At 53.8% G+C, this 243,793-nt stretch overlaps 5 protein-coding genes across 5 annotated transcripts in view; 3 read left to right on the plus strand and 2 right to left on the minus strand.

Annotated features, from left to right (window-relative positions):
* GPR37L1 (G protein-coupled receptor 37 like 1) overlaps positions 1-2,391 on the plus strand; it is a 5,998-nt gene extending 3,607 nt beyond the window's left edge. The window contains exon 2 of the mRNA XM_051638901.1: positions 1,095-2,391. Coding sequence (XP_051494861.1) covers positions 1,095-1,907 — 813 coding nt within the window. The 3' untranslated portion in view covers positions 1,908-2,391. The remainder of the gene's footprint in view (positions 1-1,094) is intronic.
* A 1,436-nt stretch (positions 2,392-3,827) lies between these two features.
* Positions 3,828-23,341, minus strand: ARL8A (ADP ribosylation factor like GTPase 8A). Its single transcript, XM_051638960.1, has 7 exons — positions 23,042-23,341; positions 10,886-10,966; positions 10,021-10,094; positions 7,733-7,826; positions 6,520-6,587; positions 5,612-5,682; positions 3,828-5,501 (listed from the first exon to the last, which is right to left on the minus strand). Exons 1-7 carry the CDS (start codon positions 23,162-23,164, stop codon positions 5,452-5,454), a joined length of 561 nt encoding a protein of 186 aa, XP_051494920.1. The 5' UTR covers positions 23,165-23,341; the 3' UTR covers positions 3,828-5,451.
* A 4,765-nt stretch (positions 23,342-28,106) lies between these two features.
* Positions 28,107-43,763, minus strand: PTPN7 (protein tyrosine phosphatase non-receptor type 7). The gene is made up of 10 exons (XM_051638900.1): positions 43,619-43,763; positions 37,241-37,469; positions 36,611-36,794; positions 36,104-36,188; positions 35,361-35,437; positions 32,404-32,541; positions 31,502-31,612; positions 30,774-30,931; positions 29,866-29,979; positions 28,107-28,482 (listed from the first exon to the last, which is right to left on the minus strand). The coding sequence occupies exons 2-10, from the start codon at positions 37,369-37,371 to the stop codon at positions 28,389-28,391; spliced, it is 1,092 nt and encodes a 363-aa protein (XP_051494860.1). The 5' UTR covers positions 37,372-37,469; positions 43,619-43,763; the 3' UTR covers positions 28,107-28,388.
* Positions 43,764-57,803: 14,040 nt separating this feature from the next.
* LOC127393666 (receptor-type tyrosine-protein phosphatase V-like) lies at positions 57,804-95,799 on the plus strand. The gene is made up of 39 exons (XM_051638973.1): positions 57,804-58,003; positions 59,134-59,197; positions 61,229-61,495; positions 62,632-62,901; positions 63,409-63,675; positions 65,117-65,389; positions 66,370-66,630; positions 67,164-67,436; positions 67,882-68,151; positions 68,717-68,986; positions 69,331-69,600; positions 69,898-70,170; positions 71,039-71,308; positions 71,693-71,965; positions 73,647-73,919; positions 74,395-74,667; positions 76,541-76,810; positions 77,272-77,550; positions 77,658-77,792; positions 78,334-78,544; positions 81,000-81,067; positions 81,528-81,654; positions 82,121-82,168; positions 82,591-82,684; positions 83,600-83,690; positions 84,190-84,266; positions 85,023-85,157; positions 85,842-85,964; positions 86,450-86,610; positions 86,975-87,110; positions 87,665-87,744; positions 88,422-88,509; positions 88,930-89,020; positions 90,338-90,414; positions 90,745-90,879; positions 91,384-91,506; positions 91,958-92,115; positions 92,719-92,854; positions 95,302-95,799. The coding sequence occupies exons 1-39, from the start codon at positions 57,938-57,940 to the stop codon at positions 95,359-95,361; spliced, it is 6,816 nt and encodes a 2,271-aa protein (XP_051494933.1). The 5' UTR covers positions 57,804-57,937; the 3' UTR covers positions 95,362-95,799.
* Positions 95,800-103,941: 8,142 nt separating this feature from the next.
* LGR6 (leucine rich repeat containing G protein-coupled receptor 6) lies at positions 103,942-243,348 on the plus strand. Its single transcript, XM_051639319.1, has 18 exons — positions 103,942-104,138; positions 151,846-151,917; positions 162,113-162,184; positions 173,037-173,108; positions 194,288-194,503; positions 205,311-205,382; positions 220,618-220,686; positions 221,701-221,772; positions 222,951-223,022; positions 223,963-224,031; positions 225,712-225,783; positions 229,076-229,141; positions 231,277-231,348; positions 231,941-232,012; positions 233,030-233,155; positions 235,808-235,968; positions 240,313-240,393; positions 242,111-243,348. Exons 1-18 carry the CDS (start codon positions 103,942-103,944, stop codon positions 243,346-243,348), a joined length of 2,871 nt encoding a protein of 956 aa, XP_051495279.1.
* The last annotated feature ends 445 nt before the right edge of the window (positions 243,349-243,793 follow it).

The raw sequence follows: 243,793 nt of genomic DNA on the forward strand, positions 1-243,793 counted from the left end.
TCCAAACCATCTGTTATTCTGTGACCAGGAGAGACAAAAGAGACTGTGGGAGGGTGTACGGGGAGAGGACAGGCAGCAGCACTGGCAGGGCTGCATATGCCAGCCAGGGACCTGGTTTTGGGGCTGGACAACAGTGCTGGGTGCTGGTTGTGGGTCACGACAAAGGTGCTGGGTCCTTGGCATGTCTCTGGGCACGGGGCAGGGGAGCTGGGCCACAAGCAGCTTTGCTGGGTGGTGGGGCTGGGTGCAGGATGGTGACACTGGGCTAGTGCCTGGTGCTGTGCATGGGGAGATGCTGCTGCACATAACTGGATAATGATGGTGATGTTGGGTGCTTGCTGTCAGTGCTGGTCATGAGCTCCTCTGCTCTGCACCACTGAAGAGGCCGACCCAGGACCACTGGAAAAGCAGGGGCAGGGGCGCAGTGCCAGAGCTGTTCAGAACTGCTGCATCATGCAGAGCCCTGGGAGGTTTCCCAAGTGCTGGGAAGGTCCTTCGGTACAGGGTGACGTTTGATGGCTTCATGAGGCCAGGAACAGCCACGGGGCTGGGGGGCACCAGCATAGGACTCGGCCATTTCCCTGGCCAAGGGCTGTGGGACTTGGCTCCCAGCAAAGCTGCAGCTCTGGGACCATAGGGCTGGGACCTTGAATGCTGATTGAGACCCTTGCCAGCCCTCCCAGAGCCACCATGAGTCCCCTGCCTCCTTTGGCCCCTTCCCTTTGGCAAACACAGTGTTTTTCCTGCCATTCTCAATGCAGCGGAAATTGCCCCAAGCTGATCTGTGACAACGGCTCCTTCAACTCTTCTGGCCTGTCCAGGGAGCAGGCAGCAGTTCTGCAGAGGTAGGCAGGGACAAGCCAGCCTGGGGCAGCTGGGGGACCCTGGGAAGGTGCTAGTGGGTGCTACAGGAAAGAGAGCTGGGTAGGGACATTTTTATCCACTGCCGTTTAAGGAGTGACAGAAAAGTGTCGTGTACCTTGAGATGCAGCCGCAGGAGGAAGGGTCTTGGGTTTTGCCACCAGCCTGGTAAAGCCAAGCCCCCTGTGATGTCCCTGCAGCAAAGCCCACTTGTTCTCCTTCCTGTTTCCCAGGTATCATCACTGGGAGTCACCACCTTCAGCCTCTGCGCTCTGGGCATCGACAGGTTCCATGCAGCCACCAGCCCCCAGGCCAGTGCTCGGCCCATCGAGCAGTGCCAGTCCATCATCGCCAAGCTGGCGGTCATCTGGGTGGGCTCCATGACACTGTCAGTGCCAGAGGTCCTGCTCTGGCAGCTGGCACAGGACACATCACCTGTGTCTGGCATGGTGACAGAGTATTGCACCATGAAGCCCTTGTCCAACCTGCCTGAGTCTGTCTACTCACTGGTGCTCACCTACCAAAATGCTCGGATGTGGTGGTACTTCGGTTGCTACTTCTGCTTGCCCATCCTCTTCACCGTGAGCTGCCAGCTGGTGACCCGCAGGATCAGCAGCACCGAGAAGAAGACCGAGTGCCGAGGGACCAAGCACAGCCAGTGTGAGAGTCACTTGAACTGCACCATCATTGGGCTGACCATCATCTACGGGCTCTGCACCACTCCCGAGAATGTATGCAACATCGTGGTGGCCTACATGTCCCCTGACATATCCAAGCAGACCTTGGACCTGCTCAACCTCATCAACCAGTTCTTCCTATTCTTCAAGTGCTCGGTGACTCCTGTCCTGCTCTTGTGCCTCTGCAGACCCCTGGGCCAAGCCTTCATGGACTGCTGCTGCTGCTGCTGCGAGGGCTGTGGCCCCGACACTGCCTCCAGCGAGGGCAGCGCCGACAGCAAGCTCAAAACAGAGATGTCCTCCTCCATCTTCTTCGACAAGCCCCGGGAGTCCCCCCCACCCCTCCTGGCCCTTGGCACACCTTGCTAAGTGCCACCAGGGAGCTGTAGAGATTGATCCATCCCTCCTCCCAAGACCAAATGTGTTTTGCCTTTAGTGCTCGTGTCTGGACGTGGAGCAAGCAGAAGAGACAGCTCAGGGGGTTGCGCCATGGGCTTCAAACCCCAGGTTGGTCAAGTGGGGCTTGGAAGCCCAGTCCTCATGCTTACTATAGCCGCCTCCTTGCCTCTGCCCAAAGGCCAGCAAGGCCATCAGCACCCTCCTGTCCTGGCCGCCTGGCTAGGCTCAAGGGGTTGCTGCTCTGGAGATGGAGTTGTGCCAGAAAGGTCCCATCTGAACCTTTGGAGGGTTTCCATGGTGGCTTGCAGAGGACATAGCAAACACAAACTGCTCTCGTCCTGTCCCGTATCCTCCTGCCAACAACCCCCCACAGTAGGAGAAGGTCCCAGTGACTGTCCCATCAGATCCCAGCAGTGCCCTGTATGAGCTCAATAAACGTATAACCTAAAGCATGTGGCACCAGCTGTTCAGCACCCCTGAGCCCAGGGAGCCAGTGCCTGGGCTGGGGTGGCTCTTCCTGGGGGCTCTGGGGGCAGACATGGGCAGCTGGGGGGTCAGGAGGGCAGGACAGCAGCCATGCCAGGTCAGGTAGCACCTAAGGATGATGGGGAAAGCCCCTCTGCCCCCTCCCTCTGAGGTGATGCTGGGCCAGCTGGTGCCAGGCCAGCCCATGGGACATCCCCTCCAAAGCACTGGGCTTGGGGTGGTTGGTAGGACTCAGGTCTCAGAGCTGGGCTGAGGTGTCCACAGCCTGCAGGCAGCTGGTTCCTTCTCTGCACCGTGCAGAACCAAGGTGCTGCTGTCACGGTGCTGCCAGGCTGGGGTGGGGAGGTGGGACCACCACCCCCAGCAGTCCTTGGGGAGCCGCTGGGGTAAGCACACCTCATCCAAACAGCACCATGCAGATCTCCTGGCCTTCATCCACCTGCTCACTGCAGGGACAAAACTGTTCCCAGGATGATGGTTTCAGGGCATCAAGGTTTCCAAGCCCCACGTTCCCCACCCCGTGCCCAAGGCTCCTGCTCCCTCGGGATGGTGGGATGGGGCCGAGCTGGAGCTGTGAGAGCTCCTTGTCCTGGTGCTGGCGGCCGCCCCGGGCCGCGGAATGCCCGGGCGAGGGAGCCGGTTGCCCCGGTGAACGCGAGGGGCTCACTGCGGGCTTTGTGCGCGGCGACACCCACTGCGCTTTGCTTCTGCAGCCCCGTTTCCAGGGAAACAAAAGCCCCAGTTTTCTTCCCAGAGCACAAAACCGGGATTTTCCTTTTCTCTCCCCACCACCCCGCCCCCAGCCCTGCGCCAGAGCTAGACACCACAGCTCAGGAGCAGCCATGGAGGAGAAAGGACTCATCCAGGGACAGGGATGGAACGGGGGGAAGAAGCAGAGTCCTGGTGCCCCCCCCGCCCTCACCCCCTGCACCCCCCGGGGCCAGCGGGGTCCCTGGTGGGGGTTCAGGAGTGGGAGGACAGGAGCGGGGGCAGCTCTCATGTGCTCGGGCAGTGCTGCTCTGTCCTGAGCCCAGGCCAAGGGCAAACAAAGCCAGGCTTGTTGCTGGATGCCTGGGGAGGAAGAGAGCGGGGGGGGGGGGGGGGCCCAGGCAGCACCATCACCCTGAGCTATTGGCAACACATGGGCCCACAGCAAGGAGAGCACCCCAGGGGCTGGGTCACCAGGGACAGAGACCAGGGGTATCCCCCCCATAATGGACACAGCCCCCAGGGACATGAGGGCCCCTGCAGTTGGCTCCAGCACCTCTTGGGTGAGTACAGCCTTGGGGGTGCCAGGTGCTGCCCAGGGGACAGGGACCCCCCTCTGAGCTCCGAGGTGTGGGGACAGTTCCCAGGAAGGATGGGTGACAGCAAAGAAGCCAGGTGACTACAACCACACCCCCCAACGCAAAATTGTTAATTTATTATTATTAGGAGGAAAAAAAATTGTCCAGTTACAAGAATCATTTCCCAACAGAGGTCAAATCTGAGCCAAAATATGTCTTAAAAAAAAAGGGGGGTGGGGGGGTGGGGGGAGGGTGACAACACTTTACAATTAATTAAAAAAAAAAAAAACAACAAACAAAAAATACAAAAAAAAAACAACAAAGAAAAAGGAAACCTCTGTGCAATTCTGCAAACATGAGAACAGAAGAGAAATCCCTGTCTCACTGCCCAGAGCCGAGATGGGGAAAGGGCAGTGACAGGGGCCCCACAGCCCCTGTCCTGGGCCACCCCACCCTCTGCTCCAGCCCTCACCAGGGGACAGGCAGCTGCTGCCCTGCTGTGCCACTGACCTGACCCCCCTTGATGCCTGCATGACCCCGCCAGCCCAGCTAAGCCCCCTAAACTGGCCCCAAACAATCTGGTCAGGTCCCCAGGCTGCACTTGCAGAGACCCAGCAACTCATCACACAGCACAGATGGGCAAAGCCTTCCTCACCCCCCCACACTTCCTCTCAGCTCTCCCCACCTGCTGCTGAGGACCCAACCATGTCCCCAACAGCCAGGGCAGCAGAGCTGGGGTGAGTGTGTGGAGCAGGGCAGGTCCTGGAGCACCCTGAGGGAACCGTGGGGATGCACAGGGGCTCTCAGGCCCCACAAGTCCCTGGGTGTCCCCACATGTCCCCCTACTCCTTGGTGTCCCTGTGCCATGTCCTTGGCCAGGGCAGAGCCAGCAACCCCCAGCCAGGCGCAGGTGACACCTTTTGGCACATGGGGCCAAGCCACCTTTGGGGCAGATGGGGCAGGGAGGGGGACCAGCTGTACCCCTCATAGAGACACTAGCCTCTCTGGGCCCCCCTGTGCTGGCAGCAGCCCCTGGCATGGCCCCCCCAGCATAGTAGGGCAGAAGCAGGGCAGGAGGGGGAGCAGGGGGTTGGGTGGCCCAGGGCAGGAGTCGAGGAGGTGGCACAACAGCCAGAGACAGGTGGTGACCAATCCCTGTCTTCCCAGAGGGGAGAAGCCCTGGGAAGCAGCCTCCCCCCAGACCCTGCCCATGGGGCTGAAGGCTGAGGAAAGCAAGACAGGCATGACAGTCCTAGCCCAGGGCTCAGGCAGGACACCCAGGAGGGGACAAGGGAGCCCCAGGGGACCTGTCCAGCCTGGCACAGCCCCATGCCCGGGGAGCTGCTGCCTTCTACTACCCTCATCTTCCTCCCAGCACTTATCCCTGGCCAGCCTCAGGGCACTCACCGCTTTCCCACTGCTCCCAGGGCCCAGTTCAGTAACAGTGCTATCGCTTAAATTAAAAAATTAAAATATATATACATATATATATATACTGTATACACAGACAACAACAGAACAGTGCCAAAAATGGGAGGAAGAGACAGAGAGAGAGAGAGGAGGAGGGTGGAGTTGGACATTTTCTTTACAATAAAAACAAGGGCTCCACCTCAAGGCGAGTGGAGTCTAGGGTCCCCTAAAAATACCCAACTAGAGAGAGAGCTGGAGGGACAGAGCAGGAGAGGAGGGACACGGGCTTGTACAATGGCATCTTCCTGATCCGAGCCGTGGTCTGAGGGATCTCAGCTTCTCCTAGACTTCGAGTGCTGGATAAGCCACTGTAGGGTGATGTCTGTGAAAGCAAGGGGACACTTGCAGGCTCTGGCTCTCACCCCCTCCTGTAAACGGGCTGCCCTCCCCCTGCTGCACCCCGAGCCCCGCTCTGGAGCTGCCAGTACTCACCAATGTTGTCCTTTTCTTTGCAAGAGATGGAGTAGCAACAAATCTCTCGGTCCTGGATGGCAGAGAGGTTCCTGTGGGAGAGGATTGAACTCTGGCTGCAGACACCCCAGTGCTGAGCAGCAGGAGACCCTTCTGGGGGTCCCTTCAAACCAGACTCTGAGATGAGGGACACTTTGCTCAGGCAACATCCCCCCCAGGCTCCCAAGGACTGTGTGGGCTGGGCAAGGACAACCATGCACCATGTCCATAACTGATGGACACATGTGGTCCATGGGGGCTACAAGGCAGGAGGGACTTGACCCCAGCAAGGGCCTGACCACAAAATCACTGCTCCCCTCCCTACACTTGGCTGCACAGGCCTGTGGGGAGGGGGCAGCTGCACCGGGCCAGCAGCACAGGAGCTGCACAGGGGCAGGTCCCTGAGGGGTGGCTGGGGGGGGGAGATGCTGCTGGTCAGCACAGTGTCCCCATGCCCTATCTGTAGGGAGGGGGCGTGGAGATGGGCAGGAGGCAGCCCCATCACCAGCCCCAGTTCCAGCTCCTGCTCCAGCTCCAACTATAGCCCCAGTTCCAGCTCCTGCTCCAGCCCCAGCTCCAACTCTAGCCCGTTCCAGCCCCTGCTCCAGCTCCGGCTCTGGCCCCTGTTCCAGCCCCAGCTCCAGTCCCAACCCTGGCCTCAGGCTTCAGCCCCAGCTCGCCCCAGCGCTCTGCGGGCCCAGACGCCCCCCTGTGGCCCGCAGGTCCTGGCGCTGGTAGCCGCGGTCCCAGCTCCTCCCGCACCGGCCGCTGCCTCGGCCGCCCCAGCCCCCGGTACCGCAGCGGGGTGACCCCAACACACAAGGCACGAACAGGGGGGTCACACTGTGTCCGAGTCCCACCGCGGCCACCTAGTCCACAGGCACACTTACATCTTCTCAATGAGCTCCTTCTCATCCAAGGCACCAGGCAGGTCTCGTTTGTTCCCCAGCACTAGGACCTGCAGGGAGAGGGGACACCTGAAGCTCTTGGCTGCCAGAACAGGCAGGAACCTCCTGCCACCCAGACGCGGATCCTACTTCAGATGCAAGACAGCCCTGGCCACTCCACCAGGGTGTGCCCAGAGAGAGAAAACCCATTTATCAGGCAATCAAAGGCACAGCACTTCAATTAACAGCCCTAATTAGTACACAGCATCTCCTGCGTACTCTCTAGACCCAGTGACAAGCTGGCCCCACAGCACATCCTCCACAAAGGGCACCAGCATCTGTTGTGCCATTTAGAACATTCTCCTAGGAGCCTCTGGCTGCCTTTGAGCAAAACATCAGGTGAAATGGCTAAAACCCAGTGTCAGGAAGGAGATGTGGGGCCGTAGCACAGCAAGGCAGCCAAAAAAACAGCACCTGTTTTCATCATCCACTGATTTATCCTTATTTCAAGGCTTTTCACATCCACAAAGACATTCTCACAAGGGAAATAACCACCTGGCAGGATGTGTACATCCCCCTGGGGGACCCCATGGGACTGTCACCTGACAGGGACAGCACCAAGGCTGCAGCACCCACCCAGGGCCTCTGCAGCAGCACTGGAAGGCAGACTCCCCCAGGGTGAATGTGGAGACTTGTTCTCAAAAATAGAGCACCCAGAAGGACCGCAAATGCAGGCCATGATGTTGGGAGGTTCATTTAGTTGTCAGTGAAGGTTTGGGATCCTCAATTAGCTCCTTTCAAAGGATGTGGATTTGGATGCTCCAGAAGCATCCTGCCCAGTGTGCAGTGTGCCTCAAGCTGCTGCTGCTCCCAGCCACCTCCTGCCAATGTCATAGCCCCATAGCTGCTCTCCTAGGGACAAGACCTTACTGTCCCACCGTAAATAAGGTGCAAATTGATGCAAGAAGACAGATCTCGCACATTGGGACGTTTTTTTGGTGTCTTCCAAAGCTCCCTTCCCTGCTGGTTGGCCTGGTCCTGGCCTGGAAAGCCCCACATTCCCAGTTCCTTCAGGGCGCAGTGGGGAAGGGGACGCCCCCCAAAAAGGGATCCACCCCCTAAATCTACTCTGCACAGTGCAGGCCTCTTGCTGCCAGCCCTGGCAGTCACCAGGCTGAGGACCATGAGCAGCCGGGAGAACCAGGTAAGAGCTCACCGGGATGCCCTGGAGCTGTGGCTTGTCAAGCAGGTTGTGCAGTTCATTCTTGGAGGCCTCTATCTTCTCCTGGTCAGCAGCATCCACCATGTACCTGCAAGGGAAGGGATACCTGTGAAGACCGACACCGAGGTCCTCATGCCCCAGTTTGCTGGGGTTTGTGCCACCACCAGGTCTTGCCTGAATGACAGCCACTGGTTCACAGGCCGGAGTGTGGCGGTGATGGACAATGAGATCCCTCTTCCCAGAAAAGGCTGTGGGGCTGACAGCCTCCCATGACTCCCACGGGAGACATGCCACTCCACAGGGAGTGGAGAACCTCCCTGTCTTCATCCCCCAGGAGCCCATCCTGCTGACACCAGGGACACTGTGGATAAGGGAGTCCAGGCACCATCCCCAAGTGCCCAAGCAAAGCTGGTCTGCACGTGCCAGATCCTTATGGAGACTCCCAGGACAGAGGAAAAGAAGTGGAGAGGAGGAGCTGATGGAGATGTCAATGCAAGATCCTGGCAGGGGGAAGGACCTGGTTGTCTTCTCTACAGGAGCAATCCTGGGCGTGGGGCACAGACCAGAGGGCAGGAGAAGCCAGCAGGAGAAGCCAGATTTAGGGAAGGGTTTAGCTCTTACAGGCAGCAACCCATTCCTGCAGAGGACATCAGTGAAGCCAGGACTGAGGAGAGGAACCCATCAAAGCAGCCTTTAATGATCAGGAAGCTGGGAAGAGTGAGAAACACCATCACGCTTCATCAGGCCTTGTGGGGTTTATTAAAAATAGGAAAAAAGCCTTTAGCTACTGAAGCACTGAAGACAGGAAAACCTGTGTGCTGGTTTGGTGAGATTTTTGGTAGTGGGAATGGGGGAAGGGCCCCAGGGGGGGCTCCGGTAAGAAGCTGAGAGGCTCCTCCTGCTCCAAAACCAGCCAAGGAGCCATTAGAGGGACAATAGATGAACCTCTGCCATTAACATACAAAAGAACTGAGATAATTGCTGAGCCGAGTGAGCACTTAGGGGGGGAAGAGCTGCGCTGGTGGTTGGTGAGGAAGAAGGTGATGGTGCCCAAGCAGAAGTTTCCCTGAAACCCATGGCGAGATGGCAGCTGTCCCCCTGCACTCATGGAGAAACATGGTGCCAGGAGGGGTGAACTTGGCCAGTGGACTTGGATTTTGTGGCCAGTGGATTTGCTGCCAGGGGAGTCTGATTACGCAGCTGTGGAAGCCCCCGGGCAGGGGAGGTGCCTGTTCTTGAAGCCCCCGTGACTCTGGGCAGCGCTAGAGCAGCTCCGGGGCTGGTGGGAAGGGCTGGTGGAAGAGAGGTTGGTGGAGGACTCTCATGGGAGGGACCCCGTGGGGAAGCAGGGCAGAACTGTGAGGAATCCTTCTTCCTGAGGAGGAAGGAGCAGCAGGAGCCACCAGCCTGTGAACTGACTCTAAACCCTATCCCCCTGTGCCACTGGGGGGAAGGAGGGAGAGAAACCCGGAACAAAGTGATTTGAGCCAGGGAAGAAGGGAGGAGAAAGCCCTGCTCTTTGTGTTGTCTGTGTCCTGTGTGTGTTTGATTAGCATGAAATTAAATTATTATTTTTTTCTCCAAGTTGAGTCTGTTTTGCCTGGGACCTTAATCAGTGAAGAATCCTCCTTGTCCCTTGTCTCGACCCATGAGCTGCCAGTTGGGTTTGTCCTCCTCATCCCAGAGTGTGTGTGGGAGGTTGAAGCTGAGTGAGTGGCCACAGAGCTGGTTCTTTGTCCCGAGGGGGGAGAGACACAGACACCCCACAGGCACTGCCAGGATGGGACGGGAGAGCTGAAGGCCAGAGAAAAGGGGCAGGAAGCAGCGGGAGGCAGGGCAGGCAGACTAGAGCATGGCATGGACAGCCAGGGGTCCTTTTATTTCCTCTCAACCAGATGGGCCACTCTGGTCGATGAGGAGTCAGGGATGAGGAGTCCTGCCCTTGCTGATTGTCACCATGTCGGGACATGACCTCAACACTTTATTTTGCTGGAGCTTTGCTGGAAATCATAGAATCATAGGATGTTAAGAGGTTGGAAGGGACCCCTAGAGATCATCTAGTCCAAGCCCCCTGCCAAAGCAGGACCAGCTGGGGCAGGCCACAGAGAAGCGCATCCAGGAGTCTCCAGAGAAGGAGGCTCCAGATTCCTTATTTTTTCACTAATTTTTCTGCCTCCTTCCATAATTTCGTAATTTCTCCAGTGGCCCAACTGGTTGAGAGGAAACCTGGGGGGCAATGGGGCCGTGTCCCCCCTGGGGGGCTCAGATCCCAGGGTACTCACACGATGGCACTCACTCCACGGCAGTACCGCTCCCACATGCTGCGGAACCGCGGTTGGCCACCGATGTCCCAGAGCTGTGACAGGGAGAAGGCAGCATCACCCCACTGTCCTGTCACGCCCCTGGCCTGCCCATCATCCCACCGTCCTGCCCATGACCCTTCCCCACCTGGCCGGAGCTTCCAGCATCTACCAAATCTACCCCCATCCCCGTTCTCTTCATCCCAAACCTAAAGAGGAGGCTCCCGACTCAATAAAGAACGGAGACATCCCAGAGAAGGGCAGCTGGAGGGTGGTGGACACCTCCTGCAACCTGCCTCTGCTGGCATGGGGGACCCCTGGGCCCAAGCTGGGGGTTCCTCCCCATGCCCACCACCCCTCCCAGGTTTTCCCTGACACATTTGACAATTCCACACCCTCAGCACACTCCCAGAAACATTTCTGCCACAGGCAGAGATCCCCAGTCACCTTTCAAGCCCATCCCACCATTATTTCCCAGTCCAACCCAGGGCCCTTGAAAGATCCAGGAGGGACAGAAACCTCCCCACCCTTTGCTCTGGAGACAGAGACCCCCCACGGCAAGCCATGACTGTTCTTCCCAGCACTACCTCCCTCAGCAAGGTGACCACATCTACGAGTGTGATGGTAGGAAAACCTCCAGCTTTGCACTGACTGCAGAGGGCTGGATCACTCTATATCCCTTCCCACCAGCTCCTCTGGTGGGTACCTGCAGAACCCCAAAGGGCAGGTCTCCCCAACTGCACCCACGGCTGCTGGCATCTCTCAGCCTCCAGGAGAAGTCCCACCAGTCTCCCTTCACTGCATCTTTCATCCCAAGAGCCCATGGGTGATAACATCTGCACTTTACCTTTATGGTAACGTTCCCCTTGGTGATCTTCCTCATGTTAAAGCCCACCGTCGGGATCATGTCTTCATTGAACTGTCCTGACTGCAAGATCAAAGTGAAACAGTGTCAGGAGGCAGGGAAACCCCACCAGCCTCCCCAGGGAGGGCAGCAGGGCTGGCAGCCTGCCTGGAAACAACTCCAAACCCCAATCCAGCCCTGTGGCAGGGACAGCACAGCCTCCTCCTGGAGCAAAAGTAGAGCCAAGGAGATGAAATGCCTGCAGGAGGGGAATGCTGCTGCTGCGTGGGGTGCAGGGTGCCCTGGGTTCCCCCATGAAGCCCCTTGCCATCTCAGTGGGTGGCAGAGGTTTGCCCAACCCAGACCTTTCACAGTGTGATTCCCAAACTCTTCCTCGGAGGAGGAGAGACCTTTGGCAGCTGCAGTGGCCCCAAGTCAGCCCTGCTGGGCCCAAACCTCTCCCCCAAACGCACTGGCAGCCCCACACGGCCCCAGGTGCCAGCAGGAGCCACCTCCTGCACCAGCTCTTTCCCAGCTGTGGGTCCTGGGGGCTCTGGCATGTTTCCTGCTTCAGATCATTTATGGCCCAGCCCAAACCCAATGAACTTCTGCTTTCCTGCTGGTCTGCCACCTCCCTGTGCAGGCCCTCTGGGTCCTGCACTCCGCCCATGAATGACAGCTGGGTGCCCTCTCCCTCCCCAGGAGCTGCCCCTGCCTGTTCTCCAGCAGCACAGCTCCCAGTCACCTTGGGCAGGATGAAATCCCTGCAGATCTGCAGCATCCCAGTGCCAAGGCAGAGCTGGGTTAGCAGTGCAGAAGCAGTGAACAGGAACAGGCCCTCTGCCACCCCCAGGACACACGCACCCAGCACCGCACTGCGCGGACAGACAGTGGAGCTGGTCTGGTAAAGCCCACCCACCCTTCCAGTCTCCTGTTTAAATCACAGTGCTGTGAGATGGTCCTGGGCTGAGCAGCCACAGCCCTTCACCCTCTGCCTCCTGCACCTCCTGCCCAGCCAGCAGCATCAGGGGCCTCAAAACAGGTTTGTCTTTGCTTGGAAAAGCATCCCTGTGGAGGGTATGGTTGCTGGACACCGGGGAAGCTGATGGAGAAGAGGGCTGGATAACCAGGGAAACAGCGCTGGGGCTTTTGGCCATCAGTGCCAGAAGCCTGCAGGAACCACCAACTGCAGCTGAACTCAGCCCAGCACCTCTTTACTGGCTTAAAATCTCAGTTTCTCCAGGACTTTATTTTAGTTTTATTTTAGTTGACACAAACCTCAAAAAGGGAAGGCAATTTTTACCATTTTCTTACACACAGAATTTTGTGCCTGCTTGAGCCAACATTTCCTTCAGACCCACCATGTCAGCAAGGCCCTGGCTTCTCCTGACCTCTACCAACGGTTCTGCAACACGTGCTGCTTCCCTTTTTCATTTCCCTTCTGCACTCATCAGCAAAAAACGGCAGCCAAGGGGTGTCCAAGCCATGGTGCACCCAAAAACCACAGACAGACTGGCAGGGAAGGGGGTGGAGGGAGAGGAGGGGAGGAAGGCAGAAATTCCTCTACCACCAGCCAACATGGGGATGTCTCCTTCAGACTGAGTTTCAACACAATGTGCTTTATGGACCAGGTTTTATGGAATAATCAGGTTTTGATTGGAAGATGTGGAGAGCAATAAGAGTTCTCAGAAACTGCAGGCACCTCCACTGGGGATTCTGGACACAACATGTCAACTGTTGGCTGTATGAAACCCACCCAAGAGATGGTTCACTGGTTCGTCTCCCAGGAAGGGAGGGGCTGCAGGAGTCACCTCTGCTTCCTCCTCAACATGACACAAGTAAGCATGTCTCCATGAGCAAAGTTCAGCCTTGCTCCCTGCCCCAGATCCTTCCCCCACCAGGTCACCCAATGCCAGGCTGCCTACAGCCAAGGGCCTGACACAGAACCATTCGTGCTGTTCCAAGAAAGGCTGGGCTGGGCAAGCAACATGATGTGGTCCAGGATGGCTTCCACATGGTCTGTGGTGCCCTGGCACCCACAGCAGCATCTTCAATGTGCTGAAACACACTCAGCTCCTTGCACCAGCTGCTCTCTGAAAGTGGCTCTGAAAACACATGGAAGAGAAGAAGGTTATCAGGATGAGCCAGCATGGATTCACCAAGGGGAAATCATATCTGACTGACAGCCTTCTATGATGGTGTGACTGGATGGGTAGACAGAGGGAGCCAGTGGATGTATCTACCTTGACCTTAACAAGGCTTTTGACACTATCTCCCATAACATCCTTGTGAGCAAGCTCAGGAAGTGTGGGGTAGAACAGTGGACAGTGAGATGGACTGAGAGCTGGCTAAACTATAGAGCCCAGAGGGTTGTGATCAATCGTGCAGAGTCCAGCTGGAGACCTGTGACTAGCAGAGTACCCCAGGGATCAGTGCTGGGCCAGTCCTGGTCAACATCTTCATCAACGACCTGGATGAGGGGACAGAGTGTGTCCTCAGCAGGTTTGCTGATGATCCCAAACTGGGAGGACTGGCTGATTCACCAGAAGGCTGCGCTGCCACTCAGTGAGATCTAGACAGACTGGAGAGCTGGGCAAAGAGGAACCCAATGAAGTTCAGAAGAATAAGTGTGGAGTCTTGCATCTGGGGAGGAATAACAACATGCACCAGTACAGGTTAGGAGTTGACGTGCTGGAAAGCAGCTCTGTGGGGAAGGACCTTGGAGTCCTGGTGGACAAAAAGTTATCCATGGGACACCAATGTGCCCTCATGGCCAAGAAGGCCAGTGGTATCCTGGCATGCACTAAGAAGAGTGTGTCCAGCAGGTCGAGACCACATCTGGAGAACTGTGTCCAGCTCTGGGCTCCCCAGCTCAAGAGAGATTTATGTGAGAGAGTCCAACAGAGGCTACAAGGCCGATGAAGGGACTGGAAGAGCTGTCTGATGAGGAAAGGCTGAGAGACCTGGGGCTTTTTAGACTGGAGAAGAGAAGACTGAGAGGGGATCTTACTGATGTCTATAAATATCTGAGGGGTGGGTGTCAAGAATGGGCCAGTCTCTTTTCAGTGATGCCCTGTGATAGGACAAGGGGCAATGGATGCAAACTAGAGCACAGGAAGTTCCACCTCAGCATGAGGAAGAACTTCTTTACTGTGAGGGTGGCGGAGCCCTGGGACAGGCTGCCCAGAGAGGTTGTGGAGTCTCCTTCTCTGGAGACTTTCAAGACCTGTCTGGATGCCTTTCTGAGTGATCTGCTCTACTTTTTGGTCCTGCTCTGGCAGGGAGGTTGGACTGGATAATTCAGAGGTCCCTTCCAACCCCTGACATTCTGTGATTCTGTGACTCCTCTCCAGCTGTCCCAGATGCTGACACCTCTGGAAACATCTTCAGCTACCTGCAGGGTCCAGTCACCTGCCAGGGACAGTGAAGACCAGATCAGCTACAGGCACGTGAAAGCTTCTCTGGACACAACTTTCCCCCAGATTTTGGTTACACAATGGACACAGCACCCAAGCTGACCGCAGATGTCACATCTAGCTGCACTGATGGCTTGGGAATGAGATTCCTCTGGGAGGCACAAAAATGCTTGCTGGCAGGATGGATTCTGTAGCTACAACAGGTGGATCAGATTTTTGTGGGCTCTAGAGGTGGGATTCTGCCAGGGTCCCCTCAGCACCCTGGGTAAACCACCCTGGCTGGAAGGCAAATGACCTTCCTGCCCAGCTCCACCACTCCTCAGTTGGGTGCTGGGAGCCATGGCCAGGATCAAGCTCTTGCAGGGCAAGTGATGCCAACTCACTTTCAGCCCCATCCTCTGCCATGTGGATGTGGAGACCACCTCATCCGCCCCTTCAGCCATTATCCCCTGCTCAGACAGCACCTGGGACCTTGCTTGCTGGCATACACAAAGAAACAACCTCAGCCTCCACTCTGTGTCCACCAGCTACACATGCAGAGCCGAGCTGACCAGGTGGCAGCCACCCTATCCTTCCACAGGATGACACCACTTTAATGTGACTTGCTCTGGATAAATTGCTGCTGGCTGTTTTGCAGGTCCCAGGGCTCACAAACAAGGCCTCCCCCAGAGACTGGAGATGGCAGTGCTGAAAGACTGGCCCCATGTAATCTGAAGTTGTCTCCACCAGAGGCAAGATGCCCAAAGCACCCTTGGTTGGATGGCCTGGACCATGCCCAAAATCACCCAGCCTTCTACTCCTGCAGCCAAGGCTCTGCCAAACCCTGTCCAAGCTCCAACCCAGAAAGGAACTCAGGGGTTTCATGTCTTACCCATCACACCCTGCCCAGCCTCCCTGACCGGCCTTGGACACGGTGCTGGGCAGGGCCTAGCAGCTGGGAGCTTCACCTGCAAAGCCACTGCCCATCCAGGAGCTCCACAGCAGCTCCCAAAGCCCCTGCAGAAGGCACCAGAGGGGACAGGGCTGCACAGCCCTGCCAGGGAACCCTGGGGAAGGGGCTGCTACCCTGGGCCTGACAGAGATCCCCCCAAGCTGGCAGCAAGGTGGAAGAGCATCAGGGGGCCCAAAATGAGACAATACTGACTTGCCCAAAGTCCTCAGCAAGCTCTGGTTTCAAAACCCCTGTGCAGAGGGGCCGACCTGAAGGACCAGCACTGGTCAGACCACTCAGCTTGGAAATACACCACCACGAGCCTTCATCATGGTGGGACACCTCCTGGCCACGCTCCTGGTGACACTATCACAGCCAAACCAGGCCCTGCTGCCCTCCCTGGTCCCACGGGCCCCATGTCCATATCTCAAGAGCAAAAAGGGGCTCTGGGACAAGCCTGCAGGCAGCAGCCAGGCCATCCAGCTGACCCTGGAGCTCAGGTGATGATGCCATGACTGGCGCTTCCAGGAAGCCCCCAGAAGCCAGACAATGCTCTCCAGGACAGTTCAACACACTCCCTGCAATGCAGCTAATGGCTTTTTTCTTTTGACATGGTATCTCTGACGTTCAGCTTATGAAGGGACAGAGGTGAAGGGACAGAGGTGTGGCCACACAAAGTGCTGGTGGCTCTAGAGTGGCAGCTTACTGCTGGCCCAGGCTTTGGGGTGTGGGACATGCATGGCCATCACCCACATCCATGATGGCAGCACATGGTCTGCTACAGAAACTCTGGAAAGCAAAACCCTCTGGATCCAAGCAAGACACCAAGAAGGACCTTACTGTGAGCTCAGGGAGTACTGTGCGACTGGATGGGAGCAGAGCTGCTCTGCACCACATCCCAAGGCAAGCTGGAGTGTGGGGGCAGAAGCAATGCTTTGAGGGCTCCAGATCCTCTGGGACAAGGCAAAGAGGACAGCTCTGCCCTTCACATAACCCTCTCAAAGGAACCAAGGCAACCTCTCTGCCTTCAGGACCCAGGTGAGTTGGCCACCTAGTAGATGTACCCTTGGTTCTGGCTCCCCAGCCCAGTGGGTCACCCCAGCAATGGCACCTTGGAGACACAGTGTTTAATCCATCCTCAACCAGGGTCTCCATGTCCCTGCTCTGTCACTGCCACCATCCACCTGCCTCCTCCCCACAGCCCAACCCAGCTCAGGCAAAACCAGTGCTAGAGCAGCTTGACCCAGCTCTTGTTTCCAAGTTCTTCAGTCTCCCTTGATCTTCTACCAAACTACAAGGCTCACGTTGTCCCCTCTTCAATCAGTGCTCTGGTTTCTTGGAGACCTCCAGCCATTGCCCTGCTCTCAGCTGGATCTTCTCCCTTCCCATCCCACCCTCCCCCAACCACAGTGTCCCAAACCAGGCATAATGCCCTGGTCAAGGCTGGAGCAGACAGCAGCAGGGCTGGGGGAGCTTGGATCTTGCAGGACACTTGTGGCCCCCAAGGACATAGCACTATCCACAGCTGTGCTGCAGCCTGACCAGGACACAGGTGGCACCTCATTAAGACAAATATTTGTGCTTTCCTTCCTGAGCTGGATGTGTGGCAGGGGAGAAGCACCTTGGCAGTGCACAAAGCTTCTTCTGGGACATTTATGGGAACAAAAATGGGAACACGGAGGGATGAGGGATGGTCAGTACATTTGTCCAGCCATGCCCTGTGCTCAACCAGCTCAGTCTGTCCTGTCTTTTTAACATACTGCATTTCTAACTATTTCCCTGGGTCTGGGCCTCCACCTTCTGTGTGCCTGTGTGTGTCTGGGATCTGAGCACCAGCAACTGGTCTCCAGACTAGCAGTCAGAGGCCACTTGCTCCTGGAGCAGTCACTGCTGAGCAAGTGGAATGGCCACAGGAGCTTCAGGGTGGACATTCCCAGGGGCAAGACCATGGGAGAAGGCAGGAGGAACCAGGAGGTCCAGGACAACTGCCAGAGCAACTGTGGAGTCTTACAGTCACCTGAGAGATGGGTCCTGGCTAGGGAACACCATCGTGGGCAGAGCTGGTCACACCAGGAACAATGAACTTCAGTAACACCCCTACCTTCTCCAAGGCTGTAAAGATGAGACCAAAGTAAATATTTAAGCAGTGCCCATAGAAACCAACTCTTGCACCTGCTGAAGCTGCTGCTGCTGCTGAAAAGAAGAGTTAACTAGGAGAGAAAATCTGCATAATGACAATAATTAAAAAGCAGGTGTAATGAAGCCTGGAGCCAGACCAAGGCTGCTGCATTCTCCGCTTTCAGAGGAAATGAGGACTGTGTTTGGTTTTTCCACTGAAAAACACCCAAAACAACAGAACAAGCAAAATGGAGAACCAAGCAGTGGGTGAAGGCTGTGGAAACAGTGAGAAAGCTGGGGATAAGGACAAAGCTCTCATGAGGCCCAAGCTGATGGACTTTTGCTACCAGGCCAGAGAAAATACAGGAGGTTGCTCTACCAAGAACAGGTTTCAAGTTCTGAGCCTGTACCTGGCCTGATCAAGCCTGTTCCCACCAGGCCCTTGGAAAGCAGCTCCTCCCTCAGACCTCTGCAAAGTACATGAGGACACAGGGTCCCATGACATCTCAAGAAGCACCTGGCTCTGCCACAGGGGTAAAGGATGATCACTGAAGGATTAAGGAAGTGGTGACACATCCATATGGGACCTCCCAAGGTGAGGGGCACCAGAGCAGAGACCAGCAGTCGGTGTAAGGACCAGGCAGAGAAATAAAGTCCCTGCTGAGCTCACCACAGCCTGGCAGTCCTTGGTTCTTCCAAGCTGGGTCAATCTCCAAGGCTGCCCAGCTTTGAAACACCAGTGATCTCCAACCCAGGCTGCTCGAGGCTCATGCTACCCTTAAACTTCACAATCTTACTAATGTTTACATTCTTCTGGGGCTGCCTTTAAACTTTTTATTTAAAAAAAAAATAATTACTACACTCCTTAATAAGCAGGTCTTTGCTACATCCTGACCTTGGCTTATGCTGAGGTGACATTCAAGGGCTATTCAAGGCCTCACAGTGGCCTTCCAGTACCTGAAGGGACCTACAGGAAAACGGGGAGAGGCTTTTCACTTGAGAGGGCAGTGATAGAACCAGGGGGAACAGTTATAAGCTGAGGGAGGGTAGATTTAGGTTAAGACATTAAGAAAAAATTCTTCACTATGACAGTTGTGAGACACTGGAACAGGTTGCCCGGGGAAGCTGGGGACAGCCCCTCCTGGAAGTGTTCAAAGATGGGCTAGACAGGACTTTGAGCAGCCTCGTCTAGTGGGAGGTGTCCCTGCCAATGCGGAGGGTTTGGAACTAGATGATCTTTAAGGTCTCTTCCAACACAAAGCATTCCACAATTCTATGACTACACTTGGGATTTTCAGGATGTGCCAGTGCTCTTGCCCAGTGGATGGTGCTCATGCTGTGGGACACACATGGCCGGGCAGAAGCTTCCATGCCCAGGTCCACCCCAGCATCTGTACCCAGGAGAGCCCAGCCAGGGGCATGGCAGCCCCAAACCCATCCCCTGTGACGAGCATAGTGTCAGCAGGCATCAGCCCAGGATCAGTCCCAATCTCTCTTCTCAGCACAGGCATGGACACTGCAGTGCAGGAAGCATGGGGTGCACCCCACCAGGGACAAGTGGCCTCTGACCCTGGTTTGGAGACCAGCTGCTCATGCTCAGACCCCCCCCCACACACACAGAGAAGATGGAGGTCCAAGGAAATGGTTAGAAATGCAGTTTGGTGAGACAGGGCAGATTGTGCTGGTGGAGTACTGGGCCATGGCCAACGTGACACCAGCAACCTGTGACACACAACGGACCGTTTTCTTTCCCTCATCTCTCTGTTTTCCATGCTTGTTCCCACAGACATGCCAGAAGTCTTGTGCAGTGCCAAGGTGCTTCTCCCATGTGGTACCTTGGGTTCCCAGCTGTGCCTCTGAACCTGGACAACCGTGGTCAGGTCCTTCAGACCTGCTTACGTTTCTGCTCTTGGCAACATCACTCACACTCAGGCATCACTTGTCTATGAGTGTCTATACTGAGACCAGTCCTATTCAGTGTCTTCATCAGTGACAGAGAAAAATGGGACTGAGGGCATCCTCAGCAATTCTGCAGACAACAACCAGCTAGGTGGTGTGGCTGATACACCTGAGGGATAGAAGGACATTCAGAGGGACCTGGACAACCTTGATATGTAGGTCTATGTGAACTTCGTGTGGTTCTACAAGGCCAAGTGCAAGGTCCTGCACCTGGGTTGGGGCAATCCCAAGCACAAATACAGTCTGGGTGGAGAATGGATGGAGAACAGCCCTGAGGAGAAGGACTAGAGGTTGTCACTTGATGAGAAGCTCAACACGAGCCAGCGACATGTGCTGGAGCCCAGAAACCAACTGTGTCCTGAGCTGCATCTCAAACAGTGTGACCAGCAGGTCAGGGAGGGGATTGGTCCCCTTTGCTCCATTCTGGTGAGACCCACCTGCAGGGCTGGGTCCTGTTCTGGGGTCCTCAACACAGGAAGGACATGGAGCTCCTGGAGGGAGTCCAGGACCTTAGAGCACCTTCCAGTGCCTGAAGGGGCTCCAGGAAAGCTAGGGAGTAACTTTGGACAAGGACAGGGAGGGATGGGATGAGGGGAAATGGATTAAAACTAGGAGAGGGAGATTTAGGTTGGATAGTAGAAGGAAATTCTTTTCTGAGAGGGTGGTGAGACCCTGGCCCAGGTTGCCCAGGGAAGCTGTGGCTGACCCATCCCTGGAAGCGTTCAAGGGCAGGCTGGATGGGGCTTGGAGCAATCTGGTCTAGTGGGAGGTGTCCCTGCCAGGAGATTGGACTAGATGGCCTTTAAAGGCCCTTCCAACCCAAACCATTTTGTGATTCTGTGAATCAAAAGCAGCAAAACACTCTTTTTCTAAACACATCCTGCACTGACAGGATGTGCACCCACCGAGGGCTTCTTGATGCCCTCAATTCTCACTCTTATCACCCTTAGACTGGGGGAAAGGCAGCTAAAAGCTCAGTAGCTTCAATCTAAACCAAGCCCAGATGTGTTTCACAGCCTTTCATCCTTCCTTGCACACAGGACTTCAAGCTTCAGCTCCCAAGAGCCAGGGAAAGAAAAGATGAGCCCTGCAGACTAAGGGTTCACCAGGCAGGTGACCCAGGAGTCACTGCCCCAATTATGGCTGGCTTCAGAAAAGCCTTCACCCAGCACAGCCACAGCTATGGCTGCTGTAGGAAACTACCCCATTTTCCAGGCAATCTGATTCCATTTTTCAGACAGTGACAGCTAAAACTCATGGAAGACAAGGACAACACCAGGACCTCCAGAGCAGTTCCAGCCCCAAAACCAACATCACTCTGCAGGCTGGGGAGCATCAACTGCACCCATGGACATTTCTTGGGAGATCTCTCGAACAACACCCCAATTCAAGTTTTTCCTCTCCCCAAAGCCCAAATCCTTGCTATTTCCCATCCTGACACTCCCATTTCATCCCTTTAAAGCCAGACAGCTCTAACACTTCTCATGCCATTCCTGTAGGGTTGGGATTTTCTGCATGTCACTTTGTTATTTAGCTGCCCCTGAGGCCACAAAATCTGAACTTTGCCAATAACTTCTTAGAATCATGGACGGTTTGGTTTGGAAGGGACCTTAAAGATCACTTAGATCCAACCTCCTGCATGGGCAGGGACACCTCCCACCAGCCCAGGCTGCTCCAAGCCCCATCCAACCTGCCCTTCAACACTTCCAGGGATGGGGCAGCCACAGCTTCTCTGGGCAACCAGGGCTACTGTCTTACCACCCTCAAAAAATTTCTTCCTAACATCTAAGCTAAATCTCCCCTCTTCCAGCTTTAATCTATTCCCCCACATCCCATCCCTTCATGCCCTCATCCAAAGTTGCTCCCCAGCTTTCCTGGAGCCCCTTCAGGCACTGGAAGGTGTTCTAAGGAAGGTGCTCCAGCCCTTGGATCATCTCCGTGGCCCTAACTTCACAGACAGACGCAAAACTGCAGCAGAGTCTGAGCTCCTTGCTCAGCACCCCGAGCCTGGCTGCCCTGCAAGGGTGTTAAGCACCCCACCAGAGATGCACCAGCTTCAGCCCACATGTGGAAAGCCACTGCAACTCCTGGATATCCCTTTTCCTGACACCTAAGCAGGAAGAGTCTTGTTGCATGGGTCCTGCAGGGGAGATCTTTGACACAGCAGAATTGCCAGGTATGAAGCAGGACCCTCCACCCCACCAAAGCCACATCTGCTGCAGATGTGGCTGGGAGAGCAGGAGGCAGATGGGGCAAGGGGAGCTGGGCTGGCAAAAGAGTGGCTGTCAGAGCATGAGGACCATCCCCAGGGAATTCCAGCCCTGTGCAATGCAAAATGGCCCAGCAGGCTTAGGATAAAGCTTCCTCACCCTTTAAACTTCTCTGGTTATTTAAAAGGTGCTAAATTGTTTTTCCATTTTTCAGGCTGCCTGTGCTGCTGTGAACAGGCTGGCAGCATCCAGCAGGTCCAGAGCACGACTGGCCCACATGGGCCACCATCAGATCCCACCCTGACCTGGGACTGCAAAACAGGACCATTGAACAAACAGCAGGATGAAGTCACCCCAAAAAAGGACTGGTGCTCATGGTCACCATCCCAGAGCCACAGAGCTCCCTGTCCCCTGAGGCATGGGAGAAGCAGCAGGAGAGGTGAATGCCAGAAAACAGCTGGAGAGCAGAAGCACCATTACTTCTGGGGTGAAAAGCATTTTAGGGTGCCCTCTCTCTGCCCCGGGCACTTCAGGAAGGACGTTTTCATCCCTGCAGCATCGAGGGAAACCCTCCCAGGGACTGACAGCCCAGCAGCTTCCAGCACCCTGAGAGGGCAGAAGTACCTCCCTTTGCTCTGAAGCTGAGGCACGGAGTGAAGCAAAGCTCAGGGACGAGTGGGGCACGAGGGAACCTGGAAAGCCAGAGGATCTGCATCCACCTCCCTCCATGACAGCCCCGGGAGCAAGGGCACAAACCTGCCCCTCTGGGATCCTCCTGCCTCGCAGCGACGTGTCTGGAGAGGGGCAGAACAGCCCAAGAGGGAGACTCGGCCAAGCCTCTCACACATGGCACCACAGGCTGGGCTTCAGCGTCCAGGGACCCCAGCTCCTGCTCCGCCACCGGGTCCAGGGAGCCCGGGAAGGGGACGGCGCAGGCGGGGAGAGGCCGGGGAAGGGTCTTCCGTGGGGAAGGGTTCCCGGGGAGGGCGTCGCTGCCCCGTTCGGGTGCTGAGCTCGTGCCGCGGGGGCAGCACCCACCGAACACCGCCCCCGGTCGGTGCTGACCGGGGGGGCGGGAGGCGCAAGGCAAACCCCCCTGCAGCGGGCACCGAGCAGCAAATCCCGCTGCGCCGGGGCAGGCCCCGCGGCGGCGGGCCCGGCCGTGACACAGCGCCGCGCGGGGACCGAGGCAGGAGCGTCCCCGGCCCCCGGTGCCGAAGGCTCCGCCGCCCGCCGGGGGGACCCGAAACCGGCAGCTCCGCAGCCCCGGCCGAGCAGGGCGGGCGGCCCCCGGGGCCCCGCCCGGGCCTGCTCCCGCTGCAGGCCCGCAGCACCGCTCGGCACCGCGGATGCGGGGAGCGAGCCCCGCACCCCACGGCCTGGACCCTGGGCAGGGTCCAGCAGGGGCGGAGCAGCCGGGCCGTGCCGGGCGGGTTCAGCGCGGGGTGCGGGGCTCGGGAGCGACGCGGCGGGGCGCGAGGGGCACGTGCAGCCCGGGGCGGGCCCGCCGAGCCCCCTGGCTCACCGCGATCACGTTGACGAACGTGGTCTTGCCGGAGTACTGCAGCCCCACCAGGGTCAGCTCCATCTCCTCCTTCCAGAACAGCGCCCGGAACCAGTCCAGCAGCTTGTTGAAGAGCGCCAGCATCGTGCCGAGCCGCGCCGAGCGGGGCCGAGCGGGCCCGAGCAGACCGGGATCGAGCGGGGCGGGGCGAGGCGGGGCCGATGGAGGCCGGGCCGAGCGGGGCCGAGCGGGGCCGAGCGGGGCCGAGTCGGGCCGAGCCGCGCGGGGCCGATGCAGCCGCCGCCGCCCGGTATTGTCCGCGCGCCCTCCTGCCGCACCGCCCCGCGCCCGCACGCGCCGGGTGGGGCCCGCGCGCCGCCCGACGCAGCCGCCACTGGCGCCCCCGGGCGGAGGGGAGGAGACACCGCACCAGGGCACGGGACCTGCGGCGCGGCCCGGACAGCCCCCCCACCCCGCACCCCCCCATCCCGCACCCCGCACCCCCCCATCCCGCACCCCCGCACCCTGCACCCCCCTACCCCGCACCCCCCCATCCCGCACCCCCCTATCCCGCACCCTGCACCCCCCCACCCTGCACCCTGCACCCCCGCACTCTGCACCCCCGCACCCTGCACCCCTGCACCCCGCACCCTGCATCCCCGCACCCTGCACCCCCACACCCTGCACCACGGACCCTGCACCCCACAGCCCCTCACCCTGCACCCCGCAACTCGCACCCTGCACCCTCGCACCCCTTGGCCCTGCACCCTGCACCGCTGCACCCTTTACCCCACACCCCGCACCCTGCACCCCCCCATCCCGCACCCCCCCACCCTGCACCCCGCACACCCCCATCCCGCACCCCCGTACCCCTGCACCCCCGCACCCCGCACCCTGCATCCCCGCACCCTGCACCCCCACACCCTGCACCACACACCCCCGCACCCTGCACCCCCACACCCTGCACCACGGACCCTGCACCCCACAGCCCCTCACCCTGCACCCCGCACCCTGCACCCTGCATCCCCACACCCTGCATCCCCGCACCCTGCACCTCACACCCCGCACCACTGCACCCCACAACCCTGCACCCTGCAACCTGCACCTCACACCCTGCACCCCCGCACCCCTCCATCCAGCATAGCCAGCACCCCTACACCCTGCACCCCAAGCACCGCGGCACTGCTGCCTCCAGCCCCCTTGACCCCCGCAGAGCCCGCACCCTCAGCACTCCCCACACCCCTGGCACACAGGTGCACTGCACCCACTGCACCCAGTACCCTGCCTGCTGGTACCCTGCACCCCTGCACCCACCCTGCACCCACAGTACTCCAAGACTTCTGAAACCCCAGCACTGCTGCTCCCTGGACCCCTGCACCCCTGCACCTCTGTGCCCTGCAGCCCTCCCACCTAGCCCACCCCACATCTCTGGCCCACCTGTGCCCCCTGCACCCCGGTGCTCCTGGAGCACCCTGCATCCAGCCCACCCCTGTACCCAGCACCCTGGCACCCCCCAGCACCCCCTGAACCCTCCTCCACCCAGCACCCCATACACCTTCAGCCCCCTTTTTCACCCAGGGACCGCTGCACCAACGTCCTGCAGAGGCAAACACCTGCACCCCAGAATGGAGCCCTTCAGCAGCACCTGCCACTCCAACCACTCCCTGGTAGACCCCCAGCCCTGCACCCTTACATGTTTCCTCCCCTGGACCCCAACTCCCTGGTGTCCCCCAGGTCTCCCCATCTGGAGCAGGGCTGGATCAGCCCCCAGGGCTGCCCCCCCGCTCCACTGCAGCCCTGGTCACTGTTACCACCAGCCTGAGGGGCCAAGGCAGCTTGAGTGGCAGAGCAGAAGTCACCCCTTGCCACCTCTCTCCAAGCTGGTGAACATGGCCATGCACAAGTGCCAGATGCTCCTGAAGGACACTGTGGCAGTGTGACACCAGTGGTGGCAGGGCAGAGGTCCCAGCAGGGGGGACCTGAGACTTAGACACTAAGGGGTGAGATGAGGGAGATCTGGAAGCCCAGCACTATGGTGCCAGGGGATGTCATGGGCACAAAGGGGACTTTGTCCACCTGCTGTCTCCTTTTCACACATGGACCAGTTGCTGGTTTGATGGGTTTGGAGGCAGGGCTTTGACCTGCCACTTTGCCCTTGGGCCTCAGTTTCCCCATAGGCTGCATGTGCTTTTGTATGCTGACCCTTTGGTTTCTTCAGACAAGGCCCCTCCAGAGCCAGAGCCCAGAGCAATGTCACAAGAGCTGATGACCAATCTCCCACGTGCAGAATAAGGACACAATCCAAAGGCACAGCTTTCTCCAGGGGTGTTTCTACACCACCTGCCCTTAGAGCTCAGGCTGGGCCCTGAAGCCACAAAAAAGGCCCTTTTCATGTACTGTTGCCCCCTGCCCCTCCCCTTTCCCTTGTCTCCAGCCAGGGAAAGGTCTCACTCCAGCCCTGGCAGGTTTGGGGATGTCTGGCTGTTTCCTGCCAGTTGAACCAAGAGGTCCCAAGCCCTGCTCCCTGCAGAGGGGCTGTGACAGCCTGTGGGGGGATGCAGGGGCTGGATTGGGTCCCCGTGGCTGCCCCTCTGCAGCATCGCTCCCCAGTGGGTCACCCCAGGGTCTCTGTGCTAGGAGTGTTGGACTGGGCAGAGTGTCTTGGGCAAGAACCAGCACTGCTCTGGGACCTCTCCAGGGAAGAGCATACTTGAAATTCTCACAGGGTTTTGATGTGGTTGCTCAACCACATTCCTTAAAGCAGCTGAACTGACATGGCTGTGCTCTGTGTTAACGTGGGGTAAGGGTTTATTCTTCATGTTTCCCATCTCATGGTTTAACCACCGGGTTTGTGGAGACCAACATGAACAGATGTCACTCCTGTGCCCCACAGTGTCCCTCATGCTCCCAGTCACCAGGTCAATCTGTCCCTCTGGTGCTGGCTGAGGTGCTGATGGGTGGACCCTGTCCTCTGTGGGATCCCACCTGCTGCTGGTGCTCTCCCAAGGCCTCCGTGAGCTCCTGGGACCTCAGTGCTGCCCTTCAAATGTCAAAGCATGCCTTGAAATTGCTCCTTTCTGGGTGATGGGCTAGCCATGGAGTACTTGGCATCCACAAGGATGCTGCTGGAGATTCATCTGGGGTACATTGCTTAGCTGAGTGGAGAGCTGCTATTGGACACCCAAAATACAGGATTTGGAGAGGTGAGTGAGGAACAGGAGCAATCTTGGCTCTGCTGAAACCCCTGGCCAAGCTCAGGGCTGACTCAGAATCACAGACTGGTTTGGGGTAGAAGGGACCTTAAAGACCATTTAGGTCCAACCCCCTGCACGGGCAGGGACACCTCCCACCAGCCCAGGTTGCTCCAAGCCCCATCCAACCTGCCCTTCAACACTGCCAGGGATGGGGCAGCCACAGCTTCCCTGGGCAACCTGGGCCAGGGTCTCACCATCCTCACAGCAAAGAATTTCTTCCCAAAATCTCACCTCAATCTCCCCTCTTCCAGTTTTAATCCATTCCCCCTCATCCCATCCCTCCCTGCCCTTGTCCCAAGCCCCTCCCCAGCTTTCCTGGAGCCCCTTCAGGCACTGGAAGATGCTCTAATGTCTCCCCAGAGCCTTCTCTTCTCCAGGATCAACAGCCAAGAGCACAGGGAGACATGAGATCTTGGAGTGATTCCTTTCCTTTGCCTGCAGGGCACCCCCTGGTCTTTAGGGAGAGGGTGAGGCAGTTTCCCAGGACACAGGTATGAGGCTGACACAGCCAGAGATGACCCACCACCCTGTGTCACCCCTGACCCCACGGGGATGGGGTTTTGCAAGAAGCCAGGCAATAGGCCAGCATGGCCCCAGGTGCAGTTGGGAAATAGAGGGAAGAAGGAGAGATCCTCAGATAGAACAGGGGTTGAAGCCTGGTAAGTGTCTTGAACAGATATAGCTGGTAGAAATTGAGATTGAAGGACAGGAAAACTGCTTCGCTGATCCTAATCTGCATCAGGAAGCTGAACTGCAGAGCTTCCAGCTCCTGCTGGGAAATCTGAGGGGCACTAAGTGTCACTTCCAGCCTTTCCTTGAACACATCCAGGGACGGTGCCTCCACCACTTCCCTGGGAAGTCCATTCCAATGTCTGATCACCCTCTCCATGAGAAAGTGCTTCCTAATATCCAACCTAAACCTGCCCTGGAGCAGCTTCAGGCCAGGCCCTCTTGTCCTGTCACTCATTTCCTGGGAAAAGAGCCCAAACCCCACCTGAGCACAATCTCCCTTCAGGGAGCTGTAGAGAGTGAGAAGGTCCCCTCTGAGTCTGCTCTTCTCCTCACTCAGCCCTTCTCTGAGGATGCTCTGGGAGCCCAGGCAAGCTCTGACTCTCACAGCAGGAGGATGGATCCTTTTCTTCTCTGGATCTCACCCACCAAGCAGCAGATGGGGGCACAGGCAGGTACAGGAGGGCAGCCCCCACTTCCTCACCAGTCTTCACTGCCCCCCAGGGTACACAGTGCCCACCACCTGAGGGGCAACTTTGAGTACCTTTAAAACATTTTACAGAATATTCCCATAGCTTTGTACTAAAACTTTTCTCCCTTTTTTTCCTTTCTGCCCCCCCACCCCACCAAATTTATCAGTGAAAAAACCCCAAATATTCTTTTTTTATTATTTCAGAAAAAAAACCGACAAAGAATACAACACACACCCTCCCCCTTGTGGAACAAAAGGCAGTTGGGAACATGTTGCTTGCAAAACTGTGGATGCACTGAGGATTCTCTCCTACTTGGAGGGAGTTGAGGAGATGTTGGCTGAAGGTGGAGAGGAAAGCAAACCCCGTAACAAATGCAACTGATCGTGCACCTTTGTTCTAAATCATCCAGGTCTGTCTTGAGCACCAAGAGCATGGTGCCTGTTCTGGGCAAGCCCAGCCCTGCAAGCAGCAGCCTCTGCCCACAGACAACACGAAACCAGGTGACAGGCTGTGTTTATTTGCAGGGCACTGGTACCAGCTTCTCATTCAAGAGGGTGAACGTTCCTGTGCAGCTAAAAGGCAAACCCGGGGCTCAACCCCCCAGTTCCTCTGCACAGCTGCATCCTCTGGCTGGGGATGAAATGCTGCACAAAGCCAAAGCTTCTTTCCAGGAGGAAGATCTGCCTCAAGCCAGCAGCACCAGCCCCTCAAGCACTCACTGTGTGCCTCATGTGGACCCTGCTCAGCCCTGGGGGCCAAGGCCACAGTCCCCATTGCTGGGCTGTGCCTACCCAGGGGGGCTCACGCTGCTGCTCCATGGCCCTGCGGCTGCAGGGGGGTTTGCTGGAGGTGTGCTGGTGGGGGGCAGGAGAGGTGAAAGCAGGGAGCCCCCAGCTCAGGGGGAGCCCTGCACTAGTGGCCTCCTGCCTGTGGCAGCTGGGAAGCATAGAGAGCCAGAGTGTGATGAAGGAACTGGTACTGCTCACTGGTCTGGATCATCCCACCTCTGCAAGGGAAAGGCAGGTCCTGCTGACACCACATGAAGCCCAGACCCCATCCCCGGATCCCTGCTCCCAAGACACACATATTCCTGCTTCACCTTCAGGTACATCTGAAACAGGCACCAGAGCTGCCCAAAGAGTATTTGCAATCAGAAACATTGATGGGCTGTTCAAAATGCAGATTCCCAGCTGATTTGGCTCTAATTCTTGCAGGTAATTTTCCTTGAAAAGTGTCAAGACTGAGTGATTCTGAATTTAGTGGCTGAGCCAGAAGGAACAGACCCATTGCCAGGTTCAGAGCTGCTCTCCTCTCCCTCACAGAATCACAGAACCACAGACTGTTTTGTGTTGGAAGTGACCTTAACGATCACCCAGTTCCAACCCCCTGCATGGGCAGGGACACCTCCCACCAGCCCAGGTTGCTCCAAGCCCCATCCAACCTGCCCTTCAACACTGCCAGGGATGGGGCAGCCACAGCTTCCCTGGGTAACCTGGGCCAGGGTCTCACCACCCTCATAATGAAGAGTTTCTTCCTAATATCCAACCTAAATCTCCCTCTTCCAGTTTTAATCCATTCCCCCTCATCCCAAGTCCCTCCCCAGCTCTCCTGGAGCCCCTTCAGGCACTGGAAGGTGCTCTCAGGTCTCCCCAGAGCCTTCTCTTCTCCAGGCTGAACACCCCAACTCTCCCAGCCTGTCTCCAGAGCAGAGCTGCTCCAGCCCTGGATAATCTCTGTGGCTCCTCTGGACTCCCTCCAGGAGCTTCATGTCCTTCTTGTGTTGAGGAACCCAGAACTGGGGTCTCACCAGAGCAGAAGAGAGGGGGACACTCCTGTCCTTGGCCCTGCTGGTCACACAGTTGGTTTCTGGGCTGACAGCACACATTGTCAGCTCATGTTGAGTTTCTCATCTACTAATGCATCCCATGTCCTTCTCTTCAGGGCCGTTCTCCATCCATTCTCCACCCAAACTGCATTTGTGCTTGGGATTGCCCCAACCCAGGTGCAGGACCTTGCACTTGGCCTTGTAGAACCACATGAGGTTGGCATGGGCCCACCCCTCCAGCCAGTCAAGGTCCCTCTGGATGGCCTCCCTTCCATCCAGCATTTTGACCACACCAGACAGCTTGGTGTTGTCAGCAAACTTGCTTAGGTTGCAATCGATCCCTCAGTCCATGTCACCTCAGGTCCCAAAGCTACAATAGCCCTGAGAGCAGACCCACTGGGCAACTGTTTGCTGCCACCAGATCCGCATCTTTCAGCAACTCTTGTGGTTTCCACCAAAAATTGTCCCCATGCACTGCCCCGATGCCCAACTCCACTCCCTCCTCTCAGGCCTGGAAGCCAGCAGGACCCTCTCTCCGTGGAGCAGCCTGCTCCAAGCACCCACCTGTCCATGCGGAGGCGGCACACAATTCCCAGGATATCCACCTCCCCCTTGTCCCTCAGCTGCTGGCACCCAATCCTGGTGGCGATGAAGCAGCCCGTCCGACCGATGCCTGCGCTGCAGGACAGATACAGCCCTGCTCAGCACCAGCACCAGCACCTTCATCTGTCCCATCTGGATGGGCTCCGCGTTGCTTTGCTGCTGGGATTCCTTCCTAGAGGGATGCTGGGTCCTGGTCCCAGCTGCCAGACCAACTTTCTCACCCAGGCCCCACAGGAGGTTGGCTGTTGTCCTTTCGCCAGGCCAAGGGGGGGGTCTTGCTGTGTCCATAGCCCTGCTGAGGCCACTCGGGGAGCCCCATCCCTGTGCAGCACGGGGCTCCCAGCAGACCCTCCCTCCCCTCTGGCCCCAGGCACTGAGCAGTTTGCCCCGGGGTGGCCCAGCCCTGCACAGGGTCAGCCGAGTCCTCTGCTCCCCTGTCCCCACATTCACTCAGCAGTGAGAGAAAATGCACGGAGGCCACCTCTTTCAGGAGGGCTGCTCTGAAGAACATCTTCACAGCCCAGCTGCAGGCCATGCTCCATGGCAGAGGAAGAAGGACCCTGAGCTGTGGACCTGCCATGGTCCCCAAGCCTGCAGAGCTCTGCTGCTCCCATCCCACCAACCACAGATCCAGCTGCAAATCATATTTCTGCAAGGGACACTAGGTGCCATGAATGCCACCATCCTGGTATCAGGACAGAAGCTGCTGGTGGAATAACTCTACCATGGGGATGCCAGGCACTGGGACTCCTGCTCCACAGCAGGACCAGCTCATGAGCATTCCCAGGTGGGATTTTCCCCTCTGGCATTTGCAGACTGACCCCAAGGTAAGGGACACAGAAGGGCTCAGGTGAGGGGAAAGCTCTTACCTGCAATGCACAATGATGGGCCCTGGGCTGGCTGCAGCCTGAAGAGTCTCCTCCACCTTGGACACCAAGTGCAGCAGGGGCTTGGCTGACTCAGGGGTCTGTTGGTCCGGCCAGGAAGGGAAGAGGATGTGTTTGACCTGGCGACACTCACCTGCAAGCTTTTCCAGCACAGAGGAAAGATAAATCAGGATGTGGGAACACACATTCACTGGGCTGGAACAAATGAGGGGATGGAGTCCAGCTCAGCAGAGGTGGGTCAGTCTGTGACCTACTTCTGCTCTCCTCCTGAATCCCTTTCCAAGCCTCTGCCAGACACTCAGGAGAGACCCCTAAGCCAGAAGATGGGAACAGATCCAGTGTCCCAGTACGGTCCCTACATTCCAGGCAAAGCCAGCAAGATCCTTTTGGCTGCTGTCAGCCCAGGGTGACTACAGAAAGCCAACGAGGCAGAGCCCAATGGCTCAGTGCAAACAGCAAAGGGCCAATGGAGCAGCTCTCCCCAGCTGAGCCCCCTCCTCTCCCTCCAGGGCTGGGTCCTGCTCTTCAGGCAGCAGCTTTGCAGACCCATTCTCTGGCAGTGGGCTCTTAAGACCCAGCTCTCCAAGCCACAAACCCTCTGCTCTCCTGTCACACAGAGCTGCCATCCCACTAGAGAGCCTGAGGTGTCTGTGGCACTGCTGAGCTCTTCTGGGCTCCCCCTCTGACCCCAGGATGGAGCTGGAACCCACCTTGATGGAGAGATCCCGGACCATGTACTCCAGGCACTTGCTCATACCCAGCGTGCAGATGGTGAAGGGGCCGTAGGTCCCCTCCTTCTCAGGCCAGTAGTGGACACATTTCTGCAAGGACAAGGCAGGGACCATGGCTGTGGCACCCACTGGGTGCCTGAGCTAGGCTTTGCTCATTGCTCTTGGGAAGGGGCATCACTTGGGGGGGGGGGAGCTGTGAAGGTGGATGTGGAGTGACACAGGATACAGGCTAAGGATGGGATGGTCCCTGTCCCCACATCTCCTGCCCCCTGTCCCAAGCCCTGCCCTATGGTTTCCAGACCCCAGGGCTGCCCCAGGAGCTGTGCCTGGGCCAGCTAATTTCCTGCCAGACCCAGGAGGATCCAGCCTGCCTGATGGAGGGCACAAGGGACACTGTGCCAGGTGGGGAGAGAAAGGAGGAAGGACAAGGCCAGGAAAGACAGTGAGTTCCTCCAGGCCAGTGTTCCTTGGACATAGAGCAGGGGACCCCAGCCAAGGCACAGGGCAGGGCACAGTGCTGCCAGCCCCTGTCCCAGCCTGGCTCCCAGCCCGGCTCCCAGCCCAGGAAGAGAGCTATGGGGGGCCCGAGGGGCCCTGCTTTGGGTAGCCTCTGCTCCCTCTCCCAGGAGCTGCCCTAATCTCCTTATCCTATTATCCAGCTGCTCAGAGAATGAGAAGCCACGTGAGGCTTTGCAGAATGGGGCCAAGCTGCAGCCCCTGTGATGGGGTGATGGGTCAGGGGTAACCCCTGAGGGCAGAGCACAGTGATCGAGCGGGTGCTCAGCCTCCACAGCTGGTCTCTCACTACCCTTTGCTGTTGTTATTCCCCACCCCCTTTGCTGGTGGCCGGGGTGCTGTGCCCGGGGCAGAGACTCTGGTACCTCTTTGCGCTCCTGCAGCTCGGTTATCATGACGATGAGCGGGGCCTCTTCCTGCCACACCATCTCCCAGAAGTCGGTCACAGTGTTCAGCATGGGTCCCTGGGTGGCCACATAGGCCCGGGGCTGCCCCGCGTAGCCCTGCCAAGCACATGGTCCATCGGTGACACTGGGGGGACCCTGGTGTGTCCCCAGGTTGCCTCCAGGCCACTCCAGCTCTTCTGGTGCTTGTTTTCCTCTACGGGTGTGAGGCTGAGCCACAGGGGCTATTTCCTACTAAACCTGTCCTTGGAATGCTTTTACAGATGTGACTGGGAACTACCAGACACCCTCTCCCTCCTCCTGGTCCCACAAGACAGGAGCAAGCCCATGGAGCTGTGTGTACCCAAGCTCCCTGCAGGCACCCCCAGGTCACTGGTGTGACAACAGCCAGGGCGACGGATGTCATGGGGAGCCAGAGCTTGTGTAAGGAGGGAACTTCTCAACAGAGGCATTTCAAGAACAAGCAGCAGTCACCAAGCTCTGCTCTGCTGGCAGCTGGGATAGTCCCAGCGGGTCCCACTACTCTTTGCTTCCCCACCAGGCTCAGGAGGGGACATGGCAGTGCCCAGCAGTGGAAGGGCTGGGTCTGGGGGCACCTGGAGGGGTGGTCAGCCCAGGCCCCTGCCCTGCCTCTGCCCCAGGCTCTGCTTACAATTCCAATCCGCCTCTGACTCCACCATCACTTCCTCCCCCAATATAAAATTACCAAAAAACAGAAAAGCTCCAAGGTGTTCTGAGTCCTGCTCACTCAGCTCATTTCCCACCACAGCTCATGGCCATGCTGCTGGCCCAGCAGAGGGGCGAGCAGGTAGGGGCAGGAGCTGGAGGGCAGGCACAGGCAAAGGTGTGGGGAAGTTTCTTCCAGGGGCAGTACTGTCTTGCTCCAGCTCCCAGCTTGGAGTTGCAACTTGGCAATACAGCAAGGAGTTAGGGACCCAGCTGCCCTGGGGATGCTGCAGGAAGCACCCACAGTGCCCACAGCTTTTAGAAAAGTGAGTACATAGCACTCTGGGCAAAGCTTTGTGGCTCTGTTGAAAGAGGTATTAAAAATGCCCCCAGACTCCTGCAATTTAATCCAGGTCTTTCCAGCAATCCTGGCAACAGCTTGGTCCTACAACAAGTTGCAGTAGCCCAGCTGAGGGGTAGGAACATTTTCAGGAACATTTTGTATCTCTCTTTTCTCATGCCTCCATGAGAAATGCCTCATGCCTCCCTAGAAAACATGATATTCCATTCTGAAGGAGAGCTGCAGTAAGAGCTGGAGGTGTCAATGCTGTGAGCTTCCCCCCAGCTGCTCCTCATGCTCGAAATAATTTCATGGGATAGTCAGTGGGAGAATCATTCATCCCAAGGTGGGGGCTGATGTCAAGCACCTGCAGAGCTCCTTCAGACTCACTGTGCCTCCCAAGCCTGCCAGCAGCAGCCTGGGTTGCTCATTTGCTGGTGTGCTCACAAATCTCTGGGGAAGTACGTGGAGGGAAAGGGTCAGGAAGTGCTGGCCCCACAGGAACGTGTGGGCAGATGCATTCTCAGGGGTGTGCACAAGCGTGTGAGACGGGGCTGGGCAGCAGTGGTGGTGTCACCCGATGCGAAGCTGCACATGACCAGGCTGCTCCAGGAAGAGTACTCCACGAGCAGTGGTCTCCTGCTTGGGTTCAAGCCCCTGTGCCCAGCAGCCACCAGCAGCTGCAAGCAGGTGCTCCGCGTCCAGCCAGGCTTCCCCCCTCCCTGCAGGGTCCTGGCAGCTCCCACCCCAAGGGCTCCTCATGCCACACCAGTGAGCACCACTGGAAGAGAAAAAAACACCTCCAGCTGCAACCAGCACCCTCAGACCACCTTCCAGGGGTCTGTTCATTGCACCAGAGGGCACTTTTGGGAGCTCCTTTTCTGAGTCCCACATTCCTACACTCTCCTCACTGCCACACACACCCAGAGTGGCCATGGACCCACCTCTGCTTCCCAGTGCCCCTGGGCGACCCCAAGAGGAAGGATCATAGAATCAGAGTCACAGAACCATAGAAGAGTGTGGGTCAGAAGGGACCTTAAAGATAGAATCATAGAATCATGGAATGGTTCGGATGGGAAACAACCTTAAATATATCTAGATCCAGCAGGGACAACTCCCACCAGCCCAGGCTGCTCCAAGCCCCATCCAACCTGCCCTTCAACACTGCCAGGGATGGGGCAGCCACAGCTTCCCTGGGCAACCTGGACCAGGGTCTCACCACCCTCACAGCAAAGAATTTCCTCCTGAAGCTGAAACAAGATCAATTGCTCAGAAAGAAGATTACCAACCAGGCAGGGCTAACCTGGCTGACACAAGAGCCTGTTTTAGGGTGATGTCTGGTTCACCACAGGCTGCAACCTGGAAGGGATCATTTGCACAGGAGAATGATCATCATAAATCAAGCTGCCTGAAGTAGCATCCTTGAGTCTGGGGATTTCTCAGGCTCTGGAAAGGGACCCCTTCAGGTGTCAAAAAGAAGCCATCGCCTCCCCTTCCTTAGCTTTCTTCTTGGGAAATTGCAAGAAAATGCCTGATCAGAGAGGAAATTCCTGGGTGTGTAAGGACTGAACATGACTCTGCTGACACGGTGTGCCTCCTGTGGCCTTGCCACACAACAGACACGAGGAAGGGATGACGAAGCCACTTTGAGGGAGCCCAATGAGCAGGAGCTGCGAGCAGCCACCTCGTGATGCTTTCCCACCTGAAGGGACAGTGGAGCCACATGTCTGCAGCTCAGGAAGGGCTGGGAAGCTCAGACTGCAGCTCGAGGCAGCCCAGGACAATGGGTGACAGGCAGTGCAGGTCCCATCATGGCATCTGCAGCCCTGAGGAGTTTGCAGCCCGATGCCCTGGAGCCATGAGCTGCAGGACCTGGCAGACCACCCGCCCTCCAAGCAGGCAGGACACTCACTGTGATGTAGTTGGCGTTTATGTAGCTATCCTCCTCCTGGCTCCCTGCTCTCCTGAGACACACCCGGCTCTCAGGGTCTGAAAGACATGGCAGGTGTTACCCCAGGGATAGTCTTTCAGAGCCTGACCCTGCCCACCCTCCCTGCCTCAGCTCCAGCAGGCGGACTGAGCCCTCCCAGCTCCCTGCCATGCTCAGAGCTGTCAGCACACTCACTCAGGCCTCTTCTTGCCCCACTTCACCCTTGCTACCACAGCAGGACACAAGCCCCCATGCCCAAACCTGCCAGATAACTCACCTGCCATGCAGTGACCCCCCAGGGCTTCCCCACAGCACCTGACTGGAGCCCAAATGAGTCCTCTTGCAACATTCTTAGCCTTCACAACTCCAGAAATGTGCCCATGGGACATGAAAGGCCCCCATGGTGGCAAAAACAACCCAGGCTGGGCTGGGAGTACATCCCAAGGAGTATCTCCTCACGTACCACCCCATAATACAGAGCACACCCCCTACAGCACAGCACCCAGCTCCTGCAACACAGGGAGCAGGAGCAAGCATGGCAGGAACACCAAGAGCACCCAGGAGTGCCCACCCCAGTGCCAAAGCTGCTCTGAGTTGCCCCTCTCCCATGGACAAACCCCACGCACACCCACCCCCATGCACACCCACCCCCATGCACACCCACACCCTTGCACACCCACACCCCCCTTTCCCTGCACGAGACAAAGGGATGCAGTGGCACATACTGGGGAGGATCGTTTTGTATCTGTCCTTGGAGGCATGTCCAGGGATCTCCAGCTCTTCTGGACTGACAAAGTTGGGTGGGATTTTCTGCGGGAGAGAAGAACTGTGAGGAAAAACGCATTGCTGCTGCTTGTGTCCCCTCATCATAATAGAGCTGGTCCCACAGGCAGTGAGAGGCTGACCCAGGGACACAGTATTATCAGCAGAGAAGCCACCTCCTGAGATGAGCATGTCCTCACTTGTTGGACACCTTCTGGACCACCCTAGGATATGATCTTGGCATGGGGGCATAAAAACAGGGGACACAACAAGGACTTATGTGCACCAGGGAGCAGGCAGCCAGGGGATACCCAGGGCAGCCCTCACCCCTGTTTGCCCACATCACCTTCCTTGCCAGCAGCACTATGGGGCACAGCTGAGCTTGGAGATGTCCACCCTTGCCAGTCCCCACCAACACCAGCCCTTGTGATCCCTTGTGTGAGGAAGGACACGGAAGGGGACATTCGCACCGAAAACTCCTCCTGGAGCAGTGTCATGCTCTGGGCACACTGCTGAAGCTCCTCTCTCCTCAGCACATGGCTGGACGTCCTCAGGAACTTCAGTGTGATGTCTCGAGGGGTACAGACAGGCTGGATGGGCTCCACACTCCCCAACGAGCTCATGTCCAGCATCAGTGACACATTGGAGCCCCTCCTGTGAAGCAAAGGGATCCCTGGCTGACCCTCTGCTGTCTCAGGACAGCAGGACAGCCCATCCCACCATGTGATCAGTGAAAACCACCCCACACTGAGCAAAAGCCAGGCAGGGAATAAGAAAGGAAAGAAGGGGCCGGCCAGGTGGAGATCCCATAAGACAAGGGGGGTTGAGGAACAAGCAACTAATTGGTTATTTGGTCTTTTTGCTGGAAATCCCCCAAAGGATGGTGTCTAGATTTTGTCTGAGCTGGGCTGGTGGGAAGGTCAGGGCTGTCCCCACACTCAGACCTGGTGTCTGCAGAGGTCAGCAGGTGGCAACGGGCAGGGCTTGATTCAGGTAGGGCAGTCTGGGGGAGCTTGAGGCCTGGGGATGAGCACTGCCTTGGGTATCCACCATCCGAGCTGAGATGCCTGGGGCTGAAGGCACCCTCTGGCCCTCCTCACCTCTCCTGAAGGTGCACATGCTTCTTGGCAGAGGGACTGAGCTTGTCCATCTGGTCCATATCTGCCCCAGCTGCCTGGGCTGTCAGGCTGCCGTGATGAACTCTGGAGCACACCAAGCAGGCTTGTACCATGCTGGGGCAGCCACAAAGCCTTCGTCCTGAAGCACAGGGAGTGGACACACAAGGCCCTGAGCTCCTGGAGAATCAAGACGCCATCAAAGGAGAAGCAGCTGGAAATATAAGTCAGATCTGAGCAGTCCCATGAGGCTGTGCAGACCCCCTGCCAGATGGTTCCTAAGCAAGAGACAGGTTTGGGGTCTGTCCTCAACTGTCCTGGAACCAGGGTCCCAGCCCCTGCATCCAGGTGGGTGGTACAGGGAGAGCTCCGAGCACAGTCACCCTCCCACGTGCCTGCAGCACCGCAGCCCGTTCAGGCACCCACTGGAGACCTTGGCGCGGCACCCACGGCTGTCTGCTGGCACTGAGCAGAGGACACCCAAGCACGGTGTTGCTGGAGTATGGTCTGGTTTTGGGGGTGCCCAAGATGCTCTCCACATCTGTGGGAACATGTGCTTCCAGCCCTGCTCCAGCATGTCTGCTCCAGCCTGGGGACATGGTGGGGAGGAGGGAGAGCTGGGACCTGCATGAGCACAGCAGCATTTCACACCTGAGAGGAGGGGGACTGTAGACACCACGAGGAGCCTGGGCAGCTCCTGCTGTTGGGACATACAGAACCAGGCACTCCCTTGAGGCTCTGGCAATGGGGGGATGACTCTGGGACAGCCTCCTCCATCCCACAGGTCTGGAGGAACTGTCAAGAGGAAACTGCTTTATCTGTGTGGTTGAGCAAGGGGCAATGGGAGTACCTAGCTGGAGGAGGGTGCCAGGGCTCCACTGCCACTAGCCCCAGGACAACCCCCCCAGGGACGGGGAGATGTGGTGATGCTGCTCCATCTCTGGGCTCTCTTCATGGTGCTGGAAGCACCCTGGGATCATGAGGCTCCTTCTCATCCCCAGCTCCTTCCATGAGGAGGAGACAGACTCAAAGGGACAGGGGATGCTGTGGAGCTGGAGCTCTCCATGGGCACAGAGTTGGATTCCAGGTACCACAACAGCTCAGGGAGGTCCTGCAAAGTCCAGGCTGTGGCTGTGCCATTTGGGAAGGTGTCTGGGACAGGAATCATTCCCTGTGACTCCCTGCTACCTGGTGGCATTTTTGGGGGTGACAATGCTGCTATTGCCACGTGCACCATCCCCGTGCCCCAGGCAGTGCAAGAGCAGCCGCTGCCCAGGACCGCAGCACCAGGGCAGCTCCTGGGCAGAGCAGAAGGCTCCAACCCCAGCTGCCACCCTCACCCTCTGCCAGGAGACACCCAGACAAGCTCCCGGCGGCAGGAGGGAAGAGCCTCAGCTGCCAGCACCGTGTCCCCACGGCCCTGCCCAGCATCCCGGCCCTGCCCGGGCTGCACGTGCCCAGCACCCCCCGGTGCCCCCGTCCCTCGGGGGCACGGCCGGGCCGGGAGCTGCCTACCTGCTCCGAGCGCTCCGCCGCTGCCGCGCACCCCGCTCTGACACCGCGGGTTGCAAGTGTTCAGGAAGCTGCTTATCAAAGGAGCTGCTGCCTCTGCCGCTTCCTCTCCCTCCTTCTCCCCCACCCTGCCTGCCGCCCACACACATACCGGCCACATCGCGGCTCCGCCGAGCCCGCCCTGTGCCCCGCACAGCCCTGCCCACCCCCCCGAGCCCGCCCTGTGCCCCGCACAGCCCTGCCCGCCCCCCCGAGCCCGCCCTGTGCCCCGCACAGCCCTGCCCGCTCCGCACAGCCCTGCCCGCCCCCCCGAGCCCGCCCTGTGCCCCGCACAGCCCTGCCCGCTCCGCACAGCCCTGCCCGCCCCCCCGAGCCCGCCCTGTGCCCCGCACAGCCCTGCCCGCCCCCCGGCCCGGGCTGTCCCGCAGGGCGCCGGGTGTGCCGGCCCGCAGGACACGGAGGGTCGGGCAAGACCTGGCCGTGGGGCTGCCGGCCAAGGTGGGATGCTGCCTGTGGTGCCGTGGTGCTGCTCCAGGGACACCAGACCCACAGGCAGCCAGGACGAGTCCTCCTGCCCCTGCTGCACTGGCTGTGTCCTCTTGCCCGGGGTGCACCCAGGGCCTGGCATCTCCCACCCTCCATGCCCAGCTCTGCAGTGTGGTCTTTGTGCCAACCCTGCCATCCCACCACCCCATGTCCCTGTAGGTGCCACCTGACACCACTTTGCCCCTGTGACCATCCCTGAGCCCCTTGAGGGAAGATGCTGGGCTCCTCATTCCCAGCAGGGCAGGGCAGGGGCTGTGTTTGGGGAGGAGGGTCCCTGGAGGGCCTGGTCTAGGTAGGACAGGTCTGCCCTGGGGCACTGCACACCCTTCCTGCAGATGCCCACAGCACTGGGCTCTTCCTGTTTGTAGCTGCCTGGCCCTGTGCAGACACACACCGGCTTCCTTCCTCCTCTGCACCCACCCTGTCATGTCCCCACCAGCCACCATGGAACCCGTGTGCACAGCACCTTCTGCCCCCGGCCACCCTGCTGGCTCCTCCTGGAGCCTCCACCCCAGCCACCTCCAGCCCAGCCCTCTGTGGTGACTGAGCCATCCCTGGGCTGGAGGTGCCAGCTCTGCTGGTCACTCTGCTGGAGAGGAGCATGTCTGTGTGTACTTGTGTGTTTGCAGGAATGTGTGGGCAAGGGGATGCCAGAATTTATCCTGAAAACAGCCCTGGTGGCCCATGGGACACCCTGTCAGTGCCACCTTTTACCCAAGAGCTGGGAGATCAGAGGGCCAAAGCTCCAGAGCAAAGTGCTGGGCATGGCCAGCAGCAGAGCAATCTTACCCTGGAGACAAGAACCACCAGCACCCATCTCATGAGCAGATCCCAGCATGCCAGCGTGCCAGAGTTGGACTGAACTCTATGTCAGATGTCAGGGTGGACTGAGGAATTGCTGCCTGTTCTCTGTGGGATGACACAACTGGCTGTAGGGGCCTAGAGACAGCTCTAGCAAGGACAAACAAGCCCCTGCACTGCCCTTCCCTCCCACTTTCTGTCTTCTGACTGAGAAGCCTTCCTAAGATGACCAGCAGTTCAGTACTTAACAAGGTGGCTGCATAAACATGCCCTCAATAAGGACCAGAGTAAACAAAAAGGGTTCTTTCCTGACAAATGGCAGGTACCTGCGATGAAGAGGACAGAGAGAGCTGGACTCCTACAGACCTTGTAGGACCCAGGGAACATCCACAAAACCTTGCAGCACACAAAGGTGTTGAGAAACAGGGCTCTGGTCCCCAGAGCTGGGCTGTCCAGAGGCCCTTCCTGTACCCAAGAGGCACCAAGGGCATGTCCTGCTCCTCTGGCAAGGAGCACAGTGACTGGAGGGCAGCACCAGCCTTTGAGAGCTGGATTTGGCCCTTTTCCCCAAAAGAAAATTGGAACCTTTCACCAAAACATTATGTTATCCAAGAAACAAGGTCCAGCTGCAAAAATGGTGTGGAAAAAACCCTCTGTGGAGGCAAAGAGCTTCCTGTGTGCTGTCAGTTTTAGAGATCTCTGGTCCAGTGTGATTTCAGAGACTTGATGGCCATTTTAAAGGATTTGGGTCCTTTCTTCCTCCTGCCAGGTTCTACCTGCTTAATTAAATCCTCCTGAAAGCTGCAGTGAAGGATCCAGATGCACTCTCTTTGCAAAGTGACCTTGTTTGGTTGGCCTGAGACCTGGGTCTCTCCTGTGCCTCAGTGAGACCATGCACCATGCGGGAGGAGGAAACAGAGACACTGAGGTGCAGCATGTTCTCTGCCTCTGCAAGACAGCATGGTGGTATCCATGCTCAGGGAAACACCCCAGAAAACACAGCAGCACTTTCCCTCTGCCACTCCCCATGACACTGGTTTGGCTCTATCAGCCAACCATAGAATCATAGAACCATAGAATGGTTAGAGTTGGAAGGGACCTGTAAGATCATTCAGATCCAACCCCCTGCATGGGCAGGGACACCTCCCACCAGCCCAGGCTGCTCCAAGCCCCATCCAACCTGCCCTTCAACACTTCCAGGGATGGGGCAGCCACAGCTTTTCTGGGCAGCCTGTTCCATTGTCACATTACCATGTACCAAGGTCAAGCAGGACAGAGCCCCTGGGCATCACACCTGACCCCCTGTGGCTTTTCCTTACCAGAAAGCACTGATGGAGACTGAAGGGACTGTCCTGGCCATGGGCATTCATCCAGGATGGAGGGAAGCAGAGATGTGGTGCAGGGGTGTGCTCACGCTCTGAGTGGCAGAAAAATCTGCTGAGCCCTCTTGCTTCCCCATCCATCTGATGGGGCTCAAAGAGACCCCAGCATACTCTCAGGGCTGCTGTTCCTCCCCTCTCCTGGAGCACCACCAGGCTGAGACATGACAAAAAAGGTGCATTTGCAGGAAGACAGAGCATGGAGGCCACAGCCCAGTGGAAACCCAGAGTGTGAAAAAAGTGTTGGTGGGAAATGGGGCATGAACCTCTTGTGGAGATGGACTGGACATGAGGGAGATCAAGAGCAGATGGAGCAGGAACACACCACTTGACCCAAGGCACTTTTCAACTCAGTGCCACTCCTGCAGCAACCTCCCCCCACACCCCATTGCACCCACGCACACAGAATGGCACGTGCACCTCTGCCTGCCCACCCTGCCCTTTTCCTGCCAACTCTGCCTGTCTACCCTGCCTGTCCACATCCGTGTCCACCCGTGCAGGGAGGGATATGCAAATACCTGGCTGGGCTCTGCAGAGCAGGTAAGTCCCAGAGGGACTTTGCTGTGCATGCTGCTCCTGGCCACCTCTGCACCCCAGCTCAGAAAGCGATGCTGCCACCCTGCTCCTTCTGAGGGGTAGAGGCTGGGTTTGCAGGGGGCTGCAACGGTGACCAAAAAGCCAGGAGCTGCTCTAGCTGGTGGTGCAAGGCACAGGGCTTTGCATCACGGTGCAGCTGTGCTCCTCCCCAGCACCACCAGCTCTGCACAGGGGGCATTGGGATGCAGAGCATGAGACAGCTGCCAGGTCCTACAAGAAGGGGCTGCTGGGGCCATGGAGGACCAGCAGTAGGGCCTGGCTGTGAGGGAAGAGGATGTGCAGGCTTGGGGCAGACCCCCTCCCAGGGACAGTTTGCTGTCAGGGCAGGACCAGGACTCGGGGGCAGCCACCTCCATTACAAGCTGCCACAGGCAGAGGAGGCCCTGGAGGGCAAAGCCCAGACTGGAATGAGGGAAAGCAGCACTGAAGGAGATGGCTCTGGGGTGGATGCCATAGGGCCACGTCTGTGCCACTCACCATCTTCTGCCCTGGTAGGGTTGGAAGAAACCTCTGGAGATCATCTAGTCCAACCCCATTGCTACAGCAGAATCACCTACAGCAGAAAAGGAACTTCCTTTGTCCCCAGCACTCCTCTCTGCTCTCCCCATGGTGGCAGTGGGCTGTCAGTGCCTGGATCCCTCAAGGATGGCCTTCTTCCTCACACTCTCACAGCCCATGTGGAGAGGACTGCTGCCAGATCCCTCCCCTGCCTTGCTGCAGAAGCCCCAGCTTTCTCCTGTCTCTGGAGGGATCCTGCCTGCACAGCATCCCCAGCGCCCAACACAGTGAGCAGAGGAGTGAGTGTGTCTGTTTTGGGAGGCAATGCTGGTCCCCAGAGTGGTGCTGGGGCAGCAGAGGAAGGGTAACAGAGGGGAAGATGCAGAGGAGAGTGTCCCAGCTCTTACCACATCCACCCTGTCCCAATACGAGGTGCAATATGAGGTGCCCAGAGATGTGCCTGATATGGCATCTCATTTGTCCCCTGTATGTGGACATCTGGTCATGGGATATAGGGACTGGAGAGCTTTGTGTCAGAGCCTCCGGAGTTTTCAGGAGGCTCAATAGCTGTGGTTTTATTTTCAGCAAGCTCAGCAGGACATAGGGATCTGACAGAGTTGGTGCTTCAGAGAGGGAGATCTGGATTTATCCCTGACTGGTATTTGCTGGTTCTTCTGTTGCATTTTACAACTCTGCTTCCATGGGGTGATCTTGTACCCTGAGCATCCTCTGCCTATATCCTCATAGTCAGTTCCCTTTGAGCAAAGAGCAGCTCCCAGCCCCAGACTGGGAGTTGTTCTCCCCACCAAAGCCCAGTCAGTCCTTACTCCTATTCCTGCCCTCCATCCTCCTGAGTACAAGCCCACTGCCCCAGTGCCCTGCCCTGACCCACACAGCCCAGCACCTCTCCATGCCCTCTCCACACAGCAGAGCAGCCCTGAGGTCACCTCAGCCTGGGCAGGCACTGAACTAGCACAGATGGTGCCCACATCCTCACTCCCCCGGGGTTCCTACCGCTCCAGGGCCTCACCTCGCTGGGCCTCCTCCCCGGGGGTCCCGCGCTCGCCGGGGTTGGTTCTGCTCCCGCTGCCACCGCGGGGAGCTCAGGATGTCCTGCAGGGCTTTGGAAATTAGCCCATGTCCCTCGCTGCCTGAACATCCCTCATGGGCTTGAAGGTGATGCAGCTGCCTCAGGATTCAGCAGACTCTGCTCAAACCAGCCACCAGCTCCTGGCTGCGGGACAAGGACGATGGAACCAGCCCGAGCGCCCCGCGGCGCTGGCCGAGGGGCTGCGCCCGCCGGGCTGGGGCATCCAGGACCCGGCAGCCGAGCGGAGCAGCTCTGCAGCTTTTTTTTCTCCGGAGACCAGTCTCGCTCCGCTCTGCCTTTCCCCGCCCGAGCGCGTTCCCAAGGACAGCCCCGCGCCAGCGCCTCGGGGGCTGCGGCCACCGCGGAGCCCGCGGAGGAGCCCGGACCCCCGGGCATCCCCTGGGACCGAGCTGGTCCCGAGCAGCGAGCGGGGGGAGCGGCCGTTTGACCTTCCTCCCCGCTGCCAGGGACGGTCTGCGCAGAGCTTGCTCCTGCAGCTGTCCCGCTCTGCCTGCAAGTAATTAAGCAATTGCTGGTTCATTTTCTCAAGGCATCCACTGCCGATCTTGCCAGACGCTGCGCTCCTGCCCCTCTCCTCAAGGAGAACAAAAAGGCTAGTTGATCACTGGGATTTCTTGCTTAACTGTTTTGTGGGGGAGTTTTCTGTTTTGGTTTGTTGTATTGTTTGGTTTTTTTCTTCTTTGAATGATTGCTAAGCAGAACCACTTTTAGTTTCTGGAACCCGATATTCTCCCCCATCTCCTGCAAACAAGCTGAGCTTTCTTTCAACTTTGCAAACAAAAAGGAGGAGGCGAAGCAGGTGAGCCACCAGCCACACCTGTATGGGGCCAGTCACTTTGCAGAGCTGGGGGGTGTGTGCAAAGAGGGGTGTGTGGGCACAAGGAACAGTCCCCCTGGGTTAACTTCTCTCTCTGTGTAGGAACAAGCTCTCCCAATTAATCTTAGCTTCATGCATGGAGGGTGGATCCCAGGCTGAGAGGTGAGGGTAGAGGGGGGAATCTAAGACAGCATGTGGGGCCAGAACTCCACGGTGATGAGACTTTGATACTTTATTCAACAAATGATAGAGGAGAAGCCACAGAGGCACAGCAACAGCCACGGGGCTACTTGCCAGGATACACCGCTGCCCCACAAGGGGACAGAGCACCAGCACCAGCATCTTGCTCATCCATGTGTCACTTGGGCTTGTTCTGTACTTCCCTGGCTGCCTCTGAGAGCTCTGTGCTTCCGGAAAAGCTGCCTGGAATCCTTTGTGTGCCTCAGTTTCCCCCGGAGCTGGCTGTCTGCCTCACACGGGAAGCCTGGTGGGTTGGCAGCAACCAGTGGTTTGCCCCAGGCCCAGAGACACGTGTCAGGAATCTCTAGACCACAGCAAAACATTGCAAGGTGCACGGGCACGAAGAAGGCTCCTAGGAACACAACCCCCCCCAGCTACTCTCCATCCCCAGAACATATGGGACAAAGCAGCTCCCTGTGCAAAAGGCATGAAAAGACCTGCAAATCCTGGAGATTTGTTAGGTCCTTCCTATCCTGCATCCCTTGGCAGGCACCCTGGGGCAGGGACCCAGCAGCGTGGCCCCAGCCTTGTTGCCTACCCTGGCAGGCTGGGCTGGGTTTGCTCTGCACAGCCCCCTGTCTCCAGCCCCTGGGCTGTTTTCTTGTGGGGGCACCAAGCATGGTGACCTCTTGGAGGGTGCAGGGGCCATTATAAATAACAGGAAATGGACCTGTCAGGAGGGGTTAGAGAGAGGGAGAGACCCAGAGAGAAAGGAAGCGGTTAGACAGCAGTTACTTCCATTTTTGCTGCGAGAGAGCCTGTGCCCACAGTCTGTTGGGCTTGGGGAAGTGGTGCTGGCTTTCTGCAGGCCTATCTGGTCTGGGATCAGCAGCAAGTTCTTCACAGAGAGCGCACAGATCCTCTCCCTAGCCCCTGATAACAGCCAGGAAGAAGATAGTGAACCAGGGGTGGTTAAAAATAGCCCACTCAGCCAACGTGTGGTGCAGAAATAAGTGCAGTGAGTGAAACAGATGCTGAGTTTGTCCCTCCTGGGGAGCTGAGTTTCTCAACCTTTCTAAAAACAGCCTGTGCATGAGATGCTGACTGTACCACCTGGCCCCAACACAGGGTGGACCTGTTTCTGTTTCTGTTCCCAGCTTCTGCTGGGAGTCCAGGAGGTGGTCTGGAAGATCAGTGGTACAGGGTGGAGCTGACCCAAGAGCCTGGCTCCCCCAGTTCCCAGCTGCTGCTGCTGCTGCTGCTGCTGCTGCTGCTGCACAGGTGGCACCTTTTCTCTAAGCAGACACTTGCATAACTCACCCCTCTGGCCTCTTCCTCCTTTCTTAGGAAAACTGGATTGCTGAGGCCTCTAGGATCTTGTCATGAAAGCCATCTTTTCCAGAGCTTTCCATGCTGCTTTCCTGCACTCCATTTAAGTATCTCTTTAAGGTGGGAGAGCCCACAAACAGCTTTGCTAGTCCCTGCAAATGTGAATCCACTGCCATAGCTTTGTTATCCAGCACCTTGTGAGAGCCCCCTTGAGCACAGAGAGAAACTCATCCTCCTCACCTTGAAATACTGTCTTAGCACAGCAGGGCACAGCCCACAGACAGGACCTGCGCCCGGGCAGCCAGGACTGGATGAGATACATTCAGGTACTAATGGGTCAAATGTTCCAAATTCAAGTTCTGGATCCTGTAGTTTGACACTGTAGCCTCCAGCAGAGTCCTGTGACAGAGAAAACTTATGAAATTCAACCAGGGCAAGTGTAGGGCACAGCAGCTAGGTAGGAACAACCTCATGGGTCAGTACAGGTTGGGGACTGACCTGCTGGAAAGCAGCTCTTGGGGAAAAAGACCTGGGAGGCCTGCACAACAGGGTGACCACGAACCAGCAATGTGCCCTTCTGGCCAAGAAGGCTAATGGCATCCTGGGGTACAGCAAGAAGATTATTGTCAGCAGGTCGAGGGAGGTTCTCCAGCGCCTCTACTCTGCCCTGGTGAGGCCACATTTGGAGAGCTGTGTCCAGTTGTGGGCTCCCCAGTTCAAGAAAGACAGGGAACTGCTGAAGAGAGGACAGCAAAGGGCTGTGAAGATGATGAGAGGACTAGAATGTGTTTCTTATGAGGAAAGGCTGAGGGACTTGGGTCTTTCTAACCTGGAGAAGACTGAGGGTGGATCTTATCAGTGCTTATCAGTACTTCAAGGGTGGGTGTCAGGATGATGGGGCCAGTCTTGTTTCAGTGGTGCCCTCTTGTCCTGTCACTGGGCACAAACATGAACACAGGAAGTTCCATCTAAACATGGGGAGGAACTTCTTTACTGTGAGGGTCGCAGAGCACTGGAACAGCTGCCCAGAGCAGTGATGAAGTCTCCATTGCTGGAGACATTCCAAACCCATCTGGATGCTCTCCTGTGCAACCTGTTCTGGGTGACCCTGCTGTAGCAGGGGGTTTGATTAGATAATCTCCGGAGGTCCTTCCAAACCCCACCATGCTGGGATTCTATGACTCTGGGACAGGTCCCATCTCCCCAGCTGGAGGAGGGACTGGCCATGGACATGCCAAGGCACCCAGGGCAGCCATGAAGAGCAGACAGGCCAGCACCATGCAGCTCCCGGGCCTGTTTGTGAGCAGCTGGGCCTGGTGGCTCCTGGAAACTGTTGGGGATGGTGCTTTCTGGCCTCAGAAAACCAGGGAACCAGCAGGCTGGGCTGGGCTGGGCCCTACTTCTGCCCAGTGATGCCCCCCAAGCCCCCTTGGTCTGGCTGCACCCAAGCAGCCCCAGGTCTGAGCCACCAGAGCTCGCAGTGCACGGGGTCCAGGCATCACAAATATTCCTGTCGGCTCCCTGTGTGGAAACCATGGTGCTGAAAGCCACAAATGCCCCAGATCTGGAGGAAAAGTTAAGAAACTGCAAGCTTTTTTTGTTAGTTTGGTTTGGTTTTGTTTTCTTCTGCTGCTGGGGCAGAGCACTGCCAGCATGTGCAGGTAGCACCAGCTGAGCTACAGTGGCAGACAGCAGAGCTCTCTGTCACCCAGGGCTGCCCAACACCCTTCTTCTGCTCCAGCACAGGGTCCAGCCATGGGGCTGGCTTCAAGGCAGTATTTGGAGTCACCCAGAGTAAAGCACAGGGTCTGCCACTCTGTGAGAGAAAAGCAGAACTTGGCCATGCTGCCTGGTGGTCTCTGCACAGTGCTCTAGCTTCTCATCCTCCTGTCCCCAGTCCTCAGCTCTGGTTTATGGGGGACATTGCACCCTATTACCAAGGGCTGCTGGGCTGTGTGTGCATTTTGGGAAATGGTGGACCCCTCTGCAATGCAGACCTTGCCTGTGGTGCTGGGGCCCAGGGCTGGGATAAGAGGACAGGGCAGGAGGGATCTGTACTACTGGAGAGTGGGGGAGAGGATGGGGAAGCACTGAGCACCCCCAGAGCTGGGGAGAGGGGTGCCAAGCCAGTGAGCACTGGAACAGACCCCTGGTCAGTCATGCCAGCTGCCAGGCTGACACCATGACAGCCCAGCAGATCATGTCCTGCTTGGTGGGCACCACCCCTTCTGGGGGCATCTCCAGCTCCTCTCACAGCCTCCCAAGAAGCTCTGCCTGCCCCTCCTCTTCAGGTCTCCTGAGCCTCTCCCCAGATATGAAAGCCACCACCGAGGCCACCTCAGCTGGGCTTTAGGGTCACTCCACTCTGGGGAGCTGCAGTCCCACTGGAGCGACCCTGAAGGGATGGGCTGGACCTGCTCCTGCTGGGCAGAAGATGCGGTGTGCTGGGCCACATCCTGCAGCACTGGCCTGGCCCACTGATGGTGACAGGACCCCCCCATGTCTGCCTGTTTCTCCATTCCTGTGAGGGCCTGGTTTATGTTTCTGTCACAGCCAGGGATGGCTGAGAGTGTAAGGGCTGAGCATGGACCCTGAGGAGGTCCAGATGGATCCTGTCTTCAACGAGGAGCCAGGACTAACTCAAGCAGTGACAGCCACCCTGTGTGTCAGCAGCCTCTCTGCTGGCCTCTCCATGGGTTAGACAGTCCCCAGGGGCTGACACTTACAGGCTGCTTTTGGGGCAGCCTCTCTGCCAGTGGCCTCTTTTCAACAACACTCAGTGAAGGAGTGTTTGTCAGTGGAGAAAATATCTGTGTGTTTCCCTGGAGACCTGATGGGATGGTCCCACCACCCCTGCTCCTGGTACATCCAGGACAGTGAGAAGGTTGGTGGTAAGCAGGGGAGAAGCAGGAGGAGCTGGGCAGGGGGCTCCAGGCTGGGAGAGAGGGGTGGTAATGAGTTCTATATGGGCAGCACCCCCAGGCAGGTTGACCTTGCCTGTGGGCACAGCTGCAGAGAAGCTCTGGGAGGGGAAGGATGGACGCACAGTATGTCCTGTCCTTGTCTCCTGCCTTAAGTAGCATCCACAGCACGGAGCCATTCCTGCTCACAGCAAAGCCTTTGGAGCTCCCATGCTACCTGCCAGGGCTGAGTGTGTCGAGCAGGTGGCCTGGCATGTGATGAGTTTGTCAGGCCATGGAAAGCAGCCCATAAGAAGCACCAGCAAGGCTGTGTGAACAAGTGGTGTCCAGCCTGTTTTGACCTAGGTAAGACCACAAGTTCATGGATGCTTTCAACCCAGAGAGGAAGAGAATAACACTGTCTCCTGCTGCAGGTCTCTGGTAACAGTCTCAGCTGGTTGTAGAGCCAATTTTTGTGACCTCTTTCTCTGCCAGATGTCAAGCAGCAGGAACTTGCCTCTTCTGTGAGGATCTACTCTGGCACCAGGCTGTGTGGACAAGTCCTCTGCCCCAGTGGTGCTGGAAGAGTTGCTTAGAAAACAGGAAACCACTAGACCAGGAAAAAGCAGCAAAACGTTCCCTTATTCTGCAATGTTTGTTGTTTTAGGCTCTCCCAGCCAAGCAGCTCAAGCTGAGCAGCAGGCTGGCTGATTCCCCCGAGCCTTGGCCAGTCCCTCCTGGACCTTGAAGCCAGCCCAGCCCAGCTGCACCACCCACGGACAGCGTGGCTTCCCTGCCTGGATGCCAAACTCCCTGCTAATGACAGCCCAGGGAGGGATGACCAGGCATCTTGACATGTCCCCATTACCGGACTGCTGCCTGCTCTTCTGCCCTCCCCTCCAGCATTAGAGCACCTCTCCTTCCCAGCACACGCAAGGCAAACTGGGGCAGGGTAAGTGTGCTCAGGGTGAAAGTAGCTTCTGCCAGTGCTTTGGGTAGGGACCAGCTCTCCAAGTCTGGTGTCTGGGAAGGTCTCCAAGACCCACAGACTCTCCATGCTCCCAAACTCTCAAGCTAGGATGTTCAGCTCCATGGACACACCACTGGGGACCACACAGGCATGGCTGAGCACTGTGTCCCTTGGCAAGCCCCAGTGAATGATCCTTCAGCCAAGCTGTAGAGGCTGTGGCTGAAGGGACAGACACTTCACTGGGATCAGGAGCAAAATGGTGGAGGGGCCTGATCCTGCATCCCTGTGGAACTGCCTCACCTCTGCCCTGGAATTGGAACACCCATCTGCTGAGGCCAAGCTTGTGCCAGCAAAGCCTTTAGCAATTGCTGGCCATGAGACCTGCACCCGTGGCCAAGATGTGTCCCAGGAAGCAGCTTCCACTGTGGTGGGTGAATGTCACCTATGGCAGTTCCTGGGGAGCAGCCAGGCTGCAGCCCTGCCGAGACCAAACATGGCTCAGTCTGGGGAGGGTGGCTGTGGGGCCTCAGCTGAGGTGGTGAGCAGGGCAGGGGGGAGTCCCTCAGCTGCTCCTGGGAAAAAGCAGAGCTGACTTCTGGGGGCTGGAAGCAGAAAGCAGCAGGCGCTGCTGACAGCCCAGGAGTCGGGCTGGTGTTGTGTTTGGCTCTGGGTGCAGCAGAAGATGCCAGGGAGAAGCAGAAGAGCTGCAGATGCTGCCAAGCCTGCAGTCATGCTGTGGGGAGGGGGCACCTCTGGGTGCTGTGCCCCAGCACCCTGGGACCCCCCATGCAAGGAGTGCCACCAGCAGACTTTGGTCCCTCTGTGGAAGGATCAGATCTGCGCTTTCACAGCCCCTTCCTGCCTCTGTCCCCCTGCCTGCGGTCCCTCTACGGCGTCACGGCTACAGGGACACATGCAAAAGCATCAGGCAGAGTCCTGGGTGTGGTGCCATTGGCAGTGCGGGCAGGGAGGGGGGGGCTGGCAGGCAGCAGGGTGGGAGATGCCCTGCCTTGGCTGCCAAGCAGGACTCCCGCCCCGGGCCATGGAGGATGGGCAGGCTTGTGTTTACTACTCCAAAAAAACAGACCTTCCTCCCGAAAACAAAACCTTTTGTGTGCAAATGCAGCCGTCTGGCAGGTTTGTTTTTATACAGGAAACTTTGAAGCAGAGGGCTGGGGCTGGTTTCATTTTCTGAGGTGAGTTTTGCAGTTCAGGGTGGTATTTGGAAACTGAGCCGCTTTCCAGAGTTGGAGGCTGTGTTTCCAGGGAGCTGCTGAGCACGGCAGCAGTGCCCAGGGCTCCCTCCCGTCCCTGCTGCGGGCTGGCCCGGCCCCAGCATCGCCCTCCCGCTGCCTTCCCTCAGGAGAGCTTTGCCTGGACCTCAGGGTGGGGGAGCCCCGGCAGGGCTGGGGCCGGTGGTGGGAAGGCTGGACTCGAACCGGGCAGCAGCTGAACCACGTGTGACCTTGTGAGACTGGAAAGGGTGGGATGGAGAAGCCCCCCTGCCAAGCACTGCACAACAGAAGTGGGAACTGCTGCTCCCACCCGGGGCTGAGTCCAGCTAATCCTGCCAGCTGCTTTCAAGGAGACTACAGACACAAGCTCTGGGCCTTTTTTTTCAGCTGGGACTGTAGGAGACAGGAGTCCTTGCTCACTTCTGTGGCTCTTGCACCTCCTCCTGCTGTGTTCATCAAGGTGGGAGAGGAGGTGCCTTGGGATCTGCTCCCATGGTCCCAGCTTTCCTCCAAACCCACTGACAAGACCCTTCTCCTTGCCCCCAGGGACCAACAGGCCACCTTCTTGCCATGGTGAGGATAGATGCCATCCTGAACAAGCTGTTGGGATGCTCTGCACCTCCTGAGCCAACTCACCTGCTCCTCCCCATCTGCCCCTTGACACAGGGCTAAGAGGGAGCAGGAAGGCAGCTGGTCTGATGGTGCTCAGGGCAGCAAAGCCTTTCACAATCACAGCCCACAGACACCTTCAGGGCTGGAGCATGGGTCTGGGTGTCTCTGCTGGCTCCATCACAGCCTTGGGGCCCTCCTGGTCTCTGTTTGCAACAAGAGCATGAAGGGATGCTTGCTGTCTCCAAGGGCCCCATTATAAGCTGCCCCCACATGGGTCTGGTCCTGCAGCTTGTGGTGCAAACCCAGGCGAGGTGCAGGGAGGTGTGAGCCATGCCCAGCCTGTGGCACCGCACGTGTCCTGCAGACCCTGCCACCGCGGGGCTGCAGGAGACACCTTCATCCAGCTGATCCCTCCTCCCTGGCATCCTGCAGCAGACACGCTGGGCGAGCCCAGGCGGGCCTTCCCACGGGACCAGCCCAGACTTGAGCGTCGGGCTGTGCACAAGCGGGAGCGAACGGCAAGTGTGAGCGCGCCAGGGTGGCAGCGCGCGCCAGGCTGGCGGGGACGGGCTGTGGGCTACGCCGGGGACGCCCACCGGGAGAGGTACTGGTTCCACTCTTTGCTCCCTTTCTGACTCTCAGGGATGCAGTAGAAGCCAGGATGCATGGGGTGAGGAAGGGAGCGTGGACCCTCGGGTTCTCAGGGCTGGATGGGCACGGGCAAACCTCAGCCAGAGCCCCAGGGCAGGTGCTCTGTGTGGCTGTGCCAGAAGCAGACCCTGGCAATCAGTGCCTGTGTCTGTGTGGGGTAGATCGTGTGCCTGGGCTCCCCAGCTTAGTGAGGTGTGGGGTGGGTGCCAGGAGCTGCTTTGTGGCTACTTCTTGAGTGCAGCATCCTGGTTGGCAGCAGGCACCTTTTCTGTCAGCTTGAGCTGACCCTGCATAGCAGGGTGGGAACAGAGACCCACAGGGCTCTGCAGGCTGTTGGCAATGGGGTGGGCAATTTTGGGGGCCATCCAGGTGCTGGCTTAGGTGTGGGGCTGGACCTCTCCAGGCTGCTCTCAGTCCTCCCCTGTTGGTGCCTCTTGCCCTGGCCGGGAGCAGGGGACTCCAGCACCACTCACCCCAGGGGCAGCACCCACAGCCCGGGGGGGCAGAGCAGGTCTGCCCGGCTCTGCCGGCTCTGGGTGTGCTCTGAGTCACCCACAGCCCAGCTCTCCCCAGCTCTGCTGGCAGCTGCTTCGCACCCGCAGCCAGCCCAGGGCTCCAGCTGCAAGTGGGGGGAGCGCAGAGCATCACCCCAACATGGGGGTCACTCCTGCCACACCTGGCCATCCCTCAGTTTGCCCAGGGCACAGCTCTGCTCTGCAGAAGGGGTGATGTCCCCCACTGCCTGCCTGCTCTCCCTGGTCTCCAAAATAGGAAGAGCTCCAAGGTTTGGCAGCACGGGGCAGGTGGAGGCAGCAGCACTGGCAGAAATCCATGGGGAAATTATTAAATACTCACAAGGTATTGAAGGAAGAGCACCCCAGTGCTCTAGGGTTTTGGGCTGGAGAACAGTGGCGTGTGAACCTTGCAAAGAGAGAGGTCCCAGCGGCACCTGCACCCTCCACCATCTTTTCCCACAGGCACTGCCTGTTCCCATGTTCCACCCTGGCAGCCCTGGGCAGCACTCGGCACCTCGGAGGTGGCTGTGGGGAGAAACCGTGGCCTGGGGCAGTTTACAGCACTGGTGAACACAAGGAGAGACAGGGACTGGAAGGACAGGGACTGGAGGGATGTTGCAGCTGGGCTGAGGCAGGACAGAAACCCCAGAACTGCTCCCAGCCCAACCCAGTGGCACCAGTGCCCTGTGTCATGGAGTCCCTGGGGAGCACAACGTTGCAGGGTGCAAGGTGGGACACAATGATCCTGCCCAGGGAAGGATGGCAGAACTCCCATGGGGACAGCAGGGCTGCAGGTCCAGACGTGGGCAGAGGCTCCTCTGTGCAGTGACAGCACTGTTCATGACGCAGTGCCAGGCTGTGCCCTCCCTGGCTGGCAGGCTGAGCCCGTCGGTGAGTGGCAGCGTCCTTGCCCACATGCAGTGCAGGGACCCTGACAGGCTCTGCCTGTGCCCAGCCTAGGGAGCACTGCCCACTGACTGCCACCACACAGGGACCCTGTGACACCAGGAATGCTGGGTTGTCACACACTCTTCTACCCACCCTGCTCCTCCCCAGCCCAGCTGGTGCTCCCCAGGACCATGCTCAAGTCTGGGAGAAGCGTCCGAGGGGACAAGCCCTGTGCTACCATCTCCATGCTTAGGGCACCTGGAGTAGGGGCCAGTGCAAGGAGTAGCCTTTCCCTTCTCTGCTACAGACTAAATGATCCCACTGGGACCTGGGACAAGGACAACCCCCTAGCTAGAGGCTCTCCCCTTTGCAGGAGGTGGTGGCTTAGGACCCTGTGGTTCCCCCCAGCTCAGGCCAGCAGAGCTTTCAAGCTCTCGTGCTCAGAAGGGTGTCCCCACCCCCCTGTTCCTTGTGGTGCTGTTGCTGCTTCACGGAAAATGTGATGACTCGGCAGCCCCTGAGTTTCCAGGCCTGGTTCCAGCTGCTGGGTGGAGAAATTTTCTGCAGTTTTTTTTGGGTCTGGCACAGCTAAAGGCCTCCCTGTTGGGGGGACTGGAGGAGAGTTCTGGCAACCCCAGCTGGAGGCAGGTTCTCTGACCTTACCCATAGTAGCACGGTGTCACCGGGGTGGCTGCAGCGAGGGCAGTCCTGGCACGTAACAAGCAGCTGCTTCTGTCCAGTGTGGGCGAAGGCTGAGCCCAGCAGCACCAGTGCTGGGCTTTGGCCAGTGCTTTGGGCTGGGTGGGCTCCCTTGCTGAGCTCAGGAGCATAACTGCCAGGTTCCCAGGTTTAAAACAGGGAGCTGGTATGGACATGTCCCCACAACCAGTGAGATACCAGCTCTGCCTGCCCTGTGATGAGCCACCAGCAGCATATGGAGGCTGGGAAAGCCAATGGGACGTCTCTGGGTCCATGCCCAGGGTCAGGCCTGCACTGGTGAGCAGCCAGGCATGGTGTCAAGGCATCCACCCAAAACCCATCCTGAGGCTGGTCACCTCACCTCCTGGACTGGGAGTTGCAGGGCAGTGGCACAGAATGGCAGCAGGCCCTGTGGGAACAGAGACACTGTGTTCCAGGAGTCCCTGTTCAGCTTCCCAGCCTAGAGTCCAGGAAGGGCAGGACAAAAACCCTTTGGTCCTTGGGCAAACAAATGCCTGGAGAAGCTCCCTTGGTGGTGGAGCTATAGCTGCATGCAGGACCATGGCAGCAACAGCTGTTTTCCAAGAAGCTGCTGAGATGCCACATCCCTTGCAACTCTATCCCACTGAGCCAGAGGGGCTGGAGATGTAGCTGAGCAGTGTTGCAGGGGCTGGTGGCAGTGCTGGGGCTGTGGGCAGGCAGATGTAGCAAGTTCAAGGGCTCAACTTGCTCCCCATCTGGTCAAGGCAGACCCAGCCAGGCTGGAGTTTCACAGGATTCCAGTGAGTGGGTTTGTCCTCTTGCTGGCTTGGATCTGCTCTTTGGTGTGCTTTGAAGACAGAGGAGCCCCCACCTTGACTCTTCAGCCTGGAAAAATGCACTGTCTGTGCCACTGCCTCAGACAGGGGATGCAAAATCTTTTCCCAGAGTTTTCCTTGATAATCAAGGGTCTCTCATGCCCCATCCCCTGGATCACAGTTTCCAGCCCACCAAGGCCCTCCATCCTAACCTCCGACTCCAGCTTCATTAGCCAGTTGTTCCTCCAGTTCAGCTCTGCCATCACCCGCCACACTGCAGGGACACAACTCAGTCCCGTCTGCCTCCAGCCCCCCCCTGCTCTGCATCTGCCCCGGCCACCCTGTCCCTCTGGCAACTCCCCGTCCACTGCAGGGCCACCTCTCCTTGTGCTGCCTGACAGCCTGCACCCCACCGTGGACTTGTGGGGGGACATCCACTCTTTGCAAACATATCTGGGGACCAGCCAGCTGTCACCTTCCAGATCCCACCCGGGGCCCCTGGGTAAACCTGCTGCAGCAGGGAGCTCCAGCCTCCTCCCAGCTGGCTGCAGCCACCCAGCCCTGGAAAGGGGCCTCTTAAAATAATCCCCAGCCCACTGGAGATGGCAGCAGCCAGCCCCAAACCTCCTGCTGCCTCAGCTCGTGGAGGGGGATGCTGTCCCCATCCATCTAAGTAGCTGGAGGACACCACCTCCAGTATTCCTGAGCACCCACCTTGCACTTACCTCTTGGGGATGCCCCACCCTGGGCACACTGAGGCCTGGCAGCAGGGATGGGTGTCTCCAGCTGCCTGCAACATGAGTTGGTGGGTCATCCCCATCACCCCAGGTGCTGGTGGATCTCAGTTCCAAAGGCTTATCAGGGGATCCCCAAGTGCCAGAGTTTTTATCCTGGGCCTCCATCCCTTCAGCAGATGCACCACTTGGATTTTTTACATCCAGCCCTCACCAGAACTGTCAGTATCAAGGATTATAAAAGCTTGCCTGCACTGGAGCCAAGGCATTGCCTTCTTCTCCCACCTTGATCTCCAGGGTGTGGGTGACTGGTCTGGGGACAGAGTGACTTGAAGGACCTTGGTTGTTGAGCTGTGACTCTCTGCCAGGGGACTCCTGGGTTGTTAACAGAGGAGAGCAAGGTGACAAATGAGCCCTCACTGCTGGGCTGAGCAGCAGGGCCCAGGGCTCCTCTGCCCTCAACCTGCTCCAGACAGGGCTTGGACCTCTGCAGAGACGTGACTGTGATCACAGACCAGGATTCCTGGCACCAATCCCACTTAGCTGGAACCTGGGGAATTAATTGTCCCCATGCAAAGGAAGGGGACTCGAGTGCTCTGTCCTCTTTCCCAGCCTTGGGGCTATCAGGAGCTTTGGGGGATGGATCTGAGTTAGGTGATGGGTCCTAGCCCTTGTGTCCCCCTCTCCTCTTAATTACTTGCAGGAGCTGGGGCTTTGCCAGGCACTGGGGGCAGGTCTGTCTGTCACAGATCCCACCTGACAAACCTCCATCTTTAGCTGTCCCGGGGCTGGCTGGGGGATGTGTCACACCTTGGCAGCGTTATGGCTCACAGCAGTGCTTGAATAGCCCCCGGTGGTGGCCGTGCTGGCTACCGGGACAGACTCCCAAGGCCACACAGGCTGCGCAGGCTTCCGGGATGGATGCATCACTGAGCCCTTTCCAGAGCTGTCCCAGATCTCCAGCGCTGATGTGAAGCCAATGGCATCTCCACTCTGAATCAGAGCTGGCATCCCGCCACGCGTCCCGCAGCACAGCCCCCACATCCCGCCACGCATCCCGCAGCACAGCCCCCACATCCCGCCACGCGTCCCGCAGCACAGCCCCCACATCCCGCCACGCATCCCGCAGCACAGCCCCCACATCCCGCCACGCGTCCCGCAGCACAGCCCCCACATCCCGCCACGCATCCCGCAGCACAGCCCCCACATCCCGCCACGCGTCCCGCAGCACAGCCCCCACATCCCGCCACGCATCCCCCATCACCCGCAGCAGCCCGGGCAGAGGTTCGTGCCCACAGCGCTGCAGGGTGCGGGGCCGTGCCGGGGGCAGGCGCAGGGTGCACAGCACCGCGGACACGCACCCCCGAGCCCCCCAGCACCCATCCCAGCTGCCTCCCCCTCCCTCCACTTGCTGGGGGCTGGTTTCGACACTCCCCTCCCGCCCGGAGCCGCCATCTGTTGTCTCCTCCCCTCTCCGCCCCTCGCAGCACGAACTCGCACAACTCTGCTCAACTCCTGCTGGCCCGGGCGGGCTGCAGCCCCGCAGAGCCCCCGCGAGACCCGCCCCCGAGCCCCCCGGCCGCAGCAGGCGGGCGCTGGCACGGGCAGAGCTGCGGAGCCGGCGCTGAGGGACGCGGAGCCGCGGGAGCAGCAGCAAATGCGGGCAGCGAGCGGCGCGCCCGCCCCGCACCTGCCCCGCGCCGGGGAGCAGCGCTGGGCTCCTGCCCCGGGAGGGCTCCCAGCCCGGGCCCCGCTGATGGCCTCGTGTCACCCCCGCTCCGACAGCATGTGGGGACGCAGCCCCTCGCTGCCGTGGGAGAAGCGGCTGGCTGGGGACAGCCTCTGCTGAGGAGCTGCCACCGCCCCCCCTCCAACTTGTCCCCCCTCTTGTCCGCAGCGCCCCCGGTCCCCATGAGGCCCCCGCTGCTGCCGCTGCTGGTGCTGTGGGTGCCGCGGCTCCTGGGATCGCTGGCAGAGGTAAGACCGTTTCTCCTCACCCCCGGTTGTCTGGGCAGGCTCCTGGTCCCAGGCGCGCTGCCGAGCGACGTCATGGCCCTGCGCAGTGACGTCATGGCCCGAGCAGTGACGTCATGGCCCGAGCAGTGACGTCATGGCCCGAGAAGTGACGTCATGGCTCCGAGCAGCGGCAGCACGGCGCTGAGCCGGGGCAGCGTGGCTCTGGGTGGCTCCCGCCTGCAGCCGCACCGAAGCACCGAGGTTTGCAATGAGCAGTTGGCTGTGTCCGCTGCCCCCCGCGCCGTTCCCCGCCCCCGCCCTTCCTGCTGCCATGGCTGCGCGGCTCCCGGCTCCAGGAATCTCGTGGCTGCTCTACCCAGGGCTCCGCAGCCTCTTCGCTCCCCTCCACGTACACACCCCTGAAAGTTCCTCAGCCAGTGGGGGAGCCAGGAATTGAGTCAGGCAGCACAGCCGAGGGGGAAATAGCAAACGCGAGATGATTGCTCCTCCGTGGCTTGTTGCGGGACAGGGAGTGGGCAAAGATATTTCCTTTCATGTGGAGGAACAAGCCCCAACCACAGCAGGGCACACCCTGCTCGCCGGCAGACTGTAGGGAGACGGGTGTCCCACCAGCACACTCAGCACCCACGGTGCTTCCCAGGGTGCTGGGTGCTCTGGAGCTCCCCGGCTCTCGGGTAGCAGCTGGGCTGAGGCCTGGGTACCCTCCATCCTCCCCCCAGGACCATGGGAAAGGGGGAGAGGGGTGGTGGCTGTAGAGGGAATCAGATTGCCAGGGCCTGTCCTGAGCTCCCCCCACCCTCCCTCCCCGATCTTCCCCTTGTGACCTGCATCTTCTGGTGTGATGTCTTCCTCTGGGACCATGGGCCCATGGTGGTCTGCAGCTCCAGGCCCTGGGCAAAAGGCCAGGGCAGCTCAGAAGCCACATCTGCAGAGTATCTCCCTGCTGTGGCCAGAGGAGGTGATGTGAGCAGTGCCCTGGGGCACAGTACCCAAAGGGTTGCAGCACCCAGATGCCATGGTGGGGTGGGACCTGTGCCCTGGCCTGGCACAGGGCACCTCTGCCAGGCGTTGGTCTCAGCTCAGACCACCTCCCCTTGTCCCCTTCTCACTGGTCTACTTCAATCCCCCAGGGTGAGGGATGCAACCGGACAGCGCGGGCAGGGCTGGAGGGACAGGCTGCACACAGTGAACCAGGTGAGCTGAAGGAGAGAGGTTCCCAGGCTGCAGAGCTCCAAGCCCCATCCAACCTGCCCTTGAACACTTCCAGGGATGGGGCAGCCACAGCTTTTCTGGGCAACCTGGTCCAGGGTCTCACCACTCTCACAGTAAAGATTTTCTCTCTAAGATCTCATTTCAATCTCCCCTCTTTCAGCTAAAAACCATTCCTCCTCATCCCATCCCTCCCTGCCCTGTTCCCAAGTCCCTCCCCAGCTTTCCTGGAGCCCCTTCAGGCACTGGAAGGTGCTCTAAGGTCTCCCTGGAGCCTTCTCCTCTCCAGGCTGAACACCCCAACTCTCCCAGCCTGCCTCCAGAGCAGAGCTGCTCCAGCCTCTGAGCATCTTTGTGGCTGCCTCTGGACTTACTTCGACAGCTCCATGTTCTTCTTGTGTTGGGGACCCCAGAACTGGACCCAGCAGTGCAGGGGGGCCCCCAACAAAGGAAGAACATGGATTATACTCCATGGGACAGCCCCATGGCTCTGCTGAGCTGGCTGGAGTTGGCCCAGCCAATGTTGCTGTGTGCTTGGGGCTAGCACAGAGCTCAGGAGTTCCCATGCCAGGGAGGATTCTCCCAGATGATCTGCAGGCAGCAGTCAGGGCCTGGGGTGTACCTGGATGTGGCTGGCTGTGATGTAGTTAGCAGAGTTTATCTCTGGGGACCTGAGCAGTGTTGTGATCGTGAGCCTCGAGGCTGGAGGATGCCTCTGGCCTATTTTAGGTATGAGTACACTTGTAGTGCAGAGGTGGAGATGATTACCAGGTGACAGATGGAGACAGGCAATGCAGTTAGTTGGAAACCCAAGAGAAGGAAACAAACATGGGTGGAACCCATGTTTCATGAGATAAGAAGGAGCCTGCAGTGAAAAACCATCCCTGTTTGAACTCCACACAGGGCAAGATGCCTCTGGCTTTCTTCAGAAGGAGATTAGCCATGCCCTGTGCTCCACTCCTCTAGCCTCTCTAGCCCCCAGGCAAACCTCTGGGGCAAGAGCTGGGCTTGTTTAAAGCTATCTTGCTGTGCCAGATCACATGGAGGCCTGTTACAACGTGTTGCAATTCATAAATTTTAAGTGCTAATTATTACACAAATGTCTTATTAGCACTAGAGCTGTTCTGGTGTTTCCCAAAGGCTGGAAGCATTAGCAGGCTTGTCTTTCACATCCAGCTGGGGTTGGGAACTGTGTGACCATCTGCTGGTGGAGGCAGAGATGGAGCCTGCAAGGGTCACATTGCCAGTGTGGTCCCACCAGAGTCCTTCCAGTTTCTCTTTGTGTAAGTGGTTCCTGGGCAACTCTAAGGGCAGGGATTCAAGAGCAGCTTTGGCCACTGACCCACCAATTAGGCCAAGCCCTGTCTGCCACTTCCTTGTCCCCAGACACTCTCTGAGGATGCCACAGCACCAAATGCTGCCCTTGCTGCTGCAGCAAGGCCAAGGTGGGGACACCCCTTGTGCAAATCTGGCCCCAAATTTCTTCCAGGTAGACAGTGTCCTGCTCTTCCCATGTTATCTCTGCACTGGGCAGGACAGTGGGGAGTTGGTGCGAGGATTCCTGTACCATGTGCTCTGCCACAGCCCACAGAAATGGAGACTGTGGCAGAGATCGTACAGGCCCCACTGGCATGTCCATCCTGCTCCCTCACTGGCCATTGTTACAACTTTTGGGGGACTCAAACCCCAACCAAGGTGATGAGCAATGGGTTGTATCCAGCCAGGGCAACTTCTCTGCAATACACCAGCACTGTCTGGACCAAGTATGTGCTGGCCTGAAGCCTTCAGGTCTTTCTCCCATGGAGGAGAAGCTCCATGCTTAGGAGCATCTCTTTCACGTGGTGCCTTTGACCCCAGTCCATCGGGGTTTCTGACCTTCTTGTGTTTTCCATAGACTATTGGGAGCCCTTGGGGTTGAGGGGCCTGCAGCCAGGGTGGGTTGGCTGAGGAGCCTGGCCCCTGGCCACCCAGCAGCACCACAGCTCCCTGCTGAGGGTCTCGGCTTTGCCTCTGCAGGGGCCCCCCTGAACCTCAGCGTGAGTGACCACAGCCGGTCGGACTCCCTCCTTGTGTCCTGGGAGGAGCCCATGGGGGATGCTACGGGATATTCGCTCGCCCTCTCCTCCCTGGGGTCAGGCAAGCTGCTGCAGAATGGATCTGCTGGACCCAACGTCACCAGCTTCTGGTTCCACGGGCTGACCCCCGGCATGCGCTACAAGATCGAGGTGACAGCCACGCTGGCTTGCATGGAGACCACCAGTCAGACAGTCACAGCACAGACAAGTAAGGCATTCCCCAGGGGCTACTGGGTCCTACCCAGAGGGGTAGGGGCTCACTGCTCCTACCAGTGATGGTCACACTGCTCTGGTGGGTGCAAAATACAGGTCTGTGTCCGTGAGATCATGGGGAGGTTGAGCCTTTCCTCACTGCCACAGGTTTTACAGTCCTTCCCTGCTCCCCAGAGCCAAGGGGTCATTGCATCATGGCAGGGTTTCTGTTGTATCTTGTCCTGGAAGAAAGTAGCTAATGATGGACTAACCTATGACGTGAGCTGCAGAGAGTGAGGGTTGGATAATGTCCTGCCTGGAGGTCTCGAAAGAGCTACAAGAAAGTAGCACCTGCTCCATCATTTTGGCATGTCTCTGTCAATCTCCACAAAGCCACAAAAGCCTACACACCCTCCCTGGCTGATGCCAAGGCCTGGGGAAGAGGCAGGGCTGGTGAGTCCACAGCTCAGGGAAGGACAGCAGCCCTTGCCTGCAGCTCTCCAGAAGAGTTTGGAGTAAATCAGTGCAGGTGAAGGTGGAAAACCTGGAAAAGCTGAGTAGAGCTCAAGGGAAGAGGTTGGCCAGAAGAAGGCCCAGTGTCAGATAGCAGTGATGGCTGCAGGGAGCAGGGGCTGGAGGAGACGGGGGAAGGTCTCATGTTATCAATATCTACGAGGGTGTGTCAGGAGGATGGGGCCAGACTCTTTTCTTCAGTGTCCAATGACAGGACAAGGGGCAATGGCCACGAGCTGAAGCCCAGGAGGTTCAAGCTAAACATAAGAAAAAACTTTACTATGAGAGTAGCAGCAGTGGGACGGGCTGCCCAGAGAGGGTGTGGGGTCTGCTTCTCTGGAAACATTCGAAACCCATCTGGATCTGTTCCTGTGGGATCTACTGTGGGTGATCCTACTCTACAGGGGGGTTGGAATAGATGATCTTGAGAGGTCCCTTCCAACCCCCACCACTCTGTGACTCATGGGAAGGCAGGTGTCAGGACCCCCAGGGGATGGTGCAGCCCACACAACCCATGGGAGCTGGTGAGCTGGCAGGGAGGTGGTGGGGCTGTGGCTGGGGAGCTGGGTCCTGCCAGGTCAGGTATCACCAGGCTTACAGTGAACATGCTCTGCCATGTCCCATCCATGTCCAATGCAGGTCCCTCCCCCGTGCGCAGCCTGACCCTGAGCAGCAGTGGGAGCCCTGGGGTGCTGAGGGCGTCCTGGGAGCACGCCCAGGGCCAGCGAGACAGGTACCACCTGGCTCTCTATCACAGCCAGTCCCAGGCACTGGTGAGAAACGTGTCCCTCTTGCCCAACACCTCCACCTTCCTGCTGGATGGGCTGCTGGCTGGTAGCGAGTACGCCCTGAAGGTCAGCACACTGGCTGGAGCCAGCCAGGCCAGCAGCAGTGTTCACCAGTGGACAGGTAGGGAGTGATGGTGTCCCTGCCCAAGTGGGGAGGGTGGGAGCAAGGGTTGGGCAGGAGGGGTGTAGTACTCATGCTAGTGGAAGAGGGGATGGGGTCTCCAGGCTCAGGATGGGGACCTGGTGTAGGATGGAGAACCCCCGGGAGTTCCAAGGGGAAAACCTCCTGCTTCAGTCCTGCCTTGCTGGACGCACCGCTTGGGTTTGTGGGCTGGTGTCCCCGTGGGAGAAGGGCAATCTGGGGATCCTGGCTAAGACGTCTCAGCTGGTGGGAGCTGCAGAAACGTTGCATTACACAAGCTGCCACCCCCTCGGCCCCGTAGCCTGGGAGAGCCTGACAGTATGGAGGGACCTCAGGAGCAGCTCAGGCCGCCTGGGATGAGACCCAGGAGGGACATCCCTCAGCAGGTCTTCAGCGCTCATGCCAGCACTGAGAGCAGCCATGGGCATGGGAGGTGTCCAGAGAGCCCCAGCACTGACCCTCACTGCCTCCTGCTTGTCCCCACAGCTCCCTCCATCCCCACCCAGCTGAGGCTCAGCCCGGGCTCCAGCACCAGCCTCACGGCCTCCTGGGGCAGCGCCGCGGGGGCTGCCTGGCTGCACCTCACGCTTCACAACCTCCTCACCCGGACGGTGACCACCACCCTGTCAGCCAGGAGGGGTCTCACCAGCTTCACCTTCCAGCACCTCCAGCCTGGCACCCCATACTGGCTGGGGCTGAGTGCCGTGGCTGGGCCCTACAGGGTGGCAGGGCCCAATGCCACTGCCTGGACATGTGAGTATGTTGGCCAGGGCTGGAGGACCTCTGTGGCCCTGGCTTTTTCCCTGCCTCTGATCCACCCTCTGACTCTGAAGGTATCCTGCCAGAGCCTGGGGTACAGAGGGCAGTTCTGCTTGGACCTGGCCAAAGCTGCTGCAGGACCCTGTTCTGGGGGACTGTGATAGTGGGGTCAGCCTCCTGGGCAGGTGAACTCCTGGTGCTGGCCTGCTTCTCCGTGGGGTTCACTGGGATCAGCCTGTGGCCTCCCCCTGAGGAGGAGGATGGAAGGGCAGTACATGCCACCGGTGTTTGGTGCAGCTGGGCTGGGCTCTCACATACCTCAGGTCTGTTCAAGGGCACCAGAGACAACAGTGGGCAAGGGGATAGCGGTGTAACTGGGTTGGTTTCCTTAGGGAAATGAATCTTTGGTCCTCTTTGATTGCTTTGAAGGGTTTGTTTTGGTAATACCTGATATCCTCATTCTGGTGGATGTGCCTAATGTGTCGGGTGCTGTGCCAACACAGCCAAGGAAGCCAGCCTCCCAGCTTCTAGCAGGTCAAGAAATGGAGGGTGGCTCTCCCAAACCAGCTGGTTGCACCATTCAACCCAGCTTCCTCCACCTCCTGGCTTCAGGCTGAGAAGGCCCCCGAGAAAAAGTGATTTCTACCACTGCAGTCCTGGTTTGCTGCTGAGACCTTGTCTGTAGCATTGCACACAGTTCTGGCCCTGGACTTGCTCTCCCAGATGTTCCCAGGAATGCCGGGGGGAAATGGAGAGGCCAGGCCAAGCCTCCTGGCCAGAACAAGACTCATGCTGAATCCCAAGAAAGCATTGGCCTTCTCCAGTGAGGAGCACTTGGAGGTGCCAAGCTGCAAACTCAGGGCTGTTGTAGCCAGTGACGTGTCCTTGCCCTGTGCAGAGCCCCTGTGTACACTGGAAGGAGCTGGGTGCCACCAGGTGACAAGTCTCCAGCTCTTCCCTGCTCCACCTGCCAGTCTGGGAAGCTGGAGCCTGCTCCTCGCTGACTCTGCAGCTGGGCTCTTGGGAGACCTCCACATCTCAGCTGGTTTCTTTCGGCTGTGAAGTCTGACTCCAGCCTCGCTGCTGCCATCTGCAGCTCCCACCTGACCCAGCAGAGCTCCCCAGTGCCAGGGGCATGAGCCAGGGCACCCAGCCAGGGTTTCAGTCCAGGCCAGTTCCTGGGAATATCAGCAGGCTCATGACGGGACATGAATGGAAAGGAGTGTGGCTTTCAGGAATTTCCCAGCAGGGCTGCCAGCTTTGTCTGGGCTCTGCTAGACCAGGAATGGTTGTGCTAGAGGGTGGAGACAGCACGCTCCAAAAGGATGTCTAAGGCTGGACGTAACCTTGCAGATAAGAAAGCAGGGCGTGAGGCTCAGGGGTCCAGAGAATCCTATAATCCTGACTCATGCAATCCTTTTCCCTTCCCTTCCAGACCCCCTGAGCCCTGGCAACGTGACCCTGAGCAGAGCAGAAGAACAGAGCTCCTTGCAGGCTCACTGGAGCACTCCAGCAGGAGAGAGGGACTTCTACCTGGTGACACTGCAGGAGGGAGAGGACCATGCTCCCACAAGGAACATCTCTGTTGATGGAGACAACAGTCATATCACCTTCCATGGGCTGAGCCCTGGGACACAATACTGCGTCCAGGTGACAGCAGTAGCTGGGCCTCACCGGGCATCAGCCCACAGCACAGTGGCCTGGACGGGTGAGCAGGGAGCCCATGTGTGGCCTCTCGAGGCCATTTGATGGAGGGGCTGGTGCCCCAAGGGAGGCTGGTGAGATGGAGAGGGTGAACAGGGGCAGAGGTGGGGCTGGCAGGGCTGTGGTAGGAAGATGTGCAGGGGGACGTTTATTAGGATATTAGGAAGATATTCTTCACCCAGAGGGTGGTGGAGCACTGGAATGGGCTCCCCGGGGAAGCAGTGCTGGCACCAAGCCTGACAATATTCAAGAAGCATTTGGACAACACCCTCAAGAACATGGTGTGAACTTTGAGGTTGTCCTGTTTTGGGGTGGGAGTTGGACTTGGTCATCCAGGCTGTCCAAGGAGGTGGTTGAGCCACCATCCCTGGAGACATCTGAAGAGGCAGATGTGGTGCCAAGGGACATGGCTTAGTGGTGGACGTGGCAGAGTTGGGGTAGTGCAGGGACTCCATGATCTTGAAGGTCTTTTCCAGCCGGAGTGATACTGTGATATTGTGGCACCAGGTCCCAGGAATGTACTGAGGGTCTGAGCAGCAAAATCTGTGTCCCCACAGTTCCTCGTGAGGGTGGGCTCAGAGGTGCTGGGCAGACTTGTGCCAGGTAGTGCCAGTCACAGATCAGGACCAGCTCCTACCTGGTAACTGCTGGATGCAATGTCTGGCAGGCTGCAGGACTGCTCCCCCTCCCTCTGGGGAGGGAGATGGCTTTGTGGGTCCCCCTGGTTCCCCCAGAGCAGCAGGTCTCTGTGCCCAGTCCCAGGTGGCTTGTGGAGCCATGGTTGGTGCTGTCCCAGAGCTGCTCTCCCAGGAAGGAGGGACTGGATCTGCAAAGAGTGTGGAGAGGGTCTCCCTCAGCCCCTGGTGCCAGGGGCAGTGACAGCCCTGGAGTTTGGTGGGGAGACAAGCTGCAGAGTGTCTTAAGGGCCATCTGGCTGTTAATGCACTGCCCACAGTGACAGGGTCCCATCCTTGTCCCTTGCAGAGCCACTGGCACCGTCTGGTGTGGGTCTGTCCAGCCAAGGGAGCCCCTACAGCCTGCTGGCCAGCTGGGAGGAGGCAATGGGAGAGGGCTACCTGCTGGCCCTCAGCCCTGTGGAGCACCCAGGGAGGAACAGCTCACTCCTCCGACGTGTCACCAACTTCACCTATGAGGGCCTCCAGCCTGGCACCCTCTACACCCTTGAAGTCAGCACCGTGGCTGGCCCCTACACCTCATCACCCCGGCGCGTCACCAACTGGACATGTGAGTGCCACAGCCCTCACCACAGCCAGCCCCGGGCTTCCCACTGCATCTTGCCCTTCCCCACTAGGCCCTTCCTGCCTCAGGGCTTGCAGGAGCATGGGTCTTCTGCAGCTTCATGCAGTAAAAGGGCAAAAGGCTCAGGAGGGAAACAGAGGTGCTGCTGGATGAGTCTGACCCTGCTCTGCATCCCAGTCCTCACCACAAGAGTCAGCAGAGCCCAGAATCCTCTTCCTCCCCCTCAGGCCACCCTCCCATGGCCTGCATCTGTCTTGAACCACCTCTCTACCACCCTGGTCCAGTCCATCCCACCCATTTCCTCCAACCCCACAGCAGTGCTCATTTACCATGCCAGTTTGAACCCTGTGCTGGCACAGTCCCTACCAAACCAGCGTGCGGGTGTCAGCAGGATGACAGTGGCCTGCATAGGGGTTTTCCCAGGAAAGGGGCTCCAGCCCCAGCACTTTTGGGGTTGCATTTCTGCCAGGTGACCCCAGTCTGGCTGCAGTTGTGACTCCAGACCTTTCCTTTCCTAGATCCTTTGCCCCTGGAACAGCTGACCCTCAGCAGTCATGGCCACAGCACCTCTCTGCAAGCCTCCTGGAGAGCAGCTTCTGCTGGCAGTACCAGCTACACAGGCACCCTTTACGAGACCAAGCTCCAGGAGAGAGTCAGGAATGTGACTGTGGGGAACAACTGGACAAATGTCACCTTTGAGGACCTGGTCCCTGGGCGACAGTATACGCTGGAGATGGCTGCTATGGCTGGACCTTACAGATCCCCTGTGCAGTCAGCCACAAACTGGACATGTGAGTGTGATGGTCCTACCTCAGCCCTACTGCACACTGCCACCAGGGCCTGCCAACAGCAGCAGAGAGCTCATGGGACAGGAGCAAGGCAGAATGTGGACCATGTATGGGCAGACTGCCAGGGGCAGGGATGCAGATAAGCAAAGAGTGGAAGGACAAGCAGAGTCACATTCAGCCACGTTGGAAGAAAAAGGGTGTTCAGTGCAGGAGAAACCCATCACTGAACAGAAAATGTGTCCAAATGTCACACAGCAGTAAAGGCAGGGGCCTGCTCCTGTGTTTGTTGCAGAGCAGAAGCTCAGGCTGTTCTGGGGTTTCATGTGCTAGGGCTGACTTCTGACCTGAGCCCAACAGGGATAGGCAGCGGAGGGTGCTGACCCCCACTCATCCCACAGCAGCTCCATCACCATTACCCCTCACTGCCTGGATGTTTCTTCTCTCTCAGATCCTCTAGCTCCAGCTGGTGTGACCCTGGCCAACACCCGGCACCCGCTGGGACTCTCTGCCTACTGGGACAAGGCTGCTGGTGACGTAGACCAGTTCCATCTCCAGCTCTACAGCAAGAGCCATCCAATGCAGAGGAACATCTCAGTGGGGCCAAACACCCACAACTTCACGTTTCTGGGGCTCTCCCCTGGTGTTCAGTACTTCCTGAAAGTCACCGTCCTGGCTGGCCCGTACCGATCCTCATCCCACTTTGCCACTGAGTGGACATGTGAGTGAGGAGTCTCCCCAGCCTCCTGCAGGGACAGAGCATCCTGGTGCTGCCCAAAAGGCTGGCAGTGACACAGATGTATCTGGGCTGAGGGAGGACTCCGGGGACACCTGCATGCTCCCTGCCCTGACAATGGGAGCACATGTCATGAGTTAAGTGCCATGTTCTGGCTTCTGGGCCCCAAAAGACCATTTTCCCCAGCTCAGGCTTTCCGCGGTCAAGCTGAACCTTCTGCCTAGACCACTCATGACCTCAAGGCCAGCCTGTGACTGGGGAGAGAGTGATGTGAGAGAGGAAGCACAGAGACTTGGATGGGCTTGATCCCTGTCCATGGAGTAGAGCAGCCCAGTGTGGGGCTGAGCGCTCTCTCCTCAGCACACCTCCTCCCTGCTAGCAGCACCTGGGGGCATGCACAGGCAACATGTCCTCCCAGACACCTGGAGAGCTGGCAGTCAGCTGCTGCCATTTCTCCTTTAGTTCTGTGCAGAGCTGCAGATTGTGTCCTGGCTTCTCTGCTCACTTTCCTCCACCATCTCATGGACCTCCATGCTGTGTTTTGCCCTAGATCCACTGTCTCTGGCTAACGTGACTGTACAGCCTGGCCAGAGACCCCAGGAGCTACGTGTGAGCTGGGTGGAGTCAGGCAGTGGCAGAGACCACTTGGTACAGCTCTCAGTGGCCGAGTCCCTGTCCATCATCAGGAATGTGTCTGTCCCCCGTGGAGTCACCCAGATTGACCTGGAGGGGCTGGTGCCAGGGTCCCGGTACCGCGTGGAGATAATTTCTCAGGCTGGACCTCATCGCATCTCGTCTCAGACCACCATTGGCTACACGGGTAGGAAGGCAGCACCTCCACACCCCTGGTGCCCAGCCTAGCCCTGACCTGCTGAGGGGTTAGGGACAAAGGTGGGGGTGGGCAGTGGATGTGTCTGTGGCTGCCCCATCCCTGGAAGTGTTGAGGGGCAGGTTGGATGGGGCTTGGAGCAACCTGGGCTGGTGGGAGGTGTCCCTGCCCATGGCAGAGGGGTTGGATCTAGATGATCTTTAAGGTCCCTTCCAACCCAAACCGGTCTGGGTTTCTATACTCAGAGTTGTACAGCTCCCAGCTTCATTCCCAAAACTAGAGTCAGTCCTGAGCATCCCAAGCTTGTTGCTTATGATTCTGTTTCTCTCCTGCAGTTCCACTCCCTCCTCTTTCCCTGTCTGCTAGCCCTGGCACTGCCGGGGCTCTGGCTGTGCACTGGGAGACTCCCCTGGGGCACAGGGATGGGTACCTGCTCAGCATACAAGAGGAGGGCTCTTCTGCAGCAGCAAGGAACCTGGAAACAGGGAAGGACAGCACCAATGTCACCCTGGCACAGCTGGAACCAGGAACTTGCTACCTGGTTGGGATCTGGGCAGTAGCTGGAACCTTCCGTTCCCTCCCCAAGAACGTCACTGGCTGCACGGGTGAGCATCCGTACAACCCACGGGTGCTGCGGGTGGGAGCACTGTAAGGAGCTCTGGAATGGGGTGGGGATCCGTGTTGACACCGAGGGGCAGGAGAGGAGGGCAGCTTGGCCTGGTTCCCAGTGGCGCTGGCGTGCAGCCATCTCCTGCCTCTTGCAGCCCTCTTTCCCCACATGGGTGCAGAGGTCTTCTGGCTGCTGCTGGCTTGTGCCAGAACCAGGACTCCTCCTGGCCATGACTGCACACTCAAAGCTGCATCTACTTCCTTCTGACCTATGTGTCTGTTTTTCCTCACAGTTCCTGCTGAACCAACAAACCTGACCTTTACCAACCCAGGCAGCTCCTCAGAGCTTCATGTGAGCTGGAACAAACCCCCTGGCAGGAGGGACCACTACCTTATTACTCTGTACAGCCTTAGCACCCAGAAGAAGGATCAAGTCCAGACCTTGAGTCCCGATGCCCAGAACTTCACTTGGACTCACTTGGAGGCAGGCAGCAGGTTTGCTGTGCAGGTCACTGCTGTGAAAGGCCTTTTCAAAGCCTCCTCCTCCAACGTCACCCAATGGACACGTGAGTCTGATGGGCTGGGTTGGATGCAGTGCTCCACTGTGTCCCAGAACTTCCACCTGAACCTTGCAGAGCAACCACCACTATCTGTCCCATCCCAAAATATCCCTGCTTTGCCCCTTGCTTCTCTGCAATTGTCCCACCTTTCTGCTCACTGTCCTACTCCTTCCTCGACCCAGAACCAATCCCTGCCCCCCACCTCGAAGGCTCTGGATGTCTTCCCTGCATGTCCAGCTGCAAGCCCTGGGGTTATTGTGCTCATAGACACATGCATTGTCTGTCCGTTTGTCCCCATGCTTCTTCATGCCTGCAAAGCTGAGGTGTTCAGCCTGGAGAAGAGAAGGCTCCAGGGAGACCTTAGAGCATCTTCCAGTGCCTGAAGGGGCTCCAGGAAAGCTGGGGAGGGGCTTTCGGAATGGGCAGGGATGGATGGATGGGATGAGGTGCGAGGGTTCCAAACTGAAAAAGGGGAGACTGAGATGAGATCTTAGAGAGAAATTCTTTTCTGTGAGGGTGGTGAGAGCCTGGCCCAGGTTGCCCAGGGAAGCTGTGGCTGCCCCATCCCTGGCAGTGTTGAAGGGCAGGTTGGATGGGGCTTGGAGCAACCTGGTCTAGTCAGAGGTGTCCCTGCCTATGGCAGGGAGGTTGGAACTAGATGATCTTTAAGGTCCCTTCCAAGCCAGTCTGGGATTCTATGATTCTGTTCTTCTGCCTGGGATGATCTACAGTGCCCAGCCTGCCCATTCCCCGGTGGGAACTGGAGTCCCACATTGCCAGAGCATGAGGAACCCCTGGGCAAAGACATTGGCTCATTGCACTGAGCAGAGAGTGGTGGCACACGGGGCCTGACTGTCTTGCTGTTGCTTTCCAGACCCCGTGGCCCCTGCCAGCTTCACCCTGGGCAGCCCTTCTGCCTCCACACTGCAGGTCTCCTGGGCAGTCATGGGCCGAAGAGCAGAAGGCTTCGTGGTAGAGGTCTGTGACACAGCCTCCAGCAGCTGCGTTGGGCGCGTGGCGCTGGGTGTGGATGCCAGGAGTCACATCTTCAGGAACCTGAGCCCCGGCACCCGCTACTCCGTGGCAGTGAGGGCCACAGCAGGGCCCTTCCACACCAGCAGCCCCAACCTCACCCACTGCACACGTGAGTATGATGCTCTCCTTGCAGTCAGGTGTCCTCCACCAGATCTCCCCTTTCCTAGTGGAAATCAAGGGCCATACTGGTCCAGCCAGATCCTGCCTCCCTCTCCCGTCCATGCAAGCTCCCAGTGCTCAATCCCTACTGGATGCAGCATGGGGAGTCTGTGCATGACCATGTGGCCTGATCACCCATGTCCCTGGTAGCCATCCACTGCCATCCACAGGCTCAGGCAGCACCAGGGAGGAGGCAGCTGCGACAGGGCTGAGGGCAAAGCCAACCTTGCAGAGCTGACCCACCTCTTGCAGCACCTGCTTGGCACAGACATGGAGCAGCTCCTTTTCCCTCAGCCCAGATGTGGCTTCTGCAGTGACTTGTGTCTCCTCCCAGGACCACTGCCCCCGGCCACCCTGTGCTGGCTGAGCCAGGGACACCCCGACACCCTGAGTGCCTCCTGGGCAGCCCCGGCCGGGGGCCGGGACGGCTACAGCCTGACCCTGCGCCGGGCACCGCTGGGCACCGTGGCAGCTACAGCCTCGCTCGGGAGAGACACCCACAACTTCACCTTCACGGGCCTGGCCCCAGGGTACGAGTACTCCCTGGAAGCCAGCACCATGGCTGGACCCTACCAGGCAGCAGCACCCAACATCAGTGGCTGGACACGTGAGTGCCCGGAGCAGTGTCCTCTGCGGACGGGTGGGAGATGTTGCACCACCAGGCAGCCATGAGGAGGGCTGGGAGGGGACCTGCTGCCTTTGGAGGTGGGCTCTCACACACGCATGGTGCAACATGCAGCGGGTAGTGCAGGGGCACATTCTTACCCTCATGGACACGACAATGTTCAGCTGTAGGCTTGCACAAGTACATGCTGATGACATGCAGGGTGCCCAGCTGTGCCCGTGCAGGGACATCCCCCAGCCTGTGCTGCCTCACCTCCTGGTACACAGGAGCGCTCAAGCTGCCTCTGAATCCCCTCCAGCCAGTAGAAACCACATTGCCATAAAGGTTCATGAAATGAATCAGTGTAGTACAAGAGGCTAACACACAGTCCTCCCAGGAGAATTGGTCTTTGCTTTGGAGATCCAGAAAGATTTAGGGCTGGTCAGAGTATATACAACTGATAGATTATTGAGTGTGCCCTCAGTTTGCAGGGGACGCTAAGTTGGGAGTGTTGATCTGCCTGAGAGTAGGAAGGCTCTGCAGAGGGACCTGGATGGGCTGGATCCATGGGCCAAGGAGAATTGTGTGAGGTTCAACAAGGCCCAGTGTTTGGTCCTGCACATGGGTCACAAAAACCTCAGGCAATGCTCCAGGCTTGGAGCAGAGTGGCTGGAAAGTGCCTGCGAGAAAAGGATCTGGGGGTGTTGGCCAAGAGAAGCTGATGGTGAGCCAGTGTGTGCCGAGGTTGCCAAGGCCACCAGCATCTTGGCTTGTGTCAGCACTAGTGTGGCCAGCAGGACCAGAGCAGGGATCATCCCCCTGTGCTGGGCACTGGTGAGGGGACACCTCAAATCATAGCGTCAGCTTTGGGCCCCTCACCACACGAAGGACACTGAGGACCTGGAGCATGTCTAGAGAAGAGCAGTGGGGGTGGGGAAGGGTCTGGAGCACAAGTGTGTTGAGGAGAAGCTGAGGGAGCTGGGGATTTTCAGCCTGGAGCAAAGGAGGCTGAGGGGAGACCTTCTGGCTCTGCAACTGCCTGAGAGGAGGTTGGAGCCAGGGGGGTTGGTCTTGTCTCCCAAGGAACAAGTGATGGGATGAGGGGTATTGCCTCAAGTTATGCCAAGGAGGTTTAGATTGGATATTTGGAACAATTTCTTCCTGGAAAGTGTTGTCAGGCCCTGGCCCAGGCTGCCCAGGGCAGTGGTGGAGTCCCCATCCCTGGAGGTGTTAAAAGATGTGAAGATGTGGTGCAGAGGGACATGGTTTAGTGGTGGCCTTTGCAATGCTGGGCTAATGGTTGGACTTGATGATATTGAAGATATCCAACCAAAATAATTCTGTGATTCTATGATGTGCCAGCTCTGCCTGGCAGCTGCACTCCAGTTGTGTGCTGGAGGACACGTCTGCATGCAGCAGTGGCAAAGGTGCTGCAGCTGGGCTGTGGGCATGAGGGTGACCAGAACGAGGAAGTGTTGGCATATGAGGGACCACAGAGGGTGAGCAGTGTTAAAGGTGAGGTGGGGTTGGGGACAGATAAAAGTCAGGAGAAGGAGTGTGCTAGTGGGGATCTACGAGTCCCAGCCCTCAGGGAACATCTGTCCTGCTGTACAACATCCCATCAAGGGTCTGTTCCCTCTGGCACAGTCTTCATTCCCTAACATCAGATCTGGTGACTCCCCAGGCCCTCTGCCCCCGGCTGCCGTGTGCCTGCTGAGCCAGGGACACCCCGACACCCTGAGTGCCTCCTGGGGAGCCCCGGCCGGGGGCCGGGACGGCTACAGCCTGACCCTGCGCCGGGCACCGCTGGGCACCGTGGCAGCTACAGCCTCGCTCGGGAGAGACACCCACAACTTCACCTTCACGGGCCTGGCCCCAGGAAGCAAATATGTGCTGGAGGTGATGTCCATGGCGGGGTCCTACCAGGCATCTGCAGGGAACGTCAGCAACTGGACATGTGAGTACCCTGTGCTGAGGGTGTCACGAAAGCTCCTGGCAAAGGACACAGTCCCACTGACCTTCATGGCTGCCCTGAGCCCTGCCTGAAGCCACGGGCAAGTCAGTGGTGTGGCATGGAGCAGGGATCTGCCCACCTCACCATGGGCTCCACCAGCTTGGGTTGCGCCAGCTGAAGCTCCTGAGGCTTCAGAGGAGCAAGGAGGAGGGAGCAGCAGACAGTGGTCACCATCCCCTCCAGCTGGGTGTTCCCTCCTCACCCATCCCCAGGTGTCTTGCTCCAGCTGGGATAGGACCATGTCTGCTCAGGCACAACCTGAGGCTTGCAGGAGCTGCTTTTAGCTGTCTGCAGACTGGTGGATGCAGCCATCCTGCATGCTGCCCTGTCCTGTGTGGTGCATCCCTTCTGATGACACTGCCAAGATACCGAGGTAGTGTGCTCAGAGCCTGAGGTGTCTCTCATCCTGTTTCTCCAGATCCCCTGGCACCCCGGAACGTGTACATGACCAACCAAGGCTATCCCAACAGGCTGAGTGCATCCTGGCGAGCAGATCCCCAGGGACAGGACAGTTACAGGCTCCTCCTGTACCACTGGGGGTCAGGTGCTGTGGCAGCCAACATGTCCGTTGGGAAAGGCACCAGGAAATTCACCTTCTCTGGTCTGGCTCCAGGACACAAGTACCTGCTGGAGGTGGTGTCTGTGGCAGGGCCCTACATGGCCTCTGCGGGGAACATCAGTGACTGGACAAGTGAGTGGCAAGAGCTGGAGGTCCTTGCACCAGGTGTGGAGCTCAGCCTCCCCCAGCTGGTGGGGTCAGCATCTGCAGGGGGCAGGGACACGGCTGAGAGCTTTCTGGAGGCTGGAGGTACCATTGCAGCAGACAGACCATGGGCTGTGCAAGGAGAGCAGGGCAGTGCTGCCCTCAGGACATGGTGGCTGTTTCAGGAGGCAGAGCTCCAGGTCATGGCCCCACTGTTCATAGAATCATAGAATGGTTTTGGTTGGAAAGGACCTTAAAGATCATCTAGTTCCAACCCCCCCCTGCATGGGCACCTCCCACCAGACCAGGTTGCTCCAAGCCCCATCCAGCCTGCCCTTGAACACTTCCAGGGATGGGGCAGCCACAGCTTCTCTGAACAACCTGGACCAGGGTCTCACCAGCCTCATAGTGAAGACTTTCTTCCCAACATCTAATCTACATCTCCCCTCTTCCAGTTTTAATCCATTACCCCTTGTCCACTCTCTACAAGCCCTTGTCAAATGTCCCTCCCCAGCTTCCCTATATGCCCCCTTCAGATCCTGGAAGGCCTCTGTGATGTCTCCCTGGAGACACAAGCTAGCTCCTCCAGGCATAGGTGAGTGCACAAGAGTGAGGGATCCCATGGCAGGAGTGCTGCGCTGGTAGAGGACACCCACAGCCCAGACAGGCAGTGGGGGACACCCCTCCAGCCCTGCTGCCTTCCTCCCAAACATTCAGAAAATTCCTGGCATGGAGCACAGGGGGAGGATGGGCTTTTTGCTTTTTTTGGGTTGTTGTTTTTGTTTTGGTTTTTTTTTCCAAGGAATGTGGAAATTGCAGATAAGCACAATAAGCCTTTTCATGTGCTTGTCCCCACACTCCCTGCACTTTGCTTGGGGAATCCAGAGGTCTCTGCTCCCACGCTCAGCCAGCCCCTGGTAGGGTGCTGGGAGTCATGTGCAGAGCCCTGAAGGCAAGTTTCTGATGAAACTTGCTAACTGGAATGAGGAAGAACCCATCTCCTCATGTTCATCACTCTACATGTCCTCCAGTTGCCATTTGAAAGTCATTTCTGGCAGTGGCAGCCAGCATCTGCATGATGCTATCAGTGAACATAGGAAGTTTCCTTGCATGTTACTGTCTTCTAATTGTATTCAGATGGGTTGACGAGAAGCTCAACACAAGCCAGCAATGTCTGCTGGAGCCCAGAAAACAGCCGTGTCCTGGGCTGTCATCAGCAGTGTGACCAGCAAGTCAGGGAGGTGATTGTTCCCCTCTGCTCCACTCTGGTGAGACCCACCTGCAGGGCTGGGTCCAGTTCTGGGATTCCCAACACAGAAAGGACATGGAGCTCTTGGAATGAGTCCAGAGGAGGCCACGGAGATGATCCAAGGCTGGAGCAGCTCTGCTCTGGGGACAGGCTGGGAGAGTTGGGCTGTTCAGCCTGGAGAAGAGAAGGCACCAGGGAGACCTTAGAGCACCTTCCAGTGCCTGAAGGGGCTCCAGGAAAGCTGGGGAGGGACTTGGGACAAGGGCAGGAGTGATGGGATGAGGGGGTATGGTTTCAAGCTGAAAGAGGGGAGATTGAGATGAGATCTTAGGAAGAAATTCTTTGCTGTGAGGGTGGTGAGACCCTGGCCCAGGTTGCCCAGAAAAGCTGTGGCTGCCCCATCCCTGGCAGTGTTGAAGGGCAGGTTGGATGGGGCTTGGAGCAGCCTGGGCTGGTGGGAGGTGTCCCTGCCCATGCAGGGGGTTGGATCTAGATGACCTTTAAGGTCCCTTCCAACCCAAACCACTCTGGGATTTTGTGATTGTATCTCTGTAGGATAGGGGAGAGCTCCTGATTGCCGGTAACTCTCCCCTGATGTGTTTTTTATTGTAGCCCCTTCAGTTCCCAAAAATCTCTCTGTGGTGGCTGAAGGCAACAACACGATGCTCCTCTCCTGGGGCAGCATCTCTGGACAGCAGGATGACTGCCAGCTGTGGCTGCGGGATCCCAGGAACAGCACCGTGCCCCGGCGGCACGTCCTTGGAAGAGGGCAGGTTCAGCACCTCCTCCAGGGGCTGATCCCAGGGAGGAACTACTCTGTCTCGTTGAGCTGCGTGGCTGGGCCATACTGGAGCAGCACCAAACCCCTGGCAGTGCCAATGGGTGGGTATGCATGGTCCTGGGGACGGGGGGAGTGGAGGCTGGAAGGGAGAGAAACTTTTGGGTGGCCTCCAGGCTGGATCAGCCCTTGAGTGTCAACACAAGCATGGGAAGTCTTTCTGGTGGGACATGAGGAAAGCCAGGAAGGTGACCCTCTGGTAGCCATGGGTCCCCTAAGCTAGCCCCATCCTAGAGACGGGATCACCTCGTGGCCTGGCTGCATGTGAAGCAAAGTGGACTATTGGTCTGCTCCCCCTGTAGGACATCTGCTCAGGCCCTCGCCCGTTCACCTGGTTCTGTGGCCCTTGGCACAGCACGCTCCCAGGTCACAGATGTCCAGCTTTGCTTCTCCCTCTGGCCTAGGGACAGGCAGTAAAGGACAGGGTGGCTCTGGGCTAATGCATGGGCTGAAGTTGGGTGTTCTCTGATCTAGTAAGTTCAGAGCCTCAGTATCTCCTTTGCAGAGCCAAACCCTGTGGAGGACATGCAATGCCTACCAGAACCAAGGAGCCTTTACTTGAACTGGACCAGCTCTCCTGGAGATGTGGATGCTTATGAGGTGGTGACAGAGAGACTCTCTGATGCACGTCCCACCTCCAAGTATGTCCTGAATTTCCCTACGAGCGAGGCCAATCTGGAGGGGCTGAGGCCAAACTCATCCTACCGAATTGCTGTGAGCACACTGGGCATGAACACAATGAGGAGCCAGGCTGTAACTCTGCTCTGCAACACAACAGTGGAGGGTGAATCCCCTTCTTTTCCACAACCTTAGATCCTGCACAGAGCTGCAGGGGGTCAGTGAGGTGGGTCTAACACACTAAAAGGCTGTGCTTACTTGTTCCTTTTCCAGCCCTGCCTCCACCCCTGCGAGAAGACATCTTCCAGGTGGAGGCCAGATCCACAGTCATCCTTTCATCCAACCTGTTCAGCGAGGAGAACGGGCAGATCGAGTACTATGGTGTCATTGCTACCACCAACGATTCACGTAAGTCCCCTGCAGGGACTCCCTGGGGGCAGCAGATCCCCTGGATGTCACTTTGGGACTACCACTGTCACCTTGTACAGTTGTCCAGAGGAGGCCACAAAGATGATCAGAGGGCTGGAGCACTTCTCCTTTGAAGGCAGGCAGAGAGTTTGGCTTGTCCTGGAGAAGAGAAGGCTCCAGGGAGACATCATAGCAGCCTTCCAGTATCTGAAGGGGCTCCAGAAAAGCTGGTGAAGGACTTTGAACAAGGGCATGTAATGAGAGGACATGGGGTAATGGACTTAAACTGGAAGTGGAGAGATTTAGATTAGACACTAGAAGGAAATTCTTTGCTGTGAGGGTGGTGAGACACTGGAACAGGTTGCCCAGGGAAGCTGTGAAGGCCCCAAGGGCTCAAATGCTCAAGGGCAGGTTGGATGGGGCTTGGAGCAACCTGGTCTAGTGGGACGTGTCTCTGCCCATTCAGGGGTGGTTGAAACTAGATGATCTTTGAGGTCCCTTCCAACCCAAACCATTCCATGATTCTATGATTCCTCTTCAGTGCTGAGGCCCACCCAGGAAATTATGTCCAGCACATGGTATGACCACTATTATGGGACAGAAGATTCCTACCTGGCTGTGCTGATCCCCAATCCCTTCCACCTGAGCCCCAGGAGCTCCCATGAAACCTGGCGAGTGCCAGTGGGAACAGAGGAGTGTGGCCAGTCCAGGACGACCTGCAATGGGAAGCTGAAAGCTAACGAGCAGTACAGGTGAGAGAGGACAACATCCCTCCTGGGGAAAGGGGCTGGAGGAGAAAAAGGACTGTATGTGTCCCTGCAAGGTGCCACCAGCTTCCTGGATGTCACCTCACCCTCATGCTCCCCAGACCCTCAGCACTGGAGCCCAGAGGTTGTTCCACCAAGTGACATTTATGGGATGCAAGGAAACCTGGAGGATATAGGACCATGGGAAAGGGAGAGAGAGGGAAAACTCGGGCTGACAAGGGGTCTGCATATTGCTTTGGAGCTGGGCACCTCCAGAGCAGGAACTGGAACAGTTGCTGTCATTTGTAGGACTTTTTCACGTGACTTGGAGTTACATGCAGCCTTAGGTAGTGCAGAAATGAAACTGATTGAGAAACATCAGTTCAAGTGATGCCCACAAAGCTGGGGATCAGAGGCTGAGGGTGGCAAATACACAGGTCCAGGTTCCCCATGAGACACACACACACATCGCCCATGGCAGGGCTGGGTTAATAGTTGGACCAGGTGATCTTGAAGGTCTTTTCCAACCAAAATTATTCCATTATTCCCTGATCACAATATTAATAAATTCTGAGTTTTATTTGACAGTAAATAAAATCCAGGAACAGAAGTGTACAAGTGTGCATACTTTATTATAGGATACCTTTAAAACAGTTGATGATAAAACAGGCTTTCTGCTACAAAGGAAGAATCATCTCTTCAGTGAGTGCTCTGTTGAGATAGCAGCTCAGAATTGTATCAAACAGGGTCCATAGACCCAGGCATTTCTCTGCCAAAGGGAACCCCCAGAATCTGAGCGTTCTTCAATTTGAAGAAGGTTACAGCAAGGGTGACTGACTAGTGATGGAAGTCACTGAGGGTGTTGGGAAAAGAGAAAGAAAGACCATAAGAGAGTGTGTTCAGGAGAGAGAGCTTCTCTTTCCCTGATGAGCAAACACAGAGTTAGATCTGCCCATAAGTTCTGTGGTGGGAGGAGTCCCTGGTGGTGGATTTAGACCTGCTGGTTCTCCTTGTTTTCTGCTCTTCTGCCTCCACTCTCTCCTTTTGTTCTGTGCAAACTCTGTGCTTACAAGAAAACCTGAAATTGATTCTTACAGGGTCAGTTTAGATTTACACATTGACAAAAATGGTCTTTTAACTCAAACTGCTGTTTGGGGCAGCACTTGCAGAGAGTAGAGATTGGTGTTAACACCTCCTCAGGGAGCAGGAAATGGCTGAGACAGGGGACAGCCTGGGCACGAGCTGGGTCTGTGTCACACCACAGGTGCTCAGCCCAATGCCTGCCAGCAGACCCGAGCAGAGTTTAGCAAGGTCAGGAGCCCACTTCGGTACCTCCACCCCCCAGATACCATCCAGCCAGTCTGGCAACGTGTGCCTGCCCTCCCTGCTTCCCAGCTGCCCCTGCAGCACCTCCCTCCCGCAGGGCAGTCCTACTCCAGAGCCATCAGGCTGTCATTAGTCAGCTGCCATGATTTAGTAACGTGCTGAACTGCCCAGTTACTCAGGACTAGAAGATCCTCCTGCACCTCTCCCCAGTTTGCTTTCACTTTGCCTGCCCCAAACAGCATGGATACTCAGTGCCCTGCTGCTTCCCCAGGTAATCGTTGGTGCTGAGGTGAAGAGCAGGTTGCTGACAGCCCATCTCTGCTCTCTAAGCTGGCCCTTGTTTCCTATCTTTCAGTGAGGTATTTATCCACCTGTATCTCTCATGATGTGGCACCTGCAGGCTCAGTTTCCAAAGAGGTCTTTACTCTGCCAGTCGGGACACACAGACTCCTGGCTGCTGAAATCCAAAGCTATGGTTGAAAACCTTCGCCCACATTGAGGGCACGGGAAGCCCAACCCCTCCAAGCTACCTGCTGGGAAGGCCATCAGCTCTGCAGGGAGCTGTGAGGCTTGGTGTGCGCCTTGCTGGGGGCACAATGCGGGGCAGAACTCCCCAGGGAAGAGGATGTTCCAGCCACTTCTGTGTGCATAAGGAACGGTCTGGGTCAGGGCTCGGCCCTCCCAGCTGAGGTGCCCCTCTTTCAAACAGTTCCCAGGGCTCAGCTTTTTCAAGTCAACCCAATTAATAGGTTGACATGAACTAAGACAATGACTCAACCCAACTTGGTTTTCCCTACTTACTGTTGTCTTTCCTTACTTGTGTCTTATAAGAGAGCAGAAACTTACTGCTTGTCTCTGCACATGGCCCTTTGGAGGAGAGCTCCTTCCCATTTGTGCTCTCTGAACATTTTCTTATGTTTTCCCAAGTGTAACAAGCTTTTCTGAGAGGCACAAAACGGAGGAAAGACATTTTTACACATTCCCTAAATCCTTACCAGAAAAACCAGCTTCTTCCAATACAGCATTTCAGAACAGAGGCAGCTGTCCTAGTCCCCTGGGTCTTCCTCCTGCTGGCTGCGTGGGGGCTGCCCTCAGCTCAGCTTGCCCCTGATGACAGGACTCTGTTCTGCCCTAGGTTCAGCATTGCTGCCTTCACCAAATATGATCCAGTATCTCCTGCAGTGACATTCACCATGTTCTCAGGTAAGATGGGGAATGTCACCTTTTTGCAGGGACTTGTGGCAAGAGGAAAAGGGGGAATGGATTAAAACTGGAAGAGGGGAAATTTAGACATTAGGAGGAAATTCTTCACTATGAGGGTGGTGAGACCCTGGCCCAGGTTGCCCAGGGAAACTGTGGCTGCCCCATCCCTGGCAGTGTTGAAGGGTAGGTTGGATGGGGCTTGGAGCAGCCTGGGCTGGTGGGAGGTGTCCCTGCCCGTGCAGGGGGTTGGATCTAGGTTTTTCCTTTAAGGTTTTTCCAAGCCAAACCAGTCTGGGATTCTATGATTCTATAATCCTCCCTACCTGGCTGTGTAGGTTGGAGATAATCAACAACCTGACAATGACAAGCCAGAGGGACATCATAGGCTCTAGCAAATACAATCAAGTAAATGCAGCCATTTACTGACTCCTCTATCCCTTCTATCTCTTTTTCACTCCAGCTGCTGCATCTGGTGCAGACACAACTCCACTCTCAATGCCAATAATTGCTGGAATAATCATGGGATTTCTCCTGACACTTGCAGCTATTTTTGCTTTGATCTACTGGAAACAGCTCAGAGCAAAGAGGTGAGGATGATCCATCTCTTACCTGACAATACCAACCTTCCATGCCAGGCCAGGAGGAAGACCAGTGAGGACATACAAAGAGATTTAGGCAAACCAGGACACGTGCTAGTGGAGTTGTGCCTGGCAAGCAGAGAAGCAAAGGGCCGAGGGGAGAGAGGAGCTGCCTATGGAGTCTCCATCTCTGGAGACATTCCAAACCCATCTGGATGTGATCCTGTGGGATCTACTGTAGGGGATCCTGCTCTAGCAGGGAGTTGGATTAGATGATCTTCAGAGGTCCCTTCCAGCCCTGACCACTCTGTGACTCTGTGTGCAGTTGATTCCCACCTTTCCAGGTGTGCAAGGCAGCCTGTGTGCCCGGTGTGAGACATCGTCTCGCAACTGTCCCCTGGGCCAGCAGTACACAATATGCTCATAGCATCCATCCTTGCAGGGAAGGGTAACATCTCCCCTGCTTTGATTCTAGAACCAAGAAGAGCAGCTTGCCCCAGGAAATGACGACCTACAGCTTGAGGTGAGTGCTGGAGGCTTCCCTCTCTGTGTGGCCCCGCAGCAGGTCCCAGAGTCTTTCACCTACTTCCGTTCTCGTGCTTTGGCTCAGGAAAAATCCCAACTCTTGTCTCCTTCCAGTATTTTTTAGATCCCAGGCCTTCCCATGTTCAGTATTTATTACCCAGCTCCATTCCAAGCTAATGCTTTGCCCACACCTCCTCTGTGAGGCTTCTGCAGTGGGAGAATATCCTCATAATCCTGAAATCCCTCCCAATATTTAATCAATGCTCTGTTGGACATGGGCAGTGACCAGGCTAGAAGCCATCCCTGTGTCTGTGCATCCTGATACTGCAGGTCTCAAGGCCAGGTTGTCTCCTTGGCCACCAGACTGACCTGCATCCCAATACCTAAGGCAAGTTTTCCTCTGGACTGTATTTCATGCAGGAATGTCCATCGGCCAATTCCCATCCAGAACTTCAGGCAGTACTATGAGATGAAGACAGCAAGTGCTAACCAAGGTTTTTTCCAGGAGTTTGAGGTGAGATGAGAGTCCTGCTAGAGATGAGCCCACATTTTCCCTCATGCCAGCAGTAAGTAGCTCATGCCCAAGCTGTTGGGTGGCCTGTATAGACTCCTCATCTCCAGGGACAGTAACCCATCCCTAGCAATCCAATCACCCTGCTAGGCAGTCTTGGAAGCCAAAGACTGGATGGACCAAGATATCAGGCAGTTGCTTTGCTCAAACCTGGTTTTGTTCAAGTTCTGGTAAAACCACGTATTGTCTGTGGCATGAGGTGAACTAGCACCATCTGTAGCTGCTGGTGGACAAAGCTAAGGCCTGGACTGGAGGTGAAGATGCTGAGGGGTTCTGCAAAAAGATTCACCTTGACAGTGTTAGAGAAGAGCCTGGAGCCAAAAGGAAGGTTGAGGAGCACTCTCAGAGCTGTAGGGCTGGGTGTGAAATTCACCTCAGGCTACCTTCACTGTCTCCACTGCCAACATCTGCAGGTTCTGAATTGTTCTGCTGACAGCACCTTTGAAAGTCTTGTCAGCAATTTCAAACCCTCCTCAGATCAGCCTTCTCTGGCCTTTTGAATAAGAACAGAGGCAGGAACACAAGATATTTTTGTTTCTGCAGCATGAGATGTTTCAGTTTTCTCAGCGTAAAACGCTCTGAGCTTCTTGGTAGATTTCTGAGAAGGTGTTTTCCCCCCAGTACTTGTTCCTGGGCTTGTTTTCTTTTAAATACAAACTGTTGTTGGAAAAGGCAGTGGGAAAAGTAATCTATGGCTCAGAGTCCACAGGCCATACTGAAGGAGAAGCAGAGCAGTTGACTGTGCATGGGTGACCCTATTGGACCCCCAGCTAGATCTGTGGGTCATGAGCAGGGAGCTGGGTTGGCCAGGAACTCTCCAGAGAGACATTTGTGCTTATCTTTTCCCCTGCCCTACAGGAGCTGAAGGAAGTTGGGAAGGAGCAGCCAAAGGTGGAGGCTGAGCTACCAGCCAATGTCTCCAAGAACAGATATCCTCATGTGCTGCCCTGTAAGTGCTGTCTCCTCCCTGCCCCCCAGCACCCAGGGTGGGGATTCACACTGCAGAGCACAGGGATGGGCTCACCTGGCATCAGCGCAGGGTTCACAGCACCTGGCTCCTCTCCTGGCAGAAGGCACCTTGAAATGGGCCTCAGATTCCATTTTATGCTGAAGACTCAAGGCTTAGGGGTTGAGCCAGGGCTGAGCCACCATCCTCAGCTCCTCCAGGAGGCTGCTGGGTGGGCCCAGCTCAGGGATGGTCCCAGCTGGAGACCAAAGAAGGACCATGAGTGCCCCATGACTTCTCTTATGAACCTCCTTATAGCAGCTCTGCTTTCTTCTGCCACCACTAGCCCAGCTAGAGAAGATGCCTGAACACAGAGCCTCACTGCTGGCCATGTGCATGGAGCTGCTGGGGCTTCTCCTAGTTTGTTCCCCAGATGTAGAGGAGATGGCCATGTCTTGGTGAAGGGCTGCCTCGGGGGTCATGTCTGTATGGTCCTTTTCAGATGATCACTCTCGGGTCAAGCTGAGCCAACAGGGGGAGGACCCACACTCAGACTACATCAATGCCAACTTCATGCCTGTGAGTGCCCACCTGCCTTCCCCACTGACACGTGGCCACGGGGCACCATCATAGAAGCTCTGCTTGGATTGAGATTGTGAGGGTTGGTGGGCAAGAGCTACGCCTGAAGCCACAGCTGACACAGCCTGGAAGGAGTTTGGGGTCAGGTGGAGATGTGGAGTCCTTTAGCAGGGGTTGGTGGAGATGGTCTGGCAGCACATTCTGTGAATGCAGGTGTGAGTGGGGAGTATGGCAAGGCTTTCTGCTTTCTTCCTGGGGACTGTCCTCTTCCCATCATCTCCCAGCTGCCCTGCCTGCCTGCTCTTTCTCCTGCTGGTCTGTGCAGCTGCATTTGAACAAACCCGGAACTGTGCCTACATCCCCCATCCAGGAGGTTTTCCCAGGTAATGGGCAGGGCACCCAGCATGGTGGGTGGCCATCTCTGCCAGGGGGCAAAGAAGGAGACACAGCCTGAGGCCCTGCATGCTCACCCTGCCTCCAGCCAGGACTTGGGAGCCTGAGAAAGACCCAGTTCTGTCAGGCTGAATGAGGAACTGCTTGGAGGGAAGCACGTCTTCATTCCAAACACTTGGAGAACACGTGCTGGGCAGCTCATGCTCCCTGTGAAATCAGCTCTCTGGGATCTGCCCATGTGGGCTGAGGGCAAGGGACATTTCTCCTGCCACCACAAAAGCAGAGCAGGCACTGACAGTGTCCCAGGGCAGGACCCATCTGCCTCAGCAACCTGCCAACCCCTTCTGTCTGACTCTTGCTCAGGGCTATACATCCCAGCAGGAGTTCATTGCCACCCAGGGGCCTCTGAAGAAAACGATAGAGGACTTCTGGAGGCTGGTGTGGGAGCAGAACGTCTGCAACATCATCATGCTGACAGTCTGCATGGAGAACGGGCGGGTATGTCAGGAGCACAACGTGCCAGCCCCAGACAAGCCCAGACCTGGTCGTGTGAGCTGAACCCAGCCTGGGTTGGTGCTCTCTCTACCAACCCCTGCTCAGATGTGGCTCCAGGATGAGCACAGGACACATGACTTCCCTGACAGGCAGTCTGGGGAGAACAGAGGCTGATGTGAGCAGCTCAGCATTAGCTTGGGGTAGGAAGAGGCAGAAGTGGAACTTATGGACATTTGTCCCCAAAAGATGGGTCTCTATCCCAACCTCCTGCTCAAAGCAGATTCATGTAGTGCAGGTTGCTCAGTGTCTTGCCCAGTGGAGAGCTGTGTATGTCCAAGGATGGAGAGTCTGCAGATCTCTCAGCCTTCAGATATTTCTGCAGCATTTGAAATTACCACTTGCCTCTGGGTGAGACACGTCACATGGACTGTTCCTCCAGTCTCCAGGAATGATGAAACCCACAGGGTTCCTTTTCTTTGGAGGAGGCTGAGATCCAAATGAAGGGGAGGTGGGAGCGCAAAGCTCCTAGTGGGAAGGGGAAGCACCCCTGCCTGCCACCAAAGACGTGGCCTAGCTCCCTGCAAAGCTTCTGCTCTACAAAGGCTTCCTGGGAATCAGGAGTCACTCAGTGGGACCAGGCCTGGGCCCTCACTGGCCTCACTGGGACCCTGTCTTGCCTGTGTTTAGGTCCTCTGTGATCATTACTGGCCATCCGAATCTGCCCCAGTCTTCTACGGGCAGGTCCGGGTCCACCTACTGATGCAGAGCAGCTCTGAGGAGTGGACCATGCGCCAGTTCAAACTGTGGCATGTGAGTAAGGACCCACCAGGACTCAGGAACCTGTCAAGGACTGGGGGTTTGCATGGGATGTGGTGGCATTTCTCCTTGGTAGTGGTGGCATAATTTCCTTTCCCTGCCATTATTGGGTTCCACATGACCCAGTCCCCTGAGGTGCAGTCTGTCACTTCAGACTTGGTACCATAGAAGTGTCCAACATGTCCCACCCCTGCTGTCCACCCTTGCTATCTCCTTTCAATGTCCCTGCAGTTCCTGCAGTGGGACACAGCCTGTAGCTCCACGGGCATGTTCCCTGCAGTCAGAGGCAGGTCTCCTCCCTACCACCTCCTCATGCCTCACCATGTGAGGGGCTGTAGAGAAAGACAGGGGAGCAGAAGCCACCAGGCAGTGCAGCAGACCTGACATTGGCTGAGCTAGGTGTCTTCCAAGTCCCCAGATGCTCCAGGGCTCCCTGTCCCCACAAGCTGCACACTGACCACCAGCATCCCCCCTGGCAGGAGGGTCTCCGGGCAGAGCGGCACGTGTCCCACCTGCACTACACGGCGTGGCCTGACCATGGGATCCCAGAGTCCACAACTTCCATTCTGACCTTCAGAGAGCTGGTCCGGGAGCACATCCAGAGCACTAAGGATGCAGGACCAACCCTTGTGCACTGCAGGTGAGGCTCTGCTTGGGGGATGGCAGGAGAAGCAGTGGGAGAGGACACAGAGCACTCCTTGAGCACCAGCTGGGAGGGGAAGCAACCCCTGGAGACATGGCTGGTCTGTGGAGTCTCCTGCCTGGGCAGTGGGGGTTGCAGGGCTGCTCTCAGCCTGGGCCCCAGTTCAAGGGGGTGGCGCAACTGGGGGTGGTCAGCACCAAGGATGGGCTGAATGGCTCCTCAGCCCCACACCATACTTGGACACCGGCTCCTCAGCCCCATGCCATGCTGGGACCAGTGCAGCATCCTTGCAGCACGTGCAGCAGCAGGAGGGTGCCTGTTGGGTCAGGCATTGTTTAACCTTCACTGTCTGTGCCCCTAGTGCCGGGGTGGGTCGCACTGGCACCTTCATCGCCCTGGACCGGCTGCTGCAGCAGGTGAAGCAGGAGAAGGTGGTGGACACCTTTGGTGTTGTTTACACCTTGCGGATGAACCGTTACCTGATGATTCAGACACTGGTGAGACCTCTGCTCCCTGTTCCTCAGCCCCCTTGCTCCAAGGTGTAAGGGCTTGCAGGGCTGATAGACAGGCTGGCCAGTCCCAGCACCCCCAGGCTGGTCCCCAACTTGACCGCTGTGTCATGGAGAAGTGACCTGTCAATTCAAGTGAAAATTGCTCAGCTGTGGGGGTCTCCAGCAGCTTCCTGCCCTGCTAGACCTGCAGCAGCAGCACACAGAGTCTCAGAGCCCTCCCAGGAGGTTCAAAGCACCCCACCTAGGAACAGGATCAGACCCTTTGCAGGCAATTCTTAACCCACACCGCGTCTCTGGTCTCTGATGCTCCACAGCCCATGTAATATTTCCAGTGCTCAGGGTTGGGACAAGGTATCAGCCCTCCCCTTCAGGACAGACAGACCCAAGGGGAGTATCCAAGGGCTCTGAGACTGAAGAGCCCAGGGTCTTTCGGGCATGAGAGTAGGACACCCTCTGCCCCCTAGGCAGTGCCATTCCCACCCTCCCATGCTGCCCTCATGATGCAGTGCCCTGCAGCTCTGTCTGCCTTTGCCTTCCAGTCCCAGTACATTTTCCTGCACAGCTGTATCCTGGACAAGATATTGGAGGAGCCACTCTTGAGTTTATCAGAGGCAGAGAGGTAAGGGCCTGCCACTCTGCACACCCTGACCCACAGCCCCACCAGGATCCTCAACCCAGCTTGAGCCCTGGCTCCATGACAGAAGGGCAGGGAAGCCCAACCAGGCATCTCACTCTGTGTTTTGAGGGGGACAGTCCAGGGCTGGGTGTTCTTGCAACATGGGGACCCCAGCCCAGAACCAGCTGTGAGTCACTGGGCACACTGGGAAGGCTTGGACCACATCCTTCTTTATTCCAGTGCCAGTCTCCTGGGCTACACCAATGCCAAAGATCTGCAGAGCTGTCCTGGGGAAGGTGTTTCCATCAGCTCTGGCTCCCCAACCCACAGGGGTGCCCTAGAGATTGGTCCAAGCTGGAAGGCTCATGGCAGCTGGGTGGCCTTGGGTTGTCCCTTCTAATGGGGGCCAAGGGGAGGGAACAGGCTCAGGCTGGGTAGGGCTTTGCCCACCTACCTTATTATCTCTGAGGCTACATCTGGAGGTCCCATACATATCTTTATGGCCCGATTGTCTCCTTCCTCATGTCAAGCAGGATGACTTTGTCCTTGCTGCATCTTTGGAACGGACCCTGGGCTATGCCACACCTGAGACCTCCCGCCTTTGTCCAGGGGAGAGCAGGTTGGCATGGGCCTGGATGCTGCTGAGCCTGCTCACCCTCACCCCCAGGTTCTCTCCCCAGGTCCTGCCCCATCCCACTGAAGAGCTTTGCTCAGCACTACGCCCAGAAGGCGGCCAAGGCCCACCTGGGCTTCCTGAGGGAGTATGAGGTGAGAGCTGTGGTGGGCAGGGGGCAAGGGGCACTGCCATGGCTACATGCTCTGGGGGCACCTGTGGAGCCTGGGCAGGATGTGGGACACCCAGTAAGGGTCTCCTGAGTGGGTCCCATGTCCCTGTCTGTCCTGGCACACAGCTCCCTCTCACATCCTGCACTGATCAGGGTCTGTCCATGACTTGCTCCCCAGACCCCACGCAGGGTCAGGACCACCTCAGCACCGTTCTTCTAGAGAGGGATGTAGTGGCCTCCTGGCAGCACAAGGTAGTCACCCAGGACCCCAGCTAAGGCTCTGCATACACAGCTACAACCACCCCTCTGCTGAACCCAGGTGTCACCAGGAGTCCCCAGTCCTCCCAGCTCCTCCTGGCCGTTCCTCACTCACTGCTTCCTCCATCCTCTTTCACTCTGGCAGAGCCTCCTGGAGGTTGTTAAGGAAGAAGCCAGCTCTGCAACACCATCTTCAGGCACCCGGCAGACACAGCCCTCTTCCAGCATCCTCCCATGTAAGTGCTGGGACCCCTTACCGCCTCTTCGTGGACCTGCCTGGAGCCAGGCTGGGCCAGGGCTGGTGATCCACAGAGAAAAACATATTTTGACACACTGCAGTGAGTCCACCAGAAGACTACCAAGGTGTTTTGGGGTGGAGCACATGATGCATGGGACCCACTAGGTGCGTTTGTTCAGAGAAGACGAAGGGGAGATGATCTTGCCATCTTCTCCTTCACTGGAGACATTCAAAACCCCCCTGGACACGTTCCTGTGTGATGTGCTCTAGGTGACCCTGCTCTGGCAGGGGTGTTGGACTAGATGATCTTTCGAGGTCCCTTCCAACCCCTATGATTCTATGATTCTATGATTCAACTGCCTGCTGGGAGAAAATGTAGTCTTCTCAGATGTGCACCATGGAAGGACAAGAGGCAATTGGGATGATTTGGGAGGGTAATCCAACTAGGTATAAGGAAAAATTAATTCCCATAAAGGTGGCCAAACAGTAGAGCAGGGGCCCAGAACATCTGCAGACTCTCCATCCTTGGGGATATGCAGCTCTCCATAGGCCGAGATACTGAGCAACCTGCAATACTCCTGCTTTCAGCAGAAGGTTGATAGAGACCTGTCTTTTGGGGACCAATGTCCATGAGCTGCAGGGGGGAGCACCTTTGCAGAGCACTGGTGAATGGGAGGTTGGATTTGTGTGCCTGTGTGGAGTCCAGCAGGGGTCTGCAGGAGCTGTGTGGGCACAAGATTGACTTGGATCCTGCACCTCCCACATCTTCAGAATCAGAGAATCACAGAATCATTCTGGTTGGAAAAGGCCTTTAAGATCATCAAGTCCAACCATTATCCCAGCACTGCCAAGGCCACCACTAGCCCAGGTCCCTCAGCACCACATCTACAGGGCTTTGAAACCCCTCCAGGGAAGGGAACTCCACCCCTGCCCTGGGCAGCCTGGGCCAGGGCCTGACAACCCTTTCCAGGAAGAAATTGTTCCCAGTACCCAATCTAAACCTCCCCTGGCACAACCTGAGGACATTTCCTCTTGTTCTATCCCTTGTTCCTTGGGAGAAGAGACCGACCCCCCCAGCTCCAACCTCCTCTCAGGCAGCTGCAGAGCCAGGTCTCCCCCCAGCCTCCTTTGCTCCAGGATGAACACCCCCAGCTCCCTCAGCTGCTCTTCATATGACTTGTGCTCCAGACCCTTCCCCACCTTTGTTGCTCTTCTCTGGACATGCTCCAGGCCTTCAATGTCCTTATTGTGGTGAGAGGCCCAAAGCTGACCCCAGGATTTGGGGTGCAGCCTCACTTTGCCATCACTTTTGCAGACGATCGCTCCAGAGTGAAGTTCTCCCTGCTGGAACAGGCCCCTTACTCAGGTCCCCTGCAAGTGTGGCGTGTCCCGGTGAGTCGTGCCCGCTGCTGGGCCTGGGGCCCATGGGCAGGTGATGCTGCCCCTTCCTTACCCACTCCCTCCTGCTGGTCCCTGCACTGCCCCAATGGTCACTGCTGCTGTCCTCCTATGTGGACACAGGGGACTGTGGGGACAGTGAGTTCTCAGCTGCCCAGTTTGGGCTGTCCTACCTTCCCTCCCTCAGTGCTTTCTCTTCTCTCATTGCCTCCTGACCTGCTGAGCTTCCCTTCTTTTCCTGGCCTCTCCTGCAGCTGCCTGGGCTGAAGGGGTACCTGGGCCACCCTCTTCAGCAGGAGAGTGATGTTCTCCTTCCCCACCCAGGGCTGCAACTCCAGCAGGGAGTATCTGGCTGTCCAAGGGCCTGACAAGTTGACCATGGAGGACTTCTGGACCCTGGTGTGGGAACAGGATGTTCATACCATCCTGACACTTCTCCCATGGCAGCAGAAGGGGGAGGTAAGGTGCCGTGCCTGTCTGTGCTTTGGCAGAGGGGGATCTGTCCAGTGGAGCTGGAAGCTAGAGGAACTCCAAAGCTCAAAGTCTGTTCCCTGCCTCCTGGGGCCTTGCTAAAGCTGAGCCTTCTTGTGTCAAAGTGCTCCCACAGCTTGTCATGGGAGACAGGTTCTGTCTGCCCACCATGCAGTCTGTGGCCTTGGACTCAGCTGGTGCTCTTCAAGCTGTGTCTCTGTGGCGCCCAAGAACAGCAGCTCCTGCCTCTGATCAGCTGAGGTAGAGAGAGTTTGCTGAGCAGATTCCCACTGCCAGGCAGCTCTGTTAGCAGGGAAGCTGGTTGCCATCTGGTCGTGCTTCCAAAACTCCCCCAGGCTTTAGCTAGGAATGAAATGGCATAGAGTGGTGTGGGGGTACTCTTGGTCCAACCCCATCACAGCCCCCTGAGATGGTGACTGGTCTGAAAGATGCCTGTCCTCAACATGAAGCCAAACTTGCTGTTGCCCACAGGTCCCCAGTGAGGCATGCTGGCCCCTGGAAGGAGACTCTCTCTGCACAAAGATGCTGACCATCCAGAGTGGCACAGAGAAGCTTGTCTCTGGGTGGAGGTGTATCCAGCTCAAAATGAAGCACGTATGTGTTGTTGGGATTGGGCTGGGATGTTCTTCACTGCTAGCAAACAGGGCTGGAGGGGCAGGGACTGGAGCCTTGTCTGAGCTGCCAGAGCTCAATGCCAGCAGTCCACAAATGCAGGAGGGGGCCTAGATTGCAGCATCCAGAACATCTGTTGAGTGGACACAGGAGATGCACGAGAGAAGCCTTGGAGGCTTCTCCCACCCCTTGCTGATAGAAAAGGCCCACACAGTTCTCAGTCTCCCTCTCAAGGGGTAGGTTGGGGTGCAGAGAAGGTGCCAGAGTCTCCGTACCTCGTGTGGGGTGGTGGGCAGGGCCCACCCATCTGGGCAGCATTCCAGCAGCTCAGGCAAACATCTGACAACCCAAGGGCTGGAGAGCTGGGACCCCTCTGCATCCAAACGCCCCCATCCCTTCCCAACAGCCATGTCTGCTCTTTCTGTCTCACCAGGAGAAGAAAGCAAAGGAGAGGCAGGTACAACAGTTCCTGTACACGCTGTGGAGCAGCACGAAGCAGCCAGATGTGCAGAGCCTGGTGGAGCTCCTCACTGCTGTCAGACGGGGCCAGCCCCACCGCAAGAGGGCCAGTCCTCTCCTGCTGCACTGCAGGTACTGCCCCACCTGTGGGCAGCCTCCCAGAGCTGGACCCACCAGGTTGGGAAGCCCCTTGCCATGGCCTGAGCCCTCTATCCAAGACCCCAAGGGCTTGGGACATGTTGAGAGCCTGTCCAAGAGAGCCAGGGAATCTCTGAGATGGGGAGGTCAGATGAAGCCATGCCCTGCTGAGTGCATGGAGAGGGGTGGGCGGAAAGGGTTGGGCCAGGGGCAAGCACAGGTGGAGTTGGCTGAGGTGCCCAGACACCCCTGGGCTGACTGCCAGGGAGCAGCCCCCATGTCTTCATCTGCTCACAGCCAGGAGGAGCTCATGGTCCCACAGGAGCCAGCACAGGAGCAGAGCTGGCTTGGGTGAGGGCTGCACAGCTCAGTGGGGCAGGGTAGGCTGGATCTCCAAGGTCCTTCCATGGAGAATTCAGGGTCCCAGCCAGAGGCCTCCCTGCTGCCCAGACCAGTGCTCACAGTTCTCTGTCCCCAACATACTCAGTTGCTGTATGTTTTCTCATGAGGCTTCTGACTTCTTGAGCTGGTGCCCATTTCCAAAGAGGTTTGCCTCAGCCTGGCCTGACATCAGTGACCCTCCCTTGTCCCTTGCAGTGGTGGCATGAGCCAAATGAGGACCCTGATCTCCCTGGACTGCCTGTTGCACCAGATCAAAGCTGAAAGAATTGTGGATGTCTACAGGGTGACCCTCCAGCTGGCAAGAAGCTGCTGTCTGATGACCCCGACTCTGGTAGGTGGGAAGGAGGAAGGGTGGTGGGCTGGGCAGAGCAGAAGGCCCACGCTGAGCTGCCTGGAGCAAGCTGTCCCCTCCCCAGTGCTGCCTGCCACCTTGCAGCCCATCCAGCCTCAGCAGGGATTCATTCCACCCTTGTCCCCACCCTGGGTTCTGCAGAAACCCCAGGCTGAGGGCACTGCCTTCTCCTGGGAAAGAGTTTTCTGCCTCCTCAGCTCTGGGAGTGAACCAGGTTCAGTTGCAGGTGAGATCAGAATCAGGTGAGGCCACTGTTAGAGCATGAAGCTCTACCTGTCAAACCTGCCTCTGGACCCAGGGTCTGCCCCGTGTCCCCTCATCTGGGGCCTTTCCCTGCCCCATCCCAGCCCCTGCCTGCTGCTGGAGCTGGGGCTGCCTGCAAGGGCGTCACTGGGACTTGCTGCCACGTTTGTGCTGCCTGGCAGCCCTGTGGGCTGGTGCCAGTGCCACTGCTGGGCCCTGCCCGCCCAGCCCGGCCTCGCCGGCCGGCAGCACCACTGGCTCAGGTGCCCTCGGGACCATGCTCTGATTTGCTGCCACCACGGAATGATTTGATGGAGCATCCCTGGAAACCCTCCCCACAGGGGGCAGCAGAACTGGGGCAGATCCTTCTGGGGCTCCCCAGCTGCAGAGCTGCCCGCAGGCAGCTCATCACATTCTTAACTAATGTGAACCACGCACGTGGGGAGAGCTGGAGGAGGGCAAGGCCTCTGCTGTCCCTGCCTCAGAGCTCCTTTGTGTTTCACCAGTGGTCCTGCTGAGCAGAGACACAACGTGTCCTGAAAGGCCCAGCAAGCACCAGTCGAAAGCCAGTGCCCTGCAGGGGCAGCTGCCTCCCCACCTTGCCACCAGCAGTGGTGGCTCTGATCCTCCCGTGGCCACTGCCACCCTCCAGCCCCGAGGGGACTTGCCAGGACCCCTTTATCTCTGGCAGGGGCACACTGGTGTCATGATGGGGGCTTCAGCTGATATTTTGGGGGGGAGTTAATAGCCAAACAAGGGGAATATAAGCTTTTGAGGGACCATCTGTGGATAACCACTGGGTATTTGAGCACCTCCAGCTCCAGTGCTGATCATGTCCCTGGGGATGTGCTCTTGCATCTGGCCAAGGGTTGAGTGTGCCTGGTCTGGAATTAACCCTGGGCTGTCACTGTGGATTTCACACCCAGGCCAGGCTGGAACTCCAGCCATCGTGTGATCTGTGGCTTTCCCAGCCCTTGGTGGGGCTAAACCCACCACGGGCAGGGGAGGAGGCTCCTCGTGACTTGCAGCTTAGCCAGTGCATTAGTGAGCTGCTTGGAGGCCCCTCTCTCAGGTCCCTAATCCTCCCTTCCTGGCTACCATGTGATTTTGACCAACATCACTTGCAGGCTGGCCCTGCCCTCCAGCCTTGTGCCTGGAGTACAACCTCACTTACCTTTCTCACTTGTTGCCTTTCCCAGGGCCCTGCTGGGGCAGGGACCAGCCCTGGGTGGTTTGTAGCCCAGCTCCTTTAGAAGCAGCCTGGCATTGAGCAGAACCTCATATCAAATACACAGTGGATTTGAGATCTCTGGACCCACATTTGGTACTGATGCATCATTAGGTGATCTTCAATAGAGAGAAGCTATGCAATTGGACTAATACCACCCCGATCTTTTTGTCTGCCTCTGAGAGCTGGCAAAGATCTACCCTGATCCACTGTCAGCACTTGACTCAGGTACACTGAGGCTTCCACCAAGGGAAACTCCTGCTCCACAGGTCTCCATCCTGGCCTCAGGTCACTGACAGCAGGACAAGGGGTTGCCCTTTGGTCTTGTTTTGGATGTAAACACCACAGCATGACCCCCTGGAGGAAGTCAGATGAAGCTGTCTCTCTCCATCTCAGTTGTGGATGTTCCTCCCATCCCCATCATGGGGGTAAGATACCTGGAGAGGCTACAGGAGGTGGAAAGGGACTTTTTTTTTTTTTTTTCACAAGGGCATGGAGTGACAGGACAAGGAGGAATGGTTCTAAGTTGAAAGAGGGGAGATTTAAATTAGATCTTAGGATCTTCTCTTGCCCAGAGAAGCTGTGGCTGCCCCATCCCTGGAATTGTCCAAGGGCAGGTTGGATGGGGCTTGGAGCAACCTGGTCTAGTGGGAGGTGTCCCTGCCCATGCAGGGGGTTGGGACTGGATGATCTTTAAGGTCCCTTCCAACCCAAACCATTCCATGATTCTGTGATTAAGCAGGAGAAAACAAATGTAACTACAGCTCCAGGCCTTATTCTTCCTTTCTGGGCCACTGGTGACACAGGACAAACATGGACCTCTTGGGACAGCAAATGCTGCTCTGCCATCAGATACTCTTAATTAGGACCACTGAAAGCAAATTGCAGGGTTAGTCCTGCGAGCAGGAAGTGTCTGTTAGAAACCTGACTCCAGCCTCCCCTTGGCCTCTTGCAGGATGAGTACATGTTCCTCTACAGCTGCATCCGGGACGTGGTGGCTCAGAAGCAGCCCTGACACTGCCCAGCACTCCCCGGCACCATCCTGCTCTTCACCTCTGCCAGGACCTGTTTGAAGGCAGAAGCTGGGCTGAGAGCACCATGAAGCTCCTGGCACAGTGTGAGCCCTGCAGCCAGAGGGGACCTGCCCCATCACTGCCACCAAGGTGTCCCACCTGGCCTCAGCAGCCCTGTGGGGGCTCCTGAAGAGCAGGGCAGTGCTGCAGACCTGCAGGGCTGGGCAGGATGCTACCCTGCTTTGGCTTTCTCCTGGGATTCCTGATGCCTGGAAGTTTTAACCCTGCTGTGGGACACAGTGCTGGCTTTGAGGGCTCTGCCCTTGCCCCATGGCACAGGAGGGACAGCCCTGGGCACTGCCAGCTCCGTGTGCCCAGGGGGTCTCAGACTGTGGGCAGAGCTTGTTTGGCTGGTGGATCAGTCAGGTACAAGCAATAAACAGCCCTAGGAAAGAGTGTGTCTGGAAGGGTGGGGTGGCCTTTGTGGGGCTCAGCAATGCCAAGGCAGCTGTTCCCTAAGGGGCAGCTGTGTCCTAGCCACAGGCACCCATGGGATGCCCTTGGGCACTCTGCAGCCCGTGATATACAGCAGCTTCTGTTCACCTTCATCTGCTCCTGGTCCCTTCCCAACCAAACCAGTCTGTTAGTGGATGATTTGCTGATAGGAAGCCTGGGCTTGGAGTTATGAACCTGCTGGCTCCTAAGAGCCAAGGGCCAGGGAAAAGCCACCTGTCCTGACATGCTGGTAAGAGGTGGCAGGCCTGGTGCTGACTGCTCTGGAAATCATGTTGTCCTTGCAGTCACATGGAGACACCACTGCCCTGCAAGCAGAGGTGGCCATGCACAAGCTGAAAGGGCAAGTAGCAGCTTGGTTCATTGAGCTTCAAGTGCAGGGCAGAAGGAGGAGTTAAAAAAAAAAAAAAAAAAGCAGATGTTTTCACAAGCTTGTTCCTGGGGTAGAAAGAGCAGTACCTGGGAACCCTCCTTCAGCCCTGCAGTAGCACCTGGTTATGTGCAGTGGCAGAGCAGCCTCCTGTCCCAATTTGCACCCACAGTCCTACCCACCAAGGCCTTGGCTTGGAGTGTGGTGAGGAGACACAACACCCACCACCAGGAGGTCCCAAGACCTACTGCAAGGAGGAAACAGTCCCAGCTGGGGGACTGAGCTGGCCACCCTCCCACTGGCCCTGTGTTTCCCCAAACAGCTTCTCCCTCTTCCAAAACAAGGATCCTGCTGTCTGCCCCCCAGAGTGGGACACCCAGGGCACCTAAGCTTGGGTAACATCAGCCATCCCAGCACTGGGATGATGCCTCAGTTGCAATTGGGTTTGATGGTGAGCACCTTTTCTCTGCTGCCCAGGCCCCTCTGTCATCCCCTCCTTCCCTGCATCCCCCACTCTGCTCCCAGCAACCAAGATCCAACCATGTCCTGGGCTGCATCCCCAGCAGTGTGACCAGCAGGTTGAGAGAGGGGATTCTCCCCCTCTGCTCCACTCTGGGAGTTGATGCTTGCAAAAAGCCATGGGACAGCCTGGTAGCTCCATGCCCTGCATGAAGAGGAACAGAAGTGTGCAGCTAGATAGAAGAGATGTTAGGTGGACCAGAACCCTGGTTCAGTGTCCTACATGCTTGAAGACCTTCCTTTTTGGACTGTCTGCTGGGTCAGGAAACCAAAACCATGGCAAGGCTGGCATATGCAAGAGCAGGGGTTTGGAGAGGGAACCTCAGTTCTAGCCCTGCTGGGCTCTCCCAGGAGGAATTCCCTTTCCAGTTCAGGGAATCTGCCTGGATGAGAGATGATGCTGGAGGTCCTGAGGGAGATTAACAATTCTGCTGCTCCTGGTGCTGGTACAGCTCAGGTGGAAGAGACAGTGAGCAGTGGGCATCCCCACACCGTGGTTACAGGCACAGCCTGGTGCCAGGCACATCATATCATAGAAGTGTCCAGCTTGGGATTGGCAGGGTGCTGTGGGCTCCTGGGTGGGAGCAATGCTCCATTACTGTGTTGTGTAAAGACGTGGCAGCTACTGGACTCTGTGCTGTGGAGGGGACAGGGGAGAGCCTAGGGCAGAGGTTCAGCACCAGCACCATGGAAAAGCTGTGGGATGGAGGAGCTGTGGTGCCCCAGCAGTCACAAGCAGCTTCCCTGGCTGTGGGTCCCCAGGAGATCCAAGGGTTGGGTCCTCCTGCTCTCCTGTGCTCCTGGTCTCCTGTCCCTTGGCAATGCTGACCCAGCCTGCCCCTGCTCTGGCAGCCATGAGAAGGGGGGAAGGGTGGGAAGGGGGGTCCAAATGGGCATGGTCCTGCTCATCTCCAGGGTCTTGTCCTCTGCACAGGGGCTGGTGGAGGAGGGTGGTGGCTGGATGCTGCCAGACTGGAGCAGGCTGCATATGAAGAACAACATGGCACAGTCCAGAGCTCACTGGGCAGCCTGAGCCTTGGTTTGTTTTACTGTTTTGTTGTCTCTCTGTCCTCCTCTGGGTTTCATGGCTCTGAGCTGCAGGGCTGGAAAATTATTCATCCAAACCACAGCTTCCACGACACCCTCTGGAAGCATCTGTGGCTCCAGACTCGGCTTCAGCGCTGGGTGGGAGGTCATAAATTCATCACAGTCCCCAAGCTGCCATGACCCATGGAGCAGCAGCCTGTGCCACAGACCAGCCACACTGACCTCACTGGGGGAAACATCCCTGTCCTGGACTTGTCCCATTGATTGTTCCCTTCACACCCACCAGAGCAGCCAAGGCTTAGCTGCAGATGTCTGCAGGTTGTCCTGGCTGCTGGCTCTGCTGGGAGCACTGTGCTGGCCAGATGTGAGGGCAGTGGGATCGCTTGCTCCTAGATTTCTGGAAGCTCTGCAGACAGCAGTGGTCCTCTCCCATGGTAGCTTTCACTTGATTCCTTACAACTTGGAGCCAGAGCCCCTTATGCCACGAGCCCTGGCTCTGGGCACTGGAGCTGCTGGGCTGGCGCTGCCACCTCTCAGGAGACACAGGAGACCATGGGCACTTCCTGAGGGGCTGCAGAATGATCCTGGTGCAGCAGCCCATCCAGCAAGGCAGGTGAGCAGTGCTGGGCTGAATTGACCCCTGATGGGATGAGAGCTGGTGTGGGGCAGGTGACAGCAGAACTCACCCCTGCCATCAGCTAAGGGTGAGCTGGGGGTGGCCAGGTTGTCTCATGTGGATGGTGTCCTGCTCTTCTCCACCAAAGGCAAGAGCCCACAAGCAGTCCCTGGGAATGCTGTCCCATTCTGAGTCCTCCCTCTTGTGGCACAAGCTGTGGAGCCAGGCCCAGACCCTCTCCATGGGGCATGTGGTTTTGAGCAAAGCCCCAGGCATTATGGCTCTGGAAGCCACAGGGTAGTTCTGATTGCAGAAAACCAGACAAGGGAGGACGGGGAGTTCCTGCCCCTCCTTACCCTTGGCAGCTACTCCTTTCTAAGGATGCAGCCCTGGTTGGGCTGTTGGGACATCCTGGTATCTGTGCTTGGCAGAGCAAGGGAGAGCTTGTCTCTCCCAGGCCACCACGGGGTGATGCTCAGCCAAAGGGACAGTGACCACCCACCCCGGGCAGGGAGCTCCACACACTGGCTGCCAGGCTCTAGGGAGCAAACCCCTGGCAATCCTGCTTCTGTGCCCTTCACCCAGCTCCTCCTCGTGGCAGCAGCTCCTCCTTGGCATTTTCACTGTCACTGCCCCTCTTGGCAGGTGACAGACATTCCTGAATCCTCTGAGACTGAGAGCATTAGATGTTTGACACCTGCTGGGACATGCTTTTGGTGTTCCATGGAGACTGCACACCTGGAACAGCAGCCTGTTGTGCACCAAGTGAAGCTTGCATCTATACACACCTTGGAGATGTAGCCATGCCCCTGGGGTTCTGGGCCATGCAGAGCACAGGAGAGCCACAGCCTGTGTCCAACAGCACCAGCAGAAAGGTGCTGGAGCTGGATCCAGGTCTGGTTTGTTGCTCCCCTGTTTGAGGGCATGAGCACTGGCCCTTTCCTACACCAGCAGCTCCCTGTGGAGGGTCCTCTGCCTTCAGGTGGTCTGCAGGGCAGCTGTGCTGAGGTCGAAGGCTCTGACAAGTCAATGGAGTTGGGCCTCAGGTGTGGCAGTATCAGCACCTTCACTGTCCTTATAGGGGTTTGCTAGAGTGGACTTGCAGGCTGTGGCAGAAAGTCACCTGTTTTGTAGGCCAGGAATTTAATGTGAGGCTGGCTGGACCTGGAGGGTGAAAGGACATCAGGGTTGTTCATGATGGAGGCCTGAGAAGGACGGGCCTACGTGCATAGGGCAGCAGATCACACAGTGAGACTGCTCCTTCTTGGAGGCTCTTGGGATAAAGCCCCCAACACTGGTGAGATTCTGTGTTGCTGGGCAGGTGAAAACTTCACCACCTTCAACTCAAAACTCTGGACAGACAAGGAACACATTGTCCTTTGGACCAGATTTGATTTTGTAGCTTGTTTGCTTTATGTCAGGCCCCAACATGCACCTCTGAGTCCTCCTGTGGTGCCCCAGAACAACATGGCAGGTGGTTGCTGCCACAACACACCTCATGAGCAGCAGCTTGACCCCAGCAGTTCTGTCTGCTGGGCTGGGGGTCCCTGGGAGCAGACATGTCCTTGCTGTGACACCTACAGCTCAGCACAAGCACAGTTTAAGTGTTAATGGTTACATGGGAGCCATAAAGCTACCAGGCTTCATGTGAGCATATGGGCCCATGCCAGACTCCTCCCAGGACAACACCATAAATCCTTTTGTGCACATAAAAATATCTTCTGGGCTTTGCAGACCTTTTTTTCATGTTGAAAGTACTCACATGTGCTTCTGGCGAGCTCTGGGCATGTTGGCATCCAACCAGAAGCAGAGTTGCAGCAATGGTCACTTGTGCAGGGGGGGAAACAGCCCTGAATGGGGCTCAGGCTCTGCACCGTGTTGGAATTGAAGACTCAGTGAATGGTTGAGGTTGGAAGGGCCTCTAAAGGCCATTAATTCCACACCCCTCTGCAGTGAGCAGGAATATCTTCAACCAGATAAGGTTGCTCAGAGCCCCGTCCAACCTGCCTTTGAGCACTCCAGGGATCGGGCTTCTACCACCTCTCTGGGCAGCCCGGGCCAGTGTCTCACCACCCTCACAATGAATATTTTCATCCTAATGTCTAGTTTCAATCTTCCCTCCTCCAGGTTTAATCCACTCCCTGTTGTTCCATCCCTCCCTGCCCTTGTCCCAAGCCCCTCCCCAGCTTTTCTGGAGCCCCTTCAGGCACTGGAAGGTGCTCTAAGGTCTCCCTGGAGCCTTCTCTTCTCCAGGCTGAACACCCCAACTCTCCCAGCCTGTCTCCAGAGCAGAGCTGCTCCAGCCTTGGATCATCTCCATGGCCTCCTCTGGACTCGCTCCAACAGCTCCATGTACTTCCTGTGTTGGGAGCCCCAGAACTGGACCCAGCCCTGCAGTGGGGGTCTCACCTGGGATGTCACCTGCCCCCCAGAGGTACCATTTGCTCAGGTGCCACACTCCACAATCTCTGGTGTTTGATCCCAGAATGTCAGCTCCAGCCCTTGAAAGCCACTCTTGGAGCTCCAGCTGCCCAGCTGGCTGTGGAGCAGGGCTCTGCTCCTCCCCACATCGCAGCCACCGCGAGAGGCCAACACACAAACACATCCCGGCTTCATGGATCCAGTTAGATCTGGAGCTTCCAGTGCCTTAAACTAAGGGCACAGCGCAGCAGACTGCAATTTCAGTAAGAGCTGGCTGAAAAGTGACACTTGCACCCCAGAGGAACTTACTCAGAAATTCCAGGTTTACTGTGGAAGCACCAAAGCTCTCTGGTCCAAACCACCGGATGTCCAGATCCTCAGCTTTGCCAGGAGCTGGGAGACTCACTGGAATGAGTGATCACTTTTAATATTGAGGTCTATTATCATATCTCAAAGAAATGAAACATGGAAACTAAACACAGCAGCCAAGCTGGAACAGAAAGCAAACAGAAAAGTCAAAGCAAAGTGAGACACATGGAACAAAACCCTCCAATCTGGGCTGTGTTGCTCCAAAAAAACAATGTGAAAAATGTCATTGCAGTCAATGCCTTCCTGGGGAAGTGGCTCCATTGCTGCAGTTTTCAATAGGAACCACTTCAGTGTCATTTTTTTTAAGAGCTCTATTAATAGTGTGCTCATCTGAGCTCTGGATCCCCAAGGAGGAGTCACTTAACAAGAAACTGTCAGGAGCTGGCAGGGCAGTTGGTGTCTGACTGCTCAGGCTGGGGAGAGAGGCACAGGGACATAGTAGCTAGAAGCTGCTGTTGCAGCCAGCAGGCAAGTGATAGGCCTGACACTTTCTCCAGGCTGACACTAAATTCAGGCCTTTTCAGGCCACATCAAAGCCCCATGTCAGAACTGGGGGGATGGAAGTGCTGGGGGAAGCTTGTCCAGGAACCCAAGTAGTGCCAATCACTCCAAGGAGGGTTTTCCATCTCCCTACCAAGCAGTGTTTTATATTTGGAGCTGTCAAAACAGATTGCAAACATTTAATTAATGACATCCCCAGAACAGCTCATGATGGAAGGGGCTTAATTCCAATTAAATCAGTTCCTGCTCCTAGAACAAAACCCTCTGCACTTGGTGACAAAAGTTTCCACTGACTTCAGAGGTGCTAGGGTTTCAGTCCCGGAGCTGCAGCATCCAAACACACTTTGAAATAGTTCCAGATCCTGCATCACTCAAGCCAGGAGCCTTCAGCCAGAGTCTGTGCATCAGCCTTGAACCCTGAGTTCCATCTTGAGCCATTTTTTCAGAGGAGAAACCTGCTCAGACTCAAAGGCCTGAAGGCATCCCAGCCCAGGAGTGAGCTGGAGATTTTCAGTCTCCCACCTTGCAGACTCCCCTTCCAAACAACTCTTCTACTTCTTTTATCCTGACATTATGGGGCTATCAACTAGGAAACTCTTTTGCCAGAAGGAAAAGCACATTTAGAGGAAGCCATGGAAACCATCTCCCACATCTCTCACACCTTCAGGCTGTGGCATTGTGCTGTGGCATGGCCACAGCCAGAGGGGTGACTTAGTGGCTGCACTTTAAAGCCTCCCAAACCTGGGCACTTCTTTCTCAGCCCCATTAACTTCCCCAGCCATGGTTGGAGAGAAGGCAGAGGGAGGAGAACAGCAGCTGTGATGGGAGTCCAGAAGCACCTAAAGCCCCATGGTCAGCTGCTCTTCTTTGGTGTGAGACACTTGTGTGGAGCTGCTGTCCCCATTACAGCCAACATGTGGTCCTGCAGAGGGTGGCACCAGCTTTGGGCCAAGCTCAGCCCCTGTCACTGAACCCACACTATGGGAAGATAGTGACCACCCCAGCCAGGAGCATCACTGTGCCCCTGACCTGTGGCTGCAGGCAGGAAGGAGCAGAGCAGCCATGCAGAGATGGCCATTGCAGCCTTCTCTCGTTGCAGATCCATCACCCTTTTCTAGGCAGGTGGTCCTGCTGCCCCAGAGCTTGGTAGCAGTAAGAAGTCCAGCTGTGATGCACATCCCCATGGGGACAGCCCAAGGCCCTGGGCTGGGCTGGCACAGGCAGGACCCCCAGCTGAGCCAGACCTTCTGCATGATGGAGTTCCAGATGACATGGCTTCAAGCCCCCACTCAAGGGGCTGTTCTTATGCTCTGACCACTTTGTCCAAGGATAGGAAAAGCTCTTGGAGCAAACCAGCTGCCTGCTGCTGGCACCAGTGCTAGGGAGCTCCTGCAAAGGCAGCTCACGGGTGCACTGACCTTGATCTGGGCACAGCCACAGCAAGGGCAGCTGGTCCCCCTGTCCTGGAGAGCTCTCTGGAGAGGTCCCCCATGAGCTCAGCACCATGGCACCATTGCTCCAGCCCCTGCCCCTCCTGCCAGACCCTGCCCCATGGCTGGGACAGCGCTGGAGCTGGCGGGGCGGGAGGGCGGGGGCAGCGCAGCCGGCAGCGCAGGGCTCGGCAGCTCCCGGCTCAGAGCTGCTCCGAGCTCCGAGCTCCTGCTGCACCCTGACTTTCCAGTTGCAGCTGGGTTCAGAAGCCAGCGCAGACACAGAGTCCTTTATCTGGGTTGTATTTCAGCGTCCCAAAGTCTGGAGCCCTTGAAGTGTGGGTTTGGTACTCCTGCCTCCCTATTTATACTCCTGCCCTGCTGGAGCCAGCTTTGCCTTCCCCTGCCCTGCTATCTCACAAAAACATTGTTACAAAACAAGCCCAGGTCCTGGAGCTATGAACAGGTCTTTATTTGTTAAGGTTTCTTTTTTTTTTTTCTTTTTTTTTTTTTCTTCCCCCCCCCCCTTTCTTCCCTTTGAATGAAATTCCTGCCAGCTCTGAGAGAGAGAGAGAGGGAAAGAGTAGAAAGTTTAACTCCTCCCATTGGAGTGTCTCACGCCCCTGCCCAGCCCTTGAAACCCAATAACCAAGATCATTCAACAATGCCTTCCCTTCCCTGGCTGCATCCTCCCCGCACCGGGACCTGCGGGATCTCTCCCCTCCATCCAGCGCAGCCCCAGGCCCGGGGGCAGCCGGCGCGGAGCCGTGTCCTGGCAGCTGCAGCCGGGGCGAAGATGGACAAGCTCTTCTTCTGGGGTGTTCTGCTGGCCTCCTCTGCCCACATCCACGGGGTGCCTGCCGAGCAGGGCCCTGTGCCCTCCTGCCCAGCCCAGTGCCACTGCGAGGAGGATGGCATCATGCTCTCGGTGGATTGCTCTGAGCTGGGGCTTTCTGAGGTCCCCACCAACCTGAGCCCTCTAACAGCTTATCTGTAAGTACAGCCCTTGCTGCTCCTTTTTGCCAGGCTTTCTCCAGACCCCTCGTCAGCTGCAGCTTTCCTCCAGCTCGGAAGTTTGTGCCACATTTTCCTAAAATTAAATTTCCTCTGGAAATTAGAAACAAACCAAAACAACAACCAAAAAAAAGAGCAGCTTTTGGCAGGACCTGCCAAGCCCCACCAGCTCCCCCTCCTCCCCATGCCCCTCTGCAAACCCTGTTTATATTGCCATGTTCTGCATGCTTTGCTTCTTGATCACACTGGATCAAAGGAGCTGATTTGCTGGGTAGATTCTGATTGAGAACATAATGGAGTATTTAGACTGAGCAATTAGTGCAATCTGCTCTGGGATCCTTCTGTCAAATATTTCAATAGCTGTGATAACTCACGGCTTGGGGGGATTTGAGTTGAGCTGGCCACCAGCAGTGTCCAAGTTGCCTCTTTAAAATTAATATTAAAGTCTCATAAGAGTTGAGGGACCTTTGGTAGGGTTTGTTCTTTTGGTTTGGTTTGGATTTTTTAAATGTAAAAATTCTTAATTGTCTGAATATTTTCCAGCCTTTCTGGCATTAATACTCCAAAGATACCGCAGGGACTGGTGAGATCCAGAAATGGTCTCAGTGGTGCTGTGACTAGTGGTGACCGAGGATGTTTCCAGGTTGAGCAGAGAACTCTGTGGAAGGATCTCAGAGTTTGACCAGGAGAGGAAACACCTCTCTCAGGGAGACAAGTTGGCCCTGCTATGTGCTCGGAAAGTGCTGCAGCCACCACCTTCAGCTGGGCAGCAGATGAGCTGGTGTGGACCTCAACCTTTCCAGTAAGGGATGGACACTGCCCAGTGCACCACAAGCTTTGAGGAAAACTGGTAGCTCCTAGGCAGTGCTGGGGATGTTGGTTTTGTGCTCGTCATGCTGAGAGGGGTTTTGTGTCCATGGGTGGCACATAGATTGTGTTGCAGGTTTTCTGGTGTTCCTGGGTTGTCCTGAGATGCAGTTACTGGGCTGTTAAAACCAAGCACCCCAACTGCTTCAGGAAGGGCTTTGCAAAGGCAGGTTGAAGCTGCCACAGCTGGGTAAGAGCTTCCCTGCTCACCTGAGTTGCAAATTGCTTTGTCTTGTGCCAGCCATTGGATGGCCAGAGCTGTACTGGGTCAGCTGAGAAAGAAATATGACAGGAAAGGACAATTTTCACTGGAGAGCATGAGAGCTGAGACAAAAGTGCAGTACAGGCTGTGTTTCCTGGGAGAGGAACCAAAGAGCCCTTGTCCTGAGGTGTGTCCTGCACAGAGCTCTGCCCTCAGTGCACAGCCTGGGGCTATGTTTGGAGCCAGCTGCCTGGGACTGAAAAGTCACTACAGCTCTTGACCATGTTGGGGTTAAACTAAATGATCTTCAGAGGTCCCTTCCAACCCCCACCAATCTGTGGCTGTGACTCTGTGATGTCTGGAGGGAGGTGATTAAAACCCTGTGAGCTGTGAAGAGGGGTCTGCAGAGCTTTGCAGCACTGAGGCTACTGCTCTGTCCAGCACTGCTCCACCTCTGCCCTCATCACAAGTAGCTCCAGCTCTGCTGCTTGTCCTACGGAGTTGTCCCTTGGGCTGGGAGCCACAGAGAGCTCCCTGCACGAACCAAGAGACATCTCCATGTTAAATGGGTCTCATTGACACATCTACCCTGGTCGTGCTGGTCACAGCAGGTACACAGAGGTGTGGGCTGCAGACGCCTTGTGCATGGATCCCGGCGAGTTAGTCCTTAGTGCTGCTGGGGAAGTGACCTCAGACTGCCCAGGGGAGGTTTAGGTTGGATCTTGGGAACAATTCCGTCCCCAAAAGGGTTGTCAGGTCCTGGTACAGGCTGCTCAGGGCAGGGGTGGAGTCGCCATCCCTGGAGGGGTTTCAAAGCCGTGTAGATGTGGTGCTGAGGGACATGGGTCAGTGGTGGCCTTGGCAGGGCTGGGCGAACAGTTGGACTGAATTATCTTAGGGGTCTTTTCCAACTAAAATGATTCTCTGATTTGATGATTCTGTGATTCAGGGATTGCACGATTCTCTGAGCCGATGGCTCTGCACTCCCGGCCGGGTGCGGCAGGTGCCGCGTGGCGCAGGTCTGGGTGCGGCTGGAGGTCTTTGCTGGGGACAGCCCCGCTGGGGACAGTCCTGCTGGGGACAGCCGTGCTGGGGACAGCCCCGCTGGGGACAGTCCTGCTGGGGACAGTCCTGCTGGGGACAGCCCAGCTGGGGAGCGTGTCCGCCCCGAGCCCCGGCTCCGCGCCCCGCGGCCGCAGCGCGGGTGTCACACGGTGGCGCCAGTGACAGCCCTTTGGAGACCGGCCGTGCCACCCCCCCGCGGGCAGGAGCTGCCTGCAGGGACCCTCCGGGCACGGGATCCGTGGGGACCAGCCAGGGAACCGCTGAAGGTTTTCCTCCAGAGTTTTCCTCCTCCATGTAAGGCTGGAAGTATATGGGGGGGAAAACAGCACATTCGCTGCCCAACAAACATATCCAGGGGTATAACAAATTGGAAGTAGCAGAGGTAGGAAGGCAGGATGAACTGGGAATTACTGGAGGAGGACTGGAGAGCTGGGTTTTCTCCCTGGTTCTCTCACTGCCTTCTTAGGCTACCTTCAGCAAGTCACGTAAGGTTAGTTTCTTAGTTATAAGGGGTGCAGTCAGGGCTGGTTTTTCAAAGCATATCAGCATAAATTTGGTAGAAAAGTATGGCTATTTGGGAGGGTTCTAAGTTCTTCATGGAGATTCAGGCTTTAAATCCACGTTCAGATATGCAAAGAGATGTCTGGATTTTGTTTTGAGAGCTGCAAGTGCTGAAGAGCAAACCCTGTGATGGCAACGAGCAGCGTGGAGCTGAAGGGCTCCCAGAACTTCCCTGCTCCTTTGCTCCATGCCCTGTCTTCTAAGCAAGTTACTGGTCCTTCTCTCTGGAAAGAACAGGACTCCTTTGGGTGCAAAAGAAAGGATCCTGGTAGTAACCTCTCATCAGGCTCTGCCTCACCACTGATGCGCTCTCCTTCAGGCTCCATCCTGATGATGCTGTGCTCCACTGTGCTAGTCTCTCTCCAAGAACCTTGTCCTTGCTCACTTTCAAAGCTCCCTGAACTTGAACCTGATCCCACCCATCTAGACCCAAGCTTTTCCAGTGGAGACATCACTGGTGAGCTTGTAGCTGTAGTCAGGGAGACAAAAGAAAAGCTGGTCACCTCTCCCCAGGGGCACCTCTCCAGGAGGCACTAGGACACGCTCGTGTCTTGTTGGCAGCCAGCTCAGATGGAGTTGTCCCTGTGAGGTGACAGGTCCCTGCTGCCTGCAGTGCTCCTGAGGGCAGCCTGGGCTTGGCCAGGGCTGGGGCTGGTTCTAACAGCCCATTTCTCTGGAGCAGCACAGACCAGCCTGCCTGGCTCATCACGGGGGGACTGAAAGAGCCTCTTTAGTGCAGGACATACTTTGGGGGGGTGAATTGCATCTTAGCTTGGTCTTAGAGTCCAGCCATGCAACACTGAAGGTCAGCACCTGTTCAGCTACATCCACAGACCTTTTATCAACCCAAAGAGCTGAGCTCTTCCAAGGTTTTACCTTTAGCTGATGAGCCAGTGAATCCTGACAGCAACGTGTCAAATACCACGTCTGTCTTCCACAGCCAGTACCACAGGTAGGAGAGTTTGCCCAGAGATGGGCTGGAGCTGATGGGGGGGTCTCTAGAGAGGACAGCAGAAAGCTGAAAGAACAGGAGACCGTGGCTGCCAAGGGAAAGGTTCCTGTGCCACAGAGAGGAGGCTGCACCAAGGGGGACAGAAGATGGGGAAAATGGGAAAATGAGCTGGGGAAGTTCAATCCCTGCTGTCCCCATGCCTGTCACCTGCTTGCTGAGCACTGAGAACAGGGTTGTGGGTAGATGCAGGAGCTCAGCACAGTCTCCTGGCCCCCCTCTACCTCCCACATCTGGCTACCAGCCTCTAGCAAGGAGACTGCCAGCAGTGCTGGGGGTGAGGAGATGCTCTCCATTTGTTGAGGCTGCTTCTGTTTCACAAAAAAAAAAGGACACCACATGGCTGGTGCTTGCCAGGTCCCTCCTAGGGACATGATGGCCTGTCCAGCCATATTTGGCAGCAAAAGATGGGGCTCAAAGAAATGGGGTGGCTGTACTGGGCAGAGGACATCCCTGGTGGCACAGATGGAAAGGTGTCAGCATTAGCAGCACAGTCACACATTCAGGTCAGCTGCTAGAGGGCACACACCAGCCCTGTACACTTAGCAGTTGGAAACTGCACATCTTGCAGTGCTTTATCCCCAGCCTGGACTAAGGGGACACAGGGAGGAACTTGAAGAATTGCCCAGAATCATAAGAAGTCTTAGGCAAGAAAACACCTTTGGAAGTCTCAGGTCCACAATCCTGCCCAAAACAGGTCCAGTTTGTGAGGTTGCTCAAGACCTTGGCCAGTAGATTTTTGAGTATCTCTAGGATTCCCTCACCCTTTCCCCCTGTTTTTGACATTCCTAATGGGAAATATTTTTCTTAGTATCTTTTTGCAATTTTCCCTGTTCCAGCTTGTTCCTGTTACCTCTTGTCCTTCCCCTGCACAACTCCAAGAGTTTGGCTCTTCTCTGCGCCCTCCCAGCCAGTAGTTAAGGACAGCAATAACATTCATCCGTACTTGTATGAGCAGTGCAGGAGACACAGGTGGAGCCGGGAGTGTGGTGATGTGGGAGAGGGAAGTGTGCTGGGCAACATGGATTCTGCAGTGGAAGTGGTCAGGATTAAGGACGCAGCCCTGTGGGACATCAGACAGTGGTAGCACCATGGCTAAAGCTCAGCTGGAGGAGCCATCTGCCCCTTGCCTGGGGTCCCAGCTCCCCACAGCACCATGGAGTGGTCAGGCTCCAGCCCTGTTCTGTGTCCTGTCCCCTGATGACAGCTGTGTCCTAGTCCCAGCCCCAGGCACTGCCTGCAGTGAGGCACAGCCCAGCTCCCTGCATTTAGTGCTGTTGCTGTGTCCTGGAAAGCCAGAAAACACCTGGGGCATGGGATGGGGGCTGGCGTTGTTGGGCTGTTGCTGTCACAGAAGGATTTGTGGGCAGAGAGAGTAACAGAGAGCCTGGCTGCTCCCAGATGTCACCAGATCCCAGAGGAGGCCGCCCAGACATAAAGCTGCTCATTCCCAAAAGTCTGCATTGAGGTGAATGGAAGCAGGAGCTCTCAGATCTGTTCTCACCTTGCAGAGACATTTGGAAATTTGGTGGGAAGTTTAGCACCCCATTGGGAGCCTGGGGGCCCCACATCACCCATGGCCTTCTCTGAGGTTTCCTCTGGGAGCAGGTGCCACATGGAGCAGGGATGTGTTCTGAAGGATGCAGGGATGCTCTGACACAACTCCAGGCAGATACATCCCTGGTCATCCAACACTGCACCCAGTGCAGGGAAGGAGTGAGTGGAAGGTGCCTCTTCCTTGGTATTTGCATTTTCTAAGCACACACAGAGCTCCAGGGAGATGAGGCAGCAGGGGCTGAAGGTGGGCTGCAGAGCCACAGCTGCTGCCTGTAGCAGGACAAGCAGCAATCATAGCATCATGGAATGGTTTGGGCTTGAAGATCATCTAGATCCAACCTCCTGCATGGGCAGGGACACCTCCCACTAGACCAGGTTGCTCCAAGCCCCATCCAGCCTGCCCTTGAACACTGCCAGGGATGGGGCAGCCCAAAGCACGGGCTGCCTAGAGAGGTTGTGGAGTCTCCTTCTATGGAGACTTTCAAGACCTGTCTGGATGCCTTTCTGGGTGATCTGCTCTAGTTCTGGTCCTGCTCTGGCAGGGAAGTTGGACTTGATGATCTTCAGAGGTCCCTCCCAACCCCCAGCATTCTGTGATTCTGTGGTGCTGCTGGGTGCTGTGCTGGGGAGAGGGGCAGTGGGAACACCCTGAGCCCCACATGGCTGATGGGAAGGGAGCCAGTGTCCAGGGGACTCAGTGCTCCGAGCAAAGCCAGGACTGCAGGACCAGTAACAGTGAGGTTGGTCCTAGAGCTGCCTGAGGACCACATTTGGTGGGTGATTTCCCAAGCAATGCCTCATTTCACTTAAGAGGAAAAGTTTGCTGAAAATAGATCAGTCTTCATGGGACTGTGAAGGGGAGAGATGTACTAACAAGTAGAATCAGGAGAGATTATTTCAATGTTTTCACTTCATGGTGGCTTAAAAAACAAAAAAAAAAGTTCTCATTTACCTATTTTCACCTGCTGCTGTTACATTTACCTGCAGGCAATTTAATATCCACATTGCAAGACACCAAAACTAGCAAAGCAAAGCAACTTGATGTTTCTAAAACACAATATATTGATTTTTTTAAAAAATATTTTTTTGTTCTATACTAAATATTGACAGGTTGGCTCTTGGTTCTGGGTTCAAGGGAAAGGAAATGTTGAAGTCTCTGAATTTTCAATGAGGAGAAACTTCAACGTCCATGTCAGTTCTTATCCCTTTCACCTCTTGAATATCAGGAGCTAGAATCACTTTGGGTCCAACAGTGTTTTGCTTTACTTGGCTGCTGCCATCCCAGTGTGGGCACTGGGATCCACGAGCTGCTGTGCTCTCTGGAGAGTGGCTGCTCCAGGAACAAGCCTTGCAGCCCCCAGATGCTTCCAGCCACAACAGGTGATGAGGCTGTGGCTTTAGTACCACAGGTCATGGCTGAGACCTTCCCAAGAATTCTGCTCCAAAGTAAGGAGGCATCCCTTGCAGGGCTGTTCAGGAGGGGCAGCGGGGTGTCTGGGGCATGAGCAGTTGTCCGTTCCATGGTGTGGCACTGCAGGAGGTGAGGTGGGACCTGCCTCCTCCCGAGGCCAGTGACTGCTGGGGAGGGAGCAGCGAGACCTGCCCCGACCTTCCTTCCCGGCTGCGTTTTCTGGCAGGGGAGGAGCAGGTGTAGGACGGGAGAGCAGGGGAGGCAGCACAGAGAGGCTGGAGCAAACGACGAGGGTGGGCAGCGCCGGGGGCTGCCAGCGAGCCCCCTCCCCTCCTTCCTCACTCTGCCTCTGGCGGCTTGGCTGGGGCTGGAGGGGAGCAGTGTCTCCCTGAAAATTGAAGAGCTAAGATTAGACTTTAGGAGGGAATTCTTCACTGTGAGGGTGGTGAGAGCCTGGCCCAGGTTGCCCAGGGAAGCTGTGGCTGCCCCATCCCTGGCAGTGTTGAAGGGCAGGTTGGATGGGGCTTGGAGCAACCTGGGCTGGTGGGAGGTGTCCCTGCCCGTGCAGGGGGGTTGGAACTAGATGAGCTTTAAGATCCTTCGAAGCCAAACCATTCTGTGATTCTACGCTCCTGCTGATGCTCTGTGTGTCCCGTTCCTGGTGCCACCCGTGGAGGCTGAGACTCAGCGGGCGGGTCGTGTCCGTGTGTGCTCCTTCCAGCCGGCACCGCCGGGGCAGGGAACTGCTGCCCTGTCCCCGCAGCTCTGGAGCTCAGCCCCGAGGGCTGGTCCTCGTTGTCATCCCACCCCCTGGGCTTTCTCCCCCTCTCCGGGGGCCCGGGGGTCGGCACCGTCCTACCCCCTGCTGCAAACACCTCCCTGCATCCTCCCCGCCCGCCCCCCGGGCTAAGCAATACGCCGCAGCCTCCCCTCTCTCTCTCCCCTCCTTGAAGAATAAGCTCATAAATCTGCCGGGAGCAATGAAAACACTGAGCTCATGACCCTCAGATCTGGGCGGGAGGAGCCCGAGCTGGCGATTAAAGGAGTTTAGGGTTTTCTTTGAAAAGCTCTTTGATTCTGGCAGAGGCTCCGGTGCCAAAAGGCAGCGATGGAGCTGCAAAAGAAGCAGCAAAAGCCTCTCCCCCTCTGCACCTGCCTGGGTCAGGGAGCAGCAGGAGGCTGGAGGAGGGAAAGGACTTCCCAGCTCCCTGCAGAGGGGCTGATGAGGACTTCCCTCACCTTCCCACCCCCCCAGGGCTGTGGGTGCTGCTGCATTTGAGCCCAGACATTTCAGCTGGTGCCAAAATGCCTCCACGGCTGTGGAACGAGCTGCTCCCCCAGGCCCTTCTGTGGAGGAGCAGGGCTGGGTGTCCACCAGCCAGTTACCAGTGGGACAGATGGACACTCCTCCTGGGGGTTGCTCTGGGACAGCTCAAAAGGCATTTGGCATGGCCCAGGCTCTTTGGAGACCCTGGAACGGGAATGTGACCCACCTTCCTGCCCCACAGGGACACAGCTCTTGGTGTGGAAAGGGCTACCAAGGGCAGCTCGAGATGGAGCTCCCTACAGGGTCCAGCCTGGGTGCCAGGGAGCCAGGATTGGCTGTGGGGAGCCAGAGATGAGCTGGGGCCAGGACAGGGATCACCATAGCATTAGGAAGGGATAGGAGACAACTGTCAGGGCTGGGAGGAGCCCAAGGTCTTTGGAGAAGCATTTGAGTTTGGTAGATGCTGAAGACAGATGAGAAACAATTGTCAGGAAGAAGAGCAGCACGAAGTACAAGCACCAGTTGCAGCCAAGTCAGAACAGAGCCAGACTGCAGCCCATGTGTAGGTAGAAGCTGTGCCTGTGGTGGGGAGGACACACTGAAGCTCAGGTGGTGCCTCCAGTCTTGCAAGGATGCATCAAGGATCCAGGAAGGAGCAATGGAAAACCTTTCCCAAATCCACCAGCACAGGCTTTGCTGACTGATGGAGGAGGGCAGCTCTCCAGTCTCCTCCTGCCATGGGATAACAGGATTCTCCTGAGGTACCAGCAGCAATCCGGCTCTGCCTTTTTTTGCCGTCCTTTCTGTAGCTGCTTAAACCTCTTTGAAGGATTTAAAAAGGAAAAGCAGCCCCCATGGGAATGGAGCAAGTCAGACCCACCAGCAAGGGTAGGACTTCCCAAGTGATGTGCTGTGTCCTCTTCTGAGGAGCCAGAGGTCCCACTACAAAGACAACCTGGGGACACAGGATAGTTTCCAGTGCTGAACATCCCCGTGGGGCTGTTGGGTGGATGTTCCGCATGTGTTGAAAGGTTTTGCAAAGTGACACTGACCTCTGCAGATCCTGACCCCTTCCTGATGTCACCTCCCAGCTCCAGCAGTGCCCCGTACACAGAGCAACAGTGGCTGCTGGCTGTGTGGCCAAGCACAGGGGATCGCAGGGACCTGCAGTATCTGAAGGCACAAGTTACCTTCCTGAGGAGGTAATCTGTTGTACGGGTGACTCTGGGTGTAATTGCAGCTTGCTGCCTCAAGAGAATTCTCACTTACTGATATTTCTTTGCCTTAGTAAAACAGATCTTCATCTTTGCGTGTGTGGAACCAGCAGGAAAGACATTTGCACTTTTAGACAGAAATTTGTCTTCTCTTTCCCAGAGAGCATGAGCAGAAATTCTGGTTGCAGGGAATGATCTCTGCACTTCTGCCCTGGAGACGGGTTGGGAGAGTAGGGGCTGTTCAGCCTGGAGAAGAGAAGGCTCCAGGGAGACCCTAGAGCATCCTTCAGGACCTGAAGGGGCTCCAGGAAAGCTGCGGAGAGGCTTTTGAAAAGGTTAGGGAGGGATGGGATGAGGGGGAACAGTTTCAAGCTGAAAGAAGGGAGATTGAGATGAGTTTTGAGGAAGAAATTTTTTGCTGTGAGGGTGGTGAGACCCTGGCCCAGGTTGCCCAGGGAAGCTGTGGCTGCCCCATCCCTGGCAGTGTTGAAGGGCAGGTTGGATGGGGCTTGGAGCAACCTGGGCTGGTGGGAGGTGTCCCTGCCCATGCAGGGAGGTTGGGACTAGATGAGCTTTAAGGTCCTTTCCAATCCAAACCAGTCTGTGATCCCATTAATTTTTCTGTACCCCTGCTTCTGCAGCAGCAGTGTCTCCACCAGCTTCCCAGTATCTGGGAACTGGGAAAGGCAAAATCCATAGGAACATTTCAGTGACCTCCCAGGCAGCTCTCTAGGTTAGTCTGACTGTGGACATGGACACAGTTCTACTGCTGCTGCTCAGGTGCAGAGCAAGGTGCAGAGCCCCGGAGCTGCACTGTAAGGCTTTCTTCTCCCTGTACACAGGGGCACGGGAGTTCTCAGGTATTGTCCCAAGCTGCTGTCCTAGATATTGTCCCAAGGCTTTGTCTGAAGCCTGGGAGGTCTCCTGCCTGAGCAGAGTGTGCTCGAGGTACCAAAGGGAAGAGACATCCCTTTAGGGTCAAGTGCATCCTACCTGCAAAACCAAAGGTATCATGACCAAGGACCTCAGTTATAGATGCAGGAAAGACTTTTCTTGTTGACTGATTTCCTGTGGCAAAGATGGATTAATGGATTCCACGGATTAATGAGGGTTAATGTTGCAGAGAACAGGTTTACATGTGCTCTGTTGCATCTTTACTGAGTGCAGGGCTGACCTTGCTGTAGGTGCTGTCTTTGACTTCTCCAGCTCTGGGCCAAAGCAGCAGGTTGTTGTGCTGCAGGTCGTGTTTGCAGCTTCAGCCCTGTGCAGGGAAGTTCCTGTTGGTTATGGGCTTGTTGTTCTTTCATGTGGTGTAAGACAGGGCAAGATTTATTAGTGACATGAGCATGAATGCTGAAAGCCTTGATTTATTGAAGAAGGGGGAGAGGAAAGATGTTGCAGCCCATGCTGGTTAATGTGGTGGGGCTGAGAGTAGCTGGCACAGTCTGTGGGAACTGCCCTGCTCCTCCATCCAGTGATACTGTGAGGTGGAGTCAATGCTATTCCAAGGGATGGATTTCCACTGATCATCTTGTGATGCTTGGAGGAAAGGGTTTCTAGATGGAGGGACACCAAGACTCAGCCCTCTGGGGAACAGGCAGGAGCCCTGGGAGCTTTGGCTCCCTTGGATGGTGATGGTGGGAGATGCAGAGGACTGCAGTGCAGCACGAGAAACCTGGACAGTTTTCTGGTTCTGTCCCAGTGTTAAGTTTTGCTCCAAACACGTCCTGCCTTTCCCAGGTTCCCTACTAATGAAGCCCTCTCTAATGTGCTTTGAGAGCCACCCATTAAAATAGTGCTATGGAAGAGGTGGAGACTCCCAGCACTTCTCAGCCACATGTCTGGACCTCTCAAGCTAAAATACCTTTTAAAAGTTCATTAAAAAAATTCTTGAGCGTTACATTCACTCAGCCACAAGCCGAAGAAAGGCAACACCAGCCTGTGGGATCTGCAGGCTGCCTTTCATGTCCACTGACCTCATGGCTCCCTGCTCCTGGATGAAGCCACAAGCCAGTGCAGCTCCAGAGATGCCCCATCCAGCAGCAGGACAGTGGGGCAAGCCTGGGATCCCAGCTGGGGTTTGGCTGCCTGAGCTTGTGAGGAGGATGGAGCTTGGCAGGGCTCAGGGCAGCACAGGACCTGTTTGCTTCCCATCTACCTTGGTCCTGCTCATGGGCACCAGTGGAAAACTCCAGAGAGGAAATGAATCCAGCTGGTGAGCTGCAGCTTGGCCAGAGCTCCTGTAAACCCCAGCTCTTTCCTTAATCAGTTTCCTATAGGAAGATACCTTCCTTTTAACATACTTCTTCCTGAATGCCTGGGGTAAATAGCAGCTGTTTCTGTTCTGTAGCTCTTGGCTACACCAAAAAAAGGAGGGGAAAGTTCGGCCTGGGTTAAACAGGTTTTTTTTTCAGGTTCTCCATGCAGTTAAAACTAAACCAAACCAAACCATGTTTGCTCTGAATACCACTGAAACATTTTGCTTTGACCCCAAAAAATACTACATTGTCTCATTTGTGAGTTACTTGAAAATCTCTCAAGCCCTTTAAAGAAAGCTCTTCCAACGCAGCATTCTGCCATCTCCCCCTCTTCTCTTCAGTGGAGCATAATTTTGCTATGGATTTAGTTTGACTGAAATGCTGTGGGGTCTGAGCTGGTGCTGTCACTTGGTTTTCCTTTCAACACCTTGTCCATCTCTTCACCTCCCACTTCATGGACAGAAGGGCCTCATTGGAGCATCCTTGTCACCCCAGGGCTGTGCTGACTTTCCAGGGAAACCAGAGAGTTCCTGGGAGGGGGGAGGAAAGAATCCACGAAGGCTCTTTTTGGCTTCAGAGAGCTCCTCTGGCTCTTCTGACTATGGCTACTGCCAAGGCACCTCTGAAACACCTTTGAAACATCTCCAGCATGTTGGGCACCTTGACTGGGCTGGAGGGGAAATCCACAATCACTTTGAAGTCTGGATACTAAAGCAGTCTTGGAATTACAGGGCTGTAATATACAGGAATGTGTGGGGCTGTAATTGTGACTTAGATCCTTGGATGAAAGGTGCTATGTACATACAAAAGGTATTATTATTATTATTATTATTATTATTATTATTATTATTATTATTATTATCATCAATATTATTATTACAGGGCTGCAATATGTGGATTGGAGAGGAAAGTAGCACCAAAAATCCTGAAATATGAGATGTGTCTTAAGGAAATTTCAGCTTGGAATTAGGCTTTGTCTACAGGGGGGAAGCAGAGCTGGTTGGCTGCCCTGTGCTGACAGCTTTTATGGGAGAAGTCCTGGATGCAGGCAGGATTCCCAAATCCAAGTTGTTCTGAATCACAGAAGGGTGTCTCCAGGAGGAGCTCTTCCAGAGCAGTTTTTGCAGAAGAAATTACATCAGACATTTTCACCATTCTTTCTGACACCCTGTGTGCTGCCAGGCAGGCTGTAGCTGTCACGACATCAGCCCCTGGTGCTTGGTCTGTCCAGTGTGAGAAGTGCAGGCACTGGTGGCTCCCAGCAGGGCCCAGAGGCTGGGATGGGAACAGGAGCAAATTCCTGGTGTCACTGAGCAGCAGAGAGCTCCTGTGCACCTTGATCCTCCTGGTCCGCAGCAGAGACAGGGACAGATCCAGCACCTTGCTCCCCATCCTCCTTCCAGCCTCCAATCCCACCTCCCCTAAGCAGCCTGGGAGCAGAGCACGAAGGCAGACACGGATCAACTTTGCTCCTTCCCAGGGTCTGTGGCTCCAAGCAGCCTTTGCCATCTGCCCCCCTGGTTCCTCCTGCCCTGTTCTGCACCCACATCTCATTAACAAGGGAGCACTTCAGTGAAGCCAGGTGCTGGGGACGGGCTTCCCAGGACAGCCCTGTGGTGGTTTTCCCCTGTGTCACAGGGTCTGCAAAGCATCAGGTTTCACCCCAGCCTGCAGCTCGAGCTGCCTCACCTGGAGAAGGTGGGGGGAAAGTTTTGTCTCCCCCGATTTCCATTGGCTTTGAAAGCCCAAGCAAAATCAGCTGGAGTTTTTCCACTAACTTCAAAGATTTTGGGAAAAGGTCTTGGCTCCCCTGCTTCAGGGGCTGTCACCTGTGACAGTGCAGAGGCAGAGCTGTGCTCTGCTGGACTTTCTGAAGAGCTGAGCCAAAGGCACAGAGCCAGGTGGAAGGGGGAAGGACTGGACCCTTACCTGAAGGAGGTTTTCTCCTTTCCTGGGTAGCAGTGCTGGCTCTAGCTGGCACAGGCAGATCTGATGTGGTGCTGATGAGCTCCAGTGGGCACCAAACCTGCCCTGTTGGACCTGGCCCATGGAGACCAGGAGCCAAGAGCCATGGAGATCATGAAGCCAGGGAGCAGATTGAACTGAGAGCACCAAGGCACACAGAGAATCCTCCCAAGCCTCCAGGCTGCCACTCTCCTGCAGTGCTGCATGAACTTATGGGCACCTTCAAGATTTAGCCTTGAAGAGCTTTCATTTCAGCTGTGGGATGGGGATTAATTCTGCCTGCAAGGCTAGTGCACACACAGGATGTCCCAGTCTCCTCACTCCTCTCCTGCTGCTCCTGAGGTAGCAGAGCAGTGCCCAGCACAGTGTGCAACAGGGCAGGTCCTCCTGGACAGGCTCTTCCAACAGGGTGTGGGGCAGTTGCCAGAGGTGAATGTGCAGGAAATCACTGCATGCTGGTGGCCAAATAGCTGCATGCTGGTGACCCTCCATGGTGCCACCAGCAGCAGCACTTTTGCAAAGGAACTTCCTTCTCACCTGGCACTGTTTCTGGCAGGTAGAGACAAGGGAAATTCAAAACTTAATACAGTTTTGTTTGGTTTTTTTAAAATAATAATTCCAAAGTTAATAAAACCTTAGTGTTATAATAATGCCTGGTTTTCTTGGAAGGAGCAGAGGAAGATAAGAAGTGCCACTCAGAGCCACTTTAACTCCAGAATCAGCTAGAGAGCTTTAGAAGAAATAGCTTTCCCAGAAGATGCCCAGAAGCTTATGCTGGATGTTACATTCACATCAAAGCCAACCTCACCAGCAGAGCAGAGTCTGCTGGGACAGCAGAAGCTGTCACTGGGACTGGGGCACAGCCGTGCAGCTGAGCACTGTCAAACAAAACCCTCCCCTAAGTAAAGATGGGCAGATATTCAACAGCCCTGAATGACCAGAACTGCCCCTGGAACAGGAGATCGCCCAGGCATCCGAATATCCAGACACAAAACATTTCCCCTGATAAGATGTGAGCCAAAAATTTGCAAACCACAAACATGTGTCTAGTGAGTGGCCTGAGCCAGTTGCTCTGCCTGTTTGATGAGCAGTCTAATGAACTCAGAGTGTCCCTGGGCAGGTGTCCTCTCGGCTCCTCAGTGCCAGGCTCTGGGACTTGTGTTTCTTGGTGCCATAGCTGGTGTCCTCCTTCATCCACTGCTCTGCCTCCCAGTTTGTCCCATGGCCAAAGTTTTCTGACCAAGACATCCCACTCATGCTGGTTTCCTGGGAGTTTTTGTATTCTCCTGGTCAGATATAGCCCCTGCCTCGTTACTCGATGTGACTTGTGAAGCCAGGCTTGCAGAAGCAGGAACAGGAGCAGGGCATCTCCCTGAACCACAGGATTGAAGGCTGGCTCCCATGGGGGCTGGTGAACCAGGTCCATCCACAGAAGTTTGCCCATTGCTAAACTCCCATGAGCAAAGTCTGGCTCCTCTGCAAAGTCTGGCTCCTCTGCAGGAGGGTTCAGCTCCCCAGCCCTGCCCCACACTTTCCCATTCCCACTGAAAAGTGGAGCTTCCCTCCTAGCCAGGTCAGGAATGATGGTGACTCACCACCACTCCAGTGAGAGCCATGGCCAGGCTCTCCGGTGGTCCTGTGTGCTGGAGACAGGAAGGCTCTGGTTACCCACTTGACAGCAAAAGAAAGGCTTTGCTTGGTGAACAGGGACCACCCACCCAAGAAGGAGACAAGAGCTGTTGCACTCTAATGTCTTGTGGCTTCCTGGTGACACCATCGAGTCTGCTGCAGTTCATGGAAACCTGCCAGCTCCTCAGGGTAGCAGAGATCACTCTGCAATGAGCCAACTCTTGGCATCTCTGAACCACAGCCTGTCCCACCAGAGGAGCTTCCAAACCCTGCCAGACCATTGCTCAGCCCAAATCCCCCAGGCACCTTTGAAGGTGGCAAGCATGGCAAAGTATGGGTCCAGTGTTCATCTCTTACCTTGGGCTGAGGGTTTCAGCCAAGAAGCCAAGCTGCTACAAAGGCATGCAGAAGGTCTCCTCTGCTGTCAGAAATGCTTGGATATTCTTCATCAATAAATCATGCACTGTCTGGGGAGGCAGGGTTTGGATGTGTACTAGCCACAGACCCAGGCTTTTCTGGTTTAAGGCAGGGAGGGTGCTGGCAGGACCAGCAGTTCCCTGGGAAAGGGTTCAGAAATGAATGGATTGCATCCCTCTCTCCAGTGCTGGTACCACAAGGGAATTCTGCCCACATGGGCTGCGTCAGGAGAAGGAAGGACTGAGAGGATCCTGTCTGCCGTGTGTCCCCAGAACCAAGACGATTCCTGGGGCTGGTTCCTCAGTTTCTGCTGGCTGGGATTTCATGGTTGCTGTCTTCAGAATTTCCTCATGAAAGGCCAGAAGTCCAAAAGGCATTTTTTAAAGCTTTCAACCATAATGTTTCATTTTGGAAAGTCTTTGGTCTGAACGCAGATAATTTTCAGCCAAAAGTGCCGATAAAACCGCTGTTCTCCCTGTGAGGGTCAACAACCGATGCTTTTTTGCTCCTTGCTCGTTACAGTTTCCTGCAAGAGAAACCAAATGTCTCCAGGCAGTTCTCCCTTGAGATCCCAGCAATTCATACCTCTCTCCCACCCAACACGCTGCCTGCTCCAGGGACCATTTCTGTTACCTCCTACGAGACCCAGAATGCTGCCTCTGGCCGTGGCTCTGAGCTGTGTGTGGATGAGAATATGATTTATTGAGCTCGCTGGCTGGTTGGTGACTCCACTGTCAGATTAAGGATGAGCCACAGCTCATGTTGTGGACAGGACAGGATGGCAGATGAGACCTATCCACACAGATCAAGTTTTATTGCATCTAATGTTGGGGTCTTAACTCCTGAAAGCAGAAGACACAAGCACAGTCAAAGCACAGGGAAATTGGGAGATTGCAACAGAGGCTGAAGTTTGAATGCAAAAGGTGTCTTAACAGTGAATTTTACTACTTATAGTTGGATCAAACAAGAAAGGTTAACTATGTAAATGCTAGAACTTAATTATTATCAAGTTTTATCTAGGCCTAGAACATTAATTATCAATCTTAAAGAATTCTATAATCTTTAAGCTTAATGATGAAAATTACTTAATGATGAGTTTACTAATAAAGGCAATGAAAGAGTGAATAACTCTCACTCTTGCCAGGCCACAGGCAAGATGGTCCTTGGATGGATCATAATTCTCCAGAATTAGTCTCTCTGGCAGGTGTCCCCACTGGAGAAGGTCCAGCAACCTCCTGGGAAAGTGCCCCCAGAATCAAAGATGGGACCAGGCTTGCACAGAATAAAGTGGATTGACTGCTGGCATTTAACCATGAGCCAGACCTCCAACATCTCATTGGAGAATAAAAGGAAAACAGTAGAAAAAAACCATGAAGATCCTGTTCTCACCAAGCAAACTCTGATGTTTATCTGTTAATTCTCACTTTATCTCCATTTTGGGCCTGGCTGTGGCTGGGCTGAGCTCCGTGTTCTTCAACAGGAGAGCAGCAGGGGTTATGAACATCAACTTGGCCACTGTCTGTAGCTTTCAAGGTTGTTGAAAGGCCTCCTTGGAACTAAACCTTGCTAGGGAGGTCAGAGACAATAGAAAGGGCTTCTTCAAATACATTGCAGATAGAACTAACACTAGAGGCAATATAGGCCCACTGCTGAGTGAGGTGGGTGCCCTGTTGATAGAGGACATGAAGAAGGCAGAGGTACTGAATGTCTTCTTTGCCTCTGTCTTTACTGCTGCAGACTCTCCCCAGGAGCCTGAGATCCCTAAAGCCCCAGAAGAAGTCAGGATGAAGGAAGAGTTTGCTTTGGTAGATGAGGATTGTGTTAGGGATCAGTTAAGCAATCTGGACATCCGTAAATTGATGGGTCCAAATGGAATGCACCCTTGGGTGCTGAGGGAACTGGTGGAGGTCGTTGCTAGGCTGTTCTCCATCATCTTTGGTAAGTTGTGGGCAACAGGAGAGGTGCCTGAGAACTAGAGGATAGCAAATGTCACTCCACTCTACAAGAAGGGCAAGAAGGAGGACCCAGGTAACTATAGACCGGTCAGCCTCACCTCCATCCCTGCAAAGGTGATGGAACAACTTGCTCTTGGCACTGTCTCTAGGCATATCAAGGATGAGGGAGTCATTAAGAGCAGTCAACGTGGTTTTACCAGGGGAAAGTCATGTTTGACCAACCTGAGAGCCTTCTATGAGGAAGTAACTAGGTGGATAGATGGTGGTAGGGTGGTAGATGTGGTTTATCTTTATTTCAGTAAAGCATTTGACACTGTCTCCCGCAGCATCCTTGTAGATAAACTGAGGAAGTGTGCTCTTGATGGTCAGGTAGTGAGCTGGATCATGGACTGGTTGGAAGGAAGAAGTCAGAGAGTTGTGGTCAATAGGACAGAATGTAGTTGGAGGTCTGTGACTAGTGGAGTCCCTCAGGGGTCAGTACTGGGACACGTACTATTCAATATTTTCATCAATGACCCGATGAGGGAACAGAGTGTGCCCTCAGGAAGTTTGCTGTTGACACAAAACTGGGAGGTGTGGCTGACACACCAGAAGGCTGTGCTGCCATTCAGTGAGACCTAGAGAGGTTGGAGAGCTGGGCAGGGAGAAACTTGATTAAGTTCAACAAGGGCAAGTGTAGAGTCTTGCATCTGGGGAAGAACAACCCCATGTACCAGTACAGGTTGGGGGCTGAGCTGCTGGAGAGCAGTGTAGGAGAAAGGGACCTGGGGGTCCTGGTGGACAGGAGGATGACCATGAGCCAGCAATGTGCCCTTGTGGCCAAGAAGGCCAATGGATCCTGGGGTGGGTTAGAAAGGGGGTGGTTAGTAGGTCAAGAGAGGTTCTCCTCCCCCTCTGTTCTGCCTTGGTGAGGCCACATCTGGAATGTTGTGTCCAGTTCTGGGCCCCTCAGTTCCAGAAGGACAGGGAACTGCTTGAAAGAGTCCAGCTCAGAGCCACAAAGATGCTGGAGGGAGCGGAACATCTCCCTGATGAGGAAAGGCTGAGGGAGCTGGGTCTCTTTAGTTTGGAGAAGAGGAGACTGAGGGGTGACCTCATCAATGTTTACAAGTATGTTAAGGATGAGTGTTGGGAGGATGGAGCCAGGCTTTTTTGAGTGATGTCCAGTGACAGGACAAGGGGCAATGGGTGCAAACTGGAACACAGGAGGTTCCACGTAAACATCAGAAAAAACTTCTTTACTGTGAGGGTGACAGAGCCCTGGGACAGGCTGCCCAGAGAGGCTGTGGAGTCTCCTTCTCTGGAGACATTCAAACCCACCTGGACACGTTCCTGTGTGATGTGCTCTGGGTGATCCTGCCTGGCAGGGGGGTTGGACGGGATGATCTTTCAAGGTCCCTTCCAACCCCTAAGATTCTGGGATTCTGTGATTGTTACCGGCTCAGAGCTTGCTGGTTCTTTTCCTTTCTCACTGGAATCTTTCCACTCCAGGCCTAGGCCTGCAAAACTGAGATAAAAAAGCAGTTGAATCATAGAGGGAAACTGAGGCAGGTGTATTGAGAGAGGCTGTATCCTGCTACTTAATGGCTAATAAAGCCATGGCTGGGAAAGGGTTACAAATGAGGTGTGAAATCAAGTGTTTTGGAGCAGTAACAGAGCCCACATCTATCTGTGAGGCTCTAGGAGTTGGAAATACTGCCTGATGAAGCAGATGGGGAGCAGAGGCTCTCCCTCTGAAAATGTCCTGGGCTCTCTCTCTGAAGACAGCCCAGGACAAGGGATTTCAAAGCGTAAGGTTGTCCCAGAAGGAAGGCAGACCAGATTGGTTAAGTGGCTCCTCAAGGGTCATTGTGCCAGAGGAGAGGAGAGGAGAGGAGGAGAATGGAATCACAGGCTGGTTTGTGTTAGAAGGGACCTTAAAGATCCTCCAGTCCCACCCCCTGCATGGGCAGGGACACCTCCCACCAACCCAGGCTGCTCCAAGCCCCATCCAACCTGCCCTTCAACACTGCCAGGGATGGGGCAGCCACAGCTTCCCTGGGCAACCTGGGCCAGGGTCTCACCACCCTCATAGTCAAGAATTTGAATTGCCCTTTACCTAATCCCATTGTTGGTCTTGATCCTCTAGATCATGATGTTGATCACTGTTGCTGTTGAGGGCAGGATTCTGCTGAATTTCACTAAATCAGCCCAATGCTGATAAATCCATCAAATTTATTGACTTTATATCCAGTTATTTCTGTAATGTTGCTCATCAGCTATGTTACCTCCTCCCTGACCAGGTTACTCACAATTTTTAGGAGGCAGGAACGCAATAGTTACATCCTGTAGCTCCATCCCATGGTCTTTCCCACAATCCTACACAACTGGTCACAGCACAAGGGCAGGGCTCGTCTGTACCACAATTTTTCTGAAGGTCCAGATGATAATCCATGGCCAGTTAACACATTCTTCTGCCTGGCAGATTTGAGGAAATGTCTGTGAAGTTTTGTGTTTAAGGTCATACTTGGTGACATTAGGAGGTTTCAAAGGTTCCTTGGACTGTCCTACCTGCTCTTTTTCTCTGCTGAAATTTGAACTTTCACCAGATCCGCCAGGTTCATTATTAGTCCTAGAAGAGCTTTTTGTTATCCCATGGCTTGGAGTTTTGGCAGGGAGGTGATCTGCCCTAGCTGGAGGACTGCAGTTCTCAGCACATGCAGAAGTCCTGTGGCTGTCCTGAAGGAGCTTTGCTACCCTGTTACCCATCATTTCTTTCACAATCCTGCTTGTTTCAAAGTTGATAATTCCTTCTTGGCCAGGTCCAAGCCCAGGGCTTTGATAAGCCACAGATCTCCAGGGCTGGGACCACTGGTCTCTGTAGCCTGCAGCAAAGCTCCACGTTGCTTTGTTGTGAGATGAAGACCTGCAGGAGAGAGCACCAGCAGACATCTGGCTATACACCCAAGCCATGCATCATCATGCAGAGCTGAGGGGAGACCTGTCTTTGCCCTGGAGTAGACTGACATTCCCATGTCAGGAGTTGCAGCTGCCCCAAAGCTCAAGCAGATGCATGCTGCAAACTTGCAGAACAGCTGAGGTCATCCTTGTCATATCTGGACCTGAAGGAGGATCAGACCATGATAGTCACACTTGGCAAGTCACCTTGACATCCACAAGCTCTTTGTCAGAAGCCCTTTCCCAGAGAAGAACCAGAGCTTGACAAAGGTCCTGCATTGTTGAGCTGTTGCCACGCCAGGAGCTTCCACTGCCTCTCATAGAATCATAGAATGGTTTGGGTTGGAAGGAACCTTAAAGATCACCAGGATCCAACCCCCCTGCTATGAGCAGGGCCACCTCACACAGACCAGGCTGCACAAGCTTCATCCAACCTACCTTTGAACACCTCCAGGAAGGGGCAACAACAACCTCCCTGGGCAACCTGTTCCAGCATCTTCCTACCCTCATGGTGAAGAATTTCTTCCTGATGTTTAACCTACGTCTCCCCTCTTTCAGTTTTGTCCAGGGAATGGAGACCAGGGAAACCAACTGCTCAGTATCATCCTCAAATGCAGATCCCAAGGTGCTGGGAAAGGAGCCTCCATGGAGGTCAGGGATGAGTGGTACCCAGTGAGACAGCTGTGGCCAGGATAGCAGCAATTCATGGGGAGAGAAGGTCCAGGGAACAGCAGAGAGCTCTCCCTCCTCACTGCAGTCAGCTGGGTAGTACCTGCAGTGATAGAGGTTCTTCAACTTTCTCTTGGCCAGGTGCTACCTGGGACTTTCCCACCTCACTTCCAGCAGGTGTGAACAGAGCTCTCTTTGCCTTGTGGATTTCAGAATGGTGGGGCTGAAGAAGGTGTAGCCCTCCTCCACTTGGAGCCTGCCATGGTCCCTGCACTTCACTGGCCTTCTGCACGCCAGGGAGGGGGTTTCACTGCTTACATGGAATTCCTTCAGCAGTGCCCACCACGTGTTCTCTGAGGAAGGGCTGTTTCCTGCAGATGGATCCTGACAGCACCAAGGTCTCATATTGTGTCACCCTGGGATATTGCCTGCTTTGAGTTGTTGCTCACGCTGGCACAACTTGTCTGGACAGAACAGCTGATGCTTTGGTGCATGAGCAGAGGGAGTGGACTCAGTGCCACTGAGTCACCCGCAGGGTGACCCATGCACTTCACTGCCTTTCTTCCAGGAGACCTCCCAGGACCACTTGGGGGTGGTTCTGGGGTCATGCCTTCTCTGATGTGTATCTAAAAGGGTGGGAGCAGGGCTGGCACTCAGGGTCTTCCACTGGAGCAGCATCCACTTCTAGCAGGCATAGGTTCCCACATCCTGCAACTGCCAGGGAGCTGGGAGCAGAAGTGGCTGGTGGGGAGTCTTCTCTCCTTCATGTGCAGCAACATCTGGGTCAGTTCCCTACCTGGAGCTGTAGGAAGGAGAGAGAGAAACCACAGGAGCAGCCTGATCTTGCCATAATGGGGAGTCCTTGGTAGGTCTCAGCCTCAGAGCCCCTGAGGATCCTCCCTTGCTGACTGCACTTGATGGCAATGCTCCTCAAACAAAGGTGGGTGGTGGCCAGGACTCTGGAGACCCAGTGCAGATGCATGTGACATTATGCACATGAGGACATGTTACCACATGCCCCAGCAAGGAGGTCCCAGTTCCTTCTCCCTCTCAGGGTTTGGATTAGGCACAGAGTTCCTCAGACTGGGGCCCTGCCTCCCACCCCTGCCCCACAGCTTTCCCTCCAAAAGGACCAGGGAGGAGCAGGGTGGGAGTCCCAGCTCAAGCTGCCAGCAGTGAGAAGAGCTGCATAAAACCCACACTGAGCCCTTGGACCAGCATATGGCAAGCAAAGGTGGGAGGTTTGCACAAGCTGCAGATTTCTCAATCCATGAGAGCACTTGGGAATGTTGGGCCTCCCATGGAACCTGGACATCACCAGGGTAAACCCCCACAGTTTAAAAACTTGTAATTAATGAACCTTCCCATTAATTGTCACAATGGAACAATTAAATATTACCCATCTGTGCAGGCTCTGCATTCCTCTAGCTCTGCTGCCTCCTACAAGAATGTGGGGATTGATCACAATAGACCAACCCAGGCGTTGTCTGTGGTGATTTACTAATCCCAGATTCTCCAACTCTCTGGCATTTACCTGCTTCTTAATCCTCCGTGTCCACCAGCTTCCAGGTACTGCAGCCAAGTGGATTTGCACTGGATCACAAATGTCAGCAAAAGGGAATTATAAACACTCTGCTGGAGGGTCAAAACATGAGCTTTAAAACTTTAACCCAGTGTGAGCAATCAAACTGATTTCTGCTGTCAAAAGTTTCTGTTTTGCCCCCAGAATTCTCAGTGACTTAATGCTGTGAGTTTCCTCAGCACAAACCAATTGTCTCTCTCACCCAATCGAGGAGTAAGTTCCCTGAGTGGCACGTTGTGAACCTGGTGAGGTGGAGGTCATTGCTGTCCCAGCATCAGCACTTGCAGGCAGAGATGGACAGACTTGGATGAGCTGGTTGGTTTCACATCCTGTGGGTCTGAAGCAGAGTTTACTGGAGGGAAGGAGGAACCTGACCACAACAGAGAACTGTGTCCCAGGAACAGCTTTGGGTTCCTTCATCTGTGCCTGGGACAGAAACAGGTCACCCATTAACACTGTGCATCCAGTGGAAAGGGAATTCTGCTCTCATTCCACTCTGCACCCATCCTGAACAGAGCTGGGACCTTCCTGCCTGGCATCATCCCTGGTAAGGTTGGTGCAACCACGGATGTCGTGGCTGGCCCAGCTTGAGGGCTGGAGACCTGGAACCACAAGGGCCTGGGTGGGCTGGCAGCCTCAGGACTGGGTGAAGCTGCTGGAGCACTCTGCTCCCTGTGTCATCCCCATTTACCATGTGTGGCTTAGCTTTCTCCATCTCTGCTGGATGGAATATTTCCATGAGTTTGCCAGTGGCTCTCCAGGAGTTATCTAATGTGGATAACTCCCAAACCAAATAAATGTTGTCTATGGGCTTCCTCAGAATTCAGAATGTCTCAGATTTGTCACTCTGGAGGGTCACTAACCTAGATACAAGGGAGGGAAGTGCTTTTTCAAACATTTTCATATGGATTCATGGGCTACCTCAATGTAGCAAAGATGTAATTTATTGTGATGTTCTGAGCAGAAATTGTGAAAGGCTCCCCACAAAATCAACAGCTACATTTTTAGATGGGAGTGAAGTTTGTAGGTGTTTTGTCTAGACTGTCTTTCCTTTTGATGGAGTTGGAGACTCCCAACAATGAAAATCTGGCTGTGCCTTAAAGACTTCCTTTGATTTTTCCAGCAGGGACTGTAATCCCAGTGCACTGTCTGGCCTAGCTGAGAAATCTGGTCCTTTGTAATTTACTGCAACTGAGAGTGAAATCATTGACAGACCTCAACTTTTCAGTCCAGACAGCTGTGTAGATAAATGAAGGAGGAATGCTATGGAAATTGTGCAACCAGGATGAAATATACCCAACTATCCAGACAGGACAAGTCTCACCATCATCCAGGAGTTTAGCTTCTTTTCTTTATATACCCATTACCTTAAAGGGAGTAGGCAACAGTGAGTAACTCCTTTGTTCCCAGTAGGATAAGAAGTTCTTTCCAAAACATGGATAAAATGTGAGGTTTTCAGTCAGAAATCACAGTAGTCTACACTTCTACAAGTTAGGAAAAGCTGAGCTGCTTCCTTAATAGTAGGGCTAGGTGCAGGGTAGAAGGTGTGTTGTCTTCAATAAGCTCATTAATATGGCAAAAAAAAAAAGCTGTTTTGATTCCCTGGAGGTAGGAAATGTAAAATTACATCCAAAATGTGAGGTAAAGAAAGAGCTTGTGCAATTTAAGATCATCAGTATTTCTGCAGCCTTGGTATTTTGGAGGGTTCAGCATATAAATCACTCCCAGGTGTCCCCAGGCACGGTGGGCCAGTCAAAAAGAACACGTTGACAAGCTTGTAATTCCCAAAGGTCCTACTGGTTGAGAAATGGGGCTTGCTCAGACCTTGAACCAGTCTCTTCTGGGATTACAGCTGTGTCCCAGCCAGAGGAGGCAATCCTGTGGTTGTATGACCAGCTCTGGGGTCCCCAACAAAAGAAGAACATGGGGCTCCTGGAGAGAGTCCAGAGGAGGCCATGGAGATGATGGGAAGGCTGGAGCAGCTCTGCTCTGGGGACAGGCTGGGAGAGTTGGGGTGTTCAGCCTGGAGAAGAGAAGGCTCCAGGGAGACCTGAGAGCAGCTTCCAGTGCCTGAAGGGGCTCCAGGAAAGCTGGGGAGGGGCTTGGGACAAGGGCAGGGAGGGATGGGATGAGGGGGATGGATGAAAAGTGGAAGAGGGAGATTTAGGTTGGACATGAGGAAGAAATTCTTTGGTGTGAGGGTGGTGAGACCCTGGCCCAGGTTGCCCAGGGAAGCTGTGGCTGCCCCAGCCCTGGCAGTGTTGAAGGGCAGGTTGGATGGGGCTTGGAGCAGCCTGGAATGGTGGGAGGTGTCCCTGCCCATGCAGGGGGTTGGATCTAGATGGTCTTTGAGGTCCCTTCTAACCCAAACACGTCTGTGATTCTAAGATTCTATTCTGTGTTCCTTTTGTTGTAGGCTCTGAGCCATGAATGGGCAAAATCATCTTTAGGGTGTCTGAGGGACCTCAACAGGTTGCATTTGCAAATTCCAGGTGGTCTGAAAACAGATCTCCAGGACTGCAGACCAGAGCTGGTTATTTTGTGCTTTTAATCCCAAGCCTGCTTTCACCATCTTCCCAACAGGTCAAAATGCAAGATGGGGAAATTAAAGATAATTATCAGAAAAGCAAGAGGGTGAACTATGGCTGAATCTTGCAGTGGTGCTGCAGAGTCCTCAGTGTCCCCATCCTGGCTGGCCAGGAGTGGCTCTGCTGCAGGTAGCTCATCAATAGCAGCTAATTCTCTTGACTTCAACTAATGTCAGTCACTAAAAATAGCACGTGGAGGGAGGAAGCTGTGGTTGCAAGGTCTTTAACTGAGCTGCCACTGTTCCTCCAGCAGAATGAGAAACATCTGCTTCAACAATGAGCTGATGGGAAGGGTCCGTGTGTGTTATGAATGGGACAGCTATAAAGACCTGCTTAAAACTTTCATGTGTTTCCTCAGCAACCAGGGTGTGATTTATCCCCACCTAAAACACATGCCTGAAATAGGCAGAGTGAGTCACAGAAAAGGAGTCATTCCTCTTCGTAGGACTATAAAGGGAATCCAAAGTCTAGCTCAGACCTAGACATGTGCATAGGAGGCTTCTAAACTGAGGTGGTGAGAGTCAATCATCCCCCTCTTTAATAAGTCCAGGAACAGGAAGATAATTTTGCAAAGTTTTTAATTAATTTGTGATAAAAGCTAATGAAGCTCAGAAAGCACCGAAGCCTGGGAGCTGTCTCTGGTATGGCCAAGTCTGTCATTGCTCAGAGTTCATTTCCATTGCCTCTGGGGAGGTGAAGCAGCCCAGGAATTCAATGTCAGACCTTCCAGAATTTCACCTCTCTAATTTGGCAGATGAGTTTGTGACAACTCAAATATTTTGGGACTGATTTTACAAGCTGCTCAGGTTAGTTCATGCCCTGTGAAAAAAATAATGCTGTTGTCCAGGAGTATTATTATAAAGGAATCTAGTAAATCTATAAAAAACATAATTAAAAATTTTGCAAGGTAATTGCAGCATTAGATAGGCCAAAGGGCACTCAAAGTGTCTGTTTCTGATCCAAAAGATCATTTTCTTTTTATCTTCTGAGGTTCCTCTTCCCAAACTTCAGAAGCCTCTGAGCTGCAGTTTTGTAAAGACCTTCTCTGCAATGTAATTTTCAAGATCAAGAGTCATTAATGTCTTTTCTGACAACTGTCCTACCTGGTTTCCAAAACATTGATGTTTGATGGAAATAAGCCATCCTACTTTCACTCAAAATGAATGTGAAGACATTTGTGGTGAAGCTGAGGGATGTACAAACCCTCTGGCTGGTTCCACAGGTGTTCTCAAAGTGCTTTCCTGCTGGCTCTGACAATGGCTGAAGGAACCCAAATCTAGTTCCCAGGGCCAGTGTGGTCATCTGCCCAAGGGGAGGGGACAGCACTGTGTCCCCAGAGCCAAGTTCTGTGTTGGCTGGCATAAAGCCAACCACCTTTCCTCCTGAGATCATGCCTGGGATGACATGGCTTCTGATGACAGAGGGAGACAAAAATCAGAAATTAATCGTTCCCCTCTCATTCCAAAATAGCTAAAGATTGTGCAAGGAGAGCCAGTCCCTTGTCCCCTTTCACATAACTGGGAGGGGGGGTGAGTGAGCCAGACACAATTTAAGAGCTAATTAGTTCTGCAATGTAGCAGCAGCCACTAATAAACTATTTCCTGCTCACAAGAAGCAGGCAATCTGAAAGGCCAAAAGGTGGCAGAGGTGGGAAGAGCTGCTGAAACACTTGGCCACCACCACAGAACTAAATAATTTTCTTTGTTGTTCCCTGAGAACAGGCTGTGGCTGCTTCCCTCAAAGCCATTTTTAATGTGGAGAAATCTGAGAACAAATGGATGGGACAAATAACCAAAATAGTCAGGACCAGATGATACTCACACAGCTTCTAAAGACATCTAAGCTGGAGATCACTGAGCTACAAACCATCCTGCTCAGCACGTTGCTGAAACCAGTTCTGCTGTCTGAGAAATGCAAGGGGACAAATGGAAAGTCAACTTTTGAAAAGCCTCCAGGGACAATCCAGGGAATCACAGACCCCTGAACCCAAGAGATGGGGTGAAGCTAGAAGTAAGGAACAGAATTAGTAGATAAAATGATAAGGAGTAGATGGGGTAGGGGATGAAAAGAGCAGGGTCTGAGAAGAGGACCCTTCTGAGAAGACGAATTTACTGAAGTTGCCAACAGGCATCTGCTCCAACAGAAATTAGTTCTTGAGTATCCAGAACATCCCCAAGATGATCCCCCATCAAACTCTCTTAAAGAAATTCAGATACGGACTGATGACTGGTTTGGAGAAAGGAGATTAAAGAGGAGACTCTGTGGGCAATTTCAGAGCAGAAGGGGAGGGGAACCAAGGAGCAGGAGAGTGTTGCAGGAACCTGTGCCTCTGTCAGGTGACAGAGCTTGGCCAGAAGACCAAAACAGGCATAATTCAGTTTTGAGAAACCAAGGGACAAGCTACTACTTCTGTGCACACAACAGTGGGCTGCATGGGTGTTGGGGCCATATGAGAAAGAGTTGATGGAAGTGTCAGCTTGGTCCTCAGGGCAAGTAAAAAGGCCATTGTTCATTAGCCAGTGGTCAGGAATGGGAGGGAAGCTGCACCACATATAGTCTCTAAAAATATGTGGTTGGTCCATTGGAGTCAAAAGGGGTGACCAGAGGCCAGGACTACCTTCTTGCCAAATGGCAGTGAAAGACATGGTCTCATAGGATCAGGATCCAGAGCTTAGAAAAGAGACAGCATAAGAAAGAGGAAGCAGATCTGGGATATCCATGGATCAGTTCTTTGAACTGGCCTTGGATCCCTGCTCCTCTTGGTTACTCCAGCAGGTCCTGCTTTACTGCCCCAGCCAGTTCCCCATACCTTTGACTTGGGAGCTTAGGAAAATGCTCATTTTGCCAAGCTTTTCCTCCTGCTTCTGCTCAGAGTTGTTCCCACACTGTGAAGAACATTTGTGGAAAAGTTTGGCTTCAGAAGGGGTTTTCAAGTCCAGCATGGTTGCAATGTGTTCTCACTATGTGGGACCTGCTAGTGAAATTATTATACAGCCATGGCCACTGGCCCCAGCATGAAAATGGCACAGGGGAGATGATATATCAACTTGTGCTACCACTTCTCTGACTCTTCTTAGGTTGTAAACATAACAGTAACTTTACAGGGATCATGTCTCCTAATTACTTCTTCACATTCCATCCTGGGACAGAGGGACCCAGGTCCCTCTGCAGGATCTTGGTCCAGGCTAGTTTTTAACTGCTCAGTGTATTTGATGCTGGGGTGCTCAAAACCCAGGCCGTTGTGTCAGCAGGCACTGCTCGTGCTGCTTTCTTATCAAACCTCAATTGTACTGAGGTGTCTACAAGGAAGCTGAACTCTTCTACAAGAAAGCTAAATAAAAGAAGGACATGAAGCTCCTGGAGAGAGTCCAGAGGAGGCCACAGAGATGATGGGAGGGCTGGAGCAGCTCTGCTCTGGAGACAGGCTGGGAGAGTTGGGGTGTTCAGCCTGGAGAAGAGAAGGTTCCAGGGAGACCTGAGAGCAGCTTCCAGTGCCTGAAGGGGCTCCAGGAAAGCTGGGGAGGGGCTTGGGACAAGGGCAGGGACTGAGAGAACAACGGGGAATGGGCTTAAACTCGAAGAGGGGAGATTGAGATGAGATCTTAGGAAGAAATTCTTTGCTGTGAGGGTGGGGAGACCCTGGCCCAGGTTGCCCAGGGAAGCTGTGGCTGCCCCATCCCTGGCAGTGTTGAAGGGCAGGTTGGATGGGGCTTGGAGCAGCCTGGGCTGGTGGGAGGTGTCCCTGCCCATGCAGGGGGTTGGACTGGATGATCTTTAAGGTCCCTTCCAACCTAAACCATCTCAAAAGCTGTCTGTGCAACCCAGTATCAAAAACCATCTGGTAACCAGTGGTGCTTACCAAGATGTGCTCTACTTGGGGCAATGGGGCTTTTGCAGATCCCAGCATGGTTGGGCATGGGCAGAGCTGGGAGCTCAACAGCAAACATGGGAAATGCTGCAACATTTTTGTCTCTTGAGTGTAAGTAGAAAATCTTACACCCTGGGTTTGCCTTGAGGAATGTTGTCTGTGAACTGCCCAGCAGGTGCTCCTCTTCAACCATGGAGAGAAGGGCAGCCAGATGGGGAGAACCTGGACATGGGGACAGATACGAAGAGAGATTAAGGAGAGATGACACCCATCCCCTGGCATTGGAGCAGCAATTGGGAATGGAACAGTGTGGGCTGAGAGCAGCCGTGGGCTCAGCTCAGTGCCAGCTGCAGGCACGCAGGGCTGTCCTGCAGCCCCAGCAGGAGGGGACCTGTTTGGTGCCTCTGCATGGTGGAGCATCTCTCTTTAGAGTGGCTGCAGGGACCATTGCTCTGTGTATGACAGACCTGGGCCCTGGGCTTCCTGCTCCTCTGCTGCCAAGATGCTTTACAGCTTGTGGTGGGGAAGGCAGCAATATCAGCAGTGTAGAGAGGGAGCAGAGTCCTTTGGAGACAAAGTGAAGGTGAGGATGGTCTGCATGGCTGGGTCCTCCACCTTGCAGCCCAGCCCTCACAACCTTCTCCAGCACTGAAGAACACTGGCCTGAAACCCTGCCCACCAGGAGCTGCTGCTTTCAGAGAAAAGGCAGTTTCTGCTGAAACCACTGCACTGACTGCCCTGGCCAAGGTGGTCAACACTGTTGGTCAGGCCTGAGAGCCTTCACAGCTGATGTGCTGGAGGTGGTTGAGCAGCACAGTTACTCTCACCGTAACATTTTGCTATTTAGTTGGGTTTGTGATTCAGCCCCCAGGTCTTTGCAAGTGGCAAAGCTCAGTTTTCCTTGTTTTCCAGGGGTCTCCAGGGCACAGTGAAGGAAAGAGACACTTTGAGTACCCTGTGGAGACACAGTGGCACAGCTGGACTCACTCGTATCACAGCAGATGTAGGCAAATTGGTTAAATTGGGGTTGACTTTTGGAGACTGGATGGATGTGTTTGGAACCTACATTGCAGCCACTGCTGGCAGGGAGTTGGAGTGTTCTGAGGTGCTTGTCTTGAAAATCTGATGTCTCCTTAAGATAAATTAATGTTTGCATCATTCTGCAGGTATATGGGGCGTTTGAAGGCTGGAGATGAACATGTCTGGTGTCGAAAGTAAGACTGGAATTGCTTGTGCTATTGTGACAGGAATGGCCTTGGAGCAACCTGGTCTGTGGGAGGCAGGGCTGGAACTAGATGGTCTTTAAGGTCCCTACCAACCCAAACCATGCTATGCACTGATGCAGGAGGATATAGGAAGGAGGTGGGAATATACTGGTGGAGCAGGGAAACCCAGAGCACTACCAGACATCCAAGTATTTTGGGGATAATAAGTTAATAGAGCTATTCCAGATTTTTCCAGAGGCTGAACAGGCAGATCTGCACCAGAAATCTCCATGCTGTGGTCTTGGGGTGATGCAGGGCTCTTAGGTTCCTGGTGTCTTGAGCTTTCCAGCACAGCTCCAAGCAGAAGTTCCCTTAAAATGGTGCCCAGGCAGCAAGATCTCTGAAAGCTGGGAATAAAGTGGGGGACAGGTGTTCCAGGACAATATATAAAGATGTTCCCCTGAGCTCACTCACAGCCCCAAGCTGTGGTCACAGCATAAAATCATAGAATCATAGAAGCATAGGGGTTGGAAGGAACCCCTGAAGATCAGTCCAACCCCCCTGCTGCAGCAGGAACACCCAGGGCAGGTCACACAGGAACGTGTCCAGATGGGTCTTGAAAGTCTCCAGAGGAGACTCTACAACCTCTCTGGGCAGCCTGTCCCAGGGCTCTGTCACCCTCACAGGAGAGAAGTTTTTCCTTATGTTGATGTGGAGCTTCCTGTGGATTTCCATTGGATTTCTCCAAGCAGTTCCTTGAAAAGGCCAAAGTTAGCTCTTCTGAAATCCAGGGGTTTGACCCTGCTAGATGCTCAGCACCTGCTGCACGTGATTCTGAACTCTACCATCTCACAGTTACTACAACCAAGGCTGCCCTCAAACTTCATGTCTTCTACCGGTCCTTATTTGTTTGTCTACGTCAGGTCTAGCAGTACACTTCTCCTTGTTGGCTCCTCCACCACCTGAATCCAAAAACTGTACCTGCCTGGATGTGTGGTCTCCCCAGCAGATATCAGGGTGACTGTGATTGTGAGGTGACTCTCAACTGTCTGTTGAAGGCCTCATCAACATCCCCATCCTGACCCTGTGGCCTGTAATAAACACCCACAAGTGTGTCCCTCATGTTAGCCTGCCGCTTCACCCTTACCCACAGGCTCTCAGCCCACTCTTCATCCACCCCCAGGAACAGCTCAGTACACTCCAGTTGCTCTCTCACATAAAGAGCAATTCCACCACCTCACTTCGCTGGCCTGTCTTTCCCAAAAAGGACGTACCCATCCATGACAGGGTTCCAGTCATGTCAGCTGTCCCACCGTGTCTCAGCGATGGCAACGAGATCGTGGCCGTGCAACCACACACAGGTCTCTGGTTCCTCCTGTTCACTCCCCGTGCTGCCTGCATCAGTGTGTGAGCATTTCAGAGAGGGAAAAATACCCACCTGCTGCCCCTCCAGTGCTGAGCCACAACACCCAGGCACCTCATCCCCCTTCCAATCTGGTTTAAAGCTCTCTGGATGAGCCCTGGTAACTCTTGTCCTCTTGCTGCCCCCAGGCTCATTTCCAGTGGGCCTGGTTTTATCCCCTGCCCCCTTCAAACCTGGTTCAAATCGTGTCCCACTGCAGCTCCTCCCAGACACCTTCCACGCAGCAGGCACCATTCCCTGTGCTCCTGCTGAAGTTAAGAGTTACCTGTAGCAGACAGTGCCAAGTCATGGTGTTCAGGATGTTCTTCTTCCCTTCTTCTGTGCTTTGCTGCTTCTGTCTAAGATACATAAACCTGCTAAATAATGGGACCAACCTTGTAAAAGAACTTAGCATCAACATTCCTACCTGGCTGGGGACAGCACCCCCCACCAGCCCACGCAGCTCTGTACCCTTTCCCTGACCTGCCACCACCTCCACCCTAGGACAGCTCTGGAGCACGTCCCATGATGCCAGAGCTCATCTTCCAACAGCAAGGACACGAGCAGGCACAAGGCTGCAGTTCTTCAACGGAGACACGGTTTCAAAATTTTCTGCTGCCAGTCCACGTGTCTGCTGTCATCTGAGCATGACACTGGTTTCTGTGTGAGGAACTCAGTTACTGCTCAGAGGTGCCTAATTCTGCTGCCAGACCCACACGTCCAGCCCAGGCTGCACTTCCCCTTTCAAGGACTGAGAAGTGTAGAGATGTTCCTGCTGCAAGGAGCCGGGCCAGATGGGGACACCCACCCCTGCACCTCTCCTCTGCGGGGCACTGGCCCAGGGGGATGTTGTGGGCAAAACATCCATCAATGGCAGCTTGACCCAGCCCTGCCTGCTGCCAGAAGCAGAGTGGAGACCACTCAGAGGATCCTGCTGTATCACTGACCTTTGGTTTGTAGCTGAAGATAATGGCTTGCTTGGAAGACAACATCTGCACAGCACCTGTGGAGTCTGCTGAGGAGAGTGAGGTCTCCATTACCTGTCAACCCCCATCCATCATCCCCCACAACACCTGGGGTTAGCACATCACTTTGTGGCTGTGATGGTGGTTTCAGATTCCCCCCGCAGTGTTCAACAGCCTGATGGGAGCTGTGCCACCTCTAAAGCACAGTGCAGAAGAAGACTTTCTCTCTCTCTGTGCCTCAGACCACTGGGGCCATGGAAAGCCACTGCTTCCAAAGCTGAGCACAAAATGCAGGGGACAAAAGACACAATCACTGATTTCCTCCAGAAACATTTTGCACAACTGAACCGCACAAGATAAAAACAAGATCAAACTGGAGCTGAATGGGAGGACCAGCATGGACCATCCCACTGGGGATGCTGCTTGTGTCCCTGGTATCCAGAGACGCCTCCTGCCACCCTACAGGCACAGCAAGCACCACAGGGACTGGAGCAAGGCAGGCCATGGCTCTGAGGATGGTTTCTGCAGAACCAGGCTGCCAGCAGCCGTTCCCACCACAGTGAGGTGTCTGCCCCTTCCCCAGGGAGCATGCCCCCTGGGTGGGAAGGCATTTAAACCCCAAGTATTCCCTAGATTACCCACACAAATGCCTCAGTCTCTGTGCCCAAGGTCAGTTCTACTCTAACAGGGCAGAAGAGTCATCTGAGGCTGAGCATGCAGCCAGAGCCCTTTCATGTCTCCCCACAATAGCTTCCAGCTCCTCTCTGCTTCCCTGCTGGGCTACAAGTGAAAACCCTTGTGGCCCAGGCTGTACAAAAAGAGCCAGCTCACATCACCTGGTGAGTTCCTTACCTGTCCCAGAGGAAACCATGGAAATGATCCAAGGGCTGGAGCACCTCTCCCATGAAGACAGGCTGAGACAGTTGGAATTTTTCAGCCTGGAGAAGAGAAGGCTCCAGGGAGACCTTAGATCACCTTCCAGTGCCTGAAGGGGCTCCAGGAAAGCTGGGGAGGGACTTTGGACAGGAGTGATGGGATGAGGGGGAATGATTACAAAGTGGAAGAGGGAGACTGAGAAGAGACCTCAGGAAGAAATTCTTTGCTGGGAGTCAGTCAGATGAAGGCATCATGCACCAAACCTCGAGAGGGCCCTTCTTTTGACACACATGGACCACTGATCAACCAGGCTTTGTGCCCTTCTCAGGGCAACCAGGCTTCATGCCCTTCTCAACACCATCAGGACTGATGGCAATAGTGTAGAGACATTGTTCTTTGCTAGCCTGGATCTTGGTAGCACAGGATATTTGCTTTCTGATGAAGAGCAGTGCCCAGAAGTGCAAGAGGGGCAGCAGGAGGAGCCAGGAGGTGCTCCCCATGCTGATCCACCAGAACTCAGGGGCTGTTTCCCACTCTGCTCCCAGAAAACCAGGCAGCCAGGCCATGGAAGAAGAGAACTTCAGGGTTTGTGGACAGGATTTAGGCAAAGCTGTAGGCAGCAATCCCCCTCCAGGCCAGCAACAACCACTTGCTGAAAATCTCCACACAGGTGGGTCCCCAGTCCTCCCAGCAGGACCCTGACCAGCTTCCAGCCTGAACAACACCTGCACCAGGCAGGCAAGGTGATAGACATCAACCATTGGAGCAGCCTCTTGGGGATCTCCCCACCTAGTTCTCCTTGGCCCTTTCTCTGTTTTATTCTTCCAATGCCTGGGATATCACTCAAGCCCACGGATTGTTCTCCCTGTTGTGCTGGGACAGACAGTTGGGCTCCCCAGACAACAGACAGGCTTCACCAAGGACTGGGAAAGAGAGGTGGAAGATCTACTGCCATGAGGTAATTGGCTGGAGGAATCTGAGCTTTCTTCCCTTCTTGAGCTGCCTTTATTGTCTGGCCGTGCCAGCTCGGGTAGGTAGGGAGGGTGCGTTGTGCTTTTCCCAGGTAAGCACAGCCCCAGCTTCTCTCACAGACCTGAGCCAGGACCTGGATCCTTGTCTCTGTTTTCTGCCTCCAGGTGCAACTCACACACCTGTTGTGACACCACTTCTTCCAGATTTCTCAACCATGTCTGGTTGGTGATCCCCCTCCCCCATATTCAGCACACAAAAATGGCCCAACCCTTCTTCATGCTCCCCAACAGTGAGAATAAAAACTTCTCCCTGATACCCTTGATAGTGCATCAGGACATGGACATGCAGCATCACACACCAGGTAACACAAACATGTGGATGCATGGCTAGGCCAGTGGAAAGTCAGTGCATAAGGTGAGGTCTCCTTGGCTGTGTGAGGGTGAGAAGGGATCCCTTGTCAGCTGGAAGAAACTCTTTCACAACTCGCAGTTGCCCACATGTTCTTTTTGCAATCCCTTCTTGGTGTGGGTGTAGCGGGCCCAGGTTAGGAAATGCTGAACCAGCTCTGATGACACTTCATAGAGTCATCAAATCATGGAATGGTTTGGATTGGAAAAGACCTTTAAGATCATCAGGTCCAACCATTACTCCAGCCCTGCCAAGGCCACCACTGCCCCATGTCTCTCAGCACCACATCTACACGGCTTTGAAATCCCTCCAGGGACCCTTGAGCCAGGGACAACCATTAGAGAATCACCCCGAATGGTCACAGGCAGATTTATCCTCCATTAATTTGTCTTCTGTCCTTACAAGGGATTCCACAAAGCTCTTTGCCAGCAATTTGTAGCTAAAAAGGACGTCCTCCCAGAGCATCAAATCAGCATCATCTTCTTTGTCACACGTCCTTCAAACATCTCTTTGTCTTGACATTTTCACCTTCTCACTGACCCGGTTCCTTTGACCCTGTCCCCTCTTCTCTGATCTGGTTGCTCCTTCAGTGTCTGATTTTTTGGTAGTCCATCAAGCCAGGCTCTCTGTGTGGATCATTTACTCTCCCAGTAGCATTTCTCTTTTGTTCCCACTACAAAGGCTCCCACAGGGGTTCAGCCTTTGTGCTCCCACTATGTCCTCCCATGGGACCTCTGGAGGTGGTACAAAGCTCTTGACTGCCCTGCAGAAAGGACAGTCCTGTGCCCACTTTCTGTCTGTGTAAATCCCCACAGATGTCTTCTGGGACGTGCTGGGCAGGTGCCTGGAGCAGGCAGGGTAAACACATGAACAACCAACCTTCGCAGGCACTGGAGGCTGCAGAACAGCTCTAGACTGCTGGCAAGTGCCTCTGCCATGGAGCTTCTGGTTCCTAGAACAGCCTTGTGGCTTACAGCCCTCTTTGGCTTGCCTTGACCTGCTTGCTACTCTTCTGCACCGCTCTCCTGGGACCCAGCTCCATGCCCCCAGCCAGCCCTCAGGCACATGTGGCTGCTGTCCCAGAGCAGAGCTGGGCAAGGGTTTCTCAACACAACATTTGTCTTTGTAAATATCCTGCTTTAATCAAAGCAGGAGATTCCAACTTGAAAGCACCACATTTCCAAGACTCGATTGATTTCAAGGGCATTTGCGTGGGGAATGTGACAGATGCACCAACTGCATTTGTTTGCTGTTTACTGCTCATTTACCTGTTTCAAAAGGCTTTGGCTGGGCAGCAAAGAGGAAGGTGCTCCTGGGTTTCCCTTGCACTGGTGGCTGCTCTGGGTGTTGAGAGGATCCTACCCTGGCAGGTCGAAATGTTTCACTTTCCATGCAAACAACTTGGAGCCCAGTGAGAACCTGGAGAAGGGGAACAGGACACAAAGGAATTTGAGAACTTTAGGCTCTTTCCAGGTACTTAGTGGAGACCATTTAGTTGCTAAAAGTCAGGACATTGCTGGACTGTGACTGCTTCAAAGGACACAGTGGGCAGAAAGGACATTTCTTGCCATTTCATTTTTCTTGCTTTAAAAAAAAAAAAAAATGTTCCTTGCTCTCAATCATTAGCTTCAACGTTCTTTGGGTTTTGATGTTCTCAAACTAAGGAAAATGTTCATCTTGACACAGTTCCAACACTGGCCAACTCTGAACCCCACAATGTGAGGCAAAATTGTAAAAAGAACTTTAAAGAGGCTGAGAAGTCCTGCTTGGACACTCCCAAGACAGAAGTATTTTTCTTTACAAATTATTTTTGGTTTAGAATGTCCTTAGTGGAATGACTTGCTTTTAGTGTCAAAACTAGAGGGGAGAAAAAAACAACAACAACAACAACATATTTTTTATAATTTTGATCAACATAAAGCAATTATTTCTGGACTTCCCTATCATGGGAGTCTCCAGATCTCCATGAACATTCAGAACAGTACCAGAAATGGATAATATACTTGCCCAACACCCAGGCCAGAGGGCTCTGTGCAGGTGGTGAGGGCAGAGGTCCTGCAGTGGCTCCACTAGCTGCCCCCTTGGGTTGGTGGCTGGGACTCCCCTCCCCCAGTTAAAGCAGCTCTGCTAATGGGCATGGGGAGCACCAGGGCACTTGTCATAGAAGGTGTCATAGAATTACAGACCTGATTATTGAGTCCAACCATTAAATTGTAACCACAGAATCATAGCATCATAGAATGGTTAAGGTTGGAAGGGACCTTGAAGATCATGATGTTCCAGCCTCTCTCTATGGGCAGGGACACCTCCCACCAGCCCAGGCTGCACAAGCCTCATCTCACCTGGCCTTGAACACCTCCAGGGAGGGGCACCAACAACCTCCCTGGGCAACCTGTTCCAGTGCTTTCCTACCCTCATGGTGAAGAATTTATTTCTGATCTCTAACCTAAATCTGCACTCTTTCAGTTTTAAACCATCACCCTTGTCCTATCACTACCCTCTCTTGTCCAAACTCCCTCCCCAGCTTTCCTGGAGCCCCTTCAGGCACTGGAAGGTGCTCTAAGGTCTCCCTGGAGCCTTCTCTTCTCCAGGCTGAAAAATTCCAACTCTCTCAGCCTGTCTCCAGAGCAGAGCTGCTCCAGCCTTGGATCATCTCTATGATCTCCTCTGGACTCACTCCAGGAGCCCCATGTCTCTTTTTCCCCTTTTTAAAAACAGGGGCTGTGGGACCTTTTTTCCAGCCAGCAGGAGCCTCCCCAGACCAGCATGACCTCTCAAATATGATGGACAGAGGCTCAGCTACTGCATCTGCCAGCTTCTTCAGAACCTGTGGATGGATCCCATCAGGTCACACAGACTTGTGTACCTTAAGGTTCTTTAGATGGGCACAAACCTCTTCTCCTACAGTGGACATCTTGACCCAGTACCTGCTTTCTCCTGCTGTGGCCTTTGCGATGAGGCCACTTACTCTACCAAGTCCAGTGCTAAACCATGTAAGTGGCCATTAGAGCTATCTCCAGCAGGACAAACCATCTTCTCACTGCCTTGTCACAGCAGAAGTGCTTTCCCCTTTGATGGCCTGCAGACTTTCCTCTGGCAAGGAGGACAGTTGCAGGACATAGGGCCCAGGAGCACACTTAGCAAGATTCATGTTTTGCCTTTTTGGAAAAAATGCCTTCATTTGCTGACCCAGGTTTTGTCTCTACCCCACGTCATGGTGACTTGTTCCTTGCTGCTTCTCAGCCACGACTCCTCCACGTGACTCCAGCCTATTCTGCCAAGTGGTCTGCCCTTCTCCCTGCCGTTGGTGCATCCCACACTTTCCTTCTCCTTTGCTGTCCAAGAAGGACCCTTGCCCTGGCAGATCCCATGGGAGGAGATGATGTTCACTGACACCCCTGACCTCGAGAATGATTTCTACCAGTTATTTATCCTTGTTTCAACATCAGCCATTCCCAGGGGCAGAAATGTGCTCCTCCTCTGTTCAGCCCCTTCCCACCCTGTGAGTGGAGAGCATGTAACACAGTGCCAAGCCACCATGGGAGGAGCTGGACATGGGAGCAGCTAGAGTGATATGAGAGTTGAGCTTTCTGGAGGTCACTGCTGTTGGCTGCACAGACCAGGCTTCTGAATACCTGCTGGTGCAGGGATGGGCTTAATCTCACCCTGATAAACTGGCCTTGGTGGAGTCTTTATTATTGAAACATTGTGGAGATCTCGGGTAGGGCCTAGACATGGGGGATGATCTAAGATGACTGATCTATTTTCAAACACGGAAAGGTGGGAGTAGAAACACGTTCTGCTCTTGCCTATTGCAAAGATACGGCCTTGAAGCAGGGCTGGTGCCTCCAGATATGGTGTCATGCAAATGAGCTCTTGCTGCTTTGATCTCTTTATCTTCCCTTTCTCCTTTGCTTTATGGAGACTACCTTGAGCTTAGTTTTCAACCTGCAGGCTTTTAAGAAAAATTTCAGCTGGCTCTATGGCTCCCGGTACCATTCTAGCATCAGCCTCAATTTTACCCCGAGCAATCCAGGCTTTTTGTGGTGTCCCCGGAGATTTCCAGATAAAGAGGAAAGAAGATAACAAGAACCTTTATGAATCACTCTAGTATAATCTGAAGAATTTCGAAAACCATCGTTTATTGCCTTTGGGCTTCTTTTCTAAAGGTGGTGGAGCTCTGCCTTTTTCACTGGATGCTAATGAGAGTGGCCAGAAGATAGGCAGAGACATGGCTCATCTCCTAATGATTTCAGAGAGACAACAGTGTTTTTTGCCTTGCAAGAACAGGTCTGGTATTGGACCTTCATAGGATAAGGATGGGAATTTTGTTCTGGTTTGCACAGTTTCCCCAGAAATCAGACTGCTGGACTGGGACACCTTAATGCTGTTATTATGCAATTAATTAATCAAGAGGATAACAGGTCTTTACCTTCTCCCCACAGTCAGAAAACTTTCTACTCAACTGCCTGAGTGTGAAGAAGGTGGTTTTCACTGCCATGATGCTGCCATGTGTGCAGCACCAGCACTGCGTGGAGCTGAGTTCAGTCCTTGCTAGGAAGAGAACTCATTAATATCTTGGACACTTTGGAAAATGCAAAGATATTCACACAGTGCAGCAACTTAGGGCTTCAGAAGATAGCAATTGTTTTGGATTCTGAGTAGCTTCCTGCAGGCTCAACACCTGAAGACAGTAGTCAGATATTTTCTTTGGGGTGTCCTTGCCTCCTTAGAAAGAGGATCACAAGGTACATTTCCCTAAATACTGAAAATTCTGTCCAATGGCTTGGACAATGTCTGTCATCCTTTCCAGCTGTCACCACATGCATGGGTGAGACCCTGGCCCAGGTTGCCCAGGGAAGCTGTGGCTGCCCCATCCCTGGCAGTGTTGAAGGGCAGGTTGGATGGGGCTTGGAGCAGCCTGGGCTGGTGGGAGGTGCCCCTGCCCATGCAGGGGGTTGGATCTGGATGATCTTTCAGGTCCCTTCCAACCCAAACCTTTATATGATTCTATGATTTCACTGAGGTATGGCAGTAGCCAGAAGCCCATAGAGTGCCCCACCACAGACTCCCTGAAGGTCTGCCCCTTGAATCAACCCCTGAGTTTGCTGGAACCTTCTAGATCAATGATCTGCTTGAAGACAGCTACTTCCCCCTGCTCTCACGGCAGGAGGACACAAGGTTCTCATCATGCTGAGTGACAGAGGGACCCATGGAGGGCATCTCAGGGGACTGAAGCTAGTGACCAGACTTTCTGCCCTTTTGGAGTATGGAGAGGGATGGCCATGGAATGTCTTCTTCCAGCCATAGCTGCTCTTTCTGCAGGAAATCCCCTAGCCCAGTGACGGCTCCAGGAGAGCATCAGCTCACTTTCAGTCTCGTGCACTTCACAGATCTTGAGCCAGATGCACATCTGGCTCTGGAGGCTAAGGGTTTGGCCTCAGCCAAACCATATCACTGCAGTGTTCACCTTCAAACCTCCTGCCTGAGCAGCCACAAGCTCCTTGTGTTCCTCCAGTGCGGCTTCAACCTGCTTTGCTCCAGATCTGTTAAGTCCTGCTTGTGTTAATTCACTTTACAATACACCTCTGGGAAAAGCTTTTGCTTATAGGCTGTAAAGAGGCACATCAGGAGCTCTAGGGGGATGGGCAGGGTTCATCTCTACCCAGTTTTGTAGGGGGCTTGTAGATATCATGCGTTTGTGTGAGACACATCAACCCCAGTGTCCCTAGACATTCATCCTGGGTTAAAGATAAGGAGAAAATTCTTTATTGTGAGAGTAACAGAGCCCTGGGACAGGCTGTCCAGAGAGGTGGTGGAGTCTCCTTCTCTGTGGAGACATTCCAAACGCATCTGGATGTGTTCCTGTGGGATCTACTGTAGGTGACCCTGCTCTAGCAGGGGGTTGGAGTGGATGATCTCAAGAAGTCCCTTCAAACCCTGAAGAATCTATGACTCTGTATCTGAAGACTACTCCTCAGGCCAATCTTGGGCAAATATCTCAGGGTGCCCTTCATGCAGACCAACATATTGTAGCATAGAAATCTTCCCTTCTGGCCTAAGAGCCACTTCTACACACACTTCTACAAGGACCCCCAGGGGTTTTCACCAGAGCTGGGCAGAGTCCTCTGGGACTGTGCTGCTCCATTCCCAGCAATCCATGGCTCCATGTTTCAGAGCCCTAGCACCCAGCCTGCATCCCTTCTGCTCAAGCAGTTATGCTGAAGAGAAATTCCTCTGATCTTTACATTTCATATCATCCCTGAGCTCAAATACACTGGTAACCATCTCCTAGCACGGGTAGAGAGCACAGCACAGAGTCCTTCAGGGTACCCAAAGCATGGTGTGTGTCACATCATTTTTTGGTGAGGATCAGCTAATCAGTGAACAATCAAAGGGTGTTCATGAAAGAAAGCAACATCAAAGCAAATAATTTAAGGAACCCCTCGAGGGCCAGAGGAGTTGTAAGGTCTGAGGCTGAATCACATGAGCTCAGTTTCCATGAACTGTGTCTCAGTTTTCCTGCAGGTACAAGTTAGAAATGCTTATGACAAATGCTTAGAATTAGTTGGGGAAGGGGGGGATGTTAAATCATCCTAATTATGATGGTTTTGGTGCAGAGGCATTTGAAAGCATAGGTAATTTCAGCACCTAATGCAAGATGCCTTAAAAGAAGGGATCTCCATGGGTGAATGGATCTGACACCAAACCAGAGGTTCAGTTCCAGCAGAAGCGTCGTTCACTTCACTGTCAGCATTTAGGACCGTCGTGACACGAGGTCGAACTCAATAGCCATGCAAGAGCATTTGACAGTGAAAGGTTTCCTGCTTCTCTGGGATACTTTGCAGAGAGCTCAGGCAGGGAAGCCACTGGGGAAAGAGGAAGACAGGAGCTCTGGAGCAGGAGGCTTGTCCCAGTGCACCACTGCCATGTGGTCTCACAGACCCAAATGCAAGAATCTGGGCTGTTCCTCCTCTGGTCGTGTATTGCAAGCCTGGGTGAAGCTGCAGTCCTTCCTCTCCTACCTTTCAAATTTCTTTTAGAGTTCAAGAGACTTTGGGATCTGAATTCTGTTCTTTGTTCTTGTCTCGAATGCCTGCCATGATACTGTCCCCATCTTTGTAGTGGTATCTCCAGTGCAAATGACAATAACCATGCTTAGATGTGAGTGACCCAACACATTTGACTCCACTGGATGCCAGTCACTTGAAAGAGAAAGCTATTTTGGAAAGCCAAAGTCATTGGCAGAGCTGAGAAAGGTCAGAGGAGTCCCTAATCCATTCAGTCCATTAATCCCTAATCCTTCTGCCAGAGGTTTGGGGCTTTGAGCAACCTGGCCTGGGGAGGACTAGTGAGAGGTGTCCCTGTCCATGGCAGGGAGGTTGGAGTTAAATGATCTTTAAGGTTCCTCCCAACTCAAACACAAGAAACCCCACTAAGAGGAAAAGCACAAGCTTGGGAAAACACAGCCACAAGTCAACAACATCTTTACAAGTGCAGTAAGCCAAATATTTGCTCCACCAACACTTCAGGCAAGAATCCTGTGCCTCATCTTTCACACAAGCATGGACAGCCTGTGGAGAAACATCTCGTACTTCTGTGGTTAGCAAAATCACCTGGTCCAGGGCCGTGCTCAGGGAATTAATTTCCAGCCCTTGGAGGAACTCTCTCCTTCTCAGCATCTGTCCTCATACCATCCCCTCCGTGCTGTCCTCATACCACAGCCAGTCCTGGAACCACACACACCAAGCCAGGTGTGATGTCCACTGCTCCAGAGGACCTGGTGTTGGGCCCCTATAGGATGTCCTGCTGGAGAGTTCACACTCAAGCTGAACCCCTGGCACCGTATTTGCCCCATTGCTCATTAGCTCAGAGACCACCACCAGGCTTTGCACCATGGGCCTCTCCTTCTCCATGTTGTGTGTGTAGATGTGCTATGTTTGAGTCCTGCAGGACTGCAAACCCCCAGAGCATCCAAACACCCAAACCACAAGTGAGTTTTAAATAAAATTACCCAAAATGTTCTCCATGAAACAGGCATGGAAATCAGGGCTGGATTTTTCTTCACTGACCCAAGAGATGGGAGAGAGCCCCTTCCCTCAGACCTGTCTGTGGCCAGGAGCCCCAGGGGTGCGAGAAGGTGAGAGGGAGGCCAGTGGAGCATTTAAGCCACGTGACAGGGAGATCTGAGGCTGTGATGGGATAATGGCATTTCTGCTCTGCCTTTTGGGAGATTTCTTCAGAAACCAGTGTATTTTGTTCCTCTTCATGGATCAAAGGGGTGGAAAGAAGGGGTCAGAATATCTTTGACCTCCTCACTGTCACCAGACACTGATGCTGAGGGTCGTGCCTCCCATGCCCAGGGGCGTGTGGCAGGGGCTGTTCCCACCATGCCCAGGAAGGGGCTGGGCACCCAAAATACAGCTCAGTGAGGTCTGAAAAGTGTCTTCTGTGGTGACCAAGGAGTATTCCCTGCACTGCCAGCTGAAGGCAACTGAAGGAACTTGGAGTTTAAAGGAGATCTTGGATGTTTCAGATCTGTGTTTCGTGTCACAGCCTTTCATTTTATGTTATTTTTTGTTCTTTTCACGTTGTTTCATGACATGTCAAAACATCAGACTGATTCATTACAACATAAACAGGAGACACTTTGATGTAGGAAAAAGAGATGTTTTAATGGGTGCTAAGTAGCAACTGCCCCTAGGGATTTAAAAATAAAAATAGAACAGCACAAAATAGTATTTTAACCCTTCTATTGTACCCCAGGATCATCCAAATACAGATTGCAGCCTTGCACACAGAACAATGCAGACAATTACTTTATTTTTGCATTCATTCTGAAAGCAGAATGTTGAATTTTGGGGATTATTCCACCACTTCTTTGGAGAGGAGAAAATTATAAAGAAAAGAATCAAACCAAATCAAAACTTTTCCAGGATTATCTTCAAATAGGGCTCATGAAACTGCACAGTTTTGTCACAGGACACATCTCCAGAGAAACTAGAAGGTGGTATTAGACCCTTCCCAGGTGTAACTTGCTTCCACCAGTGCCAAAGAGACCTGGTTAGAAAGTGGTGGGGGTTTCTGTGGAAAGCGTGCAGAATGAAGAAGCCCACACCCTCAAACTCACTAAGTCTCCTTATTAACAGAACTTGGGAATTTTCTCACTGAAGGATACAAAGGAATTCGAGTAAATTTTTTCAGTAAACTTGTTTTCCACTGAAGCAGTTTCCTACCCAGAGCCCAAAACCAGCCTCTCATGGTCCAGGGCATCTCATAGAATCATTAAATCATTTTGGTTGGAAAAGACCTTCAAGATCACCAAGTTCAACTGTTCCTCCAGCCCTGCCAAGGCCACCACTGCCCCATGTCCCCCAGCACCACATCTACAGGGCTTTGAAACCCCTCCAGGGATGGGGACTCCACCCCTGCCCTGGGCAGCCTGGGCCAGGGCCTGACAACCCTTTGGGGAAGAGATTGCTCCCAAAGTCCAATCTAAACCTCCCCTGGTACAACTTGAGGCCACTTGTTCCTTGGGAGAAGAGACCAACCCCCCTTTGTTTGAACCTCCCTTCAGGGGGTTGTTGATTTGTGTAGATTTGCTACGTGATCTGCAGCCTCAAGTCCTGGGTCTGCAGGATGATGGTGTGCTGTGCAGATGGCAGCCAGCTCACACAGGTCTCCTTTGGGTGGCTGGGTTGTTCAGAGGGACTTTTCTCTTTTGTGCTTCAGCCCTTGTCCTTGGCACAAGCCTCCTTGCTCCATGCACCTGTCTGATGCCAAAGCAGATCCCGCTGGCAGGGAAGGCACATCCTTCCTTATGCTCACAAGCCTGGGATTTACAGAAGGAAAGAGTAAAGTGAAATGCTTTTGTTTTTATGCTGTGCCTCCTTGTTCTCACATCATAAGAGAAACATCTCAGCCTCTGCTATTCAGCCCAAGCAGTCCAAAGGAGCCAAGAAGGGACCTAACTGCACACAATGGCCAAAACCAGCCCTGTCTGCCTCACACGAGTCTGCCCAGTGCCTCAGGTGACATTGGACTTAGGCTGCTTGGTAGTGGATATGTCCCTTCCATTCCCACTGCTTGTAACCACACCAGCTTTTCATCCAGCCTCTTCTTTCCTCAGAGCTGTAAAGATCAGTGCTCACTTGCAGTCACTGGGCTCTAGACTTGGGTAACAAGCATGGTTTTCCTCACGTGCATCTGCTCAGGAGGGTTGTGTTTAGCTGGAGACAGCAAAGATGGAAATAAGCACAACGAGATTCCTCACACCCTCTAAACTCAGAGTCTGTCACCCACAGAGCCAACCACTGTCCCTTGATCCTGGTGTTTTTCTCTAGTTTTTTCCAGCTTAGAGCAGGCCTGCCCAATAGGATGTACCATGACTCACACCCTTCTCCAAAGGAGCTGGAAAAGCTCCCTGTGGTGGCTGGCATGGCCAGTGATCACAGAAAGATACTTTTGGGCCCAAGGACATACTGTCCTACCCCAGTGTCACTCATCTTACTGTTCCTTCTCCAAAAATTCTGAAACTATAGCACTGCCTGTGCTGTTGTCTGACTTGCTCCAGAACCTGCAGAAGCTCAGGCAGACCACCCTGAAGAAGGAACTGTCTCTGGCTGCTCCCCTCCATCCCTTTGCAGGCAGAGCCTGGTCTGTGATAAGACAATGAAATGCCACTTGGAGCCTCTTCTTGTAATTCATAGAATCATAGCATCATAGAAGTGTTAAGGCTGGAAGGGACCTTAAAGATCAACAGGATCCAACCCCCCTGCTATGGGCACGGACACCTCACACAGACCAGGCTGCACAAGCCTCATCCAACCTGGCTTTGAACACCTCCAGGGAGGGGGCATCAACAACCTCCCTGGGCAACCTCTTCCAGTGCCTTCCTACCATCATGGCCCCTCCCTGATGATCTTTAAGGTCCCTCCAAACCTTAACCATTCTATAATTCTAACTGAAATCTCCCCTCTTTCCGTTCAAAACCATCACCCCTTGTCCTGTCACTGCTCTCTCCAGTGAAAAGCCCCTCCCCAGCTTTCCTGGAGCCCCTTCAGGCACTGGAAGCTGCTCTAAGGTCTCCCTGGAGCCTTCTCTTCTCCAGGCTGAACACCCCAACTCTCCCAGCCTGTCTCCAGAGAAGTGCTGCTCCAGCCCTCAGATATCTTCATGGCCCTTCTCTGGACCTTCTCCAACAGCTCTGTGTCTCTCCTGTGCTGAGGGCACCAGAACTGTACACATTTCTGCAGGTGGGGTCTGACCAGAGCAGAGCAGAGGGGCAGAATCCCTTCTCTGGCCCTGCTGGCCACACTCCTCTTGGTGCAGCCCAGGACACAATTGCCCCCCTGGGCTCCAGTGCTCACTGACGACTCATGTCCAGCTTCTCATCTCCTCCCATCCCCAGGTCCTTCTCCTCAGGACTGTTCTCCAGCCATTCTGCCCCCAGCCTGGATTTGTGCCTGGGGTTGTGCTGACCCAGGTGCAGGACCTTGCACTTGGCCTTGTTGAACTTCATGGGGTTGGCACTGGCCCACCTGTCCAGCCTGTCAAGGTCCCTCTGGATGGCCTCCCTTCCATCCAGGGTGTCAACTACTCCACACAGCTTAGTATCATCAGCAAACTTGCTGAGGAGACACTCCATCCCACTGTCCATGTCTCCAACAGAGATGTTAAACAGCACTGAGCCCAATACTGACCCCTGAGGAATGACACTTGTCACCTGCCTCCACGTGGACACTGACCCATTAACCACCACTCTCTGGGTGCAGCCATCCAGCCAATTCCTGATCCACCAAGTGGTGCATCTGTCAAATCCATGTCTTGTCAGTTTGCAGAGTTTCCTGTTAGCAGAGAGGGAAATGGCTCAAAGGAGGATCCAGGGACCTACAGGCCTGTCAGTCTGACCACAGTGCCAGGAAATGTTATTGAGCAGATGAGCTTGAGGTTCAACAAGGCCAAGTGCTAGGTCCTGTACATGGGTCACAACAACCCCAGACAAACACTCCAGGTTTGGAGCAGAGTGGCTGGAAAGTGCCCAGCCAAAAAAGGACCTGGGGGTGTTGGCTGATAGTGGCTAAATATGAGCCAGTGCGTGTCCAGGTGGCCAAAAAAGGCCAACAGCATCCACCAACATCCACCAGCTCCTATCAACACTAGTGTGGCCAGCAGGACCAGAGCAAGGATCATCCCTCTGTGCTGGGCACTGCTGAGGCTGCACCCCAAATCCTGGAGTCAGTTCTGGGCCCCTCATTCCTTGGACTCCAAGGACATTGAGGGGCTGCAGCATGTCCAAAGAACAGCAGTGGAGCTGAGGAAGGGTCTGGAGCACAAGTCTGAGCAGGAGCAGCTGAGGGAACTGGGGGTGTTCATCCTGAAGCAAAGGAGGCTGAGGGGAGACCTGCTGGCTCTGCAGCTGCCTGAGAGGAGGTTGGAGCCAGGGGGGTTGGTTTCTTCTCCCAGGGAACAAGGGAGAGAACAAGAGGAAATAGCCTCAAGTTGCCCAGGGGAGGTTTAGATTGGATATTAGAAGAAACTTCTTCACTGAAAGGGTAATTAAACATTGGCACAGGCTGCCCAGGGATGTGGTTGAATCACCATCCCTGGAGGGATTTCAAAGCCATGGTGTTGAGGAACATGGTTTAAGCACCAGACTTAGTCGTGTTAGGTTATGATTGGTAGAGTTAGGTTATGGTTGGACTTGATGATCTTAAAAGTCTTTTCCGACTAGAATTATTTGGTCATTTTGAGGAGTCACAGAGCCTGGTGTTGGGGCTGATCCTGTGCAAAGCACAGTGTGACTGACCAGAGACTTCTGTCTGTCTTCCCCCCCAGAGATCTGAGCATGAACAACATCAGCCGGCTGCAGCCCAGCACTCTCCATCACCTGCGCTTCCTGGAGGAGCTGTGAGTATGGAGCACGGTCGGGGTGGGGCAACACACCAGAGAGGGAGCCCCTGGCCCTGGCAGCAACCCCCAGGGCTGTTACTGTGGCTGCAGAATGCGATGGAAGGAGGCTGCAGGCTGGGAGAGGGTGCATTGGCTCCTCCATTTTAGGGGGTTTCCTGAGGACATCACCTTTAGGCTGAGATGGTGTATGTGCAAAAAGCCAAAATAAAACAGGACCCCATCCATGATGGATCATTCATCTTCATTCACCCTTCTGCACACAGGGTCCCCATCACAGCCACCTGCAGGGGAGGCACATGAGCTGCCAGGCACTTTGCAGCTTGGGTGGCCACGAGCCTGGGCAACTGAAGGCTAAGAGCTCTGGGTGCCATGATGTATGCTCTGGTCTGAGCCAGCAAACTCAGACATGGCAGCCATCACAGTCCCTGTGTTTGCAGATGGGTGTGCATACTTACATGGACACACGTGTGCAAAGACAAACCTAGTTCTGTGAACATCCAGTCTTGACCAAAGAGATCAGACCAGGTACTGATGTCCAATATTCCCATGTCAGGTCAAATCTCATCACTATCAAATCATAGTGTAGGTTTTTAACTCCGAATGGTCTTCCAACTCATCTTCATCTGTCTGAGGTTTCTATTCATTAGAGCTGTAAGGACCCCAGCTACACAGACTGCCCCCCCCTCACCCCCCATGAAGAATTTACAGACTGAGCAGGAGTCATTCTTTATCCTTCCTTACCTTGGGGGCTAAAGCTGCACACAGAAGGTGGGTTTTCAAGAACTTGAATCCATCTGGATGGACATGGAGCTGCTGGAGTGAGTCCAGAGGAGGCCACAGAGATGATCCAAGGGCTGGAGCAGCTCTGCTCTGGAGCCAGGCTGGGAGAGTTGGGGTGTTGAGCCTGGAGAAGAGAAGGCTCCAGGGAGACCTTAGAGCATCTTCCAGTGCCTGAAGGGGCTCCAGGAAAGCTGGGGAGGGACTTGGGACAAGGGCAGGGAGGGGTGGGATGAGGGGAACGGTTTCAAACTTGAAGACAGGACACTGAGATGAGATCTTAGGAAGAAATTATTTGCTGTGTGGGCACCTGAATCTGGGACAAAATGCTCAGGCACGGGCTTGTTATTCCTCCTGGTGTGTTTCAGTCATTCTGCTCAGACGTGCGTGGAGTGATAAGACAAGGGAATATGGTTTTAAGCTGAAAATGAGGAGACTGAGACTGGATATGAGGAAGAAATACTTTGCTGTGAGGGTGGTGAGACACTGGAATCCCAGCTGCCCCATCCCCGGCAGTGTTGAAGGGCAGGTTGATGGGGTTGGAGCAACCTGGGCTGGTGGGAGGTGTCCCTGCTCGTGCAGGGGGTTGGATCTAGATGATCTTTCACGTCCCTTCCAACCCAAACCATTCCATGATTTTGTGATCTTGCAGCCTTTCTCTTTCCATTTTGTCAACATCTGTGTTGAGGTTCAACTTCAAGCACTCACTGGGGGTACTACAGTTTTTCAGACACAGAGACCATACTCTGCTGTACACAATTAGCAGTGTACACAATTAGTCTTGCTGCAAGCACTCATGTCCTGATTACATGTCATGTACAAACAGAGCAGTCTCAACCAGCAATGAATAAACATTTTTATGCTCCAAAAGAGGCAGCTTTCCACAGCCAAAAATAATTATGAATTAAATAGATGTAGAGGAAAAATTTATACAGGAAAATCTGAAAAGTAACTGGAAGTTGTTAGAGAACATTTTACTAGAGGTTCAAAATGCCACAAGTCCTCATTCAGAAAGCAAGGGAGTTTTGACCAGGAAAAACCATCCCCGTTGGGAGAAGAAATGGAAATTGCAGCATTAGATATCTGCATACCCAAGTTCCTGCTTGAATTTGAGTGCAATGATGCAAAAATCCTATTTATTGGAATCAAGTCATTTATATGAAGTCAAGCAAGGAATGGTTTTTATTTATTTTTAGGAATTAAAAGTGATTATTTCAACAACATCTTAACAGGGACAGTGTGCATATAGAGCTGTCATCAACCAGTAACCCAACTTGCCTGGCATTCCTCCTGCTCTTTTCACTTATATCTTTACCAGACTTTCATCCCAAAATATTACCTCAGGACCACGACACCCAGGATGGATCACTCTCTGTGCCAGGACACAAGAATCAAGCAAATAAATCCTGCCAATCCCCAATAAAAGTTGTTCAGCTCTCACAGCTCAAACCTCTTCCAGTTTCAGCTCCCCAGAATGTGTTCCCTTGGGTCTACCAGAGTGATGTCAGACCAAGGCTCTAGTTCCCCATGGAAGAACTGCCCGTGGTGGGGCAGGCTGAGGAAGTGAGGACCAGAAAACCTGCTGAGCGATGAGGGACAGTGCAGGTGTCTCCATGTTGGTGTCTCCTGGAGAGGAGGGAGACTTGCCTGCTTGCCCTCCAGGCAGAGGAGGGCTGAGGATGAAGAGGATTCTGTTGTAGCCCATCCTTGCTGCAAGTGCCTGTCTCAGTTAGAAGGAAACCTTTCAGCAGGCTTCCTATCTCCAAGGATTTTGGATGACCCTGCAGCCCCAGCCTGTCTCATACACTGTCATGTTCCCTGTTACATCCTTGATAAACTGGGCAAGTAACAGGCTGGAGTAATCATAGACAAAACCTGTACATTTCTATTTAACGTGAACCAAAATGGATGTTCTGGAGCTTTGGGCACAGATGAGGGCAGCAGGTCTGCTCCAGCTCAAGCTGCTTGCTCACTGTGTGGTCTTGGTGAGGTGATTTTCCCTGCCAGTGCCTCTTTCTACCATCTGTTCAGCAATGGGAATGGGCCTCCGAGGTGTGCCAGGACCTGTTAGTCATTAGATTGATTGCGAGCTGCTCAGGAAGGTGTTGCAGATGTAATTAGCGCTCATGCTTCCAGACTGCCAAGAGAGCAGGTTCTCCAGACTCAGCTGGCTTTGAAGAGACAAGGCCACTCCTCTCCCATGGTTCTCCATCAGCCTGTGCTCTTCCCTGTTACCATCAGCCTCCAGCACCAGGAGGAAACCAAGCAGCAGAGGCAGTGCCAGGAGCAAGCACCAGCCCAGCCCAGGTCCTTCCCTCCAAAGCAAACCTCCAGTGACAGAAGTGTTCAGACCTCGGCCTCACACAGGCAGGGACTCCAGTGTCTTCCTTCCCTTCCTTCCTTCCTTGCTTTCTGCAGGAAGATTGTTTAAAGCTGCTGATAAATTCCAGCTAATGAAGCCTGAAAAGCCAGAGCCGGGAGCCAAGAGAACCAAGAGCAACCGGTACAGAAGGAATAGAAAGAGGATCTTGAAAGCAGCCTGGGAGCAATAACGTGTCGAAATGTGTTCATCAGCGGGGCCTTTGTTACCCCGCATTGAATCCAAACACGAGCTCTCGGTGCCAAGAAGAGAAGCTGCAGCCAAAGGCAGGTGTTCACTGCCATTCACCTCTTGCCGCGGGGCACGGCGGCAAGATCAGACCCTTTCCCAGCCACTGGCTCTTTCACCTGCCTCTCCTCAGCCCCCGGGGCACAGGGACTCAGCCTCACAGGGAGCGCCGGCTCCGGACCCACAGCACGGCCTCCCCTCGCTGGCTGCTCCCTTCCCAGGCAGCTCAAGTGCCTGCAGGCCACAAAACAGCAGAAAAGCACAATGAAATAATGTGTAATATGGGGATTGTGGACACAGAAGCCCTCTTCTCCCCTGCACCAGAAGAGAAACCGTCTCCTCCCTTCTCTTCGGGTGCGGGTGCAAAGGTTGGTGGAACTGCCATAAGCTGTGGAGCAGCAGCACTGCTGCAGTGACCCTGCCTGGTGTTGGAGCACCCACCACCACCCACACCAGCTCCCAGACATCTGAAGCATCCATTTTTGGGGGTGTTGTCCAGCACAGGGTCTCACTCCAAAACAATCTCAGTCTTGTAAGAGGCAGCACTGCAGTAACGCTGGCTTTGAGCTTCCTGGAGAACCAGCACTGCTGTACAAAGGGCTACTGGCATTTTTGGGCAATGCTGAAGTGTTCTGGCACCATGGTGAAAAGCCTTTCCTGGAGCATGTTTGGAGTAGAGTATTGCTAGGAGAGCAGCTGTGGTGGGCTTCCATAAAATAGCAGGCTGCAGAGGTCTCTGGTAGAGAGACAAAGGCTTGTGGGGCCTTGACCTTGCTTCTCCATGCTGAAATTTGGAGGCAGCACCACTGTCCCCTCAGTAGCCGCCTTGCTTGGCACAGGTCTCCATTTCCAGACAGCTGCAGATGAGGAGCTGCAGCTCCTCTGAATGCTTGGACAGTTTCCCCCAGGATGCTGCTGAGATCCTGTGCCTGAGAAGGCACCAGGATACAACTTGTTAGCAACAAGAGTACTAGCCCTAGTTCATCCAGGACCTCCTGGCTGACATAGGTCCTTGGCAGGGGATGGCACTGGTCATCAACAGAGTGAGTGGGCAAAAGCAGAGTGTTAAAAGGTAATTCCTCTGATGAAGACTTCCAAAGGTCCTCACTGAGCCATCTGACATGCCCCAGGTACAGGTTGGCAGGTGGTGACAGGGGGGAAGGTCTTCTAAGGGGTTCTCTGTCATGCACTTTGAAAAATGAAGCCAGGTTATTGCAGGAGCCCAAGTCAAATTCAAAACATTGTGGAAACCTGGAGATTTCAGTTCTTTTTCTACTCCATTTATTGTGTTCAGCAATTGAAAAACCCTTGCGAGTGAGCACAGCTGGTGCCAGTTTTCCAGCAAACTGCCTTCCAAGTAACTCTGTCCTGGGGTACCCTGACTGGGCCACTCAGGGTAGAGTCAAAAGTCAAAACTGCCCCAAATGTTTGGAAGGAACAAATGTCCCCAGAAAACCTTGACAGTTCATAATACAGGGGACGGAGAGGACGGGGGGGCAGCCAGTGTCCTGTGTTGGGTTGTTCAATAAGGAGTTGTGTCTCATTAAATCTTATTGGCAAATGAATCCAAGCTAGCTTGCATATGAACATTCGTGTGGGTTGAAAACTGGCTTGAGGACCATAAACAAAAGGAATTAATGCCATCAATCTATCGAGTTGGAACAGGCATTCTGTGGGGCTCCAGAGAGCAGAGCTAGAAACTGGGCTGAGAAGTCTCCTCCTCAGGGATGGAGTACAGGCCATGTTAGAGGCACCTCCAGGTGATACAAGACTAGGACCAGGTGCAGATTCCTCTGTGGGAAGGGAGAGTCCAAGCTTGGCTCTTTTCTCAAATGTACCATGTTTTCACTTGCAGGACTTAATTGGCTTCACTCCTGGGTTGCACCAGCATGAGAACAAACTCAAGCCTAGCACAGAGCCCCTGGTTCCCTGTGTGCCTGGTGATGGCACAGCCTTGGCACCAGGACACTGCTCAGACAGGAGCACAGGGAGTTTATCTGGGCACAGGTTCTGCCTTGACGCTGTTAGTGCTTGGGAAAAGAACCAGAGCAGGAGATCAAAGCTGACCTGCTCAATAAAGATCTCCCAAGGGGAAAATTCCACTGGGATATGGACATACATGTTCATCCTGTCCTGCCAATGGGCAATGTTCCTGTCTCCTTATGTGGATGATAAGAGCATCACCATGTTGCCCGAGCACATGGCATGAGTGATCATGCCCAACAAGCAGCCTTTGGGCATGCCATGGAGTTGTGGCATGACCAAGGAGCCCAAGTTACAGGAGGGGGTGGGAGCCTGTGGTAACTGAACTGCAGCAACCATGAGGTGGTAAACCATGAGTTTGTTCCAACTTGGAGTGTATTGGGAATGCAGATCAAAGCCTGGAGGAATCTTCTGAGAAATCACAGGAGTGGAGAAGGGGTGGGGGGAGCAGAATCTAAAATCCTCTGAACAAGCAAGCTTTCCAAAGCAAGCCAGCCAACACCAGCTCCCACCTCCCCCTTCCACCTGCCCCTTGTCTCCCGCTTCCATCAGTCATTTTAAATCCAGAGCTTTCCCTTTCTCCTGGCCCCATCTCAAGGTGCAAGCTCCAGGTTGGCAAGGCACACAGCTGGACAAAGTCTGCCTGTCCTAAAAAGAGACCTGAGCAGGCCTGCTGTGCTATGGACCCCTATTCACCCCTGTGTGCTTTGGGACAAGGGAATGCCACCTCTCAGTCCTTCTTGGTGGGTTTATTTGCTCCAGTCTTCTCCACAGAAGGAGAAAATTAAGAGCTGTCTCAAGGGAAGTCCCACTGGCAGCATCACTTCAAATGTTGTTGTTCCCTTTAAAATAAAGGAAGGGATGGTTCCAGTGGGTTTCCTGTGGGATCTGGTTTCTGGAGATACATTTAATGGGTGCCTGTCTGCCAGGCTGGGATATTTCTGGAGAGTCTGAGTGAGAGGAACAGAGGGAACCAAGGGGATATTGTCAGGTAACCTTGGACCGAGGAAGGGTCACATACAGGGGGGTCTTTTATGTCTTGGATCTCTCACATGAACTGGGACAGGAGCTAACAGATGGAAACAGATGGTGTGTGTTCCCAGTGGCCACTCCTCCTACTGGACAGGACACTCCAAAAGACCTACCCATTCCTGAACTAACTAAGACTGATGGGACACCCTGCTCCCTTGCTTGGGACACCTGTTAGCACTGGGAGCATCATGTAGCTCCTGTCCTCGCAGCAGAGCAAACCTCCACAGCCCAGACCCTGTGTGTGCATCCCAGCCATGTGCCCCTCTAGGAGAGCAGAACCTTGGCTTGTGTGTATGGACATGGACACCTCCCAGCTCCCAGGCTCTGCGTGCCACAAGTAAGCAGAGCACAGCCCTGGCAATGGCCTTGGGAGGAGGATGGGGTAAAGTGGCTGTGGCTGGTGCCTCCCTTTGTGCCTGCTCCTTGGCTGGGCCTGGAGCTCTGCACCTTGGGGAGAGGAGCTGGGCTACTGAGCAGGAGCAGAGCCAGAGGCCAGAGGTGACCCAGGGGTACAGCATAGTCTCAGTGTGGCAGGGCCAAGGACAGAAGCAGCAGCAATAGGGAGGCACGGCTGCCTCTCCTGGGACTGGGAGGTGGTTGTGCCTCTAAGTTCACATAGAGATGGTGCCCAGTGGAGCCAGGGCATCTCCCACAGATTTGGTTTTCCCTTTATGCTCTGTTTTGCCCATGGTGCTGAGACACCACAAGCTAGTTCAGCAAGGGTCCCACCAGCACAAAGGGCTCCCTGCCACCCTGTTCTGTAGCCCCAGCCTGGCCTCCATCCAAGCTCCACGATCCTTTCCCACCAATCCTGGAGGTCCCAGATCCATTTAGGGACCTGGCAAACAGTCAAACACACCCAGGGAAGTGAACAAAAACGTGCAGAGCTGCCAGGAAAAAAGTTGATAGCACACTGAGCTGTGAATTGTGCTGTCAGGGAAGGCATGGGGCAGCCAGCAGCTCTAGGGAGGTGAGGACAGACAACCCGGACAAACAGGAGATGCTGGGAGCAGGCTGAGATTGTGGAGCAGGAACACCTCCCCTCCAGGGGAGCACTCCCTTCCCCTGGACAACACTCCCTCCCATGTGGAAATCAGCAATCAAAAGGAGCAATTACCCCAAATCACAGCCCCCAAGTGACAAATAGCCCAGCCTGGCAGGCAGTACTGCAGAACAGGTTACAACCTGCTCACACACATTAAAGAGACGACCCCGTGCTGTTTATCCTGTTGGAGGCCTAATTATGGGAGCAATTTTCTCTAGATTCCCGAGGGGAGAGACAGGGAGGGAGAGAACTTGGGCACCCGCACCCGCCTGCTCCACCACAGCTGAGTGTGGCTTCTCCAAACAGCTCAGATCCTGCCCATGACCCCTGCAGAGCCCTCGCTGCACCGTGCTCTGCTCCCAGCTGGATTGCACCTGTCTCCTCTGAGAAGAAACGAGCTTGGTCAATGCTCAACTTTTCTATCTACAGGAAAGCTGGGGTAGGGCTTTTTACATGGGTGTGTAGTGAGAGGACAAGGGACACTGGTTTGAAACTTAAAGAGAGGAGATTCAAGTCAGACATTAGGAAAAAATTCTTCACTATGAAGGTGGTGAGACCCTGGCCCAGGTTGCCCAGGGAGGCTGTGGCTGCCCCATCCCTGGAGGTCGTCAAGACCAGGTTGGATGGGGCCTTGAGCAACCTGATCTAGTGTGAGGTGTCCCTGCCCATGCAGGGGGTTGGAACTAGATGATCTTTAAGGTCCCTTCCAAGCCAAACCATTATATGATTCTATGAATCTAATGCTAAATGAACACAACAGGCTTGTCAGCATCTGTGCCCCACTGCCTGGGCCTGGTTTGGACTTCCTGGGAGAGAGAAGATGATCCTGGTCACTGTCTCCTTTTGGGAGACACTTGACTCCAAGTCAAGTGGAAAACAAGTTTCCTGTCCTGCGACTATGGAGAAACCCAACCTTGACCTCTAACCACTTGGGGATCAGAAAGCACAGATACAGTAGTAATTTGGGGTCTTACTCAGGTTCTTAACCTGGCTTCATAATTTCTGGCTGATGGGCACTGGGACTTGGTCCATGTTTGTCCTCATGAGAGAAACAGGAGGAGAAAAAGATGACTAAGAGACTTAAACATCTCTCCTACAAAGAAAGGCTGAGAGAACTGGGACTTTTTAGTCTTGAGAAGAGAAGGAGGAGAAGGGATCTTCTTAATGTCTATAAATATCTGAGGGGTGAGTGTCCAGAGGAAGGAACTCTTTTAGGTGGTGCCCAGTAATAGAGCAAGAACAATGGGTATAAGCTAGAACACAGGAAGTTCCACCTCAACATGAGGAGAAACTTCTTTATTGCAAGGGTGAAGGAGCACTGGGACAGGCTGCCCAGAGAGACTGAGGAGTCTCCTTCTCTGGAGAATTTAAAAACCCACCTGGATGTGTTCCTGTGTGGCCTGCCCCAGGTGGTCCTGCTCTGGCAGGGGGTTGGACTAGATGATCTCTAGAGGTCCCTTCCAACATTCTGTGATTCTGTGATTTTCCTTAGGTCAAGCCTAGACTCGTGAGTCCTGGACTTCACTCCTGGCTCCACCATGGGCTCCCACCATGGTCTCAGGACCACTGTCCTTCTCAGTCAAAGTGATGGTAACAGTGATGCAGTTTTCAAGTTCAAGGAAAAATCCAAATACCTCTTGAGGTGCCAGCCTGCTCTGGGCCTTGATAAAATCTGAGCAATTTGATTAGATGGTGCTGGACAATGGTGAACCCTACAGTTTTCCTTGGATAAATTCTTTCAGCCAGTTCTGAATGTTGTCTCCTTCTCTTTGCTCTCCATCCCCACCTTCCTCTGTGATGCTGCTCTTCACTTTGTCTTCATCTCCCATCCCCTCATCTTCATCTTCATTCAACAGCCTTTCCAGGCTAGTTTCTCCCTACCCCTGTGATCCCTCCTATGGTTTTCTCCAGCCATAATTCATCCAAAGACAACTTAAGACTTTTTCTGTCCTGATTTTGGAAACTACACTTAGATGAGCTGGCTCTAGTGTGGCACCTACCTGGTACTCCCCATCTCCAACCCCTTGCCTGGTCTCCCCTCACTGCAGAGATACCAAGAGTCACACACTGGATGGGGCTAGAAAGGACCTCTGAAGATCACCTAGACCAACCCTCCTGCTAGAGCAGGATCATCATGTGTTGAAGGAGTTGGACTTTAGTTGTGATCATAGGGCTGGGGATGAGGGAGTGGAAGCAAAGTGGTATTGAGCTTTGATGGACAGGACAAAGGAGAACCTGCAGGATGCAGAAACAGGCCATATGCAGACAAAAGGGACAGATAAGTGTCCATGATTAAGGGATAGTCCTCCCAGGACCATGCATGAGTAGAAAGTAGCTCTCTCCTGCTCCCCTCTCAGTGTTGGAGGCCCAGGGCAGGGCAAGGTCTGTAGGTTGGGCAGTGCCCTCCAGCACAGGTCCCTCTCATGGGCAGCCTGTACTGTCATTTCTGTGGTTTGGGGTCCTCTGTGGGCATCCAGGGAATTGCTTGAGCCACGAGCTGTCACTGGATGCTGAAAACACAGATTTGGGTCTGCCAGGACCTCTTACTTTCTCTGCCTGTTCCCCAGTCTGAGAGAGAGGATGATTGGCAAGGGTTGCCCAAGCACACGATGGTAGCCCGGCTTGCAGGTGTTGCAGCCTCCTCCCCGTGGGACCAGGGCAAGATGCATGAATTGTTCAGCCTCTGCAGACAAGGGACTGTCATGACAAGGATGGTGACACATTGCTGGCTCTTCTTTTCCCTGCAGACGCCTCTCTGGAAACCAGATCTCCAGGATCCCAGGGGAAGCTTTCTCTGGCCTCTACAGCCTGAAGATTCTGTAAGTAACCCACTCCCCTCTGCAGAGCCACCCCCAGCCCCCCAACACTGGCCATTCAGTGGGGGCACTGCCAGGTGTTGAACCCTCCCTGGCTAACATGCCCCTTGGCAAGTGGGGAACTGTGTCCCACCCCAGGGGCCACCCACCCCCCTGCACTGCTTCCTTGCTTCTACTGCAGCAAAACCACGAGCAGGTCACCTGCAGATGGTTGTGTTTGCATAAAATTCACCAAATGTCTTAACACGGTGTCCTCCAGACATGGGGTCCAGACCCCAAACTGTCTTGGGGCTGGGTTGGAGCAACCCAAAGGTCCAGATATCTGCACACTGGCGGGCACTGTGGAAAGTTCTTGTGCTCTGCCCAGCTCAGCTGCCTCTGCAGCCATCCTGCCCTTGCTGCAAACTGCTGTATGGCCCAGGAAGCTTCTGCAAGGCTCTGGAGTGACCTTCCACTGGGGTTCCAGTGGGAAAGGGCTGACAAAGTTTCCCAGCAAATTCCTACCCACTGCAGGTCAGGGTGTCCCTGCTTGTGCAGTCACACCACTTCTTGTATCCGTGTGACAGTCCTGCAGGGTCTGTGCAGGGCATTGAGGTGGGAATCCCTCTCTCCCTTTCATGAACCATCTTAAAAACCTCCTGCAATAAACATTTCATCCCCAAGGGGATGTTTTGAACTCAGCCACAATGTGAAATTGTTGTAGCTGGTCCAGTTTCTACAGAGCAAGCAGGTACAAACCTGCTCCCAGGATTAGAGAGTATAGGGCTGTTTACTACGTCTTCTGAAGATGTGAAGTATGAATCCTGCCCTAAATCTCAGGGCTTAGAGATTTATCCATCCCCTGCATTAGGCAACAAATCAAAGGAACTGAGGAAAAACCACAGCTCTCCCACCCAATTTCAACAAGAGGAACTTTCTGCTCCTGCAACGCAGGAGCCTTTAAACCTGCTTTTGATCAATTTTTATTTGTGTCAGGCCCAGGTAAGGGCTGAGGCAGGAGGTGCAGGGGCGATGCCTCCCTTCCAGAGCCAGCCTGCTCCCCAGGGGTGCAGTCAGGACAGGATCATGCTCCCTGCCCTCTGCCCACCTGCACAGGTGCTCATGAACACCCCGCATGCTGCAGGACCCAGCAGTGGCCAGGAGGAAGCCTTCACCAGTGACCCTGTTGTAAGGAGAGGCTGGAACCATAGCATCATGGAATGTTTGGGATGGAAGGGATCTTAAAGGTCACTTAGATCCAACCCCCTGCATGGGCAGGGACACCTCCCACCAGCCCAGGTTGCTCCAAGCCCCATCCAACCTGCCCTTCAACACTGCCAGGGATGGAGCAGCCACAGCTTCCCTGGGCAACCTGGGCCAGGGTCTCACCCCCCTCACAGCAAAGAATTTCCTCCCGAAGTCTCATCTAAATTTACCCCCTTCCAATTTAATCCGTTCCCCCCTTGTCCTAATCCTCCCTGCTCTTGTCCCAAGTCCCTCCCCAGCTTTCCTGGAGCCCCTTCAGGCACTGGAAGGTGCTCCAAGGTCTCCCCAGAGCCTTCTTCTCTCTAGGCACAATCCAAACTCTCTCAGCCTGTCTTCATAGAAGAGCTGCTCCAGCCCTTTGTGGCCCTCCTCTGGACTCACTTCAGGAGCTCCATGTCCTTCTTCTGTTGAAGGATCAGAGTGTTTCCAGATGGGAAATTGTTGCAGGAAATTGCTCCAGGATGTCTTGTGAGAGCAGAAGTTGGTGTCCTCATGCTTCAGGACCTGCCTTGCTCTCAGCTGGGCTGTACCCAGTGACAGAGTGGCACTTGGGCTGTGACACCAACCCTGCCTGCAGGCTTGCCTTTCATTTGCTGCCACCCCCCAACCTTTCCCATGGAGATGTGCAGAGGACAAGCCCAGCTCCAAGGCCAGGGAAGGAAGGGTTGAGGCTCACAGTGATGCCCCATCCAGGACCTGCCATGGGTGTCTTACTTAAGAACTTTCCTGCTGCTTAAAATCAGGGCACTGCCAGCCCTCACTTCACTTTCCAAAGGCTCTGATGCTTTCCTGGCTTGTTTGCAGGGGTGTGTTGGGCTGACAGCTACTCTTGCTGCAGAAGATGCTTTCTATAATGACCTTTTGAGCTCCACTGGAGTGAGGTCACCAGTGGATGCAGCTGCAGGTCCCTGCGCCCTCCAGGAACACCTGTCATTCACCCTCATCTGTTCCTGAGTCACTGTAAGAGTGAGGCCAGCAGGGAAAGGCATGGTCCCTGGGAATTTGCTAGAATAGGACTACAAGTTTTGCCAGGATAGACCTAATAGCACCAAGTTTAGTCATTTAGGAAGAGCTCTTGGCAGGGATGAAGACTCTCACTTATTTCCTCCACTGAGGAAGATGCTGGAGAAGGCAGGTGAAGGTCACCATGAGTTTCCTTCAGGTCACAATTCAGGTACTTCAGGACATGGCAGCAGTGACCTGGTTGGGACTGGTGACTCTGCAGCAGCTCAGCAGGATCAGCCCCATCTCCCCAGGGACAAGGGAGGAACAAGTGTCCTTCCTGGCACTGGCTTGCTGCAGAGCCATGGGCCACTCCACCTCCCTTCTGACCTGCCTGGACAGGGTTGTGCCTGCAGGGTGCCTTCTACAGCAGCACCATGACCTCCCTGACAATACAGTAACATTCCCAGAACCTCCTGCAGGGGAAGATGATGTTATTGCCATTTTACTGGCTGGAAAAAAGCAAAGCAGGAACTGAGCTTGGAAGCAGGGTTGTCCCTTCCCAGTCCATTGCAGAGCACCTTGCACCTTTCCTCAGGGTCTGGTTGTGCTCAGAGTTGGGCAGAAGAACTTGGAGAGGGACCATGGGGCTGGCTCACCCTGCTCCTTGCTCCTGGAAGTGACCAAAAATCTTCCCCCCTTTCCTAGTCCATGTCCCAGTTACTTCTTCCCTTGCTGTGCTGCTTTGCCCCCATCCAAACCTGTTGAGGGCAGGGCCTCCCTGGAGAGCCAGCTGCTCCAAGTTCTCCACACAACCTGATACTTTGAGAAGTGCAACTTCCACCCAAAAGGCTGCAGGAGGCATCTGGGTCTAATGGGGAATTGCCATGATTTGTAGGGTAGTGTCATTTGGATACCATGGGTACTACACAAACATGGGGGTGGATGACCAGTTGTAAATTGGTGCAAACAGGTGTAGCTCAGGCAGCATACAGAGGTGTTCCAGGTAGCTGAGGAGCACCAGTCTGACCCCAGTTGTGTCTGCATCCTCTGGGGCTGCACAGTGCAGAGCACTTGGGCTTCCTGTGACACCAGCTGCTCTGCTCTCTGGCCAGACCAGACCCTGGATCCCTTAGGACCAGTATAACCTCTATTGCAGTCAGGAGCTTTTGTCTGCACTTTAATCTCCACCAAACAACCACAAATCTCAAAGGATGTATCTGGAGAGAGAATCTGAAGACCCATGAGGCAGTAAAGATCAGAGAAATGCTGGGATGTCAGGAATTAAAAGACAGGAGCAGGGAGGAAAGTCCCAGCTCCTCTCTGTAGATAGAGGCAAAGCATCGAGTTTTACTGAATGATCCTGGCTCTGCAGTGACCTTCCACATCACGTTTCCCTTGAAAGGGAAGTCACCTGGAAAACAAACTAACCTCCAAATCCCCGGAGCGGGGGATCATGAGTCTGGCACTGGTGGTGATGTCAACACATTTTACCAACAGCTGCAGCCACGTGCCAATGATGCTTCAGCAACAAATGTAGTGAAGTAGAAAACCAAATTGCTTTATTTAGAAACAGTGAGAAGGATCAGGGATCTGGTGATGAACTGAAGGAACAATGAGTCAGCTATGGCTGCTTAACCAGGAGAGGTGACTGAGGTTGGACAAGCAGCTACTGCAGTAAGGAAGGAAATACATGTTCTTCCTTTTTGAACCACGGAATCACCAAGGCTGGAAAAAAACCTTTCAGATCATCAAGTCCAGAAGACAGGACTGGCAGGTTTTGTAGCAGATGGCACCAGGGATATTCAGGACAGAATGTGTCTAGATGCAGATGCTCTGTCACAGGTGGGCTAAGCTGTGATAGGCATGGCTGGGACTGGCTGCCCCAAACACAACCATCCTGTAGTTTCTCAGGAGCTGATTCACAGCAAGATCAGAGATCTATCTCTAATGACAGGAGTGTCCCTGAGGAGACAGGATAGTAGCTGAGTATGGTAACACTCTTCATAATGTAATTTTAATGTGCTCAGGCCTTAGAGCTTATTGCAGTCATGTGCACATCCACAAGTAAACTCTTATATACCTCTTGGGCTGTCAAGAGCCCTGGTGCTTTCCTGGTCTATCCAGAAAATTATTTTATGTTTAAAAAGGATGGGAAACACCCTGGGAATTCCTCAACAAACCTGCCTGTGCAGATGGTCCTCTCCCTGCCCTCGGAGTGAATCCCAGAGCTACTGGAAGCAGGACCAGATTCTTGGCTCTGTCTCCTCTGGCTGCTTCGCTGCACAAAAAACACCTGGAAAGTGGCCATGGAGATAGGCCTGTGCAGAACCCATGCAGGGGTACAGCCAGGGAAGCAGGTGTGTGGAGACTTGGAAGAGAGCAAGTGAAGAGCCAGGCTGCCCCACTACCAGCAGAACATGGTCACACAGGGGAATCTGCTGAGATCTTCATGTTCTGACTCTTGAGCCAGCCCTAACCAAGGGCCAAGGGGAGATGTGGCCTCCTCAGCTCCTCTCAGGTAGGTGCAGATGGACAGCAATGGATGTGTAGCTGCAGGAGCTGGTGCTCTGGGGTCTTCTCAACGGATGGATATATCCCTTTGCAAAGAGGCTTTGCAAGTGCATCTCTCCCAGGGGCTCTGCTCTGCAGCACAGCCAACCCACACCCTTCCCACAGAGGCTGATGCTTCTTGGTCCATGCTTCATTGCCAGGAACACTGGGAACCAGCTCCATAGACTGGTTTGTCTCCTCTGCCAAGGACCTTCCCTTGCAAAATTAAGTCCTTAGTCCTTGTTATCCCTGCCTTTGAACTTTCCAGAGTGGAAGAATATGCTGCTTGGTCAGTCTCTGTAAAACTGGAAACCTCTTCATCCTTCCAGACCTCCTGGTGAGCTGCCTGGATGCCCCTCGCCTCCCAGTGCCCTGGCTGGAGCTCCCTCACCAGGCAGCATCCATCCCAGCTGCCCATGTGGCTGAGCTTGTGCTGCCACAGCTTCACATCTCACCCCCCACTTGCACTGGTTCCCCCCAACAAACGCTCTCCTGCACACACAGGAGGACCAACCTCTGCCTTCCTCAGGGGATCATGAGAAGAAACCAGCTGAGAAGAAACCCCAACCAGATTCCACAGGGAAAGACTCCAAGTGCAGCCACAGCCCAAGCCGGGCTCCCCCAGCGCGCGAGGGGCAGGAGCCTGGGTGCATCCCCTTGGCTGCAGCCCCCACAGCAGCCAGCCAGGGTGGCCCATCCTCTGCTGCCTCCTCAGCAAAGCCTCATCAGCCCTGGGGAGCCTGCAAACCCCCAACACCAGCCTGCCCAGGCAGCAACACCAGAGCTGCCCAGCACCCGCCTGCTCAGGCGTGTTGACCCTGTGCTGCCTGCAGCTGCCTCCACCCACACGCTGCTCCTGCTGCCCATGACTGACCTCCACCCACAGGCACGCTGCAGTGAGCCTGGCAAGGGTGGCTTTGCTCTGCCCATGCCACATCTCCTGGCCAGATGAACCCGACAGCCACCCCTACTGGTCCCTCTTTCTCTCACCCCCCTGAGTTGCAATCGCAGCATCTCCTGTGGTCCAGGACAGGTGCTGACTAGCCAGGCTGGTGAACACACATCAAAAAACACCATCAAAAAAGCCCTGTTGCCCCAGGATGGCAGGTTTGCAGGTGGCCTCGGACATTTCAGGAATCCCCAGACAGACACTAACTCCTCAACAGCCCCAACCTGTGCAGAACAGCAATGACTTCGAGACAAAGAGAGCGGTGTGGCACATCCAAGAGACGCTCCCATGGGGAGGGAAAAGGAACTGTGTGCAGAGGTTGGAATGTCTTTAATCCCCACACTCAGGCTCCAGGCACAGTTGCCTCCAGCAATAACAGCCCTTTGACTGTGCTGGCTGAGTCACTTCAGCCTCCCAAGACGGGGACATTTTATCATGCACAGGCCTGTCCCTCTGAGGTTTTATATCTGCTGAGACTGTCTTGTGCAAGCATCCTGGTGTGATGGGACCTGATCCCAGCATTTTTCTGGTCATTCAGGTGTGGTCTCTGCCAACAAAAATCCTCCTACTTCTGAAAATAAAACATGACCTCTGAAGAGCTGGGTTTGATGCTGGTCCCAGTCAGGCTGATGTGGGCAGCAGGTTGTGTGTCCATGTCTGCCAGGGTTGGCAGACTCCAGTATGGTCACCTGAACAGCGCTAACCCAGGTGACAGTGCACTGTTCAGACCTGGTTTTGAGCACTTGCTGACCTGAATGGCCTTTGCTTGTCATGTTCACCACAGTTCTCAGCTTGCCCAGAAGGGCTGGTGCTGCATTTGGTGATGGTTCATCAACCAGCAACATCCTGTGGGACTTGACTTGTTGAAGACGGAAAGTTGCACTCAGCCATGGAGAAACTGCATGGACCAGAGTAGGCACAGGGCTGGGTGGGTGGTGAGATGGCTCCACGGGTGCAAGAAGTCAAGCTCTGACTGAGGTTGTCTCCAAGTTACTGTGAAACAGCAGCTTGCAGCAGGAAAGCTAATCAAGTCCAGGGATTGTGTTTTAATTGTAACAGGAGCTGATGGAGAGGCAGGAGCAAAGACAAGTGCTGATGGAGAAAGGCTGAGGCCAGTGTGATCGGGGATCTCAGGATTGCTGTGATCTTGTGGTGAGAGGTTCAGTTTCAAAGACCATGTCTGTGTCTTGGTCAGTCACCCTGCAGCACACTTGGGATCCTGATGCAGATCCTTGTACATCCTCCATGCACACACATTGGAGTACAGCTGCTTTTCCTGGGGGAACGTGGCTGCAGGGAGGGGACGGAGCCTGCCTGAGGCTTCCAGGGACATAGAGTCAGGAGATAACTGGTTTGAAAAGTTGTAGTGTTGTTCACACAAGTCATGCAGTGACCCCTTAATACAAAACACATCAACTATTCTTAGACATGAGGAGGAAATTCTTTGCTGTGAGGGGGGTGAGACCCTGGCCCAGGTTGCCCAGGGAAGCTGTGGCTGCCCCATCCCTGGCAGTGTTGAAGGGCAGGTTGGATGGGGCTTGGAGCAGCCTGGGCTGGTGGGAGGTGTCCCTGCCCATGCAGGGGGTTGGAACTAGATGATCTTTAAGGTCCCTTCCAACCAATCATAGAATCAATTCCATGATTCTATGATTCTGTGATCCTGGGAACTGGCCTGGAGGCCAGAACTTCTGCTGTGGGTCACACCTCAGTTACTGTCCTCTATCATATACTAGATCAGCATCCCAAGAGGGGAAATGCCACCATTTAGACAGAGAGGGGCCCTGTGACCCTTTCCCAGCTCTCCAGATGTCCTGCTGTTCTATGAACCCTTTTGCCATCCTCCTTTTGTAGCAGCACCTGGACGCCCAGTAGAGAGCAGCCCCAGGGGCCAGATGTGCTCCTGCTGATGCGCAGCGACCTCTTGGACTTCATCCCCAGGTTTTGGTACCATGACTTGAGCTCTTGCCAAAATCATCCATAGAGTCCCTGAGATCCAAGGGATGTCCCACCAGACCCCCAACAGCACTTCCTAAAGCCCCCCTGTCTATCACTCTGTGTTCAGCTGTGCCTCTTCTTGATTTTTAACAGACCTGAATTGTTGTACTTCTTCACTGGGCTGCAGGACCCAGTGTCTTATCCCCTGGGCACACCTCGGCTGCAGGAACAAATCCACATGCAGGAACAGGAGCACTAGAAGTTGCATTGGTCCTTGTGGGACAGCTGTCCACCTGGAGGAGCTGCAGAGAGCACCCATGGGATTGATCACTGGGCTTTAGGTTCCCCTTTCCACCAGCCCCGTAACCCTCCGTGGTGACCCTCACCTCAGAGGGGTCCCACCAGCCGTGCAATGTGCACCCTGTGGGAACTGGCTCTGGGTGCAGCAGCAAGGAGGCTCGTGGGGCTCTGTGGCCCCTGCACTCAGCCCGTGTCTACACAGAGCAGGTGGTGAGAGGATCAGCTGGGAAGGTAAAGAGGAGAAAAGTTTTGAGAGTGGCAGGATGGAGGGGATGGAGTAAAACGCGGTGACCAGAGGAAAATGAGGAGCTGCTGGAGCAGGGATCTGAGCCTGCCAGTGTCCAGGGCTGGGTCTGCCCCGTGTGGCACCAGGACCCTCGGGCCACTTGTGCTGCCTAGGGAGCAGCTCTGCACAGAAGGTGCAGGAGAGGACACAGGCAGAGGAACCACTTCGTGGCCACCCAGCCCTGCCCCACCAGTGAGGAGCAGTGTGTGAGCACCCTGCACATCTCCCTGCTGGGCATTCCCATGCCACCTCCTGAGCCTTTTCTCTTCTAGACCAAATTATCCCAATCACCTGCTTCTGCCCCCCTGTCCTTTCTATTCACACCTCCCCAGAGGAGAGGATCTGGCATTTCCTCACCCTTCTGCCTGTTGTCTTCTGGCTGCTCTCCTGCTGCCCCACATCCTGCAGGGCAGGGCCCAGATAAGACAGCCTGGCTTGGCCATCACCTCTCCAGCCTCAAGGGGAACAGAGGGGCCACAGGGGGTCTCCTGCTCCTCACACCCCACAGGGTCTCTGCACTCTACCAAGAACATGTCCATCTTGCCGTGGGTCTCCTGGGATCCCCCCTGGCCTCAGGGCAGTCCATGCCTCTGCAGCTGGTTATCCCTGTGCATCCACAGAGCCTTTCTCTTGGTCTCCCTGCAGCATCCCAGGTTTTCCAGCCACTCCCCACACTGCCAATCTCTGCACCCATTTTATGTGTAAGGTGGCCTGAGGTGTCAGCGGAGGTGACAACCTTCCCCTCCCAGCTGTCTTCTGGGTCCTTAGCAATAGTGCTGAGTGTCATCTCCAGGGGAGATGCTGCAGACCCTTAAGTTTGTTCTTCATTTATGAGGAACCCCTTTATTAATTGGAGTATGGCCTTTCTGTGGCCTTTCATAACACAGTAAATGTCTTCTCCCAGGCATCGCATGCTAGCATTTAACATCTTACTAAAGTAAAGCTGAAGTCAGGGCAGATGATGGCTGCTCCTTCCTCTCCATTTTCATGGCCTTTTACCCAGCACAGACTGCTTTGACAACTCATTCGTCATGAGCGACACCAACAATGACTTTTTTCCTGCTTTTTCTTCTGTGTGTGTACAAATAATAGGAAGTTTTTCTTTTCTTTCAGAAATTGAAGAATTGTGTGGCCTAGAGCCTCCCTTTTGTAAGATTGTCTCTACAATAGTTTTTTTCCAACTTTCCCTTCATGACAGACCTCTCAGTTCTCTGGGGTGACGCAGTCACAGCAATGGAGCAGTTTCTTGCTTGTACCTGTTCTCTCTGGGCTGCCCTTCACTAGTCAGGCCATGCTCTGCCCCTTGGACACTGGCAATAATTCCAGCATCCCCATAAGCACCATTTCCCTTTCGTGTCACCTCCAACAATTCCTTGAAGGTTTTGGAAATAGAAATCTCTGGTGTAAAAAACATTCCTTTCTTTAGGCACTTGCCCCAGCCCATCCACCATACTGGGGTGTCTCTGTTACGCAGAGGAGTGAGTGCCCATGATGTTCCAGTTCTGGAAGGAACAAATAGGTTCAGGACAGAGACTGGTCCAGGGTCAAAAACTTAGCCTTTCCAGAGGTGCTCAGATGATAAAACCAGTAAATCCACAAGTATGGTGCTCCAGGAGGTCAGTGAGAGAAGATGGCAGATGACCAGGTCAGAAATAGCCCGGGGGTCCAGTTCTGACCCTGCCTGAATCACGAGAGCTGGTCAGACACCCGTCCCTGCCCAGAAGCACTGCCACCCAGTGTCTCCTTCTTTTCACTCACTTGTGTAGTTACCTCAGTGCCTTCTCCATGCCCTTTGCTCACTTCCATTTCTGAGAAGTCCTCCTGGATCCTGCCTGTTCAGCCCAACAGCTCCAGTCACCTGGTGTCTCTGGAGCCCTTGAGCTTGTTGGCTTTTTCCACAGCAGCCCCAGTCACTGCTGCAAGTTGAGGCAGTACCACCAAGCCCCTTAGCAAACACCCATGGGGTAGCTCTTCACCCATGGGGTCTGCAACTGTCCCATAGGTTGAGTAAGAGCACAATGGGCAGGGGCACCTCCCACCAGACCAGGCTGCACAAGCCTCATCCAACCTTGAACACCTCCAGGGATGGGGCTTCTACAGCCTCCCTGGTCAACTTGTTCCTGCCCTCATGGTGAAGAATTTCTTCCTGATCTCTAACCTAAATCTCCTCTCTTTCAGTTCAAAACCATCACCCCTTGTCCTGTCACTGCCCTCTCTGGTGAAAAGTCCCTCCCCAGCTTTCCTGAAGCCCCTTCAGGCACTGGAAGGTGCTCTCAGGTCTCCCTGGAACCTTCTCTTCTCCAGGCTGAGCACCCCAACTCTCTCAGCCTGTCTCCTTGGATCATCTTTGTGGCCTTTCTCTGCAGTCTTTCCAGCAGGTCCCTGTCTTTCCTGTGCTGAGATCACCCATTGCAGCACCAAACCCACCCCTGGGACCCTCTACTGCAGGATCCTGGACCACAGCTCACCTGCTTGGCACCACTCAAGCTTGCTGAACAGCCCTGGGTGGCCAACATGGTGTTTCCAGCCCCACTAGTTTTCCAACAGGAGCCCCAAACAGTGTCAGAAAAAAAGGAGCTACATCCTCCATTTTGTGACAGGCTTTTTGTTTTTTTAAACAAATTTTTCTTTTTTTCTAATTCTAGGATGTTGCAGAACAATCAGCTGAGTCGCATCCCTGCAGAGGCACTGAGAGATCTTCCAAACCTCCAATCTCTGTAAGTCATTAAAATCCAACACTGCAAGTTGCTCAGTCCCTTGAGGGCCTTGGGCTTCCCAGCATTTGAGTCATTAGTTCCTTTGTCAAGGATGTTTTGCCCTTTCTTCCTTTTCTTTTCCAATTACAGCAGAGATTGCTGTCACTTAGTGCAGCAGGGAGGGGAGGGCAGTTTTCAAGAAGGGAGCACTGTCTTGGTAAAGGATGTTGAAATTACAGCTCCCCATGTGTGTGCTGTGATGAAAAGGCCACTGGTGCCAATGTGTGTTTCAAGGAATGCTGGAAAATATCCACCCAGAAGGGGCTCCATGGACCACAGTGGAGAAGAGACCTGCCAGGGAGCACAGAGGATGCTCAGACAACATGGGATTTGGGCTGCTTTGTCCAGATAGAGGGTAGTTAAGTCAGGGTGGAAATGCTTTAAAACACTTTCAGTGATTGAGCCATGAGGAGAAGCTGAGGCTGGGATGGTGCTTTTCCCTTAGAGTGACTTTAAACACAGCAGGTTTGTGCTACTGCAGTCACTAGAAACCACCCGTCACTGAAATATGTGCAGTTTTCCTGAGTATGGACACACTTGAGATCAGATCCTGGCAGTGCTGCTGAATTTAGGGAAGGTCTGTTTGGGAATCACCCAGCTGGTGCAAGCAGCACTGCCAAAGCTTGTAAGAACATCCTGAATTCATAGAATCATAGACTCATAGAATAATCCTGGTTGGAAGGGACCTTGAAGACCATCAAGTCCAACCATAACCTAACTCCCCCCACCATAACCTGATGTATCTGTTCAGTGCTTAAATCATGTCCCTAAGCACTATTATCTATATTTCTTTTAAACACTTCCAGGGATGGTGACTCCACCACCTCCCTGGGCAGCCTGTTCCACTGTCCAACCACTCTTTGGGTAAAGAAATTATTTCTAATATCCAGTCTAAACCACTGAACCATTCCAAACTCACCTTATGCCTAATATTTAACTTCAGGTCTAGTCTTACTATGTCTTCTTGTCATGGAAATTTTGGCTGGAAGCAGTTTCTGGGGGTCTCCAGGCCAGCCCCCTGCTTGGAATAGGACTAGCACCAATATTAGATGGGGCAGTTGCAGTTTTGTCTAATTATGCCTTGAAACCCTCCAAGCATGGAGCTTCCCACCTTGCTGGTGACCTGGCCTGGGACTGTTCTTCCTGGGGAAGAAGCTTTTCCTCAAGTCCCAGAGAAACAGACTAAAACTCCCAGAGAGTAGTTTATGGTCATTACTGTTTGTTAGATCACTAGGAACCACCCAGAAGAGCTTGGCTCCATGATCTTCAGCTGTGGGTCTCTAGCAGATCTCTCAGCTGCTTCTCTGCTGGGTGAAACCAACCCAACTCCTTCCACCTCTGCCTGTGCCCTGGGATCCTGCTCAGCTGCCAGCCCTGCTGCACCCACCTGGTTCTTCTTCATCCTTCTCACATGGGCAGCCCAAAACTGGGCACAGTTCTCCGTGTGTGACCCTCCCACCAAGGAGGAGTTTCTGTAAATATTAATTAAAATATTAATTTGCAGTGGGGGTGTTGGTTGTGCAGGAGATTAACGCTGTTTCTGCCAGGAGACATTTGAAACATTTGCTGCTGAAGCATCATTGGCACCTGGCTGCAGCTGTTGGTAGAATGTGTTGACATCACCACCAGTGCCAGAGTCACGATCCCCCGCTCCGGGGATTTGGAGGTTAGTTTGTTTTCCAGGTGACTTCCCTTTCAAGGGAAACACGATGTGGAAGGTCACTGCAGCTCTTCTCCAAGATACCCTCTGAGAGAGTCGTTCTCCAAGAGGACAGGCACCAGCCCTGCCTGTGTCTCTAGCTTGGCCACTTGAAAGGGTGGAGGGCACGAGCAGAAAAATACGATGGTGATTTGTACTTTCTACTCTTTATAAAAAAACTACCCAACAGAGAGGCCTTGGGCATGGTAAAGGCCCAAGGACCATGTCTGGTAGCACAGCCCTGGTCTGCAGGGTGGGGACATTGCTGAAGACACACAGTGTGTGCTGTGAGACTGTACCACTGCTGTGTCACACTGACCTGAAGTCATCCTGGGTCTCCACACTGTGCTGCTCCCCCAGGGAAGAAGTCAGTGCTTGCAGAGTTTTGCAGTTCTCTTTCTAGCTTATGTTTAGAGATGCTCTTCTGTAGCCACCTTTTCCTTCTATCTCTCCATTCAAACAGGGGAATGATCCAGAGATTTGAAAAACAGGAAAGGCACAGCATGGACAGTCACTAAATCTTAAGGGCTGGAGCAGCTCTGCTCTGGAGACAGGCCGGGAGAGTTGGGGTGTTCAGCCTGGAGAAGAGAAGGCTCCAGGGAGACCTTAGAGCATCTTCCAGTGCCTGAAGGGGCTCCAGGAAAGCTGGGGAGGGGCTTGGGACAAGGGCAGGGAGGGATGGGATGAGGGGGATGGATTAAAACTGGAAGTGGAGAGATTTAAGTTGGACATTAGGAGGAAAGTCTTCACTATGAGGATGGTGAGAGCCTGGCCCAGGTTGCCCAGGGAAGCTGTGGCTGCCCCATCCCTGGCAGTGTTGAAAGGCAGGTTGGATGGGGCTTGAAGCAACCTGGGCTGGTGGGAGGTGTCCCTGCCCATGCAGGGGGTTGCAACTAGATGATCTTTAAGGTCTTTTCCAACTCAAACTGTTCCATAATCCTAAGATACTCTGCTTGATGTTCACTGGTGCTGCCATGACTTCTCCAAATGTAGGTACCAACCTCAGGCCAACAGCCTCCCGTACAGTCTGTGTTAGAGATATTTTCTTTCCCCTCTTTTTCAAACATCTGAGTCATTTCCACAAGTTTATGAGAGTCCTGTGTATTCATTGCCAAGACATTAGCCAGCCTGGAACACCCACAAGTCACCCACAGCATGGTTTCCAAGCATCACTAATCAAAATGTCAGAGACCCAGTGTACTCCTGTTGCCCAGAGATTATTTTTTTTCCATGCAGGAGGGGGAGTGACTTTATGGCACATCATGACAGGTCATGAGTTACCAGACTTGTGTGGCTCTTCGTGGAACATAAGCAGGCAGAACAGCTGGAAAAGGGAGCCATCAGGATTGGGGTGGAACAGGCAGCTATACTGGACAGAAAGGGATTGTGTGCTGGTTATTTTCTTCCTCCTTCAAATATTTGCATTTGACGACCACGTCCCTAATTCTGGGGTTCAAGCAGGGTTGGAAGGGAAAGTATGTATCTCTCATTGACCAGCTGACAGAGGAGAAAAGCAGACCTCTCAGTACCCAGGTCTTTCCTCAGGTTTAGGACAGAAGCAGCCAAACCAACCATGAGCTAAGAATAGTGGTTTTCAGGGCAGCTCCACCTCTAGGGCTGAGCCAGCAGGTCGAGGGGTGAAGTGGCCAGACAAGCAAGACAGAGAGGTCCCTTCTGTCCACTATGGGACAGGGAGAGGTTGGTATTTACTGCCTGCACAGACTAAGTTAGAGCTGAAATGTAGCAAAACCTAATGTGTCAGTGGAGGCACCGAAGCAGGAAAGTGAAATATAATTATTTATAAACTCTAGTTGTCTCCAAAGGTGGCAGCTGTCTTGCCTCTTGAGCACCCAGAGAGGATGTCCACTGAGACAGGACACATGCACCCAAGCCTTGGTAGCACTTGGAACTGAACTGCTAGGATCCAAGCTGGGGTCCCAGGCACGAGGCACGCTCAGACCTGTGCTGAAGTCCCTCTCCTTGAGGGCTGAGAGTGCCAGGAATGCAGGTGGCCAGGTGCTCCTCAGGCTCTGCAAGATGCAGGCTGTACCATGTCATGGTGTACCAGGAAGTTTGCAGCATTTGGGGAGTCTCTCACAGCAGGGGATCAACGTGTACATTCACGCTGGAGGAGGGGAAAGTCCAGGCTGAAAGAGACTCCAATAAACATTGTCACTGATTGAGCAGAAGGAAAGCTGTTCCTCATTTTGACTGGGGGATAATGAACAGGGAGTAGGAGTCTCCTGTCCAGAATGCTGGGAGTCAGTGGCACAGCCAGGGCATGAACTCTCCTCTCCAGAGCACCTTGCCCACAGGAAAGCTTGTTCCGCACTGGAGCCCTCCTGCATTGCACACCCCCTGCCTGCCCGCACCCCCTGCCTGCCCACACCCCCTGCCTGCCCACACCCCCTGCCTGCCCGCACCCCCTGCCTGCCCGCACCCCCTGCCTGCCCACACCCCCTGCCTGCCCGCACCCCCTGCCTGCCCACACCCCCTGCCTGCCCGCACCCCCTGCCTGCCCACACCCCCTGCCTGCCTGCACCCCCTGCCTGCCCGCACCCCCCGCACCCCCTGCCTGCCCACACCCCCTGCCTGCCCGCACCCCCTGCCTGCCCGCACCGCTGGTCTGTGGCAGCTGGAACAAAGGGCTCCACCTCCAGGGAGAGGGAGCAGGAGCTCCCTGTTACCATGGCCTGGGTCCTGCTCTCACGTCTGCCTCTAGAAGACCAGAAACAAGGAAGAAGAAACACTGGCCAGGTGTCACAATGCCCATGTGTACACTGCTTTCCTTCTCTGGGCCTCCTCCTGCTCTTCCCTTCTGATCTGGCTGCAGTGGGGATCTGTCTTCAGGCAAGGAGCCTTCCCAGAGCTGCCAACCCATGAGCTTCAGGTATGCAGGGTTTTCCATGGCAGGTGTGGTGTCACCCACAAAAGATGTGTTGAGGTGCAGGAACCAGTAATGGGAGGACACTCCTTTTAAGTAACCTAGATGAGGTTCTCAGGAAACCTAAGTACTGAATTGCAGTCCTTCACAGGACAGACAGGGTCATGGTGTTCCTCTGTGGATACTCTCCAAGATGATGTTCCCATTGTCTTGTGTGGTCCCCCATACCTTTTCTAACCAAAGAAGATGGAGTCCTGAGTTTTGGCAAATATTTCAAGCACACTAACAGGGCTTCCTCCTGCAAACTCTAGCAGAGGTGCTGGGAAGACTGGCAAACCAGGTGGGGTTTCCATTCAACATAACTCTGTGTCAAGGGCTCTAGGACACCCATTCCCATCACTTCATGTCCTGACCCAAGGCTTGGCTGCTCCAGGTTGGCTCACTTATCAGGGACCTCATGAGGTCTGGGCCACTCCTCCTGCAGAAGGAGACATTGACAGTGAGGTTCAGCACTCCCAACCAGAGGTGTCCATGACTCACTCTGGCCCATGGATTCCAGCCAGCCTGGGGAGGCAGGTGTCAAACCCACCCAAATGTCCCTATCCCCACCAGATACCCCTGTCTTTACAAACACCCCCCATCACAGGTCCCAGAAAGCTGCAGCCCTGCCCTTGGGCCACTGCCAGACCTGCCCTGCTGCCTGTCATCCACAGGATGTGGAGGCATCACTGCCTGGAGCCCCAGCTGCCAGGAAGGAGACCTCAGCAGGGGTCTCTGGATTAATACGAAGAGGAATTTGGATTTCAAAAGATAATACAAAGCTCTGGAGATTAAGCCTCCTACCAAGTGTGAGGGAGCTGCTTCCCAGCAGGCTTGCTTTATCTGGGAAGCATGTTGGGAAGCCTGGTGGGGAGGATTAGAGAGAACAGGCACACCTGATGGCACCGGTTGGAGATCGCACGGGTGCCAAGGCTTGACGTAATGTTCTGAGCCAGTTGTGATCCTCTGGCACAGGATCTGTTTCCCCATGGTTTGGAGGTGCAGGAACAACACACAATGTGGATGCTGGAAGAGTCGTGTGTCAGTCTAATTAACGACTTTGTGGTTTATGAGCACTTACCTGAAGCAGATGGGCACAGTGTCTGTTCCTTTGCCAGGCAGAGGCAGTCCAAGGCATTTCAAAGTGAGCAGGTGCTATAAATCATAATTACCAGCCTTGCAGAGCTAGAGAAAGCAAAGAGAAAAGAAACCTGATGGATTAAGAGATCAAGATAAACTTGGGTTTTCTTTTTCAAATACTTATGGAACAGCTGGCTCTTTCTGGAGGTTCTTGCAGCTCAGCTCTCTGGTAAGGTGCTGAGCATTTGTCTGGCTCATCTGGATGGGTGCTACCTACAGCCCTTTGGAGGGGAAGACCAGCCAGAAGAGTGTCAGAGCTGTACAGTGGCAGGTTTTCTGTCCCAGTAAGACACAGCAGCACAGGCACAAAGCTCCCAGAGCCACATTTCTGCCTGCTGGATATCCCCATGTTTATCTCCTGCCCATGGTAGCTCATTTCTGCTCCCACAGAGGACTTGTGGCTACATGTAGACCTTAGCCCCCAATTGTATGTACATTGCTGACACACATGAAGTGTGTCTAATGTCTAAAATCTAGCCCATAGTGGGACATCAGCAGTGAGGAGGGCTCCAGCTGAGCTCATCTCCGTGTGTCTGAGCAGCAGCTTTAGTCAAGACAGAGAGAAACTGGGAGAGAAACTTGTCTTCTGGAATGCAGGCACCTACCTTCAGAGATGGACCATTCACAGCAGTGTCTGGTCCTCTCTATTCACAGCTGGAGAGAGACACAGTTCAAAAGGAGACATCTGAGTATAGTTGAGATGGCTTCTAGCTGTGATACCCACCTGGGTATCAAACTTGATGTCCTCATTAAGGCCTTTGTACCTGGAGCATGGCATGTGAAGCAGTGAGTTAACCCCAGTCCCAGCCCCTGCCCTGGCCTGCATGTGCAGGGATTTGTCCAGAAACATCGAAACCTCTGGTAACCCTGATCCAGAGGGGAGAGCATGTAAATCACACTTTATCAATACTAAAATTTGGGATATGAGGGAACTAGAAGTCTGTTGTCTTGGCTAATAATCTGCAAAGCCCATTCAGTCCAAGAAAGTAATTTTCAGATGTTTCTGCCTCGTGCAGGTGTTCACCAACAGCTGGGGCCTTGGACCAGCCTCGACCAATGGGACTTCCCCATGGCTGTTGCTGCCTCAGTAGCCTCCAGCCTGCTCAGCCCAGGCTTCCCCTCACCCTTGCATTTGCAAACAGAAACCAATTGTGCCACTTGGGACTTGGAGAACAGTTCCCAGTCACTTCTCTCCAAATCTCCCCGTGACATTCACTGTCCCCCCTGCCACAGCTCATTCCTGTCTCTCAGCCATGCCCCACTCCCTGCTCTCCAATATTCCCTTTCCCCAGCAGCAGCACTTCTCTGCATGAGGAGTGAAGCCTCAAGATCCTGCACCACCAGCTCGGGCTCTTCTTGCCTCCTTTCCACAGCACACTTTAAGTTCTCTCTTGTCTCCCCGGCAAGACACCCCTCAGTGCTGGCAGACACTGCCTTCAGTCCTTGCAGGTTCCTCAGTCCTGTGTGCCAAGAGGACTGACTCTCTTGTTCTTGGCCTTATGGTGTGTCTGCTGAAGCAAAGGAGAAAAGTCCTGTGACTGTGTCTCCGTCTCCTCTTGGCAACTCTTCCTGTGTGCAGCACACAGAAACTACATAGAAGCAAGAGACCTTCCCTCCAGTGTGTGCCAGTCACCAAGGCAAACCCTGTCCTGCTACCTGGTGGGTGATGTCCTCAGGACACAGCTAGCCATCCCCACTGCAGCCATGCAAAGAGGTGGGCAACAGCCCGATAGATCCTCTTCCCCAGGATCTTGTCCTGGCTCTCCTTAGTTCTCCTTTCTCCCTCACAGTCTCTGTTCACTGTACCCTTCTGAGATATTTGCAGGATTCCTTTGCTACTCTGCTACACTCTGTTGTTCCCACCCCATTTCAGATGCTTTATGACAGCAGTGTCTGTCTTCTCCACATCTGTCCTGCAGAAGGATTCTGTGTCTTCATAAGTTGATGGGATGCTTCCTGGAGGACAAACTGTCATTTACATTGTTCTTAAAAATATTGCCAGCATTGCCATGTTTTCTACAAATACCATTTCCCATTATATTCTGATTTCATTCCAGCTTTGTTTGACTCATAATCTGTTAAATCAGCCTGACATGTACAAGACCTGTGTGCAGGTTAATTTTATCTCTAACTAAAATAATCCAGTCTCTCCAACACGTTTGTTTGCCGCTTCCCTGGTATCTTCAGCAGGAACTTTTAGGAGGCTTGTGGAAATGCAACAAAGACTATTTTATTCCCTGTCCCTCAAGGCAGGTAATTATTTCTATACATGTGGCCAGAGATTAAAATGCAAAGAACGACTTGTAGCAATTTGAGAACACGTGGACTTTGATGTAGACAAAGGAGGAGAGCTCTTCCCACCTGATCAGATTCTCACAAGTATATAAATTCTTATGACAGAAAGAAAAAAACCTCTTTTGGAATCAGCATGGCCTGAAGAACTCAGTCAATTCATTCCTCATTTGGCTTCTTTGATCTATTGGAGGTTTGACAGTTTGCTGTTATCAGCAATATTCTTCTCTATAAATCACGTGTGATGCAAGAAGGTTTAAGAAAGGGGGTGTTTCCATTGGGTGGTTAGAGGAGAAAAGTTGTGGAAAAAACAGACGTATAAAATCAACATAACACAGCAGTGACCTACAATCTGCTGGCACAGAAGTTGTCTTATGGCGAGACCACCTCAGTCCTGGAACGTCGTTTATGGGCTACAGGGTCTTTCTGGAGCACAATGGAAAAGAAATCAGGGAAGAGGAGTGAATGGCCAATCTGAAGACAGCCTGAAATTGTGGTGACTTTCTTGGCAACTGCTGCTGCTGAGAACACAGGGCTTCTAATGTCACCTGTTACAGAGGACTTTGCAGCAGAAAGTGTGCCAGTGGCTGAGTCCAGAACGAGTGTCACAGTGCAGGCAGCATGCTAGAAAATGTCCTTCCACTCTGGAGGACACTTGCTGCTCAAAACCTTCCTGCTCCAGCCCTGAAATCCCCTGTTTTCCTGGAGACACCTCTTCTCAGCAACCAGATCTGGAGAGGGTCACAGCTAAGTCCCTGGAGTTTTGTCCCCATTCTTGCTTTCTGAAGTCTGGTCTCCGTTTGGGCATTTCAAGAGTTGAATGGTATTTCTACAAGGCAGAAAGTCTAGGAAGGGCCAAGAGCAGATGTCCACCCCTCCAAGGGAGCACTGCAGTCAGGTGTGCCACACGTGGATGTGCTGCAGGTAACTCCCATGCAGAAGCCATGGTGTGGTGAGTCCTTGCTGAAGTTTGGTTGCTGTTCACATTCCTCAGTGGTCCCTGAAGCTTGTGTAGTTGAGCCAGTGCACAGAGAGTGAAGAAATTATTCAGGTGTGTTTTCTTTCTTTGGATTCAGACGGGCTGATGACCCTGGCAGGGACTGAGACTGTTCTCCTCTATGGCCACACCCCAGAATTTGGTTCAGGAATGACAAGCCAGATTCAGAGGAGTTCCTGCTTTTTGGCATATGCTTTGAGCAGACAAGATTCTCCTGGTTTTGTGTTCCAGTTTCTGGGGCACAGACCCAATCTGAACTGTCATTGAAGATCTGTGCTTGCCAGCAGGACTGGCAGCAATAGCTTGACCATATCATAGGATCATAGAATCACAGAAGAAGTTGAGTTGGAAGGGACCCATCAGGATCATTGAGCCCAACTCCTGTCCCTGTGTAGGGCACCCTTAGGGGATGATGTTTAAAGAGTGACCAGCACTCATGAACCCCAGCACCTGCAAAAATATTTTGCCAGGTGACTTGACTCAGAAGCTCCTGAGAAGCCTGCAGTCTGCTCTCCTCATGTCCAATGTTGAGGCTTTGCTGGCAGTTTTCCTCTTGTCAACAGAGTTTTTGATCTCAATCACTGCATGGTCACTGTGGCCGAGGTGACCTCTGATCTCCACTTCACTCATGAGATCTTCTCTGTTGACAAGCAGCAGATCAAGGAGGGCATTCTTCTGAGTTGGCTCCCTTATGACTTATTCTATAAAGCTGTCATCCAGGTGGCTTAGAAATCTTCTGGCCTGGGCTGTGTGTCACTGTTTGACTTGGGTTCAACAACAACGCTCTCGATCCCCTCTCCCTCCCACCCAGGTGACTTGTGGAGCATTCTCCAGAACCTCTGACGAGCACTAGCATTTTTACTTCAATGATGAGCAATAAGACATTTTCAAAAGCCCTTGGCAAATCCACTTGGCAGAAAATGCATTACCCCTTTTATAGGGTCAAACTGCGGCTTGGTCACTGTGTTCTTAGTAGGACCCAATAAGGAGCTTCCCTGCCCTTTTCAGCCCTCAAAGAGCAGCAGAGGGATCAGCCACCCTGGCATTTGTCTTTTCAGCAGAGCAGCCTGGGCCAGGTTTGTAGCCGGGTCCAGCTGGCTGGTGTATTCACTGCTATGACTGGAGTGCTGGATCCTTCCCTCATGGTGGGAGATCCTAAGATACCACGAGGAAGGAAATCAATTTATTCTGAATCATGCTCTATGGCCTCACCACACAACCTTCCTTCCCTTCAGGTAAACTTCTGTGCCCACGTCTCCCTTGGGCAGACCAGGTGGATTTGTCTCCTGTGGTTGTAGCCATCTAGATATTACTCATCTCAGCTACTCAGCAGTGGAAAATGATCAGCTTCTCCAGAGGGTGAATCATCCCTGTTATCTCACAGCCCTGCCTGGGGGAATGAATCACTCTCTGGAGGACTCTGCTGTTCTCTTCTGGCTATGGAAAGACCCTGTGTGAATAAGGCTGGGGGAGATGTATTTGTTCTACCTCTAGAGAGCAAAAAAATGCTCCTCTCACCAGTCCTTGCTTTTATCTGGCAAAAGCAGATCCCCGAGTTAACACATCATCAGAGCATGGGCACCAGGGCAGAGCTGAGCATCTCTCCTCCCCCATGGCCCCATGCTCATGACCCAGCAGACACTTACTTGTGTAGCTCTCAGAGAAACCTACCAGAGAGCACATTCTTGCCCAAAAACAGAAGTGCAAGAATCAGCTTACCCATTAACCAGAGAGGAATTTCTCTGCACTCCAGAGCTGAAGGGATTTGAATTTGTCGGCATTTCTCTGGGAGCAAGTCAGAAATGAGAGAGGCTTCTGCCACGGGAACTGGCTACACCACAGACATGGCTTTTCCTGTCAGTAGGAGGGACTCAGCTGGGCAGATTAGAGCCTTTTCTGCTTGGGAGTAAAAAAGCATGAAATGTGATATCCCACTACAGTGACCTCAATAGCTTTGTTTGAGTGGAAGATTTAGAGACCACACACAAACAGTTGAATGTATCACCCTCAAGGAACAGTTCTCTTTAGCAGTGTCCCAGTAAATCCCTGCCTCCATTTGTCTCTCATCCATTCCTCCCTGGCTTTGAGCAATGAGATGTTGTGAAGTTTATGTAAAGGAAATGTCTATATGGGTCATGCTTGTGTGAAAAGCATCAGTTTCATCTCTTTACAGCTTCTGAAATGCTTTCCTAGAAGATGTGGAGAGTAGATTCTTCAGCTCCCAGTGATCTTGAGTTGAGCCATCATGTTCATGATGATCCTCTGAGTCAATTCCTCTTCTGAGACTTCACTTTCTAGTTTTCCCATTCCTTGTGCTTGTGGTTGGCAACACTTGACAGGGGGTGATGATGAGGGCCCAGCACCTCTGGGGTTCACCACTTGCTCCCGAGCACAGCACGGTTTGGTTGGCTTGAGCTGTAGTAGCCTGGCAGCTTGGCAGAGGTTGTAACTCCCTGGCTGTGCCTATTATGTACTGTAGCCACCTCCAAAGTCTTCTATATTGACTGCTAGCAACCCAGTGCAGCCACCAAGAGCTCCAACTGGATAAACATTCAAGAGATTATTCCCACCAAGCTGAAACTAGTGGTCACTTGTCTATCTTGTTCCACCCTCTCTCTGTCCACACTCAATGACTGCAGTACCCCCTTTCAATAACCGAACAACCCTCAGAGCAGACTCTGACAAACACAGAAACTTAATTCCATCTTCATATCCCTCCTTGTCAGCTCCCATCTCAGGCTGTAAAAGCTTTCAGGAAGAGGCATGTGCCATAGCCTGCTCCTAGGCAATGTCCTCCCAGTGGCTAGAAGATTGTAGACAATAAAGAAACACAAACCACAGCTCACATCCACAATCCACAGACACACACTATTGCATATGAGTCATATATCACAAAATCCCATCATGGTTTGGGTTGGAAAGGACCTTAAAGAACATCCAGTCCCACCCCCTGCATGGGCAGGGACACCTCCCACCAGCCCAGGCTGCTCCAAGCCCCATCCAACCTGCCCTTCAACACTGCCAGGGATGGGGCAGCCACAGCTTCCCTGGGCAGCCTGGGCCAGGGTCTCACCACCCTCATGGTGAAGAATTTCTTCCCAATGTCTAACCTAAATCTCTCCTCTCTCAGTGTGAAATGATTCCCCTTTGTCCTGTCACTCCATGCCCTCCTAAAAAGCCCCTCCCCACCTTTCCACGTGCAGGTACTGGAAGCTGCTTTAGTATGTTCTAATGTATTGACCTTTATTCTGGGGACTCATGAACCTGAACTCACTGGTGCATATACATGAGGATTCAGGACAGGCTGCACCTCCCTGGTGACAACTCAATAGGGAAGGTGGGCAATGGGTCCCAGATGTTACCCAGTTGACATAGCCACAGAGAAGGGAAGATGGGTCCCAGAGGAGGATCCCCCAGCCAGAGAGGGGCTGGGGGACAGTCCCACAGACCACTGTGTGGCTCTGGAAGGCTAGTGGCTGGCATGCTGCTTAAAAAAGCCCCATAACCTGTGGAAGAGCCAAACCCAGAGAGTCTCAGGCCCTGGTGAAATGGCGAGCTGATATCCTCTCCAGAAAACCTCTGTCCAGCTGTGGGCCACTCACGTTCAGTGAGAAGTGATGCACCATGTGCATGACCATCAAGGCCCTCAGCAGAGACCAGTGCTTCTTCTCAGTAGCCAGTGAGCTGTAAGGCTGAGGGTGATTTCTAAAACAAAGCTGGTTGGAAGGACAGGAGGGGTCCTGTGGGTGCTCGCTCAGCAGAAGGAGGCACTTGAACACACAGATGCACGCTCTGGCACCTAAACAAAAAGAAGCCCCCATCCAAGTGTCCATACAACATAATAACCACTGGTCTAGCAATGATTGCCTGAGTCAAACAGCACAGGAGGGGTATCTGGAGCCCTGTCTCCATGTCAGCTCACCAGTGGAGAGTGGCTGCAGCAAGGCAGACATGAACCCAGCTGTAACACCCCCTGCCAGGCAGGAACCTTGGGATGCATCTGGGCTGGCACTGGTCCCTGTGCACTCCAGGTGTGAGCTGGGTCTTATGCCCCAGTACATGCTTGGCCCTGGGGACCTCTTGAGGTACCATGACCTGTTCAGAGCCCCAGTCCCCAGCAGCAGCATATCCCGTTTCAGCTGTCCCCATGAACTGCTCTCCCTGCTCTTTTCCAGCTGGCTTGTGTGCCTGACAAACACCATGTTTCCCACTAGATATGCAGGACTCACCCTGCCTGTTGGGCCTTGAGCCACGCTGCTCAGCCTCTGGCTACATTCTGTACCTTCCCCTGGCATCTGGGCAAGGGGAGCAGTGCCAGAAGCCAGGGAGAAGACTGTTGAGGGAGTCAGCACATCACTGGGAAGCAGCTGCCCCACTGTCAGCAGTTCCTGATTTTGGCAACCCTTCTTGCACGGTTCTGACCTGAGGTATTTTGGAGGTGTCTGCGACTGAGGATAACAAAGCCCTCTTGTCTGAATTGTAGGCACTTTGTGTGGAGTCAAGGTAGTGCTCTGGTTTCATTTCCTGAGCATCCTTGGTGGAGGGCTTCCTGGAGGAACATGTCCTGCTAAGCTGGGAGTGAAGACTCCTTGTGGTCCAAGCAGAGTCCTGCAGACTTTCCCACTAGGTCCTGTTCCACAGCCAAATCAGAATATGTCTGCACCTTGAACCCTCCTTCACTGCCTGGGATTGTTTTCACAAGAGTTTTTAGCCTGGAAATGAGCTTGGGTTCTCTTGTGAGTCTTGTGTGAGGGCTGTGAGCTCTTCTGAGGCAGGGGCAGAGAGCCCAGGCCTTGGAGCAATCTCTTACTTGTTCAATAACGTGTCATCCATAGAATCACAAAGTGGTTTGTGTCAGAAGGGGCCTTTAAAGATCCCCTAGTCCAATCTCCTGCAGTGACCAGGGACATCTTCAACTACATCAGGTTGCTCAGAGTCCTGTCCAGCCTGAACTTGAATGTTGCCAGGGATGGGGCATCTACCACCTTTCTGGACAACTCAGGTCAGTGTCCCACCACACCCTTCATAAAAAATTTCTTCCTAATACCTAGACTGAAACTCCCCTCTTTCAGTTTAAAACCATCACCCCTTGTCCTGTTGCTACGAACCCTACTAAAAAGTCTGTCCCCATCTTTCTTATAGGCCCCTTTAAGTACTGAAAGTCTCTACAAGTTTACCCCAGAGCCTTCTCTTCTCCAGGCTGAACACCCCAACTCTCCCAGCCTGTCTCCAGAGCAGAGCTGCTCCAGCCCTTGGATCATCTTTGTGGCCTTCCCTGGACTCTCTCCAACAGGTTAATTCTCCCCCAGTACCTGCAGTATGTTATGACCACAAGGACATGGGAGGCAGAGCAGAAATTGAAGCCAGTTCCTCACCTTTCAGGTCAGCGCTGCCAACCCTGGCTGCTCCTACCCCATTTGGTATCAGCTGATGGAAGAAGTCCTTGCTCCTCACCTGGCTCATGTAGGCAGGCTCAGGGACCCAGAATGTCCTGCCTGCGTGTGTCTGGGCCCCATCGGGTGCTGTTCCTGGCAGAGAGAGCAGCACACGTGGAGCTGGGCAGAGGAGACAGTGCCAGAGGGGGGACAGCGTGGCACAGGGGACACTGTGCCTTGGAGCAGGATGTTCTGCAGGGCTCCAGCACCCTGGGCTCCTTGCACAGAGTGCTCCCAGGGAACTGCAGGGCCAGGCACTGGCTCAGGGCATCCTGGAGCTCTGCCTGAGAAAGGAGCTGAGGTGTTGGCCCCAGTCATGAGCAAGTTATCAGAGAAGTTTAGCTGCAGGGACATCATCTCCTCCTTATGTTACTACAAGGAACTCAGATCCTATTACGGGATAGGAGGTAACTCAACAGAGCCTTTCAAGATAAACTCAGACAGGAAGAGACATGATTGCCTGAGGGCACCAATTAGACATTTCTGGTGAGATCAGCTCAGTTCCGCCGACACGTGCATGCTGGGGCCAGGGAGTCAGCAAGCACCTTGCTACAGGAGAGGGGTGGGCAGCCAGCCCTTCCTTCCACTGCTGCCAGAGCAGCCCCCTCTCCTTCCAGGGTCACAGCTCTCTCTCCGGGCTGTCCTTCCTTTATGTTCTATATTCTGATTTTGGCAGATAATCAAGATGTAGAGGAGCTCACTGGCTTGGAGAGGGAACAGCCAGACCAGTGTGCCCCAGTATGCACAAGATACAACATAGAATTGTTTTGGTTGAAAAGACCTTTAGGATCATCAAGTCCAAGTGTTCCCCCAGCACTGCCAAGGCCACCACTGCCCCATGTCCCTCAGCACCACATCTACATGGCTTTGAAACCCCTCCAGGGATGGGGATTCCACCACTGCTCTGGGCAGCCTGGGCCAGGGCCTGACAACCCTTTTGGGGAAGAAACTGTTTCAAATATCCAATCTAAACCTCTCCTGGGCAACTTGAGGCCATAACCTCTTGTCCTATCACTTGTAACTTCGTTAAACAGAGTGGCCCTCCCTCACTCCAACCTCCTCTCAGGCAGCTGCAGAGCCAGGTCTCCCCTCAGCCTCCTTTGCTCCAGGCTGGACACCCCCAGCTCCCTCAGCTGCTCCTCTTAAAAACCTTTGATGACAGGTTTTCTCCAACATTATCAAGGGACATAGTTGCCCAACATAATGCAAAAAATACTGGGAGCATGGACTGGAGTTTGAGGTCCCACTGTCCTGTTGTTACTGGGCAGTGGAGAAATGGAGTCCATCCTGCAAACTGGTTACTGCTGAGGTGGTCCTTGGCATCCAGACAGCTTTTATTGGCTCTGTTGTGGGCAAGGAAGGAAGGGCAGCAGCAGAAGTCAGGGTGTTTTCCAACAACATGGCAATGGGCACATTTCTTGGTTTCTAGGCTGCAGCTCCACAGCCAGAAGGAACTGGAATGATATGAGAAAGCTGCTTCTGCCAGTCACAGCCTGAGGTTTGCACCACATCTGTGAGGGAGCAGAGGGGCTGTTTCTGGTTATGCACTGAGCACACTTCTGCCAGTCATGTTACAGACAGCAGGATGCTTGCAGATGTCTAAGAAATGCACTTGTCCATCCCCTGAAGTGCTCTGGAAGCAATTCTTGGAGCAAGACAGTTCTTAGCAACTGCTGGGTCTGTGGCACAGGAAACCAAAGATCTCAGATTATAGCTTAACCTGTCAGAATTAATGCAAAAGTTGTGGCCTGCTCACTGCACTGGCAACTGCCAGAGCCCCCCACCACCCAGGCCTCTGGAATGACTGCTCTGCTGGCAGTGGCTTAGCTTCTGCACACTGGGAGGAGTAATCTCCCACTCTTGACTCTTTCTTATTAGAAAAGGACTTCCCTACCTGCTTGGTTCCTTCTAGGAATGTTTCTGATCCAAGCATCATCTCTGGACTGTTCCTGGCAAGAGGGCAGGCAGTGCCTCCTCAAGTCTTTATCACACACAGGCAGTGCTGAAGCAAAATGACTCTTCACAAGCACCCTGAGCTCTCGACCTGCACCCACCTGAAGCCTTTCCCTGCCCAAGGGAATTCTTTCCAGTCCCACCCCACAGGTTCCTCTGACTCCCCAGAGCTGCCACTGGTGCAGCAGCTGGTGGCACTCAGACATACTTTCATCTGGTGCTGACCTGCTCCTCTCACCGTGGCTCAGCACAGATGTGAACATCTGCTCAGGGAGCAAAGAGCACACAAGCAGTGACCCAGACCCAAAGCCAGGGGACTTCTGATGTTCTTCCCAGGCAGTTCCCTCCCTCCTCATCCCTGTAGTCCCTAGAACAGAAAACTGAGTAAAATCTGAGGTGATTCCAGGCACTTTTAGGTCTTTTAGCTCAGTGTCATTTTGAAGTCATGTAAATGCCCCGTAACTATCAGCAGGTGCAGATCTAAAGCAGGACACTGAGACTTTCAAGCAGCTGGTGATTTTCATGTGCAACTGTTCTAGAATGTCCCGCTTAAAATCAGCTCCTTCTGCTGCAACTTATGGGACAATGGTCTGCAGTGCCTTGTTTGAGCCTGTGAAGTCACTTGGAAATCCTGTCCATGCAGACATCTGGAAACCATTGTGTGTCATCTGCCCTCCAGACCTGCAGCCCTGCTCAGCAGCAGGTATGAAATCAAGTCCCACTTCTAAGCCACCCAGCAGCTCCATGGAAGAGGCATCATCCTCTGTAAGCAACAAATGGGTTAATGCTTGCAAGGAAAACCAGCAAAGTTGGTGAAATAAAGTATAAAACATCTCCATGGAAGGTGAGGAGCCAGCCCCAGCCTGCACTGCCCCATTTACCCACTAATCAGCCCAATTATCTCAGGTATAAATCATAACACAAAACACTTACGGAGCCAGAGTCACACATTGAAGAAAGAAGAGATCTTTTGGGTTGGTTTTTGTTTAGTATAATTGATATAATTACTGACAACTCTGTGCCAAGAACTTCAGCTTTTCTCCTTCCAGAAGAGAGTGGAAAGCTGTCTGAAAGCCATAGCAATTAGCAATCCCCACATGCACAGCTTTTATTAGAAAGAATGCACCTCCAGTCCAGAAAGAACCAGCAGCTCCCTTGAAGAGCAGTTAAACAACACAGAGATCTTCTGGTGCCAGGAACAGAGCCACCACTTAGTCCATGTCCCCTTGTTGGTGATGCAGAGTCACATCAGGAATCCTGCACTTCATGCTGCCTGTGGAATGCCTTTACCAGGACACTTTCTTGTCCCCAGTGTTAAATTCACTGGCTCCAGATAAGTGCATTTGCAGTGCAATGGTCCAAGGAGGCTGCTGCTTCTGAGGTTGCTCAGGCCCTTGTCCAGCTCATTGCAACCAGCAGAAAGTCTCCCTTTCCCTCCACTGAGGAATCTGGCTGGGCTCTGGTTTTCACACTCTGGAGCAGATTAAGGCAGCAACTACATGGCTGGAGCTCACCAATGTGCCCCGAGCACGGTGCTCTCCAGCCAGCGCCTGATGGACAGTGGCCACACTCAGCACAACACCCCTGCTGTCCACCAGGCAGCCCCTGCAGAGGTGACGGGTTCATTTGAGTCTTGAATGAACACTTGGGGATCATTTGAGTCTTGTGGAGGTGGCCTCTCACTGGGAGAAGGGTGTGGAGACACGGAGCAGAGCCTGGCTTGGAGCTGCAGCATATCCAAAGCCAGTTGCCACCCAAGAGCATTAACAAACTCCTTACATGAATCTGTTATTGCCCTTGTACTAACCGTAGGGTCCACAAAGAACCCACAAAAACAGGGAGATGCCTAAGAAGGCAAAAAAAAATAATCCACCAAGGACCCATGCTACCTCACTGGCACTTCTCTCATGCCTATGGACCATGGATGTAAAACAGTGCCTTAAAACTGGAAGAGGGGAGATTTAGGTGAGACATTAGGAGGAAATTCTTCACTCTGAGGCTGGTGAGACCCTGGCCCAGGTTGCCCAGGGAAGCTGTGGCTGCCCCATCCCTGGCAGTGTTGAAGGGCAGGTTGGATGGGGCTTGGAGCAGCCTGGGCTGGTGGGAGGTGTCCCTGCCCATGTGGGGGGTTGGATCTAGATGATCCATCAACACTGAGTCACTGTCACATGGAAGAGCTCCATCCTGGCTCACATCTATGGCTTCACTCAGGGGTTCATGACCACAGTGGGACATCAAGCTGAGCAGCCACAGGGTCCACTGCACTCCCATCCCTGTGTTGGGCAGCTCAGCCTGCTGTACCAGCCCTTGGCTCTGGTTTAGCATCTGCATTTCTTAGAGTTGAATCTGGTTTTGGAAAATCATAACTACCCTCAGTGGAGATTTTCATTGTCTGTTCTTTAATTGATTAAACTTGAAACAGAGCATTCACTTTAACATAATTTTCAGTACAGATATAGGGACTTGGGTGAAAGAATGGCTTTGAGAAGTGCATTATTACTTTTTGGGTGTTTTTTTTTTGAAAAACAGATTATGGTGCCAAAACCTAACAGAATTCTTATGCTGAAGAAGGACTGGAAAAATTAAGCAAATATTAACATTTCCCACACAAGTTTTAATTTTGATCCAAAAACATTTGGATCAAAACATTTTGATGAACAGTTTCAAATGGAGTCTTTCATCTTGCCCTGAGCTGCTGCAGGGTTTGCTGCTCTGCTCTTTTCACCCTTCGACTCAGGTTCGACAACAATGCTCTCCCACCCTTTGCATTTGTCTTCTCATGAAGATGAATGATGTTATGCTCTGATTTGTTTGTAGTCCTGGTGACAGGAGGTAAATTGAGGCAGACCTTTCAACATGCCCCCTCTCTTCAAGGGGAAAATATGCACCATGTTGTGTCAGCCCTCTGAGCAAAGATGCAAATCTTGTAGAATTGACTGAGCTTTGGGTGCCTTGAGCTTTTGTCCTCCCCAGAGGAATCAACAGAGCTGGCTGGAAAACTCCCAGCTAAGCAGCCTTGCCTGATGAAGTGCCCTCTGCAGCACTGCAATTCGGGAAAACACATTATTGTGGCAAAATGGAGGTAACAAAATAGGTATTGTGGGCATGACCTCAGTTTAAGGTGATGTTCTATCAAGACCTGTACGTTTAGGGTCTAGTTGTGAAGGGGGGTCTCAGGAAGTTTTGACTGCACTTCTCGACCAGGTACAAACCTCCACCTTTGTCACTCCAGATTGGAGCAGCCAGGGCAGGAAATGTTTCTCTTTGTGGCATGGGAAAAGGTGTGTTTCCCAGGATCACCTGGGAATTTCACAAAGGGAGCACTACCCCTACCCTGACCCTTCTACAGGGAGCACGGCTGGCACCCGGCCCCAGCCCTGCTCTAGGCACGTGCTGAGCCAGTTGGTCTCCTCCTTCAGACAAGGGCCTGGTGCCAAGGGGAACAGTGTCTGAGGCTCTCCTCCAGTGTCTGACTTTCATCAAAATCATTACTTTATATAGTCAAAAAGATGAATTTCTATAGCAAAGTCCTTTGGGGAGGATTGTCAATTTGAGGGCTGGGCCATGAAAATTACATCAACTTCCTTCTCTCATGCTTTAATAAGAGACAAAGTGCTTTCTCTTTTGTAATTTGAATTCTAAGATCTTTCCTTTAGATAGCTTGGAAAAATCAAATAAGATATGCTGGCCCTGAATGGAAATCAGAATTTCCTTTCTCCTTGGTATAATTGGTTCCTGGTATTTCATCCAAATTTGAAGTGTTTGCCTCTTATATTTGGATTTTAAAATCTACAGCTAACACAGTGTCTCCTGCTCACCATTGCTGGAATGAGAGATCTTTAAGGGAGATGATTCCCAAATCTAGGTTTTGAACTTCTTTTTTTTCATTATAAGATTAATATTTTTTGGCTTGTCATTCTATTCTGGAACTAAAACAAGTCTTAAAAATTAAAGTTTCTCACCAAATTAAACCTCAAATTCAATTGCCTCAAGGTTTCCCTGATGATTAAAAAACAAAACCCAACACCAATTGGCAAATCAAGAAGAAAGAAAGGCCTGAACATGTGTGAGACAGAGAGCAGAGGCTCAGCTCCTGCCCCATGACATATGGTCTGGCTGGTCTGTGGTGATTTGCAGGTAGCTCTGGCTGGTGAGATCCAACACAGGACCCCAAGCAGGGCTGCCACGTGTTTCACATTTCCAGATGAGCTCTTTTCTTCTGGAATGGGGCTTTGGCCACGTGCTTGGCTGTCCTGAAGTGGGTCTGGGCAGTTTGTGGGTGCGCCAGGTAGTGCCCTGCCTCTGCAGATGGGCTCAGGCAGGTCCAGGGCAAGCTCGGCCCCAGGAGATGCAGCTTTGATGCTCATTTCTAAGAGGGGTGCCTGCAAGCCACAGCTGGCCACTGCCCACCTGGTGGCTTCCTGAGAAACATCTTAGCCCAACCACTTTGTTTAAGAAGCTGCCATCAGTTGGCAGCACCCAATGACCATGAAGAAGGGATCATACTGGTGGTGGTCAAACATCTCCAAGCACAGGCAGGAGCCTTGCACCAAGACCTCCTTATGCTAATCACTACATATGCCTAATCCAATCTCCCAGGCCATCAATCCCTCCAAACTCCCTTTGCATAACGCTGCAGGCACGGAAAGCAATGCTGGATCTGTCTCTGACTTCTCCCCACCCTGATTCTTTCCCACTTAGACGCCTGGATGCAAACCTCATCTCTGTGGTGCCCGAGAAGAGCTTTGAGGGGCTGCTCTCCTTGCGTCACCTGTGGCTGGACGATAATGCCCTGACCGAGATCCCAGTCCAAGCTCTGAACCACCTCCCAGCGCTGCAAGCCATGACCTTGGCTCTCAACCAGATCTGGCACATCCCTGATTATGCCTTCCAGAACCTCAGCAGCCTCGTGGTGCTGTAAGCTTCTCCCTTGTTATTACCTCACAGCGCGGCATCCTCTTTGCTGGAACAAGGTGCTGACCCTGCCTGGCAAATCAGTCTCACAGTCACAGAGTGGTCAGGGTTAGAAGGGACCTCTAAAGATCATCTAGTCTAACCCCCTGCTAGAGCAGGGTCACCTCCAGCAGATCCCACAGGAACACATCCAGAGGGGTTGGGAATGTCTCCAGAGAAGGAGACTCTGCCACCTCCCTGGGCAGCCTGTCCCAGGGCTCTGTCACCCTCACAACAAAGAGATTTTTTTTCCTTAAGTTCAGCAGGAACCTCCTGTGCTCCAGTTTGTGCCCATTGCCCCTTGTCCTGTCACTGAACACCAGCTGAACAACCCAGCTCTCAGACCTGGTGGGCACTCCCCAGGAGCAGCTTCTTGCTGCAGGGGCAGCAGGCAGAGGTTTTGTTCACAAGGGATAAGGAATCCCCACTTTTCAGTATGAAAGGCCAAAACTGGATCTTCAATATTTATCATGTATTTCCCACTTTTCACTTCAGAGTCAAAACACTGTCCAATGTGACTCAAAAAATGCTATGCATATTTAAAAAATTCTCAATCAGATCAAAAATCAATTTTTATTTTCTTGGAAAACATGCCAAGAAAACTTTTCGATCACTACGATTTTGAACAGAAGGTCTAACCTCAACACCTTGGCCAAGCCTGTGCATGCACAGCATGGCTGTCTCGCAGATGCAGATCAACTACTAAGCTGTTAGAGATTTAGATGAGACATTAGGAGGAAATTCTTTGCTGTGAGGGTGGTGAGACCCTGGCCCAGGTTGCCCAGGGAAGCTGTGGCTGCCCCATCCCTGGCAGTGTTGAAGGGCAGGTTGGATGGGGCTTGGAGCAGCCTGGGCTGGTGGGAGGTGTCCCTGCCCATGCAGGGGGTTGGGTCTAGATGATCTTTAAGGTCCCTTGCAACCCAAACAAGTCTGGGATTCTGTGATTCTATCATTCTCTGCAGAGATCAGAAGCCCACATGCATGTTGGTGTTCTGTTTTCATGACAAACATTTTACTGACAGCATTCAGAGCAATGCAGAGGACAGTGCTGCTCACTGGAAACACCTGGTCCAGAAGGAAAACATTTCCTTCATGGGCTGCAAGAGACATTAAGCCACTCTTCAGCCTAGAATCAAAAAGCAAACTCATGTCTTTGACAATTCATCCTTTGCAGCTTCATCACAGAATCACCCAATTGGCCTTTCTATCAGCAGTGGATGGTGTAGTATCCAGCTTTTAAAAGGAATTTTCCATGTGCAGGTTAGCTGGTCACTGCTTCTTTGGTGTTGATAGAAGGTTCAGGTGTGATTGCCAATGACTTGATGGCTCATATATCTACACAGAATCATTAAATCACAGACTGGTTTGGGTTCGAAGGGACCTTAAAGATATCTAGATCCAACCCCTCTGCCATGGGCAGGGACACCTCCCACCAGCCCAGGCTGCTCCAAGCCCCATCCAACCTGCCCTTCAACACTGCCAGGGATGGGGCAGCCACAGCTTCCCTGGGCAACCTGGGCCAGGCTCTCACCAGCCTCACAGCAAATAATTTCCTCCTCATGTCTCATCTAAATCTCCCTCTTCTAGTTTAATCCCTTCCCCCTCATCCCATCCCTCCCTGCCCTTGTCCCAAGTCCCTCCCCAGCTTTCCTGGAGCCCCTTCAGGCACTGGAAGGTGCTCTAAGGTCTCCCTGGAGCCTTCTCTTCTCCAGGCTGAACACCCCAACTCTCCCAGCCTGTCTCCAGAGCAGAGCTGCTCCAGCCCTTGGATCAATTCTGTGGCCTTCTCTGGACACAAAATACCACTTTTCAGTTTGGTAATATGCATTGATACTAGGGTATTAAGTACCCTCAGCATATGGTGCCTTAGTGAAAGTTTAGCAATTATTTCACTTTCAAAATGTCATGTGTTTACTGAAGCCACCCAGCACAGAAAGTGCTTGGACAGAGCACAATCCAGTTTTATTAAACATCAATTTCAGCTGTTTAGACAAAGCATAAAGGCTTCTTTAGGAGAAATGCTAAAAGCAACTTAAGAAATGTCAAATAAGTAGTTTTCACCCACAACAGTGTTCATTCTACAAGACATCCCATGACCATCACAATGCAACCACTTCGTTCAGCTTTAATGGCCAGCACTGCGGGTGAGCTGACATTCGGGGCTGTATTTCAGGCTCCAAAGCCTGCTGCTTCCCTTCTGCCCTATCCCATGCTCGGGGTGAGAAGCAACTCCTTAATTGAACAGGCAAGCTCAAGAAATAAAAGTCATTGACCATTAGGTCACAAGGGAGAGAATAATGTCCCACCACAGGCAGCTGGGAGGGAACACGTGTGATCCTGCCAGGCGCTGTGGGACACAATGCTGGATTTTTGTCGGATCACAAGTGTTTGGCAGAGCTGGCCCCATAAATCTCTCTCATGCCTCCACGCACACCCTTGTCAGCACCCAGCCAGTGGAAAGTCACCCAGTGTCCTCCCTGTGTCCCTGCTTCAGACTCACCCACCAAACACCCCCAAAAGCCAGCAGAGCTGGGCAGGAAAGTGTTTGAGACTTTCTTTACCAGGATGCAGATGATACGTGTGCTCATTCTTCTGCAAGTGTCTGAATTTGCATGAAGATGGAAAAGCTCAGTCTGGAGAATGGAGAAGCCCAATTCTGGGCTTCCCAGTTCAGGAGAGACTGGGAATTGCTGGAGAGTCCAGCACAGGGCAACAAAGATGACCAGAGGGTTCAGCATCTCCCTGATGAAGAAAGGTTGAGAGAGCTGGGACTGTTCAGCCTGGAAAGGATAAGGCTAAGGGGAGACCTTACTGCTGTCTACACATTTCTACAGGGTGGGTGCAGGGAGGAAGGAGCCAGACTCTTCTCAGTAGTGTCCAGCAATAGGACAAGGGGCAATGGGTACAAATTGAAACACAAGAATTTCCATCTGATTATGAGGAAAAACTTCTTGACTGGAACAGGCTGCCCAGGGGAGTTGTGGAGCCCCCTTCTCTGGAGACATTTAAGACCCACCTGAATGCAGACCTGTGTAATGTGCTCCAGGTGATCCTGCTTTAGCAGTGGGGTTGGACACATCTCTAGAGGTCCCTTCCAACTCCAATGATTCTGTGATTCTCTGAAGAGCTGGGTGCTACCATGAACACTGGGGAACCTCTGGCCTGAAAGATGTTAAAATGAGCAACTGGGGGAGGAGAGCGCAGGGCAGATGGGGAGGAGCACATGGGGATCTCTCCTATCTAGGATAATTAATGCTCATGGTCAGGGCTGACCAGGGCTGAGGGCATGGTCTTCCCAGGGCAGAGATGTGCTGGTTCTCCTCCACACACCTTGGGCCTCTGGGGAAAAGTGGGTGACTGTGTGGACACCGAGCACCAAAGTCACCGTGTCCAGGCCTCCCTCAGGAACAGGTTAAGGGGTTCAGCCTCTGCTAATCAATCACAGCTCTGCTAAGGAATTCCCAGAACCACTGAATTCTCTGGGTTGGAAAAGACCTTCAGGATCATTGAGTCCAACAGTTCATCTAACACTGGCAAGTCCTTAACTAAACCATAACCCTAAGTACTGTGTCTGTATGACTCTTTAATCCTTCCAGGAATGGGGACTCCACCCCTGCCCTGGGCAGCCTGGGCCGGGGCCTGACAGCCTCTTGGGGAAGTAATTGCTCCCAAGATCCAATCTAAACCTCCCCTAGCACAACCTGAATCTGTTTCCTCTTGTCCTATCCCTTATAACTTCATTGAACAGACTGATCCCCCCCTCACTCCAACCTCCTCCCAGGCAGCTGCAGGTCTCCCCTCAGCCTCCTTTGCTCCAGGCTGGACACCCCCAGCTCCCTCAGCTGCTCCTCTTCATAAGACATGCTCCAAACCCTTCATCAGCTTCCTTTCTCTTCTCTGGACATGCTCACGTAGCTCAATGTCTTTCCTGTAGTGATGGGCCCAGAACTGACTCCAGTACTCAAGGTGTGGCCTCTGATTCCCTGATCTCAGTCTCATCTATTGCTGCTGGAGATTTCTGAGCAGGGCTGTGGGGTGTTCAGGAAGCCAAGCCCCATGTAGATCCCTCCTCATGAGATCTGTGAGCCTCAGTGACTGGAACCATCCACTCCCCAGCTGTGACAACAAGGGCTTCATGTGCTGTGTGTTGGCTCTGCTGCTGATGGCAGAAGGGAGATGCCTGATCCGGGTGCCTCATAGGAGCAGGACACTGAAAATGTTGCCTCCAAGTCTGATCTCTTCAGAATAGGATGTGTCTCAGCATCTACAAGTAGAAATAGTCCTGAATACTTTTCAGCAAATGACTTATAAGAAGCAAAGGTGGTTTTTACCAAAAGCATCTTCTTTCTCAGGGATGAAAGGTTTTTCATCTAGAACAAGCATCTGAAACCCCCCTGCTGCTGTGCTGACAGGCTGATAAAGTGCATGACAGCAGCTCTTGTCAGTGTCCCTCAGCTCCTCTGTCAGCTGAACTCAGCAGAAAGTCAGCTCTTCAACCAGGAATCAGCCCCAGAGGGATCCACTAGTCCTTCAGCAAAAACTCACAGGGGCAAATTTGGGAACTGTAGCCTCTGTTGCAGAGGTGTCTTTGCTGCCACGTGTCTGCAGGTCCTTTCTTTCCTGGTGTCACCAAAGGAGCTGGGAGCACTCCCAGCAGACACGTGGGACACAGAGTCACAGTGACCTCTCCTCGACAGACAAAGCAGTGGAGGGGTTGGCTCTGCAGCTCCGTGATGGCAGACCTGGCCAGAGAAAATCTTCAGGTGCTTTTGCCTTCACCATATGCTCTTTGCTTTATTGACTTATTATTAACAACTGCAGAAAATGCCAGCAAATACTGAAATTGTGTTTTTTGGGAGGTTAACTCAGGGAGCAATTGTGATTATAACACTGAGCACTGACACTGAATACATGAAAAGAAATCCCATCTCTGGCCTGTGGCATGAAATTGAGGAAGCTACTTTATGGCTTTCTAGCCAATTCCTTATAGCAAAAATAATAGATATGGTGCTGAGGGACATGGGTGAGTGGTGGCCTTGGCAGTGCTGGTTCAACAGTTGAATTTGATGATCTTAAAGGTCTTTTCCAACACAAGTGATTCCATAATGCTGCAGTGGTGTATGTCAGGGAATCCTTCAAGTTAGTGCAAATGAAGCCAAAACCCAGATCCTTCTCTGTTTGGGTCCTCAGGGAGCCTTAGCTTCTGGAAACCCCACCAGCTCAGACCTTCCTGCAATTCAGAATATCCCACTGGCAAAAGGACCCAGCATTTGCTGCCTGAGACACAGGGAGCTTGGAACCACTGAGTTAACTTGGCCCTTTAATGCAAAAAAGATGTTTCACTGATCTGGCCCTGACCCTTGTCTTCCTGCACCAGTCTTTCAAACACCAGGGCTCTGGGAAAGTCCTTTTCATGCCACTACTAGTTAGTTTTGCTTAATGCTCTCTAATTCTTGCTCTCTGCCTCCTCTGTGTCAGCTCTGCCTTTGTTACTGTCCCCATCCAGTTCACCATTTTGCAATCAGAAGTTACTCAACATGTCACACTTGTTTGATCCTCCACACCTTTGAGATGTAGACACCATGTAGCAAAGACAAAGACTACTGCCAGTTTATGTGCCATTCCCAAGCCCATTTTCACTTTTCTAGTCATCCCTATCATTTGATTTTCCTTTTTGATAGCTACTAGACACCAAGACCTTTTTCCTGTAGATATTTAAAGCCTGTTACTGGATATGCTCATACAAGACTGGTTTCTCCCTTCCCCTCCCAGCACTTTACATTCATGTAACCTGAATTTCAGCTGATGTTTTATTGTCAAGGACAAACCACTCACCTGCAAGTGATTCTCTCTTAGGTCACCCAGCAAGACCTTCCAGCTCAATGTGTCAAGATCTGAAGACAGTAAAGGAAGGATATTTAGTAGAATTTCTAGAATTTCTCTTTCTTACAGTTTTTCTCATTTAAGGACATGATTCAGCTCTCTACCAACATTGTGTAGTGACTAGAGGAAAAAACTGGTTTCCAGGACTCCTGATTCCCATTGCCATGCTGATCCTTGTTCTGGTGGTACTCTGGCCAAAACTGCCAAAAGATCTCACTGATTTGCAGTGCTCTCCCTGCCTGGGAGCAAAGGTCAAACATCTCATCCCTGCTTTCCAGGGGAGCTGAGCACCAGATGTTTCTGGGACTCAGAGCTCCCCAGCACAGTGATCCCCACTTGTGATTTAGGTTTCTCTACTTATCCATGGCCAAATTGATGAAAAGGGCAATTTTGCAAAAATAGAGCTGGAAATTCATCATGGTAATGGCTGGTCCAGTGGGAGGATTAATATAATGCCAGATTTGAACTTTTTTGAAATAATCTAATGCAAATAACTGATGGAAAATATTTACATTTGTCCTTTTGGAGAAGCAAAAATAAGTTACTAGAAATGAGAGCAATGGAGAATCCACACTTCTCTTCGTAGTTTGTTCTAGTGGTTCATCATCCTTATTGTTTCCCATTTGAATTTTCTTTGGCTTTGACTTCAGGCATTTTTTCATATTAGTCTTTTCTCCACCAAATCACAGAACCATTCTAGTACCCATTTTCTATTCATTATTCTATACCAATGTCACTGTTTGACTCAGGTTCGACAACAAATGCTCTCGATCCCCTCCCCCTGCCACCCAGGTTTACCTTTGCCTGAAGCAGGATAAACCCAAACACTTTTACCTGCAGGTTTCTTTCACACACCACAGGGACTTTATCCCCATCTGAGGGTGTAAAAGGTCTGACTGAGCAGGACCAGCCCCATTGATGGATCCTCTGGTATTAACTAACCAGGTGGCCTTTGCCAAAGTTTTGTCCCAGTTTTTGAAAGTTCCACCCCCCATTGCCTTCAGGGCAGCTTTTAACAGACCTTTCAGCTTTCCCTGAGGCTTGTGCACAGTATGGGATATGGTAGATCCACTCAATACCAGGCTCTTCAGCCCAGTCACTGACAAGACTGTTTTTGAGAAGAGTCCCATTGTCTGACCCAGCTCTCTCTGGAGTGCCATGTCTCCACAAGATTTGCTTCTCAAGGCCCAGGATAGTATTCCAGGCTGTGGCATGAGGCACAGGAGAGGTTTCCAGCCATTCTGTACTTGTTTCCACCACTATAAGCACACAGCACTTACCCTGGCAGCTCTGAGGCAGTGTGATAGAGTCAGTTTGCCAGGCCCCCCCACACCTGTACTGTGACCACCTCCCCTCACACCACAAAGGTTTCAACCATTTCACCTGCTTAATTGCAGCACGTCTCACAGTCCTGGATCACCTGCACTACAGTGTCCATGGTGAAGTCCACCCCTTGGTCACAAGCCCATCTGTGTGTTGCATCTCTGCCCTGATGACCTGAAGTGTCACGGGCCCATCGAGCCAGAAAGAGCTCACCCTTGTGTTCCCAGTCCAAGTCTCTTTGGAACACCTGAGCAGCCTCACCTGCTCGATGGTTGTGTCCAGGTTCCTCAGTGGCTTGACTCAGAGGCTCGTGTTTTTTATTGCTCTTCTCTGCACCCAATTCCAAATCACCATCACCCAGCTGACAGTGGTAGTACCAGAAACACATTTAGCCTTCCAGAGCCAGTTTCACCAGTGCAGGATGCAGATGCAATACAATTTAATATAATTTCCCTTTACTTGCACTCTGCTCTCCTCTTCAAATCCTTTATTCTTCTGCCTTTATTGAACCACTTTTTAGCACATTAGCTCAACCTGCTCTGCCTTGTGTGTCAGACACATGACAGAGGTGCCCTATGCCCTTGGCAGGTGGCAATTCCAGACTTGGAGCTCACAATGTTCCTACCTGTGTTGTTCAGTACAAGGATCTCCAGGAACTTTTAATCCACTGGAAGAATACAGGGAAAAGGGAGCAAAATGAGAATGAAACAAATTGTACTGCAGGGACCATTTGAAAAAATCTCATTTATGCCCATTTTGTGATAAGAAATCGCTGGCAAGGACAAAAAAATCTCCCTTCTAGAGACTGTTGTACTTTTTTTTTTTTTTGTGGATACCAGCTCTGACAACAAGGGCTTAAAGGCTTCTCATGGTTTTGCATCACAAGAGGGGTTTTTTTATAGCCCAGCACCAAGCATCTTGAGCTGCTATCAAACCAGCTGCAATTTACAGGGCAGAATATAACATCGTGTGGGCTGTGCTCAAACTGACAAACACTGGAAATGTTGCAATTCCACTTGTTAAAATTTATTTACCCAGGGAGGAAAAAAAAGGCAGCATAGAAGAAAGGAATGTCTTTTCAAGTGTTTACCTCCCAGTTCTCCTATTTCCATTATTGCCCTGTGGTTGGATAACAACTCTAGAGTTCAACTTGGACAGCAGGTTTTTTTTTTAAATAACTCCCTTTTTTGGTTGCTCCTCATTTTCTCAGCAGCAAAGAACACCCTTCTGATGATTATCATTACTCTGCCTCCAAAGCACTTCAGGGCCAAATATAAACCCAGCAGGTGATTGCTTTTCTCTTCTGTCTCCCTGGCCTGACTGGAGTGACAGCAGCCAGTGGCTCAGCACGTTCCAGCTCAGATGAGGTGTCCTGTTGTCCCACCCCAACAAATCTCCAAGGAACTCACATCTTCCCAGGCTTCACTGTGTCCTTTCTCCTCACACTGTCCCCTCACAAGAGACAGAGGGATGGGACAAGGGGTTCCTGTGGTATCTTTTGCTGTGATTACAGAGCAACTCCAGGTACCAAAGTTAATTTGCCAAATAAAAGGTCCAGGGATCAAAGGGACCAAAATGTTGGCACCAGCTGGTACTGGAAGTGCCCAGTGAAGTAAGAGCAAGGTGACCTGAAGCTGCCCTGTAAGACTGGACAGAGGAAACCACTTGGACTTGAACTTCTCTTCCTGTGAAGAGACATTTCTTCTGTAGGATTCTGCTTCCATTCTTCTATTGATTCTGCTTCCATTCTCCTCTAAGAGTCACAATAAAACCAAGTTTTCTTTCAGGCAACTTCCTTTTCTTTTTTCCTGTTGGCTAAAAGGAGCAAACACATTTTATCACTCATCTTTCCCCTCCCTTCCCCTTCCTCTGAAATGTTTGTATGTTCTTATCCCAATGACAAACATCTGTCTTGGGCTGGTTTCTGTTTTGCAAGCCCCCACCAACCTGCCCTAGAGCCTGGCAATTCCACTCCCAGCTCCCTCCTGTTTTACCCAAGAAATTTGGCAGTGGGAGCTTCCTGTGCTCAGCCAAACAGCTCACACATGAATCCAGGTGGAGTGAGAGGTTTTTCAAGCCGAGACAGATTTAGATCAAGCAGCAAAACCCAAAAATAGTCATTGATCCACCTGCCAATGTGGAGCCTCCCCCAGGCTCTTGGAAGGAGGCAGCAGAGTTGGACAAAGGCTGGTGGAAGAGAGAAAAGGGCCCCGAAGGCAAGTGGGGTGGCAGCAGATTAACCACATGGCATCTCAGTTAAAGGGGAACCTTGGCTGGAAAATGAACTGAGGAGGAAACCTACTCTAGCAGAGAGCAAAGAGAGTATCCTGCCTAGAGGACCTTACCTCCTTGGTGAACATTTCTCTGCACAGACCACCCCAGTCCAGACATGGACAACTCTCATGTGCTTAAGGGCAAGCTGGTTGGAGTGCAGGCTGGGCAGCAGTGGGTTGTCTTCTCCTGTTTTTAAGCAGGTTTTCCTCAGGCTGCTCCAAGTTCTCTCTCTATGGATTTCAAGGTGTCCTTGAGTGTGATTTCAGAGGGAGATGCACAATGAGCCATGCAGCTCCCACAAGCTGTAAGGGAAGCCAGCTGGCAATAGTACTCAGATGTGCACACACACACACAGTGTTTGGCAATTGGAAAGGAAGAATCCAGGAAGTAAGGTCCTGAATTTGCTAAAAATCTGACACATGGGAGCAAAGGGCCCATGGAAACAGAGACCCCTGCAGATGGGACTCCAGGGGAACTCACCACTGACGGAGCTTCCAAGGCAAAACCACCCTGGGTGGCTTTGCACGCTTGGGGCCCCCAGCACCTGGTTTTCCAGCAGCAGCAGTAAAGTTGGGAGGTCGAGAGTCCCTTAAGCACTTGATACTTATTACATGGAGCTGCAGGATGAAGGGGCACTGGGAATTGCTGCCTTGGTGAGCATCAGCCTGTCACACAGCCCCTGCACTTCAGCCAGACACTTGGAAATATTAAACAACTTCCATTGCAACCAAATTGGAGCCAATCCAGGACCTGGCAGCATTTTTTGTTTATTTGGTTTGTTTTTTTGTTTGTTTGGTTGGGTTTTTTTCTAGATAATAAACTGTGACTAACAGGATAATTTTTGAGCTCAAAGCCTTCCTGCTGCTACTACAGCTCTGAGGAGGCCAAATATCACTGAGTACTGAGGTAGCTCCCTGTGCCCATGAGCAACATGGGCAGCCTGGCACTTTGTAAGGTTGAGCCCACTGTAAGGGGAGATCTAGGGTGTTCCTTGATGATTTTTGCTTCAGCATGTTCATGACAAGTCACCTGGCAGCTGTGACACTGGAGGTCTCAGGGAATCTCCTACATCAGCCTGGAATTCCTGGGAAATACGGGAGCTCTGTGGCTGCTCTTGTGGGGCAAGAACTATTGCCCCAGCGTGTGTCTCATGGGGCAAGGGAGAGGACCCTGGAACACCCCTTGTCATTCCAGTCCAGTCTGTGCTCAGCTTGCAGGATGTCCCTGACCCATGGCTCAGAGCAGAAGAAGGGCAGCTGCACCTCCACTGACATCTCTGCTTTGTCCACAGGCACCTGCACAACAACCGGATCCAAAGCCTGGGAGCCAACGGCTTTGATGGGCTGCACAGCCTGGAAACCCTGTGAGTCACCTGCTTTCCTCTCTGTCCTGCTCTGGCATGTGTCCGTCCCCTGCATGGACATCTGTGGGGAAGGGCTGGTGGCTCTGGTCACTCACCACCCTGCTCTGAGGGCAGCAGCAGGGCTGGCCCCAGGCACTAACCCAGCAAGTCAATGCCCAGGGCAAGATGCTTCCTGGGGTGGTGGCAGACTGGACTTTCTCCCTGGGTTTGTGCAAGGTGGTCTGGCTGTACTGGTGCTGCAGGGGGGGGGCGTGTGTGGAGGGGCTGGGAGGGGGGTCCGAGGCTCTGGACACAAATCCAGTCCTGGTGCAATCCAGAGAGCTTGCAGGGATGCTCAGGGAGTGTCCCCAAGGCCTCACCACATGCACATGGTCCTCCTAAACACCTGACTCTACTGAAATGAGGGGCTGGCTTGAGTTCAATGCTGGTAAAATCCTTTTTGAGATGGTCTCGTGTCACCAGGCATCACCCATGGCCAGATTACTTCATCTAGCACCATGTTCTTGGCATGGCTGGGCAGGGAATCTGTCAAGTGAGCTTGGCAGAAGATGGGAAGCAGGAATGAATTGTCCACCAGGGCACAACTTTATTAGCAGCAGATGGGTCACCCTGAGACTCAGAGACTGAAACCTGGTGGCCTTGTCTTGCACACACCACACCTTTGGTGGCAGTTGGAATTGCTGGGGTCTCCTGTTCTGTGTGTTGGCCTAGAATGACACATAAACAAGCATCCAGGCTCTGGAGGAGAAGCAGATGTGTTTGTTGCCTTCAGTTGTGCAGAAACATGTCATTGCATGCAGGCCTTGGTGTCAGAGTCAGGTCCTCACTCCTTGCCAGGGAGAAAAGGGGGTTGGCTCATGGCAAAAAGAGGTGACACTTCCTGATATTCAAGTGCTGCTCAAGAAGGCAGAGCCCCTCTGTGCCCAGTACAGTGCCAGCAGCAGCCATGGGGTGAGGGTGGGAGCAGCAGGCAAGGACATGCTTGTCCCCAGACATGCTCCTCGGGCAGGACCATGACACACATTGTCTCTTACTTTCAGGCTGGCACGTCCTGGGGCCACCCAGAAGGGCTCAGCTGGGGAGAGGTCCAGCAGTGCCAGGGATGGGGGGGAGGCTGCTGGATGGTCTCCTCTGGTGACCCCCAGGCCCCCCTATCACTGTGCCAGCTCAGCTTTCTCCCCAGCCACTTGTGGTGGGCACAGGGCACAGTGGTGGCACCAGGCAGCACAAGGGCAGGTTGCAGGAGGCAGTGGAGGAATTACTGATGGAACAATCCCTTGTGTACCCAGGCATCCCATGCAGCAACATCACAGCCACCTCAGGACAACCTTATTCTGCAGCCAAGGGGTTACAGCCACCCTGCTGCCCATCACCAGGAGGATGGAGCTGCCCAGAAGAAGCTGCCCCTTTATTTACTGTGGGAAGGACTAAAGGGCTTCCTGTGCCCTAGGAGATAATACAGTTTCCACAGACACTGTGCTCAAAACCCATTTTCCTCTCTTCCCCTCTGCTCCTGCCTCATGCAGCCCCTCCAAGCCCCCGCAGCAGCCAGGGCAGCTCAGCATCTCACTCTCTGCAAGGACAGGACTGCACAGCACAGCAGGGACACAGCTCTCTGTCCCTGCACAGATTAGGTACTGACCAGGACTATTCAGCCTCCAAGGGCTGTCCCCTTGGAGCAGGGCTCTTCTGCCCACTGCCTGTATCCAAGCTCTGACGGCCCAGACTTGTGGTGTGACTTTCTCACAACCCTGTCCTCCACCAGCCAAGACAGTGCTGTGGGCAAGAGCTCCAGACTCTCCTCCACATCTGATCACACAAGTGTCACAGAGTGCTCAGGGTTGGAAGGGACCTGTGGAGATTATCTAGTCTGACCCCACCTGCTAGAGCAGGGTCACCTACAGCAGATCCCACAGGAACACATCCAGATGGGTTTGGGATGTCTCCAGGAATGGAGACTCCACCACCTCTCTGGGCAGCCTGTCCCAGGGCTCTGTCACCCCTGTTTTTCCTCATGTTCAGCTGGAACCTCCTGTGCTCCAGTTTGTGCCCATTGCCCCTTGTCCTGTCACTGGGCACTGCTGGGAAGAGTCTGGCCCCATCCTGCTGACACCCCTGGAGATACTGGTGAGGGTTGATGAGATCCCCCCTCAGTCTCCTCCCCTCCAGCTGAACAGCCCCAGCTCTCCCAGCCTCTCCTCACAGGCAGGTGCTCCAGTCCCCTCAGCACTTGCTGGCCCTGCCCTGGACCCTCTCCAGTAGCTCCTTGTCCTTTTTGAACGGGGCTCTCAAGAGAGAGTAAGCTGCCTTCTGCTCCTCTTGGCCCAAACATCTAATTCTCACCTCCAGGCCAGCAAGCATTTCAAGTCACTGATCCCTGAGGAACACACAGTTCCCCAAGTGAGCCTTGCCCCTCGTGTTCATCCCCAGGACCCTCTCCCCACTGACCAAGGCTTGCCAAGATTTGTGGCATAAAACAGCCAAACAACAGCCCAGCCAAGCTGCTGAACCCACACCCACCTACCACCTCTCATCTCTTACAGCCTCTGCACATCACTTTTCACTCCAATTATGATCACATTCTGCTGACAGCACATAGCACATTTTCTTGGCTTGTGGAGGCCAAACTGCTCTCAGGTGCCCTGTGGGCATTACCTCCTGGAAGGCAGCAGGATGGTAAAGTTGGTGAAGACAGAAACTTCTCCAGGGTTCCTAAAGTCAGTATTTGTGGCCAGATGGTGATTATAAGCCAGGCACAATGGTTGAAGAACTGTAGAAGCTGAGAGGAAAAAAATTGTTTCAGGCTTTTCAGAAGCCTGTTCCCCTGAGGGAAATGTTTCTTCTCATATTCAGGTAGACAGAGAAACTTCTGTTTTTATCAAATGCAGCCAAAATTGTAAGAGCAGCAGCTCCCACTGCTCCAGGCAGGTCTCAGGAGTGTGCAAGCCTGTGCACAACCACCCTGGACCTCTACGCCAGGTCTGTCATTTCTGCAAAAACAGACCCCAGTGGATCATCTCTGTTCTTGGAGAGGGCTGGGCCCAGGTATTTTAGGAGGACAGGAAATCTAGAAAGAGGTAAAGGGAAGCCAGATGAATGACTTCATGTTTCTCCTGCACTGACCTCAAGCTACTCTGCACAAGGCAGCTCTGCCAGGCACACAGCAAGAGCAGCTCTGTTCTGCTCTGCAGGTCGATGTGTAACACCCACCAGGTCTCAACCAGCCCAACACCAGCATGGAGCTTGAGAAAGCAGCTCCAAGAAGAAATTCTCTTTCAGAGCAATATCTAGCTCTTCACCAGCACCCCCAGCCTCCTCCTCCTGGGAAAAAAAACTGGGCAGGCAGGTCGGAAGCCAGTCGGAATTCCTCTGGCCGGATTCCCAAGTGGGTTTTGAAATAGCCCTGAAACCTTGTGAGATTCCCTCACCAATTCCCAGTAGCCTGAGAAGTGACAGAGAGCAACTCTGCAGGGATGTGGGAAGAAACCCCCAGGGTGCTGAATTGTGAAACCAGGTATTAGGTGGTCAAAACTGGTGATAATTGGCATTTTTTTAACCCTCTCCCAAAGACACAGAGTAAATAAGAGTGTAAATGTCTTTGCATGGAATGTTCTTCCTGTAGCCCCTTTGGGTAGAGGACTCTAAAGACAGTGCCTGGGGGTGCCCATAGGAGATGCAGAGCAGAGCCAGCACTGCCAGGTGAGCAGGGCAGGGCCAGCTGGGCAGGGGCACTTTAAATAACAAGGAGAGGACAATTGGAACCCTCAGACATACTCAAAAGGCCAAGGCAAGTGTTTGGACCCCAGCACAGGGTCTGGTGCAGTGGGGTGGGGGAATGCCCAGAAGGCTTGGTTTGAGGAGGGGGCAGGGAAACAAAGGAGACAAGAACAGCCATGGGGAAGCACCATCTTCTGGAAGGAGCAAGTGCCACAAGCTGAGGCTGCAGCTGTGCTGCTTCTCATGTCACTTCACTGCTCCCACTTTGCTTTGTACAGCTTACATTGTGTTGCTCTTCGTGTGAATTTCAGAACTGGCCTCCAAGTTCTAGCCCCAAACACCAGCACCCTTCACCACTGTGCAGCATTTCCCAGCCCAGGTGCTGCTGGGGACCCCTCAGCCTGGTGTCCCCATGGCCAAGCAGAGCAGAGCCCAAGCAGTGAGCAGAGAAGGGGTGGAGAGGTTCCTGCATGGAGCTTCCCATGTCTTCCACCCAAACAGCAGCACCTCACTGGAAACACCCCCAGGCTGGGAGCTGTGCTTTGAAGAAAAGGAGAAAGTTAGGGGTTTTTTTCTCCCATCATCAGGAAGTTTTGCAGGGAGAGCAGGTGTCATGGCCCTGAGCTGCCACACACACAGGTCAAGGCAAGTCCTGGGGGTTCTGCCACGGTGCTGGGGACAGCAGGAGATCCAGCAGGTCCTGGCTTTCACCTGAGCCTGGGGTGCCAAGGGGCTGGCACTGCCCTGTGCCTGGCCTGGGTACAGGCAGGGTCCCCCATCACAGAAACCACCACATGTCCCCCAACACCTGCTCAGGGCTCAAGTCTGAGCTGCTGAGGCAAAGGGAGAAATGCAAAACTGGAGCTAGGGCCATCCCAGATGTTCTGTCCACAGATGTGGCTGAGACCCCTTAGCACATGGAGCATGGGCTGAGCTGCAAAGAGGGGCCAGGGTTTCTCCCTACTCTGGCACAGGCAGCCAGAAAGACCATGACACTGGCAGAGAGTGAAAATGTGACCCAGCAGTGTGGGGACAGACAGGAACAGAAATGTGTCCTGTCTCCCTGTCCTCAGCAGGTCCAAGGAGGCTCCCAGGGCAGAGGAAGGGATGGGAAACAGTCAGCTGCCCCCAGGACCAGCCCAAAACACTGAAGGTCTCTAGGCTACAGCCAAAATAGTGATTGTCTGCCCCTAAAATTCTTCTGCTCTGGTTGTCTGGGCATTCCCAGCCCATCTCTGATATGGACATGGTGAGGAAGTGGTTCAGAGAACCCCTAACCCTCCTCCAGCCTCTGTGCCTGAGATGACCCCTCTCTTTCCCACCTCTCCATCTTCTCCCTCCCCATCCACATCCATGCCAGCTCCTCCACTCATCAGACAAAGGAGATAAATCACTTGTAAAGAGCAGATCTCCATTCATTTAAAAATCCTTTTAATTTTGGTGGGGTTTTTTGGGTTTTTTGTTGTGTTTTTTTTTTTTTGTACGTGTGTTTGTTTTTTTTAAATAGAGCTAATAAATTAAAAACGTCTCCCAAAAGGGCTGAATCCAAACCCCTCTGGCTCCAGGCATTTTATCTGCCTTCCCTTGCCTCACAGGAATTGCCCTCACCACAGGCTCCTGCTGCACGTTGCCCTATTATCTGGGTAATTAGTCAAGTCTGTTAATGCAGAGCAGAGCTGGAATGTACTGACTCCTCCAGAGAGCTGGATTTTCTATGGGAGAAAAACAAAAAAAAAAGAAAATTAATATAAAGTGCACCCCAGGCAATGAAGGCAGGAAGGAGGAAATGGGAAATATCTCCAGCACAGCTCATACAAGGGTTGTTTAACCCTTTTAGGGCTAGGCAGGTTTTATTGTTCTCCTGGAAAAGTGTCTGCCAGGTCATACCTTGCTCCTCAAGTGACATTTGTCTCCGTTAATTTGAAAGCTTTTGTGCAGTCTCGTGGTGCTGATCCCAGTCTGTGCAATTCCTGAAGTAGCTGATGAGTTTGAGTCTCCAAGGGTGACCTGTTTGCTGCCCTGAGCTGCTCTTTTCCTCCCGCAGCATCTCCAGGCTGTGTGTCACTGTGGGTCCTTGGGCACCTTTTCTCTAGGCCCCCCTGCCTTGCCCATGGAGAGAGGGGCTTCAGCAGGGGCTGGGGTACCCGGGCTTGAGATGGAGAAAGGAAGGGGGCAGGTGGCATTTTGGAAAGAGGGACCAGAGCTCGGGGCTCTGGCTGTGTGGGTCTCTGTCAGAGATACGAAGTTCATTGTCTTCTCTAATCACCACATGAATGGAAGGTGACTTTTCCAGACACAGAATTCTGCCTGTAAAACTGGATTGGCAAAAGCAGGAAGCACTGCCTGGGAGCACAGACACCAAACCCTTCCTTCCCTCCTTGGGTCAACTCCCCTGAGTTTGCTGAAACCTTTTCTCCCAGGAGCAGCAGCCTGGACTGCCAGTGTCCTCCCTGGTGCAGCTCTGGCTCTGAACCAGCTGGGTACCTCCCAGCAGGGCTCTGAGCTTTGACTGAACACGACCCCAAGCAGACATGATATTTTGCAAGATTACAAAGAAAGAAGACAGAAAGTGAAGGCAGTGAAGGTGGAAAGGCAGTTCTGGAGCCATTTGTCCATGGGCTGTGGCTCTGCTGCAAGGCTCACCTCCTCACAGGGCTCTGGCTGTTCTCCCTTTGCCCACCCAATCCTCACACCACCCTCCCGTGCCCTGCCAGCTCTTCCTGAAGCTGCTGATCCTGCAGTGACAGGCACCACCAAGTCTCCCCAGACCTCCCAGCCCAAGACATGCTTCTTGGGACCTACCAGGGGTCCCCAACACCACTGGTTCCTTGGGCTTCAAGTTGCTCTAAACCTTTCCCTTTGGACACGAATCCTTTCACAGAGCCAGAGCTGAGCCTCTGCCTCCTGAAATGTGTGAGAGGGAATTGGCTGCCTGGGAACAGGAGCAGCAGATGCTGCAGGCAACAGCAATGGCAGCAGAGGAAGCTGTGAGCTTGTTTTCATGTTTTCCCCGGGGATGTGTTGATCTCTTTGCAGCAGCAGCACACTGCAGGGCCCCAGGGCTTATCACCAGCAGCTCCTGCACCTTGAGGGGTAGGAAGAGGTCTCCAGCTTCCTTCCCACAGCAGGAAACACTCTTCTGTAGAGCAGCCTTCCTCAAGCCTGCCTTCTCCCCCTGCCTGGCAAAGTCCAGCAGCCTTCTCCATGCCTCCCTGGCCTGAGTCACCAGCTCCATGGTTATTGTCCCCACTGCTCCTCTGTGTCACCTCCCTCTGTGCCTGGGAAATGTGCAGTGCCTGGGCTCCAGGATTCCCCATCAGATCCCCTCCTCAAGGGCTTATTTTGACCTCATTAAATAAATCAAACAGAATTGAAAACATATTTAATCAGGTGCCTTCCTCAGCTGGAGAACAGACAGAAACACTGGCTGCAACAGACACATTCTGGGCAGTGCTGTGTGCTCAAGTGGGGAGCAGAGCTGTGCCAGGAGGGGCTGGTGGCTGCAGGAGCACAGGGCATGATCTACAGACAGGTCCCCCCACCTCAGCAATGGACTTTCAGTGCCACAGAAACCCTGTAAGTGTGAGAGGCTGAGAAGTTTCTAGGCTGTCAAAAGGAATCCTTGCACAGAGGTTGCTGCCTGCTTCTGGCAGGAATCAGGTACCATTAGCACCTGACAACCTTCCCACAGTGTGGGGGCTTAGCTCTGCTCCTTTGGGATACCCATGGACTCCATCACAGCCTAGCTGGGAGATGAGTTTCCCAAATGAAAACACTTTCCCGAGCAGCTGAATCCTGTGATAGGTCATTTCTCCCTCCTGCACACACCTGAGCATGTCTCTGTTTGGAGGCTGGGAATCCAGCCCACCAGATGTGAGCTCTGGGTCCTGTCACATTCCCCTTCCCACACTACAGGCACTTGCTGCATCTCTTCATCCAGGTGGTGCTGGGGAAGGGCACACACCCCCTGCACGTGTTAGTGGCCACGACCATCGTGCTGATGCTGCAGCACAGAAGTGCAGCAGCTGGTGGCACAGACACTCTCCATACCCTGGACTAATCGGGCAGCTCTTCCCAGCTCAAGCTCAAGCCTTGACCTTGAGCCAAGGCATCTGCTTAAAGCTGTCTGGCCAGTGCTGGGCAAGAGGTCTAATTCCATGGTCAGGATGGCCCCCTTGGGCTTTCAAACTAGCAATTAAATCATTTCCAGTGCTTGATTTGGCCACAGCAACCAGCACAAGGAGCAGCAGCAGTAACTGCATTTGCTGGCAGCTCCATTGCATGCCAGCATGGGACAGAGGGAGATGCAGGATCTTCTCAGAGGCTGCACAAAGCCTCCCTCCAGGGCCCCCCAGAAACATCTCAGACTACACTGGGACTGAAATAGTCAGCAAATGTCCCATCTCCAGCTTCTAATCTCTCTGCATCTTCAGGTTTATTAGCTGCAAATTTGTGGTGTTTTGTGGCCTACGGAAGCATTTATAGCACTATATAATGTTTTTTTGTTTCCTGTGTGGAACCACTAATAGTCCCTAACAGGCAGAAAATTGACCTGAGACTCTTTCCCCTCCTTCTCTCCTTTTGGCCCAACTGAAGATATTCATAGTTTCAGGCTGCATGTTGTCAGCTTCAAATCACCCTGGTAATTAAAGCCCAAAATAATCGTGCCTTTGATGTCCATTTACTTTTTATTTCTAAATAAACAACAGGGTTGGTTAAGATCTTCCAAACATGAAGCTATAGGCTCACTCTGGAATAGCAATGATGGAAAGCCAACCAGTTCATTGTGTCTTTCCCCCCTTTCAGGGGTTTTCATTCTAACTGAAAGAACAGACAAGGCTCCTTTCAGCATCCCACTGTGGTGACTGGAGCTGCTGACTTGGAGCCCAACTAAGGAAAGCAATTTTTTATAGTAATTTCTCTTGCACATCATATCTAAACCTCTTGGCTGGGTGATATTGCTTCCAAAAGGCCTTGATAACAGGCAAAACCGACTTCCTTATGCCGTGCCCGTGGGGTCTTTTTTTGCTATGCAGCTTCTCTGTTGTATTGGAGTAGCCGTGGCCTGGCATCCCTCCCGCAGGTGATGCTGGACAGGGTCCACTTTACCAGGTGTGCCAAGAAGGGCAGCACCCCACAGCCAGGAGAGCCCAGGCATAACGTGCCAAGCCTTGGGGCAGACCCCAGAGCTGGGGCAGCTGAGACCCCAGCAGAGCCAGGTCCAGCTCCCTTGGGCCAAGAGGCCACCCCAGCCCACGTGCCAGAGCAGTGCAGTGGGGAAAGTGTCACCTGGTGCAAGTTTGGCTTTTTGCAGCTCTCTCCACATCATCCCAAAACTGGAAGCAATGGGAAAGTGTCAGAGCATGGAGCTGGGACCAGCGAGGCATTGCCTAAGCAGCTCATCAGGCAGGGAAAGAAAGGGACACTTGGAGACATTTTCTGCAGCACTTACATTTTCCATATCCACCCAGTCCCAGGAAGGAGTTTGTAAATGGAGACCTGTACAATCCACAGGGGAGGAAATTTTGTTGCCACAGAAATCAAAAGGCAAAATCCTCCCCAACACACGGTGCCCAGACTCCTTCACCTGCCTTAATCCTACACTGGGAAAGAAGATCTGGAAACCTACCACAGGGCCAAGTTCATCATGGGAGAACAGGCAGAGAGGAGCAAGGTCTGGGATGGATGTAGCCCTGCTGATGACAGACACACATGGAAAGACCTGAGGACTGAATCACACCAAAGGAGCAGAAACTTCACTGCTACAAACACCCACAACCTCCCCCTCAGTGAAAGCTGGAAGCTTTTTCTGGGTCATTGAATCAGAGCCTGGCTCAAGTTCAGGGAAGAAAAGAGAAGAGAGAAGGAATCATAGAATGGTTTGGATTGGAAGGGACCATCTAGATCCAACCCCCTGCATGGGCAGGGACACCTCCCACCAGCCCAGGCTGCTCCAAGCCCCATCCAACCTGCCCTTCAACACTGCCAGGGATGGGGCAGCCACAGCTTCCCTGGGCAACCTGGGCCAGGGTCTCACAACCCTCACAGCAAAGAATTTCCTCCTAATGTCCAACTTCAATCCCCCTCTTCCAGTTTTCATCCATCCCCCTCATCCCATCCCTCCCTGCCCTTGTCCCAAGCCCCTCCCCAGCTTTCCTGGAGCCCCTTCAGGCACTGGAAGGTGCTCTAAGGTCTCCCTGGAGCCTTCTCTTCTCCAGGCTGAACACCCCAACTCTCCCAGCCTGTCTCCAGAGCAGAGCTGCTCCAGACCTCAGATCATCTCCGTGGCCCCCTCTGGACTCACTTCAGGAGCTCCATGTCCTTCTTATGCTGGGGGCTCCAGAGCTGGACACAGTTCTCCAGGTACAGTCTCACCAGAGCAGGACAGAGGGGGACAATCCCCTTCCTGGTCCTGCTGGTCACGTTGCTGGGGGTGCAGTCCAGGATAGGGTTGGTTTCTGGGCTGACAGCACACATTGTCAGCTCATGTTGAGCTTCTTGTCCACCATCTCCCCCTAGCCCTTCTTGCTAGGAAGCCACCCTCGTGTCCTGGTTTGGGCCTGGGCTTCAGGGAGGCATGTCCCACTGCAGTAAAGAGATGACACTTGGCGACTATCTCAGGTGCTGGGTTCTTCCAGCCTCCTCCAAGCAGATGAACCCCCCAAAATTGGCCGGGCTTGGCACAGGGCAGCACTGGGGGCAGGTCCAGGTGGTGAGAGCTGCACAGGGATCAGGAGCAGCCTCCACAAGCAGCACTCAGGGGGCCTGGGAAGGAGCAGAATCAGGTTTGTTCTCCAGGAGGGAGTCTCACCTCCCTGAAACCCAGGAAGCTGCAGCAGGAGCAAGCTTGGGCACATTGTCCCTCCTGAGCAGACTGGGGGTGCTGGCAGCCAGGCTGGAGCAGCATGACTACACCTGGTTGCATTTCCACTTTCCAACAAGCCCAGGATGTGCCAGCGTTCAGAGATGGCCTTTTTACCCAGAGGGAGCTGCTGAACACAATGGTCTTTGTATCTGTCAAGTGCAGGGGGAGGGCGGGGGCACTGAGGTGCTGCCAGGGCTGGGGAAGGTGTGTGCTGGCTCAGGAAGAACTGGTCCAGTCCATACTTGCACATGCACAAGGTACAAACAGAATGTTCATGTGCTGATGAAAGACCAGCCTGCCTGGAAGAGACACGGGCTGGAAAGGAAATGCATTTTTAGAGAAAGACAGGAGCAAATATCACAGCCCACTGAGTTATTCCTTGTAAATACTATTGGTTACTGATCTAAGATCCTGTTTTCTGCTGGCGAGCCAAGCTTCTTTCTTGGGCAATATTTTCCATCTGTCAGCTCCTCACAGACAAGTCAGGTATTGCTGGGCAGAGCTGCCCCAGCGTGGGTGGCAGGATGGCAAGGGGCTGAGTGTCCCCTGGGGACGGGGCTGCCAGTGTCTCTCACCCAGGGTGCTCCTTGGCATCTGGCAGGCTCATCCCAGCCCCAGCCTGTGCCCAGGGAGGGATGCAGTGGGCAGACACCAGCCTGGCCTGACCTCTGCAGCTTCCCATGCCATGAACCATCAGTGCAACCTTGGGAGGTCCTGGCAAGGTGGGACTTGTAAAGGTGTTAAGCACCTCACACACAGTAGTGATTTGGGACTGGCAGCTCAGGCTGCTGATCCCCTCTGCTTCCCTCAGTGCAGCCATCTGAAGGTTAATGGGATTAGAGTGGTGCCCAGTGGTGTCCTGCCTGCACTCTTGATCTCTCATTCTCCCTGGAAATCCACTCCTGTGCCTCCTTGAGCTTCTGTGTTTTGGGCAATTCATTCTTCAACAGATCATGTGGGACTTAAGCAGAGAAGACTGGGGCTTTTTACTAGGGCATCTAGAGAGGACCAGAGGGAAGGGATTAAAACATTAAGAGGGGAGATTTAGGTGAGACATTAGGAGGAAATTCTTCACTATGAGGCTGGTGAGACCCTGGCCCAGGTTGCCCAGGGAAGCTGTGGCTGCCCCATCCCTGGCAGTGTTGAAGGGCAGGTTGGATGGAGCACTGAGAAACCTGGTCTAGTGGGAGGGTTGGATCTAGATGATCTTTAATATCCCTCCCAACCCAAACCATCCTATGACTCTATGAAATCACTGATCTGCTGGGACCCAGGTGAGACCCGAGTCTCACAGCAGGCTCTTCAGCACATGCAGACCACTCATATCTGATATGAGCCAGTGTGAGGAGGGAACTCGTGGCTCCTGTTTCATCCTGAGCCCTGGGGACACACAGCAGCTTCACATGTGCTGGGATTCTGCTGCTTCACTGCAGAAGGCAAAGCTTGGTGTCTGGTCACCAGCCCTGTGCTCCTCTTCTGCTGATCACCAGGACTGGCAAATATTAGACTGTTATCTGAACCCTTTCCAGACCTTGAGAGGCAGGTCCTACAAGACCAAGAGGCATTTACTCAAATCCACCCGCCTGCTGCAGGCAGACAGACTCCTTCTATAATGGAGGAGAGAAAATAGCCCTTGGTGTGGGGACACAAACCTCCAGCAGGACCTGCCATATCCTCTGGCTCCAAAAGGACTCCAGCCACGAGGTCTGATATGGAGCTTGTCAGGGATACACAAGACAAAATCCACCCAAGACAACCTCATTCTGTATTTTTCTTCTGGTTTTGTCCCCTATCCCATCGTTCCCTGGTAACTATTCCCTAAGGAGGACACCAGTCATAGAATCACGGAATGCCAGGTTGGAAGGGACCTCAAGGATCACCTGATCCAACCTTTCTAGGTACTACTATAGTTGATATGAGGTGGTTGAGCACCCTGTCAAGATGAGACTTCAAACTGTCCGATGTGGAGGCATCCACCACTTCCCTTGGGAGACTATTCCAGTGTTTGTCCTCATGGTGAAAAATATACTTCTTGTGTCCAACTGGAATCTCCCCAGGAGCAACTTGTACCCATCACCCCTTGTCTTTTCCATGTGACTCCTTGTAAATAGGGAGTCTCCATCTTCTTGGAGTACAGGAACATGGTAATAAGGTCTCCCTGAAGCCTTCTCTTCTCCAGGCTGGACAAACTCAGTTTTCTTCAGCCTCTCATACGGCAGGTCCTCCAGTCCTCTGATCATGTTTGTGGCCTTTCTCTGGACCCTGGGACCCTGTCCCATCCTTCTTGTAGAGCAGGGACCAGAACTGAACACAATAATCCAGGTGTGGTCTGACAAGCACCAAGTAGAGCAGGATGTTGACTTCTTGATCTCTGCTGGTGATGCCATTGCTGATGCTGCCCAACATCCTGTTGGCTTTCTTTGCCCTGCAGCTCACTGTGCACTCATGTTGAGCCTGTTATCCACCAAGACCCTAGGTCCCTTTCCACAGGGCTGCTCTCCAGCCAGGTGGATCCCAGTCTGACCTGCACTCCCGGGTTCATAAGGTTCCTGCTAGCCCACTCTTCCAGCCTATCTAGGTCACCCTGGAGGGTGGCTCTCCGTTCTGGAGTGTCAGCCTCTCCACTCATCTTGGTGTCATCAGCAAACTTCATCAGGGTGCTCTTGATCCCAACATTCAGGTCACTTATGAAGATGTGAAACAGCATCGGGCCCAATATCGATCCCCAGGGACCCCACCTGGGACTGACTGCCCATTTGAGAAGGAACTATTTACTATCACCCTCTGGGTAGGGTCTGTCAGCCAGTTCCCCACCCACCACACACACCACTTGTCAAGGCTGTAACAAGTCCATTTCTCCAGGAGGAGGCTGTGGGGACCGTGTCAAAAGCCTTGGAAAAGTCCAGGCAGACAACGTCCACCCCTCGCCCTGCGTTAACCGGACGGGTGGCTTTGTCATAGCAGGTGATCAGGTTTGTCAAGCATGACTTACCCCTGGTAAATCCGTGCTGGCTTTTCCCAATCATGTGCTTCAACTGCCTCATGACAGTGCCCAGGAGGATTTGCTCCATGACTTTCATATAAGCCTGGAGTCCCAGAGGGCGCAAGGAAAGACCAGTGTGGAGACTCTCTGGGCAAAGCTGAGATGATCCGTGGATCCGTTCCCAAGCAGGGACACAGGAGAAGAAGCAGGATATGTAAGAGGGGGCCAAGAGAGATCCCAACACAATCACACCATGCCTGGGCCTACATGGTGGGACTCAGAAGGTAACTGGGCAGCAGCTCCGTGCTGGGTAAACGCAGGGTTATTTCTGTTCCCTAAACCACAATCCAGGTTATACATAATTACTTTGTAAACTCCAGGAGCCAGTAATTACCCTCATGTTCCAAAAGTATCTACCACTTAAAGCTCAGTGAGTTCCATGCAAGTAGGAGGCAGCCGCACAGTTGCCAGACCTCAGTGTCCTGGTCTGTGGGATGGCCAGGATGGGGTCAATGTTACCTTTTCAGCTGGAAGTGCCTTTCCCAGGAGAACCCTGGACATGCCAGTCTCCATGGGCCCCCTCCAGTCAACAGCAGGACTGGTACCTTTGGAGGGCTGTTGCCCAACAGTGGCCCAGAGCCCAAATAAACCCTTTTCCAGAGGTGTCAGCTCATCCTTGGAGAACAAATACAGCCCATGAGGTTTCACTGAGGATCATATGTCTCTTCTGGTTGCCCAGTGAGGGCAGGTAAACTCTACACTTGGCATTATGGCCAACATACTGTATTTTACTTAGTTTATTACACTGCAATTTAAACTCACTGCTTATCAGTGTCAATACCTCTTCCATGTCACTTTCACCTTTGGTTCAGCATATAATGTGGGTACACCCCAAGCATCAGAAAAGACAGAGGCCTTCCCATAGCCTGCTCTTCCCACTGGTCCCAGTGGTGGAATATTAAGGAAGAAATTCTTTGCTGTGAGGGGGGTGAGACCCTGGCCCAGGTTGCCCAGGGAAGCTGTGGCTGCCCCATCCCTGGCAGTGTTGAAGGGCAGGTTGGATGGGGCTTGGAGCAGCCTGGGCTGGTGGGAGGTGTCCCTGCCCATGCAGGGGGTTGGATCTTTAACATCCTTCCCAATCTAATCCATCCTATGGTTCTATGATTCTGTGAGTGCTGCAGTGTCCCCAGAACAAGCACCAAGGGAATGGTCCCTGATACCCTCAGCACCACAGGGTGAGGGGCCCAGAGAAGCTCTTTCACAGAGTCCTCACGACTGAAGCTGCTCTTGTGCTTCTTGTGTTCCATAAAATCCTGCTTTGGCATGGAAATTCAGGAAAAATTGCTCACAGTCAAAGGCCCTGGGGGTGCTGGGGCACTCTGGAGATGTGAAGCAGCAGGACAGTCCATGGAGGAACTTTGGGGGAAGTAGCCCAGGGGGCAGCAGCCGCGGCTTGGACCTGCCCTCCCCTGACAGGGCTCCTAGCAGGGAATGTTCCTGCTTCTGGAATGTGTGAGATTTTGTTTCCAGGCAGAGGCTGGATCAGCATGGAAGGAAATCCCTGTCTTCCATGCTTAACAACCAAGTTTCCCTGCCTTCAAAGCACAGATGGACTTGGTTGAGATCCTACAACGACCGTAATGAATATTTTTCCCTTCTCTGTTTTTCAGGGATTTAAACTACAATGAGCTACTGGAATTCCCTGGGGCTATCAGGACGCTGGGCCGACTGCAGGAGCTGTGAGATTTTATCTTTACTCCTTCTCAAAACCCTTCCCCTACACACAGTGGCCAATAAAGCCTCGTGTGTGTGTGTGTGTGTGTGTGTGTGTGTGTGTGTGTGTGTGTGTGTGCTCTGCCTTGAGGAGAGCACTTGGTCCAAGCCTGTTTTCTGTCATGCATGTAAAAGCAGTTTATCCCCTGGATTTCCTTCCACTGCCATCATCTCAGCATCAGCCTCTGCTGGGGAGGGGGAGGCAGATTCCTCCTGCAGTTCTTTGTGCTCCTGTGGCATCTGAGGAACTCAAAGTCCATCCGACATCCAGCTACTTCTAACATCCATTCCTCAGCTTGGGAACACAACCATGGAGTTATCTGTGTTGTTGTGGGGCCACAGCTTCTGCAGGCCCTGTGTCACCTCCTCTGACATGCAGAAACTGTTTGATCTCCCTTAGGACAAATTTATAATGACAAAAGTTTACAACCATTTTAGTGGCCAACCAGTCATTCTGGGAGCCACTAAAACTAGGAAACCATCCCACTTAACTCCCATATAGGTAGAAGCTCCAAGAAGGGGTTGAGTCAAGTTGATGTGGATCCCCAGTTCCTGTGGGCGCTAAAACTCTGTCACACTGCTGATAGGTCAGGGTGGGTTAAAAGCAACTGCTCGGTGCTTCTGGGAGGCTTGGAGTAAAAACCTGACTCTACTTTTTGCTTTCAGTAGAAGAATTTTCAGATTTCTCTGATCAGACCAGATACCATCATTACTCTGACATCCAAAATGAGAATAAGATCCTATATCCACTCTGCGAGAGCTTTTGAAATGCCGTTCACTAAATAAAAGGCCAACTTCAAGTTTGCTGACAGCCAAGAACAGACTTTACTCACTTGCTGGGATAGTGCTACAGCTGGAACAGAGCCCACACATTCTGGTTTATGTGTTTTGAAGGCTCCCTGCCTTTAAGTGTTGAGGCAAGAAGGTGTCTCCAAGCCTTTCATGTCCATTAATATCAAGACGTTTGTTTCTCCCAACAGAGGCTTCCACAACAACAACATCAAGGCAATTCCAGAGAATGCATTTGTTGGGAATCCCCTCCTCCAAACAATGTAAGAAAATCAAACAGTGTTTCCTAAACCCCCCATATCCCTCAGAAAGGGACATTTCCTTCTCTTTGGTTGGGATGTCTGGCAGTTGTCAGCATGATCACAATTTGACTTTTCTTGTACATGGGACAAACTCCAGCTGAATTAGCTCCTCTCAGCTACACCCCAGGTTCTGTGCCATGGGTTCTCCTTCCCTCACAGCTGAACTTTGCTGCAGTGCAGGCTGATAACAATGAAGGAACAATCAATGGGTGGTCTGCATGGAAATCTTGCTGTGCACAACAGGCTTTTCTAAGCCCTGGTTGACATCTGCCTGGGTTTATTCCTTGTGCTTAGAAGAGCTGCTCAGCAGCTACAGCTGTGTCAGGGAGCTGGGACACCACATCATTTTGTGTCTACCCCATGGACATGAAGTTCTGCAAATAAATGCACCCAATTGTCACCTCATTTCCCCTCTGACCCAGATACATGTGGAGATTTTTGGGTATTTTTTCCCTGAACGACACTGATATTGGAAATCACGGCAGGTGACTGACTGCTTGGCCAGACTGGGACTTCAGCTACAGAAATAGCAGTATCTGGACAGTCATGGTGACACTGGGTGAAAACAGCCACTGCTCCAGTCAAAATAAACCAACCTCATCCTCATCTTCCTTGGGCACCGTCCTTGGAGTGATGGAGGGATGGGACACACCTGGAATACTCATGTCCATTGGATCTGGACTCTTTCACAGTCAATGGAGAGAAAGTGCTTCTTGTAGGAGGTAATTAACTCCTTCTAAAGTTGGATCCTAGAAGAGTTCACTTCTCTCCACTAACTGTGACCAGTAGTAGAGATGCTGGTGCTGTGGATATGCAGGGTCAGAGGAGATGTCATCTACTGCAAGGTGTTTCCCAGCAGGGCTACAGCAAGGCTGAAGGAGGAGTTTGCATCTTTCTAGCCTGCCTGGTTCAGCAGGACCCTAAGAGACCATTTAAGAGCAGCAGAAGACCTGAGTTGTACTCATGTTCAAACCAGGCTAGTGGGAGAGCCTGGGGTTATCTGGAAAACCAGGGCTCCTCACAGGATAGCCAGCACCTCCTGCAAAGCTTACTACTAGTTGCTCCACAGCTCTTGACCTGTAGTAGCATCTTCTCTTCATGCACAGCAGAATCTGACCAGTTACTGGTTTCCTTTGCAGCCACTTCTATGACAACCCCATCCAGTTTGTTGGACAGTCTGCTTTCCAGTACTTGCCAAAGCTCCATACTCTGTAAGTTCACCACGCACACAGGCAACACATCCAAGCTCCAGGCCCTGTGAGCTGGACACCTTAGCAGCTGTCTTCTTCTTTTTTAGCCCTTCTGGCAATAGAAGACCACAATTCTACTCTTCTGGCCAGCCCTAAGGGCAGTGAGTGCAGCAGTACACACTGCAGATATTTTCTGCTGAGGAGGAATAACTTTGAGAAGGGCATTTTGGAGGGAGCAATTCATTCCTCCTGCCCACCCAGCTCAGAGGCCCTGGAGTCTTCTAGAGTCTACACAGCTGCATTGCCCCCAGCTTTTGGTGCTCAAGGAAACCCTGAACTGTTGTGTAGTTGCCCCAACACAAGGACCTAAATGCATCTGCTTCCTCCCAGAGATGGAGAAGTGGAGGAACGTGTGTCCTGTAACACCAGTGCCATGGCACAAGTCCTCTGAGTGGGCAGCCAGCAGTGACAGTGTTTCCTAAGCCTGTCCTGATACCATCTGGACCACGACAGCTGATCCATGGTGCCTGACTTGCACTGGGTGGCTTGTCCTAATAGCTGACCTGTTGTGGCCCAGCACTAAACACCGAGGCAGAGGCAACCCCAACATCTCCATGTGTGAGACTCACCCAGCCTCTCACTGCTGAGCACATACTCAGGCAAATGAAATAAATCCCTCCAACACCTCTGGGTGCTTTAGATCCCACTGTTGAGCTACAGGAGGCTGGGGTGGGACGTCCTGCTTACATTGCCCATGGTAATTTCTTAGGGTTTTTTCTTTAATTTGAGTAGAGATCATGCCAAGAATGTGAGTGGCTGGCGAAGGTTCTGGGCTTCTGATCACCACATTTGGGTGTGAGGAAGCAGATTATCTACCAAGGCTGATGGGTCTGGGACCTTGGGCAACTCCACTTGCTTCTGGGCCTTCTGTCCTCTTCACTTCACCCTCCTTTCTCTACAGGTCACTCAATGGTGCAACAGACATCAGAGAATTCCCAGACCTTAAAGGCACCACCAGCCTAGAAGTTTTGTGAGTGGCAGCTCTCCCCCTTTTGCCCTGCTATCTGTGCTTCTCCTCCTCCAGGGCTGTCCTGTTTCATGGAGGACAACATTCACAGTGCTGTGCAGCTGGTTGTCTTCAGCTCTGCCTCTCTCTGGCCACTCACCTCTCTGCTTCGTTCCACCCCTGTGACTCCTGAGAGCAGCTTTCCTCTCTGTGAGTTGCTCTCTCTGGGTTGAGTGTGCTCCAATCTTTTCCTTCCTTCCTTCCTTCCTTCCTTCCTTCCTTCCTTCCTTCCTTCCTTCCTTCCTTCCTTCCTTCCTTCCTTCCTTCCTTCCTTCCTTCCTTCCTTCCTTCCTTCCTTCCTTCCTTCCTTCCTTCCTTCCTTCCTTCCTTCCTTCCTTCCTTCCTTCCTTCCTTCCTTCCTTCCTTCCTTCTTCCCTCCCTCCCTCCCTCCCTCCCTCCAGCACTGCCAGGACAGTATCACAGGATCACTCTGGTTGGAAAAGACCTTCAAGATCATCGAGTCCAACCACTACCCCAGCTCTGCCGCATCCACCACTAAACCCTGTTCCCTGGCACCACATCTGTCTGTTTAGATGTCTCCAGGGATGGTGGCTCAAGCACCTCCTTGGACAGCCTGGATCACCAAGTCCGACTCCCACCCCAAAACAGGACAACCCCAAAGTTCACACCATGTCCCTGAAGGGTGTTGTCCAAATGTGTCTTGAAAACTTTCAGGCTTGGAGCCATTTCTGCTTCCCCGGGGAGCCCATTCCAGTGCTCCACCACCCTCTGGGTGAAGAATCTCTTCCTAATGTCCAACCTAAACCTCCCCCTGCACATCTTCCCACCATTCCCTTGGGTGCTATCATTGGTCACCAGAGAGAAGAGGTCAGCTCCTCCTCCTCCTCCTTCCCTAATGAGGAAGCAATAGGTGCCATGAGGTCTCCCCTCAGTCTCCTCTTCTCCAGACTGAACAGACCAAGTGCCTTCAGCCGCTCCTCGTACGGCATCCCCTCTAAACCCTTCCCCAACCTCGTGGCCTCCTCTGGACACCCTCCAGTAGCTTTATATCCTTTTTGTGCTGTGGCACCCCAACCTGCACCCAGGACTCAACTCAAGGACAGTGCAGTGAGGGACACCCCTGCTACCCAGGCTCCTGGAACTGGTTTGGTCCCATCCTCACACCACCAGAGCAGGGAGAGCAGGAATTTGGAGGACATGCTGCCTCTGGCCCCCTGTGCTCTAGGGCATGATTCCACACGCTGTGCCCAGCCTGGGACCCAGATGAGCCTCAGCCCAGGAGTGTGACCTGGCCGTGCCTTGCCTCATGGACGCAGGGACACACTGCCTGTCCCCCATAAACGGGTTTCTGAGGAAGTTGTGGCACCAGGAGCATCACCAGAACAATGAGAAACTGGGATGGCAGAGCATGCCATGGAGGGCACTGCCACCTGCCCTCAAGGTGGCCAAGGACAGCAGTGAATTCAGCACTGAGTAGCATCACAGAATTTCTTACAGACACATTCCCCATCACCCCAGCAGCAGCACCCTTGCCCAAGCCAGCTGGTGTTTGTCTCCAGGTATTTCATTATCCCATTGATACTGTCTCTCCTGCCACCACCTGGGAGCAGTATCTGGGCTATCTGACCGAGTCTGTGCTAGCTCTCAGTGACACTGTTTCTTCTCTCTCCTCCACCCCTCTAGGACCTTGACCCGAGCAGGAATACATCTGCTCCCCAGAGGGATGTGCCAGCAGCTGCCCAGCCTCCGAGTCCTGTGAGTAACCCTTCCTCTGTCCTTTTGTGTCTGGAGAAAAATGCCATCAGAAACCAGGCTTGCTTCTTGTCTGGCTCAGAGAGGTGACAACCGTGGCACACCATCCTGTGCTTCTTGTTTCCATCATCCTTTCCATGCAGAAACCACCATCTCCTTAGGCACTACCTTGAGCTCTGCTCATTCTTGAACTTGCTTCATCCCAGCATGATGCTCTGGACTCAGGGCTGCAGGCAACAAGGAACAGGGTGCAAAGAGGGGGATGTGAAGGGCAGCAGAGTTCCAGAGCTCCTCACTGGACACAGACCAGCAGCCAGGGGTAAATCATTCACACGATGCTCTGCCCCAGCCATGGCTCCCTGCAGATACAGCAGTTCCACCAAGGGCCATCAGCTGGAGGAATCAGAGTATCAGAGAATCATAGGGGTTGGGAGGGACCTCTGAAGACCATGGACCTCTGAGTCCAGCCCCCCTGCTGCAGCAGGAACACCCTGGGCAGGTCACACAGGAACGTGTCCAGACGGGACTTGAAAGTCTCCAGAGAAGGAGACTCCACAGCCTCTCTGAGCAGCCTGTCCCAGGGCTCTGTCACTCTCACAGGAAAGACATTTCTCCTCATGTTGAGGTGGAACTTGCTGTGCTGTCACTTGGTGCCCTTTCCCTCATCCTGTCACAGGCACCACTGAACACAGACTGGCCCAACCCTGACACCCACCCTGCAGATGTTTATAGACATTCATAAGGTCCCCTCTTAGTCTTTTCTTCTCCAGACTAAACAGCCCCAGATCTCTCAGCTTTTCCTCGTATAACAGATGTTCCAGTCTCTTCATCATCCTTGTAGCCTCCGTTGGACTCTCTCCAGTATATCCCTGTCCCCTTGGTCACATCCTGGGAGGGGACAGTCCTGACCTGATGGAGACCTGCAAGGCCACTTGGCCATGGCCCCTCATGTGATGCTGCAGCAGCAGATCATGGTTTGCTCAGGCCAGTGGTCTCCTGGGGTACATCAATAAGAGTACAGTCAATAGGTCAAGGAGGTTCTCCTCCCCCTCTGCTACGCTTTAATGAGACTGCACCTGGAGTGTAGTGTCCAGTTCTGGGATTCCCAGGTCATGAATGACAAGGAGCTACTAGAGAGAGTCCAGGGCAGGGCCACCAAGTGCTGAGGGGACTGGAGCACCTGCCTGTGAGGAAAGGCTGGGAGAGCTGGGGCTGTTCAGCTGCAGAGGAGGAGACTGAGGGGGGATCTCATCAACCCTCACCAGTATCTCCAGGGGTGTCAGCAGGATGGGGCCAGACTCTTCCCAGCAGTGCCCAGTGACAGGACAAGGGGCAATGGGCACAAACTGGAGCACAGGAGGTTCCAGCTGAACATGAGGAGGAACTTGTTGACTGTGAGGGTGACAGAGCCCTGGAACAGGCTGCCCAGGGAGGTGCTGGAGTCTCCTTCTCTGGAGACATTCCCAACCCCTCTGGACGTGTTCCTGTGGGATCTGCTGTAGGTGACCCTGCTCTAGCAGGTGGGGTTGGACTAGATGATCTCCACAGGTCCCTTCCTGGGGAGGGACTCTGGGACTCTAAGTTGCTTTGGCTCCACCTGCTTGCCAAGGCACTGACGGTGCTGAGCACAGGGTGGGCTTTATTCTTTAACCTGGTGCACGATGAAATCATAATCTCAATAAGAACACTGCATCTTCTCAGGAATCACACCCCTTGTTCCTGAGATCCCCAGTGGAAGACATCCCCAGGAAATGAGTCATGAGCCAGTTTTGCAGGAGTGTGCAGCCTTAGGGCAGGCAGGGCCTTGTCTCTCCTCAGTCTGTGTACAAGAAAGGGGAAAAATGAAAACAAGTTTGTTCCAGGAAAGCACCAGGAGTGGATTCTTATTGACAGAAATTGGAAACAGGAGAAAAATGTAAAAACAAAAGGACACAGCTTGTAAATCAGCAGAGCAGTATTTTGGCTCAAGCTCTCCCTGTAGGAAGACCTCTCATCTTTAGACATCTGGACCAATTCAGGGGACACCTTTCCCCCAAAGTGTGGCCTTTGGAATGGCCCAGCTTGGGGGGCCCAAATGCTCTGTGTGTTTTCATGAGATATCAGGCTGAAAACCTTTGCAGCAGAGCCTGCTCTTCATGCCTGCCCCTCCTTGGGGGACAGTTTTATTGGGATACCCCAGCTGGTTCCTTATTCCTCTTTCCCAGTTTATTTAGCTGCCATTAATTGCTCTGCTTTCAGAGTTTGGAGAGAGTACATGGGCCCGTGTTTGTGCATATTTACATCACCTGCCTGTGACATGCACTGGCTTTTGTCCCTGCAGAGCCAGTGGCTGCTCTCACTGCTTTCCCCCACCTTGCCAGCCCCTTGGCAGGGTGACATTACAGCTGTGATACCTCTGAACACAGATGACACCGTTAACACATTTCTGGCTTCCTACTGCTCCCATCATGCTACAGATTTGCTGCAGATCTTGCACTAGGGTTGCAGGACCCACCCTGGGGGCTGAGGCTGGTCATGCAGCCCTGTCATTTCACAGCCTATGCTGGAGGGAGCTGGGCTAGATGAACAGGTGAACCACCAAGTAACCCGTGCTTGGGCAGATGCTCAGAGCAAGCACCAGGTGTGGCAGAAGAGATCCCCTCCCCTGGGGTTCTGCTCTCTGCAGCTGTTCAGAGGGGCAGTCACATCACCTCCCTTCTCCTCCCCCTCTGTTCTGCCCTAGTGAAACCACATCTGGAGTATTGTGTCCAGTTCTGGGCTCCCCAGCTCAAGAGGGACAGGGATTTACTGGAAAGAGTCCAACAGAGGCTACAAGGGTGGTGAAAGGACTGGAACATCTGTCTGATGAGGGAAGACTAAGAGACCTGGGGCTGTTTAGTCTGGAGAAGAAAAGACTGAGAGGAGATCTTATTAATGTCTATAAATATATGAGGGATGGGTGTCAAGAATGGGCCAGTCTCTGTTCAGTGGTGCCCTGTGATAGGACAAGGGGCAATGAACACAAACTGGAACACAGGAGTTCCACCTCAACAGGAGGAAAACAGAGCCCTGGGACAGGCTGCCCAGAGAGGTTGTGGAGTCTCCTTCTCTGGAGACTTTCAAGACCTGTCTGGTTGCCTTTCTGAGTGACCTGCCCAGATGATCTTGCTCTGGCAGGGCAGTTGCACTTGATCTCCAGAGGTCACTTCCAACCTCTACCATTCTCTGATTCTCTCCAGCAATAGCTGCTACCCAAGGGAGGGCTCAGGGGTGCCCTTGCTCTCCTAACATTCCTCCACTGGTCCTTCTCTTGCAGGGACCTGTCTCACAACCAAATCGAAGACCTGCCCAGTTTCCATCAGTGTCAGCAGCTGGAGGAGCTGTGAGTAAAGAGCTGTCCCTGCTCTGGGGTGAAAGGGCTGGTTTTGGGGGGGAGAGGCAGTTCATGCACACAAAACTCAACCACCACCAAGCACCAGGAAAGCTGAGTGTCCTCACCTGCTGTCTGGACTGCAAACAGACCAGAGCTCCATCCTTTGGCTGTGCAATGGTAGAGAGAAAAAATTAGAGAAAATAAACAGTATAGAGAATAGAAGTACAGCCCCTGTGCATAGGAACTGAACTCACTCAGGTCTTTTCAGAGGTCACAGCCACAGCAAACAGAAGTAGGATGTGACAGCACTGAATTTCACTTCACTAACTCAGGTCCCAGCATGTGCTAAACAAGAATGGAGTTTATACCATAAATGTCTTCTGCTGCAAGGTGGGGTCCCATGCCAGGGGCACAAAGCAGTTCTTGTCCACACTGCCCAGGGCTAGTCCCTCTGTCGGTGAAGACTGAGGCTCTCCTCAGGTGTAGCACTTGAGTTGGGTCTCTGGGAGGCTCCTCTAGCTCTGAGACAGAGTTATTAGTGTTCAGTTTCATGTGTCTGGAGATCTGACCCTACATGTCCAATCTTACAGAAGTTCTTGGCCTTTCTGAGAAAACAAAAATAAAAATAGACTTCATGATTTTTAATAGAATTCTGCAACCTGATACAACAGGTTTGTGGGAGCAGCATCCTCACAAAAACACACCATAGAGGTTGGCCCTGGTCTCTGTAGCACCCTTGCCTGATGGCTGCACCAGCTCATCCAGCCTTAGCAAAACCAGACATTGGGACACTGTGAACTCACATGGAAAGGGGAGTGACATGATCCTTGGTGCCTCTCCAGGAGCTCTGAGGTTGGAGTCAGAGCTGAATGAGTTTTTATCTACAGTACTCCCAGGAAAATATTTGAATTGGTAGAAAAGACATCAACTAAAATTTCAGAATTCCAAACCTATAGTTGCATGCATTGTGCCTAAAATTATTCTTAAAATATTTTAGGATGTCCCACATTCAGACTTAACACCAACATTAGGGCACAGTAACCCCCTTTTTTTGGCTATTGAAGTCAGACAGAACATGTCTTCAATGAACATTTTATTACAAAATGTGTATTTGGTCCTGTAAGCCCGAAGTTCCCACCCTGTAAGCTCCACCCCACCGGGCACCAGCATTCCTGCTGGGAAAGAAGTTGGAAGGAGTAACAAGTCAGGTGGTGCAGCCTGGCGTGCAGAGCGCGCCGTGTGCCCTGCTGTGACTGCCACCGACGGGCTTGTACCTGGGAGCTCCTTGAGCTCCTTCCACTAGCTTGCTCCCACTGCCCTTCTTCCCAAGCTCCATCCCTTCACAGAATCACAGAATGTCTCTGGCTGGAAAAGACCTCCAAGGTCATCCAGTCCAGCCCTAGACCTAACACCACAAGCTCACCATGAAACCGTGTCCCTGAGCACCAGGTCCACATGACGTTTAAATGCCTCCAGAGATGGTGACTCCACCACCACCCTGGGCAAACTATTCCACTGCCTGACAACCCTTTCAGTGATGAAATGCTTCCACTCAGGGAGCCCCCAGATCTGTGCACAGAGCTTCCTGAGGCCCTCACCTGAAATCTCAGCTGGTAGGAGGAGTGATGCCTTCTTGGCTACATGGGGCACTCAGAAACCAGCAGGTGTGACACCCTGGCTCTGATATGAACGTGTGGGCAACAACCAGCCACCACCTGTAGGTCCTTGTGTGAGAGGAGCTGAGATCATTTCAGAGTCCAAAGGCAGGCTGGACACCCAACAAGCATCCTGGGAGGTGCGGCAGGTAGAGCACTGGGCAGTGGCTGCCTCCCCTTTCAGAAGGTCACACATGGAGGAGAGCACTTCTGCAGATCTGGGAACTCATTATGGGCATTTCACAGGAATTTTTTAATATATTCATCATCAAGGAGAGGCCGTCTGAACCCCGGAGCTGCAATGGGAGAGAAAGGCTTTGAGCTGCTGGGTTGTTCCTCCTGTTTGCCCCTTGGAATGAGGATAGGTCACCGAAGCTCAAACTGCAACTTCCCCTGTGACAGTTTGTGTCTGCTGCCAGGGACCAAGATCCCTACAAAGTGTGAATGCTGCCTTCAGCTCTTTCCTCAAACCAGTTCCTGTTTTTTCAGTGGTCTCCAGCACAACAGGATCCAGGAAATCCGAGCAGACACGTTTGCACAACTGGTGGCCCTTCGCTCCATGTAAGTCCTGCCTGGCAGGGGCGATGAGCGGGATTATTGCCGGGAGAACAGGAACCACAAACACCCAGCCAGGCTGATGTGAAGCTCCCCCACCCAGCTCCCCCTGCCTCTGCCAGGAGGTTTTGCTCTCCAGTCCCTCTTTCACTTCCCTTTACCAAAGAACAGAACACAAACCTTCTCCCTGGCTTTCCTCCATCTTGCAGACACCTGTCGAGAACCTGCTCACCTGCCAGGCCTGTGGACACTCCACACCACATGTTCTAACTCTCATGCTGCACAGCCCCCATCATGGACACCCACCTCCCCAATTCCCATGCAGACTTACCACGGGGTGCACAAGCTCTAGCACCTCTTTCCTCACACATGCTGGTCCTGGGCTGTGCTCTCCTGCACCATCCTGGCAGAACATCATACTGGATTTGAGATGTTCAGAACCCACCCATATATGGACCCAAATGTGTTTGTCTCCAGAGAGCTGGAATGAGATATAACTTGGTGCTGGCCAAGGCGTTTGCATCAAATCCCTTGACCAGTCAGTGTCAGCAGCTTCACTGCTCTGCACCCCTCTTACTGCCATGTCCTTGCCTTGCAGAGACCTGAGCTGGAATTCCATCTGGTTCATCCACCCTGAAGCCTTCGTGACCCTGCACTCCCTCACCAAGCTGTAAGTTGCAGTGACATTTCTTTCCCAGTGAGCCTTGGCCAGCAGGTATCTGAGGAGCTCAGACTGACTCCCCAAGCTACCAGGACACCAGAGGGCTGCAGTGCTGAGGTCCATGTCTCAGCACTGACACGGGCAGATGAAATCCCAAGTTTCCTACCAATATTAAAGGGATGAGGAAAGAGCAGAAGGGACCATCTTTGAGGTGCTCTCATCCTGAACACTTGAACTTCCACCTTCTGGTCCTTTCAAACCTGCCTTAGATGCTTTTATAAAAGATCAGCATTAGAGACTAGATCATTTCAGCAAGAGTCATTGAGGACCATCTCTGGTGGCTCTGGAGGGGTCCCAAGTTCTCAGCCTACTCACTCCTGGGTATGTTATGGGCTGGGAGCTGCAGTCATACCTGACCCGTTATGGAGGGAGTGGTGGAGGAAGAGATGCATGGGGCAGACACAGGGTGGTAGACACCACCCAGAGCTTCCAGCATGGGCATTAACCCCTGGCCTTCCTTTTCCCCAGGGATCACAGTATCATTCCATTTACTCCTGTCCTAGCTGGAGCCAGGATGAAGCCAATTTTCCTATTACTGATTTTTTTTTTCCTTCAGTAAGTTTTCTTTTAACTAGTCACAGAGCCTTCCAGCTAAGGCTGATAAGAGTGAAATGTTTCTCTAACTGCTGGGTCTTCAAGGTCACATCTTTACTCTGCTGGCTCAGACACTACAGGGAGATCTATGACCTCCCCGTTAAGGGGGGGTTATAATGTGGGCTTAAAATTGGGCCCCACGTTGGTGACCCAGCCAAGTCTCTCTCTTTTTCTCTCTCTCCTTCCCTACCTGGCCGGGAGGGGATCGAGAGCATTGTTGTCAAACCTGAGTCAAACAGTGACATCTCCAGAGGCTCCTGGTCCACGTGCAGCAGCCAGGCCCTTTGCAGCATCACATTTGAGGAGCAGGCAGCAGGATACCCCCACCAGCACAACCCTGACCAGCCTCCCTCTCTGCTCTTCCTTCTCCAGGGACTTGACTGAAAACCGTCTGGTCACGCTGCCTCTGGACGGTTTGGGTGGACTGACCCATCTGAAGCTCCAAGGCAACCCAGCTCTCTCTGAGCCTTTCTCCAAGGACAGCTTCCCCAAAATGAGGTACTTCTGGTGCTGGCTCCTTCACTCCTGGCACAGCCTGGATTTGCTGAGAGCAATAAACCTTCTGCTTCCCGTGTTTATCTCCTGCATTCCTCCACCTTTCCAGGCCAATAGCTTGAGGAACCTTCATCTGCTGCTGACAGGTTTCAGCTTTCAAAGCCTCCCAGGGCAGAGCAGTGAGGCACTCACACACACACAAGTGGGTAGCCAGGAGCTGGCCCAGCTCAGGGCTCCTCTCAATGGAAAACATGCCCAGAAACCAGCCCCGGATAATGACATCCAGCTTTCCTTCCATAAACTGTTTGTGTGGCTGTGTCTTGTCTGCTGTGGATTAATGAGGAGCCTGGAGGGGTGAAACTGAGGAAGATGAGGCTGCAAAAGGCTGGGAGCACAGAGCTGCACCACAGGCCCTGCCTCTTCTGACCCTGCATGGTGGGACTCCAGAGGGCACCTGCCTGCACAGGGAGGGGCCCATGGTCCAGATGACTCCAAGTCCCCTGAGGTGAAGCCACCTTTAGTTTGGGTCTCCCAGGAGGTTCCCTTGGAGCCAAGTGTGCATGAGCAGATGCTCCTACTCATCCAGTAAGGGTTCCCAAGGCTGGAATTTCTCCAATCTAGACACCTACTGCTGGAGTCACAAACCACTGCACCAACACTGGGCTCCAGAGCTCAGGTCCAATTAAAGTGAGGATCTCTCCTTCTGGCCTCCCTCAGCAGTGGGACCTCCAGGACTTTCTTTTCTGAATTTTTCTGACTCACCATAGCTGGGATCTGCTGTATGACTGGTTTCCAGGGGACCCCAGAAGTTTCTGGAGGGCTTGTCACACCTGGGATGGCAGTTCCCTGTGCAGAGCAAGTCAAGCTCAGCACTTCCAGGGCCATTCCTCCTCCAGACTCATTCCACTGACATCTGTGGAGCCGATCTCCATTCGTACCAGTGAGACTGAGTCTGCAGGAGTGGTTCATTGAGCCACACCAGGAAATGGACCCCTTAAGATTTCCTAAATTGGGGTACTGCCATGAAGTAGTTTTAGTCTTGGGGCACACATCTGGAGGAACCCTCTGTTCTTAGCCACCCTGGGAGGATCTGTACCTCCCCACCACCTCTCAATAATAGGAGTTAATGTGGAGCTTATAAAAGGCAGCAAGCTTGTACACAGAGTTCCTGTGGCCTGCTGGGACTCAGCCAGAAATATTTGGGAACTTAAAATGAAACCATATTTTTAGAATATAGAGTTTCACTGTATTTACTGATCTTGTCAGAAGACCTTAATTGTCTGGAAAACCTGAGGTTCCTTTGTCTTCATCAGCAGTCACCCTCACTTCCAGCAAAGAAGCTTCAGTTCGCTGTCTTTAAAGCAAATGTAGCTGCTGCCTGATAGCCTGGTATTTCATCCAGAAGATCACAGAATCATAGAATCATTAAGGTTGGAAGGGACCTTAAAGATCATCAAGTTCCAACCCCCCTGCCATGAGCAGGGAACCCTCCCACCAGACCAGGCTGCACAAAACCTCGTCCAACCTGGTCTTAAAACTCTCCAGGGATGGGGCATCAACAACCTCCCTGGGCAACCCATCCCAGTTCCTCAGCACCCTTAGAGTGAAGAATTTCTTCCTAATATCTAACTTAAATCTTCCCCCTCTCAGTTTAAAACCATCACCCCTTGTCCTGACATTATCTTCTTTCATGGAATATCCCTCCCCAGCTTTCCTGGAGCCCCTTCAGACACTGGAAGGTGCTCTCAGGTCTCCCTGGAGCCTTCTCCTCTCCAGGCTGAACACCCCAACTCTCCCAGCCTGTCTCCAGAGCAGAGCTGCTCCAGGCCTTTGATAGATATTCAGCTGCTGTTTAATTAACCTTGTAATCCAGGCTATAATTAGCAGCTAACAATTCTACTTTCAACTAGAAATCAGACATGTTAAATTAACTTGCTGCCTTTGAGAGACCTGAGATTTCCCTGGCAGGAATGAGCCACTCATGGAAGTGGAGGTTGGAGGTGCCTCTGCCCTCCAACAACGAGCAAGAGGGACCTTGTACTTGCTCAAGCTCTTGGGAAGTTTCTCACCTCAAGCAAAAGAAAGGATGCCCAGGAAAAAATGGCCTTGGGGTAAAAAGTTAAGGCTCCACATGCACGAGGCAGGTTGCCAGAGGGCATGGGAGAGAGAGGCTGGTTCAGCCTTGGGAGAACAGCTGAAAGGCTTCTAGGAGTTATCCCGAACAGTTTGCTCAGAGAGGTGGTAGGTGCCCATCCCTGGAAATGGTTGAGGCCAGGTTGGACAGGGCTCTGAGCAACCTGGTCTACCTGAATATGTCCCTGCTCACTGCAGGGGGTTGGACTTGAAGGACCCTTCCAACCCAAACCATTCTGTGATTCTGTGGTCCAGGAATTTCAGTGAAGTTTCCAAACCTGGTGTTTGACAACATCCTATCGACAGTGGCTTAAGTGCCAGAAGTGGGCAGTGCAGAGACACCCTGGGGTGACTTGGGTCCACACTCTGTCCTACACGGAGTCCTTTCCCTCACCAGAGCAAGAGCCCGTTCCAATGTAACCATCGCCTGATAAACTTGCTTTTGTCACATGTGGAAATCAAGCAAAACATGCAAAGCCACGGAGGTGATGCCCCTAAAACTTCTGCTTTCCCCCTTTGCAGAGTCCTCGAGGTACCTTATGCCTACCAGTGCTGTACCTATGGAAGCTGCAGCAGCTTCTTCAAGATGTCCAACCAATGGGAGGCAGAAGACATGAGCCCTGAGGAGGAGGATCCCCACAAGAGAACCATGGAACTGTTTCCAGGTCACACTGATAATCACTGTAAGTAAATTGGCCTGAATGGTGACCAGTCCATGGGCAGGGCATGCTGCGAGTTGGTAGGTGACCCAGCACTTGCAGACGTGGTCCCACTGCCAGCCATGCACTTGCTCCATGGAGTTACACCTGCCTCAGGCACAACTGAAGGCAGCCTGATCCTTCTCCAGCTCTGGAGGCCAGGTATTGAGAATGAGCTTCAGTTAGTATTACTGCACTGGAGAAAGAGCTGATCTGGTGCATCCAAACATTCACCATCTAACAGAAAGCTCTGGCAACCCTCAACAGCATGGACATGTTTGCTGGTTTGGCCTTATTGGCTTTGGAGGGAGGCTGCCCCTGGAGGTAGCTGAGGTTACATGGGACAGCTTCTGGGCTTGGTCATTAAAGCCCTGGCAAGTGCAGAGCCTTTGGCAGGACACCAGTCTGTGTTGCTTCCACATACAGAGGATGGACCCTGGGATTAATCTGAATAAGAGAATGAACTCAAAGAACTGGAACTTGCAGAGGTAGAGAGCCACGTGTCACGGAGTCAGCGTGCTCAGGGCTGGAAGGGACCTCTGGAGATCATCTAGTCCAAACCCTGCTAGAACAGGGTCACCTACAGCAGATCACACAGGAACACATCCAGATGGGTCTGGAATGTATCCAGGAATGGAGACTCCAGCACCTCTCTGGGCAGCCTGTCCCAGGACTCTGTCACCCCTGTTTTTCCTCATGTTCACCTGGAACCTCCTGTGCTCCAGTCTGCGCCCATTGCCCCTTGTCCTGTCACTGGGCACTGCTGCAAAGAGACTGGTCCCATCCTCCTGACACCCCCTGTAGATACTGATAAGGGCTGATGAGATGTCAATGCCCTGCTGCTCCAGCAAAGGTCAGGGTCAAGTATGAAGAAAAGGATGTTTGGTGATGTGATGAGTGCAGCACAGGGGCCAGTCCCTGCAGGGGACAAGGGACACCAGGTTACAGATGAGCAGCTCCTTCTGTTCCAGGGACAATTTAATCTGTTCTCCAAAACTCCCTCCTGCAGTGACCTCCATGAAATCTGTTGCAGGAGGCCAGCAGAGGAGGTGGAACAGGTTTCCCAGGGAAGCTGTGGCTGCCCCATCCCTGGCAGTGTTGAAGGGCAGGTTGGATGGGGCTTGGAGCAGCCTGGGCTGGTGGGAGGTGTCCCTGCCCATGCAGGGGGTTGGATCTAGATGATCTTTAAGGTCCTGTTCCAGTGTCTCACAACCCTCACAGGAAAGAATTTCCTCCTCATGTCCAACCTCAAGCTCCCTCTTGCAGTTTTCATCCATCCCCCTCATCCCATCCCTCCCTGCCCTTGTCCCAAGTCCCTCCCCAGCTTTCCTGGAGCCCCTTCAGGCACTGGAAGGTGCTCTAAGGTCTCCCTGGAGCCTTCTCTTCTCCAGGCTGAACACCCCAACTCTCTCAGCCTGTTTTTATAGCAGAGGTAACAAATTGTTGCTTTATTTCTGTTCCCAGTGCTTGCTTTCTAATGGCCACCACTGCTATTTGCTGTGTTCCATGAATCTTGTATGAATTCCATATTAAAGAGGAAAAAGCTCCCAAGCATTCCTTCCATGCAAGAGATAAAGTGGCCTTGTTAAAGAAAATGAGGCAAGGCCCTGTCCCTGCAGAGTGCAGCCAGGCTTGGCAGGGCACTTGGATGCTGTGGGGGACACTTCCAGCCACCAATGTCCCCTCAGCCCTGCCAAGGTGCTTCCAGCCAGGCACTGAGGACACCTTTCCAAACCAGTCCACAGAACTTCACAGCCCAGGGGGTGAAAGGCAGCTTGTTCCAGGCAGCCAGGGAGGGGTGAGAAGGGCTCCTGGGGACACAGCCCTGCTCCAGCAGCCAGGCAACCTGTGTTCTGCAGCCAGCACCCATCGCCCAGACCAGCCCAGCACCCAAGGCACCCTCTGATGCCAGCCACACACTTGCATGGTTATTGTTGACAGGAGGACACTGCTTTACCCAGTCCAGTACCCCCATTAGCTTGTAAAGCTGACTAATTATCTCTTGCAACCATTCTGCAAACCCTGGAGGGTCCTCAGAGATATATTTTTCCTGCTTGTCTCATTCAAGAAGGCAACTCAAATCCCCACAGAAGCACCTGCCCAGGCCCACTGCAGCCACACATGCCCTAACTTGGAGGGAGAAAGCAACTGTCTGCAAACCCCACGTGGGGACTGACTGTCCTGGCTGAGGCAGACAACACATCAGAGGAAGAAGCAGCCAGCCCAACGTTTTTTCCTTCTATCCCTTCTCCAGCAGTTCTCCTCCTCTTCCACTGTAGTGCTGGTACAGCCAGTTGGGAGCTATTTCCCATGGAAAGGGCACTACTACCAAAGTCCTTTACTTCCGTAAGGCCTCAGAAAGTGGAGACAACTTCACAAAATTCAAATTAAAAAGGGCTACTTCAAAAACAATGCAGTCTGTCTTGCTAGAACACAACAGATATTTCTTCTCTCTACAGTTCCCAGGACAGAAAGCCCTTTTTTCCAGCAGAGAGAGGTACAGGTTCTGTTTTGGATCCCACTGTGCTGGCCAAGGATTGCTTTGCACTTCACAGCTAGCTCAGTAGGCCGGGCAAAACAAAAGGTCGTTCCTTCACTTCATGCAAACGTTCAACCTATGCTCAAACTTTGTGCAGTCTGGGCCTTTGAAGAGCAAAGGGGATGGGACAAATCACACTGCAACAGTACCAGGGGTTGGGTGGCAGAAAGTGCAAATCTCTGCATTGGTTTGAGTACCATGACTGCACAGCACAGCCTCTGCTCCACGGATGGAAAAGCCACTGGAGATTTACAAGACTATGAAATACAAAGAGGAAATATTTTTCCATCCCACTGTGAGTGTTTTCTTGCCAGACTCCAAAGCAGCAATAATATTTCAGCTCTTCTACAGAGAGATTTTTTTAAATGGCATTTTTTTCCAAAGCTCACTGAAACCAAGAAAGCCACAATGCTTGTCAGGAGGCACCAAAGATAGCACATTATTTGTCATCGTTCTGTAATCAAATCATCCCAGTTGTCTTTCCAAACACAGGCAGGGAGCAGACCTCATGAGAGGCACCATTTCTAAATAGATTAGGCAACTGAAGCCACTTAGCTTTGCCAGATCTTTCTTGTGGAAAGTCACCTTCCTGACCAGTCTGAGCTGCCAGGTGCACCCCTAGCCACCAGCATCAGTCCTACCACCCCAGGGAGGGCTCATCCCACAGCCACAGGTCCAGCTCCCTGGCTGTCAGGGTGTGGCAAGCACAAAACATGTCCTTTCCCCTTCCTTCCACTCGCAGAAAATCCTCTGGAGGTCTCCACGGGGAGCAGAAGGCCGTGCTGGTGCCGTGGGTGGGGATGGTGCAGGGGGACAGCAGCTGTCCTCACTGTGTCCCAGTGCTGGGAATCAGTGCTGGTTTGAGAAGTAACAAAGCAGGAAGGCATGTCTTGGGTTAGATTAAGAGAATGCCATTCTCTCTGGTAAAGAACTTCAGCTACAGGCCATCAAAAGCACAGCTGAGGGCTCAGCCCCTTTCTCTCCCAGCAGCTTCTCCTTCAGCCAGGGAGTCTCTGCCTGACCCTCAGTCAGCCCAAGCGTGGCTAAGGGAGCAGCCACCAGCAGGATGGAGATGCTGGCCCAGCAGCCTGGGCTCTGAGGACAGTGCAGCCTGGACCCCACAGATCCAACGTCTGCAGGCACAGGCCATCAGTCTGCACTTAACCAAAGCCAGGACTGGGAACCTCCAGAGGTAAAAACCAAGCACGACAGTCCCAAGAAGTCATAGGACATAAAATAAAGACATACATTGGGTCTTCTTGTCTTTCTGCTTCTGAGCCATTTGGTGGTGGTGGCTGATGACAAAGCACTTGTGCTCAAGTAGAGGCTAATGGCTCTCTTTGAACAAAGATCCAAAGTCCCTGTTGGTGAACTAACATGGGACAAGGCCTGCCCAGAAAGCTTCCATTTAGAAGATGCATTTGAAGGCTTTGTTTTCTTTAACCACACAGGCTAGAATAATTCTTTATTTTTAATAAAGCATGTTGGGAGGAGTGATCTGCAGTCACACAACTCTGGGATCTTGGGCTCTTATACTACAAACGTTGGGAGTAACCTAAAAAAATGTGGTTGGCCACATCACAATCCACCAATGTTTACAAGACCTTCTCCCTCTGCAGCAGTGACTGCAGGGGACAAATTGGACACCAGCAGCTACTTTGATCTTCTGGGCTTCGAGCTGGCTAGGAAGGTCTATGTTGAGGACAGGCAGTGGGAAAAGCTTCTGGCCCAGGTAGCCCTGATGGTCCTGCTTGTTCTTCTCTGAGCACCACTTCTTGTTTTCTCCCCAGATGACCTAGATGCAGATGAGCTCCAGCTGGACCTTGAGGAATCAAAGCTGCACCCCACTATTCAGTGCACACCAAGCCCCGGTGAGAAGCCAAGGAAACCTTTTGAACACATCTGGGATCCTTTGGGCTTCTCCTATGAAGACAGGCTGAGAGACCTTGGATGTTCAGCCTGGAGAAGAGAAGGCTCCAGGGAGACCTGAGAGCACCTTCCAGTGCCTGAAGGGGCTCCAGGAAAGCTGGGGAGGGACTTCAGAGAAGGGCAGGGAGGGATGGGATGAGGGGCAATGGATTAAAACTGGAAGGGGGGAGATTTAGGCTGGACATTAGGAAGAAATTCTTGCCTGTGAGGGTGGTGAGACCCTGGCCCAGGTTGCCCAGGGAAGCTGTGGCTGCCCCATCCCTGGCAGTGTTGAAGGGCAGGTTGGATGGGGCTTGGAGCAGCCTGGGCTGGTGGGAGGTGTCCCTGCCCATGCAGGGGGTTGGGACTGGATGATCTTTGAGGTTCATTCCTTCCCAAACCAGGCTGGGATTCTATGACTCTCTCAGTCCCCAGGCTCCCACAGCCCTTCCTGCTGTGTCTCACAGATGCACAGATTAGAAACCTGAGTGGTTGGGCTTTGGGCAAACTGGGGACAAGTGAGAAGCTTCTCCCACCTGGATGTAGCTGCCCTCCTATAAGGAGAGGACAAGGTCATGGTATCCCAGGCAACACCAGCTCCTCCAGCCACCAATTGCCCAAGTCAGACTTTGGCTCTGAACAAGCTCCTGTTCCCTGGCAAGACTTAGACTTTGCTTTGCCCCCCAGGCCAAGAACACTGTCCTTTAGACAAGACCTTGTCCTTTATCTCCTGATTTTTGCAGCACTGCAGGATACTTTACCCTCTGTCCTGACAAACAGAGCAAAGGGAGGTGCTGGCCTGTACCCAGCCACTCTCTCCTTTCTTCCATCAAAACCATACCAGCAGGGCTCTGAATGAGGAAGCTGCCTTCTGATTTTGTCCCCATTTGCAGCTGAGTGGTGTCCTACACAAGCACAGCTGGAGGCTGGAGAGCTCTGGCTCCATCCAGGCAGCTGAAGGACACTGCCAGGAACAGAGATTTTCCCACTTTTCTGACTGAGTTTGCTGCTAAAGAGTCAAGAAGGAACAAGATCTTAGGGGAGGGCATGGCCTGGGTGCAGAGGTGCTGCCTCTCTGAGGAAAGGCAGCCAAAGTCCCTGCCCCTTGGAGCTGAACAAAATTTCCCAGTTCCCTCTAATTTCCCTTGCTCTCTGCCACCTAAACCTTGGCCCATCCTGTGTCTGTTTTTTCTGAGTTCCTGCCCTGAGCCCCTCCCTGGAACATCCAAACCCCTTGCAGAGGCAGCTCTCATTGCACTGTCCCTCCCTCTCTTCTTTTTCTTTTGGCAAACAGTACCCACCATCAATCCCTCTTTTACTGCTCCATGACCTTCCCTTACTCACTTCCCTTCTCCCTATGTCCATCCTCCACCATTCTTTCTCCTGACATCCTCCCACATTCTCCTTTCCCGGGCCCCTTTTTCCCTCCCTACCACCCCAGCTTCCTCCCATCTGCTGTTTCTCTCCCCTGCTCTAACCCTTTATCTCACCTTGGCCATCCCCTCCATGCAGAGGCCGTTCCTGCAGAAGCAGTGGCACATGGCTTAGCCAAGGTCTTGGGCACGCAGCAGGGGTTGGCAAACAGCAGAGAGACACCTCTCATGTCTCCACACCACTGACTCCAAGATATAAACTCCCAGGAATACTCTGGGCGTAACTTTGTGGTTTGTTTTCTTCCAGGTCCTTTCAAGCCTTGTGATAACTTGTTTGAGAGCTGGATCATCCGCCTGGGAGTCTGGGTCATCGTGCTGGTCTCGGTGCTCTGCAATGGGCTGGTCATTCTGGCTGTCTTTGCTTCTCCCAGCTACCTCTCTCCAGTTAAGTTCCTCATCGGCTCCATAGCTGGGGCCAACCTGCTGACAGGTGTCTCCTGCAGCCTGCTGGCTCTGGTGGATGCCCTGACCTACAGCCAGTTTGCCAAATTTGGCACCAGATGGGAGACAGGCGTGGGCTGCCAGGTGACAGGGTTCCTGGCCGTGCTGTCCTCCCAGGCCACCACCTTCCTGCTGACCCTGGCTGCCGTGCAGTGCAGCATCTCGGCCTCCAGCGTGCGGGGCTACGGGAAGTCACCCTCCCTAGGCAAGGTCAAGGTCGCTGCCTTCTGCTGCCTGCTGCTGTCCTCTGTGGCTGCCGTTCTGCCTCTCTTCTCCCTTGGGGAGTACGGAGCATCCCCTCTCTGTCTCCCGTACCCCATCCCGGGTGGAAAACCTACCACGCTGGGCTTCACTGTGGCCTTGGTGATGACCAACATGCTCTGCTTCCTGACTATCACGGGCACCTACATCCGGCTCTACTGCAACCTGCTCAAGGGGGAGTTCAGCGCTGTCTGGGACTGTGCCATGGTCAAGCATGTGGCCTGGCTGATCTTCACCAACTGCCTCCTCTACTGCCCAGTGGCCTTCCTCACCTTCTCCTCCACGCTCAACCTCTTCCTCATCACCCCAGAGGTCATAAAATCTGTCCTCCTTGTGGTCCTGCCCCTGCCCGCCTGCCTGAACCCCTTGCTCTACCTGCTCTTCAACCCCCACTTCAGAGATGACCTCCGCCTGCTGAGGCAGAAGGGCCAAGACAAGGGGAGGTACCCCCAGTCCTGTGGGGTCAGTGACATGGAGAAAAGCTCCTATGACTCCACCCAGGCTCTGGTGAGCTTCTCTGACATCGACCACATATTAGAGGCACCCGACTCACTGGGAGTGCACCCCATCCTCGACAGCTACAGCTTCCCCTCCATGACAGTTGTCCCCTGCCAGCAAAGGGTGGGCACCAGAGGGAAGGAGAGGGGCTTCTCTGAGCACTGTCCTTGCCTCAGTGACAGTGAGCTGCTGATCTCTTCAGAGAGCCGAGACCCAGCTGGCAGCAGCCTGCGGATAGCCTTCTTCCCCCCCCCACCCACACCACCCTACACATCTCACTTATAAACCTGCTCTGAGTAGCCCAACAGCTCCACACACACACACCGAGGACCTGTCCCAGCACCGGGTGGCCAGCAAGGTGACAGCAGGCTGCTCCATGTCAAGCACTAGTACAACCCAACTACCCTCACCCCCATCATACCTGCCTGGGCATCCGGCACCGCTCTCCAGCTGCCACCTGCCTGGAAGGGCTCTGGCCGAGCTCCAGATACCCAGGGCTGGCCATGGGAGGAGATAAACCCCCTGCATGAGTGTTCCCCTGCCTAGGGACTGCCTAGGAGAGAGCTCCACCAGCTCAGGAGCTGGGTCAGGGAGACTCTCCTCCTCATCATCCTGCAGCCTCACAAGCTGGCGGAGCCTGAGACAAAGCCAAGCATGTCCTGTGGAGGCAGAGGTGTCTTAGCAACCAAAAGCTATTGCTCTGTGGCAGAGACACATGGAAATGGCCAAC

The sequence above is a fragment of the Apus apus genome, chromosome 23 (genome assembly GCF_020740795.1).
Source record: "Apus apus isolate bApuApu2 chromosome 23, bApuApu2.pri.cur, whole genome shotgun sequence".
Taxonomy (NCBI): Eukaryota; Metazoa; Chordata; class Aves; order Apodiformes; family Apodidae; genus Apus; species Apus apus.

Bases quoted from the DNA above. Each gene is read 5' to 3' on its own strand.
- ARL8A (XM_051638960.1), bottom strand. From the start codon at position 23,164: ATGCTGGCGCTCTTCAACAAGCTGCTGGACTGGTTCCGGGCGCTGTTC. The intron at 10,095-10,885 runs GTAAAGTGCAGA...TCCCTGTCACAG, and splicing joins AGGGGAACGTTACCATAAAG to CTCTGGGACATCGGTGGCCA. The intron at 5,683-6,519 runs GTAAGTGTGCCT...CCTCTCCCACAG, and splicing joins AAGGAGCTCATTGAGAAGAT to GAACCTCTCTGCCATCCAGG.
- PTPN7 (XM_051638900.1), bottom strand. From the start codon at position 37,371: ATGGTACAAGCCTGCTTGGTGTGCTCCAGAGTTCATCACGGCAGCCTG. The intron at 35,438-36,103 runs GTATGTGCCACT...CATGTCTTTCAG, and splicing joins ATACAAAACGATCCTCCCCA to ACCCTGAGAGCCGGGTGTGT. The intron at 32,542-35,360 runs GTGAGTGTCCTG...TGTGCTTGGCAG, and splicing joins TAAACGCCAACTACATCACA to GGCTACGCGGGGCAGCCCCG.
- LOC127393666 (XM_051638973.1), top strand. From the start codon at position 57,938: ATGAGGCCCCCGCTGCTGCCGCTGCTGGTGCTGTGGGTGCCGCGGCTC. The intron at 65,390-66,369 runs GTGAGCAGGGAG...TGTCCCTTGCAG, and splicing joins CAGCACAGTGGCCTGGACGG to AGCCACTGGCACCGTCTGGT. The intron at 87,745-88,421 runs GTAAGGGCCTGC...TTCTCTCCCCAG, and splicing joins AGTTTATCAGAGGCAGAGAG to GTCCTGCCCCATCCCACTGA.
- LGR6 (XM_051639319.1), top strand. From the start codon at position 103,942: ATGGACAAGCTCTTCTTCTGGGGTGTTCTGCTGGCCTCCTCTGCCCAC. The intron at 194,504-205,310 runs GTAAGCTTCTCC...CTTTGTCCACAG, and splicing joins CTCAGCAGCCTCGTGGTGCT to GCACCTGCACAACAACCGGA. The intron at 220,687-221,700 runs GTGAGATTTTAT...TTCTCCCAACAG, and splicing joins CTGGGCCGACTGCAGGAGCT to AGGCTTCCACAACAACAACA.